We start from the raw sequence: 275,512 nt of genomic DNA on the forward strand, positions 1-275,512 counted from the left end.
TGAAGCTCTAGTTATCGAATGGTACAAGCACCACTCTAACCTCAAAATTCTGAATTCTAAACTCCCCTTCAATCTTTCCCCAATTTGGAACCTCTCGAGATTAAAGTTCCCACATGTCAAAAAAGGCATCACGAGAGTATAATTTTTTATTCTTAAAATACCATGCGCGTTCTCTCCCCACACATTGCCAACTGAAGACGTTCTCTAACTAACGAAAGTCCTCGTAAAGACTATTGGCTTCACCGGATTCACTTACATAGTTTTTAATTATTCTTCTTTCTTTTATTTCGATGACAACCAAGGATTGGATGTGTACACTTCTGTTTCCTTGCGCCCATTTAACTCAGTCAACTTTTACCTACTTCCCTCCCTTTTAATTTTTTAATTTAACAATTCAACTTAAACATTAACCACGCTACCTAAGTAAACCATCGCAGATTAATTTCAAGGTGAGTACCGCTTTTTAAGCTTTCGCTATTCTTTTCTAGTCTATTAACACGGTACTTGAAGATTTCTAAAAATTTCGTATTTACTATATTCCTAGCATTGGTGTACATGCAAGTATACATGCACCTGTTCTTACTCTTATTTACTCGAACACAGCCCATGTATTTACTTGTTTCATGACACCCAGCAATTTCTAAAATCCCCAGCAACTGGCTTTCCAGGTTGCTGCTCATTCCAATAGAAGCGTGCAAGAATCATTTCCACCTGTGCTTGGAGCTACTGTTAATCTATTAGTCTGTGAATCCCCCCCCCAAAGCTTGCAGTTTTCATACCCACCTAACATTGCCTCAATAGCATCAGCAAATATTCTTGTACCCCTTCTATTTAAGTGTATTCCAACTCTGTAGTAGCAATCTCTCCTGTTAACAAGCACAGATCATGCTAAGAAAAATTCTACCCCATGAGTCTTGCAAAATCTCTCCGGGGCCATATTGATTGACAAGGCTCTCATCATATTCTCTTCCTCTCCTGTCTGGACTGGATTGCACACACAAATTTAACCCTAAATTGATATAGTATGATCAAGTAGGTAGGTGTCATGTGTAATTGGTTCCCATTAAGTGAGATTGGCACTGGGAGACTCGGTGAAAATAACACTATGAGTAAACTGGTGCAATTTATAGTTTCCAAGATCATTTGTATTGCATGTAGTTTAGCAGTAAAGATGTTACACTCTAATGGTAACTGACTGGAGATTATGGAGGATGGAAGAACAGCAGCACTAACACAAAATGGTCAGTTTTGGAGCCACCTGTGTATATCTGAGTATAAGATTCATATTTTGCAATTAGTGATTTATGAAGATGATTTATATTCTGTTGAGAAAGGGTAATTTTTCCCCATTCTTAAAGGGACAGATCACATACTGGTAGGGGGGGCAGAAAGTCCATGGAGGAGCGGTTGAACTAGTGGTGGCTATTTTACAAAGATCTAGCTGCCAATTATGAAGTAATAAGTGAAGATATATGCTAGCTGATTTATTGAATGATAAACGGCTTACAAGTTAGCATTAGCTGAGGCATGTGATGCAAGAAAGCAAGCTTATACAGCATCAGCTAAAAAAAACCCTTACCATTTTGCCCATTCGGTCACTCCAAATGTTTGTCTAGTTCAACATTAAATTTATTTAAGCTATCAACTTTCACAACAGTCCGTTCCAGCAATCAACTACCTGCAGGCTAAATGCAAACTTCCGCACATCTATTCTACAACTGTCTTTTCTCAATTTGAATCTATGCCCCTTCAGGTTCTTAGTCTGAGCAAGAAGAAGTATCCCATCAGCATTGAGCCTGCTCAAACCATTCAAGGCCTTACTCCTCAATCAGATCACCTCGCAGGTGCCTAGTCCCCAGATGCTGCAAATTGCAGAACTTAAGCCTTTCTTTGTAAGGCACCCCTTTGTTCCTCTCACCAATCTTGTTACCCTTATCTGTACTCATTCTAGCAATTCTACATCCTTCCTAAAATGAGGCTTCCAGACTTGTACACAGTACTCAAGATGTGGCCTGACCATTGCCATAACTCCTTGTCTCTGCTAGCAAAATTCCTATACATCATTGACAAAACTCCATGACCTGCTCTGGCAGCCCGTCTGCACTGCTCAGAGAACTTCATATCCAACTGAACAATTATCCCCAGATCCATTTCATTCTCCACCTCCTTGAGTGTAGTACCACCACACAATTGGTACGTTTCTCTTGGGTTATTATTATTATTATTATTAGCTATATGGTGAAAGGAAGCCTGAGGCTTATGCTGTAACAGCCAAAAAAAAAAAAAAAAAAAAAAAAAAAAAATTCCAGAGTAACCCTGAGAGAGAGAGAGAGAGTCAAAAGAAGAAGGGAATCACCAAGAAAAAGAAGAATAATGATATCCAGCTAAGGACCCTGGGTATGCCAAGCCCATACTCAGCAGATGTGAGCCCCTGGGGTCACTGCTACCCATATGCAGTACTTTGCATCTGTCAATGTTAAACTTCAGTTGCCACTTCTCAGCCCATCTGTCTAAATTTTCTAGATACTGTTGCAGTATCAAGCTTTTTACACAGCTTTACAATATAGAATTCTCCATTATCTATACACATTAGGCTTCAGGGGCAATCTCCCACAGTTTATATAGAGCTTTCTGATCAACAAATCAGTGGCCCTTCCACGTTTGCACTCAATCCACACTTGCATAACTTGATCCAAGAAAATGTTCCACAGGCTCAGTCTTAAGTGCCACCCTCTTCATTATAAAAATGAACTCAGTAGCTAAGACCATTCCACCCACTGTTTTCACTATTACTTTATATGCATATAATTTTAGTATATCTTGCCACTCTCAAAACATGAGAATGAGTGAGAGAACTTCAAGGTACTCACAACCCCAGGGGCTCACATCTGGTGACTATGGGCTTGGCACACCCAGGGTCCTGAGCTGGATATCATCATTCTTCCCTTTCTTGGTGATTCCCTTCTACTTCTCTCTCTCACAGGGTAACCTGGGAATTTTTTTTTTGGTTTGTGCAGCATAAGCCTCAGGCTTCCTTGCACCTATGAATAATAATAATAAATAACCAGGCTTCCTTGCACCTATGGCTAATAATAATAATAATAAGTAACAGGATTGCAACTTGGGCTGCAGATAACTGCTTTTGAATATCAACTGAAAAAACAGTCACAGTTCGTTTCTGTAGAAGAATCTCCATCCTGACTGAATTCTACATCATACCTGATCGATTTCTTGGCTTAACTGTAGATAAAAAAAAATTGACCTTTCTACACCATATCAAGCAACGTAGAACTACCTGTTTCAAGAAATTAAACATCTTGAGAGTATTATCAACTACATCATCGAGTGCTAACCGTCATATTCTTTTTCACTTATATCAAACTGTAAGTTCAAGAATAGATTATGGATCCCCAGTTTGCAACTTTGAAAAACCCAGCACCTTGAGGTGATTTGACCCTATTCGTTACATAGGCTACGCATTGCTCTTGGGGTGTACCGCACATTTCCTGTGAAGAGTCTTTGTGCTGAAGCTCATTACCCTCAGCTCTCTCTACGACAACAAATTTTACTACTAAATTATGCTGTCAAAATCAAAAGTCTACCCATGCATCCAGCTTGGAAATATCCATTTAGATGGATAAACTTGTTAATGTTAGTTAAGAAACACATCAATCTAAGGAAGTGCATCCAGTTGACATGGGTGGACAGTGCAACACTGACACAGTTTGGCGCAACATAAATACTGGGAAAGGGAAAATAAGAGTAGGAGTGTGTTATAATCCTAATGACTCTGATGAGTACAACGAACAGTTGTGCAGAGAAATAGAGTGGGCCAGTATATCAGAATGTATTGTAGTGGGGGATTTTAACTTTCCAGATATTGACTGGAACTTGTGGGTTTGTCACTCGCACGCTAGCAAGACTTTTGTGGATTTACTGGAGGATTCTTTTCTACAGCAACATGTTCGAGGGGAAAACTGAGGGAGTAATACTCTTGATCTGATAATCAGCAGTGATTATTCATGCATTAAGGATTTGCGGATAAAGGAACCACTATGAGACAGTGACCACAGTGTACTGGTGTGGGATTTACTTAAAGATGAAACTACCATCAAGGGTAAAGGGAAGGGATTTTGCTTTCGTAAAAGTGACTATGTTGGGATCAACTGATGATGCTACCAACAGTGAATTCTAAATGGGAAGCCTTCAGGGACTTAATCTTGGAGGCTACTAGGCTTTTCATACCAACTAAGAAACACTGTTCAAGGTTCAGGGCTCAATGGATGTCAGATGAATTAATGAGGCTCGTGGCTGAGAAGAAAAATGCATGGGACGCATATAAATTATCAGGCGACACAGAAGCGTAGGGCAGGTATAAGCTAGTCTGTAATCAAGTCACAAAGGAGGTAGGCAGGCAAAGGCAGATTACAAAAAAACTTTGGCAAAGGATGCAAAGAAAAACAGCTAAGAGTTCTTTACTTATGTCAACTCTAGAAGGAAGGGGATGAATCAGATTGATCCACTTAACATAGATGGTTCGACTATTGATGATCCTGCTCATGTAGCTGATAAACTGAATGAGTATTTTGCATCTACATTCACACATGAGGAGTTCTTCAAGGAGGGAAATGCTAGAAGTTTATCAAACTCTAACAAAGAGCTAAATGATTTTGTAATAACTCAGAGCAAAGTGGAGGAGAAATTGTTCAAGTTAAACATAAAAAAGGCAACTGGGTGAATGGAATCTATCCAGTTATATTGAAGGCAGCAGCGATGAAAGATAGCAAACCCTAAGCCATAATTATGAGACCATCCTTAAATTCAGGGGATGTCTCCATGGACTGGAGATGTGCAAATGTATCCCCAATTCGCAAAGAGGGTTCAAAGGTTACACAAATAATTTTAGACCTGTTAGTTTAACTTCTGTTCCGGGTAAAAAATAATGGAGTCACTGGTTAAAGAGGTGATACAAGTTCACCTAGACAAGACTGCAGTAATAGTTCAGACACAGTATGGGTTTGTTAAGGGGCAGTCTTGGCTGACCAATATGATTGTATACTACGATGCGGTCACAAAGGAACAGGATGCAAAAATAATTTTGATATCATATACTTGGATTTCAGGAAAGCTTTTAATACTGTTGCACATAGACGATCGTTGTACAAATTGGAGCAGTATGGCAATAAGGGCAGGTTGCTGCAATGGATAAAGGGATGGTTCAGTGGGAGACGGCAGAGAGTGGTAATAAATGGACACTGCCTATGTGGACTAATGTTATTAGTGGTGTACCCCAGGGTTTGCCGTTGTGTCCATTGTTGTTTTGTATATTTATCGATGATATTGATGAAGGTATATCAAACTTAATGTCCAAGTTTGTAGTTGATACAAAGGTTGGCAGGGTTGTTAATAACAGTAATGACAGTATGTTGCTGCAAGAGGATCTGGAAAAGTTGGGTAGATGAGCTGAGAAGAAGCAACTGAAGTTTAACATTTACAAATGCAAAGTACTGCATATGGGTACTTTCTAGTTCATTTCTCAAATATACGTGGTCTCAATTCTAATGTCAACGATGTCGATTTCCACTTGCAGTCTGCCAAACCCCATGTACTTTTTCTGACAGAATCTCAGTTATCGGTTGATTCAACTACTCATCTCATTTCTCGAAATTATTCGCTGTATGATTCCTTTCGCCTAAAAGATGGCACTTGTGCATATGTCCGTTCCGATATTCCCTGTCAAAGACTTGGTAATTTGGAATCTCCTCTTTTCAATCTTCTCTGGCTTAAAATCTCTCTACCTCATTCTGTCAAATTCATCTGTTGTCTTTACCATTCTCCCAACTCCAGTAATCACTTGGAGCTCTTTGACTTCCTCTCTTTGCAATTGACTTTCTCCAGTCCAACTTTCCTAATAGTGAGGTAATTTTTCTTGGTGATTTTAATGTTCACAACTCCAGCTGGCTTCCCATTTCTAGTCACACAGACCCAGCTGGTCCAGATGCTGAGGCTTTTGCAATTACTAATGACCTTGCACAGAATGTTCATTTACCTACAAGAATAATGGACAATCCTAACCACACAGCCAACATGCTTGATCTTTTTCTCCAAACCTTCTAAGTACACGGTCGAAGTGAGTGGTCCTTTAGGCACCTCACATCACAACTTGGTGACTGTATCTTCTCCAATGGAGCCTTGATCTCATGGTCCTTCCCAACCTCATATTGTTTGGTATTACAAGAATGCAAAATGGGATGACCTACAAAATTTCTTTTCTTCTTTTCCTTGGTCAGATTACTGTTTCAAAACTTCTGATGTCAATGTTTGCTCAGATCGTGTCAATGAAATTATTCTTGTAGGAATGGAATTCTTTATTCCACACTACACTTTAAAATCTCGTCCTTTATTTAAACCTTGGTTTTCTGTCGAACTTCAAACTCACAGAATCAACTTTTCATCTTCTTGATTTATTCATTTAACTGCCATTTTCTGGAACAACCTTTCTTCATGCGTATTCCCTGAAAATTATAGTCTACAGAAGTTCAAGTCTAATGTCAACAAATATCTTCTTTTATCTTCTTAACCTCCAACCCAAGCACAGTACTAAGTACTATAGGTTCTAATACCTCTCGTGTTTGGGGTTTTCATAAAAAAAAAAAAAAAGGGGTAGCAGTAACCCGAGAGAAATGTCCAACTCTGTGGTGTTATGCTCAGGACAGTTGAGAATGAAAGAGACCTGGGGGTAATTGTGCAGTCAGATATGAAGTTTTCTGAACAGATGCCAGAGTACATCATATGGTCTTGTCAATAATATACAGGAATTTTGCAAGCAGGGTTAAGGAGGTGATTATCCTCTTGTATAAGGCAATGGTCAGGCCACTCCTTGAGTACTACATAAAGGTCTGGAAGACTCATTTTAGGAAGGATGTAGAGTTGCTAGAACAAGTACAGAGAAGGGCAACAAGACTGGTGAAGGGAACAAAGGGGTGCTCTTATAAAGAAAGGCTTAAGTTCTGCAAACTGCAACATCTGAAGACTAGGCACCTGCGAGGCAATCTGATTGAGGTGTATAAGGCCTTGAATGGATTGAGCAGACTCAATACTGATGAGATTAAGAGGAAGAACCCATTAGTAGAGAGAGAGACATGATGCAAGAAAGCAAGCCTATACAGCATCAGCCAAAAAAAAAAAACCCTTCCCATTTCATTAATCCATGCTTCAAATGTTTGTCTAGTTCTGCCTTGAATTTATTTATTTTATCTTAGATTCTTCCTCTTGCTCAGGTTACAAACCTGAGGGGGCATACATTCAAACTGAGGAATGACAGTTGTAGAATAGATGTGCGGAAGTTTGCCTTTAGCCAGCGGGTAGTTAATTGCTGGAACAAACTTCCATTGCTGTTGTGGAAGTTGATAGCTTAAATAAATTCAAAGCAGAACTAGACAAACATTTGGAAGCATGGATTAATGAAATGGGAAGGGTTTTTTTTTTTTTGGCTGATGATGTATAGGCTTGCTTTCTTGCATCATGTCCCTCTACTAATGCTAATGTTCAAGGAATTTTAAATGGCTTATTCAAAAAGAAATTAGACAGAAGGCTTAAAGCTTATATCCTACCAAAAGGCAAGCCAAATACACTAAATAATACTGCATTCCTGTTGACATTTTGGATCCAACTTTGTCTTGAAATGAAGACAAAGTTCAGCAAATAATATGCTTTTTTCGAACTGCACCCATTCATACCGTTTTATCACATACTCAGAAATCAAAGTCAGTATAGTGCAACATGGGGACCCAACAAATCATTTTGTGCTTGTGCAGTGTACCAGCAAAAATATTTAGCTTGACATGACTTTTTAAAATGTATTTTGTTATTATTATTATCACTATTATTGTTATTAATATAGAATCCTAAGGTGTTTTCTCATACCATCCATATAACACTAGCAATATCACATCATGGCAGAATGCCAGAGGTTTACAGGTTTTCTTGGTTAGCAAAAAAAGTTACTTGGGAATTAATCAAATAGGAATATGTACAAAGAATAGTTGCAAGAGAGCACAATTAAAGCACTGAGTTGCTCCATCCTAGGGATCGTTTTACACAAGTCCATTTATGAAGTGATTGGGTTGAAATTGATTAACATCTTTTGGGAATTCATCTGAAGTAACACTTAAAATGTTTCTTGAAGGATACTTGTCCTGTAGGGTTCATCTGTGCAGAGAGTCTCATTGTCACTTACAAGTCTGTCTAAAAAGCTAATAGTAGCGGTGGAGCAACGTCATGCTGAAGGTTGAGCTTTTTAAGTCTGAAGATCTCAGCATTCTTGAGCTGTGAGTGTGTGACATTTGAAGTTAAGTATGGCAGTGAGGAGTTTTTAACTAGGGTTACAGTATTGTTTTTGTTTAGAATGAGCTTCCACTGCATACAGTCAAAACTGGCATAAAAGATCCATCCCTCTGATGATAAGTTTATGGAATGTTTGATTCAACCAACGTAACAGTTAGTACTCAATATTAAGGAAGTGTCGGGTATCGCCACACTTCCTTAATATTGAGTACTTGTGGTTATAAGCCACGATCCCAAAGAATTAGAGGAAAATCTTAATCAGTTATGCACAGCTAGTAAGGATTTTGGACTAAAGATGAATATGGCTAAAACAAAAGTAATGATGAACAAGTATGCCATAGAAAGGGATATAATGATTGAAGGAGATTGAATGATAATTTCATCATCGGCAGCACCGATGATGAAATTATGCATTAAGGGCAACTGGAGATGCACACCCGGTAATAAATTGGCAGCATATCAGTAAGAATAAAAATCAATTTTCAGCACTACATATGTGGTTGGCTTTTACTACTTTGTTAAAATACTGTACTATTTTAATACTGAATTAGAGAGGATTTTCTTACAAAATAAATAAATAAATAAATTCCCCTTTACACTTTGGAACCTAAGCATCTAACTACTGCATCAGAATTACAGTGACAAAAGAAAAAAAAATATTAGAATGATTGGTTGGTTGGGTTTTATTGAAAAGGTGGAGTCATATACTTATCTGGGACAGGTCATTAGCTATAATAATGATAAATGGCTGGAAGTCAAGAGAAGAATAAATTTTGGATGGATAGCATTCAGGAAATATAGTCACATGCTGAGGAGCAATATATCAATTTGTCTGAAACGTAAAATAATGAACTAATGTATACTCCCCACCATGACTTATGGAAGTGAAACTTGGGCACTCACCAAAAGAATGGAAGAGAAGCTGAGAACTACACAGCGAAGAATGGAACGAATTATATTGGGAATCAGACTGTTAGATATAAGAAGAGAAACACATGGATTAGACAGCAAACTCAGATAAACGACATTCTTATCAAAACTAAAGAACTAAAATGGTCTTGAGCAGGACACATAGCTCGAAGACATTATGACAGATGGACTAAGAGAATAACAGAATGGTACCCAAGAGGAGCTAGAAGAAAACGTGGAAGACAGTGACGGAGATGGACAGATGAAATTCATGAGTTTGCGGATAGTAAATGGATGGCCATTGCACAAAACAGAAGGAAATGGAAAGTTGCTGGAGAGGCCTTCATCCTGCAGTGGATTGAAAATGGCTGATGATGATTAAGGAAGTTGCTGAGGTGGGGTGGCAGCACCGATGATGAAATTATGCATTAAGGGCAACTGGAGATGCACACCCGGTAATAAATTGGCAGCATATCAGTAAGAATAAAAATCAATTTTCAGCACTACATATGTGGTTGGCTTTTACTACTTTGTTAAAATACTGTACTATTTTAATACTGAATTAGAGAGGATTTTCTTACAAAATAAATAAATAAATAAATTCCCCTTTACACTTTGGAACCTAAGCATCTAACAACTGCATCAGAATTACAGTGACAAAAGTAAAAAAAATATTAGAATGACTGGTTGGTTGGGTTTTATTGGAGCATTAGCAACTAAGGCTATAATGCGCCATATTAGAATGACAGTCTTTGCTTACCCAGATACTTGAACAACAAGAGTCCCATTTATATAGAAACAAACTGATGGAAACAAGAATATACATAATAAGGAAATAAGTATATATGAAACTGCTCCGACATGATGTCACATTACCAGTCTATACTGTGATGTCAAAGTCAATGGAAGAATTAGTATTAGCCATATAGTGCAAGGAAGTCACAGGCTTCTGCTGCACAGGAAAAAAAAAAAAAAAAAAAATGAGAAAATACAAACTATGCGTGTCCCTCCAAAGTAAGCATACTGGTCCTCTGTCTCAATGGAAAAGTTGGGACGACAATATGTAAATTATAAATATGTGATTTTCAGCTCATAAAAAAGTTGCAGATATAGCTGTTTGTTTGCTTCCATTTTATTTACGTGTACCCCAGGGACTCACATCTGGTGAGTATGGGCTTGGCCCACCCAGGGTCCTGAAATGGATATCACCATTCTTCTATTTCTTGGTGATTTCTTTCTACTTTTGACACACTCTCTCTCTCTCTCTCAGGGTAACAAGGGATTTTTTTTTTTTTTTTTTTTTTGGCTGGTGTGGTATAGGGGCTCACATCTGGTGAGTATGGGCTTGGCACACCCAGGGTCCTGAGCTGGATATCATCATTCTTCCCTTTCTTGGTGATTCCTTTCTACTTCTCTCTCTCTCAGGGTAATAGGGAAATTTTTTTTTTTTGGCTGGTGCAGCATAAGCTTCAGGCTTCCTTGAACCATATGGCTAATAATAATAATAAGCTTCAGACTTCCTTGCACCATGTAGCTAATAATAAAATACCTTTGCAGTCCCTTAATCTTCCGCTTCTACACACAACGTTGCACACGAACAGATGTTCAATCATACGTTACGTGCAAGTGTCAGTGCTAACTATAATTTCATCAAATAATTTTAACTCTACAACACACAGTTTACAAATTTTATATCGAAGGTGAAAGATTAGACACAACAAATAAATAATATACTGATGTGTGTTTAGGGCTTTAGCCACAGGCTGCGAGGCTATATGTGTATTTAAATAATATAACACATTGAGATACAACAATTCTTACGTGTGGATAACTTTTAGGCATATGCAACATAAATGAAGCGGGTAAATTAATTGCTAATTCAAGGTATATTAACTTACCATGGAAAATCACATCGGACTCAAATAAATTTTACCATATCATTGCAAGTTTCAGTAGAATCGAAAGTTGTGTATGTTCATTGAAGAAGTACATCTGATGTGAAATTGTTGAGCGAATTGTCAAATACCTGTTATACGAGGTATGTACCTTCAAAATATGTCTAATTAATAAAAATCACCATAAAATTTCAAGGTAAAAACATTCTCCCAGTTATTGATAATAAACAAGCACCCCATACTTCTGCTATTGATGGGTTGTTGCGTCATATCACGTGATTTATGATGCACTTTGCTGCAAGTCAAACGTGCAGTGATTTTCCTCTAAATAACGTGCCTGTAATTCTCGCTCTACGTATCGTATTAAGTTTATTTGAGATATCTGATAAAAATGAATTATATTTGATTTAAAAAAATATATGCAGCACCGATTCTTCATGACAAATGCTCATGGTGAGAGAGACATCTTGTGGCATTTTAATTTGACAGTAGAAGGAATACTACGTTATTTTCGGTAATTTTTCCTGTTTTGTTTCAAATTTCTAGTCTTAGATTAAATTATATGATGCTTAGTGTATTGCACTTCGTTAACTATGCGTTCCCTAAGTTCATCATAGTTTTCGTTATTTTCTGCTTAAATAATTATGGGATTGCAACAAGTGCAAACATGCGATGTACAAAAAAAGTTAAAATGCATACCTGGTTCAAATTTTATCATGCTGTTGCAATGAAGTATACCTCGGGGTTGATTTTTAAAAACGGGAAACAGTTACAGTTTAGGTAAGATAACGAGGTTGCGTATTATTTAGTTATAAAAAATATAAACAGTGTTTAGATTCAGTTATGTATAACGTGTAAATTTTTCCATATTTCCTTCCTGTTGCTTTTGGTTTGTTTCTTCTAATTTGCTGTTGATTTGTATTTCAATTTTTTTCCCTTTCAATTTGTATTTAAATTTTTTTTGCGGGTTAAAATGTACGTGATAATTTTCACGATCATGTGTGGCTGTTGTGTTCATATCTTAGGTAGCGATATAGATTAAATCGCAATTTATATATATCAAAAGACAACCAATATGCCTATTTTCATACTGAAAATGAATGTGAGATTTCTTACTGAGTATAGTTTGTATTCGGCGTATAAGTCGACTATAAAGCACTAAAATTTTAGGGCGACTAGCATGCCGGGTATACAATACTAAACTTGAATTAATGCACATGCTGAAGGTTAGACCTACATGAATTAATGCCAATATATTAATTAAAACACCTTTTAAAACCCAAGAATATATTACATGAAAATATTTAATGGCATTCGTCGGGTGTTGTTTTAAGTTTACTTATTGAGTCCCCTTTTTTGGTGGAAGAGTGGTTATAATCATAGCCCTCCAAGACAGGGTGCGAAAAGACCAGTTTGAATGCTGGTAATGAGGTGAGGAACCTTTGAGCTTTTTTCATGGCTAAGTTAGCCTGCCTTGAGAAAGGACAATATGATTTCTTTTCATCCAGCAAGCCAAACCAGAGAACGCCTCAATTCACAGACATGATGAAGCATGGATGTATGAAGTGCTTGTTCTGATAACCCAAAATTGAAGTGTTTGTTTTACTTTTGAAGACTGGCATTTCCTTGTAGCAAAGACACTTTCATATTGCACTGTTTACAAAGAAACCAATATTTGTAATGCAGTACTAAAACTGGCAACAAGGAATTTTTTTTTTTTTATGAAAACCCCAAACACGAAAGGTATTAGAACCTATAGTACTTCGTACTGTGCATGGGCTGAAAGTTGAGAAGATGAAAGAAGAATAACAGAAAAAAGATTAACATTAGACTTAAGTTTCTGTAGATTGTAATTTTCAGAAAATATGTGAAGGGAGGTTATTCCAGAAAATGGAAGTTGAAGGAATAAATGAGTTTGAAGTTGGACAGTAAAAGGTGCTGACTGATTGTGGCATGTATTTGAACTGGTTTAGAAGAGAAAGGAGGAACTATAGAAACCAATTTAAAAGAATAGTGCCCATGGAAGCATTTATAGAAAAGGCATGCAGCAGAAATAGAACATCTATGAGACAGTGAAGAGACTCTGGAATGGCTCAATTACAAAATCAAAGGACCCACCCCCATGTATACAGATTTTGGTTTTGTGGCCTTGTATTGAGGTTTAATTCAGTAAGTTCAACAAATCGATTCACCTTTGGTTTTTAGTTCATATAATGAGGTTTTGTGTTGTTTTTTTCCTGATATGGATGTTACCATTTGGAAGGAAATGTATACATGTACCACTTTCCTTACTTTTTGTTCAATAGTTTAATATGCAGTTTAATCAAATGCCACAATGTAAACTTTAAAAAGAATGAGCAGGAATAACTGAATTAAAAAGTACACATTAGCTTTTAATGCAGACTTTACTGTAATACGCCATTGTGTGAGATGCATAAGATCACTGTAAAAGAATGAGGGTGACTTATTGTTTTTTTTATTTAATTTTTGTGAGAACCCCAAACACGAGAGTTATTAGAACCTATAGAACTTAGTACTGTGCATGGGTTGAAGGTTGAGGAGATGAAAGAAGATAGTCGTTGGCATTAGACTTACATTTCTGTTGATTGTAATTTTCAGGAAATATGTATGAAGGAAGGTTGTTCCAGAAAACACATTGACTGCTTTGGAAGAGAGAGAGAGAGTGGGAAATTCAGAAAGAATTCAGATTAAAGAAGCCAATCTAAATTAGAAAACAGTCCTCCAATAAATCCGCAAAAGCCTTGCTAACGTGCAAGTGACCAACACAAGTTCCAGTCAATATCTGGAAAATTAAAATCCCTCATTAAAAGACATTCTGATTTATTGGCCCATTCTATTTTTCTGCACAACTGTTCATTGTACTCATCAGAGTCATTAGGCCTATAACATACTCCTACTCTCATTTTCCCTTTCCCAGTGTTTGTCACACCAAACAGACTCACATTGCACTGTCCACCCATGCCAACTGGATGCATTTCCTTAGATTTTATTTCTTAACTAACAGCATAACCCTTCCTACCTGTCTGTCCTGAATTTGGGGAATACAATGTCCCGACACTGTATTCCCCAATTCTAATTTTGCACTGTTCATTTCTGTGTGACACCATGTCTCTGATATCCCAGCAATATCTGCCTTTGATGTCTTGATCAGCACTTCACATTCATCAAATTTTATTTATATAGGGTGTTTCAGTTAAACGTTTCAGAACTTCTAAGAGGGGTAGGGTACATCCTGACAACTCGAAATCATATAGCAATGTGGGGTCGGAAATGCTTTCCTGAAGCGGTGTTGTACACAGAAGCACCATAAAAAGAAAAGAGACCGTAAGTGAGAAATCGTTTTAATTATACATGAAAAGAAGCAAAAGGTACATGGATTAAAGTAAGTGTTTGAAGTTTCTTTCACGGGCTACAATGCACGCCTCACATCTCCGACGCATGGACATCCGAACATTTTGGAATACTCCAGGCGAATTTCGAATTTCTTCGGCAGCTACTGCGATTCTTGCAACCAGCTCCTCAGCATTGTCAACAGGGGTGTCATAAACTAGCGATTTCATATGACCCCAGAAATAAAAATCAAGACATGATAGGTCGGGTGACCGAGCAGGCCAACGCACAGGACCACCACGTCTGATCCACTGTTGACCACATGTGACATCCAGGTAGTTACGAACATCTCCGCTATAATGGGCAGGGACTCCATCGTGTTGGAACCACATTGTCTGTTGCGTCGATGCAGAAATCTGTTCATCTCTCAAAAGTTGTGGCAATACTTGCTGCAGAAAGATCAAGTAGATAGGTCCGGTTAGACGACACGGTAACAGGTAAGGTCCGATGAGGTGATCTCCCATAATACCGGCCCATACATTGACCGAAAATCGAATCTGTGCTGCACGACATTGTATTGCATGCGGGTTCTCGACCGCCCAGATATGGTCGTTATGCGTGTTGAAAATTCCTTCCCTTGTGAAGGATGCCTCATCGGAAAACAACACTTCAGCAGGAAAAAGGGGATTTGTAGCACATTTTCCAAGGTACCACTGTGCGAAAGCAATACGAGGTTGAAGAAACTTCGAACACTTACTTTAATCCATGTACCTTTTGCTTCTTTTCATGTATTATTAAAACGATTTCTCACTTACGGTCTCTTTTCTTTTTATGGTGCTTCTGTGTACAACACCGCTTCAGGAAAGCATTTCCGACCCCACATTGCTATATGATTTCGAGTTGTCAGGATACACCCTACCCCTCTTAGAAGTTCTGAAACGTTTAACTGAAACACCCTGTATACTCCTAGCATTGGTGTACACGCAACTATACATGCACCTGTTCTTACTCTTAGTTACTCAAACACAGCCTATGTATTTACTTGTTTCATGACCCCCAGCAATTTCTGAAATCCCCAGCAACTGGCTTTCCAGGCTGCTGCTCATTCCAATAGAAGCATTCAAGAATCATTTCCACCTCTGCCTGCAGCTACTGTTAATCTATTAATCTTTGAATCCCCCCAAGCTAGCAGTTTTACCCACCTAACATTGCCTTGATAGCATCAGCAAATATTCTTGCACCCCTTCTATTTAAGTGTATCCCATCTCTGTAGTAGCAATCTCTCCTGTTAACAAGCACAGACCATGCTGAAAAAAAATGCTATCCCATGAGCCTTGCACAATCTCTTCAGGGCCAAATTGATTGACAAGGCTTTCATCATATACTCCCTCCTATCGTGTCTGGGCAGAATTGCACACACTCAAATTTAACCCTAACTCACGACTTAGTGCCAATGTGTGCAACAATATCACCTTTTGTGCCCTTAAAAGATATCTGCCCTACGTCATCAAATTTTGCTCCTGGCAGGCATACCCTGGTCCTATTCCACCTATCCTTTTTGCTTAATATATTCCTCGTTTCCGTGACAGTGGTGTCACCGACAATAACTAGTTCCTGTGGGACCAGCGCATTGTGCTTGGAGATTGGCGCTGTGTTTCCTGATGCACAGGTGTGAGCTCTGGCATTGAGTTAGGCAGCTGTGAGCTTGATTTGCCCCTCATATTAATTTCTTCAAGGGCATTTACCCTACACCTCAAAATCTCTCATAGACACCCATCAGAACGCTGAGTTGGTGCCTAATTTTTTCAGTCTCTGCATCTAACACACACACAAAGACATCCTCCTTGGCTAGATCATGTCCTGTTCTAAACAGGTCTGCAAACATTCATATTTCGCCCATTGTTTTAGACTGAGCCACAGCACTCTGGCTATTCTGTGAACACTGCTTTGCTGATCTAGTCTGGGACACTATTCCATTAAGTATAATTTAATTAACAATGAACTTTAAGATTAATAAATTTTACTGATTAATTGATAATACTATAGTAATCTAACAGATTTCTAATACAGTGCTGTTTTTTGCTATCTAGTTTTATGTTAACCTTACGCTATTCCGTATCATATAACAATGGCAGCAAGTTATGAACATAAAATCTACGGACACTAAGTATTAACTTTTAAAATCGCTATCTAATTTCAAAAATAAACCACGGAGCTTGGCTAGAATTATAAAGCTACTTATAGAAAATAATTTAGTATAACAATTAAGTCAATAAAATGATTAAATATAAATGAAAGCTTAGCATTCATTGGAGTTGCAAAAATCTTGGTCAACATGGTAATAACCTCATACCCCAGATCATTAAAATTAGCATTAGTAGAGGCATATGATGCAAGAAAGCAAGCTTTATATAGCATCAGACAAAAAAAAAAAAAAAACAAAACTTCCCATTTCATCCATCCATTTGCTCCAAATGTTTGTCTAGTTCTGCCTTGAATTTATTTAAGCTGTCAACTTCTACAGCAACAGATGAAAGTTTGTTCCAGCAATCAGCCACCTGCTGGCTAAAGGAAAATTTCCGCACATCTATTCTGCAACTGTCTTTCCTCAATTTGAATTTGTCCCCTCGGGTGATTAATCTTTGCAAGAGGAAGAATTCCATCGGCATTGAGCTTGCTCAAACCATTCAAGGCCTTATACATCTCAATCAGATAATCTCACAAGTGCTTAGTCTTCAGACACTAACTTGCAAAACTTAAGCCTTTCTTCTTAAGAGCAACCCATTGTTCCATTCACTAATCTTGTTGCTTTTCTCTGTACTCGTTCCAGCAGCTCTACATCCTTCTAAAATGAGGACCTGTATACAGTACTCAGATCTGTGTACAGGTACTCCAGACTTGTATACAGTACTCAAGATGTGGCCTGACCATTGCCTTATACAAGGGGATAATCACCTCCTTATCCCTGCTAGAAAAATTCCTGTATGTTATTGACAAGACACCATGAGCTACTCTGGTAGCCTGTCTGCACTGTTCAGAAAACTTCATACTGACTGCACAATTAAGCCCAGGTGCTTTTCCACCCTCAGTGTAGTACCACACAGTTGATATGTTACTCTGGGGTTACTGCTACCCATATGCCTCCGTAGCCAGGTGGGAAGGAGCAGCAGTGCGTAGCACACGCTTCTTGATTAGACCGGGGTTCGAGCCCGTCACCACCAAATACGGAACATGCGGAAAGGTCAGGGAATGACCACCGCACCGGAGCAATATGGCCTTAGTTGCTAATGCTCCTAAAAACCAAATAACAACAACAACAGCTACCCATATGCAGTACTTTTCATTTGTCAATGTAAGCTTCTGTTCCCACTTCTCAGCCCATCTGCTCAATTTTTCTAGATCCTGTTGCAGTAGCATACTGTCATTAAAAACCGTGCCCATCTTTGTATCGTCTGCAAACTTTGACATTAAGCCTGATATACCTTCATTGATATCATTAATAAATACAGAAAACAACAATGGACCCAACACTGAATGCTGGGGTACTCCACTAATAATATTAGTCCAAGAAGAGCCTTGGCCATTGATTAACACTCTCTGGCTTCTCCCACTCAATGATCCTTTTATCCATAGCAGCAAAATTTTCCCCAATGCCACACTGCTCGAATTTGAACGGCAGTCTTCCATGTTCAAAAGTATCAAAAGTCTTCCTAAGATCCAAGTATATGATATCAAAATTATTCTTTGCGACCACATCATAGTATCCAATCAAATTGGTCAGACAAGACTTCTCCTTAACAAACCCATGCTGTGTACGAATTATAACTGAAGTCTTGTCTAGATGATCTTGAGTGCTTCTTTAACCAGTGAATCTGTTAATTTCCCTGAATAAAAGTTAAACTAACAGATCTGTAATTACTGGTCACTCTTTGATCCTTCTTTGTGATTTGGAGTCACAATTGCATATCTCCAGTTCATAGGTACCGCCACTGAGTCCAATGAAGCTTTCATTATTATGGCTAAGGGTTTGCTTACTTCGTTTGCTGCCTCCTTTAATATAACTGGATAGATCCCATCCACCCCAGGTGCCTTTTATGTTTAACTTCAACAATTTCTCCTCCACTTTGTTCTCAGTTATTACAAAATCATTAAGCACCCTGTTACAGTTTGATAAACTTGTGGCATTTTCCTACCTGAATAACTCTTTGTGTGAATGTAGATGCAAAATACTCGTTCAGTTTGTTAGCTATCTGAGCAGGATCATCAACAGTTGAACCATCGATATCAAGTGGACCAATCTGATTCATCTCCTTCTTTCTAGCAATTACATAAGTAAAGAACTCTGTTGTTTTTCTTTGCATTCTTCACCAAAGATTTATATCTACCATAGGCTTCTGTGTCAACTGTTAATTTATATGTATCCCATGCATTTTTCCTTCTCTGCCACATCTCTCATTAGTTCATCTGACATCCATTTAGGCCTAAAGTTTGAACAGTATTCTTAGTTGGTATGAAAAGGCTAGTATCTTCCAAGCTTAATTCTTTGAATGCTTCTCATTTAAAATTTGCTGTTGGTAACAGCATCATTTGGTCCCACTGTATAGAATTTAAAAACTGTCTTAGACCACCTGTAGTCACCTTTACCAAAGCAAAAACCCTTCCCTTTACCCCTGATGGTAGTTACCTCTTTGAGTAAATCCCACATCAGCATACTGTGATCACTGCCAGTTAGTGGTTTCTTTATCTGCAGATTCTTAATGCATGAAGAATCACCACTGATAATCAGATCAAGATTATTACTCCATTTAGTTGCCTCCCGAATATGCTGCTGTAGAAAACAAGCATCCAATAAATCCACAAAGACCTTGCTAGTGTTGAGTGACTAACCCACAATTTCCAGTCAATATCTGGGAAATAAAAATCCACAATTATAAGAAAATCTGATTTACTGGCCCACTCTATTTCCCTGTACAGTTGTTCATTATACTAATCAGAGTCATTGGGCCTATAACACACTCCTGCTCTCAACTTGGTTTTCCCAGTGCTTATGTCACACCAAACTGAGGCAACACTGCACTGTCCACCCATGTCAACTGGCTGCACTTTTTTAGGTTTTGTGTTTCTTAACTAATAGCATAACCCTCCTCCCTTATCCTTTCTGTACACATTTTACTCCCCAAATTCCAATTTGCATTCCTTATATCTCTGTGACACCATGTCTCTGATATCTCAACAATATCTGCCCTTGATATTTTGGCCAACGCCTGAAATTTATCAAATTTATATACCAAACTCCTAGCATTGGTCTGTCTTATGCTTAGCTATCCTAACACAGCCCATGTATTTTCTTGTTCCACGATGACTCCCAGCAGTCTCTGAAAACCCTTGCACCTTGTTTTCCAGACTGCTGCTTATTCCGATAGAAGCAGTGCAAAAATCACTTTAACCTCTGCCAGCGGTTACTGTTAATCTATTAGTTCGTGCATCCCCTCAAGCTAGCAGTTTTCTGACCCACCAAACACTGCCTTGATAGCATTGGCAAATATTCTTGTACCCTTTCTATTTAAGTGTATCCTGTCGCTGTACAAGCAGTCTCTCCTGTTAACATGCACAGACCAGGCTGAGAAAAATTCTGTTAAATGAGCCTTGCACAATCTCTCTATGGCTGAATTGATCGACAAGGCTCGCATCATATACTCCCTCCTATAGTATCTGGGCAGAATTGCAACACTTTCATATTCACTCCTAACTCATGGCTTTTTTTTCAACATTGACCTGTACTTGTTAAGTAATTCTGCCATTTTTCTACTCTTAAGGTTGGATAGTTCTACCTGTATTCTAATTTAATTTCATGAAATTTTCCTAAATGCATTTCCGAAACTCCCAAACATTGTGCACCCATTTTTGCACAGTAGTGTGTAGTTTCTTTATAAGTAGAACCTGATTTCAATAATTCACCAATAGCACTAGTTACCCAAAAAACCCAATATTCTGACCAGGGTGAACTCTGCGCCACCCCTGCACTTTCTATATTGAAATTTGTTGATATCCAGCTCAAGATGGGAAACAAATTGCTGTCATCTAATTATATATCATCTGATTATTATTATTATTAGCCTTATGCCCTAACTTCAACCTTTTTCAAAGTAATTATGAAATCTTTTAACTGCCAGCTCTTAATCTATTTCAGATCTTTCCACTTGATGAATTATCCTTAGTATGATTTATTTGAGTGGCAAGTCCAGAGGAGGATCTCTTACCTGACATCACTCATTTTTAGTGCAGATTCTCCGGAAAAGTTTAAAGAAATTTAATCTCCTGCTTTAGGTACTTCAAAGGCATTTGATTGTGATTGGCATAAAAGCTTTCTAAGTAAACTCCCATTTCTGTGTTCTGTTGTTTCCTTTCGGATGGGCAATTTCCTTTCTGATTGCTCACTACATTTGTATGATAGTAGATGGCTTTCTGTCTTCTAGCCTCTCATGTAACGCCATATTTAACCTCAAGGCTTTATTCTTTGATCTCTCCCACTTCTCTATTAGTAAGGGTGCTGGTTGTTATTGAAAGTTTTAGGGTGCAACAGCAGATAAAGGCCGTTATATCAATGATGGGAAATCCTGTTTATGCTTTTGTAGGTAATAGTACACTACACTTCACACTTTGATAAACCTTGCTCTGAATAAACAGCCAGATATATTCTAATAACCATCACCAGTTACTTAAATATTAATTTGTAGGATCGTTCTATGGTGGGGGAAGGAGGTAGAACATAAATCCTTTTAAAACTTAGTCTTGTCTTATTTCTCACGAAAAACAATCACTATACTTATGCCCATCTTTAATGACATCTAGACTTAGACAAGAACTTATTTCTTCACTTGGATTAACACATTAACTGCCACAATGTTAAAGAAAAATTGAATGTGGGATCACCACATTTTTTGTTATTTTGGTGCCTGTCTGTATGCTTAACCACTCATATGATGAAAATGGAAAAGCAGTTTTTCTTATTTTTTGTGAGATCCATTCTGAGAAGACTGAATTGTTAAAAATGACTTTTTTAGCCATGAGATGCATGCTGCTTTTATATTTATGCCATTCAGTTCTCCAATTTATGAGTTCGTGAAGTTGCATGATATAATATAAATAGTAGTTGTTAACCTATGAAGAAAAACAGTGCAGTTGTAGTGAGAGATAATATTCAAACTCCCCATGATACATACATGAAATGTCCATGTATAATATGACCAGTGAGAGCCTTAAGCCATGCCTCAGAGTGCAAACTGACAAACAGTAAGCGTTTTTTTTTTTTTTTTTTTTTTTTATGGGAATCAAAAAAAAAAAAAATATATATATATATATATATATATATATATATACAAAGGGTACTAGGAAAGTTTTGCAATACAGCTTTGTTTATTTAATTTTTTCAAAGTAATTTCCTCTACATTCAATACACCTCTCCATCCTCCGAAACCAATCTTTAAACCAGTTCTGCCAAGTTTCACTAGGGAGTAAAGCACACTCGTTGTCCCAAGCCCGTAGAAGGTCCTCATCACTGGAAAACCGCCTCCCTTTTAGCTTCATTTTCACATGCGGGAACAGTGCAAAGTCGCAGGGAGCAAGGTCTGGCTGTAGGGAGGGTGCTCGAGAAGTTTCAGTCCTGTCGTGGTCAAATATTCGGTGCAGGCTTTGGCGCGGTGAGCTGGAGCATTTTCGTGATGGAGGTACCAGGTGTCCATTCTTGACTTTGGCCGCAGGTTCTTCATAGATCCAATGACTTTAGGCAGGCATTGTTCAGTATACCACTTAGCTGTGACTGTCTTCTGCGTGTCCAAAACGACACGTTCCACAATTCCACTCGATTTGAAAAATACAGCTATCATTTTCTTCTTTACAGATCGGGATTTTCTGACAATTACGGGTGTGTCGTCATCATCAAAGACCCAAACTTTGTTTTGAGCCTTGGTCGGCAGATCGTAATAGTACAGCCAAGTCTCGTCACCTGTCACGATGTTGTTCACATACCGAGATTGTCCCTTATCAAACTTTTTTAACATCTCCCGGCACCAAGTCACACGTCGTGTCATCTGCTCTTCAGTCAGTTGATGCGGCACCCAGAAAGAACAAAGTTTCTTCACGTGCAAATGATCTTGCAGAATCGAACGAATTGCTGGTGCATTTAGGCCCAAAGTATCCTCTATCTGTTGGTAGGTCACTCGCCTGTTTTCGTCAAGCATAGGCGCCTCCGTAGCCAGGTGGGAAGGAGCAGCAGTGCATAGCACACGCTTCTTGATTAGACCGGGGTTCGAGCCCGTCGCCACCAAATATGAAGGATGCGGAAAGGTCAGGGAATGACCACCGCATATCCCGGAGCAATATGGCCTTAGTTGCTAATGCTCCTAAAAACCAAACAACAAACAAACATCGTCAAGCATTTTCCTCACAGCAGTAACGTTTTCCTCCGTAACTGACGTTCGTGGCCTTCCCGGCCTCTCAGAATCCTCCAGAGTGAAATTTCCCCTTTGGAATTCTCTATATCACCTGAATATCGTTGTACGATGTGGACAATCATCATCTAGTGTAAGAGTCATTTCTTCTAAGCACTGGTCTATGGTTAAACCACGCACGAAATTATACCGCAAAACTGTCCTTATCTCATTTCGTGACCACGATGCCATCGCAAGCACTTTACACTCTCACTACTAATGAATAACTGAGCCCATCGACTTGGCGCGGCGGCTACTATGCACGTATGAACATGTCTCAACATGCAGCAACAAGCAGCTTCCTGTGATTCATTGTTGCGTCATATTGCAAAACTTTCCTAGTACCCTTTGTATATAAAAAGTAATAACATGTGGACAAAAGTTTTTTTACAATAATATGACTGGGTAACACCATTGTTATTTAAAAATTTTTCAGGCAAAAGTTTACATGAATACAACCATAATTTGAGTATGTAGTTGATATTAAGTTTATCTTATCAAATATAATAAGGAAACAAACTCCGTAAACTCTCCAGAAGTGATGCTTGTTGTCTTCAATGAAGATAATTTAAGCTTAATTATCTATTATATAGTTTCATGTAAATGTAAGGTAAAATCATATTTAGATTCCCCAGCCCATATAATACATTGCACATTGTTGTCTCAGAGAGCTGAAGCAGATTTGAGTATACAATATGAAAGTTAAATCTTGAGACCTGTCAAACTGAAAAGGCTGTAGCACTAATGTTGTCTCACATTGGTTAATGAGTTAATTTCTGACCTTTCTTGGCATAAGAAATATTTCTTTCCTTGTGCCCAAAAAACTAACTCATCTTCTTTCATTCCCAGAATTATTTTTCTTTTGAGCAACTGTCAACACTGAGTAAACTCCCACTGTACAAATTTCAAATCTGCAGTACCTAGGAATATTGTTTCAACAATTTTTTGTTCTTAATATTGTCATTAAAAAATATAATGAAATAAATTTCTGAACTTTATACAGATAATTTTCACTTTCAAATAACTGTACAAATTTCAAATCTGCATTATCTAGGAATATTGTTTCAACAAACTTTTGTGCTTGATATTGCCATTAATAAAATAAAATAAATACCCAAACTCTATCCAGAAGAGAACAATAGTTAATTGTTGATTCTACTGCACTTCCTGTTACAGAGACATCGTATTTCTACTGTATGCTTTTTTCAGAATATTTTCATAAGTACTTGTATCTTAATTTTACCACTACCTTCAAAATCATTCCAGGTGTGCATGTGTATCAACCAGCTGGCAAACATTCATAATTTAACTCCAGACTTCCTAAAACCAAAACTTCCTCCTTGCCATTTATTCCCTATCCCTTCTTGTTCTCTGAAATAACTTTTCTTCATAAAATATGGATTTTATAAAGGAAAGTTTCCTTCATAAAATCTATATTTTAAGAACCTCACTATTATAATCTGTGGAAAAATTAGTTCAGCATCAACAAGTTTGATCTGACTTCTGTAACCTCAACCTATGCAAAGCAGTGAAAGAATTCAACTATTTCGTTTGAAGTTACTGTGAAAATACTTCAGACTGGTATTCTTAAATAATATTTAATTATTTAAGGTAATTATTTATTATTAAATATTAATATATACATAAATTATATATATTAATTATTTATTATTAAATATTAATATATACATAAATTATATATATTAATTATTTATTATTAAATAAATATTATTAGGTTGATCAAAAAATTATGTAGGTTATTTCAGTAAAAATTGTTTTTGTAATTGAAGTTGCTTAGTCTGCAGACCAACTCATTGATTTACTGCAACAAATTTTTTTTTCCCATCTATGATGAAATTTAAGGTAGGATTGAAATAATTTATTTGCTATTTTGTTAATTATTTTTCTTGTTTCTTCATTCTTTCAGTATTTAAATTGTTTATCTTCATTTCAAGCATATCTCTTAATGATTATGCCTTTGTCAGAAAAATCTATGCTAGACATTCCAAAAATTAAATGCTGACTTAAAATACTGATATAAGCAAACTCATCAAAACATATGATGATAAACTTTCCAAAGTGCAAAGTCAGAATATTCTGCCATAGTTAACAAGACTTCACTGCAAAGAGCAAATCAATTTTTTATCCTAGTTAAATTTTTTAACTAGGATAAGTACTGCTTGTAATAATACCCTACACATTTCTCTTAATCTGTATTTTTCAGTTAATCTACATTCTGTTAAAAAAATTTCTAGTTGATTGCTTTTAAAGCAATCAACTAGAAGTGTATGTAATTTTATTAAATCAGCACCATTTTCTACTAATACATCAGGAGAAAGTGAGACATTACTCTTACTAAATATCACATGATTTTTTATTATTAATAATAAAAGAAATAACACTATTTCAATACCTGCATTGAAATAATACCCCACTTCTTTACTTGATTAAAACAAAGTTTCATTCACTTTTGAATTGAGAGAGAGAGAGAGAGAGAGAGAGAGAGAGAGAGAGAGTGTGTGTGTGTGTGTCAGAAGTAGAAGGGAATCACCAAGAAAGAGAATGGTGATAACTAGCTTAGGACCCTGGGTGTGCCAAGCCCATACTCACCAATTGTGAGCCCTTGGGATATTTAAATCATATTGTAGTACTATGCTTTCTGGATATTTTGGAAAAGATTTTTAGAGTAACTAAAAATATCATCTGTTAATATTATTGAAATTCTATTAGAAGAAAAAACTGTTATTGAATACAATAATTCTTTTGCTATAGAAATAAGATAAGTCTAATAGTAACATTTACTAATTGTAAATTATGAGGTAACACTTCTCCATACATCCACGAGAAATAAAAGCTTTAATTATTAATAACTGAGATTAATATTAGTATAATATGCAATAATTGATACCAACCATACATTACAATTCTAACCTTAGAACCGTCATCAGTGGTGGGAAATGATAAAATGACAAATCAATTACATATAGTAACTGTCAAAATAACGGCACCCCAAATAACAGAACATTCCAGCTAACGGCACATTGAGATCAAATGTTTACGTACAGCATAGATGTCTTGCAGTGCCGAAAAATGAAAATGGCAAGTCACGTGATTACTGTATTTGTTTACGCTTGCCATTTCGAAAGTGAATTCTGCAGATAACATGGATTATGCCTCTGTTTTACATTTATTTTAAATTAAAAACCTGTCACTAATGCTCCTAATGTTAATAAACTTCATACATAGAAGAAATGAACAACAATAGTAAAGCTTAGTGACAAACTTGATATAATCCAAACTATTACATTAGGGTCACCTGATGTGATTCCCTAAATCATATACCCCTGTGTATTGTGTCTTTAAATTGTGTGTGTTCTCTGGTCAATTTGCCTATTTTGCTGGATGGAAAACCCCAGTTTCTGGGCGCAGAAAAACTTGCTGTCTATGCCTGAGACAGACTAACTGAGCCACGCAGTGAAAAAGCCCATAAAAGTTCCTCGCATCATCGACGAGATTCTGGCCTTTTCCACCCAGTGCGGGGAAGATGGTGACGATACTACTGTGCCACCGTGCAGACAAAACTTGATATAATAAAGAAAATAGAATGGGGCGTAGGTAGGAGTGTATTAATGGTAGAATATAACATTTCTGTATTATATATATATTAAAAATAAAACTTTCTAGATAATGGAAAAATCAAAATAATGGCACCCTGAATCCCCAAAGGATGCCGTTATTTTGAAAGGTGTATTAGGAGAATATAAAGAAAACAGCATAGAATGTCCAGTATTGCAACTGCACCTTGGGATAAAGAGTGGCCGCTAGGTTATTCAAGGTAAGAAAATTAATTTCCTTGCTTGTCCAGCAAGGAAATGAAAAATAAATTGTAAATTAGCAAAATAATGGATATCATGTGGTATCAGAATGGCAATTTTTGTTAGTAGCTTATTTTAGACTGTTACTAACTTAATATAATGTATCTTAAATTTACATTTTCACTTAATGCTTTAGTCAAATCCCCAAACAGTCATTTCCAGACTGTTTTTCTAGGGGTGGGGGGTAGGCACCAGTTTTTTTTTTTTTTTTTATGAGTGAGGTTAAGAAGATGAAAGAAGATATTTGTTGACATTGGACTTGAACTTCTGTAGATTGTAATTTTCAGGAAATACGTATGAAGGAAGTTTGTTCCAGAAAACGGCAGTTGAATGAATAAATGAGGAAGATGAAAAGTTGGTTCTGTGGGTTTGAAGTTGGACAGTAAATGGATGTTGGCTGGTGGCGGCACGTGTTCGGACTGTTTTGAAAGAGAGAGAACGGGAATTATAGAAGCCAATTCAGAAGAACAGTGCCAATGGAAGTATCTGTAGAAGAGGCATGCAGCAGAAACAGTACATCAATGAGACAGCGAGTGGAGAGACTCTGTTAGAGATGAATCATTAATTAACCTAACTGCCCTTTTCTGAATGGAATCAAGAAGCCTGAGAGAGGTTTTGGGGTCACCACCCCAGATGTGAGAACAATATTCCATGGTAGGACGGATTTGTGATTTATACAGAGTGAGCAGCTGTTTGGAAGAAAAGTAATGCTGAGAGCGAAAGAGACAACCAAGTTTTTTAGATGCAGAGGAAGCAATATTTGTAATGTGCTTGTGCCAAGAGAGATTAGAAGTCAGGGTAATCCACAAAAGAGATATATCATTTTGCCTAGAAATTGGAGTGTCACCAAAGATAAGCATAGGAGCAGAAGAATCCTTTTTGCGAGGTAGAAGACAAGACTGAGTTTTAGAAGGATTGAGATCAACTAAGTTGTCTTTGCTCCACTGGAGAATTACCTGGAGATCGACATTTAAGGAATTGGTAGCGGATATTCGAGAAGTTGAAGTTGATTGAGCAGGGCAAGGTTTCTCAAAATGGAAAGTGAAATGCAATGTGCTATCATTGGCAAAACTATCGATAGGATTTCCAGTCAATGGAAGAAGGTCATTAATATACAAGAGGTAAAGAGTGGGGGAAAGAACTGAACCTTAGGGTACACTGGCATTAGTGGAGAAGTTAGAGGACAGAGAGCCATCTACCATCACCCTCAGTGAGCGATCAGAGAGAAAACTGGATAACCAATTACTAAAAACAGTTGGCAAACCATAAGATGGAAGCTTGTTTAGAAGACCTTTTATACCAAACACGATCAAAAGCCTTTGAGATGCAAAGAGCAACTACTTGTGTTTCACCGAATCTTTCCATTGAATTAGTCCATAAATGGGTAACATAAGCCAGAATATCTCCAGTGGATCGACACTGACGGAATCCATACTGGTGATCGTTGATCAGACGGAAGGTTTCTAGGTAGTTTAAGAGTTGGCGGTTAATTGATTTCTCCATTACTTTAGAAAGAGTAGAAGTAATAGCAATGGGACGATAATTGGATGGGAGGGATTTGTCACCCTTTTTAGGAACTGGCTGGATATGAGCAAATTTCCAAGAAGAAGGAAAAACACCTTTGGAATAAGAAAGTGAAAAAAGGTGGCAAAGAATAGGAATAAGTTCAGGAGCACAGGTTTTGAGAACAAGTGGAGAAATACCATCAGGACCTGGAGCTTTCTTAGCATCAAGATTCATCAAAATCCTTCTGATATCCTTTTGACGGAAGACCACAGGAGGCATTGAATGGAGCGTGTTGGGAATGGTGGGCGGTGTTTTACCAAGATCATTAATACATGAGCTGGAAGAAAAATGGGATGCTAGCAGGTCAGCTTTATCCTTGGCTGAAGTGGCAACAGAACCATCTGGTTTGGAGAGAGGTGGGAGCAAAGATGGGCAAAAGTTGCGGCCAATAGCTTTGGCAAGAGACCAGAATGCTCGGCTACCATTAGGGCAAGAAGCAAGTTTTCTACTCTTAGTCTGTTCAAACTCTAGTTTGGACTGGTTAATAACTGCTTTGCAACTGTTGCGAGCTTTGGTGTAGGCAGAAAATGAAACTGAAGAATTAGAAACAAGCCAATTACGATATGCAACATTCTTCTCTTGGACAGCCTTAGCACATTTATTGGAAAACCAAGGTTTAGATAAAGGTCGAGATTTTAAAGTGGAGTGTGGGATAAAGGATTCCATTCCTGCAAGAATAATTTCACTGACACGATTGAGCAAACGTTGACATCAGAAGTTTTGAAACAGTAATCCGACTAAGGAAAAGAAGAAAAGAAGTCTCGCAGGTCATCCCATTTTGCATTCTTGTAATGCCAAACAATACGTGGTTGGGAATAGCCATGAGATAAAGGTTCCATTGGAGAAGAGACAATCACCAAGTTGTGATCTGAAGTGCCTAAAGGACCTCTCACTTCGACCGTGTACTTAGAAGGGTTGTTTGTGAGAAAAAGATCAAGCATATTGGCTGTATGATTAGGATTGTCCAGTATTCTTGTAGGTAAATGAACAATCTGTGCTAGGTCATTAGTAATTGCAAAAGCCTCAGCATCTCGACCTGCTGGGTTGGTGTGACTAGAAAACGGAAGCCAGCTGGAGTTGTGAACATTAAAATCACCAAGGAAAATTACTTCACTGTTAGGAAAGTTGGACTGGAGAAAGTCAAGTTGCAAAGAGAGGAAGTCAAAGAGCTCCAAGTGATTAGTGGAGTTGGGAGAATGGTAGAGACAACAGATGAATTTGACACAATGAAGTAGAGAGATTTTAAGCCAGAGAAGATCAAAGAGAGGAGATTCCAAATTGCCAAGTCTCTGACAGGGAATATCAGAACGGACATATGCACAAGTACCACCTTTGAGGCGAAAGGAATCATTCAGCGAATAATTTGGGCATCTGAGATGAGCAGTAGATGAATCAACCGATATCTGAGATTCTGTCAGAAAAAGTACATGGGGTTTGGCAGACTGCAAGTGGAAATGGACATCGTTGAGGTTAGAATTGCGACCACGTATATTTGTGAAATGAATTAGGAAGTCCTTGGGAGGTTTAGATCTTTCCGCAGATAAGCTTGCTCTATTAGTTTGACATGGTGTATTCAATAGTAAGAAAAAGTGGGTGGGACATGCTGTATGAAGTAATGAAATTTTTGGATATGGCATACACATGGTAAGAATATATCCAGATCCTTGACATAACATGGCCTCGACAATGCTCCCCTCATACACACTACTCGGACTCCCTCCAGTCACTATCTGGCAGAGTAGAGGCAGCAAGATTATACACTAGCTGATCCGGAAGCTTCCTAGAGAGTTACCAATAGGTTCAGTCCGGTGTACTAACTAGCGGCCGGCCTGCGAATCGGCCTGCGGTGTACTAACTAGCGGCCGGCCTGCCGGCCTGAAAATGTAAGGAATATTGGATCTCGCCATGGCGTTCATCATAACCTCAAAAGTCATCAATCATACTGCATGATGGAAGAGATAGGGAAAGGTTGACCGGAACTTAGCTCTAGAGACTAAACATGGGTTCCACCATTTCAAGCCTCCAATAAGCAAAGTGGTGGTATTTCACCGGTTGATGAGAGTCATCTACCACCTAGTACTGCCTGGTAACATAGAGGGGCGGCGTTCCTCCATGTGGTGTGGGCGCCACACCTTGACCCCTGCTTACGTTGGTTCACACCTGGGTGGTCACCCACCATGTACTTGTGCATGGAGGTTATACCCAGGATTACTAACAGTCCCACCATCGTGAAGGTGCAAGCAGAGGATTTGGCTGTCACAGACCGTCCGGACTTCGCCGAAATTGGGTCCACTTGACTTGAGTGTCACCCGAATATCAGTTCCATCAGCGTTTTAGACTCCCAGATAGCAAGTACAGCTTGTCTGGCATATCTGAGAGAATGTCTGTGACAACCACAAGGACCAAAGTTTAACAATGATATGCAGTTGACACTAACTGAATTATCATAAAGCATCCAGTATTTGTTCCATTTACTCAACTCTGGGGGCACTTGTATCAATTGCTCCTGCTGGATTACTAAAGAATATAATCACCACTAACAAAATTTCCATAATATATGTGTTTTTAACATTAATGTTTATAGTATTCAAAATTTCCAGTAAATTTTCCTTTCCCAGAATGTAGTTAAGTGTTTATCAAATACAGTACACAAAATCAATTCAGGTCAACAGTCCCCTCCATATAATGTTCCCAGCTTGTATTGTACATAGTGATAATAGTAATTGTGGCATATGATGCAGGAAAGCAAGCAAATGAGCTTATGCAGCATCAGCCAAAAAAAAAAATTCACACAACCATTCCCTCTAAATGTTTGTCCAGTTCCACCTTAAATTAATTTAACCTATCAACTTCCACAACAACAGATGGAAGTTTGTTCCAGCAATTAACCACCCGCTGGCTTAAGGCAAATTTTCGCAAAATCTATTCTACAGCTGTCTTTCCTCAGTTTGAATTTATGCCCCCTTAGGTTCGTAATCTGAACAAGTGGAAGAATTCCATCAGAATTCAGCATGCGCAACCCATTCAAAGCCTTATACACCTGAATCAGATCACCTCGCAGGTGCCTAGTCTCCAGCCGCTGCAGTTTGCAGAACTTAAGCCTCTCTTGGTAAGAGAATCGCTTCATTCCCCTCACCAATCTTGTTGCCCTTCTCTGTACTCAAGCAAATCTACATCTTCCTAAAATGAGGCCTCCAGACCTGTACATAGTACTCAAGGCATGGCCTGACCATTGCCTTATACAGAGGCACAATCACCTCATTTTTCCTGCTAGCAAAATTCCTGTATATCATTGACAAAACCCCATGACCTGCCCTGGCAGCCTGTCTGCATTGCTCAGAAAACTTCATATCTGACTGCACAATTACTCCCAGGTCTTTTTCATTTTCTACCATCCTAAGTGTAGTACCACACAGTTGGTATGTTCCTCTGTTGTTACTTCTACCCATATGCAGTACTTTGCGTTTGTCAATGTTGAACTTCAGTTGCCACTTCTCAGTCCATCTTCCCAAATTTTCTAGATCCTGTTGCAGTAGCACACTGCCATTACTGTCATTAACAACCCTGTCAACCTTTGTATCATCTGCAAACTTCGACACTAAGCCTGATATACCTGCATCAATATCATTGATAAATATACAAAACAACAGTGGACCCAACACTGAACCCTATGGAACTCCACTAATAACATTAGTCCACGAAGAAGCCCATTGATTAGCACCCTCTGTCTTCTCCCACTCAACCATCCTTTTATCCATTGTAGCGACTTATCCTTAATACAATTCTGTTCCAATTTGTACAGTAGTGTTCCATGCGCAACAGTGTCAAAAGCTTTCCCGAAATCCAAGTATATGATATCAAAATAAATTTTTGCATCCAGTTCCTTTGTAACCACATCATAATATCCAATAAAATTTGTCAGACAAGACTTTCAGTTAACAAACCCAGGCTGTGTATGAATTATTGCTGCAGTCTTGTCTAGATGATCCTACATGCATCTTTAACCAGCGACTCCATTGTTTTACCCGGAACAGAAGTTAAACTAACTGGTCTGTAATTACTCGTGTCACCCTTTGATTCCCCCCTTTGTGAATTGGGGATACATTTGCACATCTCCAGTCCATGGGGACCTCCCCTGAGTCCAAGGATGCTCTCATAATTATGCATAAGGGTTTGCTTAGTTCTTTTGCCGAATCCTTTAATATAACTGGATAGATCCCATCCACCCAGGTGCCTTTCTTATGTCAACAATTTCAACAATTTCTCCTCCAATTTGCTCACAGTTATTACAAAATCATACAATTTGATAACCTTCTGGAATTTTCAATCCTTAATAACTCCTCATGTGTGAATGTAGATGCAAAATACTCATTTAGTTTGTTTGCTTTCTGAGCAGGATCATCAATAGTCGAACCATCGATATCAAGTGGACTAATCTGATTCATCCCCTTCCTTTTAGAGTTTGTATAAGTAAAGAAATCCATGCTGTTTTTCTTAGCATCCTTTGCCAAAGATTTCTCATCTGCCTTTGCCTGCCTAACCTCCTGTGTGACTTGATTATAGACTAACTTATATCTGCCATAGGCTTCTGTGTCGTGTGATAGTTTATATGCATCCCATGCATTTTTCTTCTCTGCCACAAGTCTCATTAGTTCATTTGACAATTTAGGCCTAAACCTTACAATATTTCTTAATAGGTATGAAACATTTAGTAGCTTCAATGATGCTTCCCACTTAGAATTTGCTGTTGGTAACATCATCTGTTGGTCGCACTGTACAGAATTTAAAAACTATCTGAGACCACTGTAGTCACCTTTGACTACAGTGGTAAAAACCCTTTCCTTTACCCCATTAGTAATTTTATCTTTAAGTAAATCCCACATCAGTACACTGTGATCATTGCCACCTAGTGGTTCCTTTATCTGCAAATTCTTAATACACGAATGATCACTGCTGATAACCAGATCAAGAGTATTACCCTCTCTGGTTGCCTCTGCAGAAAACAATCATCCAATAAATCCACAAAAGTCTTACTAGTGTGCGAGTGACCAATCCACAAGTTCCAGTCAATATCTGGGAAGTTAAAATCCCCCATTATAAGACATTGTGATTTACTAGTCCACTCTATTTCTCTGTACAATTGTTCGTTGTACTCATTCGAGTCATTACACCTATAACACACTCCTGCTCTTATTTTTGATTTCGCAGTGCTTATGTCACACCAAACTTACTCAACAGTGCAATATCCATCAATGTTAACTGGTTGCACTTCTTTCGATTTTATGTTTTTCTTAATTAACAGCATAACCCTCCTCCCTTCCTATCCTTTCTGTACACATTATGCTTCCCATATTCCAATTCTGCATTCCTAATATCTGTGTGACACCACATCTCTGATATCCTAACAATATCTGCCTTTGATGTCTTGACCAACACTTCAAATTTATCAAATTTCTTTATTATACTTCTAGCATTGGTATGTATGCAAGTATACATGCACCTATTCTTAGTTACTCTAACATATCCCATATACCCACCTGTTTCATGATGGCTGCCATCGGTCCCTGAAACCCCCAGCACCCCTCGCTCCAGGCCATGTTGGCTTTCCTTTCATTGTGGTTATAGTTGGGTGCTAACGCAGGATCCACGTTAAATCAACCTGCTTTTGATTAGCCTGCAATTATTTTTGTTGCGATAAGAATGAATGACTTCCACCAAGATCTGGTTTTATAGGAGTTAAAGCATGAGTTGGTCTAGGTGTGATTTATGAGGAAGGTTAATCTGTATATCTGATTTATGATGAAGGTTCATCTATATTACTTAACAAGTATAAGTCACTGTTGAAAAAAAAAGTCATGAGTTAAGGTTAAATTTGAAAGTGTCTGCAATTTTGCCTAGACACGATAGGAGGGAATATATGATGAGGGCTTTATCAATGAATTTGGCCCTGGAAAGATTCTGCAAGGCTCATAGCAGCAGGGGCAACTGCTTCTACAGGGATGGGATACACTTAAATAGAAAGAGTGCAAGAATATTTACTAATGCTATCTAGGCAGTGTTAGGTGGATCAAAAAACTGCTAGCTTGGAGGGAAACAGACTAATAGATTAACAATCGCCACAGGCACAGGTTATAGGGATTCTTGACTACTGGAGATTTCAGGGATTGTGTTTTGGAGTCATCATGGAACAAGTAAATACATGGGCTGTGTTAGAGTAATTAATAGCAAGAGCAGGTGCTCTTGCTATTAATTAGAGGTTCATTAAGATTGGTGTACATACACTTGCATGTACACCAATGCTAGGAGCATAGTAAATAAATTGGATGAATTTGAAGTGCTGGTCAAAACATCAAATGCGGACATTGTTGGGATATCAGAGACATGGTGTCACTCAGATATAAGGGAGGCGAAATTTGAATATGGGGAGTACAATATGTAATGAAAGGACAGACAGGATGGGAGGGATTATGCTCTTAGTTAAGAAACACAAAATCTAAGACAGTGCATCCAGTTAACATGGGTGCCAGTACAAAATTAAGTTAGTTTGGTATGACATAAGCACTGGGAAAGAGATTCCTAAGGACTCTGATGAGCAATGAACAATTGTACAGAGAAATAGTGGGAGATTTTACCTATAATGTAATTATAATTAATCCCATCATATCTCCCATTATAAGTAATTATAGGTAATACCTATTACCTATAATTACTTATAATGGGAGATATAATTACTTATAATGGGAGATTTTAACTTCTCAGTTATTGACTGGAACTTGTGGGTTGGTCACTTGCACACTAGCAAGACTTTTGTGGATTTATTGGATGACAATTTTCAATAGCAGCATGTTAGAGAGAAAGCAATACCCTTGAACTGATTATCAGCAATTATTCTTCGTGAATTAAGAATTTGTAGGTAAAAGACCCATTGGGTGGCAGGGAATACAATATATTGATGTGGTATTTACTTAAAGATATAAGTACTGTCAAGGCAAAAGAGAAGGGTTTTTGCTTTTGTAGGGGCACATACAGTGCTCTCGGCAGTTTTTAAATTCAGTACAGTGGGATGAACTGATGATGTTACTACCAGCCAGTTCTAAATTGGAACCATTCAAGGAATTAATCTTGGAAACTACTAGACTTTTCATACTAATGAAGAAATATTATTCAAGTTTTAGGCCTAAATTAAGTCAGATGAACTGTGCGACTCTTGGCAGAGAAAAGAAGAGAAATGCATGCGATGCATATAAGTCTAACTGGCAGCCCGTCCGCACTTCTCATCCATTGCATGAGCAGTGCAGAGAGGCTGCTAGAGCAGGTCATAGAGTTTTGTCAATGATATATAGGAATTTTGCTAGCAGAGACAAGGAGGTGATTATCCCTTTGTATAAGGTAATGGTCAGGCCACACCTTGAGTACTGTATACAGGTCTGGAGGCCTCATTTTAGGAAGGATGTAGAGTTGATATAATGAGTACAGAGAAGGGCAACAAGATTGATGAGAGGAAAAGGGGGGGGGGGTGCTTATGGAAAAGGCTTAAGTTCTGCAAGTTGCAGCATCTGGAGACTAGGCACCTGTGAGGTGATCTGATAGAGGTATATCGGCCTTGAATGGTTTGAGCAAGCTCAGTGCTGACAGGATACTTCCACTTGCTCAGATTAAGAACCTGAGGGAGCATAGATTCAAATTGAGAAAAGATAGTTGTAGAACAGATGTGCGGAAGTTTGCCTTTAGCCACTGGGTAGTTGATTGCTTGAACAGACTTCCATCTGTTGTGGAAGTTGATAGCTTAAATAAATTTAAGGCTGAACTAGACAAACATTTGGAGTGACTGGATGGGTGAAATGGGAAGGTTTGAGCATTGAGCCTGATCAATCCATTCAAGGCTTTATACACTTCAATCAGATTGTCTTGCAGGACCATTACCTTATACAAGGGGATAATCACATCCTTATCCCTTCTTGCAAAATTCCAGTATATCATTGACAAGATCCCATGACCTGCTCTGGCCGCCTGTCTGCACTGCTCAGAAAACTTCATATCTGACTGAACAATTACCCCCAGGTCTCCTTCATTCTCCATACCCTCTAAGGGTAATACCACCCAGTTGGTACATTTCTCTGGGGTTACTGCTACTATATATCCAGTACTTTGCATTTGTCAATGCTAAACTTCAGTTGCCAGATCCTGTTGCAGCAGAATACTGTCATTACTGTCATAAACAACCATGCCAACCTTTGTATCATCTGTAAACTTCGACATTAAGCCTGATATACCTTCATCATTATCATTGATAAATATACAAACAGCAATGGAATCAAAACTGAACCCCAAAGGACACCACTAATAACCATTAATCCACGTAGAGCAGTATCCATTGATTACCACTCTCTGTCTTCTCCCACTCAACCATACTTTTATCCATTGTAGCAACTTGCCCTTAATGTCATGCTACTCCAATTTGTACTGTAGTCTTCCATGTGCAACAGTATCAAAAGCTTTCCTGAAATCCAAGTATATGATATCAAAATTATTTTTTCATCCAGTTCCTTTATGACCATGTCTAAGTATCCAATCAAATTAGTCAGAGAAGACTTTCCCTTGACAAACCCATGCTGTGTCTGAATTATTACTGCTGTCTTGTCTAGATGATCCTGCAATGCTTCTTTAACTAGTGACTCCATTATTTTACCTGACAGGTCTGTAATTACTCATATCACCCTTCGATCCCCCTTTTTGAAGTGGAGATTCATTTGCACATCTCTAGTCCATGGGGACTTCCCCTGAGTCCAAGGATGCCCTCATAATTATGGCTAAGGGTTTGCTTACTTCTTTTACCACCTCCTTTTAATATAACTGGATAGTTCCCATCTACCCCAGGTGCCTTTCTTATGTTAAACTTCAACAATTTCTCCTCCATTTTGCTCTTAGTTATTACAAAATCATTTAACTCCCTATTAGATTTTGACAAACATCTAGCCCTCTCCTCCTCCTTGAATAACTCTTCATGTATGAATGTAGATGTGAATGTATTTGGGGTAGGTATTCACAGACTGGAGATGTGCAAATATATCCAATTCACAAAGGGGGATCAAAGGGTGACATGAGTAATTACAGACCTGTTAGTTTAACTTCTGTTCCAAGGAAAATAATGGAGTCATTGGTTAAAGAAGTAATGCAGGATCATCTAAACAAGGCTGCAGTTATACTTCAGACACAGCATGGGTTTATTAAGGGGAAATCAGATCTGACCAATTTGATTGGATACTGCGATATGGCTACAAAGGAACTAGATGCAAAAAATAATGTTCATATCATATATTTGCATTTCAGCAAAGCTTTTCATACTTTTTCAGATAAAAACTGCTGTACAAATTGGAACATTCTGGCATTAAGAGCAAGTTGTTGGTATGGATAACAGGATGGTTGAGTGGAAGAAGACAGAGTGATAATCAATAGACACTGCTCTTCAATAATAACTGATGTTATTAGTGGAGTTCCCCTTAGCCAGGTGGGCAGGAGCAGTAGTGCATAGCATACGCTTCTTGATTAGACCGGGGTTTGAGCCCGTGACCACCAAATACGGAGGATGCGGAAAGATCAGGAAATGACCACTGCATATCCCCAGAGCAATATGGCCTTAGTTGCTAATGCGCCTAAAAACCAAATAACAAACAAACAAACATTAGTGGAGTTTCACAGGGCTTGGTGTTGTGCCCAGTATTGATCGCAGGCATATCAGGCTTAAATGTCCAAGTTTCCAGACGATACAAATGTTGGCATGGTGGTTAATGACAGCATACTACTGCAAGAGGTTCTAGAAAAGTTGGGCAGATATACTGAGAAGTGGTAACTGAAATATAACACTGATAAATGCAGAATGCTGCTTATGGGTAGCAGTAACCCCAGAGTAATATACCAGTTATGTGGTACTACACTCAGGGTACTGGAAAATGAAAAAGAACTTGGGGTAATTGTGTAGTTAGATATGAAGTTCTCTGAGCAGTGCAGACAGGACTGCCAAGACAGCTCATGGGGGTTTGTCAATGATATACAGGAATTTTGCTAGCAGTGATAAGAAGGTGATTATACCATTTTATAAGAAATTGATCAGACTGCATCTTGAGTACTGCATACAGATCTGGAGGCCTCATTTTAGGAAGGATGTGGAGCTGCTGGAATGAGTACAGAGAAGGACAGTGAGATTGGTGAGGGGAACAAAGGAGTACTCTTACCAAAAGGGCTTCAATTCTGCAAATTGCAGCAACTGGAGACTAGGCACCTGCAAGTTGATCTGATTGAGGTGTTTAAGGCTTTGAATGGTTTTGAGCAAGCTCATTGCTGATGGTTTTCTTTCTCTTGCTCAGATTACACACATGACGGGACATAAATTCAGGTTGGCTAAGGGCGAAAGTTTGCCCCTTTTGCTAGTGAGTGGTTGATTGCTGGAACAAATTCCATCTGTTGTGGAAGTTGATAGCTTACATAAATTGAAGGAAGAACTAGACAAACTATTGGTGGAAATGGATAGGTGAAATGGGAAGGGTTTTTTTTGCTGATAATTTGATGCTATTTAAGCTTGCTTTCTTGCATAATAAGCTACTGCTAATGCTCTCTTTGTTGGTTGGTCAGCGAAGCTTCCTAGATTGTGTGGTCTCATTTCCAGGTTATTGACTTTGAATGAGGACATTAGTGACACTCCTGTCAATAATAATAATGATGATCTTTAATAATTCTAAGTTGGATATAATGGAACTGGAAAATATCAGAATAGACCAGTGGAGCCTTTACTTAATTTGAAAGGTAACTAAAAAGTTGAAATTAATACTTTCTATAATTATTAACAGTTTACAGAAAGCACAAACTGGTTTCACATTTTTCTCAGCTGAATCAGCTGAACATTAGTGCATCACATATAGCCAAACTAATGCAACAAATATATGTATGAAAAGAATTAAGCCGTGCAGAAACTTCCTAATTAGTTTCACGAGCATACAAGATATGATCCCATTCATAGGTGACCTCATTTCTTGCCTGTGATTTACATTTGTGTCTAGTCTTCTAAGCTCCACTTACATTGGTGGTTGAGAAATCAGTAGTTGAGTTTCCAACAGAAATTGAATTATCAGTTTTCTCAGCTGCCAATCATATCACCAAATTACTTTAGTTATTCAGCTTCTTTAGTTCTCTGGAAAAGACTTGGAATGTATAATTTCCTCTTTTTGTATCTTCTTCAGTTCAAAATCTTTATATTGCTCTCTAAAATTTGTTTCCTATCTTCTGTGTCAATCTCCAATAAAATCACTTTGAACTTTGACTTTCTCTCTCAAACTCTACCTTTTCTGCTCTGACTTTCCTACTTGTGAAGTAATTTCCCTTGATTTTAGTGTTCATAACAACATCTGGCTTCAGTTTTCTAGTTTTATGGACCCAGCTGATAGTGATACTAAATGTAATTATCTGCTTGATTTTACCCCTCTTTTCCATTGTTCAAATAATGGTTTAAGTCTCATATGATTGTCCTATTTGCTCTGATCATGTTAGTGAAATTATTCATTTTGGGATAAAACCTTTATTCTTCATTTCATCCTTAACTTTAATTTTTTTATGTGACTCATATTTCCCAAGAAGCTTACTAAGGTCATTTAGTATAAGAATAAAACATCAGAATTGATTTGAAACTAGATCTCCAGCTTCATTATCTACCTACATTAAAGCTTGCAGTAGTTCTTAATCAGTCCAGACTTGAATTTGAAGAAGCTTAGAAAACTTGCTTTTCTGGCAATTGAACACAACCTTTGTCCATCCATACTTTGCATCTGTCTTTACTGAAGAAAGACCCTTCATGATGAAAAGAGGCTGTTTGGGTGAGGCACAGTCATATGAGATTGGTGATTTTGAAATTGCAGATGACTGTTTATTAGAAAAACTTTCAAGCATCAAGGCAAGTAAGGCTCGTGGAGCTGATGGCATATACCCAGTAATTTTGAGGGAGATTGCCAGGGAGTAGCCATTGAAGTTAATTATGAGGGCATCTTAGGAGTGGGGAGATTCCTTTGGACTGGAGAAGTGCCAATGTACCATCGATACACGAAGGCTGTCCTAAATGTAATGTTGGTGACTACAAACTGGTTGGTTTGACATCGGTGGTAGGGAAAATCTTAGAGGGAGTGATTAAGTGTGCAGGGACATTTAGATAGACATGACATTCTGAATTGCACACAACATGGTTTTGTTAAGGGAAAATCTTGTTTAACTAACTTAGTAGACTATTTTGACACAGTTACTCATGAGCTGGATGTAGGGAACAATTTTGACAGTTTATTTGGATTTTAGCAAGGCATTTGACTCATTCCCCAATGAGAGGTTACTATATAAGCTGGAACATGTTGGGATTACTGGAAAAATTCTAATATGTATTGCTGGGTGGCTGCAGGGTAGAAGACAGAGGATTATGATTAATGGCTATTCTTCAGATTGGTGTAAATTCAGAAGCGAGAAGATTCCCAAGGATCAGTTCTTGAACCCCTGTTGTTTCTGATTTTCATAAATGACATCGACGATGGGGTAGAGGGCTTGATGTTAAAATTTGCAGACAACATAAAGATTAGTAGAGTTAAATTTTTAATAAAGATTGGAGTGTTAATGATCGGTACCAAGCAGTGCTCCTTTAGGATGACTTGAACAGGCTACAACAATGGTCAGAAAAGTGGCAGCTATATTTTAATGCAGCAAATGGCTAGGTGTTACACTTAGGTAGCAACCCCAAAATAAATTATAATTTTTATTAAAAATTATAAATTTTAATTCAACCCCACCACTTGGAGGTTATATGAGGGATTACTTCCAGTTAAGTAATCCCCCATATAACACTTATCTGGAGGAATGATTTCAAGATGGAATCACCTCACTGTCAGAGGAAGAAATGCACAGAGAGTTAGATGAACAAGAAATGGTAGCAGTTAAAAGAATTTCTATCAAACAGGATGGCAGTGTTATCCAAACTAGAAGAAATACCATCTTGACTTTTAAGACTTCCCAACCTCCAGCATCTATTAAAGCCAGGTACTTAATATTATTATTATTTATTATTATTATTAGCATCGAGGCAGTGTTAGGTGGATCGGAAAACTGATAGCTTGGGGAGAGACAAAGACCAATAGATTGACAGTAGCCACTGGCAGAGGTGAAAGAGATTCTTGCACTGCTTCTATTAGAATGAGCAGAAGCCTGAAAAACAAGATGCATGATATTTCAGAGACTGCTGGGAGCCATTGCGGTACAAGTAAACACATGGGTTGTGTTAGGGTAGCTAAGAATAGAAACAGGTGCAGGTATACTTGCGTGTACACCAATGCTAGGAGTTTAGTAAATAAATTTGATGAATTTGAGGTATTGCTCAAAACATCAAAGGCAGATATTGTTGGGATATCAGAGAAGTGGTGTCACACAGATATAAGGGATGCAGAACTGGAATTTGGGGAGTACAACGTCTACAGAAAGGATAGACAGGATAGGAAGGGGGGAGGGGTTATGCTATTAGTTAAGAAACACATAAAAACCAAGGAAGTGAAGCCAGTCGACATCGCTGGACAGTGCAGTGTTGAGTCAGTTTGGTGTGACATAAGCATTGGGAGATCAAAATTGAGAGTAGGAGTGTGCTATAGGCCTAATGACTCTGATGAGTATAATAAGAAACTGTACAGGGAAATAGTGGGCCAATAAATCAGAGAGTCTTATAATGGGAGATTTTAATTTCCCAGATATTGACTGGAATTTGGGGGCTGGTCACTCATACACTAGCAGGGCTTTTGTGGATTTATTGGATGATTGTTTTCTACATCAGCATGTTCGGGAGGCAACTAGAGGGAGTAATACTATTGATTTGATTATCAGCAGTGATTCTTCATGCATTAAGAATCTGCAGATAAATGAACCACTAGGTGGCAGTGATCACAGTGTGCTGAAGTGGGATTTACTCAAAGAGGTAACTACCATTAGGGGTAAAGGGAAGGGTTATTGCTTCCGTAAAGGCGACTACGATGGACTGAGACATTATTTAAATTCTATACAGTGGGACCAACTGATGATGTTACCAACAGCAAATTCAAAATGGGAAGCATTCAAAGAACTTATCTTGGAAGCTACTAGGCTTTACATACCAACTAAGAAATATTGTTCAAGGTTTAGGCCAAAATGGATGTCAGATTAACTAATGAGGCATATGGCAGAGAAGAAAAATGCATGGGATACTTACAGATTAACACATGACACAGAAGCCTATGATAGATACAAGTTGATATGCAACCAAGTTACAAAGGAGGTTAGGCAGGCGAAGGCAGATTACGAGAAATCCTTGGCAAGGGATGCAAAGAAAAACAGCAAAGAGTTCTTTACTTATGTAAACTCTGGAAGGAAGGGGATGAATCAGATTGGTCCACTTGATATTGATGGGTCAACTGTTGATGATCCTGCTCAGGTAGCTAACAAACTAAATGAATATTTTGCATCGACATTCACACATGAGGAGTTATTCAGCGAGGGGAATGCCAGAGGTGTATTCAACTCTAGCAGTAAGCTACAGAATCTTGAAATAACTGGGAGTAAAGTGGAGGAGAAACTGTTGAAGATAAACACAAGAAAGGCACCCAGGGTGGATGGGATCTATCCAGTTATATTAAAGGAGGCAGCAAAGGAAGTAAGCAAACTCTTAGCCATAATTATGAGAGCTTCTTTGGACTCAGGGGAGGTACCCATAGACTGGAAATGTGCAAATGTGACCCCAATTCACAAAGGAGGATCAAAGGCTGACACAAGTAATTATAGACCTGTGAGCTTAACTTCTGTTCCAGGAAAATTAATGGAGGCACTGGTTAAAGAAGCACTGTAAGATCATTTAGACAAGACTTCAGTTATAGCTCGGGCATGGTTTTGTTAAGGGGAAGTCTGCCTGACCAATTTGATTGGATACTATGATGCAGTCACAAAAGAACTGGATGCAGGGAATAGCTTTGATATTATATACTTGGATCTTAGAAAGGCTTTTGATACTGTTGCACATGGAAGACTGCTACACAAATTGGAGCAGTGTGACATTGGAGGCAAATTGCTGCTATGGATAAAGGGGTGGTTGAGGGGGAGAAGACAGAGAGTGGTAATCAATGGACACTGCTCATCGTGGACTAATGTTATTAGTGGAGTCCCTCAGGGCTCAGTGTTGGGTCCATTATTGTTTTCTGTATTTATAAATGATATTGATGATGGTATATCAAGCTTAATGTCCAAGTTTGCAGACGATACAAAGGTTGGCAGGGTTGTCAAGGACACTACTGACACTATGCTGCTGCAACAGGATCTGGAAAGGTTGAGCAGATGGGCTGAGAGGTGGCAAATGAAGTTTAACATTGAGAAATGTAAAGTACTACACATGGGAAACAGCAACCCCAGAGCAACGTATCAACTCTGTGGTACTACACTGACAGCGGTAGAGAATGAAAGGGACTTGGGGGTGGTTGTGCAGGCAGATATGAAGTTCTCTGAGCAGTGCAGATGGGCTGCAAGAGTAGCTCATGGAGTATTGTCAATGATATACAGGAATTTTTCCAGCAGGGATAAGGAGGTGATTATTCCCTTGTATAAGGCAATGGTCAGGCCACACCTAGAGTACTGTATACAAGTCTGGAGGCCTCATTTCAAGAAAGATGTAGAGCTGCTGGAACGAGTACAGAGAAGGGCAACAAGATTAGTGAATGGAACAAAGGGGTGCTCTTACGAAGAAAGGCTTAAGTTTTGCAAATTACAGTGTTTGGAGACTAGGCACCAGCGAGGTGTATAAAGCCTTGAATGGTTTGAGCATGCTCAATGCTGATGGGATTCTTCCTCTAGCTCAGAATAATCACCTGAGAGGGCATAAATTCAAATTGAGGAAAGACAGATGTAGGATAGACGTGCGGAAATTTGCCTTTAGCCAGCGGGTGGTTGGTTGGTGGAACAGACTTCCATCCCTTGTAGTGGAGGTTGATAGCCTAAATAAGTTTAAGGCTCAGCTGGACAGGTATTTTGAACGAACAGAGGGGTGAAGTGGAAGTGGGTTTTTTTTTTTTTGGCTGATGCTGCATAAGCTTGCTTTCTTGCATCAAATGCCTCTACTAATGCTAATGCTAGCCATATGGTGCAAGGAAGCCTGAGGCTTATGCTGCACCAGCCAAAAAAAAAAATTCCCCGAGTTACCCTGAGAGAGTGAGAGTGTCAGAAGTAGAAAGGAATCACCAAGAAAGAGAAGAATGATGATACCCAGCTCAGGACCCTGGGTTTGCCAAGCCCATACTCACCAGATGTGAGCCCCTGGGGTTATATGCTGTTTTAGACTGTACATTCCAAATCCACTCTGCTACTTTAGATGCTGGAAGTGTGGTCATTCTCAGATGGCTTGCTGAAGTGCACTCATATGTGACTCTAAAGACCAACTTATTAGCATCATACTTTCTCTGATTCTTCTTTTGATGATCATGGTAAATTTATTCTAACCATACCAGTCATGTTCCACTCAGTGCCTTCATGTGCTTTCCATCAGGCAGAAATTAGAAGGATCTTGAACTGTTTTTTTTTAAACCTGTGCTGTTTAACTTCTGTTTTGTGTCACCTTTAGTCCATTGCTGTTTTTCTTTCTTGTATGGAAATTTGTTCATATCCAGCCAATTCATAAGGAGGGTGACAAATCGTCTGCTTATCATACCATTACACTCTAGCCATCTTCCATTTTAATGTATGAGTTTCAGCTATCATAAAACCTTCCATCCAGTTAATTTTCACAAATATGGTTTTGGTCAGTGCCGATTTACTGGTGATTACTTATGTTCTCCACCACCAAATACGGAGGATGCGGAAAGGTCAGGGAATGACCACCGCATATCCCGGAGTAATATGGCCTTAGTTGCTAATGCTCCTAAAAACCAAATAACAAACAAACAAACAAACTTATGTTCTCATCTGTGGAAAAGTTTGAAGAGCCTCAAGCAGTTTCTCACAACATATCTAAGGCTTTCAGTCATGTTAGTATAAAGAATAAAAACAATATTCCATTCTTTATTCAAAACAATATTCAAACCTTTTAAACAATATTCCATCTTATAGTCTGCCTTCCATCTTTTGCAGTTAAATAAGTAGCTGGTGTCCTCTTTGACTGCTCACTGTGTGTGTGTGTGTGATATGGTAATGGCACTCTCTTCAAATTTCACAACTAATGCTGGAGTCTTTCACTTACTCATTTCATCCTGTATATTAGTGCCCTTTCCCATTGATGGAGGAATCCTATTCATAGTTTTAGCAATCATAGTACACTGCATTCTATTAAGTTTAACAAACTCTGGCCTTTACAAACAGCTATAACTTCCCAGATATGCCCTACCAGGTTCTTAAATGCTGAACTTCTGTGTAATCCTCCAGAGGGAGGATAGGCATTCTTGCTCTTTTTTATATATTCATATCCCACACACAAATGGATATAAATTTAAATTGGAAAAGGATTGTGGGATAGATGTGCTGAAAATTTATTTTCAGCCAGATGATCTTAAACTCCATCCAGTGCTGTGGAAGTCAGCAGCATGAATAAATTTAATGGATTAAACAAATTGTTAGACAAAATTGGCAAATGAAGTGGATAGTGTTTTTTTTTTTTTTTTTTGGTCAATGTATCAGCTTGCTTGAATCATTTTTCACTACTAATACAGTTTAAAGTTCAATTAAAATTAACTAAATGAAACATTCACTTAGTTATAAATTTTCAAGGTTAAAGGTTATCCCTTAAAAGGTTATCCCCACTAAAGATACGTGGCCTTGTTTAGAAATCTGAGTGATGTTGAAGATGAACATGAGAAAAGCAATTTTTTTTTAGAGAAACAAGATAGGACCAGGTATCAGAAGGATTCAAGTTAACTAAGTGAACCATTTCAGATATCATTTCTAGACAAAATCATGTATCTCTAGCAGACAGAGATGGGGAAGGGGTGTTTTTTTTTTTTTTTTTTATTACTGATGTTTTGTAAGCTTGTTGTCTTGCATCATTTTCCACTACTAATACTGTGTAAGCAAATCACAAATCTACCCACCTTGTATTAATGCTCACACATTCAGGATAGTATCTCCCCCCCACCCGAAATTTTAATGATCCTTCTAATATAAACTTGATTCACTCCTGATCACACAGACATTCAGATTTTACTGCATACCTTTTCTGCAAATATATCCAGGGGTCCTGTTCTTCTGAATCAACATCTACAAGTCCACCTCTTTCTTCCAAACTTTTTTCTAAACATTCATTCACAGATCAATTCCTTAGTCACCAAACTAACTTTCCACTTCTTTTATTAATCTTCTTTGAAACCTTTTATATATTTAAATCCATATTTAAATATGTATTTAAATCAATTTAAATCCATTTTCAGCAAGTAGCCAATCTGCTCTCTCAACATTCAAAACAAACATGATACTAGAATAGTATCATGTGTATTTTGTTACGTTGAATAATACTAGAGTAGTATAGTCCCAGTAATCTTTCATAATTATAAACCATGTACATTTACACCTTAAAAGTGCTGTGTTTGAAAAAAGTTGTCTAAATTAATTTGTTTAATAATCATTAAAATAAAAAAATAGCTGATAAATTCATTATTTAGATTTATAAAATTTATCATAATGAAAGTTTTGTTATGAAAATTTGTTTTTGTGTAAATTTTTTGTGTGTACAGATTTAGAATAATAAATCCTGAGTTTACATAGTGTTGGATGTACACTTGATTGCATAATATTATTAAAGCACTTTAAATGGGGAAATTAGCCTTTTTTTTGTTCTTCAAGGTTTATGTAATTTTTATAGTTGACAAAAAATTTATTTATTAATAGTGTATATTAAGTGGTCTGTTTGACTTAATATGCTTCAGAAAGATTACTGTGTATTTTTATATGTAATAATTTTATCATTCCTTTAAATAATGTAATGTTGTTAAATTTCATACATTCAGTATTACCTTTGTGATGGTCTGTCCCCCCCCCTCTGTGCTGAAACTTTTTTTGAAACAAACTGAAAAGCAATGAAAACAATTTTTTTGTGCTATTTTTCATTTGTCTAATCAGTTGCAGCATTCTATACTGTGATTCAGATGATATCCAATAACCTACATTTACATTATTATTTTTACTTCCAATATGTTTATATTTCCACTGGCATAGAGTAATTTGGACTTTGTCCTATCAGGAGAGTGTGCAGTAACAAATGCTTATGCAGTCACCTATCAGTTCTAAGGGTCATCTCATTCTTATTTTTATGTAGCATCACCTAACAAGTCATTCAGAACTGATATCTTTGTAACAGGTGCTTTGATTTTTCTAAGAGAATATTAGGAACGCTGGACTTTGAGGAATTTTTCGTCCAAATATTTTATTAGAGGTGTGTGATTTAATTCTGTGTTATTTTAAAATGTTCCAATGTATTTAATAACATTATCATATGAATACTTTATCTGTAAACATGCTTTTTATTTAAGAATAATCCATGTGTATATTTAAAAATTTTTAATAGCATCTGCCATTCTTAAACCCTATTAACAAATTGCTGAGATTCTGTGATTTGTTTTTTTTTTTTTTTTTTTTTTTTCAGTTAAACAGAAAAAGAATACAAGTTAAGCTATTAAAAGTTATTTAATTTTATATATATGGTGATACTAATTTTGTGTATTGATGTTGTTCACCATAATGCTATTTTTCCACAGTTTTTAATTAAGAGACTTTTGTACTTTATTAATCTCTTGCATATATACATCCCTCCTGCTATAGTCAGATTTTGATTATTGATATTAAGAGGCAGTTAATAGCAAGATACACAATTATTGCAAATTGACAAACTTTGTTTAAAATATTACTTGATGAAACTAATAAAGCAAGATATTAATAAAGGTTTCTTAAGTTTAGGTAATTGTTCATCTAATCAAATAAGGAATCAGATTAGTGAAATAATCAGTTAAAATATGTAACCAACTAATGTATTCAAGTTCATTAATATGAATTTATAAGCTGTCCTGTGTATTGTGATAGCTCATAAATTCAAGTTTGATTAGTTTTGCGTATATTATGGCTGTGATAAAGAACAGGCAGATAAATAAGATGGAGAGGCTGCTGCCTCAGATTACCAAGCATAGTAACTAAACACAAATGAGACAATTTACGTTCCTCCTCAAAGAGAATGAAGTATTCTTTTATGGCCTCACACAATAAAAAATAATCAAAATAATTATGAATAACAATTAATGAATTATAAATAGAAGCAAAATATATTAGTGTATTTCAATTGAAGCAGCTATCTGCTTATGCAAATCATACCATAGCATTCATATTACATTGGTAATAAAATATTTTTTGTAAGAAGATCATATCATTAACATCAGTGTTTTAAACATATCAGCCTCCTTGTGGAAATGTATCAAGTATTTATTATTAGTAGTAGTGGTAGCAAATGTAGTCAGGTATCAGGCTTATATAGCATCATCCAAAAAAAAAAAAAAAAAAAAAAAGTTTGGCATGTTCCTTTGGAGCTTCTTTCAGCATATACAGGTAAATACCATAAGTATCTAAAGCCTTTCATGTTTAATAGGGGGGGGGGGGGGGTTGTTATTTGGTTTTTAGGAGCATTAGCAATTAAAGTCATATTTCTCCGGGGATATGCGGTGGTCATTCCCTGACCTTTCCGCATCCTCTGTATTTGGTGGTCACGGGCTGGAACCCCTGTCTAATCAAGAAGCTTGTGCTACGCACTGCTGCACCTGGCTACGGAGGGGGTTGTGTGTGTGTGTGTGTGTGTGTGTGTGTGTGTGTGTGTGTGTGTGTGTGTGTGTGTAAAACAGGAAAAATAATAGTAATAATAAAACTTAAGCCAGCAGTATGGCAAACTCAATAGAGCCAAAAATAGATTGAAATTCAAGACATAAATGCAAACAGTGGGGAGGGGGAAAAGGTAGTAAGACAGAAAGTATTGTAGAAGTTACGCTCCAAATAATTTAGAATAAAAAATCGAATTAAACAAAATTTAGCGATGTCCCCAGCAGCACTAGGTCCAAATTGCATAAAATATCACCATTAACAGAGTCATAAACCAACTACAATATAAAATTAAACTAAATAAACAAAAATAGACTGACCATTATGCCATTGGAGGACCACGAGGCCAATAATGGTCAGAGAATCAGAGCATTTCAAACACTGGGACAGATGGGGCATAATGGTCAGTCTATTTTTTTATTTATTTAGTTTAATTTTGTATTGTAGTTGGTTTCTGACTCTGTTAATAGTGATATTTCACGCAATTTGGACCTGGTTGCTACTGTGAGTGCCACTAAATTTTGTTTAATTCAATTTTTTATTCTAAATTATTTGGAGCGTAACTTCTACAATACTAGAATTCTGTCTTACTACCTTCTCTCCCCCCCCACTGTTTGCATTTATCTCTCTAATTTCAATCTATTTTTTACTCTATTGGTTTGCCATATTGAATGCTGATCAAAAATTACTGTGTCCTGTCTTCAACTGCTGTTCTCTGCCATTTTGAGCATGGTTCCAATGATTTTTTGGTGCAAAGTGTTTGACCATTGATGAAATATATTTGTTTCATTATGAACCAGCAACCAAAGAACAGTCAGAAGAGAGGAGGCACATAGCTGCTTCACCCATCCAAAGAAGTTCCACATCCAGATGTCTGCTAGGAGGATCATGGCCTCTATCTTTTGGGACAAGTGTGATGTTTTGTTTGACTGCCTGGAAAAGGATAAAACTTTAACAGCTGAGCATTATTCATCACTTCTGGATAAACTGAAGGAGGAATTGAAGGCCAAATACAAGGGAATGCCCACTTGAGGATTGCTGTTTTTGCAGAACAATGCCCTGGCATACACAGTGTGTTGAACACGTGCCAAATTGGCTGAACCAGGCTTTCAGCTTCATCTCTGACATTCACCAGGTCATGCACTCTTGGACTACTACCTCTTCTCAAATCTCAAAAAAACATTTAAGGGGTATCAGATTCCATTATATGATGTCATACAAGCAGTAGAAGCCTAGTTTGGGGAGCAGTCTTTTGATTTAGAAATCAAAATTTGAGAGGTTTACAAATTCTTGAACATCACTGTAGAAAGTGTGTGGAGTTGGCAGTTGAATGTGTTTGAATAAACTGTGCATGTAATTGGATTAACTTGTTTTTTTTCTATTGTAGGCTGAGACTTATCAGCCTCTCTCCCTCCCTCCCTCCCTCCGTCTGTCTGTCTGTCATTGTGATAGCAATTCTTATAATTTTTCTGTTACAAATAATTTTGTTCTAACATATCATCCAGAACAAGTAAGAAAAGTTAATGTGCAGTGCAGCATTACATTTCACTCACATCAGCAAAATTGTAATAATTCATGCTTTATTAAAAAAAAAAAAAAAAAAAGAGCCAGTGACTTATGTATGAACCAAAAGCATTTTGTTTCTGCGTATCTGCCACATTCCCATTCATTCCTCAAATCAGTGCATAGCAAAAAACAATAATATCCAGTGCTTCAGCTGCAATATACAGTATATGTGATATGTATGAAAAAAGAAATAATAATTTCTGGATTTCTGTTGCTCCAATTTTAATTAAATTTGGGGGACTCAGATCATTCCAAAAGAGCCAAATACCGAATATAAAATTTCATGAAAATCCATTCACCGGAAGTCAAGTTATTACGTGCAGATGGACAAACAAAGAAAAATATATTTTCTGTATTTCTGTTGGCTCAAATTTAATGACATTTGGGGTGGCTCAACAAATTTTTCTAAAAGAGTGAAGTATCAAATTTTACTAAAATCAATCCATTAGAATTCATGTTCTTATGTGTGTACAAATAGATATGCTGAAGGCAATGGGTGCATATATGCTAATGCACCTAAAAGAAGCAAAAAAAAAAAAAAAAATAATAATAATAATAAATTAATAAATAAAACTCCAAAAAAAAAACTGCATTATCAAAGACTGCACATAAAAAAGAAATTCATTTATTAATATTGTCAAAAGTTTGAGAAATACTGCTGTATGATATTACTTATTATATACTATAATGATTCAAAAATCTCATTATTTGGACAAACATAAAACAATTTTATTTTCTAGGTATAAGTGTACTTGACTGAATATAGGAAGATGATTGAAAGGATGAAAACCTGGGTTATCTTCCATCTGTTCATGGTTGTGATATTCCTTTTAAGTGGCCTAATTTTAAACTTCTTACAACTTTGTGCATATTGTATTATTTTTCCACTTGATAAACATCTATACAGGCGCATCAACTATTACTTAATATACTCCAGCTGGTCACGTAAGTGTATTTATTCTAATCAGTATTTTGAAATGAATTTTAATTATTATATGTAATTATGGGAAGAATTTAATCTTTATTTTATTTATTAGTATTTTTTTTTATATAAAACCATAGAATTTATAAGAACTAAATCCTTACTCCCATAAGATATTTCAGATAATTTTAGAATCTCATTTTTCTCATTTATTTATTTTTTAATGTCAACTGATGTAAATTTATGACCTAGTGTTATTAGTAGACTATGACTTGTAAATTCCATTATAGGCAAACATTCTTGTATTCCTTTATTCAAGATTTTAATAAATTTAAATAGTTATTTACATTTAAAAATTTGCAATACAACTTCTATCTTTGCAATTTCATTTCTTTCTTGTAATCTTCACTGGATGCTAAACAACAAAAATTAACTAAACTAGATACACTCACATAGCTGAGTAATTAAACCTACATGACTACTAAATATGGTAATATTTGTGCATCTCTACTTTTGTGAACTCCTCTGACCTTATGTGATTGTGATCAAGTTCTCATCAAACTCAGTGTTACATGCAGTGAAGTGTAATCATTTTGCAGTCCTAGTTATCTACATGATAAAGAATACCATTCGTCTTCCACATTAGAAAAATACAAATGTTAAACAAATATTAGCACAGAGAGGAAGCTAAACTGCCATACAAACAGCAACTAAATGACAGTGATTGGAAGTGCTAACTGATCGATTTCAATTGGCATTTTATAACTGTTATTTGGAACTCTACCATCCTGAAGTAACCATTTCAGTAGCTATTACAAACCACAGGGGTTTTGCTGAATTAGCTCTTTTCAGGATTTTTGCAAAACCATGGGCATTTTTTACCAATAAATAACTATTTAAATTTATTAAAATCAGTGTTATGTTTATTGAACTCTGGCCATTCCATAGTATTAGGACAAGATGCCAAGTACATATAACAACTTTATGATTGGCTCTGCAGTACTGGCATGTGTTTCATGATAGATGCATATCTGTACAATGATAGATGCATATCTGTAGCGTAGCATATATTACATAATATGCTTAACAGTGAAAGTGTTAAATTAACTACATGTATTTTGATTTTTAAAAAGCATAACTATACAGTCTGTAGTGATGAATAGGAACAGAGACTGCATAAAAACATTGTTATTAACCCGTCAGCAGTCACACAAAAATTTGAAATTCCTCTGTGTGCACTAAAATTTGAAAAATCAGCAAAAAATAATTTAAAATTGTTCTCTTTTTTTGATTCACCTATCAAAAAAATTCAATCTTTTCTGAACAACTGTTAAAAATCCATGGACTGTATTGAAAACATATTTTTAATTTTTGAAAATTAAAATGTCCTTTAGACATGTCACAAGCAAATGCATTAAAAAACTATGCTCTTCAACCTGAAGCATGTCAGTAACGTGAAAGCACATTAAACGTGAAGTGTGGGCATAAACAGTTTAATTCCAAATAATGAATGAATGTTATGCAGCCATAGAGCATTACTGATTGGAGGAAAGTTCATGGCAGTAAAGTAAACATTATCAGTAACTGTTTGACATATATCAGTTAATGCCTTTAATTAAGTTTAACTTAATCATGAATTTTTCCTAATTAAGCGACCATTAACAGCTATTTCTGGAATTTTCTGCAGAGAATTCAAAGAAAACATTTTCAACAACAGGTATTAAGAGTTTCAGCTGTGTGGATGGAGTAGACGAAGCACAGACTGCTGAAATATTGTAGATATTAAATCAACCCTGCTCAACTAACACAAGATTTAAATTTTAATAGGTTTTACTGAAGATTATCTAATGCAATAACCATAAGTTGTAACCCTTATTTTTGTCTTTGTTAGTGGGAAGGAGTGAATTTTAGGTTAAGTTTACATAGTATTGCAGCTGAGTGGCTAGTGTTGCAGTACATAGTTAATCGTGCTGCATGTTTGAATCCACGTATACCACATGGTAATGTTCTTGTATTCTTAATATCTGCTGACCTTTTGTGGATATCCCAGATTATAAACAGAAAATTTTTAGTAATAACACAGAAACAACAAAAGAAATCAATCCAAGCAGTGGCATCAATTCTATTACTCTTGACCTTGATGAAGGCCATTTCCCAAACCTGGTTGGGACTTTATCCAGTTAAAGAGTGATCGGTAGAAGCTATTGCTTATGGGCTGATTTCTTTCATTGTTTTTCAGTTTTATTACTATGTAATTTTAATCTAAAAATCCAAATTAGAGTTTAATGCACATGAATAAAACATTCATACATAATAGAAAATAAGTAAACGAGAAAGGATGGCATTGGTAGAATAATGAAATGCAGTAGATGTGTTTTTTTTTTTTTTTTTAATTTTAGCCCTCTGTTGGTCTTACCCCTAAATGGAATACATCCCCTCACATGAAGTCTGTCAGATGTCATTTTGTCGTTGTTGTTATAAAATTAATTTTTAGCTTTTATGTGAACTGTAAACTAGTTTTTTTTTTTTTTTTTGATTAATTAGGAGTTACATAATTTATCCCACTTTTCTCTGTTTGAAATTACTTGTGCTGTATTCAGTTTTCTGTTACACTACCACAATAAAGAAAAAAATGCTCAAGATAAGTAAAAAGAACAGAATTACATTAAGAACAGAGTACACTCCAATGAATTAAAAAAAAAATACATGGCATCTATCAGACGGAAAACAATTAAAATCTCATTGCCAGTAAATCAAAACAAAAATACTATCTCATTTAGATAATAATATCATCTGCAAAGGTATATGGGAGGAGGTGATTTTATATTCCCACTCACTCCAAAAAAATAAATTTTATTAAGAATCTGCCAAATAAGTGTTCTAGGATTAAATACTTTTAAATTATGCGCTATAAAGTAAAAAAATATAATAATTCATTAAAAAATAAAGAGAAATTTATTTACATTATTTTTCTCATGACTATGTTATTGAAGATTTTGTTATTAGTCACTGTGGCAATTTTTCCCATGATCCCATACAGAGAACAATGGCAAACAGTTTAATATTAACCAAGACTATTTCATAATTAGAACAGTTGCAATAGTTGGTAATTGTGCAGGCAGATATGAAGTTTTCTGAGCAGTGCAGACTGTCTGCAAGAATAGCTCATGGTGTCTCGTCAATGATATACAGGAATTTTTCTAGCAGGGATAAGGAGGTGATTATCCCCTTGCATAAGGCAATGGTCAGGCCACACCTTGAGTATGTATACAGGTCTGGAGGCCTCATTTTAAGAAGGATGTAGAGCTGTTGGAATGAGTACAGAGAAGGGTAACAAGATTAGTGAATGGAACAAAGGGTTGCTCTTACGAAGAAAGGGGCGCCTCCGTAGCCAGGTGGGCAGGAGCAGCAGTGCGTAGCACACGCTTCTTAATTAGAACGGGGCTCAAGCCCGTGACCACCAAATATGGAGGATGCGGAAAGGTCTAGGAATGACCACTGCGTATCCCCAGAGCAATATAGCCTTAGTTGCTAATGCTCCTAAAAACCAAACAACAACGAAGAAAGGCTTGAGTTTGCACATTACAGTGCCTGGAGACTAGGCACCTGCAAGTTGATCTGATTGAGGTGTATAAAGCCTTGAATGGTTTGAGCATTATCAATGCTGATGGGATTCTTCCTCTTGCTCAGAATAATTGCCTGAGAGGGCATAAATTCAAATTGAGGGAAGACAGTTGTAGGATAGATGTGCAGAAGTTTTCCTTTAGCCAACGGGTGGTTGATTGCTGGAACAAACTTCCATCTGTCATTGTGGAAGTTAAAACAGCTTAAATAAATTAAAGGCAGAACTAGACAAACATTTGGAACAAATGGATAGGTGAAATGGGAAGGGCTTTTTTTTTTTTTTGGCTGATGCTATATAAGCTTGCTTTCTTGCATCATGTGCCCTTGCTAATGCTAATTATCCAGAGTTACTTCACATGCAAAGTTGTTCGGCCTTCTGTTATCAAGCATGCTGTATACTGGACCGTGTGTAGTTGAAAGTTATTGCAGATTACAAAGTGACTTAATTAATTTTTTATTTTGGTGACCATTAGAATGACAAAAAGAACAAAAAATGAAGACAATTCATAATAAAAGAAAAATTGTAAATTTTCCAGTGTCAAAATAGACATTGGAAAGAAGAAAAGTGAAGTTGCAAAAGAATTTGGCATTGCTCCTTAGACATAGTCTACAATTTTAAAAGATTGTAAAAAAACTGAAGATAGAATTAAAGAGAGAGAACCTTGAGACCCCAAAGAAAGAAAATTTGTTGCGCTTTACATGATGACATTGATAAAGTTGTTTTTTCATGATTACAAAAATGTTTGGTCAAGAAATATCCCAATTAGTGGTGCAGTAATATGTAAAAGTCATTAGATTTTGAGAAACTTTTAGGACATGTTAATTTTCAAACGAGTATTAGATGGCTCAACATGTTTTTGTTAACAATATGGAATAACTTCTTAGGCAATATGTGTAGAAGAGAATAATGTACTACAGGATTGAGTTAATGAATGACATGCTAGTGAAATTAAAAGAATAATCACATAATTTGACATGTGTATTAGAACACATAAAGTCGAATTTTTACCTCCAAATTGTTCAGCAGTTCCCCAACTTTTGGACTTAGGAATCATATGTGCAGTCAAAATGCATTACAGGAGTCAACTTATCAAAAAGGAATTGCTAAAATTAGTTTCAGAGAATAGTGAAAAGGTAGATGTTAAAGAAGCATGCAATATGATCATTGCAGCAACTGGAAAAATTAATAAATCAGTGATTCTCACTTTCGTCTTTAAGGGCAGATCATGATATCTCCATAATTTTATCAGATCAGCTAACAACGTTTTAGCAATTGCCTGTCATCTCTTTACATCGTTTGAGCAGTCACTATTTTTATTTATTCTTGACCCTAAGTAATCAAATTCATCAACTTCTTCGATATCTTGCCCATTAACCTTCACTTTACTGGAACCGCGAGATTATCACCAATCACCATAATTTTAGTTTTACACAGACCAGTTAGTTTAACTTCTGTTCTGGGTAAAATAATGGAGTCACTGGTTAAAGATGCATTGCGAGATCATCTAGACAAGACTGTAGCAATAATTCAGACACAGCATGGGTTTGTTAAGGGAAAGTCTTGTCTGACAAATTTGATAGGATATTATGATGTGATTACAAAGGAACTGGATGCAAAAAATCATTTTGATATCATATACTTGGATTTCAGGAAAACTTTGGACACTTGCGCATGCAAGAATACCATACAAATTGGAGCAGAATGGTATTAAGGGTAAGTTGCTACAATGGATAAAAGGATGGTTGCGTGGGAGAAGACAGAGGGTGGTAATGAATGGACGCTGCTCTTTGTGGACTAATGTTATTAGTGGAGTCCCACAGGGTTCGGTGTTGGGTCCACTGTTGTTTTGTATATTTATCAATGATATTGATGAAGGTATATCAGGCTTAGTGTCGAAGTTTGCAGATGATACAAAGGTTGGCAGGGTTGTTAATGACAGTAATGGCAGTGTGCTACTGCAACACGATCTAGATAATTTGGGCAGATGGGCTAAGAAGTGGCAACTGAAGTTTAATCTTGACAAATGCAAAGTACTGCATATGGGTAGAAGTAACCCCAGAGAAACGTACCAACTATGTGGTACTACACTTAAGGTGGTAGAAAATGAAAAAGACCTGGGAGTAATTGTGCAGTCAGATATGAAGTTTTCTGAGCAATGCAGACAGGCTGCCATGGCAGGTCATGGGGTTATGTCAATGATATATAGGAATTTTGCTAGCAGGGAGAAGGTGATTGTCCCTCTGTATTTAGGCAATGGTCAGGCCACTCCTTGAGTACTGCGTACAGGTCTGGAGGCCTCATTTTAGGAAGGATGTAGATTTACTTGAGCGTGTACAGAGAAGGGCAACAAGATTGGTGAAGGGAATGAAGGGATCCTCTTACGAAGAGAGGCTTAAGTTCTGCAAATTGCAGTGGCTGGAGACTAGGCACCTGCGCGGTGATCTGATTGAGGTGTATAAGGCCTTGAATGGGTTGAGCACGCTGAATTCTGATGGAATCCTTCCACTTGTTCAGATTACGAACCTAAGGGGGCATAAATTCAAATTAAGAAAAGACAGATGTAGAATAGACGTGCGGAAATTTGCCTTTAGCCAGCGGGTGGTTAATTGCTGGAACAAACTTCCATCTGTCGTGGTGGAAGTTGATAGGTTGAATAAATTTAAGGAGGAACTGGACAGGCATTTGGAGGGAATGGTGTGATATATATATTTTTTTTTTTTTTTTTTTTGGCTGATGCTGCATAAGCTCATACACTTGCTTTCTTGCATCACATGCCACTACTACTATGTTCTTTTACTTGATCACTTCCAGAAAAAACAACCAAAAACCCATTTCCAGTTTTGATATGACCTTGTTTTGTCCACATGACTTCGGTTGCTCCTAAAATGTCAATTTTACACCTATCCATTTCATTAATGACCATATCCATCTTGCCTTCTTTTAAACTTTTTACATTCCATGTGGTCATGTTTACCCTCTTCTTTCTTAAATTTAATTTTGCAGGGCACACAGTGGCATCTGGGATCTGGTTAACCGCAGTTTTTGGAGTTGTTTTTGTTGTGGGCTCTGTGGCATCAGATAATGTGGTGGTATGCCATTGCCTACTACATGGCCGATTTTTAAAGGGGCCAGCTTTAACCATAGGAATTGTCATCATGCATCTCACGAGATGCTCTGGAAGAGAAAGTTGACTACAGCAGAGCCTCGCTTATTGCAGAAAGGTGGATTACAGCTGGTTTTCACCTGGTTTCCATAGGTCGTCGTTTATATATATATATTATTAATTTTATTTTATTATTTTCAGTATATTCGCACAATTAATTTTTATAACTTCGGTCAATGAATTTATTCATATGGCGACACTGATTTTATACGTTTTTAAATATTCTCCTATATTTAAAAATTTTAATTCCTTTCATTAGATTAAAACACTGCATAATCTTCAGCATTCTTCGAACGTGCTAACTGTTAAAGTTTTATTTTAGTCTTAGAGCCTAAATATTTACCATTTAGGCTCTAAGACCATAGATATTTACCTAAATATTGCAGCATGATGGCCTGTAAAGGAGTCAACCATATTGTAGTATTGGAAGAGTACTTCAATTCTTTCAAATAATGCAACTGTAATAGAGATGACTGGAACAGAAGTGGAACACGAAGTTAGAGAAATGTAGGATTCTATTAGTTGCTGCCATGGGAATTCTGAACACAATTAACAAGATTACATAGAAGCAGATGAAAATTTATTAACTGTGAGTAAGTTTTGACAGACCAGGAAATTATTGAAAATGTACAGGCTTCTTTGTGTAATGCTAACATAAGGTTTGAGAGTGAAAATGTTGTTGAGCCACCCGATGAAGAAGTTTCTCTTTCAGAAGCTTCAAACAGCCTGAAAAAGTTTGTGCATATTTGTTCTCTACTATTGATGTCCTAGAAAATATTTTCAACAGTTAAATGGTATCGTAAAGTTCATTTTTAATGGTGCTACTAAAAATATGACATTCGAAAATAATGGACTACCTGAACTGATTATTTGCATTTGTATGACTATTTTAAAATAAAATAAATTTGTAATTTGTTTTCTTTTTTGTATCCAGTATAATGAAGTAATTTGTATAGTCCTAAGAGTTTCGTTATAATAAGATTTAACCTGTACTAAGAATTGAGATAACATTGGAATATCAATAAAAGATTTTTGGTTACAAATTTTGCTATCTTTTTTTAAATTCTAGATGGTATGTATGAGTATATGTCTGTGTAATTTTCTTATTAATGTTACCTGTCTCAAGTTTATAAATTAAAACCAACTGCTTCTCACATAAAAATTGTTTGTTTGTTTTTTTTCGGGCAGAAGACAAATTCATAAGTTTGTTTGCAATTTGTGTGTGTGAGAAAAGAATTTAAATGCAGTTTTGAAAAACTCTTTGATGCATAAGCATTTCTTCATTATGTCATTCCCTTTTTTAAGCTGAGTAGCAACTGTTTGAAATCAATAGAAAATGCAAAGTAAATACTTTTGCATCATTACACACAAAAAAAAAAAAAAAAAAATTATTCAAAATGTTTAAAGTAAAATATGTATTAGAAAATAAATTTTAAAAAAAGTTAAAATTAATCTATTCCTTAAAACAAATCAAACCTAAAAGAACTGAATGAAACAAAATTCACACAAAAGAAAACAAATCTGAAATTATAAAATGACAACAAAATTTGACCCTTAAAACATCCAGTTGTATGGACTAAGGTTGGAAGAATACAGTGAATGAAATATATTAAAGTTAACCTGATATTTACCAGAAGCCAACCCAAAGCAGGATGAATTCTTTTCAATAACTTTCAAAGGGGGGGGGGGGGTAAAAGAGGTTGCTCCTTGGGTAGTTTTATACCTATGAGGCAATCCACTGCATTACTGAAGGTGAAACAAGAAGCAAAAGAGAATAGAAGAACCTTGCCTTACCCTCAGGACCTTAATAATTCAGAAAGAATTTAGTAAAGAAAAATTCATATGAAGAAAAAATTAATGGTTTCTTCTTGAAAATATGGGTGCGTGATTGTTTGTCCTCTTACAAAAGGAGTGCACAGTTAAGTCATTGCTGGTTTATTTTAAATTTGCACTATAAAATATTCCTTAAATGAAGAAAAATGAACAATATGATCCCATATTCAGAAATGGCTGAGAAAATCCAGAGAGGTTTGCTTTGCACTTTGTTAATACTTCAATACTTGAAGTTTACCTGCTATTATCAACTCAGTGGTCTATGTGCCATGAGTATGCTTCAAGTGTGCTGTGGAAAATGCAAATTAAAAAAAATTTATAAAAATTAATTCAAACAAAAACTTCCTTTATTTACACTGCCCTAATTCAAGCACCTTCCAGCAGTCAATGCAGAATGTGATGTCACGTTTTTATTCCTAGTACTAGATCTTCTCATCTATACTACATAAATAATAAGTATATTATTAAATATACCCAACAGAAATAACTTCCCATTTGTGAATATTATTATTATCATTAGCCATATAATAGCCACTTAAGGTGGTAGATGAATTTCATCAACCGGTGAAATACCATCACTTTGCTTATTTGGAGGCTTGAAGTGGTGAAACCCATGTTTAGTCTCTAGAGGAAAGTTTCTGGCATCCCCTCCCCATACTTCTCCTTCAACCCGTGCACGGTACTAAGTACTATAGGTTTTGGTACCTTTCGTGTTTGGGGTTTTCATAAAAAAAAAAAAAAAATATATATATATATATAGTGCAAGGAAGCCTGAGGCTTTTTCTGCACCAGCCGAGAGAGAGAGAGAGAGAGAGAGAGAGAGAGAGAGGTAGAAGGGAATCACCAAGGAAGAGAAGAATTATGATATCTAGCTCAGGACCCTATATGTGAGCCCCCTGGGGTTATATAAGTATAGTAAAGCTTGTAGTTTGCCACAGCAACGAAGAGGTTGAGAAACTCTGGTCTAGGGCTTAGGATAAAAGCCTACTAGTGAAGAGGTTGTTCACCTCTGATCAATGGTTTTTTTTAATTCATATTTTACTTTTTCTTTCGTTTCCTTTTTTATTTGTTTTCTTTGTTTATTATATCTCTAAACTAATTCATTGTGAAAATGTCACAACATAGTTTTGCACTGACTATTTTTGATATTAGCATTATTATTAGTAGAGGCATATGATGCAAGCTTATACAGCATCAGCCAAACTAAAAGGGGAAAAAAAAAAAAAAATTTCACACATCCATTTGCTCTAAACATTTGTCCAGTTCTTCCTTGAATTTATTTAAGCTATCAACTTCCACAATGACAGATGGAAGTTTGTTCCAGCAATCAACTACCTGCTGATTGCTGGAATTCAATTTTTTCAATTCAATTCAATTCAATGCCTATAGCCATGTGCATCTATCCAGTTTTGCAAACACTTTTTCTTGCAACCTTATAAACTCCTATGTGAGTTTATAAGTAATTAAAGTTGAGTAATTAAAATAGTTCACTATTCTTTTATTTTTATAGCAAGTTAGTTTTGATAATGTAAAGTAAAGAAAATTGCAAAATAAAAATACAGAAAATTATAAACAAAAAATATTTAGTGGAGGTGAAAATTAAACCACTACTTTTGGAGTAGTTGACTTTTACCTTAACCCCTAGACCACACTGATATCACTAGGTGAACTGCAAGCAGTAATAAGATGTAGTGCAAACACCTCTCTCTCTCTTTGCAGTTTCTGAATATGTGATCATATGGTTTGGCATGAAGTTTAAATTAAATTGGTGATGACATGATTGCATTTCCCTTGTTAGTTGAATTCTGAATATTTATTTATTTACTCTATTTAAAGTATACAATTTCATCCCAATACAGCAGTATATGCTAGTGGGGTAGCTAAAAACAATAATAACATGTGAATAAAATGCACATAGCAAAGTGGAATATATACAATAAATTAAGTACAGTACAATAGATATACTATATAAAATGATGGCTGTGGGGTTGTGGCAAATTAGCTGGTAAGTTTGCTGAAAAATGGCAGTTTAGTTCTTAATGGCTCACATTGGCTCTATCCATGCCGAGTCAGTTTACAAGTTTTTTGTATTACAAAGAACATCTGTTGTAGGTTTCTGAGCTGATCATGGAGCATAGTGGCCTTGTCTCAGTTCTATGTACTGTCCTTTGGCTGCAAAGAATAGAAATAATTTCAGAAAGGTTTGGTGTATCAATTTTCAATGTAAATAATTTTTCCAGGGTGATCAGGTCGGTCCTGATTAGGATTAATTCCTAAGGGACCTAGTTAATGGTGATACAAAGGATGCTTCTTGAGATTGTGGACTTATTTAATGTTGAAATGTTTGTTGTAGACTTATGTATATTGGACTTATGCAGGGGAGGGGAGGGAAAGAAGCATGTTGCATTGTCACAGTTGTAGTTAAAGGGTTCTTCTGATAAAACCACTGTCTACATACATTGGTACATTTCATTTGATTAAATTGCCTGCCATTGTTTCACTTGTATTGAATTTAAATCTGTTATTTGCTTATCAAGTATTACTCTTTGAGTTCTGTATTATGTATTTAGTGATTACTTTCAATGACATGTTTTTTAATCTGGTATGGAGAGAAGTTCTGGTAATACCATTGTCTTTGCAATCATGTCATGATATGGGATAGCACATTATAGTAATTTTCTCTTTGAAATCAGTACCTTTGTTATTTCATTGAGGTTTTAAATATGAAAACAGTTTAGTGCTAGCAAAGACTAGATTAATGCTGACACATTTTTAATACTTTCATGATACATTTCAGCATAAGATAATCCAATCTATAGGTTTTGATCTTAATTTTAGATTTTTTGGCTTTTTTTCCTGCCAATTTCAAAATTTTATTTAAAAACCAAAGAGAATATCATCCCCTTCTTGGGAACTGCAAGATGTTATATTTCTTGTTTCATCTAAGGAAGTACATTTAAAAGCATTAGTAAATGAGCTATTATAGTTGATTTTTTTGTGTGATAATAAATCATAACTAAGGAAAAGGAAGTAGTTCTCTTTGTTGGTTAGCTTATGATAGATTTTATTAATATTTTACTTTCCTTTTTAGTTAAAGTTAAGTTCAAGAAGTTCAAACCCTGATTTTTCTCCTCTCGTGTGTATTCCAGCCTTTCATTAGTATTCTTTAGCTCATTGTAGATTTTTAATCTTATCAGGTTTTCTGATGAATGTTACATTTTAACCCTGAGGAAGTAATTGGAATTGACTTTTCAATTTTCCATCAAGTAAAAATTGTGATAAATGTCTGGAGATGGCTGTGCTGTTGGAACCATGAATATTTTCTTGGTATTATAAAATGTTATTATTGGTTAAATAATTCGTTGCTAAGAGAATATATAATAAATGAATGACAAATTTAAAAGGACATAATAAAAAAGACATTATCAAAGGAGTAAAGTCTGTACCCATTAATAGATAATTCCATTGAAGGTTAGTATTAATAGTTGAAAACGATGAAGAAAGCAAGCATATATATAAATCATCAAAAAAAAAAAAAAAACCTTCCCACATCACTTGGCCATTCCCTCCAATAATTTGTCTAGTTCTTCCTTGAATTTATTCAAATTACTCACTTTCAAAAGAACAGAAGTTTGTTTCATCAATCAACCACCCACTGCCTGAAAGCAAACTTAGTCACATTTATCCTGCAACTAATCTTCCTCAGTTTGAATTTATACCCAGTGGCATGTGTTGTCTGAGCAAGAGGAAGAATTCCATCAGCATTGGGCTTGACTTTTCAATTTTCCATCAAGTAAAAATTGTGATAAATGTCTGGAGATGGCTGTGCTGTTGGAACCATGAATATTTCCTTGGTATTATAAAATGTTATTATTGGTTAAATAATTCATTGCTAAGAGAATATATAATAAATGAATGACAAATTTAAAAGGACATAATAAAAAAGACATTATCAAAGGAGTAAAGTCTGGTCAATCCATCCAAAACCTTAAACAATTCAATCAAATCACCTCGCAAGTACCATGTCTCTAGATGCTGCAATTTATAGAACTGAAGCTTACATTGTAAGATCACACAGTGGTTACTTTTTCGATCTTGTTGCTCTTCTCTGCACACACACACTTCAGCAAAACTACATCCTACAATGAAACCTTCAGACCTGTATGTTGTATTCAAGGTGTATTTGTCATTTGACGGAGCCTTCATCCTAGTTGCCTCTTGGGCTTCCGCCCATATGCAACTAATTCTCAGTGGTGACTTGTTTCTGAAACCTTTTCTAGGTTTCAGAAAAGTAAATTATAAAAAAGTAAATTATTAACAAAATAATTCAATAAACCAAAACAAAACAAGTCAAGTTCAAATGTCAAATTAGGTACGAGGGGATATCAAAACGTTCGTACTCTGACCTAGATAAAGCATCAGTAGGAAGATGCTGTTTTTAATATAAGTTGTGTGTATATTCAATAACTAATGTGAAATTTCGTTCCCATAGGCGATCGTACACCAGAGGTGGAACCTGGAATCTGAAGATGGAGGCTATGGTTGACAAAGTGGAGTATCAAGTAGTGATCAAGTTCCTACATTTGCAGGCAAGAAAGATCAGGAAATTGGTGAAGAAATGAAAGCTGTGTATGGGCAGAATTGTCCATCCTATGACACTGTAAAAAAATGGAAATGGGAGTTCCAGTGTGGTTGTACAAGTGGCTTTGACGAGCCAAGAGAAGGAAGGCATCAACACCCACAGACAGTGAGATGGTTGCAAAGGTTGAGCAGCTGGTGCTGAGTGACAGGTGTGTGACAATTCATTTCATCACAAATGCAGTGGGACTTAGTTATGGGTATGCCCACAACATTTTATATGACCATCTGCATGTGTCTAAGGTCTCTGCACGATGGGTTCCAGGATTGATGACGCCTTTGCAGAAGCAATGTCAAATGCAATATTCTCGCCAACCGTTGGATTTGTGTAATGCAGATGTTGAGAACTTTTTTAATCAGTTGGTGACACATGACGAATGCTGGGTGTACAATGAAGAAACCATTGCGTGGACGCTGCTTTGATTCATCTCAGGGAGTCATCAATGAAGTGGAATCATGGTTTCAGGCAAAAAGTGCAGACTTCTATGATCAAGGCATTAAACAACTGATCCATAGATGCGAGAAATGTGTTACTATACATGGAAAGTACATAGAAAAGGATTCAACTTCCTGCAAAGTTTCACCTTTCTAGTGCTATTATTTCTAGGTAATGCTATGAACTTTTTGATACCCCCCCCTCGTAGAATGACCATTTAGTCTCGTGGCAGGGAAGGCATCTCCACCACTCACCACGAAGAGGTAGGTTGCCCTATCTAACAAAAAGGTCTGCATAAATATATGCTTTAATATATTTTATAAACCTATTGAATAATACAAAATCAGTGCACAGCTCTACAACTGTGTGTGAGAGAGAGAGGGGGGAGGGGGGCCGATTCTCAGAGGTCTGTATACAAAGGACAAGACAGCATGATGTGGAGACTGGTCTCTGGCTCTCCACAAGAGCACAATTCTTAGGGTCACGAGGCACATGTGGTGTAGTATTAACAGAAGGAATCATCATCATCATCAGCCATTTTCAATCCACTGCAGGATGAAGGCCTCTCCAGCAACTTTCCAGTTCCTTCTGCTTTGAGCACTGGCCAACCATTTACTACCCAAAAACTCATGAATTTCATCTATCCATCTCCGCCTTTGTCTTCCAGGTTTTCTTCTAGCTCCTCTTGGGTACCATTCTGTTATTTTCTTAGTCGACCTATCATCATGTCTTCGAGCTATGTGTCCTGCCCAAGACCATTTTAGTTCTTTAGTTTTGATAAGAATGTCCTTTACTTGAGTTTGCTGCCAAATCCATGTGTTTCTTTTCTTATCTAACAGTCTGATTCCCAGTATAATTCGTTCCATTCTTTTGAAGAGAAGCTGAGAACTACACTCTGTGTAGTTCTCAGCTTCTCTTCCATTCTTTTGGTGAGTGCCCAAGTTTAACTTCCATAAGTCATGGTGGGAGTATACATTGATTCATTATTTTACGTTTCAGACAAACTGGGATATTGCTCTTCAGTATATGACTATATTTCCTGAATGCTCTCCATCCAAAATTTATTCTTCTCTTGACTTCCAGCCATTTATCATTATTACAGCTAATAACTTGTCCCAGATAAGTATATGACTCCACCTTTTCAATTACTGCCCCTTCAATCATTATTTCTCTTTCCGTGGCATACTTGTTCATCATTACTTTTGTTTTAGCCATATTCATCTTTAGTCCAAAATCCTTACTAACTGTGCATAACTGATTAAGATTTTCCTCTAATTCTTTGGGATCGTGGCTTATGACCACAATGTCATCTGCAAATTGTAAATGGTTTAGGTACTCTCCGTTCACATTGACTCCTTTCTGCGACCAGTCTAATCTTCTGAAAGCTTCCTCAAGGGCAGCAGTAAACAGCTTCAGAGATATTGTGTCTCCTTCTCGAACTCCTTTCTCGATTTTAAATTTCCTACTGTCTTTGTCTAGTCTAATAAAGGAGGTAGCACTCTGATATATTTTCTTCAAAATCATAATATATGGGGTATCTACGCCTTGTCTTTCCAGTGCCCGAAACATTGCCTTATGTTGTATGGAGTCAAATGCCTTTTCATAATCCACAAATGCCAGGCATAATGGTGTTTTATATTAATTTGCTTTCTCCATTAGCTGTGATATTACGTGAAGGTGATCCATAGTTCAGAATCCTGTCCTAAAACCAGCTTGCTCTTTCGGTTGATTCTCATCAAGTATTCTTTCTAATCTGTTAGTAATGACCCTTGTGAACAATTTGTAGATGTGGGATAACAAGCTAACTGGTCTATAATTTCCAATTTCTGATTTATCTCCTTTCTTATGCAGCAAAACTATGATTGCATTATTCCACTGCTTAGGCGTCACACCTTTTCTAATGCACTTTGTGAAGAGCCTTGCCAGTTTTTGTGTTATGTCTCTTCCTCCCAATTTTAACAACTCTACAGTAACTTCATTTTCCCCCTGGGCTTTCTGATTCTTCATTTTCTTCAATGCATGTTCTACCTCATCAGGAAGAATATCGGGTATGTCGTATGTGTTGCTACTTTGCAATCCATCTTCCCCACTGCTGGTATCATTCCCTCGCTCCTTGTATAATTCTCTATAATAGTCTTCTGCTATTTGAATTATGCCTTCTCTGCTGTTTATAAGTACACCATCGCTATTCTTCAGTTTCAGTATCATTTGTCTTTCTGTATTACTGCTCATGGCTGCTGATTTAAATCCTTTGTTTTCCCTTAATGCTTGTTCTACTTTTCTTGTGTTAAATCTTCTTATGTCCTCTCTGAGTCTCTTTCTAATGGCTTTGCATAACTCAGTATACTCAATTTTTTCCTTGTCAATGTTTATCTTGCTCTTCATTTTTTGCCTTCGGTTCATCATAACAAGTGTTTCTTGACTAATTTTTTCTTCTTTGGATTTCATTTTTCCTATAAGTTCCTTAGGCTTTAGCACTTTCAGAAAGTTGTAATATTCCTCGACGATATCTTGGTCCTGTGCAGTCTGCAGAAGCTCAAGTTCCAGTTAAGTTCCAGTACATACTGCTTTTTCTCCTCCTCTGTTATCTCAACGTCCTTTGTATTATTTACTCAAGTCAGTTTTTTTCTTTCCTTTCCTACATCTATATCAAGTATACATCTTACCATTCTATGATCACTTCCAACATTTACCTTATTCAGGACGGTAACATCATTCACGATATATCTTCTGTTAGTGAGGATGAAGTCGATTTCATTAGTTGTTAATCCATTTGGACTCTTTGATGTCCACTTTCTGTTCACCCTTTTCTTGAAAAAAGTGTTCATTACTGACAGTTCTTGAGATTCTGCAAATTCCACAAGTCTTTCACCTCTTTTATTTCTTTCACCAATTCCAAAATTTCCTATAGTTCCTCTTTCTGCGCTGTTTTGCCTTTTTCCAACCTTAGCATTGAAGTCCCCCATAATAATAGTGTAGTGGGTTTTCTGCTCATCTAGAAGACTCAATTTCGGTGTTCAACCTCTTCATCAGCATGGCTCGATGTTGGTGCATAAATCATTATAATCTTTAGCTTGTACCTCTTAGAAATCTTGAGTATTAGTCTTGACACCCTTGGTGATGTACTTTTGAATTCCAAAATGTTGTTTTTAAAATCTTTATGGACCAGAAACCCAACTCCACCTTCACTCCTTTCTCTGTTTCCATTGGTGTACAGCAGATTTCCACTTGATAAACTTATAAGTGATTCATTTCTTCTTCTTGTTTCGGCCAAACCGATGATATTCCAATTCACATTTTCCAATTCCTTTTCCAGCTCTAATATCCTGTCTTCACCGAATAGAGACACATAAATGTCTCCCTTCTCAAAACTGGTTCATTAATTTTGCCATATGGCCTCCAATTCATCATTGATTGTCCTCTCGAGTGGAGGATCAATGATGAATTGATCCTCCACTCGAGTGTTAAAGGCATTCTCCATCTGCCCAACCTGGCATGACCAAATGCCATACCTTAGGTGGGATCCGAGCTACCTGCAGATCAGCCAGAAACTTGCCGGCTAATACACACAATGCATCAGTAGCTACTGTCCTACAGGTCCTGGTTATGCCACACCACTGTTTTTAGACATGTTAGCATATATGCACAATGTACCTATTATCTTCACAATGTCTGTCTGTATTTAATAACATGGCTCCCAATAGATGGATTTTCACAAAATTTTATATTTGAGCTTTTTAAAAAGATTTATTGAACCATTCCAGATTTCACTAAAATTGTACTGGCAGAAATCTGACAATTATAATTTCTTTGTTTATCCACTTGTAATAGATTAACTCCCAGTGGATTGATTATTATTATTATTTTTTTTTTTTATATATATTTGGGCTTTATAAAAAGATTTGTTTAACCATCTCATAACCTGCAGGTAATAGTGACAGGTGACCTCAAAAATAAAATTCCCACATTAACTGTTAATTGATGAGCAAAAATCAAAAATTTTTTCTGTCCTCCTAAATATAGTCAGAATTTTACCGCAATAGCTTCTGAAGCGATTGATTTTTTTTTTTTTTTTTTTTTTTTTTAATATATATATGATTTTTCAGGGGGGAAAAAATGCACATAGAACCTGTCAGTTTTTACCCACCACTGTCTTTGCAACTGTTTGGCTTTTTGCCTTGAAGAATAGTGTGATACTGAACAAGCAGTCACCCTTGGTTTGTCTAAAGTTTCAGTTTACTTGTTTTTATTCTCCCACTAGTTCACTAAACATCTACTTTCTTATTTTAGTTGTTTTTGAAAGATTTATTGCTGTTTTCACAGAGAAAAGATTATATGAAACCCAAAGTTCTCTCTAGATGGCCACTACCCTGTGGGAAGCAGGTTAAGTTTCAAATTTCGTGTGCTGTAAAATGTGCAAAATTTGAAATAAACCCGAAAAATGGAAGGGACTAATAGTATCGAATATTTATATACAAAATGAGCAGAAATATATGCACATGTGTGAAATTTGTGTAGTTAAGGGTCTTTTAAACTGGAAAATGGAAGAGAATAAGAGATAGATATTTCTGTGCAAGTTTGAAACATCAATCCATTTTTTTGCAAATTTGAGCAGAAATAATATTTCTTGGATTTTTATATTTTTTTATTTTGAAAATAAAAGGTGTAAAACACACGGCAGGATATAAAATTTTTAATTTTTCTGTTAAACTTAAAGTACAGTACATACAATACATATTGCAGTCCATTAAGAAAAGATGAAATATTGACACTGTTTTTAAATGGAATTCATAAAACCCAAAATATTTTTAAAAAATTACTGACCACTGGTTTAAAATTACACCAGTAGAAATCTAGTAATTATTATTTCCTTGATTGGCCACATATAATAACTTTACTGCTAGTGGAATGAAAGGATTTTCATTAATTTTACATTTATGTTTGTTTTTTGCCCCGTGCTGGTTGGAGGAATGTGGTGGATGCACAGAAATGAAAAGTTCTCGATTCATGCATAAAAGTCCTTTTATATGTATCATTACTGTTTAAGGCTTCTGAAATATAACATGCTGTGTATATTGACTGACTTGTTTCAGCTATTTAGAGTGGCATCACTGCTGGATTAATAAGGAAATTCTAAGTACCATAAAATTTCCTTGTATTTAATGTTATTAAGTTGATTCTATAATTGCATTATCCAATGCAATTATAGAAAACTCTTTATCATAACTCATGAAATACAACTTTATTGCACTTATTTATTTTCATGTTTTCATTTTTTTTTTTTTTTTTCCCTGAAATTAAAAGAAATATGAGTGAAATTCAATTTCAAGGAATTTTTATTCAATGTCTTTAAAAGAATGCACACTGATTAAAAATAATGCTCATTTAATTGTGTATTGACAAAAATATTTATTTTAGCATCAAAGGGAAAAAATGCTTTCCAGAATTAAAAAAAAAAAAAAGGGGCATAAAAAATTCTGATGATTCTTTGTGACCCCTACCGAAGAACTCCCCTCCATCTCACACACACACACACACACACACACACACACACACACTGATTTGAGTTGTACTGGTTGTATATATAATGTCAGGATAAGGTCAGTAATATCTAGAAATTGATTGCTTTTGCCATTGAAGCAATGTATTGATCTGCTCCTGTCTGTATTTATCATTTCCAGACTTTTGTTCGTTTGTCCATGTATTATTCGATAGCAATGTATATGTATTCTTTATTCAAAATTCTGTTCTGTTATTTTGTAGTTGGTAAATTATGTTGGATTAGGAAATCATTTTTTCTAGATTTACAGATTATTCAGATTTATTTGTAGAATATGGGGGTGTCAAACCCAGAAGGGTTCATGGGCTGCACTTTACTGCAAGAAATTAACATTTTAACTGAGCAACCATGTGCAGCCAGCATTGAACAATCCTTGCCCATAAAAGCTTACTAAGATTCATATAATTTATGAATTCTGTTAATTTTTTAGAATATTGTGTATTTGTTTTAAGCAGTGCCATATTAACTATTTTCATGTAGGTATTGCACTGTGAAACTGAAGTTTAAAATGCTTCAGCTGCACAATTGCACTTGATGACCATCTATAGGCCTTGTGTTTGACACCCCTGGTCTAATACATTATATTTATATTAGAAATTTGATCATGTAATGCTAATAAATTCTCTGCTCTATACTTAATATAATTTTTTTTTGTCCTATTTCCTACCCTTGGTTGTAGACTAAAGAAGAACAGAATGAGGGCAAGGTACTTCTGTTTGTATTTTGCAGCACTCTTTAAATGTATGCACTTTGAATGCTTAATATTTTCATTGTTAGTAATAAGCAGCTTCATTATAAATAAACCATACTTACCTTTTAGAAGGCATATATCTATTTCATCCTTTTTTTGGGAGGGGTTGTGCAGTCAGAAGCATCCATTTCATGCAAAAATGCAAAAAATTTTTTAAATTTAGTATTGGTATTAACCATAATGGTGCTTTTGCTGAACCAGCCAAAAATTAAAATAAACTAACCATGTGATTCCTTTCTCACATAGGTTCCTATCAAATTGTCAGCCTTAAACACCCATGGAGGCATCTTATTCTAGTAATTAACAACTCACTGGCTAAAAGAAAAGTTCGTACAATCTAGTCCAAACTTCTTCCTTCATAATTTGAATTTATGGCCTCTAGGTTTGGAATCATAATTGAAAATTTCACTGCCATTCATTTTACTGGCCTCTCAGAGATTTTAGACTTCAGTTAAATCCCATGTAAGGTGCCTAGTTGCCAAGCTCTGTAGCCACATGAGGAAAGACCTTTTCAAAAAGCTCAAGTTTTTTTTGTTTTTTTTTTTAAGGTGCATCATCTCTGTATCTAGACAGAGTATTCCAAGTGTGGTCTTACACAATTGCTATGTTGGATTATGGCATCTCTATAAACAAATATTCAATAAATCATTGAAGGGAGTCTGTGCCTGTCTGCACTGCACCGAGAATTTGTTTCTGGTAGTGTAACCCCTAAATCCCTTCCTTCACCTACATTTTATTTTTTATTATTTTTTTTTTTTTAATTCAGCTCTGCCAACTGTATAAGTTATTTTATGGTTGTTGTCTTGAAGAAGCAATGCTTGGTACTGAGCATTTAACCACTCTCCCAATCTTAACACACTGTGCAAATTTTGATGTATCTTATGTCTTTGTTGATCTCATTTAGAAAATGAGAAACAGCAGTGTTCCTAATTCCAATCCTTTTTAATGTAAGAACAGTGGGGGAAGGGGATCCCTCTTCTTAACATTAGCCCAATCTGAAAAGTAACCATTAATTACAAACCCTCTGCCTTCTGTCCTGCAGCCACCTGCAAGACTTTTGCTAAAACAAAATAAACAATGTGGCTATTTTTCTTACATCCAGTTCATGAGTGACTCTGTCATGTTTAATTTCAATTTGAAAGTATTTATCTCTTAAAGTGTTAATATATAAATTTGAATAGATACATGCATACCAAAGAGGCACCCACTTGGATGTTCAAATATTTGTAACTCTCTGAGCAGCATATTCTAAAATTTAAGCCAACTCGCTCAATCTGTGATATTGAAACTCCATGTTTATGTCTTCATGCTGGTGGACTAATTAGCAACCACAATATATTTCCTCAGATAGAAAGGGTTATGCTATTAGTATGTAGGACATGAGTTGGCAAACTTTCAGGGGTTTTGCACAAAGATAATTCTCATATATGTGCTTGGGTGTCTTATTCACTTTGGTATGGGGTCCTATAGCACCAGGGAAATTTCTGAATCATGCACTCTGTGTAAAGAAACTGAGTACACTCAGGGTGTGTTTGGGATCTTTGAAATGCAGATAAGCATTTCACTTTGAAGTTAATTAGAACATGCTTGTCTTTGTAGAGACATTTTCTGGAATGCCTTTTTTGGATGATTATTATTCAGAAAAGCATGGTACCATTAAGATGATACTGGTAATAGATGATTTAGAATCGGCTCATGTGACACCACTGCCTTAGCTCCAAAACTATGTTTGGTTTCTGGAGTTGAGTTCTGACTTTTACTTTCCATATCCTATTGTGTAATACAAATTACTTCCTTTGAGTATATGATTAATTGTATTAGAACTCCATTTTGAAGATTAAGCTACAAAAGGGATCCTGAGACTAACTTATAGAGGTATAGAAATATATAGGTGGAATTTTTGGTAATGATTTTTAGATCAGCTAGCAAATAGTCTCATTGTAATACCTGGTAAGGCTCCAGGTTAGGTGATAAGCGGAGTTATTCACTGTCATGACCACATTTGGTCGTTTTTTTTTTTTTTTTTTTTATGTAGCATGCACAAGAATTTCATCAGTTTGTGCTGTCAGCTTTTACCTTAATAAATTCCCTTCAGGAGGCACAACTGTTAGGCAACAACCCTATTATTGTTTTTGTGTTGTTTAAACCTTACTCATGCAAGAATTTTGTCCAGTACAACCAAAACCTGTCTAAAGTTCTGCCTCAATGGGAACATTTACATGAGAGAGAGAGAGAGAGAGAGAGAGAGAGAGAGAGAAAGAGATGCTCTACAACATAGTTGACCTCTCATCTATTTTCTCCAAGTACTGCTGCTCCCCCTATTTTTGTCAGATTCTAATTAACGTTTACTCTGGAAAAAGCATTTAATCTGTCATCTAATTTTTTTTTTAAGTGGGAATATGAAGTTTTTTGATAATAATCAGTAAGTTTTTTTTTTTTTTTTTTTGTTATTTAGTTCATCACCTTCCAATTTGCTTTGCTGACATTATACTTGAATTTCTGTAGCTCATAATTTTCACTAAATACATATGAAGGGAAATCAGGCTGGTTTTGAGGAGAGAGAGAGAGGGAATTATAGAAGCCAATTTAGAAGAACAGTGCCCATGGAAGTATCAGTAGAAACAGAATGCCTATAAGACAGAGTGAAGAGAGACTTGGTAAGGGATAGATCATTAATTAGCCTAACTGTGCTCTTTGAATGGAGTCTAGAAGACAGAGAGGTTATGTGGGCACTGCCCCAAATGGAAGAATATCAGCATTAGTAACTGGCCTCCGGAGCTGAGTGAGCGCGAGTGCAGTAGCACACACTCTTTGAGTAGACAGGGGTTCAAGTCCCTGGCTGAATACAGTCGATCTGCCAACCCGCACTGGACCAGCATGGTGGTTCATTTCCCTCAGCATGAATTGTTGAGGAGGCTTCCATCCTGCAGTGGGTTGATAATGGTTGCACTTTACCTTTTTTTTTTTTTTTTTTTTACTAGTAGAGGCATATAATGCAAGAAAGCAAGGTTATACAGCATCAGCCAAAAAACAGAATAAAAACCTTCCCATTTCACCCTCCCATTCACTCCAAAAGTTTGTCTAGCTCTGCCTTGAATTTATTTAAGCTGTTAATATTCTATGGTAGGGTGGATTTGAGATTTGTACAGAGTGGTTACCTGTTTAGAAGAAAAGTAATGTTTAGAGTGAAAGAGATAATCCAGTTTTTTAGATGCAAAGTTTGGTGAAACTCAAGCAGTTGCTCTTGACATTTCATAAGCTTTTGATCATGTGTGACAAAGATATTCTAAATTAACTTACATCTTATGATTTTCCAAATATTAAATTCCAGGTAATACTCCAGTGGGGCAAACATATAACTTACTTGATTTCAATCCTTCTAAAACTCGGTCCAGTCTTATATCTCGCAAAAAGGATTCTTCTACTCCTGTGATTGTTTTCAATGATACTCTGATTTCTAGGCAAGCTCATACATCTCTATTGGGGATTACCCTGACTTCTGATCTCTCCTTCCATAAACATAATTTGTTTATAGTTCAGCTTATCTGGGAAACTATTTCTGTCTGTACTGAAGTACAGCTTTTTTTTCTTTTTTTTATTATTATCACTAACATATCCAGTAGTTTGTTCAGACTTTGATATCAATGCATTCAGAGGTTGAATTGAACAAGGAATTTGTTTTCTTCATTCTCCTCTGTAGGATTTGAAGGCAGCTGTATCATTATTACCCTTTTGATAATATCAACACACAAGAAAATTGTATCATTCAGTGTAATGCAGTGCATATTCTTCCAAAAATTTATTAATTAGAAATTCTACTGCTTTACCTTCATTTCATACATATCATAACACATGATGTTAACCTTTAGCAAAACATTTTTAGTAATGCACACAAGTTAATTTGCATTACATTGTTCGACATGTTCCTTATTTACGTACTTTCCTTTTCCTTTGAAGTCCCTCTCATTAAAACTTGGTGTTTGTGTTTCTTATTATGTATATTATTGTTTATTTCAAAACATTTACACATTTTTACATTAGCCTGATGATTGTCCTGTAGATTAGAAAAAAAAGTTTAAGATATAAATGCATATGGATATCCAAAAAAAGTAAAATTAAGATATCAGTGAATAAAAAGTAGACATTAGTCATGGTATCTATTTCTGATATTACATTCTTCACTTGTTTACAATAATGTGCTACTTCTGTAACATTAAAATAATAAACATTATTAATTACTAACTGTTTTAATTAAGAGTTTTAATTTCCATTATCCTGTTGGTGCGAATCATTTTAAGATAATATGATTGCTGCACATTTTTAATTCTTCTGGCAACTTTAGAAAAATATGTGGGAAATAAGTAACTTCATAATCTTTACTCCTGGAGTTTCATGCTGCTTCTTTGTTTTGCATTATTAGCAGTGATGTATACACTGATCTCATATTCACGTGCATCCAGTTTATCTGATCTTATGAACATATTTTAACACAGATTGGATTTACACACTCAAAATTTTTTTGATCTTAGTAACTTTTGTTGAACTTCAGAAACTCGCCAAAAAATCACCTTTTAAAGTGAAATGAATAAGAATTGAATACTTCAAACATTTATATATAATATCAGTGTAGATACACCATACTTAACCCATAAAATTAAACTGCATAAGTAGTGTAAAGGCATCGCTTTAATTATATCTCATATTATGGCTACCTTCACAATGAGATACCAGGTATTGCACCACTACGAATAAGTATGACTTCTCTAGTAGAGAAGACTACTGTTACTTATTCTCAATGGGCACCACCACCCAGACAGCACCATTTCGAAGCTTGTTGGCTTATTCATCGGTAGGTGAGTTGGTACCCTGGTAATGCAAACATGCCATCACAGTTGTGAAGTTAATTCCACAATATGAGAGATGCCAAATGGTGAACAGAATGATACTGTATTTAAAGACTAAATGCAAAAGGCATAATTCCACGTGGGTTTAAATTAACTGTATATATATAATATCGGTGTAGGTACACCATACTTAATTAAAACAATGCCTTTACACTACGTATGTAGTTTAATTGGAACAAGTAAATACATGGGCTGTGTTAGGGTAACTAAGAGTATAAACAGGTGCATGTATACTTGCATGTACACCAATGCTAGAAGCATAGTCAATAAATTTGATGAGCTTAAAGTGCTAGTCAAGACATCAAAGGCAGATATTGTTCGGATATCGCAGATGTGGTGTCACACAGAAATAAACAGTGCAGAATTAGAATTTGGGGAGTACAATGTGTACAGAAAGGATAGACAGGACAGGAAGGGAGGAGAGGTTATGCTGTTAGTTAAGAAACATACAAAATCTATGGAAGTGCATCCAGTTCACATGGGTGGACAGTGCAATGTTGAGTCTGTTTGGTGTGACATAAGCACTGGGAAAGGAAAAAGGAGAGTAGGTGTGTGTTATAGGCCTAATAAATCTGATGAGCATAATGAGCAATTATGTAGAGAAATCGAGTGGGCCAGTAAATCAGAATTTCTTATGGGGGATTTTAACTTTCCAGATATTGACTGGAACTTATGAGTTGGTCACTCGCACACTAGCAGGACTTTTGTGGATTTATTGGATGACTGTTTTCTACAGCAACATGTCCGAGAGGCAACCAGAGGGAATAATACTCTTGATCTGATTGTCAGCAATGATTATTCATGCATTAAGAATTTGCAGATAAAGGAACCACTGGGTGACACTGATCACAATGTACTGATGTACTGGGCTGAGAGGTGGCAAATGAAGTTTAACATTGACAAATGTAAAGTACTACATATGGGAAACAGCAACCCCAGAGCAATGTATCAACTCTGTTTACTACACTGACAGTGGTAGAGAATGAAAAGGACCTGAGGGTAATTGTGCAGGCAGATATGAAGTTCTCTGAGCAGTGCAGATGGGCTGCAAGAGTAACTCATGGTGTCTTATCAATGATATACAGGAATTTTTCTAGCAGGGATAAGGAGCTGATTATTCCCTTGTATAAGGCAATGGTCAGGCCACACCTTGAGTACTGTATACAGGTCTGGAGACCTCATTTTAAGAAGGATGTAGAGCTGCTGGAACAAGTACAGAGAAGGGCAACAAGATTAGTGAATGGAACAAAGGGTTGCTCTTATGAAGAAAGGTTTAAGTTTTGCAAATTACAGTGTCTGGAGACTAGGCACCGGTGAGGTGATCTGATAGAGGTGTATAAAGCCTTGAATGGTTTGAGCATGCTCAATGCTGATGGGATTCTGCCTCTTGCTCAGAATAATCACCTGAGAGGGCATAAATTCAAATTGAGGAAAGACAGATGTAGGAAAGATGTGCGGAAATTTGCCTTTAGCCAGCGGGTAGTTGGTTGGGGGAACAGACTTCCATTCCTTGTTGTGGAAGTTGATAGCCTAAATAAATTTAAGGCTCAGCTGGACAGGTATTTCGAATGAAATGTTTTTTTTTTTTTTTTTTTGGCCGATGCTGCATAAGCTTGCTTTCTTGCATCATATGCCTCTACTAATGCTAATGTTGGAATTACTTAAAGATGTAACTGCCATCAAGGCTAAAGGGAAGGGCTTTTACTTTCATAAAGGTGACTACAGGGGACTCAGACAGTTTAAATTCTATACAGTGGGATCAACTGATGATGTTACAAACATTGAATTCTAAATGGGAAGCCTTCAGGGACTTAATTTTGGAGGCTACTAGGCTTTTCATTCCAACTAAGAAATACTGTTCAAGGTTTAGGCCTAAATGGATGCCAGATGAATTAATGAGGCTCGTGGCAGAGAAGAAAATTGTATGGGATGCATATAAATTATCAGGTGACACAGAAGCCTATGGCAGATATAAACTAGTCTGTAATGAAGCCACAAAGGAGGTTAGGCAGGTGAAGGCAGATTACGAGAAATCTCTGGCAAAAGATGCAAAGAAAAAAATCAAAGAGTTCTTTACTTATGTAAACTCTAGAAGGAAAGGGACGAATCAGATTGGACCACTTAACATAGATGGGTTGACTACTGATGATCATGCTCAGGTAGCTGATAAACTGAATGAGTATTTTGCATCTACATTCACACATGAGGAGTTATTCAATGAGGGGAGTGCCAGAAGTTTATCAAACTCTAACAGGGTGCAAAATGATTTTGTAATAACCAAGAGCAAAGTCGAGGAGAAATAGTTGAAGTTAAACATAAAAAAGGCACCTGGTGTGGACAGGGTCTATCCAGTTATATTAAAGGAGGCAGCAAAGGAAGTAAGCAAACCCTTAGCCATAATTATGAGAGCTTCCTTGGACTCAGGGGAAGTCCCCATGGACTGGAGGTGTGCAGATGTATCACCAATTCACAAAGGGGGTTCAAAAGGTGACACAAGTAACTATAGACCTGTTAGTTTAACTTGTGTTCTAGGGAAAATAATGGAATCACTGGTTAAAGAAGCATTGCAGGATCATCTAGACAAGACTGCAGTAATAGTTAAGACACAGCATGGGTTTGTTAAAGGGAGGTCCTGTATGACCAGTTTGATTGGATACTATGATGTGGTCACAAAGGAACTGAATGCCAAAAATAATTTTCATATCATATACTTGGATTTCAGGAAAGCTTTTGATACTGTTGCACATGGAAGACTGCTGTACAAATTGGAGAGGTATGGCATTAAGGGTAAGTTGCTACAATAAATAAAGGGATGGTTGAGTGGGAGACAACAGAGTGGTAATTAATGGACACTGCTCTTCATGGAGTAATGTTATTAGTGGAGTTCCTCAGGGTTCAGTGTTGGCCCTTGTTTTGTATATTTATCAGTGATATTGATGAAGGTATATCAGGTTTAATGTCCAAGTTTGCAGATGATACAAAGGTTGGCAGGGCTGTTAACGACAGTAAAGACAGTATACTACTCCAATTGGATCTAGATAAGTTGGGAAAATGGGCTGAGCAGTGGCAACTGAAGTTTAACATTGACAAATGCAAAGTACTGCATTTGGGTAGCAATAACCCAAGAGAAATGTACCAACTGTGTGGTACTACACTCAGGGAAGTGGAAAGTGAAAAAAGTGCAATACCTGGTATCTCGTTGTGAAGGTAGCCACAATATGAGATATAATTAAAATGATGCCTTTTCACTATGTTTAGTTTAATTTTATGGGTTATGTATAGGGGCTTAGAGTGGAACAGGCATTCTGTGTGTTATCAGACACTCAGTCTAAAACACTGATAGATCCAATATCTTTCTATCTCAGAAGATTTGGGAGAAGTCTGGTTGGTTTGCCTCCCTTAAATCCACTCATGCACACACCTCAATGGTAAGCCCTGTTACGTCACTTAGGTGGCAACGAACGTTTAGAGTGGTTCCCTTCAAGGTGCCTGGTCAGCGTGAAGAGGAAAAGACCAATCGCTCCAGCACATGACAGCACAACAAAACAAATGGCCCTCAGTCCTCAGCGGCTTTCACTCCCCCATTTACGGCAGCAACAGGATCAGAGTGGAAGCAGAGGGTGCTAAGAATCTCTGGGTATGACCGGGCTGCCATGCACAGAAACTGAACTTGGCCTGTTACATTGTAAGATTGCTCAATGGTGAAGACAGGATATTAGAGCCAGAAAAGGAATTATAAAATGTGAATTGGAATATCATTGGTTTGGCTGAAACAAGAAGAAGAAGAAGAAATGAATCACTTAAGTTTATCAAGTGGAAATCTGCTGTACACCAATGGAAAGAGTGAAAGGAGTGAAGGTGGAGTTGGCTTTCTGGTCCATAAAGATATAAAAAACAACATTTTGAATTCAAAAGTACATCACCAAGGGTGTCAAGGCTACTACTCCTGATGTAGCCCAGTGGTCAGGAGCGAGAGTGTGCATAGCACGCGTTCCTTGAGTGTACCGGGGTTCAAGCCCGTGACTACTAAATACGATAAATATTTGTATTGACGATTTATTGTAAACTCTACTGACTTGGTTGTCGTGCCGGAGTATAAACAGATAATTTATTTATTTATTTACTCAGGATTCCTAAGAGGTACAAGCTAAAGATTATAATGATTTATGCACCAACATCGAGCCATGATGATGAAGAGGTTGAAGAAATGTACCCCAAAATTGAGTCTTTTAGATGAGCAGAAAACCAATACACTATCATTATGGGGGACTTCAGTGCTAAGGTTGGAAAGAGACAAAACATCACAGAAAGGGGAACTATAGGAAAATTTGGAATTGGTGAAAGAAATGAAAGGTGAAAGACTTGTGGAATTTGCAGAATCACGGGGACTGTTGGTAATGAACACTTTTTTTTCAAGAAAAGGGTGAACAGATTGTGGACATGGAAGAGCCCAAATGGATTAACAACTAAAGAAATTGACTTCATCCTCACTAACGGAAGATATATATCGTGAATGATGTTACCACCCTCAACAAGATAAATGTTGGAAGTGATCACAGAATGGTAAGATGCACATGATGCTTACATATAGGTGTAAGAAAAGAAAGGAAAAAACTGACTTGAGTAAATAATACGAAGGTCTTTGAGATAACAGAAGAGGAGAAAAAGCAATATGTACTGGAACTTAAGAATAAGTTTGAGCTTCTGCAGACGGCTCAGGACAAAATATCAATGAGTAATACTACAACTTTCTGAAAGCGATAAAGCCCAAGAAACCTGCAGGTAAAAAGAAATCCAAAGAAGAAAAAATTAGTCAAGAAACACTTGTCATGATGAACTGAAGATGGGATGGCAAATGAAGAGCAAGATAAACACTAACAAGGAGAAAATTGAGTATACTGCATTATGCAAAGCCATTAGAAAGAGACTCAGAGAGGACATAAGAAGATTTAACACAAGAAAAGTAGAACAAGCATTAAGAGAAAACAAAGGACTTAAATCAGCAGCCATGAGCAGTAATATAGAAAGACAAATGATACTGAAACTGAAGAATAACGATGGTGTATTTATAAATAGCAGAGAAGGCATAATTCAAATAGCAGAAGACTACTACTACAAATAGCCAAAGACTACAAGTTGTTCACAAGGGCCATTACTAATAGATTAGAAAGAATACTTGATGAGAAACAACCAAAAGAGCAAGCTGGCCTTAGGACAGGATTCTCAACTATGGATCACCTTCACATAATGTCACAGCTAATGGAGAAAGCAAATGAATATAAAACACCATTATTCCTGGCCGTTATTTGTTGTTATTTGGTTTTTAGGAGCATTAGCAACTAAGGCCATATTGCTCCGGGGATATGCGGTGGTCATGGGCTCGAACCTCGGTCTAATTAAGAAGCGTGTGCTACGCACTGCTGCTCCTGCTCACTGGTTATGGAGGCGCCATTGTTCCTGGCATTTTTGGATAATGAAAAGGCGTTTGACTCCATACAGCGTAAGGAAATGTTTCAGGCACTGGAAAGACATAGATACCCCATATCTTATGATTTTGAAGAAAATATATGAGAATGCTATCTCCTTTATTAGACTAGACAAAGACAGCAAATTTAAAATTGAGAAAGGAGTTCGACAAGGACAATATCTCCAAAGTTGTTTACTGCTGCCCTTGAGAAAGTTTTTAGAAGATTAGACTGGTCGCAGAAAGGAATCAATATGAATGGAGAGTACCTAAACCATTTACGATTTCATTTGCAGATGACATTGTGGTCATAAGCCACAATCCCAAAGAATTAGAGGAAAATCTTAATCAGTTATGCAGAGTTAGTAAGGATTTTGGACTAAAGATGAATATGGCTAAAATAAAAGTAATGATGAACAAGTATGCCATAGAAAGGGATATAATGACTGCACAAGCAGTAATTGAAAAGGTGGAGTTATATACTTATCTGGGACAAGTCATCAGTTGTAATAATGATAAATGGCTGGAAGTCAAGATAAGAATAAATTTAGGATGGATAGCATTCAGGAAATATAGTCACATGCAGAGGAGCAATATTCCAATTTGTCTGAAACGTAAAATAATGAACTAATGTATACTACCCACCATGACTTACAGAAGTGAAACTTGGGCACTCACCAAAAGAATGGAAGAGAAGCTGAGAACAACACAGTGAAGAATGGAACGAATTATATTGGGAATCGGACTGTTAGATAAGAAGAGAAATAGATGGATTAAGCAGCAAACTCAAGTAAAGGACATTCTTATCAAAACTAAAGAACTAAAATGGTCTTAGGCAGGACACATAACTTCGAAGACACGATGATAGATGGACTAAGAGAATAACAAGATGGTACCCAAGAGGAGCTAGAAGACAACAACGGAGATGGACAGATGAAATTCATGAGTTTGTGGGTATTAAATGGATGGCCATTGCAGAAAACAGAAGGAACTGGAAAGTTGCTGGAGAGGCCTTCATCCTGTAGTGGATTGATAATGGCTGATGATGGTATATGGTGTATCTACACCAATATTATCTATATATTTAATACAGAAGCCATTTTCTTTCGACAGTCAGTGTGAATGATAGACTTATTGGATCGGGCTGGAAGTGGTCTCAAATTGAAGATATTTCTTCCTAGGTGTGCAGAAAGTTGTTAAAATTTAAAAATTCCGAATAGTTTTATTTTACGAACTAGGCCAGTTTTGTAGTAGAAACAAGAATAGTTCAACATTCACTTGATAGATGGAGCCACAGGAATATGTTAACTGTTAAACAAACAGTTAAGTTGATAAGGCATTTATTTCTGATTTAACAATTTGCACATTCGCACAACGTGTCCTTTGTTCTGAAAAAAAAAAAATAATAATAATAATAAAACACTGCTACCAATTACGAAATTGTCTACCTTAAAAAAAAAACTAATCGTTAAGATTCCATTGCTCTGCTCACTATATGTCCCCACATTGCTGCACGTGAGCTCATCCACTGTTTGCCATTCGTTACGTTTAATACGTTCAGAACTTATCATTTCATCGTTATCAACTTTGAGTTTATTTTTTTTTTGTTTTGAGATTATTTGAGGTAAGTAAGTTAAGGATTTAGAAGTATATCACTGTCCGAATGCGGAAGACATGTCTGCCGCCATGCTACTCTGACTGGTCATGTTGACATTCCTTGCGGCAAAGAAGAAACACCCTTTTCTTGTTTCTGCAAATGTATTCAGGATCGTTCTGAAAGACCAATCCTGAATACATTTACACTTATATATTGATACTACGTGGGTACTACATTTCTTTAGGACAGCTAGAGAAAAACTCTGCTACCAATTGCAAAATTTTCTCAACGGGTACAGCTAGCTGTATCCATTGCGTATGATAGGCCTAACCAATTTGGTCTCAAATTGAAGATATTTCTTCCTAGGTGTGCAGAATCATGGGAAAATATAAAAATTCCGAGTAGTAAAATATCTGGATAGTTTTATTTTACAGAACAGGCCAATTTTTTCTACTAGTGCTGCCTAATTTTAAAAAAAGAATAGTTTTATTTTACAGAAATAAGAAAGGATCACGTACTGGCTTATCTGCTCAAGATCAAACACGGACTACGTTTCTTTAGGATAGCTAGGGGAAAAACTCTGCTACCAATTGCGAAATTTTCACATTGGGTACAGCTAGTATATATAGTTAATTTAAACCCATATGGAATTATGCCTCATACATTAGTCTTTAAACATTTATATATTTGATATGAGTTCTACACATACAAGTACAGCAAAATCATGTTGTGTAATATAGTGTAAATCTTGTTACATCAAATTTCTCAGGAATACATGAATCATTTCATTGTACTGAAATTTTGTTCTAGTGAATATTATTGAAAATTTTTTCAAATGAACTATTAGTTCAATTAAATGCTGCATTTTTATAATATTTTAAAGTAATTTGGGTTTTATTTCAGTACTGCAGAAGTAAAAGTACACATTCAGAGATCATCTCTCCAGGAGCAGATTTGTTTTATAAGAAATATTTTATCATATAAAAGTTTACTGAAAGTTTAATGACCCACACATTCACGAATATGGTATAGTGGATTTAACTTATTGTTATTTAACTTTTTTTTTTTTTTAGTGTTAATAGGAAAATTCAACTTTAGTGTAATTCAGAGTGTGTAGGGTTAGATTATTTAATTTGAACTAGTTACCGATTCTGATTCTTTTTTTTTTTTTTTTTTCTTTGACAAATGAGTGAACTGTTTAGAGCAGAAGACTTGAAATCCTGTAAAGAAGTCTTCTCTTGTTATAATCCCCATGTCTGTTTTTCTTCAGTTTGGGTGTATTTTTAAATTTATCCTAGAAAAAAAATATAATAACCAGGGGGCTCCTCCCCCCTGCTTGCTTTGCTTGCCATCTCCCGCGGACGTGTGACGGAGTAAGTCAAATCTTTTCCATATAAAAGACACACTGATTGATATCTAATTAGGAAATGACCAATGTAATTATTTACCTGTGCATTTGTAGTGATGTAATTGCCCCTGCCACTTGTAACATGTGACCTGCATCCTTCTCCCATTGGCTACCCCGCCATGCAGCATTCTCAAGGTCGAATAAATATCACTATGTAATTATTTACCTGTATTTACATAGGTCACCTAGGAAAAGACCTTTTACTTCGGGTCCCATAATGCATGAGGAATATTGTTGCATTCAAGAGAGCAAGACTAAAATATTTACAAAATATTAAACTATTTACAAATATACAGACTATATCGGGACGATGGGCCCCTTCATCAGCTGACATTAATATACAAAAAACATTACAATGGATCATCAGCTGATGTTGGGCGTGGACAGTGAAGCATGTGCATGAGGTTGGTGAACGTTGCCATTCATCTTACATACGTGCTCTACATTGTCATGAGCAAGTGAAAGCCCAGTAACCATTTGTGTTCCTTCCATGTAACATTCAGCAACGTAGAGGTATGATTGTAAATAGTTTAGTATTTTGTGAATATTTGTATAGTTTTGTATTGTATAATGTTATTATTTGTATAATAATAACAATATACTAACATTATAACGCACTGATTGAAATTTAATCATGAAATGACCTATGTAATTATTTACCTGCACATTTGTAGTGACGTAATTTCCCAGCCCTCTTCTACCATTGGCTCGAATAAGGACATAATTGCCCTGCCCTCTCCTCCCATTGGCTCGAATAAATATCACTAGGAGGAGAACTTTTTTAATGTATAGAGAGATAATAATAAACTACCAGTATATTGATTCTTCATCATCACATCAGCCATGTGCGTACTCACCCTAGTAAGACATATCACTTAAAGAAGAAAAAAGGGGGAAATGGATTTGACCATTATACAAAAGCATGTAAAATGTAGTGGAGGATGCAAAAAATGCAAAATTAATTCTTTTGTTTCACCTTTTAAAACCTTTTTTTTTTTTTCAAGCAAATCTTCCCATAATTGTATTTACAATATAAGTTTCATATAAAGTTTTTCTTTCTCTGTAAGCTAATGCACTTTAAGCATAGTGGACTTTCATGTTATTAATGCAATTTGTTGTACTGAATTTCAGACGAAACTTAGGAAGCATTAGTAAGGGAAGTCATCTGGTAATATTTTCATTTATTGAAATTTTAAGAGTATGCAATGTAATGGAATTTTACTGTGTATATATATATATACACCTATATTCTCCAACATGTATTCCTAGGTCTCACACCTAGAAAGTAATGTTTAATTCCACAGGATATGTTAATAATAGTATGTAAATGGCATGCACATTCAATGTCTAGTAGATGGAACAGAATGAGATGTTAATATAATTTGGAAATTATATTATTTTGGAAATCTGTTGTGAGAATGAAATAAGAAAAAAAAAGTAGGTCCCTTTACAAGATGTATTATATTAGTTTGTCGCATAGTCATGGCCATTCACTAGATAACAGAAATAGTCGAACACACTGCCAGTGGAGGACAGAAGACAATGCAACCATTGATCCTAAGACAGGTAGACTCCCAGATTATGTCAACAGTCGAAGCAGACAATAAGAGAAGTCAGCTCAGAAACAATGAATGTTTCTGAGCTGACTCCAGAGACATCTAAAAGAACTGGAATAGTTATTGGACCAACAACCATCAGAAAAATACATAGAATCAGTTTACCATCTTTCTGGAACTTTCGAGCCGACCGGGCTAGCCGAGTGGGTAAAGTACCTGCCCGGCAACCCAAAGGTCGCGGGTTCGATTCCCGCCTCGGGCTTGGATCACTGTACTGCAAAAACCTTTGGAGGTGCAATATGGCCAAAGAAGCCGATGCGCCAACAACTACCAAATCAAAAAAAAAAAAAAAAAAAATCAATCAATCAATCAATCTGGAACTTTCGTAAGCTGACTCCCAGAAGCATATGTCACTAGCTATCCTGATGCAGCAAATAGAATCATTGTGTGACAGTGGCGGAACATGATTTGGAGTGATGAGTCAATACTGCACATGGTCCGGGCATTAGGTGAATGCACCCAAGTATATTGCATGCCCCAAAGAACAGTTTCACTTAGTTATTCTGTTGCACCAATAGCACAGTTTGGTGGTGGTGGTAATGATAATATGATGGTATTGACCTGTTGTTTCATGGGTTGTTCTTGGTTCACTCTTTGTCATCGATGCAAAAGATCTTGATGAAGATCCTGATGATGTATTGTGACATTCTGAACTATTCTGCCTTACCGTATTGTCACAATTCTTTGTAAACTTGCCATATTATCATGACGATGTTCTGTATCATAAAGTATAATCCAGTACCACAATGGTTTGAAAAGACTGTGCTGAACCTGACATTTTCAGCCCAGAGCACTGACCTGAATCCAATTTATAATCAAATTATCATATCATATGATGTATCATGTGGAGGATTGATTCAGCCTTTTGATAATGATTTTGACAGTCCTTTAAAACTATGAAATTCCGTGCCACCGCCACCGTTTGTGTTCTATTTGTTTTCCCTGCTCATGGACTATCACATTTCTATTGAAGTAAAGCCTGCTGCAAAACTGCCAAGTCAATCTTGTCCCATTCTTGCTGGCAGACTTTCCACAAACTTTCAACAGTTCTGGGGCGGTGGTTTCTGAGAGCTCTTTTCAAAAGTCCGAATGTGCAAAAATCTATGGGTGCCGCTTCAGGTGATTCAACAGGTATATCTTCAAACGTGATTGAACGAATACCTGTCACTGCTTCCATTCTCTTCAGAAAAGCACGGGTGGAATGTGATTTTGGCTGGATGCCTTATTCTGGTGCACCCAGACCTTTTCAGTGTCAGAACCGTACAATGTGGGTATTTCATGTTCAAACAACGGCGCTGTAGAACTTCAGTCTGGTAATACACTGAGTTGAATTTCACACTTTTAGCAACTCTACGCAACTCAAATTTGCCGTTATAACAAAAACCAGCTACAACAATAAAACCTCGGCCAAAACTTTGCTTGCACTGATGCGCCCATGTTGGAAAGGCCTTGTTGCCCTGTGGACAGCAATAAATTGCCCGAATTTTTTTGCGATAGGAGAGGTACACCCATGCTTCATCCAATGTTGCTACAAATTTCCACCTTTCAGCTGCTAGATATTTTTCGTAGTTTTTGAGCATTGACCTGCCGCTCTGCAATGTGTCTTGCTCCTAGTTGGTGTACGCGAGGGCCTTGTGCTTCTTCTCCAGTTGCAAATTTTCGTTGATTATGTGACAAACGGTTGACTGGGATGTTCCCACACATGACACTATAGCTCTTTGGGTTTATGGATATTCACCGACAACAAGTGACTGCACTTTTCGTACTACCTCCCTCGTTCGACTTGGAGCAGGTTGCAGTTTCTTCGGTGTTTTCCGCCCACTTGCAGCAGCTTCGTGGAATTTTCCTTTGCCATTCAAAACCTTATGGATACCGAACTTCGATACACTAAAATTTGTCGACTTGCACCTATCAATAATTTTCACATTACTGTACCCTTCTTTGGAAAGTGTGGTTATGTAATCTTCCAACCATGGGTCCAATTTCCAAGGCATGTCGACATTAAAACAACTTCTACAACTGATACACCTATTCATAAGGTTTGGGACTGCACCTGTGCGAAAAAAAAAAATGTACATTGCTGCCATATGTCACAAGCAGGATTAATGTCAAAATCGTTATCAAAAGGCTGAATCAACCCTCCGTATAACTCATACTAAAAGATATCGAGTAATCACAACATCCACATCAGAAGCAGCATTCAAACTTGCAACCTTTATTTCTTAGGCAAGTTCATTACTAACTAATCTGGCAGTATGAGTTAGTATTTTGGTTAATACTGGCGACTGTCATTCTGTGGAGATTATAGGGATTGGAGCTATTATATTATCTAATAAAAGTAACGGATTACCCCCGAATTCTTAGGCTATATGTGCACGACCTTCACAAAACCAGAATTTTAAAAAATCTGTCATGTGGCATTCCTGTGAATGCTAGATTTGTGAGGTTCTTCTATTATATATATTATTTATTTATTTTTAATTAGAATTCCTGCTATTGAATTTATTATCTTGTTAATCTTTGAAAATAGTTTTGTTATATTTGTCATACAGTACTGACTCCCAAACACAAAAACATTTGTAACCAGACAGTTTCCACATTTCAGAATGACACCTTGTGAACACAGTTGTATTGTATTGTCCATCGTTGTAGTAATAAAGTGAAGTACAGTCAGTCCTCGTATAGCACGATAGTTGTGTTCCTAGAAACCCTTGTGCAACATAAATAAATAGGCGCCTCCATAGCCAGATGGAAAGGAGTGTAACACACGCTTCTTGATTAGACTGGGGTTCGATCCCATCACCACCAAATACGGAGGATGTGGGAAGGTCAGGGAATGACCACCGCATATTCCCGGAGCAATATGGCCTTAGTTGCTAATGCTCCTAAAAACCAAATAAAAAACAAACAGACAATCTAGTTCTTCCTTGAATTTATTCAGACTACCTGCTTCCGCAGCTGGAAGATTGTTCCAACAATCAATCACCCACTGGCTGAAGGCAAACTTTCACACATCTATCCTGCAATAATCCTTCCTCAATTTGAATTTATGCCCCCTTGTGTGCAGTCTCAGCAAGAGGAAGAATGCCATTACCATTGAGCTTACTCAATCCATACAAAGCCTTAAACACCTCAATCAGATCCCCTTGCAGGTGCCTATTCTCCAGATGCCACAATTTGCAGAACAGAAGCTCCTTCTTGTCAAGATTACCCTTTTGTTCCATTCACCAATCTCCTTGCCCTTTTCTGCACTCATTCCAGCAGATCTACGTCCTTTGTAAAATGAAGCCCCAAACCTGTGTATGGTACTCAAGATGCAGCCAAAAACCATGGCAAAATTCCTGTATATCATTGACAAAACCCCATGAGCTGGCCTAGCAGCCCATCTGCATTGCTCAGAGAACTTGATATCTGACAGAACAATTACCCCAGGCCTTTTTAATTTACCACTACACTGAGTGTAAAGCATTCATTGTCTAACAGCCCCTGGGATATCCCCCATCTCTGCATTGTGTACTCTGTTTGTGTAGCACAGAACTCTGTGAAGGCAAAGATTTTAAAAAAAGGTAAGTTTATGGTTATGTCATGTTATGTTATGTTATTTCTCTGACCTTTTAGCCATTGGGCCCTATTGGGACACCCATTGCCCACACTTTGCTCTGAGGAGGCAGGTCAGGCACAGAGGGATCTCAGTAGAAGAGTACTCTGGCAGGCTCTGCCACCTAGTTTCCAGGACTACACTGAGTGTAGTACCACCCAGTTGGTATGTTAATCTGGGATTACTGCTAGCCATATACAATACCTTTCATTTGTCAATGTCAAACTTCAAGACAGTGACATTGTATTAAAAATCATTATGGGAATCCTGTTGTCTCGAAACTTTATACTAGACTTGTTGGACAGACAACATGTGAATGATGCCCACTAATATTTGTAAAATTGGGCAAATGCTAACTTGTGGTTTTCTCTTGTAGAGAATTTGTGTCCTCATTTTGAATTTAAACCAAATAAAAATAGATTAATAATTAAATACATAGGATATTAAGAAATATTAAAATTTAGAAATATTATATTTTAAGGAGGGAAATCTCTTATCTGAGATTTTTTCTAGGAATAACTGCATCCAGGTGAGATGTAATAAGAATAGATGGGAAAGAGTATTAAAAGACCTGCTTAAAGATGGATGAACCTTAAATTCAAAATGAGGGCACAAGATTCTCTACAAGAGAAAATCACAATAAGTTAGCATTTGTCTGATTTTACGAATATTAGCTGGTCTCGTTCACACAAGTTGTCTGTCCAACATGTTAAACTTCAAATGCCATTTCTCAGCCCACCAGCCTAATTTTTCTATAACTTGTTGCAGTAGCTTACTTTTATTACTGTCATTAGTCGCCCTGCAAACTTAGACATTAAGCCTCATATACCTTCATCAGTATCATTAATAAATATTGAAAACAGCAGTGGGCCCTGCACTGAACTCTGGGGGACTCCACTAATAACATTAGTCCATGAAAAGCAGTGGCCATTGATAACCAGTCCATTAATTCTGCATTGCTCGAGTTTGTACAGTCTTTTATGTGCGGCAGTGTCAAAAGCCTTCCTGAAATCCAAATATATGCTATAATTACTAGAATTTATGGGTTGATCACTCACACACTAGCAAGACTTTTGTATATTTACTGGATGATTGCTTTCTATAGCAGCATGTTAGAGAGGCAACATGAGGAAACAGTACTCTTGATCTGATTATCGGCAGCAGATTCTCCAAGCATTGATAATCTTCAGGTAAAAGACCACTGGGCAGCAGTGATCACAGTATACTAAAGTGGAATTTAATTAAAAACAAAACTGCTGTCAAGGGTAAAGGGAAAGGTCACTGACTAAAGAAGTAATTCAGGGTCATATTGACAGGAATTCTGAGTTTGATAAACTTATGGCATTCCCTTCCCAAAGAATTCCTCATGTGAAGGCAAAATACTTATTCAATTTGTCAACAACCTGAGCAGGGTCATTAACAGTTAAATCATTGGCATCAAGTGGTCCAATGTGATTCAGTCATTTTTTTCTACTGTTAATATAAGCAGAGAAGTCTTTGATGCTATTCTTTGCCAGAGACTTCTTATAATCTGCCTTAGCTTGCCTAACTCCTTTGATTTGATTACAGACTGATTTACATCTGTAGGCTTCCGAATCACCTGGTAATTTATAGGCATCCCATGCACATTTCTTCTTTGCCATGTGAATCAGTATCTGACATCCATTTAGGTCTGAACCATGAACAGTGTTTCTTAGTTCATTTGAAAAGCCTAATACCTTTTATGATTATTCCTCTGATGCTTCCCATTTAGAATTTGTTGTTGGTAGCATCATCAGTTGGTTCCACTACATAGAATTTAAAAACTGTCCAAGACCACTGTAGTCACTCTTATGAAAGAAAAGCCTTTCCTGTTACCCTTGACAGTTGTTATGTCTTTGTGTACTGTAAGTTCCACATCAGTACACTGTGATCACTGCCACCCAGTGGATCTTTTACCTTCAGATCTTTAATGCATGAAGAATTGCTGCCGATAACCAGATCAAGGTACTGCTTCCTCTTGTTGCTTCTCTAACATGCATGATGCTGCTATAGAAAAGTCATCCAATAAATCCAAAAAAAGTCTTGCTAGCGTGTGGAGTGACCAATCCACAAATTACAGTCAACGTCTGGATAGTTAAAATCATCACCCATTATAAGACATTCTGATTTACTGGCTCACTCTGTTTCTCTGTATAGTTGTTTGGTATACCCATCACAGTTATTAGGGCTATAGAATATGAGATTGGAATTCTCGTTTTCAGTTTCCCAGTGCTTATGTCATACCATACTAACTCAGCATTGTGCTGGCCACCCATATCTACAGGATGAACCACCTTAGATTTAATATGCTTCTTAACAAAGAGCATAACCCCTCACCCCACCTCCTGTCCTGTATACATTGTACTCCCCATAATGAAATTCAATATTACTCATGTATCAGTGTTACAATGTTTGCAGTGATGACTTAATTAGTACTTCAAATTTATTTACAATGCTCCTAGCATTAGTGTACATGCAAGTATACATGCACCTGTTCTTGCTTTTTTATGCATGTTCTTTTCCTTGTAATATGCAGTCACCATTTTAACATGGGGTCTCGAGGACAGAGTTTCATCTCACCATCACTTTTGTTCTGATTCTCACTTTGTTCCAGGGGATAAGGATGTGTTACACATAGCCTCTCCTCACCTAAGACTATCCATGCATGGTGAGTAACCACATCCTTCCTGAGGTGACCCTGTTAGCACAAAACATGGCAGATCTAGAGGAGTAAACCTTGAAAAAAAATCCCCAATCCTATGGTGACTGCCATGCCTAAAGGATGAACGACTGCAGGTGATGCAATTCTAAACGACAACCTCTGGGAACCAGGCTAAACACAGTTGTAACTAACCTTTCTGCAGTAAGCAGGGCTCTGCTGCAGTCAACTTTCTCTTCCCTAGCATATCATGGGATCCATGATGTTCAAACCTAAAACTCTCCATACCACTCTTCCTATGATTAAAGCCAGACCCTTTCAAAATCGGCCATGTGGAAGGCAATGGCATACTACCACATTATCCGATGCTGCAGAGACCACAACAAAAACTGCTGTAAACCAGATCCTGGATATCGCTGTTTGCCTTGCAAAATTAAATTTAAGAAAGAGGAAGGTAAACGTGGCCACATGGAATGTAAAAAGTTTAAAAGAAGGCAAGATGGAAATGGTCATCAATGAAATGGATAGGTACAAAATTGACATTTTAAGAGCAACCGAAGTGATGTGGACAGGAGAAGGTCATTTCAACCAAAGACACTAGAAATGTGTCTTTGGTTGTTTTTTCTGGAAGCGACCAAGTAAAAGAGTGTGGTGTCACTGTCATTTTGAATAAGGAATGTTCAAGATCTCTTCTTGGATGCAATCCTGTTAATAGTAGAATGATTGTTAGACTTCAGAGCCAACTGGTAAATCTCACAGTTTTAGTTGCATATGCACTAACATCAATGGCCACAGATGAAGATATGAATGTTTATTATGCAAATCTCCAAGCAACTCTTGACCTTGTCCCAAAAAAAAAAGGATGTTTTGATACTTGGGTGATGGGCGATTTCAGTGCAAACGTAGGAAAGACAGTTTCTTCTAGTCTGGAATATGGAAGGTTTTCAAGCTCTATTAGAACTTGATGAAGAAATGCTGCCTGAGGAAATGTGGGAAAATACAAAAAGACATTAAGGATTCAGCAAATCAATAGAGAAAGGAAAAAGATTAGGAAGCCATGGATTACAGAAGCCACTTTTAAACTTATTGAACAGAGAAGAATTGCAAAAGCAGAGGGTTTACAATGAAACAAAGGTTATCTTGGCACTAGAAATGAACGGGGAGAAAGATTAATTGAATTTTGTCATCCGAACAGTCTTGTCGTATGTAACATCTGCTTTCGGCAACACCCGAGAAGACTACATGTGAAAATCTCCTGATCATAAAACAAGGAATCAAATTGATTACATCCTTATTCATCAGCAAAGACACTTCCTTGTGCAGATTATGGTAGTGATCATCAGCTACTTCACATCAATCTCGGGCTGCTGAAGCTGAAAAAGATCATGAATACAGTTTTCCCTAAAAGACTGGATGCAGAAAATATTCCCAATGATTATATAATTGAAACAAGCAATCGTTTTCAAGCTCTATTGGGTGAAGAAATAGAACTGAGTGAAGAAATACTTCCTGAGGAAATGTGAGAAAATACAAAAATCTTTATTAAGGATTCAGTAAATAGATACATTAGAGAAAGGAAAAAGATTAGGAAGCCATGGATTACAGAAGCCACTTTTAAACTTATTGAACAGAGAAGAATTGCAGAAGCCCAGAATGTACAAGGAAACAAAGAGTATCAGAAACTGAGCAAAGTCATCAAGCGCTGTTTAAGCCAGGACAAACACATCAATCAAAAGTGTAAATAAATTGGATACCACAACAAACAAAACAATACTAAGAAGATGTATGATGTTAAGTCCTTAAGACAAAAGTTCTATCCAAAACTTAATGTAATTAAAGACTCTAATGGCAAAATTTTAACAGAGGAGAACACAATTAAAAGGGAAGTGGAAAGAATACTGTGAGCAGCTCTTCATATCACCTGCTGACACTAATGATCTGCCAGCCTGTTTTCAAGAGTGTGATCACGAACCAGTTCCACTGAAGGAAGAAGTCAAAAAAGCCATCAGAGCAGGGCCGGATTTCCCATTAGGTACAGTGCCTAGGGCCTACAAAATTTTTAGTGTCTATGAAGGAAGAGAAAAATTTAAAAAAAAAAAAAAATGCTACACTGTGACTAACAAAAAATGAGTTGAGAAAACATACACGCAATCGTCTCTAGGAGCTTCGATTCAATACACATACGCTCTCTAGTGACTGTTCTTGAAACTAGAAGAATTGAAGTGGTTTATCAATTATTATAGTTGAAACTTGAGGCACGTTAATTGATGTGATTTGCAGTCAGTGTTAAAATAGAAGAAAAATTTTACCCTCTTTTTTTTTTTTTTTTTTAGCACATTTCGGAATAAAAGTGCCTAGGGCCTACAAAAACCAAAATCCAGCTCTGCATCAGAGAACTGATGTGTGGCAAGTCACTTAGAATTGAAAGAATCCCAGCAGAATTATTGAAGATATACAGGTGTAAAGGGTGCTGAGTTTTTTTCATAAAGTGATTGTAAAGATTTGGGAAATGGGACAGTGGCCATCAGATTGGAAGAAACCAATTTTCATTCTCTTACCAAAAAAGGAGACCTGAAAGTTTGTTCAAATTACAGGACTATTAGCCTAATTTCTCATGCTAGCAAAATTCTTCTTAAAATCATACTAAACAGAATTTCAAGAAAACTTGAAGAAATGCCAGAAGAGCAGGTTTCAGAAAGGGTAGAGGAACCTGAGATCAGAACTTAAGTCTACGTACGATTGTTGAAAAATGCAAAGAATTTAATGTTCCAGTCATTTTGTTTTATAGATTATTCAAAAGCATTTGACTGTGTTCAACATGAGAAACTATGGGGAACAATGATTAATAATGGATTCCTAATCCACTTTTTTTAAAATTGGTAAAGGTGTCAGGCAGAGCTGCATTTTGTCACCTCACCTTTTTAATCTTTATGCCAAAGATATCGTGTGAAGCTTTGGCAGATTTAGACACTAGCATCAAAATTGGAGGATGAAGATAAACAACCTTCGTTATGCAGATGATGCTACATTAATTTGCAATTCCTAGGATCATCTGAAAGAACTCTGAGGAGAGTACATGAAGCAAGTAAGAAAAAAGGACTGTTTCTGAACGTTAGTAAAACTGAAATTATGGTGATTGGTGATAATCTCTGTTGGTGATAATTGGCAAAATATCAAAGAAGTTGAAGAATCTGATTACTTAGGGTCAAGAATAAATAAAAACAGTGGCTGCTCAAATAATGTAAAGAGAAGACAGGCAATTGCTAAAACATTGTTCGCTGATCTGATGAAATTATAGAGAGATCACGATCTGCCCCTAAAGACGAAACTGAGATTGATTGATTGATTTGATAATTTTTCCAGTTGCCACCTATGGATGTGAAGAATGGAATATGAAAAGAGTTGACAGGAAGAAAATTGAGGCATTTGAAATGTGGTATCACAGGAGAATACTGCATATTTCTTACCTTGATCGAAGAACAAATGTGTGGGTATTGAATAAAATTGACAAACCTAAAATTCTTCATAGCATCAACAAAAGAAAATTCAAGTTTTTTGGTCATGTAGTAAGAAGGGAAAACTTTCTGTTGAAGAATATAATGGAAGGAAAAATCAAAGGGAAGAGGAGCGGAGGAAGACCTGCAACTAGGTGGAGGTATAGGATTAGTGACCTTCTGGGCATGACAGTTTGTGATGCCACTCATAGAGCACAAGATCGATGCAGTTGGAGGAATTTGTTGGTGGCCACGACAGCTCCTCAGGGAGCTACTTGACTTAAAGAAAGATTTAACTTTTTGGAAAACTTTACTTCAGCTTGAAATGAAGTATATGCATGCGTTCTTTGTAAAAGCAGCACTAAGAACTTCTGTTCAACTCTACATGTGAAATATGTACAAATACAGTGGTGCCTCGCAATTCAACAGTCGGATTTCGCAGGACGGCGCAAATGCTACATAATATTGCACAATAGAATTCTTTGCTGGACTACATAGCTGCGTTTAACATTACTAAATAGCGCTAAATAGTGACGGTTGCTTCATACATTTTATCCAATGGTATTAAAGAGCGGGAGTAACATTTAACCAATGATAGATAAAGTGGGAATAGATCCTACAATCGTTCAGCTACGTTAGCCACCCTCAAAGATAGCTACAGGTATGCCATCAGTTCTTCCTCAGTTATGGGACAACATTATCTCATTAATAATTGTAGTCTGAGTTCATGTTTGCTCGAGTTGTTTGTGCAAATTTATAATTCTGCATTTCTCATAAAGTAAAAAATCTTGTGTTTTGGCAGTTATTTATTTTTTGAGTGAAATTTGATAATGGGTCCAAAGAGAAGTGAACAGTAGAATAATTTAGGAAAGAAACACACTTGGTTGAGCATAGAAAAGAAGAAAGAAATTATAGAGAAAGTGCAGAAAGGTAGAACAATTACAGATGTAGCTCAAGAGTATGGCGTCCCTAAGTCAACCGTGGCAACTTTTTGGCAACAAAGAGACAAGATTATAGGTGCTAGGGTGTTTGCTGGAGCAATGAAAATTTCTGACAGAAACAGATATTTAATCAATGAAGAAATGGAAAAGCTGCTTCTTACCTGGATTAGAGAAAGACAGATGAAAGGAGATCCAGTAATTCAGGCAATGATCTGTGAGAAGGCTAGGTTAATTTTTGAAGAATTGCAGAAGAAAATTCCAGGACATATCTCAGATCAAACTGATGAATTCAAGGCAAGTCATGGGTGGTTTCACAGATTCAAAGGTAGAACAGGTATCCATAGTGTTCTCAGACATGGGGAAGCAGCTAGTGCAGATAAAAAGGCTGCAGAAGAGTTTGTGAAAAAATTTGAAGATTTAATCATGAAGGAAGGCTATTTACTGCAGCAAATTTTTAACGGGGATGGAACTGGGTTATTTTGGAAGCGCTTACCAAATCGAACATACATCACGCAAGAAGTGATGCTCCCAGGGCATAAGCCTATGAAAGATAGGCTTACCTTGTTATTGGTAGCAAGTGCAAGCGGAGACTTTAAAGTAAAGCCATTTCTCGTTTACCACTCTAAAAATCCTTGGTGCTTTGTGAAGAAAATCAAATCCAAACTGCCAGTGATGTGGAGATCCAATGCAAAAGCCTGCATTGGATCTCCACATCAATTTGAAGACTTTCTGGGTAGACCAGAAAGTCTTCAGAGATTGGATTTTTGAGGAGTTTGCCCCGAGCGTAAAAAAAAAAAAAAAAAAAATTCCTCATTGACGACAATTTACCTTTGAAAGCACTGCTGATTCTTGACAATGCTAGTGCCCACCCTCAAGACTTGGCGAACATTCTTGAAATTGACTTTGATTTCATCAAAGTCTAGTTTTTACTTCCAAACACCACATTACTGATCCAACCCATGGATCAAGAAGTAATTGCCTGTTTTAAAAAACTTTACACCAAGGCTTTGTTTTCACAACTTTTCGACGTGACTCATTCTTCTGATAAGACACTGAAGGAGTTCTGGAAGACTGAGTTCAATATTCCTTTATTAAAACTGCCTGGGAGGGAGTGACACAGAGGACCCTTTGTGCATCATGTAAGAAACTCGTTCCTTCCTTTTTTTGGGATGACAACAGTGCAGTCCAAGCTGCTGAAGAATCAGAAGCAGCTACGGCCATGCGAGAAATCATTTCGACGGCGGGAGAACCTTGACATAGGAGAAGTTGATGAGGCTGATGTGGAAGAACTTGTGGAGGATCACAATGACGAACCAACCGTGACAGAACTCAAAACACTCAGCAAACAGGAAGCAAAAGAGAGAGAAAAGGAAATTTCAACTTGAAGAAGAAGAAGACAGGGAAAAAGGGCCGATGCCAACAGCTGCCATTAAAGAAATTTTATTCCATTGGGAGAAGGTGCAGTCTGCTTGTTTAAAATGGCACCCCAACACTGCTGTTGTAACTAGAATGACAGACTTGTTTAACAACACTGCTATGCATCACTTCAAGGCTATCTTGAAAAAGAGGGAGAGACAGGCAACCCTTGATCGATTCCTCATCCCCATTCAAGCCGAGAAGAGAAGGGGTAGAACAAGATAAATAAAACATCCTTTCAACATCTAAGGCTCAATGAAATGTATGTACTCATTATGTATTTTGTAATTTCATTTGTTATATGGTAGAATATAGTAAAGTCAATAATATTGTGTATTTCTCTCCGATAACGAATTAATCAATTTGCCATAAACTTATATGGAAAATATTGACCCGCAATTCAATTCTACCTCGGCGACAGATTACAGTCGAATTGCGAGGCACCACTGTAATACATGAATTATTTTGGAAAAAAGTATACTTTGTGGACACTAGTATACTATGACCCAAAATAGTCAAAGAGCAAAAACAATCAGCCAACCATTTGGGAAAGCACACTTATTCCCCCTTCCCAGCTACTTTCAAGTTACAGGTAAGTAAAAAATAAGTAAAATGTATTATTTGTTTAAATATTGTCTTTTGCTTAATGCATTAGATAAAGTTAAATAATTGTCAAGAAATTATATTGATTTCTTAATGGTATATAATATTTTATTTTAATTTTCAGAAATTGTAGCTGTGGCTGAATGGTGGGCAGGATGTACTTGTCGTATTTATGCAGATGAAAATACGTTAAAAGCTTTTGGTAAAGAACATGCACTTGTCATCATGAATCACAAATATGATGTGGATTGGCTTCAGACTTGGCTTGTGTGTGATAAATTGCATATTCTTGGAGTAAGTGTGCTCATATAATTTATTTGAAATATATCTTAAAATCTTATTTTGAGTACATAACTACATAAATACATTTTAATTTGACAAGTAATGAGTGTGAGAGATTAGGCTTTTTTGATAACTTGACTATAAAGATAAACATGGTTAGGTCTTCAAGGCTATTATAATAAAACAAACATTGATTACCACAAAACAAATAGTTTCTTCATTATGCTTTAACTTACTGTGTCATTCAGTTTGTACTGATTATTTTATTTAGGTTAATCCTGTTTATTGTAGTTTAGTTTAATATTAATTTGTATATTTGCATTTGGTTTAGACTTGCCGAGTGTTTGTTAAATTTTTGCTAAATAGTTTTAGTTATACATAATGATGCCAATCTTATAACTATTTAGTAGGTAGTTGCAAACAGATCTGATGCATTTGCACTAACTTGTACACATGTTAATTCACTACACAACTTGAGGCTTTTGCCCTAAAATGTGACGTAATTCAAATTACTACACATCATCAGGCATCTCTCATACTGTGGAGTTTTACTTCACAACTGCCTTGCCATCATTGCAACACCAGGGTGCCTGCCCACCCACTGAAGAGGAGCCAATCAGCTCCGAAACGGTGTCATCTGGGTGGTGGCATCCTCTGAGAATAAGTAACAATAGTCTTCTCCTATGGTGAAGAGTTACTTGTTTGAGGTAGTGCAATATCATGGCAACTTGTGAAGGTATTCACAATATGAGATATACATAATGATGCCAATCTTATAACTATTTAGTAGTTAGCTGCAAACAGACCTGATGCATTTGCACTAACTTGTAAGCATGTTAACTCACTATACAACATGAAGCTTTTGTCCTAAAATGTGATGTAATTTGAATCACAGCACTTATTTTACGTACTTTTTTTTTTAAGATTTAATAAAAATTTTAAAACAGTGTTTTACACCTTTTTTTAAAAAAAACAAAACAAAAAAAAATGTAATTCTGCTGAAAGTTGCAAAAAAAAAAAAAAAAAAAAAGTTTTAAACATAAAGATAGGAACATCAGCTGCTAATTCTCTTCCATTTTTCAATTCAAAAGACTACTAAGTGCATAAAATTTCAAATATGTACATATTTTTTATTATATAAATATTAAAAAAACTTATATTATTCAATTCTACTAGTTACTTCCGTTGTTGGGTTTATTTCAAATTTGCTGCACTTTACACCACATGAAATTTGAAACTATTTATGTTGCTTTCTGCAGTGTAATAGCTATCTTGAGAGAATATCAAGTTTCATGTTCCTGCCTTTACTATGTGAAAATAATATTTCAAAAACAACTAGGATAAAATTGTAGATGTTTATCAAAAACTGGTAGGGAAAAAACCAAGTAGTGTGAAATCAGAAACAAACAGCATCGGTGCTTGTTCAATACCACTCCATTTTTTTCAAGCAAAAAAATAGTTGGAAAGTGGTTGGTCACTTGACAGGTTATCATGTACAATGTATGTGAAAAATATAAAAAAATCTCTTCAGAAAGTATTGCAGTAGAAGGTGGACTATATTTAGGTTAGGAAGGTTAAAAACTTTTCAGATTTCTAACCATTAATTAATAGTTAACGCAATATTATTTTTGATCATCACCTTTCATGTGACTTGCCACTAACACTAAGTTAATAGATAATTGATTCATTACAGCAGAATAATCAGAAATTGTTTCAGCCATATTAATACTATTTCATAAATTTGGCAAATCTGTTATGGACTTCTGTCAATAAGGTGTATATTCGTAATTCATTTAATTGTACTGTAGATCTGAAATTTGCATAAATTCTAAAATCAGTGTAAAACTATTACTGCATTATAAACTGATAGAACCAAATGTCCATTCCGATATTCCCTGTCAGAGACTTGGTAATTTGGATTCTCCTCATTTCAATCTTCTCTGGCTTAAAATCTCTCTACCTCATTGTGTCAAATTCATCTGTTGTCTCTACCATTCTCGCAAATCCACTAATCACTTGGAGCTCTTTGACTTCCTCTCTTTGCAACATGACTTTCTCCAGTCCAACTTTCCTAACAGTGAGGTAATTTTCCTTGATGATTTTAATGTTCACAACTCCAGCTGGCTTCCGTTTTCTAGTCACACCGACCCAGCTGGTCGAGATGCTGAGGCGTTTGCAATTACTAATGACCTTGCACAGATTGTTCATTTACCTACAAGAATACTGGACAATCCTAACCATACAGCCAACATGCTTGATCTTATTCTCTCAAACAACCCTTCAAAGTACATGGTCGAAGTGAGTGGTCCTTTAGGCACCTCAGATCACAACTTGGTGATTGTCTCTTCTCCAATGGAGCCTTTATCTCATGGCTATTCCCAACCTCGTATTGTTTGGCATTACAAGAATGCAAAATGGGATGACCTGCAAGATTTCTTTTCCTTGGTCAGATTACTGTTTAAAAACTTCTGATGTCAATGTTTGCTCGGATCGTGTCAGTGAAAATATTCTTGTAGGAATGGAATCCTTTATTCCACACTCCACTTTAAAATGTCGTCCTTTATCTAAACCTTGGTTTTCCAATAAATGTGCTAAGGCTCTTCAAGAGAAGAACGTTGCATGTCGTAATTGGCTTGTTTCCAAATCTTCAGATTCATTTTCTGATCGTGTTTTTCCAAAGATTGCAACAATTGTAAAGCAGTTATTAATCAGTCCAAACTAGATTTTTGAACAGGCTAAGGAGTAGAAAACTTGCTTCTTGCCCTAATGGTAGTCGAGCATTCTGGTCTCTTGCTAAAGCTATTGGCTGCAACTTTTGCCCATCTCTGCTCCCACCTCTGTCAAAACCAGATGGTTCTGTTGTCACTTCAGCCAAGGATAAAGCTGACCTGCTAGCAGACCATTTTTCTTCCAACTCATGTATCAATGATCTTGGTAAAACACCTCCCACCATTCCCAACGTGCTTCATTCAATGCCTCCTGTGAGCTTCCGTCAAAAGAATGTCAGAAGGACTTTGACGAATCTTGATGCTAAGAAAGCTCCAAGATGGTATTTCTCCATTTGTTCTCAAAAACTGTGCCCCTAAACTTACTCCTGTTCTTTGCCGCCATTTTTTCACTTTCTTATTCCAAAGGTGTTTTTCCTTCTGTTTGGAAATTTGCTCATATCCAGCCAGTTCCTAAAAAGGGTGACAAATCCCTCCCATCCAATTATCGTCCCATTGCTATTACTTCTTCTCTTTCTAAAGTAATGGAGAAATCAATTAACTGCCAACTCTTAAACTACCTAGAAACCTTCTGTCTGATCAATGATTGCCAGTATGGATTCCATCAGTATTGATTCACTGGTGTTATTCTGCTTTATTTTACCCATTTATAGACAAATTCAATGGAAAAGTTCAGGGAAACACAAGCAGTTGCTCTTGACATCTCAAAGGCTTTTGATCGTGTTTGGCATAAAGGTCTCCTAAACAAGCTTCTATCTTATGGTTTGCCAACTGTTTTTTATAATTGGTTATCCAGTTTTCTCTCTGATCGCTCACTAAGGGTGATGGTAGATGGCTCTCTGTTTTCTAATTTTTCCACTAATGCTGGTGTCCTCCAAGGTTCAGTTCTTTCCCCCACTCTTTTCCTCTTGTATATTAATGACCTTCTTCCATTGACTGGAAATCCTATCCATAGTTTTGCCATTGAAAGCACATTGCATTCCACTTTCCATTTTGAGAAACCTTGCCCTGCTCAATCAACTTCAACTTCTTGAATATCCGCTACCAACTCCTTAAATACCGATCTCTAGGTAATTCTCCAGTGGGGCAAAGACGACTTAGTTGATTTCAATCCTTCTAAAACTCAGTCTTGTCTTATATCTTGCAAAAAAGATTCTTCTGCTCCTATGCTTACCTTTGGTGACACTCCAATTTTTAATCAAAATGATATATCTCTTTTGGGGATTGCCCTGACTTCTAATCTCTCTCTTGGCACAAGCACATTACAAATATTTCTTCCTCTGCATCTAAAAAACTTGGTTTTCTCTTTCGCTCTCAGCGTTACTCTTCTTCCAAATAGCCTGCTCACTCTGTATAAATCGCAAATCCACCCTACCATGGAATATTGTTCCCACATCTGGGGTGGTGCCCCCAAAACCTCTCTCAGGCTTCTAGATTCCATTCAGAAGAGGGCAGTTAGGTTAATTAATGACTCCTCTCTAACAGGGTCTCTCCACTCGCTGTCTCATAGACGTATTGTTTCTGCTGCGTGCCTTTTCTACAGATACTTCCATGGGCACTGTTCTTCTGAATTGATTTCTATAATTCCCGCTCTCTCTTTCAAAACAGTCCGAACATGTGTCGCCACCAGTCAACATCCATTTATTGTCGAACTTCAAACTCACAGAAACAACTTTTTATCTTCCTCGTTTATTCATTCAAATGCCATTTTCTGGAACAACCTTCCTTTGTACATATTTCCTTAAAATTACAGTCTACAAAAGTTTAAGTCTAATGTCAACAGATACCTTCTTTTGTGTTCTCAATCTCCAACCCAAGCACGGGTTCTAATACCTCATGTTTGGGGGTTCCATAAAAAAAAAAAAAAAAAAAAAAATCTTTTAGGTTAATTTACTCAGTATTAGTATTGACAAATTAAGCAAAATGACAAATGTCTAGTTTCTCCTTAAATTCATTCAAATTGCTCACTTCTGCAGCACCAGATGGTAGTTTGTTTTAACAATCAACGATCAGCTGGCTGAAAGTAAATTTACACACATCTATTCTGCAACTATCCTGTCTCGATTTAAGTTTATTCCTCCTTGTCTGTCGTCTGAGCAAAAGGAAGGATGCCAGCAGCATTTAGCTTACTCAATCCATTTAAAGCATTAAGCACCTCAATCAGATCTCTTCACAGGTCACAGGTACCTAGTTTCCAGATGCTGCAATGTAAGAACTGATACCCTATCCTGGTAAGAGTACCCTGATCTTGTCACCCTTTGCACCTATTCCATCAGATCTACATCCTAAAAATGAGGCCTCCAGATCAGTATGCAGTGCTCAAGGTATGGCCTAACCATTGCCTTATACAATGGGATAATCACTTCCTTATCCCCGCTGGCAAAATTCCTGTATATCACTGACAAAAACTCAGTGATATACAGGACTCCATTATTTTCCCTGGAACATCTTTTCTGTTCTACATTACCCTCAGTGTTGTACAACACAGTTGGCATTTTATTTTTGGATTACTGCTACCCATGTGCAATACCTTGCATTTGTCAAACTTCAGTAGCCACTTCTCAACCTATTTGCGTAAATGTTCTAGATCTCATTGCAGTAACATACCCTGATTACAGTTATTAACCACCAATCTTGCCAGACTTTGTTTCATCAGCAAAATTACACATTAAGCATGATGTACCTTCATCAGTATCATTAATAAATATTGAAAACAAAAATGGGCACAGCACTGAACCTTGGGGGAACTCCACTAAAAACAGTCCAAAGAGAGCAGTGCCCCTTGATAACCACTCTGTCTTCTCTCACTCACCCATCCCTTTGTCCATAACAGCAGGCACCTCGGTAGCCAGGTGGGAAGGAGCAGCAGTGCGTAGCACACGCTTCTTGATTAGACTGGGGTTCGAGCCCGTCCACCAAATACGGAGGATGCGGAAAGGTCAAGGAATGACAACCACATATCCCGGAGCAATATGTCCTTAGTTGCTAATGCTCCTAAAAACCAAATAACAAACAAACAAACCATAACAGCAACTTTCCCCTAATGCTACACTGTTGCAATTTGTACAGCAATGTGCAACAGTATCAAAAGCTTTTTTGAAATCTAAGTAAATGATGTCAAAAATTTTTTTTTTGCATCCAGTTCCTTTGTGTCATGGTATCCAATCATATTGGTCAGACAGATGGTCATGTACTACTTCTTTAACTATTGACTCCATTATTTTCCCTGGAATGGAAGTCAAACTAACAGGTCTGTAATTGCTCATCACCCTTTAATCTCCTTTGTTAACTGGAGATATTTGCACATCACCAGCCAATAAAGACCTCCCCCAAATCCAGGATGCTTTTGTAATTGTAAAATGAGTATAAAAATTCTAGTAGCTTCTACAGTTACTTCCTTCCCTGAATGCTTCCCATATTGAATTTTCTGCTGGTAACATGAGGTGGTCCCATTGAATAGATTTTAAAACCTGTCTAAAACCATTGTAGTCATCTTTACAAAAGCAAAGGCTGGTCTCTGTCTTTGACAGTAGTTACTTTTTCAAGAAAACTCTACATCAGTATAATATGATCACTGCCACTTCATTGTTCTTTTATCTACAGATTCTTAATGCATGAAGAATCACTGCTGATAATCAGATCCAGAGTATTGCTTTCCCTCATTGCCTTTCTAACTTGCTGGTATAGAAAACAATTATCCCAAAAAAACCACAAAAGTTTTGCTACTGTATGAGTGGCAAATCCACAAGTTGCAATCAATATCTGGAAAGTTAAAATCCCCCATAAGATATTCTGATTTATTGGCCCACTCTTTGTTTGTATAGTTGTTTGTTATACTAATTAAGTCCTATAACACACTTCTGCTGTTATTTTTGTTTGCCCAGTGCTTATGTCACACCAAACTGACTCAACATTGCACTGGCCACCCATGTCAACTGGATGCACAACCTTAAATTTTATCTGCTTCTTAACTCCTCCTCCACTGGCCAGATGGTAAAAAAGAACGTTCTGTTCATAATGGTGACAACTGTTTGACAGTGGAGAATTCAACAATATTTATACTTTCTTTTTCATTCCACCAATGACGAATGAACAGGTTTCTGAAATAGTGGAATTACAGGATTCAATCAAATTACAGTTGGAGTGATTAGAATGGAGTGATCAGCATATAGGCAACAATGTTGCGTATAAGCTACTTATCAATTCCTCTGTGGATGTAGTCAAAGCAAGGACTTTGAAAGGATGCAAGCTCAGTAAACCATGAAAAATATTCAGTGAGGTGCTATGTGCTCTAAATAATGATTCTAGAAGTGGTGTTTCATCTACAAGGGTTGCGAAAGTCGGGAGTACCTTGAAATCTCTTAATGGTGGAGAAATTAAGAAAATTTGATGGGAAAACTGCTTCATCACTTTTTACATTGAACGTCAAAATGATTAAGGAATGTAGGGTTAATATGGTAATAATGGAAGTTGGTACTGACAAGGATGTTTAGTTGTTTGATTTGGGTGTGCATTTGGAGAAATTTAGGACTTTCTGTGAGTAAGCCTTCAAAACCACCACCTTGTATAATTTTTTATGTGAATTGGGATGTTGAGGAAACAGAATTACTGAAGGAACTGCAAGAGCAGAATTTGTTACAGTGTGGGGAGGAGGAATTTGCTAAAGATTGGATTGTAAAATCTGTTTTTCGAGGGTCGGTAGGAATAGTAACAGGAATTGGATACTGAATGTTAACTTCAGAATTGGACCTTTTAGAATGTTCTAAGTACGTTTTCTTGGGATGTTGAAGTTATAAGTTTAAGAAATATTATTTTACTATAATGTGTTATAGATGTCTTTACCATGGACATGCGAAAGAGCAGGCGCCTCCGTAGCCAGGTGGGCAGGAACAGCAGTGCATAGCACATGCTTCTTGATTAGACCGGGATTCGAGCCCATGAGCCACCAAATATGGAGGATGCAGAAAGGTCAGGGAATGACCACCGTATCCCCGGAGCAATATGGCCTTAGTTGCTAATGCTCCTAAAAAACCAAATAACAACAACAGCAAAAGAGCATTGTCATTTAAAAGAAATAGTTTGTTCTCGCTGTGCATGGAATGGATACTCCTATCAAGAATGCTCACAGAAGAGTACAAAGCTGACTTGTACCAATTGCTTACCTATGAATCATCCTTCATTGTATTCTGCATGAAGTACATAGTGCCCTTTGTTTCAGAATGCTTTGCAGTTAGTTAGGAATAGAACTGAGATTATCTAGTATTTTGTTTCAGAACGCTCTGGATTTAACTGAGTGCTATTTCTAATGCTCTGTATTCAGTTATCAAGAGAAACAAGACTATGATCTTATTCTCTTCATGCTTTTCTTCTATACGTTCTCTTTTCCTAGGCAGGGAGAGAGTGAAGTTGGTATGAGATATACCTGTGCTATACTGGTTACTATCTCTGGCCGGGCTCCACACACCAGGGATGGTAACTAGCTGGTGGCAGTCTCAGCTGCCTGTCAGATAGGCTAAAATGCATGAAGACTATGAAGTCACTCAACAAAAACAACATAGCCCAACACTATGCTATGGTACATTCACATCACTACAGTGATTAGCCTTTATCATTAGGTATCAACACACAACATGCTTGTTGTTGTTGTTGTTCTTATTGTTTGGTTTTTAGGAGCATTAGCAACTAAGGCCATATTGCTCTGGGGATATGCGGTGGTTCCCTGACCTTTCTGCATCCTCCGTATTTGGTGGTCACAGGCTCGAACTCCGGTCTGATCAAGAAGCATGTGCAATGCACTGCTTCTCCTGCCCACCTGGCTACGGAGGTGCCAACATGTTTGCATAGTTGTCATAGTTTGGTCAAGGCTGCTAACACAGTAAATAAAAAATGTCATTTCTGTACACAGTGTACTTCCCATATTCAAATTCGGCATCCCTTTTGTCTGAGTTTTAAAGTTATCTGTTTATATAAGTAATTAAAAAAAATTTACTCAACCCAACTTTATTATCTTTTGGAACAGTAAAATTATTTTCCACAGTATCTTAGAGATGTCAAGATTATTTAACTTACTGAAGAAATAGCCAAAACATATCTAAAACTGAAATTGGTGAATGTGCATCTAGATTTACATTCACCGATAAAACTACAGCCAACAAAAAATAAAAAAATAAATAAAGAAAAAAAAGTAAAATAATAAAATGTTTGCCTGAAAATGACTCTAAACATGTAGTCAGTTAAAGATGGAATTAATCCATTTTTAAAAATATATTTTCTTTACATTATGGTACTTTTTAGGTATGTGCAAAGTGTGTTATTAGGTGGCATCGTTAACTTATTAATAAAAGTGAATGTGGTCAAAAATAAAGTAGTCAAGTTGACTGATTAATAGTGTTGCGCTATGATAATGATATTGCAGTTCTGTTGAAATTATTTAACTTTAGTGTTTCTATTCATTTACCCATTGATATAATTTTGTTTTGTAGAATGCCAAAACATTTGCAAAGAGTTCTCTGAAATGGCTTCCTGTAGTTGGATGGGGATGGATATTTGCAGAAATGATATTTTTAGAGCGTGACTTTCAACAAGATTCTCTTATAATTGGAGAAAGGCTCTCTGAATTGTGTACTTATAAAGATCCCATTCTGGTAAACTGTTATTTTTTGAAATTAAACTAGCAAAAAATAAATCTTGACCACGTGGTTTGATATCCCATTAAAATTTCAGGTAGATGCCCTTGATCTATAAATTTACTTGCTCATGTTTATATTTTATACTAGCACCTTTTGTTTCAATGTTTTTGTTTTGTTTTGGATGCAGGTAAACACTCAACTGCATTAGCATTATATGATTTGCCCATAAAATAATTTATTTTATATAATCATACTTTGGCTATTGATTATTAGATGGCTCTTTTTCCTTTACTTCAGTAACATGTGCTTTACTTTTTGTGCAAGTATATAGGGGAGGATCTCTGACTGGCGTTGGTATGTTTGCTTTTGTCAAAATAAAAAAAAAAAAATAATAAAAACTTGATCTTTCTAGTTAACTAGATATCCAGCTGCTTTTATATTTTTGATTTTTGTAACAATATTGGCAGAAAGTAGCAGTACAGATTTGAAAATTTGTTGTGAACTGATTCTGGATCAACAGATATTGTTGTTTATCAGATTTCACTAGTTTGAAAGATGATACTTATGTTGATGGCAGTTATATTGAATGCAATCATCTTGTTTCAAGGTAGCAGAATAAAAAAAAAAATTCCCCCAGCAGCCTGCCCTCATACCCACTCATAAGACCTGTAAATTTAGTTTCAATCAGACTGTAAACAGGAGAGTTTCAGATTGCACTATGGCAACCACCATCTTGTTTCAAGATAGTTCGAAATTAAAATACCCCAGCAAAGATGTACCTGATGTGGGTATCCCCATCTTACTTCCCAAAAAAGCATTGTAAATTTGGTCAGACCTGTCTCAATGGGTGGCTCTTATAACTAATGACTGCCTGCCATCTTGTTTCAAGATGGAAAATAAAAAAAAATAATAATAAACAAAAAAATCCCAGCCATGTTCATTTAAATTAATTCCATCTCGTTTCATGATGGCACTTCAAAACAGAAGTACACCTGTGAGAGTAACTGATAAGTTTGCTCTCCCCCACCCTGCTCCTCTTACTCTTCCTTTCCCAGAATATATTGTAATTTTCTTTTTGGATTGGAACAATTTTAGATAGGTGAAACTTATATCAAATGGTGACTATTTTGTTTCAAAATTACAGATAAAACTTAATCACCTTCATCAGGGTACACAGGTATTTCCCCCTCCCCATCTCTGTCGGGTCAGCCATGAAGTATACATATGTCTCTCTTGTGCTTATCTCTACTATTATGCCTAACACCCGTCACTGCCAAATTCAAATTTCTTTTCCGATACTACCATGTGCTTATGTATATTCCTTGTGTCAGAAACAGACGCCCTATTTCTTGCTGTCTTTTCTATGATTTCGGTGGTTGACCCTTGATGAAGACATTGAAATCATAAGTTTTTCAGCATTAAGTACTTCCTTTTATTTTTCCTATATTTTTCTGTTTTCCATAGCTCCAATTCCTGTTTGGTAGAATGGTCTACCAAATGGCCAGAGACTAGAATGGCCTATAATAGTACTCTCAATCATCTAACTTATATATATCCATTATAGTCATTGGGTTCCTTCTGCCAAAATATGCAGTGTCCCTAGTGCATAATCCATATTACTATATATTTTAATATTCCTCTTCAACCTCTTATAAATACTGTGTGTGTGTGTGTGTGTGTGTGTGTGTGTGTGTGTGTGTGTGTGTGTGTGTGTGTGTGTGTGTGTGTGTGTTATGAAATATTGGAATAAATGTAAAAGGTATGTCAGATCAGATTAATGCCATCAATTGTAGATTAAACATAATTACTACTTTAAGAGTATAATTGGTATTATATAGGTACTCAAAGTATATTAAAACATTGGCATAAAAGTACTAAGTGGGTCAAAAGAACCTATAAAGACTAAGATAGCCTGTGTTCGTGCACATTGCTATACCCTAGAAATAAACGTAATTAGCAATAAAATAAAAATATAAAATAAAATAAAATTATGATTATGCAGCTAATTATTGATAAACGGATACATTGAATGGCACTTTTACGAGGCTAACACCATTCAATATATCCCACCAATAATTAGCAAGACTATCCGTTTCTATTTGTTATCTGCCTGTTTAACTAGGTCCAAATAATGAACATAAAAGCAGTCTGTGCTAAACTTTAAATTTAACAGTAAACAGGAAAGATAACAGCTAGCCTGACAGATAGCTTTGAAACAAATATACAGAAAAAAGAGTGCCAACCATAATTTTCTCTTCAGTTGTGGTGTTTTTTATTTATTTTATGTGTGTGCAAAAAAAAGCTTAAGCTGACACAAGGAGAAAGGAAGTTAAGAATAAGTATAGTAATAGTACCTCAATTTCTCTCGAATTACTCTAATAGATAATAGATCTTGAGGTATAAAATTTAGAGTTAGAAGGTAAAAAGTGAAAAGCAAAGAAAATAGCTTTTCATAATGGTTCCTAGGATATACCGGGAGCATAACTGCCCGATCCTTCAGTAAGTGATCCTGGTATAACTACAAGGGGTTAAAGGATGGTATGTAATGGACAAAAACAGGATTACAATTATAAAGAAATATAGAATAACAATTGTAGATAATAAGGAAATATTGAAATAAAAGAAAACTATTACCAAATGTAGGAATATTTAAATAAAAATTGCCATTTATAAGAATTTTATAATAATTAAAATAATTCATCCTATCTGATATAATAATAAACTGCAAACCATCATTACAGAACTGTTCAATTAAAAGTAGCCAATTACAACAAAAAAATAAATAGGAATTTGCAGCTTACCACCCTATTCTGTACTAAGTATAAAGAATGAATATTTTGGGCACATGTTACCTATTATAAAACAAATAGTGACAACAGCACCCTCTCAGTTCAGGTGACTGCAAGACAAACTAAATAAATTAAATAAATAATTATTAATTTATAAAACCAAAGAAAGCAGTGCCCCCTGAATTTCATGTAATTTTATGACAAACTAATTTACCGAAATTATAGTTAATAGTACACTATAAATTTGAACTTTATTCAGATAATATCTATGAAAATAAATAGTTGGTTCTCAAATTAGAATGACAGGTAACAAGACCAATTGAAATGAAATACCTTTAAAAAATATTTTACAAAGTAGAAGTGAAATTCCTTTTAACCTAATTGAAATTAGGATGAAAGATGAAATTGATTACTGCCTTAAAAACAAATATAGGTACAACTTTTTCAATGAGTGTAAGCTATATGTGACATGCTGTCAAGGCAGTGCCAACTATATACATATGCACGAGTCCTCAAAATGACTAATGTGATTTTAAATAGCTACTATAGAATTGTAATAGCAAACTTTGTGAACCAGAAGAAGAAGATTATAGTGAACATTGAGAGCTAGTAGGATTGAAATACTTATTTAGAACATACTTTAGCTATGATGTAACTTGGATTTATATTATTGTGCCATTTATTAATGGCAATAAAAATGGCTTTGTGAAGATGTTTTGTAATAAATTTAGCTGGAAATCCATTACTAATAAGCTTAGATTTCAAGTCTATAAGTGATTCTATGACATTATTTGCATTATTACATAATGAAAATTTTTATCAATCTAAAGCTTTGTGAAACAATGATATTCCTGTGAATTCTCTTTGAAATATTAGAATGCCAGTGAGTTAGGCTAATGGATTTAAAACTAAAGTCTTTGCACTTGTCATATACTTTAGAGTGTAATATTTTATTTTCTATGTAAATTTCTATATTTAGATAGGTAGCTGTACTGGTACATTCTAGATCTAATTCAGGTGGGTAGTTCTTAACTATATCATTAAGAAACTCTGGTTCATATTTATTACTATTAGATCATCTATGTAGCAGTAAAGTATTAAGTTTTTATTTAAGTTTCTTTCAAAATGATGCAAATAAAGGTTAGCAACTAAGCATGAGCAGTAGGCCCCCATTGTTATATACCTGTATGTTGTTTATATATACTGTCACGATTAAATATGTAGCTATTGAATAAACATAAGCTAATTATGCAGTCCCAATAATTTTGTTGTCATGGTAATATGTTTCGTACTCCTTATAATAATTACTAAATACAGATTTTAAGTTATGGGAAATACTAGTAAATAAGTTTTTAATCATGTACATGTATACATTTTTAATGTACATATGGATATAGTAGGCACTGCCTTGAGAGCACGTCACAAAAAGCTTATGCCTCAAAGGTAGTACTTGTGCATGTTTCTGTTCCGATATTCCCTGTCAGAGATTGGTAATTTGGAATCTCCTCTTTTTGATCTTCTCTGGCTTAAAATCTCTTTACCTCATTCTGCCAAATTCATCTGTTGTCTCTACCATTCTCCAAATCTACTAATCACTTGGAGCTCTTTGACTTCCTCTCTGTCCAACTTTCCTACCTGTGAGGTAATTTTAATGTTCACAACTCCACCTGGCTTCCGTTTTCTAGTCACACTGGCCCAACTGGTCGAGATACTGAGGCATTTGCAATTACTAATGGCCTAACACAGATTGTTCATTTACCTGTAAGAATACCAGACAATCCTAACCATACAGCCAACCGATCTTATTCTCACAAACAACCCTTCTAAGTACATGGTCAAAGTGAGTGGTCCTTTAGGCACCTCACATCACAACTTGGTTATTGTCTCCTCTCCAGTGGAGCCTTTATCTCATCGCTGTTCCCAATCTCATGCTGTTTGGCATTACAAGAATGCAAAATGGGATGACTTGCGAGATTTCTTTTCTTCTTTTCCTTGGTCAGATTACTGTTTCAAAACTTCTGATGTCAATGTTTGCTCAGATCGTCTCAATGAAATTATTCTTGTAGGAATGGAATCCTTTATTCCACACTACACTTTAAAATCTCATCCTTTATCTAAACCTTGGTTTTCCAATAAATGTGCTAAGACTGTTCAAGAGAAGAATGTTGCACATTGTAATTGGCTTGTTTCCAATTCTTCAGTTTCATTTTCTGCATACACCAAAGTTCACAACAATTGTAAAGCAGTTATTAATCATTCCAAACTAGATTTTCAACAGGCTAAGAGTAGAAAACTTGCTTCTTCCCTAATGGGAGCCAAGCATTCTGGTCTCTTGCCAAAGCTGTTGGCTGCAACCTTTTCCATCTCTGCTCCCACCTCTGTCCAAACCAGATGGTTCTGTTGTCACTTCAGCCAAGGATAAAGCTGACCTGCTAGCATCCCCTTTTTCTTCCAACTCTTGTATTAATGATCTTGGTAAAAGACTTCCCACCATTCCCAATGCGCTCCATTCAATGCCTCCTGTGGTCTTCCATCAAAAGAATGTCAGAAGGATTTGGACGAATCTTGATGCTAAGAAAGCTCCAGGTCCCCATGGTATTTCTCCACTTGTTCTCAAAACCTGTGCTCCTGAACTTACTCGTATTCTTTGCCGCCTTTTTCACTTTCTTATTCCAAAGGTGTTTTTCCTGCTGCTTGGAAATTTGCTCATATCCAGCCAGTTCCTAAAAAGGGTGACAAATCCCTCCCATCCAGTTATCGTCCCATTGCAATTACTTCTACTCTTTCTAAAGTAATGGAGAAATCAATTAACTGCCAACTCTTAAACTACCTAGAAACATTCCATCTAATCAATGATCACCAGTATGGATTCCGTCAGTGTCGATCCACTGGTGATATTCTGGCTTATGTTACCCATTTATGGACTAATTCAGTGGAAAGGTTCGGTGAAACATAAGTAGTTGTTTCACCGAAAGTTGCTCTTCACATCTCAAAGGCTTTCGGTCGTGTTTGGCATAAAGGGCTTCTAAACAAGCTTCCATCTTATGATTTGCCAACTGTTTTTTGTAATTGGTTATCCAGTTTTCTCTCTGATTGCTCATGGCACTGAGGGTGATGGCAGATGGCTCTCTGTCTTCTAACTTCTTCACTAATGCTGGTGTTCCCCAAGGTTCAGTTCTTTCTCCGCACTCTTTTCCTCTTGTATATTAATGACCTTCTTCCATTGACTGGAAATCCTATCTGTGGTTTTGCTGATGATAGCACATTGCATTCCACTTTCCATTTTGAGAAACCTTGCCCTGCTCAATCAGCTTCAACTTCTCGAATATCCGCTACCAACTCCTTAAATACCGATCTCTAGGTAATTCTCCAGTGGGGCAAAGACGACTTAGTTGATTTCAATCCTTCTAAAACTCAGTCTTGTCTTATATCTTGCAAAAAAGATTCTTCTGCTCCTATGCTTAACTTTGGTGACAGTCTGGTTTCTAGGCAAGATGATATATCTCTTTTGGGGATTACCCTGACTTCTAATCTCTCTTTACATAAGCACATTACAAATATTGCTTCCTCTGCATCTAAAAAACTTGGTTTTCTCTTTCACTCTTGTCGTTACTTTTCTTCCAAACAGCTGTTCACTCTGTAAAAATCGCAAATCTGCCCTACCATGGAGGTGCCTCTTTAGCCAGGTGAGCAGGAGCAGCAGTGTGTAGCACACGCTTCTTGATTAGACCGCGTTCGAGTCCGTGACCACCAAATACGGAGGATGTGGAAAGGTCGGGGAATGACCGCTGCATATCCCCAGAGCAATTTGGCCTTAGTTGCTAACGCTCCTAAAAACCAAATAACAGAGTTGCCCTACCATGGAATATTTTTCCCACATCTGGGGCAGTGCCCCCAAAACCTCTCTCTCAGGCTTCTAGATTTTATTCAGAAGAGGGCAGTTAGGTTAATTAATGACTCCTCTGTAACAGAGTTTCTCCACTCACTATCTCATAGACGTACTGTTTCTGTTGCATGCCTTTTCTACAGATACTTTCATGCGCACTGTTCTTCTGAATTGACTTCATTAATTTCCACTCTCTTTCAAAACAGTCCGATCACATGCTACCAATATCCATTTACTGTCTAACTTCAAACTCACAGAACCAACTTTTCATCTTCTTCGTTTATTCATTCTACTGCCGTTTTCTGCAACAACCTTCCTTCATACATATTTCCTGAAAATTACAGTCTACAGAAGTTCAAGTCCAATGTCAACAAATATCTCCTTTCGTTTTTTCAACCTCCAACCCAAGCACGGTACTAAGTACTATAGGTTATAACACCTCTCGTGTTTGGGGTTTACATAAAAAAAAAAAAAAAAAGTCTTTCTGCAATGACTACACCCTTGAATGTTTCAAATTCAGCTCAAGACTCTTCACCTTCACTACCAGATCCAGAGCTTCCACAATAGACTTGTCAGTTTGTTCACCATCCATATTTCCAATCATGACATGGTCGGTATTAATCGATCCCTTTAAACAGTGATCACTTTCCAATTATTTGCTCGCTACAAACAGGGGTAACTTCAAATTCTGATCAACAAGCCACTTGGCAGTTTAAAAAGGCAAACTGTGGTGGCTATTCTGCCCAGATACGCTTAGACAGATTTTATGTTCAAAGACAACATATTGATGATATAAACACATAACCAATCGGATTCTGTCTGCAGCTAAGGCCTCCATTCCAAAATCCACACCATATCGAAAACACAGAAATCACTGGTGGAATACAGATTGTTTAATTGCCAAACAGGAAAAAAACCGCACTTGGAATAATTTCCGCAAGTATCCCTCCACTAGTAACCTAATTGCTTTTAAAAGACTAAAAGCAAAAGCTAGACAAGTTAGGCGGAAAGCGAAACGGGATTCATGGATTGCTTTTGCCCCCACCATTACCAAAGACATGGATACACAGGTCGTCTGGAAAAGAATACAGGCACTAAATAGCAAATTTGCTCGGCTGTCCTCTACGATACTTCATTGGAAAGGGAAAGACATTTCTACTCCCGAAGAAGTTGCAAATGCATTAGCAGAATCATTTTCAAAAATCTCATCTTCTGCCACCTATGCATTCACCTTCTAGAACATCAAAGCAGGTGCAGAATGGTATAAAATTAACTTCTCCACGCACTGCTCATTCCCGTACAACCAACCGTTTACGTTAATAAAACTTCAAGAATCATTAAACAGATCTTCCAATAGTGCTGCAGGTCCAGATGAAGTTCATTACATTATGTTAAAGCATTTACTTGGAGAAGACTTGAGAACCCTATTGAATTTTTACAGTCGGATCTTCTCTGAAAATGCCTATCCATCTTCATGGCGCCAATCGTTCATTATCGCCTTACCAAAACCAGGTAAAAATTCTTCCTGTGTTGAAAACTACAGGCCAATATCTCTTACGAGCTGCATGAAAAAAATTTTCGAAAGAATGGTTCACTAGGCTCACTTACATCCTGGAGTCAGAGAATCTCCTTCCAGATCACCAGGTTGGCTTTCGAAAAAATAGATCAACCCTAAATATGTTCATTAAAGCCGAGTCTCATATCCGAAATGCCTTTGTCACGAAACAACATCTAGTCATGGTCAATTTAGATCTTGAAAAGGCATTTGATACGACATGGCAACATGGTATTATTATGGACCTTTACCATCTGGAGCTTAGGGGTCATTTGCCAGAAATAATTCAGAATTTCTTGCAATTGCGCTCTTTTCAAGTCCAATACAAAAATGTCCTCTCTACATCTCACATTCAGGAAGAGGGAGTCCCACAGGGATCAATACTCAGTCCAACACTGTTTTCAATCCGAGTTAGCAGCATGACACGAGATATCCCAAAAACTGTTCAAACTTATATGTATGCAGATGATCTTACCATTTCCTGTCAATCTCAAAGTATGAATACCATTGAACGGCAGCTACAACTTGCCATAACCAAAATAGAAACCTGGACTTCGCGGAACGGTTACAGAAAACGGTTACAGAAAAGTTACAGAAAGCTGTCAGAAAAGAAATGCACTGTCACTCACTTTTGTAAGAAGCGAGCTCTCCATCCCGAACCCTAATTAAAAATAAACAATACTCCAATCCCGCTTGTTAATACCGTTAAATTTCTTGGACTACTATTAGACTGCAAACTAAATTTCCCACCTCACACCACTTATTTGAGAACTTCTTGTTCTTGTTTAAAGCATTTGAATATACTTCGTTTGGTCTCATCTATGTCATGGGGAGCTGATCGGTGTACTTTGCTGCATCTTTATAGAAGTCTAATCCATTCATGACTAGATTATGGTTGTCCAGTGTATGGAGCCAGGAGCACTAGTTTAAAACGGCTAAATGTGATTCATCACAGTGCTCTAAGGACTACGCTGGGAGCTTTCAGGACTTCTCCGATCCAAAGTCTATATACTGAAGCGCATGATCCTCCATTACATCTGCGTAGAAAAACACTACTGCTTCACTACGCTGCTAAGATCCAAGAGTCTACCATCGCACCCAAGTTGGGAGTATCTCTATAATACTCGTTGGGAAGCCTTCTATGAGAGCCAGCCAAATGAAAATAGACCTGCCTCTCTCAGGATCAAAGAGCTTGTTCAGACTTGGAATGTCAATTTAAATGAAATTTTCCAAGACACAACTACACCTGTTGCTCCTTGGACATATGTGTCTGTCTCTCAAGATACATACTTCCTCCAGTGGGGGAAAAATATACCTTCCTGCAATATCAGACAGGTACATTCAGCTCATGCTATGAACAACCATGCCTGTAAAATTTATATGGATGGTTCAAAAACTGAGAGTATGGTAGGTACAAGTTCAGCCACACTACCGCTTGCTTGCAGCGTCTTCACAGTTGAATTATATGCCATTAAGTTAGTGCTTAGTAAGATAATTGAGTTTTCCATCTCATCTGCCATAATTTACACAGATTCTCTTAGCGCTATCTCTGCCATAAGGAAGAATTCCTCCTTTTCTCACTCTACATTGAAACATTCATTCCCAGATATTCGCTTGCAGTGTTCAATCAGTTTCTGCTGGATCCCTGGCCATTCAGGCATTCCGGGAAATGAAAGTGCTGACTTTGCCACTAAACATCCTCAACTCACTCTCTCACAACATCCTCAGGTTCCTTTCTCTGATTTTAAGTCTGTCATATGCAAAGCCTGCTACGATAAATGGTCACAGACCTGGAAAAGTGACACTAATAATAAACTTTACCAGATAAAAGAAGATCCGAAGCTGTGGCTGTCTGGCTTCCGAAGAAACAGACGAAAGGAAGTAGTACTGTCAAGACTCAGAATTGGACACATTTACCATACTCATCTCTTCCTATTATTGGAAGAAAGCCCACCACAGTGCTCATCCTGTCAGATGCAACTTACAGTCCGTCATTTCCTGGTTGATTGTCCCTTACATTCAACCATCCGGTCAAACATTTTTCAGTCACTCTCTACATTGAATATATCACCTGATTTATCTCGCATCTTAGGAAATGAAGCAACAGAAGCATATAATTTAACCTCTTTAACAATACGCTTTTTGTCAATTAACGATGAAGAGACAATTTGGTCTTAGTAGCCCTTGTGTCGTTAAACTGAACTACAACAACAACAACCTTATGGCAGCTTAAGCTTTCTTTTGCACACATATAAAATAAATAAAAAACACTACAACCGAAGTGAAAATTATGGTTGGCACTCTTTTTTTTCTGTATATTTGTTTCAAAGCTATCTGTCGGGCTAGCTGTTATCTTTTCTGTTTGCTGTTAAATTTAAAGTTTAGCATAGACTGCCTTTATGTTCATTAATTGAACCTAGTTAAACAGATAACAAACAGAAACAGATAGCCTTGCTAATTATTGGTGGGATATATTGAATGGTGTTAGCTCTCGAAAAAATGCCATTCAGTGTATCCGATTATCAATAATTAGCTGCGTAATCATTGTTTTATTTTATTCTATTTTATATTTTTATTTTATTCTATTTTATATTTTTATTTTATTCTGTTTTATATTTTTACTTTATTGCTAATTATATGTTTATTTCTAGGATGTAACAAAGTAAACCAACACAGGTTATCTTAGTCTTTATACGTTCTTTTGGCCTTATGGCCTGCTTAGTACTTTTATGCCAATGTTTTAATATACTTTGAGTACCTATATAGTACCAATTATACTCTTACAGTAGGTAGGTAGGTGTGTGTGTGTGTGTGTGTGTGTGTGTGTGTGTGTGTGTGTGTGTGTGTGTGTGTGTGTGTGTGTGTGTGTGTGTGTGTGTTATTTGTGAGGTTTTTGTATACATAATTTGTATGAAATTAAAAATCATTGTCTGGCTGTTTAGTTAATGGGAGGCAAAGTTAGGAAGGTAATTAGGATAGAAATAGACACTCCTGCCCTAGTATTACAGAGTGTGGAAGAATTTTAGTTGGAGGAAAGTAAAAATTATGATTGAAGAATATAAAGCTGGTGCTCAGGTTATCCCACTGTATTTCTCTATACAGCTGTTTTGTTGTACTTATCAGAGTCATAAGGCCTATAACACACTCCTGCTCACATTTTTGCTTTCCAGTGTTTATGGTACCTGGATGCACTGTCTTAGATTTTATGTGCCTCTTAACTAAGAGCATAACCTCTCCACTAGTCCTATCCTGTCTGTCCTTTCCATATATATTGTACTCCCCTTATTCAAATTCTGCATCACTGATATCTGAGTGACACCATATCTCTGAAATCAAAAATGTCTGCATTTGATGTCTTGACCAGCACTTCCAATTAAAATTTATTCACTATACTCCTAGCATTGATAGGCATGCACCTGTTCATACTCTTTGTCACCCTAACGCAGCCCATGCATTTATTTGTTTCATGATGACTCTCAGCAGTTCTTGAAATCTGCAGCACCTTGCTTTCAAGCCTTCTGCTCATTCCAGGAGAAGCACTGCAAGAATAATTTTCAGCTTTGCCTGCAGCCATTGTTAATCAATTAGTCTGAGTATTTGTTGAGCAAGTCTAAATTTCATTCAACTCAGACAAATAGAAATATGGCATTTATTATTTCTTTTTTCCTTTTTTCATAGATTAAATGTAGATTTCATGCTGTATTCTTAAGACTCAAGAGCATGGTGTCCTTTGTGAGAAGATAAATACATATCATATATATATATTTATTTATTTTATGTAAATGTTATGTATTATAGTTAAAAGTCATTGTCTCTCTGTTTTGCTAATGGGAGGAGAAGTTAGGAAGGTGATTAGGATAGAAATAGAAACTCCTGCCCTCATTTTATGCCAATAGCTCAAAGTGTGGAAGAATTTTAGTTGTAGGAAAGTAAAAAGTATATGACTGAAGAATATAAAGCTGATGCTCAGGTTATCCGGGAGTGCAATTTCCCATCCATGTTTGTAACAGCCCTGGATGTGGTAGGCTTCTGCATTCAGAAGTGGTTGTCTGTATATCTACCAAAACCTTATAATTAAAAATATACTTCAAATTAAAATTCTATTTAACATTAATGTATACACTTATACTTATGTTGTTATAATTTAAACTAAGGTTTTAAACTTAAATTAGTGAGTAACTGGCTGATATATGTGAAACAGTATCTCTTCAGGATGCCACACTGTTTCACTATTTCACCGTTTCAAAATTTCAGCACACTGTGGCATCACAGGTAACTGTGATGCTGCAGTTACCTGTACATATTTAAATAAATAAATAAATTCATTTCATTTTAATAATTTTTTTGACCACAACAATAAGGTATATGTACAGAAAAGTATTGAAACTTTAAAGGCTGTATATATAGACTATTTCAGCATAATTTTCTGAAATAATGAAACATCCTGTGGTGTGGCATCCTGAAGAGATACCATTTCACATATCCAACAGTATGGAAACTTACATTAACAGACTCCATAAATGCCATCTTGGACCAACTGCTGCCTAATGATGATCTCACTGTTGACACTTCATACCATCTATCTATTTGAGATTTAAACCAAAAATACCTTCCTTTAGAAGAAACAAGTCCGTTCACTGCAGAGGAACTTACTTCAGTCCTGAATAAAATTCAATCAAACAAATGTCCTGGCGATGACCTGATTGATAATATATTTATCAAACATTTTTATGACCTAAGGCACAAAGTTCTACTTAAATTATTCCACAACTGCTTAAATACTGGAACGTTTCCCAAACCGTGGAAACATGCCATCCTTAAGATTTTACATAAACCTGATAAGCCACTAGACAATGCCAGATCCTACTGCCCCATAGCCTTGCTCTCACACCTGGGAAAAGTGTTAGAGAGACCAATTGCTAATAAAATTACCACACTGCAGGGAGCTACAAGCTCCACATCCTCTCTTCAATATGGTTTTAGGCAAGGGCTTTCATGCTAAGACGCTTTATTAGAACTTCACCACACCTCATTGATAGCTCCACTTCCAAGTATGTTATGGCAATCTTTATCGATTTTGAGGGCACTTTTAATACTTTATGGTGGGAGAGTGCCCTCAGTAGACTCCATTCCAATCATTGCTCTCTTCAGCTTTATAAACTTGTTAGAAACTACTTTGCTGATCACACTGTCACCATCATCACTAAAAGCACAAAGATTCACAGATCTGTCTCCCGTGGTTGCCCCAAAGATCAATTTTGGGTCCCTTTATTTGGAACCTAGTTCTTGATGATTGGCTGCTTAGGAAGACTGAATTTCAAAATCTGCAACAATTTGATTATGCAGATGACCTTATTTTAGTGAATGGAAACTAAAGATCTGATTTAGAACTCTATGCCAATAAATTACTCTTTGAACTATCATCTTGGTCCTCTAAGAACAAATTGAAATTATCCCCAACCAAATCGAAGATCATGATTTTTAAACCCAAATTAGAATATGGCGGACCACCAGTTGTAAAACTTGACAAGAAATCACTTCCACATGTCCGAAGAACCAAATTTTTAGAAGTCGTCATCGACGACTGCTTTTCCTTTACTGCACATATTCAACATCTGTCCATCAAAGTTAAGAGTTTTGCAATGCTGCCATAATCCCAATTACAAACTATGCTGCCAGCCTTTGGTTTAGATGTACTGCACTTAAAACTGTACAAAGTAAGTTATCCACTATTCAACGTTGTTTTCTCCTTAGCCTACTTCACATTTGCCGAACGGGATCAAATCCAGCTCTACGGACTCTTGCAGGCATTATACCACTTGACCTGCATGTTGTGTTTAGAGGGCTTTGTTTTTACATCCGCAGAGGCATTTATACGGAATTTCAGGGAATCATTGTTAACCCTTTTGCTGATCTCAAAACTGAATGAACCTGATGCTGGAATTTGTTAGTGAACACCTGGCAGAATAGATGGAATTCTACCGAAAAAGGAGCTATTACCAAAAATTTCATTCCCGACTTAACTGCACTACTTTCATCATCCACCAGAAAATGGTTTTCACCCTCACTGTTTACCTCCTATATACTAACTGGACATGGTTCACCTAACACAAAACTCTACCAATGTAGACTTTCTAATACAGTATCCTGTCAATGTGGCCTATCGGAAGACTCTCCTCGCGTACTTTTTGATTGCTCCATTTACGGGGACCTAAGATTGGCTCTTAAGGCAACAGTACCAAACTTGTCTCCTGGATGTGAGAAGATACTCTTATCTGTCAACAATTTCCAGGTCCTTCAAACCGTCTGCAATGCTGCTTTTAATCGCAGCAAGACTTTCAATGTTAATGTAAGCAGTCAAACTGAAAACACTAGGGAAAATCATGGAGGCAATGATCAAGGGTGGAATTCAGGATCATTTGGGTCGAATTGAAATTCTCAAGGATACTCAGCATGGTTTTGTAAAGGGAAAATCGTGTTTAACAAATCTGGTTCGCTATTTCGAAAGGGTCACTCACGAGCTTGGATTTAGGGAATAATTTCAACAAAGCTTTTGACTCAGTCCCACATGAGCGGTTGCTTTATAAGCTGGAACAAGTTGGAATCACTGGGAAAATCCTTAGATGGATAGAAGGATGGCTTCAGGGCAGGAGGCAGAGGGTTGTGATAAATGGCTATTCCTCAGATTGGGTTGATGTAAGAAGTGGGGTTCCCCAAGGATCAGTATTAGGACCGCTGTTGTTTTTAATTTTCATAAACGACATTGATGAAGGGATAGAGGGCATGATGTCTAAATTTGCAGATGATGTTAAAATTGGTAGAGTAGTTAATGATCACTGTCAAGCTGAGCTTCTTCAGAGAGACCTAGATAGACTTCAGGAATGGTCAGAAAAATGGCAGCTGTGCTTTAATCCAACAAAGTGTAAGGTATTACACCTGGGAAACAGTAATCCCAAAAAAACTTATTCACTTGGTGGAGTTCAACTAAACCCAGTACTGGAGGAAAGGGACTTAGGTGTTACGATACGGTCAGACATGAAATTCTTTGAGCATTGTAAACAGGTTGCAAGGAAGGCCCATGGTGTCCTATCGATGATCTATCGAACTTTTGCAAGTAGAGATAGGGACGTGATAATCCCTATATATAAGGCTTATGTTAGACCACACTTGGAATACTGTGTTCAAGTATGGAGACCGCACCTAAAGAAAGATATCGAGCTTCTTGAAAGGGTGCAAAGAAGGGTAACTCGCCTGGTGAGATCGACAAAAGGGCGTCCTTATGAAGAAAGACTTCGAATATGTGGGTTGCAGAGTTTGGGAACTAGACACCTTAGAGGAGATTTGATTGAGGTGTTTAAGGCTGTGAGAGGCATCAGTAAAATGAATGAGGACAAAATTTTCAAGATTATAAATGATGCTAGAACTAGGGGACATAAATTCAATAAATTCCCCCCAAGTTACGGGGGGAAATGTTTAGATTGGACTGCAGGAAGTTTTATTTTAGCCAGCGAGTTATAAATTACTGGAATAAGTTGCCTTCATGGGTGGTAGAGGCCGACAGTTTGGGGAAATTCAAAGGTCATCTGGATAGTACTTTCGGGTAAGGGAAGCGCATAGGATGATAGGTTTAATTTCCTTTTTTTTTTTTTTATTTATTAATTATTATTATTTAGTTATTTTATTTATTTTTTTTTTTTTTTGTTTTTATCATTGTTTTGTTCGGATTTTTTTTTTTGGCTGGTGCAGCATAAGCCATAGGCTTTCTTGCACCATGCGGCCGTTACTAATCCTAATACGTCATAATGAAAATACAGCTGTTGCCTCGTTTGCCATCCTGATGATGTAATCTCCAAAATTTTGCTGGTTTTCAAGAACACACGAAGATTTTAACAGATTTTTCATTTTTCTCGTTCATTCTTTATCAAGGCTCTCCACAACTAAATCCTTCCTCTGCACAGTGATACTGTCATCAACCAGAGACTTCTGATACCTCTCCAGATTAGCAGAATAATATCTAGAACTTAGAGGGGAACAGGCATTCTGTGAGGGGGCTTAGAGGAAAATAGGCATTCTGTGTGTTATCAGACACTCAGTCTAAAACACTGATGGATCCAATATCTTTTTATCTCTGAATATTTAGAAGTCCGGTTAGCCTGCCTCCCTAAAATCCACTCATGCACACCTTCTCGATGGTAAGCCCTGTTACGTCACTTAGGTGGCAACAAACGTTTAGAGTGGTTCTCTTCAAGGTGCCTAGTCAGCGTGAAGAGGAAAAGACCAAAGCCTCCAGCACATTAGCACGGCGAAACAAATGGCCCTCAGTCCCCAGCAGCTTTTCACTTCCCCTCTTATGGCAGCGGGACGATCAGAGTGGAAGCAGAGGATGCTAAGAATCTCTGGGTACGACCAGGCTGCCATGCAAGGAAACTGAACTTGACCTCTTACAATTTAAGATTGCTCATCGGTGAAGACAGGATATTAGAGCTGGAAAAGGAATTAGAAAATGTGAATTGGAATATCATCGGTTTGGCTGAAACAAGAAGAAGAAATGAATCACTTATAAGTTTATCAAGTGGAAATCTGCTGTACACCAATGGAAACAGGGAAAGGAGTGAAGGTGGAGTTGGATTTCAAAAGTACATCACCAAGGGTGTCAAGACTACTTCTCAGGATTTCGAAGAGGTACAAGCTAAAGGTCATAATGATTTATGCACCAACATCGAGCCATGATGATTGAAGAGGTTGAAGAAATGTACACAGAGTCTTCTAGATGAGCAGAAAACCCACTACATTATCATTATGGGGGACTTCAATACTAAAATTTGAAAGAGACAAAACAGTGTAGAAAGGAGAACTATAGGAAATTTTGGAATTGGTGAAAGAAGTGAAAGACTTGTGGAATTTGCAGAATCTTGAAAATTGTCGGTAATGAACACTTTTTTTCAAGAAAAGGGTAAAGAGAAAGTGGACATCGAAGAGCCCAAATGGATTAACAACTAAAGAAATCGACTTCATCCTCACTAACAGAAGATATATCGTGAATGATGTTACCATCCTGAACAAGGTTGGAAGTAATCACAAATTGGTAAGATGCACACTTGATATAGATGTAAGAAAGGAAAAAACTGACTCGAGTAAATAATATGGAGGTCTTTGAGATAACAGAAGAGGAGAAAAAGCAGTATGTACTGGAACTTAAGAACAAGTTTGAGCTTCTGCAGACGGCTCAGGACCAAGATATCGACGAGGAATATTACAACTTTCTGAAAGTGATAAAGCCCAAGAAACCTATAGGTATAAAGAAATCCAAAAAAGAAAAAATTAGTCAAGAAACACTTATCATGATGAACCAAAGACGACACATGAAAGGCAAAATAAACACTGACAAGGAGAAAATTGATTATACCGAGTTATGCAAAGCCATTAGAAAGAGACCCAGAAAGGATATAAGAAGATTTAACACAAGAAAAGTAGAACAAGCATTAAGGGAAAACAAAGACATGATACTGAAACTGAAGAATAGTGATGGTGTACTTATAAACAGCAGAGAAGGCATAACTCAAATAGCAGAAGACTATTATAGAGAATTATACAAGGAGCGAGGGAATGATACCAGCAGTGGGGAAGATGGATCGCAAATTAGTAACACATACGACATACCCAATATCCTTCCTGATGAGGTAGAACATGCGTAAAAGAAAATGAAGAATCAGAAAGCCCCGGATGAAGATGAAGTTACTGTAGAGTTGTTAAAATTGGGAGGAAGAGACATGGCACAAAAACCTACAAGACTTTGAAAAATGCATTAGAAAAGGTGTGATGCCTAAGGAATGGAAGAATGCATTCATAATTTTGCTGCATAAGAAAGGAGATAAATGAGAAATTGGAAATTGTAGACCAATTAGCTTGTTATCCCACATCTGCAAGTTGTTCACAAGGGTCATTACTAACAGATTAGAAAGAATACTTGATGAGAATCAACTGAAAGAGCAAGCTGTCTTTAGGACAGGATTCTCAACTATGGATCACCTTCATGTAATATCACAGCTAATGGAGAAAGCAAATGGGCAAAGGTAAAGAAAGCCAACACGAGAACGACTAGAAATGTCGGATAATTTACGCGAAAAATTAGTTTCCCGATACGGCACTCTAGTGCTGCTCGCTCAGTAAACAGCTGGTAGGTGTTATTGGTCTGGAGCAAAGTCGGGAACGATATATTGACTGACAGGTAGGCGTGGCAAACGATGTGCTGATTGGTGCACGAACAAAACACACGATAACATCAGTTTCGTATCACTTTAGTAGCACTCAGAAGCACTAATGGTAACTTGCCCTAATGAATGCTTTCCATAATGGTGAAAAAGGTCAGGTCACCTTCACTTGAATCCCATGGGAGCTTGACCCCTCCTGAAGTGGAGGGGGTAATCTAACCTTTTTTCTTTAGAAACAGTCATATTTAGAAATACATTCATAAAAAAATAAATTTTTTATGACTATTTTTATTTTCTTGTTTAATAATATGCCCTAATGGTACAAAAAAAAATTTGGTTCTTGAGGTTGTCACAGACATTCTCTCAGATATATCAGGCAAGCTGTACTTGCTACCTGGGAATCTAAAATGCTGATGGAACTGGTATTCGGGTGACACTCAAGTCAAGTGGATCCAATTTCAGCGAAGTCTGTGACAGCCAAATCCTCTGCTTGCACCTTCACGATGGTGTTACTGTTAGTAATCCTGGGTATAACCTCCATGCACGAGTGCATGGTGGGTGACCACCCAGGTGTGAACCAACGTAAGCTGGGGTCGAGGTGTGGCGCCCACACTACATGGTGGAATGCCGCCCCTCTATGTTACCAGGCAGTACTAGGTGGTAGATGACTCTTATCAATCGGTGCAATACTACAACTTTGCTTATTGGAAGCTTGAAGTGGTGGAATCCATGTTTAGTCTCTAGAGCTAAGTTCTGGTCAACCCTTCCCTACCTCTTCCATTATGAAGTATGATTGATGACTTTTTGAGGTTATGATGAACATCATGGTGAGATCCAATATTCCTTACATTTCAAGGTTACAGCTCTAAAGCGATGTTTGCAGGCTGGCCGCTAGTTAGTACACCGGACCGAACCTATTGGTAACTCTCTAGGAGGCTTCCGGATCAGCTAGTATATAATCTTGCTACCTCTACTCTGCCAGATAGTGACTGGAGGGAGTCCGAGTAGTGTGTATGCGGGGAGCATTGACGAGGCCATGTTATGTCAAGGATCTGGGTATATTCTTACCATGTGTATGCCATATCCAAAAATTTCATTACTTCATACAGCATGTCCCACCCACTTTTTCTTACTATTGAATACACCATGTCAAACTAATAGAGCAAGCTTATCTGCGGAAAGATCTAAACCTCCCAAGGACTTCCTAATTCATTTCACAAATATACGTGGTCGCAATTCTAACCTCAACGATGTCCATTTCCACTTGCAGTCTGCCAAACCCCATGTACTTTTTCTGACAGAATCTCAGATATCGGTTGATTCATCTACTGCTCATCTCAGATGCCCAAATTATTCGCTGAATGATTCCTTTCGCCTCAAAGGTGGTACTTGTGCATATGTCCGTTCTGATATTCCCTGTCAGAGACTTGGCAATTTGGAATCTCCTCTCTTTGATCTTCTCTGGCTTAAAATCTCTCTACTTCATTGTGTCAAATTCATCTGTTGTCTCTACCATTCTCCCAACTCCACTAATCACTTGGAGCTCTTTGACTTCCTCTCTTTGCAACTTGACTTTCTCCAGTCCAACTTTCTTAACAGTGAGGTAATTTTCCTTGGTGATTTTAATGTTCACAACTCCAGCTGGCTTCCGTTTTTTTGTCACACCGACCCAGCTGGTCAAGATGCTGAAGCTTTTGCAATTACTAATGACCTTGCACAGATTGTTCATTTACCTACAAGTATACCGGACAATCCTAATCATACAGCCAACATGCTTGATCTTTTTCACACAGACAACCTTCTAAGTACACGGTCAAAGTGAGAGGTCTTTTAGGCACTTCAGATCACAACTTGGTGATTGTCTCTTCTCCAATTGAGCCTTTATCTCATGGCTATTCCCAACCTCGTGTTGTTTTGTATTACAAGAATGCAAAATGGGATGACCTGCGAGATTTCTTTTCTTCTTTTACTTGGTCGGATTACTGTTTCAAAACTTCTGATGTCAGTGTTTGCTCGGATCGTGTCAGTGAAAATATTCTTGTAGGAATGGAATCCTTTATTCCACACTCCACTTTAAAATCTCGTCCTCTATCCAAACCTTGGTTTTCCAATAAATGTGCTAAGGCTGTTCAAGAAAAGAATGTTGCATATTGTAATTGGCTTGAGAGAGTCTCCCCACTCGCTGTCTCGTAGACGTACTGTTTCTGCTGCATGCCTCTACTACAGATACTTCCATGGGCACTGTTCTTCTGAATTGGCTTCTATAATTCCCACTCTCTCTTTCAAAACAGTCCGAACATGTGCCGCCAACATACGTTTACTGTCAAACTTCAAACTCACAGAAAAAAACTTTTCATCTTCCTCGTTTATTCATTCAACTGCCGTTTTCTGGAACAACCTTCCTTCATATGTATTTCCTGAAAATTACAGTCTACAGAAGTTCAAGTCCAATGTCAACATATATCTTCTTTCATCTTCTCAACCTCCAACCCAAGCATGGTACTAAGTACTATAGGTTCTAATACCTGTCGTGTTTGGGGTTTACATAAAAAAAAAAAAAAAGTCTGGTTACCTCCACTTGAATCGCTTAGGAGTTTGAATCCCTCCCGAAATGGAGGGGGTAACTTAATCTTTTTTCTTTAGAATCATGAGTGGACTAGCACATAAATTGTTTATTAACAAAATATTAATTTTTTATTACTGTACTTTTAATTTTAAGGTCAGGTTACAAAATATAATGAAAAATAAAGAAACCTTTTCCCTTTTTTGTAACCAAACCTAAATCAACAGTATAGTAAAAACATTCATGAACTCCAAAAATCTGCTTTAAATAGTGAGAAAAAAACAATGAAGAACATAAAAATGAATAGAACGAAACTTTTATTAATTTTAGTTTTCATCAGAAAATCAACCAACGTTTTATTTTCCTTACAAATTTCTTCCATCTCTAAAAGATTCATCGCTGCTATTACCTGTTTACCGTTCATCACAAAACTATTATGCACCGTTCTTTACTCATGAATGTACGTTATAATGCCAACCAATGACTACACAGTAGCTTGTCATCTGTCGCGCCCATCACCAATCATTTCATCATTTGCCATGCCTACCTGTCAATCAATATATCCTTCTCAATTTCGGCTCCAGACTGATAACACCTACTGTCTGTTTATCGAGCGAGCAGCGCTAGAGTCCGGTGTTGGGAAACTAATTTTCCGTGTAAGTTAGCCGACGTTCTTGTCTTGGCTTTCTTTACCTTAGTCAGCAAATGAATATAAAACACCATTATGCCTGGCATTTGTGGATTATGAAAATGCATTTGACTCCATACAACATAAGGCAATGTTTCGGTCACTAGAAAGACAAGACACAGATACCCCATATATTATGATTTTGAAGAAAATATATGAGAATGCTACCTCCTTTATTAGACTAGACAAAGACAATATCAAATTTAAAATTGAGAAAGGAGTTCGACAAGGAGACAATATCTCCGAAGTTTACTGCTGCCCTTGAGGAAGCTTTCAGAAGATTAGACTGGTTGCAGAAAGCAGTCAATGTGAATGAAGAGTACCTAAACCATTTACGATTTGCAGATGACATTGTGGTCATAAGCCATGATCCCAAAGAATTAGAGGAAAATCTTAATCAGTTATGCACAGTTAGTAAGGATTTTGGACTAAAGATGAATATGGCTAAAACAAAAGTAATGATGAACAAGTATGCCATAGAAAGGGATATAATGATTGAAGGAGCAATAATTGAAAAGGTGGAGTCATATACTTATCTGGGACAGGTCATTAGCTATAATAATGATAAATGGCTGGAAGTCAAGAGCAGAATAAATTTTGGGTGGATAGCATTACCAATGGAAACAGGGAAAGAGGAAATAAAGTCACATGCTGAGGAGCAATATACCAATTTGTCTGAAACGTAAAATAATGAACTAATGTATACTCCCCACCATGACTTATGGAAGTGAAACTTGGGCACTCACCAAAAGAATGGAAGAGAAGCTGAGAACTACACAGCGAAGAATGGAACGAATTATATTGGGAATCAGACTGTTAGATAAGAAGAGAAACACATGGATTAGACAGCAAACTCAGGTAAAGGACATTCTTACAAAACTAAAGAACTAAAATGGCTTGAGCAGGACACATAGCTCGAAGATATGATGACAGATGGACTAAGAAAATAACAGAATGGTACCCAAGAGGAGCTAGAAGAAAACGTGGAAGCGGTGACTGAGATGGACAGATGAAATTCATGAGTTTGTGGATAGTAAATGGATGGCCATTGCACAAAACAGAAGGAACTGGAAAGTTGCTGGAGAGGCCTTTATCCTGCAGTGGATTGAAAATGGCTGATGATGATGATGATGATCTAGAACTTGTTCCTGTTGATCTTGTGTTTGGATGACATTATTTTGTGGACTTCTTTGGTCAGCACTGCATAATGATGTGGGCAAAGACATAAAAATTTTATTTTTTTTATTTTATTTTTTTATTTATTTATTATTTTTTTGTTTACCTTATGCTATTCTCTTCGTCTTCTGCTGTCCTGTCTCCTGAGAATGACTGTATGTGCGTGTGCACTGTTGCTGGCTTCTGCATGAACATAATATTACACACATTTCTGGCCTGTTACAGTGCTCTGCAACCATCACAGTGTACAAAGGCGGAGTTGAACTTTCGTTGAGGTGCCATCCTACATAAGATACTATACATATCTACATATCAGCGAGTTACCCACTAATTTAAGTTTAAAACCTTAGTTTAAATTATAACAACATGCATATAAGTGTATACATTAATGTTAAACAGAATTTTAATTATAAGTATAAGATTTTGGTAGATATACAGACAACCACTTCTGAATGCAGAAACCTGCCATGTCCAGGGCCGTTACACTGACAAAACCCCTCCCTTTACCATCAAGGGTAAAAGGGAGGGGTTTTTGCTTTCGGAAAGATGACTACAGTGGTCTCCGACAGTTTTTAAATTCTATACTGTGGGACCGAGTGATGATATTACCATTAGCAAATTCTAAATGGGAACTATTCGAGGAATTAATCATAAAAGCTACTAGGCTTTATATACGAACTAAGAAATATTCTTCAAGGTATAGGCCTAAATGGATGTCAGATGAACTGATGAAACTCATGGCAGAGAAGAAAAGTACATGGAATGCATATAAATTATTGGACAATAAAGAAGCCTATGGTAGACATAAACTAGTCTGTAATCAAGTCATAAAGGAGGTCAGGTCAGGTAAGTGAAGGCAGATTATGAATTTGGTGAAGGATGCAAAGAAAAACAGCAAAGACTTATTTACTTATGTAAACACTAGAAGAAAGGTGATGAATCAAATTGTTCCACTCGATATCGATGGTTTGACTGTTGATGATCCTGCTCAGATTTCTGACAAACTTAATGAGTATTTTGCATCTACATTCACACATGAGAAATTTGTCGAGGAAAGGATTGCCAGAAGTTTATCAAGTTCTCACAGAGAGCTAATGATTTTGTAATAACTGAGAAGAAAATGGAAGAGAAATTGTTGAATTTAAACATAAGCAAGGCATTTGGGGTGGATGGGATCTGCCCAGTTATATTAATGGAGGCAGCAAAGGAAGTAAGCAAACTCTTAGCCATAATTCTCAGAGCATCCTTAGATTCTGGGGATGTTTCTTTGGACTGCAGATGTACGGATGTATCCTCAATTCACAAAGGGGTAATTCACGAGTAATTACAGACCTGTTAGTTTAACTTCTGTTCCGGGAAAAATAATGGAGTCACTGTTAAAAGAAGTAATGCAATATCATCTAGACAAGACTGCAATTATACTTCAAAGCATGGGTTTCTTAGGATAAGTCTTGTTTGACCAGTTTGATCAGTTACTACAATATGGTCACATCACAAAGGAACTGGAAGCAGCTTTTGTGACACAAAATTACAAACAACAACCAATAATAACCCTTATGAAATAATAATGATATGAGTGCTCTTGTATAATAATGAAAAATTGTTCATGAAAGGTTTAGTTTTACGGAAAGATTTTGCACAATCGTCCAATTCTGAATTTTTGATAGCAGGAAAAACATCCAAAAATACAAGCTGAGTGCAAGTATTTTTAGTAAAAATTGGGCATTTTTAAAATGTATATCATCTTTATCCAATTCTGGTATATTCAGTGGGTATACAGATCACTGTGATGGTAGAGATCAGTCCATCTGGACTGTCAGTCCTCTATTCACTATTTTTCCTTTATGCTAATTTATTTCTTGTTAGATGTTTAACTCTAGCCAGAATATTTTTCTTTACTCTAATACTTGCTCAATACATCAGTTCGCTTTCTTCTTTGCTTGCTTGGGCCTATTACTATTCATTTTTAAATATACATTAGCTCCTTTCTTTCAACTTTTCTAAATGCCCATATCAGTATTTTTTCTTATTTCCTCATTTGTGATATGGTCTTGCCATCACTTCCATCTGTTAATTTCATTTATTTAACAGAAATTCACACAAATAAGTGGAATTAAATTAACACATGTAAATGTAGAGGATATAGCATCAAAAAGTATGAAGAATTGTTTTTTATTTTAATTTTTTTTATTATTAAATTTTGATTTTATTTTGATAGTAATCTTGTTCTAATGTTCAAATATAAAGTCAAAATCGGGAAATAAATTAATATTTAAAGGTGCTTATGTACTTACTTTTGCACTTTTTACAAAACTTTAAATTCCTCAAAAAAACTCACTCCAAGTGGCCTACGTGCTATTCAGAAACTCACTCATGAAAATGTTTATTATGTGTTTTTGGTGATATCTTTGTAGGCCATTTTTGTTCCTTTTAACAATACCTGTCCCTCCCATTGCTCGTAGAATTTTGGCACCTTAATGCAAAACACCCTGTTATAATGTAATAACAGAGCAAATAGAGGAAAGTAATTTTTACAGAAGGCATGTGGTTTCTGTAGAAAGACTTTTGTTTTTTCTTAAAATGAACTGTTCTAGTGAACATCTTGATGCTAAAAAAGTAGATTGGAATAAAATAGAATTATAATTTCTTCACTGAATATGAGAAACAAATCTATGAAATCTAAAAAACAAATTACAAATTCTAAAATGCAAACTACAACATCAAAAACAGATCTATAAATATGGACTCAGTATTTGTCTTTTTTGTGTCTCCAATGTTTTCAGCTGGTAATGAAGAGATATATATAAAGGTATTTGGGTCACACCATTCTTTTTTGGGGGAGAGATCTGTGAAGTTTAAAATGTATAGTGTTATAAAAAAAAGTTTAAAATTAAGCAAAGCTTTATGAAATAATTCTTTTCTAAACATAATTATCTAAAGTGTTTTATGCTCAAAATAGATGGGAGCTTTCTTAATGTTTTTGATTAACATGAATTCTTTTTCCTTGAATCAGATTATTTTGAAATACTTTAATTATAACTTTAAACTATGAAATTTCAGATTCAAAGTATATTTAGGAACTTCTCTAATAATTTTTCATTTTTTGCTCTGTAGATCTTATTCTTTCCAGAAGGAACAAGATTTACACCAGAGAAGCATAAAGCTAGTGTTGAATTTGCTAGACAGAAAAACTTGCCAGAGTTTAAATATCATCTGTTACCAAGAATAAGAGGTTTTAATTTAAGTATCAAGTGTCTTAAAGGGAAAAGTACGTTGCTTAAAAATTAATTTGTTTTGTTAATATAATTTGTTATATAGTTACTTCCATATATTTTTAAACAAACTTTTTTCGTGTCTACATGTATTGAAGATTTCTTTGATAATTGTTTCACTACAAAATTAATTTTAGTTATTAATCTTCAATAAATAATAATTTTATTATTTTGTTGATATATTGGGGTAATACCAAATGATATGCTTATTTGCCCATTGCTTATTAATGATTTTTTATAAAATTTTATATACTTAAACCATCTTTCAATTATTTAATATAGCAAAAGCTACACATCCAATGAAATGAATGAATGGTGGACTGTCTTGTCCTTTGCACTTAGTAACTGACATAATTTAAGCTCCATAAACAATATTATAGTTTCAGTACTCAAGACAGAACAAAATTTCTTATGTGTGGGTTGCCTTGAGAATAACTTTAAGCAAATAACATCACCAAAAAGCTATTTTTGAGGTCACCTCAACAGGTGATTCCAAAATATATTGCATTCTTTAAGCAGAATTTAAAAAAAAACAAAAACATTTTCTAGAAATTAAAAAAGGAAGTTATCATCTGACAGGTGCCCTGCCCCACCACCCTTTTTGTTACATTTTGGACACCAAGTGAAAATAAAAGACACTACCATGGCAGCCTGTTTCAAGACTTACTGTTTCTCATCAAATAGCAGGTAGCCTTGAAATAGCACATCCCTGACCTGTGCATAACGTACTATAAAGAAATTAAAAAACGTACTATAAAAAAATTAAAAAACTTCAGTTATTTAATATAGCAAAAGGTTTTATGATATTTCAGTAAAGGTTTTATGTTTAGCAAATTCAATAATAGCTCTATACTTGTGTGATGTAATTCTTTTTCCTTCTGGAAACAGTAAAATCTAAGAGTATGAAGCAAAAGGTGAAACACTATTTAGAGAAATTTTTGCTGGCCACAATGTGTAGGAGGAGAAGATAGTCCATTTAAGCCATGAGCATTATGGATATTAAACTGAAACAGGGTCACTATTGGATTTCTGTCCAAGGAAGGATGCACTATTATTGTAATTCATAATAGACTAATGTCTGTATTAAAGAGAAAATTGATATCAGCAATGTCAGAGAAATTTATGGAGAGACAGAAACAAGCATTAGGGACAAAATAGTGGCCTGAGAGAGCATTTACTGTAGTGGCAAAAACATGATTCTTGCAAATAGATGAGTCTGTTATAGAGATTGTTCAGTAGGCGCACTGTGGTCATAATACTATGGAAACAATCATTAGTGATTTGGGATTTGGAAGGTATGTGTGCAAATGTTGTGATATCCTGACAAATTAACTTTCAGCACTGGGTTAATGATGGTGTAGTGTCAGTGTGAAGATTATTTTGAAAATTAGGATGTAAGCAATTATCAGTTATAATAAATACCTAGGAAATTTGAACTGTATAATTAATATATTTTAGAAATTATGGATTAACAGACATCACTTTCAGTTCACTCTTGTTTTGTATGGATTTCAAAAGAAAACAGAGTAAGAAAAGAAAATTCCAAGAAAGTTACAGTTGCTTTTGTATGAATATGTAATGTAACAGAATTTGAGCAGGGAAATATCTAAACAAAATTAAATCTCTCACTTCAGTATTTAATATATTCATTTGTGTAATGTATATCATTTCAAAATTTGTTTTACAAATGTGAAACATGTTAAAACAGACAGTGTTGTAATTGTTTAAAAAACTGTCTAATCTTTTTGATTACAATCCAAAGTCTATCATGCACAAATTTTGTATCTTTTTCACTTTTTGTGGCTAGGCTAAGCTCAGCCACAAACTGGGAGTTAAAAATTATGTTGCATGATTTTCACTCCCATTTCAGATTTCAATAATAAATGAGAAAAGATGGAAAGCTAAAATACTCTTTGCACAATTATATTGGCCAATCAAGTTGGTAAGATTTTGTCAAAAAAGGAAAAAAAATCTTTGTAATGAGAATTATCAGATATAGTGGGAATTGGGGGCTGTGAAGCATTGTCAGTAAGAGAAGATTCATTAAATATGGTATTAGGTTTAGCATTCTTGTGTGGGAAAACACTGAAGTGGCCCAACTGCCAAGAAATTTTAGAGTGACCTTTCTTCAAACTACTACTGTGCAGTATATTTTCTGAAGATCTTTCGAGAGAGCTGTCCCATAAGATGACCCTGCTATAGAGATCTAAAACTCCAAGAGAGAGTTAACTAATAAAAATACCATAATCATTAATTCTCTCCAATATGCAGATAGCTAATTGATATCATGTGCTCCAGCGTTGCCTCCAAACTTCTATATTGTTCAGGTCTATCATCAGGAGGTGTTATCATTTTACACTTTTATAGAGAAAGTAAATTTTCATTAACCCGGACTTAACATTCTTGGAGAGTAACACAGGAATTAAAACTGTTGGCATTACTGAAATGTGTGTTTTATGTATTTATGTACTAGATACTATATTGCTGTTATTTCATTAACTAAACAAAATTGTATCCAGAATGTATATTTTTAAATAGCTTTCTTATGCTATATTTATTAGCCCCTAAAAGGGAAAAAAAAAAGTAAATAAAATCTTATTTTATTTACTTCCTATTTGGTACTCCTGTACCAAATTATCATCATATATCAAACACACACACACAGTATATCAGTATATGATAAATAATTATCATATACTGATATACTGTGTGTGTGTGTGTGTGTGTGTGTGTGTGTGTGTGTGTGTTGTAGTAGTAGTAATATACAACTGTTAAGAAGGAAAATAACAAAAGTAATCATATGTCTAATGCTCTAAAATGCACAGTGCAGCAGTAAAGGAAGCAAAAAGATATAAATAATGTGTGGTTTGTAAAATATATAGTGTCTGTGAAAATGGAAATGAAAAGTGCCTGAACTAAGAGAAGTTTAAGGGATAGTCGAAAGTGGAAGTGACGTAGTGGTCAAACACGTGAAAGAATTTGAAAAACCTAGTACAAATATGAACTGGGACTAAGGGGGAAAAATAATCATAATAATAAATAACAAATAAATAAATAAATAACACTATATTCAGATATGGGAGGGCACTTTTAGCAAGTGGTCGAATCAGGGGATGGCAAATATGCAAAAGCTGTATATGGTAGATGAAAAAATGATACATAGTCAGGAAATTCATCAGGGGACTACTCCTAACCATGTACCAGGCACTGCATTTCCAAACTTGTCTGTAGTATTAGAAAAAGGGGGAAAGCAAAAATGTAATATATTCATATTACATTTTAATATTAAAATGTATATTAATAGAAAAGCTAGTCCCAATGCAGTGTAAAAATAAAGTTAATAATGTAAATTAAAATACAAAATTACAAAAGTGTAATGTGAAATATAATACAAATGTGAAGTATGGGAGGGTTGAAAGGTAATTAAATTAACGTGGTAGAAAATTAAAATTCAGATATAAAGTGTAGACAAGCAAATGGTATAGGGAATGGTAAAATTCTTGGGGAGGGGAAGGGAAGAAAAATATGGTCAAAAGGTGGCAAATATAGCGATATTTGTATTACACTAATAGTTCTATGAATGGGGAAAAAAAATAAAAAAAGGCAGTATAAAGATAAAAAGTGTAGCAAAAGTCATTAAATTATATATATATATATATATACAATAGAATATTATTAGAAAAAGTAAATCAATCCAACAATAATACCATCAGGGACCTAAGAAAACGCAAAAAATAATAAAATAAAATATATACAGATACATAGATGATATATGTGTTTTTAATTGTCCACATTTTATCCAGGATTACAGTAAATTATATCCAGTAGAACTTGTATTGGAAAAAACTAATAGTTCCGATACTATAGCAAATTACTTGGATCTTCATATAGAAATATTCCATAATAATAAAATAGACATAAACATATATAATAAAAGAGATGCATTTAATTTTAACGTAGTCAGCCTTACAAACTGGAGATCTAATATATCAAAATCAGTGCATGCTAATATAATTTTATCGCAATGTCTAAGGATTGCTTATATCTGCAATAGTAATAAAAATTGTTCAACGGGCTTAACAGCGTTGTACGGCAAGTTGATTAATAATAATTTCCCTATCGCTTACCTGAAATATCACTTCAGGAAAGCAATAAGCATAATTAATTTCAAAAATTTGTTTTCTGAACCTATTGTTTCAATATAATTTTCAACATAACTGTCATATTTAGTGCCATGTATATATGTACATAGGATACACTTTGCATTCTTGGTGTCTTACAGTGTAGAAAACTTGTACCCACCGGCTTGCAAATTACAGTGTATCATTTTTTTTTTTTTTTTTAATACATATAGTTAAATTCATTTAAATTTACTTAAATTCACGCTGAGATAACATGCAAATTCAGCTCGGGGTCCTACTATAGGAACCAGTTTGCGATCCCGGGCATACCCGAGCCACAACTTATATCTTGTAATGTCTTTAAACTGTCCTACACTCTTTATTTTTATTTCTCCGATATTATTAGGGCAATCCGAGGACGTAGGAGAAACTATTTCTTATCTATACCACTATTTTTTGCCTTTGTGGAGTTCAGGTTCTATTATTCCTACTCCTTTAGTTTTTCTTCTTACTATCTGCATGTTTCTCTTTGCGTTAATTTAATTATTTATTTATTTTTACCGTATCCATCACATAGGAGGCACCACATATTATTTTGACGACTATTACATTATGTCCTAGATACGGTCAAATGTAGTATGTATTATATATTTAATCTTATTTTAATCATTAAATTACATTCTCTGTCAGGTCAACGATGATTAATATATGCTTACATTTATATTTTACTTATATTTCTTACCTTTGATTCTAATATTTCAAAATTTTTCTTAACTTTTATCATCATTTGATTTATTTATATTCAATTTATATTTGACCTATACTGGTTTATATTTGGTTTAGATTTAAGTTACTTAGCATATATTGATCATCACAGAAACAGAGAACCTCTTGTCGTTTTTTGCCTTCATTCTCGGTGGTTGGCCCCAGTTGAAGTCATCTAGATTGTCGGTAAAAAGCGATAATATTTTTTTTTTTTTTTTTTTTTTTTTTTGCATTTTCTTAGGTCCCTGATGGTATTATTATTGGATTGATTTACTTTTTCTAATAATATTCTATAGACATTGTGGGTGTATTGCATGATTGCTTGCAACTGCATTGACCCATAAATATTAGTTATTGTCTTTTTAACTTTCTTTCTTTCCTTTTTTATCACTAATATAATTATATATATATATATATATATATATATACATACATACAGACATACAAAGAAGCCTATGGCTTATGCTGCACCAGCCAAAATAATAATAATTAATAATAAGAGAAAAGGAAATGACAACCTATGTATTTCCCTCCTCCCTTCCAGCTGACCCTTGAACTTTTATGCTTATGCTTTAATCCAGCAAAGTGTAAGGTATTACACCTGGTGAACAGTAACCTCAAAATAACTTATACACTTGGTAAAGTTGAACTAAAGCCCGGTAGCGGAGGAAAGGAACTTTGGTGTTACGATATGGTCAGACATGAAGTTCTCCGAGCATTGTGGACAGGTTTCAAGGAAGGCCCATGGTGTCCTATTAATGATTTTTCAAACAATTGCTAGTAGAGATAAGATGTCATAATCCCATTATATAAGGCTATTGTTAGATCACACTCGGAATACTGTGTTCAAGTATGGAGACCACACCTAAAGAAAGACAATGTGCTTCTTGAAAGGATCCAAAGATGGGTAACTTGCCTGGTGAGATCGGCAAAAGGGCATCCATATGAGGAAAGACTTCAAATATGTGGGTTGCAGAGCTTGGAAACTAGGCACCTTAGAGGAGACTTGATTGAGGTGCTCTGAGAGTCATAAGTAAAATGAATGAAGACGAAATTTTCACAGTTATAAATGATTCTAGGAATAAGGGCCATAATTTCAAGTTGCGGGGGAGATATTTAGACTCGATTCCTGAAGTTTTATTTTAGCCAGCAAGTTATCAATAACTGGAATAAGTTACCTACATGGGTGGTAGATTCAAAGGTCGGCTGGATGGGAGGAGGGAAACACATAGGTTGTCTATTTCCTTTTCTTTTATTAATTATTTATTTTTATAAAAAAAATTTCTTCTTATTATTATTTTATTTTTATTATTATTTATTTTATTTATTTATTATTTATTTTTTTGGCTGGAGCAGCATAAGCCATAGGCTTCCTTGCACCATGTGGCTATTGCTAATACTTCCCCAAACTGTCAGCCTCTACCACCCATGTAGGTAACTTATTCCAGTAATTTATAACTTGCTGGCTAAAATAAAACTTCCTACAATCCGGTCTAAACATCTCTCCCTGTAACTTGAATTTATGGCCCCTATATAATATAGATAACAAATTTTATCAAAAAATATGAGTATAATTTTATAAATTATTAAAGTAGTGAATCACCATTAATATATGTATATTTTTAAATGTATTTAAGGGGGTGCCTCTGTAGCCAGGTGGGCAGGAGCCAGTAGTGGTAGCACACACTTCTTGATTAGACCGGGGTTAGAACCCGTAACCACCAAATACGGAGGATGCGGAAGGTTAGGGAATGACCACCACATATCCCAGCCTGGATAAAGGGTGAGGGTTGGCGTCAGGAAGGGCATCTGGCCATGAAAATTGCATGCCAAAACAATAAAAACGCTGACCCCATATATATAATGAGGAAAAGCGAGGACAAAAAAAAAAAAAAAAAAAAATTTTAATGTATTTAAGACCTTGTTAAAATGAAAATTTCTTGACTTCTGTTCAAAGCATAATAAACATTTCCATGATTGCATTATGAGATGTATACAATTCTGTAAGTATGAGACAAAATTATTGTATGTTTTGCATAATAAGCAAACGTGCAAGACATAATAAACTTTTACAGGATTGCGTATGAATAAGTTGTAATGAAATCTTTTATTTTTTCTATACACTGAAATCCATTTAATAAAAGCAATTTATATTTTTATAGCACCAGCTCTTTATGATCTCCAGCTGGCATTTACAAAAAAGTCAGCAGACCCTACTTTTTCTAACGTTCTGTTTGGTCGAAAAATAGAGGCTGAGATATATTTGCAAAAAATCCCAATTAATGAAATCCCAACAGACTGTCTTGAAGAATCTGCAGATTGGTTATATCAATGTTATCAACAAAAGGTAGCAGTTTTTATTAAACATCTAACAGTTTTTTTTGCATTATTTTTGTTTTTAGTTATTATAATTGGTTTTTGATGTACACTGGTGTTCAAAGAAAGTGCATCACCTAGGAATTTCATATTTCTAACCCTTTTTTTTTGTGATGGTATGTTACATTAATGACTAGCATCAAAATAGAAATATAAACAAAAGATATTTATTAATAGTTAAGGCCAAGTTAAGTAATATTTGACAGGTACTCTCAAAATATTCCGAAATGAGCATTTGCAATCTTTATACAACAGTTTTGGTAAATACGACAATTATAGCTGGAATGTTATCAGAAGCCCTCAATTTACTTCAGTTTATCATTTTAAATGGAAAACAAAATGAAAAGTTCACCAGGTGCAAACTAATAACAGCAGCACATTGCCGAGGCACAAGATCAATTTCTGAAGGTAATCAACTGATAGTTCATGGTTCCAAACATGAATTATGGCTTCCTGAAGTTCACGAAGGGTCTTTGGTTTCTTTCTGGCAACTGCAGATATTCCACACAATGCCAACAGTTCTCTATATGATTCAGGTCTGGGCTGTTTCCTGCTAAGAATTGTAATGGACCATTCTTCCAGCCATTTTTTTCACCTGTAACAAATGTAAACACGTTACTGTCGAACCTCTAATACAGAAATGAAGCTAAATTAACTGCAGAAGTGCCTACTTACACTTTTCGCCCGATGACAAGGAGCAGAGTCGTCCTGAAAGATGCAGTTACTTGGCAGGTTGAAATAGTCTCCAATGGTTGGCAGCAATTTGCCATCCAATATAGCCAGGTATCCATTAGCATTTATGGAACCTTTTATAAACTGCAGGTGACCAACTCCGCGATACGAAAAGCACCTCCATATCATTTGGCTGATACGGAATTTCACTGTAGACACCATTCAGTCTGGATGGTATTCTTCACCACATCTATGGTGAATCTTTTGTCTCCCATCAGAGCCATGCAGGTTGAATTTCTTCTCATCTGAGAAAATAACTGACTTCCACTGCTCGGGGATCCATTTGACATGCTCCTTACATCAAATTAATCAAGCCTTTTTCATTTTTTGTGCATGGCTGCCTTGGTAAACGGACACACGTTTTACAGTTCCGTGATTTTTCCTTAAAAATGTGATTTAAACTCAGTTTATGTTATACAAAGTGTTCTCCCTTGAAGATGTTCATCAGAGGATTCCCTTGGTGAGAAACTTTGATTATTCTGTTGGGTTTTTTAGCCAGATATCAACGTCTGTATCCTTTGTTGTCAGACTGCACTTGTCACCATGTTGCTGACAACAGGCGGTGCCTGCGTAGCCAGGAGCAGCAGTGCATAGCACACCCTTCTTGATTAGACCGGGGTTCAAGCCGGTGACCGCCAAATACGGAGGATGTGGAAAGGTCAGGGAATGACCACCGCATATCCCCAGAACAATATGGCCTTAGTTGCTAATGCTCCTAAAAACCAAAAAACAACAACAGCTGACAACAAGGGCATAGAGAGGTGCCGATATAATGCGGTGTCCATGGTCATATCTGACTTTTAACTGGGGTGGGTGCCTAGTGCAAACCTGGGCTGAAAGAGTGCCCCCAACTTTTAGTGACTACAATGGTGTCTTTTAAACTATAAAACAATGAATTCAGTGCCCCCCCCCCCAATTTCTCCACAAACTTTTATTGGAAGAAATGATTCATTTCTATTGCTCCTACATGAAAATGAATATTACCATTGTGTTTAGCGCTCCACAAAACCTTAAAAGAAATTAGCCCATCCCTCAGAGGGCCTTTTAGCACTTGGCTGTTCTTCCCTGCCCCCCCACGTGACGAGGGAGAGGAGCCCAAAAATCTGTAGTTTTCACCAAAAATTTGGTGAAAACTACAGACTTGCAGTTTTCACCAAAAGCCTTTTTTCTTAACAACCCACATGGGGAAGACATCAAAATGTCCAATAAACTGAACAGACTCGGTAATACGACCTTCAGCGAAGCACATGCTGTAGAGCAAGAAATTGCAGTAAGGGAACCAAATGCATCCCAACCACCGACAAATACAGATGTCAATCACAATAGAGGACTTGGAGGATATGAAGACTGCCCCCAACTCCAAGAAGAAAAACGACAGTTCCAAAGTCGGAATGCAAAACAAGAAGCCAGAGCGAGCTCAAGGAAGCCCAGGATGGCACAGCCAGTCAAGCAAAGCCCAGCCTTGGACCTCACCCTCCCAGAGGGACCTGTGATAGATCATATCATGGTGCTATGAACCAAACTGGAGAACATCATGAAAGACAATAACAACAGGATCACTATGGTGAGACATTGTAATCCTCTGGACTAAGCTGGAAACCATACTGATGTGTGAGCATGTCGAACTAGAGAGAATGGAAGCCAAACTTGATGCTTACATAGAAGAGAGAGGAAACCAAATGCAATACCACCCTCACTGTTATTTAGCCACGCTGAGGACAAATATCACAGCTGACACTGCTACATCAGCAATCATGAGCACTTTCTTCTTGTTTGTATCATGTTTAATGTTGAACCAACCACAACCAGCGAAGAGATAAAAACAAAAGTAATGAATACCATGAAGGAAGACCTCCTAAGGTCAACCAGGATAAAATCAATCAGGAAGATTAGGAATAGAGGAATAGCAATAGAAACAGAAACGCAGAAAGAGATACAAGGGATTATCCAAAACCCAAAAATAGCAACACTAGGCCTAACAGTGGAACCACCAAGGAAAAGAGTACCTTCCACCATCATATTCAACGTTGGTTAAGAAATGACACCCCAGCGCCTGACAGAGGAATTATGCCAGAGAAACCTGCAGGAGGCCCCCAGATTGGAAAGCAACAACCCTAATAACACAAAGATATTCGACTAAATCCAGGGAAAGTTGATCGATCAACTGGACAGTGAAGTTTGACCACAGGCATGGTGGGTACTCAGAACCCAACCAAGAGGTATACATAGAATGGAGCTGCTACCGTTTCAAGGAGCACGTGGTTGTGCCTAAGTGCTTCAGATGCTGCAAGTACGGCCACACCACTCACACTTGTGCCCAAACCACGCCAACCTGTGGCCACTGCTCAGAGAAATTGTACGATTTTAAGAGCTGCCCCTACAAGACAAACAAACCCGTATGTACAAATTGCAAGACATCAAAAATGGACTGCGACCATTTTTGATGTCTTGCAACCTATTAGAGATTCAAAATGCCCATCATATATAAAAGCTAAGAGTTTGTACTAAATAAGGATTGACTATGGGGACTCGGCATAAACAGTACAATGAAACAGAGATAAAGATACTCCAACTAAAAGCACAACGGGCCCAAGCAGTGGCCGATCAACTCTGCATCAAGGCCGATGAGGAGAGGGCCGACGTACTGATACTTTAAGGACCCTACACACACACACACCAAGCAAGTTAGGGGACACCCGCTTGCATACAAGACTACCAGACTGCGGACAAAACTCCCTGGTCCACGATTGTCATTTGCAACCCAAATATCACAGCAACTAGAGTGACGCAACTGTGCACTGCCTGGGTGGCTTGTGCCCAAATCATCACCCCCATAGGAAGCTTCTACGTGATCTCTGTGTACGGCAGACCAGGACAGGAGATTGCACCAGTCATTACTATGTTCGGCACCTGCTGAATGTATTTCCCAATCAAAAGATTGTAGTTGGAGTGGACATAAATTACCACTCCCCAGCCTGGCATAGCATCCCAGAAGACAGGAGAGGAACTAATAATGGACAACAGCTAGAGAACTACCTTATAGGATCCACGTACGAGATTCTCAACCAACCCAATCAGTGCCTACTGCAACACAATGTGGGAGGTGATGATTGACATCTCCCTAGCCACCACAAACATAGCAGGACACATCACCGAGTGGAGGGTAGAGGACTCCTGTACCACCTCAGCTCACCATGTCATCTCCTTCCGGATCTCTAGAACACTAACCAGAACAATCCTGAAACAAGTCATAAACAGATGTGCAGTCGACAAAGCTGACTGGAACCTTTTCGCTGAAGCGCTAACTGCTGTGATCTCCTTGCTGCAGATAGATGAGACGTGCAGATGACCCTGATACCCTCCAACGTAAATTACAAACCTCATTACCAATGTCAGCTCAACAGCCATTAAAAGGAAAAACTCTGCACCAGGCGATCCAGACCCTGCAAGGGAAGTCATTAAAAGAAGAAATGAATTTCAACTCACTCACAGAACGTGACCAGCCATGGAAGTGGATGCTCTGAGGCAGTGATACAGAGAGGTCCAAAACCAATACACGGACAAAATAATAAAATAATAAAAATAAAGAAAAGCAAAAGGAAAACGTGGGAGCTGTTCGTCTCCATAATGGAGAATGCAGACCCCTGGGGATGATGTATAAGATTACCACCAATAAACTCCCCAGAGGCAAGGTCCTCAGTACCACAAGAACACCACAGGACCTTTCAACAACAACGTGGGAACAATCAATCGAAAACATACTGAATTGTGTCTACAAAAAATCCGCGAACCACAACACTGAAGTGCAACTCCAACTGTGCAGGGATAATGAAGAATATGACATGGAAACACGGAACAGCCATTTACCCAAGAAGAACTCCTGTGCGCAGCAGCACAAATCAGACCAAAGAAGTGTCCAGAAAAAGATATGTTGGAGCCAGAGATAGTGAAGTGAGTGGCCGAGCTGAACCTGGATCTCCTACTCAAGCTATACAATTGCTGCCTGGGAGCATGGATACTTTCCCAAGGACTGGAGAGTGGCAGGCTTGAAGCTAATATTGAAAAACCCCAGCAAGAATCTGAAATTACCAAGATCATACAGACCCATAGCATTGCTATCAGTGCTAAGTAAATTGTATGACAGACTCTTACACAAATGCATCTAGCAACATTACTCAGCGGCAAACCTTGAAACAGCCAATCAGTATGGCTTCAAAACAGGTCTGTCTACAACTGAAGCAACGAGAAACCTACTTGCAGCTGCAAGCAAATGTCAAACCAAATATTTCTTGGTGATTGCAATGGATTTTGCCGGAGCGTTCGACTCCCTTTGGTGGCGAGTGTCCTCAGCAGACTCTGGATGGCGAATGTACCTATCAACCTTTACATCAATATAAAGGCAATCTTTTGCAACGGAAGATCGAAGTTATAGCACCCTACCAAAGGCTTATCAAAACAGTCCACAGAGGATGTCTACAGAGGTCTGTGCTGGGCCCACTACTGTGGAATATGGCCTTCGACGACTTCCTTAGCACTGACCTGGGAGAGGTTCAGAGCCAGGCATTCGCAGATGTCCTTGTCCTGATGGTGGAAGCAGACTCAAGGGCCCAACTAGAAGTTTGAGCAAACAACACTCTAATGATCCTTCAAAACTTGACCACTGCGAATCATCTACAGATCTCGCCTGAGAAAACTACATCCATTCTGCTCAAAGGAACACTGAATATTAGAAGACCACCACAGATCAAAATAAATGGAATAATGGTACAGCTGGCTATACAGATGAGATATCTCAGAATCATACTTGACAACAACCTCTCCTTCCAACAGCATCTGAAACATTTAAGAATTAAAATCAGGAGATACACAGCTCTGGTCACCAGGATTTCCAGACATGACTGGGGCCTCAATAAGAGATCACTCTCCCTATACTACAAAGCAACCTTCCTACCAATGATGTCAGTAACAAAAGAATCCTGGACTCAATCCAAATAACAATACTTCTGGCAATGACCCGAGCATGTAATGCTGTCAGTGCACAGGCACTGCTGGTCCTGGTGGGGGCCCTCCCTCTGGATCTGTAGATTGTAAGATGCGGCCTGCTCTGTCACCTGTCAAAGGGGGAGTTTCAACGACATTCATGGGTTTCACCATGGTACCGGCAAACGGCAAGAGATCAGAAAAGAATCAACTGGTGATCCATCTGAAAAAGGAATGGCAAAACCGTTGGACAACCTCAACCAAAAGAAAGATAACGTGAAAGTTCCTACCCAATGTTGACAAATTCTATCTGAAATCACCCTAGTTCCAACCAGGACTATACTCAACATATTTTCTAATGGGCCACGGACCCTTTAATGACAAACTTGTAGCCCTCGGACTGCTTGAGGACCCACAATGCTCATGTGAGGAAGAAAGACATCGTGGCATCACCTGATGCACCATTGCACAAATTATGAGGACCTGCACAGGAACTTCATCTAAGCTTGCTTACATACCCCAGGACCGGGATTACCACATCCTGGACTCCTGTGAGAAGTACAAGATCTTCACAAAGTATGCAAAGACCTCTTCACGAGAAGAAGAGTGCAGCAGTAACAAGAAATAAGACAGCAATGAAAAGAAAACATGGACAATGAACTTTGTTGACAATGTGCCAATGGGCGATCCGAACCAGGCCCTAGCTTGGCTCGCTTTAATTCACACTCCCTGATAGGGGGGAGAGACACCTCTCTGTCTCCCTCCTCCCTGCTGCTCCTCTTTTCTTCTGGTGAGGCATGGACATGTCACGCTGACCACCTGGAGGCATCTTTTCTATCATCCTCATACTTCTGTCTTTCCCTCTAGCCTTCAGTCCCCTCTCCCTAATCAATCTGTACACCAGCTTACATCCCACATGTCTATCATGCAAAATTGAACTGCAATCAGTTATATTTGGCTTTCCATTTCTAGGATCCCCTCTTTTTTTCTTTTCTCTTTTTTTTTTTTTTTTTTTATATAGGCCAGTGGTTTTCAACCGGGGTTCTGCAACAACATTCTTGGGGTGCCGTGTAATTTCGGTTTAAGTTACTTAAACTTATTATTATTATATATATTTTTTTAATTTATACATTTATTTCATTATAAAAAAGTGTACGGTAATGTACCATATCTTTTTAATTTTGTGGTGATCTATAATTGATCTTTATTTAGTACCTCTATATAAAGAATAAAATTATTATATAGGTATATATTAAAAGGTCAAAAACCACTGTGTTAGGTATTTCTTTTGACCTAGGGGTGCCGTGAAAGAATTACTGGAACACTAAGGGTGCCGTGAACCTAGAAAGTTTGGGAACCTCTACCCTAGCCACTGAAATCTCAGGAAACTAGGTGACAGGGCTTGCCAGAGTAAAATATAGAGCTACCATGTACTTGGTCTGCCCCCACAAGGCCAAGTGTGGGCAACGTTGGGTCCCATCAGGAGCCCAGCAGCTAAATGGCCAGAAGAACAATGGTACACAACATTACGCATATACACGAACTATACACTTTTAAATATCTGGCCTTTACAGTGAACTGTTACACCTACAATGAAAGCAATGCAGAGATGGGGGAAACCCCTAGTGCCATTTGACACTAAATACACTTTACACTTATACTGCATGTGAACAATGATAAAACAAGAGCTAGCTATATAAGAGGGTCACATGCTGGTTCACAACTTTTAAATGATATTTCAGCCATTGATACAATAGAAGATAGTGTTGATGTAAAGTGGGCTGATTAGTCAGTGTTCATAGAATGAGTAGAATTTTGAAATATGATAAAATATCTAAAATTATTTGTCTAGCATTATTGTTACTCTCAGCATTGTAAGTGTGCAGAATTGCTTTCAGTCTTGTCAAAAAAAAAAAAAAAATTCGAATGGAATTCTAATTGTTTCAAATCGAATTAAACATTACCTGTTTCAATTTTAAAATTCAGAAAATTGTCTTATAAAGATTTGAATACAGATTTCACTTCCTGGAAAAAATGTATTACTAATTACTTGCTTTATTAGCAAAATTTTAAATTCACAAAATGACTTATTTTTCACTAGCAATAATAATAAGTTTGATTCAAATATACCTCTATAAAGGTTCACATTATTGGTAATATATATATATATATATATATGTTGCCTATGATACAGACCTTTGTATCTGTAGCCAGCCAATTATGAAATGACTCACCTAAACCACAAACATGATATTACCAATAATTTAAATACAGTATCATTCTCTTATTAGTAAATTAATAAGAGGAGTATACCTCAATATAGTACGTGGAACACTTCCGTATGATACCCTCCAGAAATTAAAACGGAAAAAACGAAAAAATCGACAACTACCGATACATTAAAGTAAAATATAAATAATTAAAGTAAAATATAAATAATTAAATAATCAATTTAACACAATTCAAAATCAATTCAAAACAATTAAAATTCAAATTAACGCAATTAAAAGAATCTAACGAAAATATTCAAAACGATTTTCCTTCCTGAAGCTGACAATGCTTTTCGACCGACTGTCGTGATAACAGGAATGAAAATGAGGTATACTCCTCTTATTAATTTACTAATATTATTATCAACGTAGAACATATTGAGTATTACAGCTCTGATTCATACTATCTAGTATCATTCTCTGCAACTTGAACTTAGCAAAATTCTTTTTCATAATTTTAAGTTCAAAGCATCAATGTCATCTTCAAAAAACAATTATATCTAGACCTACTGCAGATTTGTATGAAAATGTCCTACAGATGCAATACCAGTGTAGGAATTCTACTATATAGGGATTAATTTTTTTTTGTTTGTCACCATTCTTAGGATATGCACTGACATTCTAAACATGACAAAACACATTCCCATCGCTTTAAGCTTACCAAAAAATGAAGAAATTTTTTTTACACCAGCAGACAAAGTGGCAAATAACTGTTTTTATAAGTAAAGCCTCTAAGTTCAGGGAATGATACTAAATTTTAAATTATCAGTAATAAATTGTTTGTGGTTTGGGTGAGGCAATGCATATTTTTCTGCAATTAATACCATGAAAAAAATGAACTATAGTATAGTACCACCTATAAAAACTATCATTATCATTACTAAAAAAAATTGATAGTGCTATAAATTGAAAGTTAAACTGAATAATAATAATTACAAATTTCCTTTTGTGTATTCCCATTCCTAAATTTCACAAATCCCTAATAGGGCTCATGTTTATAATATATAGATATCTGTGCAAAAGTTCCAGGAAAAATATATGGAATTCTATTAAAATCTATGTTAAATAGCATCCCTAACAACAAAATTATTTTTAATAATATACTAGTTATTCATAACCTTCTTCATAACAAAATATTGCACCAAGTCAGTGCCCCACCAAACCTTATGGCCATAGTGTAAACCAGTAAACCATTTAAATACCAGCATGAAATCCTGGGAACTTTTTGAATGTACTACATATTTATATATATATATATATAATGAATATATGATATATTGAATATTTTGTGTTATTATTATTATTGTTAATGTCTAATTGATTATTTTTAATTTATCGCTTGCTACGTTAATGCCATTGCCCTGTGGCAATTGGACTATTATACGTGCTTGATGTATATTTTTTATTTTGATTGCTTAGATTACTTAAATTTTTCTGGTATCTATTTTCTATAGGGTACCCTATAGAAAATAGATACCAGAAAAATTTAAGTAATCTAAGCAATCAAAATAAAAAATGATATATTGAATATATATATATATATATAGTAATCTTTTACTCAAGATTTTAGTTGGATCAGACAACTTTTTACATGGAAAAGATTGTTTTAATACAATAGTTATATTCCATATGCTGCTTTACAAGTTAAAAAAAATAATGAAAAGTAAATTTATCTTGCATCAGTGTTGTGTATGATTTAGCATTACCACTGGTAAGTTGTAATTCAGTGATATTAAGATATGCTTATGTGACTTTATATATATTTGGAAGTAGCTTGGATTATTATGATACTTAGATTTTTTTTTACTTAACGTAATTTTAGAGTATTAATGAAATATATATATATACAGTGAAACTTCTCTATTACGAACTTCTATTTAACAAATTTCTCTATATTACGAATTTTTTTGCAAAACATTGCACCTTGAAACGAAATTACATGTAAAATTAACCCCATATGGCGAAGTGTTAGTCTCTCTATAACGAATTTTTAAAAAATTAGTAAAAGCATTTTTGAAGATTTTCAAGCATTTACTGCTAAACAGCCGCTCAAATATACGATCTTCTTCCCTTTGAAATTACGCATTGGCATCTGGAATTAATCAACCTTTTAGTGAATACTTGTGGCCATTGACGCCCATAGGAGGGTCTTTGTTTCATTTTTGTTAATTATAAGACCAAATGGGTTTTCTTAAAAGTGGTCATAAACTTTACAATAAATAGGATAGATTTGTAAATTGATGTTGGCTCAGGGGAAAACGAAATTCGCTGCGGCAAGCCTTTAGTGTATTGCAGCGGCAATACATAGAATGCTACCGTAGTCGGTTTTTAGTAACGCCTACTGAGTGACATTCGCTTCTCACCTCAACCGTACCATGTGACCTTCCTGTCAATCATTATGATATGTCCGTTCTCATCTAACTGGACTCCCAGTAAATGATTTTCATGATTTTTTTTTTTTTCTCTGAAAAGTAACATACAGCATACATTAACCGTAAATTTTCTTTTCGTGTATATATGAATAAGTCGTATATTTCTTCAATGTGATTGATAGGAAAAGTCACGTGATACTGTTGAATTGGCAAGCGGACGTCATTGAGTAGGCGGTACTAACAATTCACTATATGGCCAGCGCAGCGAAGTTTGCGGTGTATGTATGAGCAAGAGCTGCAGTCCAGTAATTTTTACATTTGGGGAAACAATATCGAAGAGAAAGTGTTTAAGTATTAATGATAAAGTAAAGATTTTTCATGATATTGACCTGGGTTTTAAGAAAAAAGATATTGCGGAGAAATATGGCATACATGCAAGCAGCTTATCTGCGATTTTAAAAAATCGAGAATCACTTTTAAATGCAATTGAAAGAGGAGCAGACAAGAAGCGAATTAAGTTGTGTATATACGAAGATGTTGATAAAGCTGTTCTAAAATGGGTGCAAATGATATGTGAAAAGAATATACCAATATCGGGTCCAATAATTAAGCAACAAGCTCTGAATTTTGCACAGTCCCTGGGACATACAGAACTTAATGCGAGCACTGGGTGGCTAGATAAATTTAAGAAGCGCCACAGAATTGTGGAAAAGGTTATTTGTGGAGAAAGTGTTAATGTAAGTGAAGAAGATTGCAACAGTTGGAGGAACAATACCTTAAAGAAGATTTTGGAAGAATATGAACCTAAGGAGGTTTTTAATGCTGACGAAATGGGTTTATTCCTTAAATGTTTACCGAATAGAACACTTGCTTTTAAGGATGATAAATGTTTTGGCAGAAAACAAAGCAAAGAAAGAATCACTGTGCTAGTTGGAGCAAATATGACAGGAAGTGAAAAATTAAGACTTTTATTCATCTGAAAATCAAAAAACCCAAGATGTTTTAGATGCACAAAATCTTTGGAAGTTGACTACACCTTTAATAAAAAAGCATGGATGACCAGTGATATCTTTGAAGACTGGATATTAAAACTAGACAAGCATGTAACAAAAGAAAAAAGGAAAATCGTGTTGGTAACTGACAACTGTCCAGCACATCTTGCCAGTATTTCTGCCAAACTTAAAAGTGTGAAGTTATTGTTTTTACCACCAAATGTGATGTCAAAACTCCAGCCAATGGACCAGGGCATTATTAAAAATTTTAAATTTCATTATCGAAAGAGAATAATAATGAAGATCAATGCATTATCAGAAAATAGAAACTTGGAGGTTACAATTAACCTTAGAGATTGCATCTCTGAACTGGCAAAAGTTTGGACAAACGATATCACTGAATACACTATTCAAAATTGTTTTTCAAAAGCGGGATTTGCATTGAATACAGACGTTGAACATCAACTGGATGAACAAGATGAACTGCCCCTTTCACAACTGAAAAACTTTTGGACATTATTAGAATTGTCCAGAAACATCGAAAATGAAATAACACTGGATAGTTATGTTTATGTAGATCAAGATCTGACTACAACAGAACATCCAAATGAAGATGAAATACTGCTGAACAGTGTTAGATGCGACCATGATCCCGAAGAAATTAACGATGACGCTGAAGACACGTCAGAACAACCCGAAGAAAAGCCAACTCTGAAGAAATGATTAACGCTTTTAAAATGGTTCGTATGGGTCTACAGTTTTGTGAAAATGTTTCTGATAATGTTTTTAATGCTCTGAACAAATGTGAGGTTTTCTTTGAGAATCGGACATTTTTTAATTGTACTGTGCAAACGAAAATTACAGGTTTTTCTTTTTTTTTTAATTTGTGATACCGGCGAAAATTGTGTAAACGTAATTTAAATAAGTGTTTTTGAAATAAATTACATTAAAAATAAATGTAGATTCATTTTCATTTTCTAAATTAAATAACAATTTCTAATAAAAAAGATATTCTCTGTATAATTTCTCTATAGCGAATTTTTTCGCTGGATTTATCGAATTCGTTATAGGGAAGTTCGACTGTGTGTGTGTGTGTGTGTGTGTGTGTGTGTGTGTGTGTGTGTGTGTGTGTGTGTGTGTGTGTGTACACAGGCATACCTCGAATAACGAATAGGATGCATTCCACGAAATTACTTCGTTTTCAGAGGTAAAAATACTATGGCCAGAATAGGGATACGTTCCTACATAAAGAAAATGAAAAGCTTTTTTTTTTCGAACAAAGAAAAGTTTTATTAAATAAACAGTCAACTTACATACAAAGTGAAATCACATTTTAAAATATGAGTCTAAAGTTGATTGTTTATGCTTTTTTTTCTCTTTCATTTAACAATTGCCTATAGAGTTATTGCATTTAACACTGATCACTTAACAATAACACTTCTTCCTAAATCAGGATCATTTTCACTAAAAAAATTTTAAATGTTTTCAATGTCATTTAAGCACCTTTTTAAATCTTTGGTTGTTAACACTTTTTCGGCAGGAACTTCTTTAACTTCGTCTTCATTATCTTTGTCTTCGTTGCTAACAAGGTTTTCTAAATCTTCCACTGAAAAACCATCATCTTCTGCATTCAATAAATTTCTAACATCCTCTTTATCGACATTTTCGAAACCTATTGATTGAACCATCTGGATAACTTCATTTCTAATTTCTTGGATGTTATTTTCTTCTTCTAGTACAACTTCTGGCCATATTTTGTGCCAAACTCCATTTAAGCATTTCTTAGTGACTTCTTTCCAAGAACTATCAATGTTTTCAATTGCGTTTTTTAATGGTATAGTTTTTCCAAAAAGTTTTAACTGTCATTTCCTCTTTATCCTCTAGTTCAGTTAAATTGCTTAATGTTCGATGCAGATAATAAGCTTTAAATGATGCTATTACTCCCTGATCCAATGGTTGAATCAGGGAAGTTGTGTTTGCTGGAAGAAACACAACTTTGACAGGAATGCATGTGTCCAACATGTTAAGATCAGTAAGATCTCCCAGAGCATTGTCTAACAACAAAAGAGCTTTTTCTTCAAAGTTGTTTTTTTGACGTTTTACTTCAGGACAAAAGTGGTTAACAAACCAATCAGTAAATAACTCCTTGGTAACCCACGCTTTTCTATTTGCTTTCCATATTACAGGTAAATTCATTTTTATGTTACCTTTTAACGCCCTCAGATTTTCTGAATGGTAAACTAATAACAATTTTAATTTATAATCGCCAGAGGCATTTGATCCAAAGAGTAACGTTAAACGGTCTTTGGCTGCTTTGAACCCAGCAGCTGATTTTTCTTCAATAGAAATTAAGCTTTTTGTTGGTAGCAGTTTCCAGAACAAACCGCTTTCGTCAACATTGAACACCAAATTTGGTGGAAAATTTTCACGTTCAATTACTTCCTTTAGTTGTTCTGGAAACTTATTTGCAGCTTCTCCTGTTAATTTTACACTATGAATCCTGGCCCGTTTTTTAAATTTCTGGAACCAACCACGAGAAGCCCCAAAGGTTTCCGTAATTTCTTCAGTTTGTTTAGATTTCAGGTGATTAAACAAAAATAATGCTTTTTCTTGAATCATCATTTGACTTAAAGGCATATGACGTTGTTGACATATTATCTATCCACAAACTTAACATTTTCTCCATTTTTTCTAAAATTGGATTCCTTAAGCGAGTTAATTTTGCTGCTGTAACATCTGTACAATTCTGAGCAGACTTTTATTTTTTCTGATTGGCTTAGTATGGTTGTTAAAGTTGATTGCGCTAATCCTAAAGAATGTGCCACATCGGATTTTCTTTCGCCGCTTTCAACGCGTCGTACAATATTTAGTTTAGTTTCCAAAGAAATTGCTTTTCTTTTCTTTGATTCTGACATTTTAATTAACTAAAACAAAAATATTTCTATTAAAATTTACAAAATCTACGTTATGTAATGCTATCAAAGAACCTACGTTGATTATTGCAATGTGCCACACTGAAACAACGTCAATCATCTAAAGGAAATGGAGGACAGTTAAAAATCACGATCTGACATACCAAGAAAACTGACAGATATGGATCATTGCAATGCACCACACTGAAACATACCCTGTGAAGTGTAAATGACAACTAAATTAGGCGAATGAAGTGAAAAACTGTTATAACAGACACACCCGCAGCTCGGGAGTACGTAACGAGTCACTGTCAGTCACCAATCGGATGATTGTTGGGCGTTGGCCTTAAATTGGAATTTTTTTTTATGTTAAATGGGGCTTGAAATTGCAGACGTGTTATATCGAAGCTTCGTTATCAGAGGTAACGTTAACCGAGGTATGCCTGTGTGTATATATATATATTTATTTATTTATTTATTTTTTTTTTTTTTTGGTAGTTGTTGGCGCATCGGCTTCTGTGGCCATATTGCACCTACCAAGGTTTTTGCATTTTGTACTCTGATCCAAGCCCGAGGCCGGATTCAAACCCGCGACCTTTGGGTTGCCAGGCAGGCACTTTACCCACCCGGCTGGCCCGGTCAGCAATGAAATATATGCTTATGTGACTATATGTATATTTGGAAGTAGCTTGGATTATTATGATTCTTAGGATTTTTTTTTTTTTTTTTTTATCATTAGCATAATTTTAGAGTATTAATGAAAAATCTTTCAGGATGATCTGGTAGAGGAATATAACAGAAATGGCAGGTTTTCAGGACCATATATAACTTACCAACGCAGGATTTTCCCACTGTTGAATTGGATTTTCTGGTCTGTAGTTATTGGTATTCCATTAATCTATGCACTATGCTTGCTTTTATTAACTGGAAAATTCATAGTAAAGGCAGCTATAATAATTGCTATATTTCTAGGTGAGTAATTTTTGCATATTTATGATAATTCTTGTATTTTGAAATTTTGCATTCAGTACATGTGTATGGGTGGTGGGAGAACAAGTACAGTGGGGGCCCCAACATCCAATGGGAATTTGTTCCATAAAATCCATTGTATGTTGAAAATATTGCAAGTTGAAACCAATAATACATTGATTTCCTGTAATTTGTTCCCCAACAACACATAAAATAGGTATTTCTTACATGTTATACTTCATTTTTACATTAAAAATTAGTGTTTTATAAAGTTTATTTATTAAATAGTCATAAACATCTTAAAATAAAAAACAAACAAATTAGCATTGACTTGAAGTGCAGAGCTGATGAGATCAGTGGTGGTGCGGTAGGTGGTGGTATCATGTGTCAGATGTCTTTTCAGTCTTTTGTTGCTACTGGCAAAGAAACTGTCCTTTTTTTTTGTTTTTTACAACTTTTTTGTAGCTTCCTGAAATAAAATGACGTTGTATTCCATTTTGCGAATCATGATTTCAGTGTTTTCAATGTCTGGGTGTTTTTTTTTTTTTTTTTTTTTTTCAATTCTCTTAAACGCTCACAATGAGAAATGACAGTCTTCAACTCTTCAGCTGACACTTTTTGGGTTTCTTTTTCTTCCTCTTCCTCTCCAGTGCCACTCTCCATAATTTTTTCCTACTCTTGTAGCTCCTCTATATCAGCGTCAATAAGGGCCTCCACATCCTTTTCGCCAACCTCCAGATCCATTGATTTACCAATTGTCATTTTGTCAAAGCCAGATAATTATATGCCAGATGTTTTTCAAAGCTGAATTTAAGTGCCTGGTGAAAACATCATTCCAAGAACTTACAATCAGCCTCACCACAATCCAGCATGTTGAACTTCGACCCCCAAAAATCTTTGAGGGTGACAGCATTTTCACCAGAGGTCGCTGCAAAGCAACTTGCGAACATTTTATTGGTGTAGATTTTCTTGAAGTTTGCAATCGCTTGCTGATTCATTGGTTGAAAAAGAGGAGTGGTGTTGGGTGGCAAAAATTTGACTTGAACAAAGTCAAATTGTGCCTCAAGAGATTAAACAAGGTTGGGATCATGGCCTGGTGTATTATCCAGCAGGAGCAGTGCCTTCACAGGAAGCTTATTTTTTTCAAGATAATTCTTCACTGAACAACAGAATTTCAAGCTCCCATTCACTGAAGACATATCCTGTAACCCAGGCCTTCTTGTTACTGTGCCAAAGACTCCAGGCATGCCTTTGTCAACCTTTTGTTGTTTAAATACTCTGGGGGATGTTAGAGTGATACGCAAGCAAAGACTTCAGCTTAAAATCTCAAGAGGCATCAGCACCCAACAGGAGAGTGGACCTATCTTCCATAGGCTTATGCCCAGGTAACCTAGCCTCATCCTTAGTGATGTGTGTTCTCCTGGGCATCCTCTTCCAGAAGAGGCTGGTTTCGTCAATGTTAAAAACCTGTTGGGGAGGATAACCTTCCTAATCAACAAACTCTTGGAATTCAATTTTAAAGGTCTCAGCTGCTTTTTTATCAGCACTGGATGCCTCCCCATGCCTTTCAACACTTTGATATTTGCCCTATTTTTGAAGTGCTTGAAACAAGCCAGCCTCTGCTGGATTTAGTCTTCAAAGTGCACAGCACTGCCAGTGGGTGATTGAGCTTTAAGTTTCAGATCATCATAGATCTGAAACAATCATATGAGTGATGTTCTGCACCGCACGTTGAACAATAACAAAGATGCTAATTGGTTGAGAACAATCGTATGAGTGATGTTCCGTGCGCCACACGTCTGAAAATTTTCGCCCATGTATCATTCCAGCCACAGAGTAGTAACATATCTTACTTCTCTGTGATTCCAGCTACATCGGAAAGAAATCAGTACCTACAAGTATCATCGGTCTTTAAAATAAACAATCGTATAGAAGGTATATTGGTTCCTGGGAATATCGGATGTCGATGTCATCGTAAGTCGAGGTCCCACTGTATAGCCAAAACAAGGGTTTAAAAATTATAGTTGGAAAGCACACTTTCACCAAATCTTGAAAGATACTGCATATTGGACTCTTTCACTAGGATATAAAGGGGGGAAAAATTCACCTGCTATACTTAAAAAAAAAAAAAAAAAAAAAAATTCAATAGAAATAATCCATGCAACACACATGAACGTGGTAGTAGAGGAATTTAACCAAAAATATGAAGCATCGAGTTGAGAAAATAATTAAATACTTAAAAAAAAAAAAAAAAAAAGATTAACTGCAGCCATTATCAATCCACTGCAGGATGGAAGCCTCCTCAACAATTTATGTTAAGGAAAATGAACCGTAATCTGTCACGCTGGTCCAGTGCGGTTTGGTAGATTGACCGTATTTAGCAGTCAGGGGCTTGAACCCTGGTCTACCTAAAGAACATGCACTCCCACTCCTACCCACTCGGCTATGGAGGCCTCTACATAACCGATTAAATACTTAACATATTATTTAATACAATATTGAAATACCGGTGCAGAACCATTACATTGCAATTAGCACAATGGCTATAATCACACTCCTTCCATACCATTTAGAAAAGGCTTTAATTTGACTCCTACATGGTTTATCTTCCAGGAACTCAGGTTTCTGTCCAGCAAATGGGCAGCCCGATCAAATAATGCATGCTGTTTCAGACACAAGATAATGACTTATGACTTAGTGACTTTGCTAGTTAACACACACACACACACACACACACACACACTAATATGAAGTATGCAAATATCAGATAATAGGAATAATAATGCTTACATATGAAAGAGACAAAGCAGCATTGTGCACATTACAGATCACACATTATTGTTATATTTTTAAAAATTTAATGGCATTATTCAAAACAGGATAATATTAATGATTGGTAAAAGTGTTTGAAGAATGAGATGATAGAAAAAATTGTTTTATAGTAATCAGTTTTTTCTTTTCATTGAATAATTTAATTTGAAAAATTAAATTATATGATGAAAAGTAATTGCTTAATTGTATATAGCTTGTTAAGTAATACCAAAGTTAATCAGCACATTAGTTTTAGGATTTTTTAACATAAAGAAAATGTTTGCATTAATTTAGCTTTTGTTTCCTTTTTTTTAATACAATACCCATAAATTTTAACATTGCTCTTGACACCTTGTGGCCGAGCTGGAAACCTAGGGGAGAAAGCAAATACCAGAAATTCAGGTATGATCTTAGGTAAACTTCATGTCTAAAACCATGTTTTTAAATCATACATACTACACGAAATTAAAATAATTGAACAAAATGCCCTCCCTTTAAAATCTTGAACACCTTGGAAGGACTCATTGGATTCACAAAAGTAGTACAGTATCTGTGACTAGGAGACAGTGGTAGAGATAACAACTTCAGCATAATGAGAGAAACTGTCAGGGACAACTATCTTTGAGTTTCTGTTGAAATTACACCTCATTGCACTTTATGCTCATTTGGAGGAGTGATCCTCTAACGGTATCAGAGGAAGACAGCAGAAATTCTCCCATTGAGAAAGGATACACCAGATAATTCTGTCCTTTCTCAACTATTAAGGAAAATGCACACACAAAATTGTAAACTCCATGTTGAAATTTAAAAATCATGATTTCTCAAGATGATGTCCTTCGTGCAATATATGATCTGAACCCTGACCCTCCATACACCCCAGAGTCCCAAGGAGCTAAGGGCTGACAATCACACAAGTAATTTTTAAATGATTAGTTTGGAATTTATTTTGTTCATAACTGAACAAAAGCAGCGTAATACAGCCATACTGTTTTGACTAAATCCCCTGTAGAATATGCAATCTGGTAGTGAACCAACTCACAGTCAAGGCTAAGGCCTCTACAGAAATAGCCACAAGAAATGTAGTGAGTACTACTGCTGTTTCTATACTCATTTCTTATTTTGGCATACAAAGCCTGAAAAGACTAATATACATTTTTCTACTGCAATTCAAAATTGCGAAGTACAGAGTTTGAATGCAGCAACGCTATATGTCGATATTTATATCAAATGAGTGTTGTCATCACAAAATTAATGGATACAAAGTTTGCTAACACAACTAGTTGGCCGTAATAACACTGAAAAGATGACTACCTCATTAACCCTTTTGTTTGTATGTAAGTATATACACATTTTTCAAGGTAGTTTCCAGTAACATTTCAAAATACTTTACAAATCTTCCAGTAAGTGCTGCCATCTTTTATCTATGTTTCTAAATAATTATAAACACACAGCCAAATATTCCTCAAACCTACCAGAATGCATGAAAATCACAAGATGGGGAACTGGTTACAAGCAGCTATTATCATCTGACATGAGACCAACCATATAGCTAGCAGTAGCCTAATGCACTACCCCTTCAAGCTTGTGTCGGCAACTCCCTCCCCACCATTTCCTACTCCCAGTCAGCAGTCCTGGTGCTAGGGATGCCCAAGTGAAGCACTTGCTACAGGCACTGCCTAAAATAGGTGCTGTAAGATGCACTACTGCATATATATGTGTGTTAAGATACGTATGAATTAGCATCACAAAAGCTAGCGCCAGCCCTGCCAATCAGCGTACTGCTCCTGTGACAAAACTACAACCCAGTGCATGTGTCAAACCCACTACCACAAGCTGTGAGGTTATCGTGTTGACAGCAAATCTACCTAAGACAAACAGTGATCATATAAAAAATGCTAGGCAAAATTCAAATAAGGATATAAGCACCTTTACACCCTTCCCTCCCCGTTCAGTGATGCTGAATCCCCCCCCCCCACACACACCCAACTGTCTAGAGGCCTTTTTGTATCCTGTAAACATTCAGTAGAAATCAAACCAGCAGTTGACCATGACCTACAGATCAGAAAATCAAGAAAGAAAAATCTTTATTGCAATAATGATGATGATGATAATACAATTCGATATGTTGCAATGTATGGCCACCAGGCTAGTAATAATAATACAATATTATACAATGTAATTAACAGTAATAATACAATATAAATAGAGCATTGATATATAAAACATAGGAAATGCATATGTGGAAGTAAACTCCAAGTTATAATACAGTTATTTACAGTACAATATATAAAGAAGATATTGGCAGAAACAAATAATTTCATATACATATAGTAATATAAACAGGCAACGTTCTTTGCACTGAACAGAAGTAGTTAATCTATCATTACTAACTGTCATACTGAATGTTAGTATGCCATCTTCACATCAGGTGGTATTGTTGGCTTGCGGCATTAAGACAAGCTTCGAGGGGAAGGATCAGGGACAGGAAAGTACAATTCAAGGATGATATGTCTGTATTCCCTGTCAGAAGCGAACTTATTAAGGTCAGCATCCAAGGACTGGGCACATGAAAGAACAACTATCAGAACAATTTCTTGAAGACCAAACCAATACCTCTTTTAGAGCTGTGTGATATCCAATACTGTAATTATCCTCCACATGATCATTCAAGCCAACTGGGCTAGCCAGGTGGGTCAATTGCCTGCCTGGCAACCCAAAGGTCGCGGGTTCGAATCCCACCTCGGGCTACTGCAAAAACCTTGGGAGGTGCATTATGGCCACAGAAGCCGATGCGCCAAAAAAAAAAAAAAAAAAAAAACATGATCATTCATTTAAGTTAATTACTACTGTAAGCCAAAAAAGCTGTCTATAGCATGAACCAAAGTTCATCACCAAATCAGTGCAATCCTGATAAGTCACAGACTTATCAGGATACATACAGTTAGTCAAACGAGATATATTCTGTGCCCATGATTAGCAGAGCCAGCAACTCTGCTGCCTGGGATCTACAAACCGACTAGAATCAGAAAACAGATCCTTCATAACCCAGTCTAGACTGTTATAATTACTAGACTAACAGCATCCAAATCTTGCAGACAACTGAATGCTAAACCAGTACTGACACAATTGTACTCCTTTGAAAGTTTTCTCTTAAGATATTCAAGGGCTCCAGAACAGAATAGAATACCCTTTAACAGCTGTTCTTATTGTGAAGTATGGTAATATGTTTATCAGAAACATGGCTTAAACTTAACCAGGAATTACTGTGTCAGCTAGATGCTCAGCACCCTTCAAATCAAGAACATACTCTGGGAGAGGAAGCATAACTCTTGCTATTAAGCAATACTAGACTGCATCTTATTCATGCTGCTTCCAGTAACTCACCATTCTAAAAAGCCTTGATTCAGCAAAATATAACACATCACTAATAGACCTTGTAATAAATTTCACCAGTGGCAAATAGATAACAAATAGACAACACGCCTCTGCCATCTTTTTCACTGCTATTCTTATCCCCTTCGTATTCATTTGCTGTTGCAATGATTATCTCGTGCAGGGGCGGGGGGGGGGGGGGGGCAAAACAAATAAAATGGTGAAGGTTGAGGACCTCACATGGGTTCTTGCAATAAGTGGGTCACAAATACAGTTCCCTACTACTAATTACATATTTTAAAATTGAATTTAATTTTTTCACATTTTATAATTAAATACAAAATTCAAGTAACTATTAGATAGCACTAATAATATCATATTATACAATTATAATAATGTTAAATACTGAAGAAGGTACATAAAAACTTCATAAGAAAGCAATACAGAAAAATCAAATATTACTAAAAATGGATAATTTCAAAAATCAGTGTGAACCTATGCTTTGTGATATGCCAGTTTTAAACTCTGGGAATACATAATACTTGGGGCTACTTACATGGTCATGGGTCACCTTACAGGCTTTGGGTTAAACACTCATGATCTAGTGTATCCAAATGATATCAAAATGCTGACAAATATCTCCTTTCAGCTGGTCCACCTGTTATAACTTGTACTATTAATGAAAACTTTCAGACATGTAAGCTTTTTGCTTAACTTTGGGCTTGCTCTAGACTGAGCAAACCAACAGTTATTTATTCTTGCTAAGGAAAAAAAAAACAATGTAACCATCAGTTGGAAAGTCATTGGATCAAAGAATCATCTTTGATGTCACTTTGATCCAAAACTCAAATTTTGTGACAATATTAAGTACTTCCTAAAGCAGTTCAATTACTTATGATGGAGAGCACCAACTCATCTACATCACTGACAAGGAAACAACTAGTAGATACCTATAGACTTTGGTATTTCTTGTGTACTACAGAAACTGGGACCTCAGCTGTCCCTCATTGCAAAGACTAATATTTGAGTCTGACTACTGAACCATAAAATGGGCATCCAACGAGAAATAGCTATCTACCCCAGATCAGAACCACTGATATGGCCCAACAAATACCTATTTGCCACACCTCAATTATAACAGAGTACCCATTTGCCACACATCTTAACAGAGTACATGTTCACGATGATGATATTAAATGGCTTGACAAAGATCTTGAATATCTGGGACATTGTGAGTAGCACATTCTCCATCTTTAAGAACAAATCTACACTCATATAAAAACATAACTGCCTCAGCAGCTTTTGAGATTGATTTTACTAGCTCAGATACTTCAAATAATGCAACTTCTGCAGTAGATGGAAATTAACAGTTAATTTCCTTCTTAATTTCCACAACAGTTAATTTCCATCTTATGATGGAAATTAACTTGCAGAAAGTACTGGCGACTTGTAACAGGATAGCTTTTACATACTCAGAGCAGTAATGCATATTATATAAGATGTGAATCAAAATTATCCATAATGAATAGAAATGAAAATAAATTGTTAAATAACTAAGTTTACTAAACTAACTTTTAATCAAGTACAGTATAACAAAGAAATCTCAATTGCTGTGATCAGTATGAAAGATTTTATCACCTACAATTAAATTTGTAGATATTTATTTTTTTTTGAATACCTAATTAATCCCTTGGTTATTTTTCTACTTCAATGAGCTGTTAAAATTGTGAAATCTGTGAAGTATTACTTTAACTTCCTAAGCAGTGGTTGTTTTCTGTATCATTATTGTAATATCACCACGATGAGCAAAACTAATCATATATTGTAACTAGATTACTAGTAATTGTACATAACTAGTAATAAAAGTTACTGGTATAAAAATGTAAGAGTTACAAATGCTAATAGGATCAGGATTGGATGAAATGAAACTGTACTACAGTGGTGGACAAAAAACTGCATCACCTTAAAAAAAAGTAACATTTGTAGTGAAATGCATGTGATATTGTTTGATTACAGTCATTTTGTTGTCGCAAAGCAAAGGCATTGTGTCAGATAATGCTTCTATTGCATCAGACAGTAATTGCAAGGTATTGCATCAGCCGTTTCTATAAATATGGCATTGGAACGGTATAGATGCTCATTATTATCTTGTTTTGCGGAGGTGTAAGCATGGCTCCATGTGTTCATGGCTCCATGAGCACATGGACACACCAAGGGAAAAAAGTGTAGCTTTTTCTTTGTCCCGGGAAGGGCTTTCTAAGTGTGCTATCACTGATAAAATAGGCTGTCACCAGTATCCCGTGTACTGAAATTAAAGTGGGAAACTGATGTGATGTGAAGAGAAGACCTGGATCGGGCTGTAATAAGAGTGACTACGCCTTCCCAAGATCAATATTTGAAATGGCTATGCCTTTGTAATCCGACCTAAAACTGGACTTTGATATGCCGTCTGGTGTTGAAACAAGTGCACGAACTACCAGAGACTGCTTTTGGAATGTGGTCTGCGTGCCTATTGGCCCAAGAAGAAGCCTTTGTTGACCCAACAAATGAGGAAGAAGCGACTTGCTTGGGCCAAAATATGTGTTTCATGGACAAAAGAGCAGTGGGACACCGTCATCTTTTCTGACGAATCAAAATTCAACTTACATAGCTTAGATGGGAAGCAATATGTCAGAACACAAAAATCTGAGGCATACCATCCTGACTGCATTACACCAACTGTAAAGTTCCTTGCTGGTCAGATGGTCTGGGGATGCATAACAAGCAAAGGGGTGAGGGCGAATTAAGTTTATTAACAGAACTGTGAATGCAGAAACCTACACTGCTGTCTTGGAGGAGTGTCTGAAACCCGTTATTAGGGATCACCACACAGACATCCAAAACTACATTTTTCAACAGGACTCAGCACTTTGCCACACGGCAAAATTGATAAGTTTTATGCTATTTAGATTTAATGATGAGTTTGTCTTGTCTCACAAGACTTAAAACATACACCAGTGTTTTCCCTCGTTTTTCTCCCTTAAGGTGCAGTCATACCTCAGAAATGCTGGCATTACAGTGTTGGACTGGCCCAGCAGCAGTACAGATTTGAACCCTAGTGAAAATTGCTGATACATAATGTCGTCTAAAATTGCTCAGAAGAGGCCAACAAGTAAGATTCAGCTGCAGAAGAGCATTGTAGGGGTGTGGTACCAAAAAATTGGTCAACCGTATATCATATTAACTCTATGCCAGACTGTTGCAAGGCTAATTGCACCTCGAGGAGGAACAACAAAATATTGAGGACTTATTTTTCTGATTTACAGTACATAATACTATTATGTTAACTTGTCATTTCAGTTTGTACATGTAAATACAATAAAATGTATGTTTGGTTGTCATGATTGGCATTTGCGTGATTTCTCATATTTCCATTAATTATGCATTTTACCCTTTGGGAAGATATTTATGGCAATTAGGTGTATCAGGTGGAGTCTTTTTATTGGATTTCATTCACAGAGATATATATCCCATCTAACAAATGCATTTCGAACATTTCTGCAACCCACAATGCAGTGCAATACACATTATTTGCAAAATTCATAAGTGGTGCATTTTTTTTGTCCACCACTGTACAGGCAAAAACTGATTCTAGCATTGTAGGTAATCAAAGCAGCTTAATACAGTGAAGGCAGTAAACCTGAACTGCTGAGTACAACCTATATATACCAAATCCACTTCAGCCCCTCACAAGCAGTGTGTAGAGGAACATGAACATAACATTTTGTGCTGTCCAAAATATAAAGGAACCATTCAGCCTACTGTAAAGTGTGCTAGATGCAAACAAGGGAAAGTAAAAAATGTAAAACTGAGACAAATATCAAGAACCAAAAACAAGTGATACCACTACTACACCTGTAGTAGTGGTGAAATAAACTGGCCTGTAGTGGAATTTCCATAACATTCCCCCTGAACATTATCAGTATTACTATTAAAATGGCAAATACATTTCAGTACTATTATAATATTATCTAAGCATGCACACACACACACACACACTCTTCACCTTCGGAGATAACTTACTGTAATGTTCTACAACATGCTATCCAAAAGTAAACTTTGTGAGATTCTGCCTTCTGTTATTCCTTATGATTTATATTTGTGTCCCCTGGTTTCTGTCTCTCCTGCCAGTCAACTATAGCTCCATTCATTTTGTTAATTCCCTTGAGGTATCTTCCTTGTCTTTATGACAAGGGAAGAGCACTAATCATTGTCTTTATGATGACAGGTCTTGAAGGTGCAACCTCAAAGGTCATCGTCACAGAGACAGTGATTAGTGCTCTTCACCAACCTAGTGTACAACTGCTTTGAACCTTCTCTAAAAATCCTGCCTTTTCTATTTAAGTGCAATCTCCAGACCTGAACACAATACTCCAAATGCAGTCTCACCATCTTTTATAGAAGAATGAAGACATGCTCCCTATTTTCAGAGGTCTGATAAATCATTATTAGAGCACCATGTGCCTTCCTGACTACCTGTTTATACTAATGGTAAACTTAATGTCTGATTGTGCCATGATCTCTTTTTCATCCTGAACCACCTTAATGCCCCCCCCCCCATACACACACCAATGTAAATTATTCCTGGGTTATATTCCATGACAGTATAGTGAATTTCCTACTTATTACTCGTATGAACAGGTTCAAATCTCATTGAAGACTGGATGAATTCTTAAAAGCCCCTTCAATCAGTGCTATAGTAAGCTAATCTCAGGACGAAGGAGCAGGGATTATTCCAGGTGTTTAACCTGCACAATTTGCAAAAACATGCACTTGTAGAGATGTAATAGCTGCCACAATATGGCTTAAGCTGCTTATCGTCATACTCCTGAGTTTGCTGTTTACCGGGTGGAAAATCATTAACTGCGTAATAGATGACTTGCTTCTTTCTGAAGCCTAACTCAGAAAGATTACTATTATTCAAGGCATGATAGATTTGGTTTCGTGACTGACTTCAGATCAAGTGTTGACTCAAAATCATCGTTTTGCAGGAGAAAGAATAACATATTACCTGGCTGTTCAGGACCAGATTAGTGTGCTACTATTAAAACATAATTACTGACTTCTTAAAAAAGATTATTAAGTACTGATTGAAGAAGTCTAAGAGGTAGTGTTGGTTAACAGAATGGCGAGACAGACCCACTGTTTCTGAGAGTTCCATTGATAAGGGTATTGCAGAAGATATGCTCCTAAAATAATTTAAAAAAAAAAAAATTAATAAAATACCAAATAACATAAATTTACCAAATGTCATTTAATTCAAATTTAGCTGTACCTAAAAATGGAGATGAAAACCAACCAAAACCCATGACCAACAAAATAAAAATAAATAAAATAGACTGACCATTATGCCCCATCTTGTTGGCGCCTCCATAGCCAGGTGGGCAGGAGCAGTAGTGCATAGCACACGCTTCTTGATTAGACCGGGGTTCGAGCCCGTACCTACCAAATACGGAGGATGCGGCAGGTCAGGGAATGACCACTGCATATTCCCAGCCCGATTAAAGGGTGAGGGTTGGCATCAGGAAGGGCATCCGGCCGTAAAAATTGCATGCCAAAACAATAAAAACGCTGACCCCACATAATAATGGGAAAAAGGTGAGGGGGGAAAAAAATTATGCCCCATCTCAGAGGACAAGGTTAATAATTTGAAAAACATAAGTGCACATCAATTAATAAAGAGGATATATCCTCTTTATTAACTGATAAAGGATATATTCTTATTTAACTGAGACTTTGTCAGTTCTTTGGATCTGTTCTGTTATGAGTTTACAGTGCATGAGGGCCACCATTATTCAAATCCATTGCATTTTTTTTGGGTCAGTCGGTGTTAGTGGTTCGGTGATTTTTGGATTGATATAGGGTTCGAAATGCAGCGATTCCCTGACTGTTGTTGGCCTTGTGGTCCTCCGACGAGATGGAGGACAGTATAATAGTCAGTCTATTTTATTTATTCTTATTTTCTTGGTCACATGTTGTAGTTGGTTTTCGTCTCTGTTTTTAGTGATATTTTGCATAATTTGGAATTGGTGCTATCCTCCCAAACACCACTAAATATATTCAATTGACATTTTGTAAATTTATATTATTTGGCAATTTTATTAATTGGCTTTTTCTAAATTATTTTAGGAATGTTCCTTCTGCAATACCCTTATCTTGATCCCCCTTTTTTACTTCATGTATTGGTTTATTTTTCACTCTACCGGTTTGCCATGCTACTTGGCACTTGTTTCATTTACTTTATTTTTATTTAAATTACACACGCACGCACCCACACACAGTAATATTGAAAGTGTATAGGACATTATTATGGTCATAGGGTTTGTTTGCTTTAGCAGCGTCCCTGGTCCATAATACTAACTTGATTTCTTTTTCACTCCACTCTACTTCCCTTCATGGTTTATTTTCTTATAGTTATTATATATATATATATATATAAATATATAAAAGTATAAAACAACAGTGCATAGAATTAATAAGTATAGATCAGTATTGTGTTCTTTGTGTTATAGCAATGAAGTTAATGTCTTCCATGATTGGTGTCACTAAAGCAACCAGTGGATCATCATATGGCAGAAGTTCTCCTCGTGCACCATCATCTCCTGTTAGAAATGGTAGGATGGCTTCACAGTTAGAAAATGAGCAGCATATTTCTAATAATTCACAAGAACATTTTGAAAAACATAAACACAAGTGCACATCAGTTAATAAAGAGGATACTTGTGTTAAAGATGTTAAAGCAGGTGGTGACCATATTGACATAACACCTATTAATGGAGACTTTAGATTATAGCATTATTACTATATTATTAGTGAATTTATAGTTTGTGGAAATTCTTAAGTTTTAAAATTAATGAACTTACTTTGTGATACAAAATATGTGATCAAAATGTTATCATAAATCACCTTGTGTAATATTTCTGTTGGTAGAGGTCCATTTAAATTACCGAAATGTTGTTATTTCATTTTTGAAGATATTCTGAAAGCTATCCAGTAATGTTAGCTGTTTGTCAAACAGACTTTTTTTTTTTTTTTTCTTTCTTTTTTGGTATTTGGAATATAACTTCATAAAATACCTTTTATATAAGTCTGCAGAGGTTACTGTATCATTATTATATATAGTATTTTATAATGTTCTGACGATAAGGGACCACTAGGAGTTTTCATTCTTTTTTGATTGTGCAATAAGAGAAGCAAATTTTTTTTTTTATATTATTATTATTATACCTTTCTGGTTGAACTAAAATCCAAGCATTGAGTGATTCCGAAACTAATTTATTTTCTATAAACTGGAGTTTAAAAAAAAAAAATCTAATATTACTGTGAGTACAAATACTGAAACTACATCTTAGAATGCAAGATAAATTTATATAATAACATGCATTTTTAAAAATTATATATATATATATATATATATATATATATATATATATATATACTGGATGTTGAAATCTGGAATAACAAGCATATTTCAACAAATATTTCTTTTCAGTAAAATACTCGTGGTATTTAGTTCTTTCATTCATGATTTTAGACAATTTTAGAATCTTTTTGAAATAAACATAGGTGGTACCTGTTATTATATTAGTTCAGCTTCCAAGCCTTTAGAGATTTTCTTGGTGAAGTTTATTGGGTTAAACAGTATTGGATCCAGTAAGAACAGCTCAAAAACGATTTCCTTAATGTATAAATGCATTTTTTTCTATTAACAGGATCCTCTCAATAAACTTACATTTTTTTTAAAATGTTATCCTGTCATTTTATATTTATGCTTCATGCATCACAGTAATTTGCATTCTGAAAGTGTTTTCTAGTTTAGCTTTGTGATCACTCTGCATTTCTTTTGTCTTTTTGTTCAGATCAAGAGAAAATATTAAGTGTTGTAGTAATAAAACAATGGGAATTTAGTTATGATTTAAAGAAGTGAAATAAGCATTTATTCATGTTCCCACTACCACACATGATAAATGAAATGTGCCAACATTTTGTTGAGTTTTTCATGATGGTCTGCTGTTATGGTGCTCTAAGTATTTTATATTCTAGGTTGAGTTTGAAAAAAAAGTTCAAAACTCAGTTTGCGAGTCTTACCATAAAAGACACTTTTAATTATTTCATTTGATATTTTTCTAAGATACTCCAAAACTGCAGTATTTTTGTAGATATATAACATTGCTACTTTACAGAAGATAATTCTTTACATTTTGTGTAATTGGTGTGTGTCACCAAATTTTTTATGAAAATTATATTTATTCAGTTTTATTATTTTTGTCTAAAGGTATAGTCAGACCTTTTTCCTCTCCAGAAAAAAGCTCTGTTATCATGCACACCATAATATTTCAGCAAATAGATTGCTTTACACATTCCATTTCATGTTGAATTGTACTCCAGGGTATATTACAAGACTGAAGGAGATTTGCTTTTTTGCTCAATGAAACTGCTTATTTGAATCACTACTAGTCTGAAGCCAGTGAGCATATAAAGCAGTCACGATATAAAAAGGAAACAAGTTCAATGTAGACAAACATAGCCCGTAGTTAAAAAACAAAGCTTATAGTTCTTGTGAAGTAATGGGACTAGAAATGTTTATCCTGAGGGCTCTTTTATAATGACTTACCATAGAATTATTCCAAATATTAGTTGACAAAACTCTGCTTTTATTAACAAAATAATTGGGGCGGTCACTAAACTGCAACCAAAAGTGAAAATGATGTAGAAATATGTGCACTTAAAATGTAGGCTGGGTTCAGGTAATTATCATTTCAGTTGAAATATAAATCACAAGGGAAGAACCAACATTATGACATAGCTCTAATGTAAATTCATTGATGTACAGAATAATTGAAATGAATATTTATTGACAGTTATTTTATTGTTGCAGTTAGCTCCACATAGTTACATTCTATGAATGTTGTTGACTTCGTGTTAATTGCTGTTAGGGTAATGAAGCTCATTCTGCTTCTTTTTTTTTTTTTTTTTTTCAGTCTTATGACAAAACTGAACTGAATATTCTAAGCTTATTTCCAGTTAATTATGCAGATTCAGAGTTAAAGTAACATTCCTCTTTCTTTCTCTTTTTTTTTATATATATATATATATATATTTTTTTTTTTTTTTTTTTTTTTTTTTTTAAGTTTACTTAGGGGCTCCTCTTTGCATTATAAATATTATGTCACCAGTATGGGCATATTGCATTATTCTTGTTTTAACAGGTCAGATAGCCAACACAGATACAGCAAAAAATAACAGATGCAAATGCCACCGGATAACTAATTATGTAGTGGAATTTCTGCCAGGCTTTTCTCTGCAGGGCAATAAGAAAAATAACAGAATTAATTTTGACATTTCTAAGAAGGGTATTATTCAAATTTATAGTTCAGCTTTTTTATGCTTCATAGTGGGTTATTTTTCTCAGCAATGGTTGTGTGGATTTTCATCCTACAATACAGCTATAGAATACACAATTTACAGAATATACTAATGAACTGAACTGCAATATTGCTTATTCAAGCAACCTGACTCACTATTTCATACTGTTTTTAACATTTCATGATGTCTGGAAAAAGAATTTTTTCCTGTATATTCAGTCTACAATATTTTGCCATACTTCTTAATTTTATTGTTTCTGTATTTTACGATGAACACACAACATTTAAGAATTCACTAATTATTTTGAGTTCTTATACATTGAATATATTTTCTTTGACTTATACAAAGTGAAATTTTAATGACTCGTCCATTATTGTACCCACTTGACATTCCAGTATAGTGGGCATACAGGCCTAGTAATGGTTCTATTACTAGGCCTAATTAATTGGTTCTATTTTATTTTTTTCTGCTAAACCTGAATGTGATTCTTTTATTGCACAGCTTCATATATTTTAAAAAAATAATTTTCTAAAATGTATTATTTCAATATGTACCAGCTGAGTAGGATTCTAATATTACACAATTACTGATGTGATATAAAGATGGTTTTTTTTTCCTCTTCTAATGTGGAAAACTTTTAAGGTTCAGAAATTATACAAGTTAAAAGCTTTTCAAGTGCCTTATCTACTCAGTGATATGAGATTACTATTAGTAGTTGTAGCCATAAATTTTTTGCATTTGAGGTGCAGTATTATTTAATATCACTAAATTAAATAGGTATAAAAACTTTTTATTTGATATACATTTTGGATTCTCCTAATGTGTGACTTTGTTAAGAGCCATACATTTAAAAAAAATGAAGTTTATACAGTTCTTGCAAAAAATATGTAATCTTACAGTTTTTTATATTTAAAGTAAGTTTTGGAAATCAATATAGTTTTGTACACTTTGCCTGTTTCATATGGGTAGCAAATAATATTATTGCATACAATAGTAGTCTGTACTATCAGTTTTTGCTAATCATACAAATTGTAATAATGCAAGTTTTGGATATTTACAGTAGAAATATAAGCAATGTTCGTTTTTAAACAAACGACCTTAAATTACATGAATCTGTAATATATTTTTGAGAAAGGATTAGATATGTCTGTGTGGCATATTCTGTATCATTTCATTTAAATTCACTTTATTCACCTTCCTTTACTATTCACTAACTGTTTAAACTTGGGTCATTATAGATCTTTATATATATTTCTTGATGAAGTTTACCAGTTTCTGATATATTTATGAACATTATATTTTATTGTAAATTTTGGACATTTTTGAAAAATGGAAATATACCATGCTTCTACTATATAGCATGTTTTATATAGCATACTATAATGTATATTCACTTCCAGGACATTATAGCATGTGTAGTACTAATCATAAATTAAAATGATTAGTATTACCTCCAAACATGCTCATAAACTTCATCTCATATACCTTATACATGGTTACAGTATTTTATATAGATAGTACTACAATAACCATTGAACAAAATGTGTTTTTAAATGTAGTAGCCATGTAATCCAGATTAGATAAGTTATTTATTTAATAGAGCAAAAATAGTGCAATTTTTATTCATATTTTTTATTTTTTCTTCAATTTCAGATAAACTAGAATATTTTGAAAGTAGAATTTCAGATTGCATTTTCATTATGGACTTTTGTATATCAGAATGTATTTTACCATTTATATATATACAAGTCAAAAGGGAATAGAGAACGTATAACTGAACCATGATATATAAAATATATTTAGTTTTAAATAATGATTTCAAAGCTAAATAAATAAGTCAAAAGCTTAAAGGTTGCATTGAATTAAAAAATATTAAGAATAATTGAAATAAATTAACTTGTCAGATTGCAAGAAGTGAAATTCAAAAAAATCTTCATTTTTAAAATTAAATTTTTTTTACATGTTTAGTTTTTTACAATCAATTTATAATGGAAATTAACTCTCTTTAGAAACTTTTTATACATATCCATTTACGGGAATTGTGTGGCTTAATATTCATGTGTGCTTCATTTTGTTTTCATACCTTATACGAAGATTGCTAGTAGTGGTATCATTATTTACATAGTGTTATAACAAACCATAGCTAGACACAAGATACTTTATCTAGTTTTTTTTTTTTTTTTTTTTTTTTTAATAATAATAAGTGCATTTGCAGTGTTTTTTGTACTTAAATAAGAAGGCAAATTTTTAGATATCAATTCAAAATAAAAAGAAACTCAATGGTACTTATTCATTTTGAGTGTTATCCATTTTTCATATAAATGTATCTTTTTTTTGTATAACTGCACATGCACTATCTTTTAAGGTATGTACTTGCATGTATTTTAATTTCAAAATGTAAACATTTATCATAACTTTTATATACATATGGCATACCATATACTAACAAGAAACTTTCATTAATGGTTTCAAAAGTAAATGTATGAAGAGCATTATTCATTTTACAGGAATAAAATTAATATAAGAGAAAACATGAGACTGTGTATAGAAATGTGAGATATTTCTGAATTAAGGCTATGTTAGATGAATTGATTTGGTGGTGGACTGTTACCAACACCTGACATTTTAGAAGCTGCTTTGTTCCCTTCTGTCGAGGCTTGAGGAATCTAGGTAGGAGGCTTACCAGCCAGAACTGACCACTGAAGTGATTAAACTTTTGGCAGCAAGTTGCAACTGGCAGGCTTCCCCTAGATTTGTCTAGCCTCAAAAGAAGGAAGCTTCCAAAATGTCAGGTGTTAATAATACCTTGCAAATCAATTTGTCTAAATTAGTCTTAGTTCAGAATGAATATCTCATTTTTATACAGTCTTGTGTTTCCTGTTGTACCAAATGTTAAGGTTCTTGAAGGAATCTGAAATGAATTAAGAGTATTTGTCATCTGCAAATAACAGGTGCTAGTTTAAGCACATTTATTTTTAACTGAGAGAATTTTAGCTTAATTTTAACTTGGAATTGTCATTTATACGCATAGAATCTTTGATAAAATTTGAAGGATATTATCAAGAATCCTAATTAAGTTTTAAATTAAAGAACTTTAAATTTTTCCTCAATTATTTTTAATTGAGAAAAAATTTTGCATTTATATCTCAGACAATAAGCTGTAAAATCTTTATATAAATTGAAAGCATACCCTCAATATTTTATACCAATTTTGGGTTCATTTTTATCAAAGATAATGCTTATATATTCAATTAATGTAAAATACCTGGGTTTTTATCACAACCTGTGATCAACTTAATATATACAGGTCGTTTTCATCAAACTCGTACATTTGCATATCTTCAGTTATACTTATGGGGATTACATGTAATTTGGGTTACACGTAAATCAGAAGATCAATGACAGGCAATACCACAAGTTGTGCATATGCAAAGTAACTCTTAACAGGAACACCATTCATTTCCTTAGTAAGCCATGGTTTAACCCTACATGCTCTATTGTGGAACTTTATTTTAAACTTAGTTCCTCTGCAGAAGTTAGTAATATAGGCAATATTTCAAGACACACAAATTATGAAGTAGGTGAAACAACGAAGTTAGTAAAGAAAATTTGGTGAGACTGGTTTTGTAACTGACAAACTGAATAGCAGCCAGCCTAAAATGTTGAATGCCACAATTGCAAAAACAGTCAGCAGCCAGTATAGCTGGAATGTTTGAAAGGTTAATAGACTACCTAGGTGATGCGGAACACTGGAAGGGTATTTCCAACAAGTTGATGCAACTGATAACGCTGCAGGTAATAAAATCTGTGTTTTAAGATCATGATTTCTACAATCACATGATATTCAAACTCTGACTACCAAGAGGTGGCCTTGGCAGTCAGTTTTCCTTGCCTCTCCTGATTTTTTTTCTGTAGGGATATCTTAAAGAGCATTTGTGAATGATCTACACTTAGTTGAAGAACTAAAGCACGCCATCAGCGATTTAATCGCACATATTCACAATTAAATGCTTCATTGCATTGCCAAAAATGTCCTTGGATTTAAGTGCATTTGAATGCAGAATGGCGGACACTTCTAACATCTCTTAATGCATTATGATCTTATACAACAGGTCTACATGTTAATCAATTTATATGTTGTTCCCAAAAGTGTAGCTGGAGATATATGCAGCTGTGAGTTTATTAAGTCAAATCGGAAAGAAAATTTTTAATTTTCCTTCAAATAAAATGTGCTATCAATTTTGTCAAACATTTTCTGTTATAAAAGAAAAGCTGTGTATGTGTACAGTTCATTCAGATTTATGTCATTGTAATTTATTTGTATTGCATGTTTCTTTTAGCTTGAAAACATCAGAAATTTCTGATGAACAGCAGAAAACTAAAATTTGGAAAACATTTATACTTAAATATGTGCCTTGATAAATCAAGAATGACCAATCAACCATTTTGTAACTAGTTGGTCATTGCCAATTAAGAAAGAAAGGAAGAAAGCTGCTGATGTATAATTAATTGCATTTGTGAATAATTAAAGCTGTAAACTTCCATAAAGATATATGTATATACACGTGTATATGTATGTATACCTCTGTATGTGAGTGTGTGTGTGTATATATATAAATGTATGAAAAATGTACATTTGTATCCTAATATAGATGTTTTGGGGAAACAGAAGTTTCTGTACTTTTTTCCTATATTATTATGTACATTGAACTATGTATTTAGTATGAATTGAATAAAATTTTGTGTACTAAGAGTGTTTATTTTTTAGCTGTTGCTTGCTTATTCATTATAAATGAAATGATAGATTTAAATTTGCCAAGATATTTAAAACTTTCAATTTTTGTTATGTTAATACTATTTTTCAGAATAATTTAATATAATCAGTCTAGAATAATCTAAGTCGTCCTTTTGTTATGATTGCTGTTTTTCCTTAAAATACTTTTAATTTAAATAATTGGTGGGGAAAGATTTTATTATGAACAGAAAAGTTAAGGCAGCTGTGCATATAAGGAAATTTGAAGACAAGATGATAAAGAGAAATAGAGGAGAGAGATGAAAGAAATTAATGGATGGAGGGATGTAGTTCAAAACTAATTTCCAATATCATAGTGACTTAGGTGTGTTGGGTGTTCAATTAACTTTGTTTTTGGTAAAGTAGCTTGATCTTTACATATTGTAGATTAGTGTCGTTACTGTAAATCATATCCATAAGATGAATACCCCTCAACTAATTAATTTCAACTTATTTATTTATTTTATTATTATTTTTTTTTTTTGTGGAAAAAATAATTGGCTGTAAGGGATTCAAGTCATTGTAAATGTTTATATAATTAAATATAACAAAATTAGGGTTAAGAGTATGCATGACCTGCCTGATTAGTTGGTTAATTTCAACATAATACTTTATCTTGATCACTAGTAATTATACACTTGACCAAACAATTGGCAGGAGTTTCAGAACATGACAATAACAAATTTTAACTGTTGTGATGGGAGAACTGTAATAATTAGGAGTTAAATCTAAGTGAGCTCTATGCTTCCAGGAACCACAGTCTTCCATGGCAGTGTAGTGGTTTCATCACTTATTGTTGTTTTTTTTTTAGAGGTCTGAGCTCAGAAATGGTGCTAGCATTTGTGGTGCCCGAGGCAAACCCTTGTCACAGCACCTAATTCATTATCATATCTTAACAACATGCATATATATGCAATAGTGCAGCTAGCAGTGCCTATTTTAGGTGGTGCCTGTGGCAAGTGCCTCATTTGCACACTCATAGGGCCAGTCTGTGTTCAGATTCCATTGGTGAGTGAAAAAATATTCATAAAGGCCTTTTTATTTGGTGTTAGCTGGTAATATGAAAACAAACCTCTGATCTGACTTCAGAGCCAGACTTATGCCTAAGATGGGACCTGTAATTTAGTAGGTGCCATGAAACACAGCTCGTGTTTAGTTGTATTAATCAGATTAACTTTTGAAATTAGTGCATATCATTAAGTCATTTTAAAATGTTGATCTTATGTTTGCCATATCTTGAGATGTAAGATGGGCTAATCTTACTCAAGTGCAGAACCTTCACTGGCACCGGTGAAATACTGCCTCACCACCATCTGCAAAAATTCTTGCACCTCATGTTCAGATACATTCCAATAATATAGAGATCCATTCCTATAATTAGTGTGGGCCAGCTGACAAATATTTCACTCCATTGTTTCAGTCTCCCAAGCTTTCATGAAAAGGTTCATGTTTTATTTACAACACTACTTTTTCTCTCTTGCTATACCCAGGAAAAATTCAGACCTAGTATGGTTATAAATGACATTTAAAGGCAAGGCTAAAATCAACCTACTAAAAAAAAAAGCAATTATTTTAGGAAACTAGGTAGTTTACATCAATTTAAACAGCCATACATTCCAGGTTGTACTTCTAGCCATTCCTTGGTGATATATTAAATAATTAACAATGGATAACAAATAATTACAGTGGATATGCTTATTCTTTTGCTAGCCCCAGACAATTTGCCATGTAGAAGCCAGCTAAGTAACAAGGTGTTCTGAATTATTCTTGTCTTTCTTGGTGATTCCCTTCTACTTCTGATTCTTGTTCTCTCTCTCTCTCTGAGGGTAATTCAAAAAAATTTTTTTCGGCTGGTGCAGCATAAGCCTCAGGCTTCCTTGTACCATATACCTATGAGAATTCAGATCTAATACCACTGTTGAAGGTCATGACTAAAATCAGCTTTATAAAGAAAATTAAAAATTGGGTAATAAAATTTCTAATTTTGCAATCATACCTGACAGTGGAAATCTGTAAAAAAAAAAGTGAATTTCTCCTATCTGGTCAATGATGAAATAAAAAAATAAAATTTAGTGCAAGAAAATGAGGTAGCACTTTTCAAGTATTTTATTGTTTGCATCAGCAAGGTCAGAGATATGAAAATGGAGACCACATTTTTCCCTATTACATAAAATGATTATCCAAATGAGGAAAGCTGCACAAACTTTATACATCTTAACTTCCCAAACATCAGATAACTTACTAGGCACTCAGAAGTTTGTAATGGCATAACCAAATCTTTGAAGCATATTACAGATTTAACTTCCAATTTGTAAACTGCATTTTGGTTGTGAATATGGAAATATAAGGTATCCACAAACCTCTTTTACAAAACTAAATATTTCATGATATTGTATAATCCTGACACCACATTCAGATGATAGAGGATATCTTCAAGTTTTAAGAGTTGTTTGATTGGGCACCTTTAAGTTCTCTGCAGATGTCCCACTTATAAAACAATTCCTCCCAAATTCAGTTTAACCTATCCCTGTCAGTGTGGCCAATTGCTTCAAAAATTTATTAAGTTCTGTAATGGTTCCTGCCATAGATGTAACATACCTGGTCTTTTGTGAATCCTTAGAGAGTAAAATCTAAAAGAATCAGATCAGGGGATTGTGGTCTCCACAAAACTGGTCCTCTTCCAACCCACTTCCCAGGAAGCACTATATTCAGATTTACACAGAATTCTTTGTGGAAATTCTCTTATGTCCAGAACATGCCTACGACAGCAACTTCTTCAAAGGAGATAAGTCCATCCACTTTGTTACAACTCAAAAAGGCTATATTCTGTCTTAATTATAGTTTTGTGATTATGCTGCCATCTGCAGTGCACACATTTTCTGATTGATGAATAAAGACTTGATGACATCCTCTGTCATGTGGAAGTGGTTTTGGGTTTGTGTCATGTATCCTCTTCACACAGTAACATTTTAGCTTTGTAAAGGAGGTGTGTGGACACCCTGTATGTAAAAGGATTATGAGAAACTTTTATAATTTGAAAGTTTGATTTTGAAATAAGTTCCAGAAAAATAAACAGCTTATGAATTTAGATATCTTAAAGTTAGTTTTAGTGCTGCCTAAGTAAAGCTTATTATAGCTATATTGGCAGTGAATGAGAAATACACTGAAAGATTTAGAATGCTATGTGATGTTCTGTAGCTGATGTTTTTATTAAAGAAAAAAAAAAAGTGATGTTACAAGAGGAATGTTTAAAAATGTTCTATTTATACTTCAGCATGACCACCAAGATCAGAGGAGTTTACAACTAATTTTAATAATATCAATTGTTAACTGTACTTATGTAGGCTTGTACCATGGTCAAATCAAACACTTTTTATTTTTTTGCACTCCTGTGCTATCCACTTGATTATATCAGGCTTAAGCATCATAGACATCTGCAACTACTTTTAACTATTAATGCTAAGGAACAGTAGTGTAGCTACCTTTTTCGGGCCCGGAGGCAAAGAACATACATGTTCAGGCCCCTACTTAATTAATGAAAATTGCAAAAACAGGAGACAGCCAAAAGACACCAGGCCCCTAAAGGGCCCGGGCCTGGAGGCAATTACCTTGCCTGCCTACATGGTAGCTATGCCACTGCTAAGGAACCCTCACTGTAACTGACTGTTTGACAATAGATGGGGTTGTATGGCTAAAAGATTACTTTATCAATGGCATTCTAAGTTGAATAAGATATACTCTGTTGAGGAACATTTGCTTTATGTATTATATTTCATAAAATCATTTTGGGTAGTAGTATATGATTTATAGATGCATTATAAATCTCAGAATATAATGCTGTAAGGAATGATCCACCCTGTGAATGGTGAGAATCTTGGTTGTATTTTATTGAATGTACATCTAGGTGTCTCCAGTAAATTAGACAAATTATTTTTTCCTGAATAAAATGGGGTGTGCTGCATGTATTTTTCAATACCAAGTTCAAAAATCAAATTAGATTTCTTGTAATGACCATACATTTTTTGTAATATGCAGTGCAGTTACTTTTTTAAAAGGCACCTTTATCCAGGTTTGTGTACAATAATTCTGGATATTTGCAGTGAAGGAAATGTAAAATATAAATATTAAAAAGTGAATCCAAAAACATTCAAGTGTATTAACTTGGTGGTATATAAGCCTTCCATGTGATGTGAGCTGTTATAAGGTGAAGCAAACACGAGTTCCCATACCATGCCTGTTACTTCCCGCAGCATAAGATTAGGAAGTGGGCTGCATTGCAATCAGAATGCTGCAGCCATACTTTTTTTTTTAATTTATTTACTGCATCCATATAAGTGTAATTCTCCACATGCATTTTGTCATAGGTGTGAATATACCATTAAGTTTTAAAAGAAAGCAATTGCTGCTTTATACTTTGTATTTTGGGTGACTTGAACAAATCTTGGATGGAAAAAGAGCAGTACTATTTGCGGTCCTGCTTTGGAGAGAAGCATGATCATGCTGCCAACTGCTACTTCTGTCTAACAAATGTAATGGAACAGAAAGCTAGAAAGGAAAACAGTTGAATATCCTGCCATGCAACCCGTATATGCCAGTGATGAGCATCCTGTTCATCAACTTCACATGATTCATAAATATAGACAAAGAGGTAGAAATAACATATCAGAGACTAGAATTCTGCAGTTTACAAGAACGCAAGCCACATTTCATCATTCAGCCTGAATTGAACAATCCTGTCCATGACTTAAATTTAACAAAAGCAGAAACTAAATATTTTGAGATTCACATTGAAAGACTGAAACATACTTATGAAAAATATGAGTAAATATTGCAATTGTTGAAAAGCTTAAATTCTTTTCGATCGGTGATACTTTGATATAGTAATATTATTATTATTATTAGCTATATGGTGCAAGGAAGCCTGAGACTTATGCTACACCAGCCAAAACTCGAGTTACCCTGAGAGAGAGAGAGAGAGAGAGAGAATATGATGATATCCAGCCGAGGACCCTAGGTGTGCCAAGCCCACACTCACTGGACGTGAGCCCGTGGGGTAGTTTATATAGGAGAAATACATATTAACAAACATATTGACAAATACATATCATATAACAAATAAATACTATGATTGATTGAGTGATAAAAAAATGTATTTTAATTGTAGTTGAATATTTTTCTTTTACTTTTTGAAGGAAAAAATGCTATACTACACATTTCGTTTCAAGTTGTCCCACTTACCAATTTTCAAAATATGGCCATGTCGTTGAGAAAGGATGGTTACGGGATAGATGTGTGGAAGTTTGCCTCTAGTCAACAGGTGGTTGCTTGTTGGAACAAACTTCCATCTGTTGTGGTGATTTGAATAAATTCAAGGAAGAACTTGACAATTTTTTTAGAAGGATAGGTGAAGTGTGTAGGGGTTTTTTTTTGGCTGATGCTTTATAAGCTTGCTTATTTGTAATACTAATATTAAAACTACTGGCCCAATCTTGATATATCCAAGATACGACTGTGCATGAAAATCCCAGAAAGGTTAAGGGTCCATCATAAATCTGGCACCAACTACCATGCCCTGTTCAAAGTCACTTAAATATTTTGACTTGCCCACTCTCACAATGAATTGCACATATACAGCATGTGTACATAACTGCCCAACATGGTATGAACACATGGTGCTGTTCATAACCATGTTATGAAACTTAGCAAAGGGGAAAAGTTATTGAAAGAAAAATTATAATTCCTCAGAACGGTTTTTTAATTTCAGAATACACATACAAGTACGGTTAATATATAAATATAAAGAGCTTTCGGCTGAGTGGACAGCCTTCTTCAGTTAGAAAATATATTAAATTGGCAGTTGGAATGGAGATGTGCACTGTCAAGATGGTGCGTGAGGCGCATGGCTAATTGTTTGAGGTTGAAGTTTGTGGCTGTGACGTATGGTGGTGACGTATGGACAGAATTATTGCTTCTGTGATGGGGTTAACTTGACAACCACTGTTCCTGTTCAAAGAGGTATCCGAGCATTTTATGTTTAACGATTCCAACCAGGTGCGCCTTAGGTAATGGTGGGACCTGTCCACAACCACGACATTGCGGTGTGGGTCAGTGTCGTGGTGGGTCGGCCAGACATGCTCGGCGATAGCTGAGTGTTCCACATCTGCCAAACGGATTGCCCTTTTATGTTCTGAGAGACGTTTCTCGAGCCGACGTCCAGTCTCTCCAAAGTAGCAGCTAGTGCAGTCACGGCAAGAGATGCGATAGACCAAACTGCTCTGCAGAAGGGTGGGGACAGGTGTTTTCACGTTGGAAATGAGAGAACGCAGTTTCTTGCATGAGAATTGGATGCACTTTATCCCATGTGATTTTAGGATTCTACCGATCCGTTGTGACAGATTGGGGTAGTATGGGATAAATGCCCTCGTGGATGACTCGCCACTGTTGGCGTTGCTGTTGGTCGTCACGTTGTCGCGTGCCTGTAGGTCACAACTGTCAAGGATGTTGATGGGATAGCCCCACCTCGTAAAGTCCACTTTGACCCTGGTGATCTCTGTGCATCTTTCACCTGCGGAGCTAGGTGTGTCCAGGCGCGAGTTAGCAAGGTTCGGGCAGTGGTGAGGAGGTGACCCTGTGTGTGTGCTGACCGAAAGTTGGTAAATTGGCCAGCACACATAGGTTTACAATAAACTGTCGTCTTCAAACATGTGTCTTCGCGCCGGACGAGGGTATCTAGGTATGGTATGGTGTTGTTCGACTCCAGCTTGATCGTGAATTTTATGAAGGGCAATAGTGAGTTGAGGAAAAGTTTGAACTTAGCACTCCATTTCATGAAAATGGCTATGTATACCTATGAACTGGTATACATAGCTGATTAATATCAGTTATATAGAGTGTTTCAAGTAATAGTCATCAGTTTTTATCTTGCTTATTTTTAGGTTTAGGCTATTTGCAACCTTCTTATATAAATTAAGTTATTAGTACTTGCAAGGTTCTTGAGAACCTTGCAAGTACTAAACATGGATTTTAGTGGCTAGGTAAAATTTACCCCATATAAATGTTTCCAATATGTTTAAGAATAGGGAAAGTAGATTGAAACTAAGATAGCATATGAAAATGGTTTGAAAAGAGCATTTGCTTTTTTTTTTTGTGGAGACTATACATATGAGCTTGATTATTATAATTAATTTTTTTATTTACTTTTTATAATGGAATTCTTGTTGCATACACCTAAGTTTAATATTTAAATGTATTTTTTAAATGATCTATCAGAATATATTATTTCTTGCCTATTTCTCAGTTAATGGCTATCTCTTCCTATCCCATACATATATTTTGGGATTTACAGGTTCCTAACTTAATGGTAAATACATTTATTTTTATCCTAGGAGCCTGCCAAAATTTCAAGTTTTCACATGTGTGCAGATGGGTTAATTAATTTAATTATATTCTATTATTGTTTTAATCGTTGTTCTTATAGTTTTAATATAAAACTTACAGACATTTATAGGTTTAGATAACAACTAGTCATACTTTTAAAATGAATTATAAATTAAGTTATTCTGTGTACTTTTTTTTTTTAAACTCATTTGGTGTTTGTGGCAAATTGGCATCTATTAATAACTGAGGAAGGTCTTATTCAAGTCAATATTAAAAACAAGTTATCATTTATGATTTTTGTAAGAGGTCTGTATGGAAGAACAGAACATAAGAAATAACTGTTATAACAGTACAAGTACTAATAAATCATACTGTCACCATTACCAATCCCTAAATCCATTATACAATGACATCAGGAAGTTGCTGAACATTATTATTATGACCTCCACCGAGTCCAATATCTGATACAAGTCTACACAATGATGTCTCTAAGAGTTGAGTTTTAATGAAGTAAGAGCAAAGGAGTTTGGGGTGACTTGAACAAATCTTGGATGGAAAAAGAGCAGTACTATTTGCGGTCCTGATTTGGAGAGAAGCATGATCATGCTGCCAACTGCTACTTCTGTCTAACAAATGTAATGGAACAGAAAGCTAGAAAGGAAAACAGTTGAATATCCTGCCATGCAACCCGTATATGCTAGTGATGAGCATCCTGTTCATCAACTTCACGTGATTCATAAATATAGACAAAGAGGTAGAAATAACATATCAGAGACTTTAGAATTCTGCAGTTTACAAGAAGGCAAGCCACATTTCATCATTCAGCCTGAATTGAACAATCCTGTCCATGACTTAAATTTAACAAAAGCAGAAACTAAACATTTTGAGATTCACATTGAAAGACTGAAACATACTTATGAAAAATATGAGTAAATATTGCAATTGTTGCAATTTGTGATACTTTGATATAGTAATAATGTTAATAGTGGCTTATCATCATCAGTTTGGGCTGTGGTGCAATTGTAATTATATTTTATGTAACTAATGGAAAGTAAATAATACCTCGTGTCCGTAGATTAACCATTCGTAACTTGCCGCCATTGTTATACCATACGTTTCCACCAAACTAGATAGCGTAAGGTCTAACAGAAAACTAGATAGCGAGTAGAGTAGTATCGATTAATCAGTAAAATTTATTAATCTTATTAAATTTCATTGTCGATTGAATTGTACTTTAACTAAATAAATATAGCAACATGATTTTTACAAATGTAACATCATAAATTAATACATATAAATTGCCAGGGGATAAGAAAGTCATATAATGTAACTCGGAGATAACATTCGATACCGAAATACAAATTATATATATATATATATATACTTTGTATATATATAGTGTAATAACTGCATTGGGATATAAGTTTAGGGTTATGTTTTGTATTGGAATTTTATTGAACTTGAATAGAAATCATCACTTAGACCAGAGCAGCAAAGCAAAAGGCTCAAACTAATGGAAGTGCTGTGGCTCAGGGAAAAACTGAGGGGGTCAGTTGTCCTCTGAATCACAGTCTATTGAAATGTACTGTTTGATGTTTGTGGAGCAATCAGGAATGGGACATGATATTGTCAAGGGGAATGTCTTTGTGTGTGCATTATATAAGCAGTGCGAGGAAATCAGGCGCTAACTCAGCATTGTTATGGGCTTATATGAGAGCTTGAAGGACAGGATGGATGCCCTCGAAGGATTTAAATTGAGGGCCCATCAAGCTCTCAGCCGCCCACATCAATGACAGAGCTTGCACTTGAACATCAAGCAACACAGCAGAAAACCCCAAGGCAGAATGCGCTGGTCCCAAAGGAACTAGTTGTAGGTGACTCTTGTCAGGGAAACGGGGAACATATTGTGCAAAAAGGATAGATGGTACAGGACAAGGGTATGTCTGCCAGGGGCAAAGGTTAATGACGTAGAGCAAATATCATCTTTTAAGGGCACAAAGAGTGATATTGTACATGGTGGCACTAATGATATTAAGAGTAGGAGACCGGCGGAATTACTTAACAAGTACAAGTCATTTCTGAAAAAAAGCTGTGAGTTAGGGTTGAATTTGAAAGTGTAATTCTGAAGAGACACGATAGGAGGGAGTATATGATGAGAGCCTTGTCGATCAATTCGGCCCTGGAGAGATTGTGCAAGGCTCAAGGGGTAGAATTTTTCTCAGCCTGCTTCCACAGCGATCGGATACATTTAAATAGAACGGGTGCAAGAATATTTGCTGATGCTATCGAGGCAGAGTTAGATGGGTCGGAAAATTGTTCGTTTGGGGATTACACGGACTAATAGATTAACAGTAGCTGCTGGCAGAGGTAAAAGTGATTCTTGCACTACTTCTATTGAAATGCAATTGAGCAGCAGCCTGGAAAGCAAGGCAATCGGGTTTTCCAGGACTGCTGGGCGTCATAGTGGAACAAGTAAATACATGGGCTGTTAGAGTAACTAAGAGTAGAAACAAGTGCATTTATACTTGCATGTACACCAATAGTTAAGAAATTCGATGAGCTAGAAGTCAAGACATCAAAGGCAGATATTGTTGGGGTATCAGAGACATGGTGTCACACAGACAAGCAGTGCAGAACTAGAATTTGGGGAGTACAATGTGTACAGAAAGGGAGGAGGGGTTATGCAGTTAGTTCAGAAACACATAAAATCTAAGGAAATGCATCCGATTGATGTTGATGAACAATGCAATGTTGAGTGTTTGGTGTGACATAAGCACTATGAAAGAAAAAATGATAGGTGTGTGTTATAGGCCAAATGAATCTGATGAGTATAATGAGCAATTGTGCAGAGAAATAGAGTGGGCCAGTAAATTAGAGTTTCTTATAATGGGAGATTTTAATGTCCCAGAGATTGGCTGGAATTTGTGGGTTGGTCACTCACACACTAGCAAGGCTTTTGTGGATTTATTGGATGATTGTTTTCTATAGCACCATGTTCAGGAGGCAACTTGAGGGAGTAATACTCTTGATCTGATTATCAGTAGTGATTCTTCATGCATCAAGAATCTGCAAATAAAGCAACTACTAGGTGGCAGTGATCACAGTGTGCTGAAGTGGGATTTACTCAAAGAGGTGACTACCATCAAGGGTAAAGGGAAGGGTTTTTGCTTTCGTAAAAGGTGACTATGGTGGTCTGAGACATTTAAATTCTATATGGTGGGACCAACTGATAATGTTACCAACAGCAAATTCAAAATGGGAAGCATTCAAAGAATTAATTTGGAAGCTACTACGCTTTTCATACCAACAAAGATATTGTTCAAGATTTAGGCCTAAATGGATGTCAGATGAACTAATTAGACATGTGACAGAGAAGAAAAATGCATGGGATACATATAAATTAACATGTGACACAGAAGCCTATGATACATATAAGATGGTCTGTAACCAAGTTACAAAGGAGGTTAGGCAGGCGAAAGCAGATTACGAGAATTTTTTGGCAAAGGATGCAAAGAAAAACAGCAAAGAGTTCTTTACTTATGTAAACTCTAGAAGGAAGGGGATGAATTAGATTTGTCCACTTGATATCGATGGTTCTACTTTTTATGATACTGGTAGCTATCAAACTTAATGAATATTTTGCATCTACATTCACACATGAGTTATTCAGGGAAGGGAATGCCAGAGGTGTATACAACTATGGCAGTAAAATAGACAATCTTGTAATTGAGAGTAAAGTGGAGGTTAAAAATAAGAAAGGCACCTGGGGTGGATGGAATCTATCCAGATATATTAAAGGAGGTGGCAAAGGAAGTAAGCAAATCCTTAGCCATAATTATGAGACCTTCCATGGACTCAGGGGAGGTACCCATGGACTCGAAATGTGTAAATATGACCCCAATCCACAAAGCAGGATCAAAGGGAGACACCGGTAATTACGACCGGTTAATACGTTTCTCCTGGGTTACTGTTTCCCATATCTAGTACTTTCCATTTGTCAATGTTAAACTTCATTTGCCACCTCTCAGCCCATCTGCTCAACCTTTCCAGATCCTGTTGCAGCAGCATAGCATCAGTAGTGTCCTTAACAACCCTGCCAACCTTTGTATCGTCCACAAACTTGGATATTAAGCTTGATATACCATCATCAATATCATTTATAAATACAGAAAACAATAATGGACCCAGTACTGAACCCTGAGGGACTCCACTAATAATATTAGTCCACGATGAGCAGTGTCCATTGATTACCACTCTCTGTCTTCTCCCCCTCAACCATCCCTTTATCTATAGCAGGAATTGGCCTCTAATGCCATACTGTTACAATTTGTGCAGCAGTCTTCCATATGCAACAGTATCAAAAGCCTTTTTAAGATCCAAATATATAATATCAAAGTTATTCCCGGCATCCAGTTCTTTTGTGACTGCATCATAGTATCCAAATTGGCCAGACAAGACTTTCCCTTAACTAAACCATGCTGTGTCCGAGCTATAACTGAAGTCTTGTCTAGATGATCCTGCAGTGCTTCTTTAACCAGTACCTCCATTAATTTTCCTGGAACAGAAGTTAAACTCACAGGTCTATAATTACTTGTGTCAGCCTTTGATCGTCCTTTGTGAATTGGGGTCGCTTTTGCACATCTCCAGTCTATGGGTACCTCCCGGGAGTCCAAAGAAGCTTTCATAATTATGGCTAAGGATTTGCTTACTTCCTTTGTTGCCTTCTTTAATATAACTGGATAGATCCCATCCACCCCGGGTGACTTTTTTATGTTTATTCTCAACAATATGTCCTCCATTTTCCTCTCAGTTATTACAAAATCATCTAGCTCACTGCCAGAGTTTACTTCACCTCTGGCATTCCCCTTCCTGAATAATTCCCCATGTGTGAATGTAGATGCAAAATACTCATTTAGTTTTTTAGCCGCCTGAGCAGGATCCTGAACTGTTGAACCATCAATATCCAGTGGACCAATCTGATTTATCCCTTGCCTCATAGAGTTTACATAGGTAAAGAACTCTTTTCTGTTTTTATTTGCATCCTTTGCCAAGGATTTCTCATAATCTGCCTTTGCCTGCCTAATCTCCTTTGTGATTTTGTTACAAACCAGCTTATATCTATCATAGGCTTCCATGTCACCCATTAATTTATATATATCCCATGCATTTTTCTTCTCTGCCATATGTCTCATTAGTTCATCTGACACCCATTTAGGCCTAAACCTTGAACAATATTTCTTAGTTGGTATGTAAAGCCTAGTAGCTTCCAAGATAAGTTCACTGAATGCTTCCCATTTCGAATTTGCTGTTGGCATCATCAGTTAGTCCCACTGTATAGAATTTTAATATGAAGAATCACTACTGAGAATCAGATCAAGAGTATTACTCCCTCTAGTTGCCTCCCAAACATGCTGATCTATCATGCAATCATCCAATAAATGAGAGCCTTGTCGATCAATTCGGCCCTGGAAAGATTGTGCAAGGCTGAAGGGGTAGAATTTTTTTCAGCCTGGACTGTACTTGTTAACAGCAGAGATTGCTTCTACAGGGATGGGATACACTTAAATAGAAAGGGTGCAAGAATATTTGCTGATGCTATCGAGGCAGTGTTAGGTGGGTCGGAAAACTGCTAGCTTGGGGGGAGACAAAGACTAATGGATTAACAGTAGCCACTGGCAGAGGTGAAAGAGATTCTTGCACTGCTTCTATTGGAATGAGCAGAAGCCTGAAAAACAAGATGCAGGATATTTCAGAGACTGCTGGAAGTCATTGCGGTACAAGTAAACACATGGGTTGTGTTAGGGTAGCTAAGAATAGAAACAGGTGCATGTATACTTGCGTGTACACTAATGCTAGGAGTTTAGTAAATAAATTTGATGAATTTGAGGTATTACTCAAAACATCAAAGGCAGATATTGTTGGGATATCAGAGACGTGGTGTCACACAGATATAAGGAATGCAGAACTGGAATTTGGGGAGTACAACGTCTACAGAAAGGATAGACAGGATAGGAAGGGAGGAGGGGTTATGCTATTAGTTAAAAAACACATAAAATCCAAGGAAGTGAAGCCAGTTGACATCGCTGGACAGTGCAGTGTTGAGTCAGTTTGGTGTGACATAAGCATAGGTAAATCAAAATTGAGAGTAGGAGTGTGCTATAGGCCTAATGACTCTGATGAGTATAATAAGATACTGTACAGGGAAATAGAATGGGCCAGTAAATCAGAGTCTTATAATGGGGGATTTTAATTTCCCAGATATTGACTGGAATTTGTGGGTTGGTCACTCACACACTAGCAAGGCTTTTGTGGATTTATTGGATGATTGTTTTCTACACCAGCATGTTCGGGAGGCAACTAGAGGGAGTAATACTCTTGATCTGATTATCAGTAGTGATTCTTCATGCATTAGGAATCTGCAGATAAATGAACCACTGGGTGGCAGTGATCACAGTGTGCTGAAGTGGGATTTACTCAAGGAGGTAACTACCATCAGAGGTAAAGGGAAGGGTTTTTGCTTTCGTAAAGGCGACTATGCTGGTCTGAGACAGTATTTAAATTCTATACAGTGGGACCAACTGATGATGTTACCAACAGCAAATTCAAAATGGGAAGCATTCAAGGAACTAATCTTGGAAGCTACCAGGCTTTACATACCAACCAAGAAATATTGTTCAAGGTTCAGGCCTAAATGGTTGTCAGATGAACTAATGAGACATATGGCAGAGAAGAAAAATGCATGGGATACATACAAATTAATGGGTGACGTGGAAGCCTATGACAGATATAAGTTGGTCTGTAACCAAGTCACAAAGGAGATTAGGAAGGCAAAGGCAGATTATGAGAAATCCTTGGCAAAGGATTTCTCGAAGAAAAACAGAAAAGAGTTCTTTACCTATTTAAACTCAAGAAGGAAAGGGATGAATCAGATTGGTCCACTGGATGTTGATGGTTCAACAGTTGAGGATCCAGCTCAGGTGGCTAACAATCTAAACGAGTATTTTGCATCTACATTCACACATGAGGAGTTATTCAGGAAGGGGAATGTCGTAGGTGAAGTAAACATTGGCAGTGAGCTAGATGATTTTCTAATAACTGAGAGGAAAGTGGAGGAGAAATTGTTGAGGATAAACATAAAAAAGGCACCCGGGGTGGATGGGATCTATCCAGTTATATTAAAGGAGGCAGCAAAGGAAGTAAGCAAACCCCTAGCCATAATTATGAGAGCTTCTTTGGACTCAGGGGAGGTACCCATGGACTGGAGATGTGCAAATGTAACCCCAATTCACAAAGGAGGATCAAAGGCTGACACAAGTAATTATAGACCTGTTAGTTTAACTTCGGTTCCAGGAAAATTAATGGAGGCACTGGTTAAAGAAGCACTGCAGGATCATCTGGACAAGAATTCAGTTATAGCTCAGACACAGCATGGGTTTGTTAAGGGCAGGTCTTGTCTGACCAATTTGATTGGATACTATGATGTAGTCACAAAAGAACTGGATGCAGGGAATAACTTTGATATTATATATTTGGATCTTAGAAAGGCTTTTGATACTGTTGCGCATGGAAGACTGCAGCACAAATTGGAGAAGTGTGGCATTCGAGGCAAATTGCTGCTATGGATAAAGGGATAGTTGAGTGGCAGAAGACAGAGAGTGGTAATCAATGGACACTGCTCAACGTGGACTAATGTTATTAGTGGAGTTCCTCAGGGTTCAGTGTTGGGTCCATTGTTGTTTTCTGTATTTATAAATGATATTGATGATGGTGTATCAGGCTTAATGTCCAAGTTTGCAGACGATACAAAGGTTGGCAGGGTTGTTAAGGACACTACTGATACTATGCTGCTGCAACAGGATCTGGAAAGGTTGAGCAGATGGGCTGAGAGGTGGCAAATGAAGTTTAACATTGACAAATGTAAAGTACTACATATGGGAAACAGTAACCCCAGATCAACGTATCAACTCTGTGGTACTACGCTGACAGTAGTAGAGAATGAAAAGGACCTGGGGGTAATCGTACAGGCAGATATGAAGTTCTCTGAGCAGTGCAGACGAGCTGCAAGAGTAGCTCATGGTGTCTTGTCAATGATATACAGGAATTTTTCTAGCAGGGACAGGGATGTGATTATTCCCTTGTATAAGGCATTGGTCAGGCCACACCTTGAGTACTGTATACAGGTCTGGAGGCCTCATTTCAAGAAGGATGTACAGCTGCTGGAACGAGTACAGAGAAGGGCAACAAGATTAGTGAATGGAACAAAGGGTTGCTCTTACGAAGAAAGGCTTAAGTTTTGCAAATTACAGAGCCTGGAGACTAGGCATCGCCGAGGTGATCTGATAGAGGTGTACAAGGCTTTGAATGGCTTGAGCATGCTCAATGCTGATGGGATTCTTCCTCTTGCTCAGAATAATCACCTGAGAGGGCATAAATTCAAATTGAGGAAGGACGGATGTCGGATAGATGTGCGGAAATTCGCCTTTAGCCAGCGGGCAGTTGGTTTGTGGAATAGACTTCCATCGCTTGTTGTTGAAGTTGATAGCCTAAACAAATTTAAGGCTCAGCTGGACAGGTATTTCGAACGAATTGAGGGGTGAAATGGGAGTAGTGGTTGTTTTTTTTTTGGCTGATGCTGAATAAGCTTGCTTTCTTGCATCATATGCCTCTACTAATGCTAATGCTAAAATCCGCAAAAGCCTTGCTAGTGTGTGTGTGTGTGTGACCAACCCACAAATTCCAGTCAATATCTGGGAAATTAGTATTAGTATTAGTAATGGCCACATGGTGCAAGAAAGCCTATGGCTTATGCTGCACCAGCCAAAAAAAAAAAAAAAAACGAATAAAACAATGAGAAAAAAAAAAAATAAATAATAATAATTAATGAAAGAAAAGGAAATTAAACCTATCATCCTATGCGCTTCCCTGACCCGAAGATACTATCCAGATGACCTTTGAATTTCTCCGAACTGTCAGCCTCTACCACCCATGTAGGCAACTTATTCCAGTAATTTATACCTCGCTGGTTAAAATAAAACCTCCTGCAGTCCAATCTAAACATTTCCCCCTGTAACTTGAATTCATGTCCCCTAGTTCTAGCATCATTTATAATCTTGAATATTTCGTCCTCATTCATTTTACTGATGCCTCTCAGAGCCTTAAACACCTCAATCAAATCTCCTCTAAGGTGTCTAGTTTCCAAACTCTGCAACCCACATATTCGAAGTCTTTCTTCATAAGGACGCCCTTTTGCCTATCTTACCAGGCGAGTTACCCGTCTTCGCACCCTTTCGAGAAGATCGATGTCTTTCTTTAGGTGTGGTCTCCATAGTTGAACACAGTATTCCAAGTGTGGTCTAAAAAAAGCCTTATATAATGGGTTATCACGTTTCTATCTCTACTTGCAAAAGTTCGATAGATCATCGATAGGATACCATGGGCCTTCCTTGCAACCTGTTTACAATGCTCAGAGAATTTCATGTCTGACCGTATCGTAACACCCAAGTCCCTTTCCTCCAGTACTGGGTTTAGTTGAACTCCACCAAGTGAATAAGTTATTTTGGGATTACTGTGTCCCAGGTGTAATACCTTTCACTTTGTTGGATTAAAGCATAGCTGCCATTTTTCTGACCATTCCTGAAGTCTATCTAGGTCTCTCTGAAGAAGCTCAGCTTGACAGTGATCATTATCTACTCTACCAATTTTAACATCATCTGCAAATTTAGACATCACGCCCTCTATCCCTTCATTAATGTCGTTTAAGAAAATTAAAAACAACTGTGGTGCTAATACTGATCCTTGGTGAGCCCCACTTCTTACATCAACCCAATCTAAGGAATAGCCATTTATCACAACCCTCTGCCTCCTGCCCTGAAGCCATCCTGCTATCCATCTAAGGATTTTCCCAGTGATCCAACCTGTTCCAGCTTATAAAGCAACCGCTCATGTGGGACTGAGTCAAAACCTTTTCTGAAATCTAAATAAACAATGTCGAAATTATTCCCTAAATCCAGCTCGTGAGTGACCCTCTTAAAATAGCGAACCAGATTTGTTAAACATGATTTTCCCTTTACAAAACCATGCTGAGTATCCTTGAGAATTTCAATTCGATCCAAATGATCCTGAATTCCACCCTTGATTATTGCCTCCATGATTTTCCCTACCACTGAAGTCAGACTGACAGGTCGATAATTTCCCACTTCACTCTTAGAGCCACCGTTATGTATGGGAGATACATTGGCACTTTTCCAATCCAAGGGAATCTCCCCAGAGTCTAGTCCCTCGCATTATGCTCGCATAATTAGCCCCAATGGTTCAATGCACTCACTTGCCACCTCCCTTAAGATTATAGGGTATATTCCATCAACTGCAGGAGCCTTACTGGCCTGTAGGCTCGAAAGTTTTTTCATTAAATAATCTTGCGAAATTTGATGATTTACATATTTTTTAACTTCGCTCCCACAATTTCCCATTGCCACAAAAGGTTTTTCATTTGTAAATATCGATGCAAAATAACTGTTGAGTTCATCTGCAATGGCAGTTGGCGTATTTAATACTATCCCCTTTCCCTTACGTAAAGATCCGATCTAGTTTGTCCTGCTCTTCTTGGCATTTATATATGTGAAGAATTCCTTATCCCCCCTCTTTGCTCTGTTTGCAAGTGATTTCTCATAAACTGCCTGTCTGTCGAACCTTTTCTGTGGCTCTATTACAGATCATCTTGTAGCTGTTGTAGGCTTCAGTACTTTTTATTGCTCTGTAACCTTTCCATGCCACCTTTTTCTGCTCAAGTAATATGGCAACTTCTCTATTCATCCAACTTGGAACCCTCCTCGTGGAGTATTTTTTAATGGTAAATACGCATTCAATGCATCCATGATTAATGTTTTAAAAGCATACCACAGTTCAAATGTATTCATTCTCTGGGCGATATCTACCCAGTTAATAGAGACCATGTAGTACCTTAAGGCATCGTAATTTCCTTTTCTGAAATTAAAACCCATTCCTTTGCCTTTTACTGCTCCTATCTCTCTCATCATCATCCACCGTAGAACTCCGTGGTCTTATTAAGGATGATTTCAATTTGACTCCGTGAGGCAAATTGAAATCACCCTTAATAAGACATTGACGCTTACTTGCCCGTTCCATTTGCTTATAGAGGCTTTCGTCATAATCTTCACAATCACCTGGTCTGTAGATTACTCCTACTCGCATTATACCTTTGTTTCCAGCTATCTCACACCATACAGATTCTATACTAGCATGTGAAACGTCTGAATCCGGGAAAGCTATCGTCGCATTCAGGCTGCTTCTGATAAGAAGCATTACCCCACCTACCCTATCCTTCCTAAATACATTATACAAGCCGTACTGAAACTCATCATCCCCAATTTCCGGGTGGCACCACGTCTCCGTAAGCCCTATTATATCCGCGTTACTTGTTTTAACCAGCAGTTCGAATTCGCTTATTTTATTGACGACACTTCTAACATTACTATATAAACAATTAAGACTTACTGTTCTTGTATATTTAACAACCCTAACACAACCCTTGAAGTTTTTTTAGGTTCTCTTCCCTGGCATTAGCTATCCGCTCACTTGAAACGTTTCTGCCCCCAGAACATCTAGATAATATGTCCAGTTGGGGTTATCATCATCAGCCATTTTCAATCCACTGTAGGATAAAGGCCTCTCCAGCAACTTTCCAGTTCCTTCTGTTTTGAGCATTGGCCATCCATTTACTACTCACAAACTCATGAATTTCATCTATCCATCTCCGTCACTGTCTTCCACGTTTTCTTCTAGCTCCTCTTGGGTACCAATCTGTTATTTTCTTAGTCCATCTGTCATCATGTCTTCGAGCTATGTGTCCTGCCCAAGACCATTTTAGTTCTTTAGTTTTGATAAGAATGTCCTGACCTTGAGTTTGCTGCCTAATCCATGTGTCTCTTTTCTTATCTCACAGTCTGATTCACAATATAATTCGTTCCATTCTTCGCTGTGTAGTTCTCAGCTTCTCTTCCATTCTTCTGGTGAGTGCCCAAGTTTCACTTCCATAAGTCATGGTGGGGAGTATACATTGGTTCATTATTTTACCTTTCAGACAAACTGGGATATTGCTCTTCAGTATGTGACTATATTTCCTGAATACTATCCATCCAAAATTTACTCTTCTCTTGACTTCCAGCCATTTATCATTATTACAGCTAATAACTTGTCCCAGATAAGTATATAACTCCACCTTTTCAATTACTGCTCCTTCAATCATTATTTCCCTTTCTGTGGCATACTTGTTCATCATTACTTTTGTTTTAGCCATATTCATCTTTAGTCCAAACTGTGCATAACTGATTAAGATTTTCCTCTAATTCTTTGGGATCGTGGCTTATGACCACAATGTCATCTGAAAATCGTAAATGGTTTAGGTACTATCCGTTCACATTGACTCCTTTCTGCGACCAGTCTAATCTTCTGAAAGCTTCCTCAAGGGCAGCAGTAAACAGCTTCGGGGATATTCTGTCTCCTTGTCGAACTCCTTTCTCGATTTTAAATTTCCTACTGTCTTTGTCTAGTCTAATAAAGGAGGTAGCACTCTCATATATTTTCTTCAAAATCATAATATGTGGGGTATCTATGCCTTGTCTTTCCAGTGCCCGAAACATTGCCTTATGCTGTATGGAGTCAAATGCCTTTTCATAATCCACAAATGCCAGGCATAATGGTGTTTTATATTAATTTGCTTTCTCCATTAGCTGTGATATTACGTGAAGGTGATCCATAGTTGAGAATCCTGTCCTAAAGCCAGCTTGCTCTTTCGGTTGATTCTCATCAAGTATTCTTTCTAATCTGTCAGTAATGACCCTTGTGGACTTGTAGATGTGGGATAACAAGCTAATTGGTCTGTAATTTCCAATTTCTGATTTATCTCCTTTCTTATGCAGTAAAGTTATGATTGCATTATTTCACTGCTTAGGCGTCACACCTTTTCTAATGCACTTTGTGAAGAGCCTTGCCAGTTTTTGTGTTATGTCTCTTCCTCCCAATTTTAACAACTCTACAGTAACTTCATCTTCCCCGGGGCTTTCTGATTCTTCATTTTCTTCAATGCATGTTCTACTTCATCAGGAAAAATATCGGGTATGTCATATGTGTTGCTACTTTGCAATCCATCTTCCTCACTGCTGGCATCATTTCCTCGCTCCTTGTATAATTCTTTATAGTAGTCTTCTGCTATTTGAATTATGCCTTCTCTGCTGTTTATAAGTACACCATCGCTATTCTTCAGTTTCAGTATCATTTGTCTTTCTGTATTACTGCTCATGGCTGCTGATTTAAATCCTTTGTTTTCCCTTAATGCTTGTTCTACTTTTCTTGTGTTAAATCTTCTTATGTCCTCTCTGAGTCTCTTTCTAATGGCTTTGCATAACTCAGTATATTCAATTTTTTCCTTGTCAGTGTTTATCTTGCTCTTCATTTTTCGCCTTCGGTTCATCATAACAAGTGTTTCTTGACTAATTTTTTCTTCTTTGGATTTCTTTTTCCCTATAGGTTTCTTGGGCTTTATCACTTTCAGAAAGTTGTAATATTCCTCGTCGATATCTTGGTCCTGAGCAGTCTGCAGATGCTTAAACTTGTTCTTAAGTTCCAGTACATACTGCTTTTTCTCCTCTTCTGTTATCTCAAATACCTTTTTATTATTTACTCGAGTCAGTTTTTTTCCTTTTCTTTCCTACATCTATATCAAGTGTACATCTTACCATTCTGTGATCACTTCCAACATTTACCTTATTCAGGACGGTAACGTCATTCACAATATATCATCTGTTAGTGAGGATGAAGTCGATTTTATTAGTTGTTAATCCATTTGGACTCTTCCATGTCCACTTTCTGTTCACCCTTTTCTTGAAAAAAGTGTGCATTACTGACAATCCTTGAGATTCTGCAAAATCCGCAAGTCTTTCACCTCTTTCATTTCTTTCACCAATTCCAAAATTTCCTATAGTTCCCCTTTCTGCGCTGTTTTGTCTTTTTCCCCAGGTATGGAGGCCCCAGGATGCCTCCAGACCTGGGGTGAACAGCGATTATATTGCCTGAGACTGATGAATCCAGCTATGTGGAAAAATGCCTATAAAAATTCCTAATAGTAATAGATTTCAAACTCTGGCTTGTTCCATCCAGTGTGATAGGATCGCAATACAGTGTCAAACTGGATACCACTGTTTTATCTGTGAATGATGTTAGTATTATCAGAGGCAAATGATGCAAGGAAGTAAACTTTACATAGCAACAGTCAAAAATATAAATAAATAAAATTTCTACATCACTTCTCCATCCCCTTTAATTTTGTCTAGTTCTTCAAAATTATTCAAACTACTTAATTAGCATTAGTATAGGCATATGATGCAAGAAAGCAAGCTTATGCAGCATAAGCCAAAAAAAAAAAAAAAAACACACATTTCACCCCTCCGTTCGTTCGAAATACCTATCCAGCTGAGCCTTAAATTTATTTAGGCTATCAACGTCCACAACAAAGTATGGAAGTCTGTTCCACCAATCAACTACCCTCTGGCTAAAGGCAAACTTCCGCACATCTATCCTACAACTGTCTTTCCTCAATCTGAATTTATGCCCTCTCAGGTGATTATTCTGAGCAAGAGGAAGAATCCCATTGGCATTGAGCATGCTCACACCATTCAAGGCTTTATACACCTCTATCAGATCACCTCGCCGGTGCCTAGTCTCCAGACACTGTAATTTGCAAAACTTAAGCCTTTCTTCGTAAGAGCAACCCTTTGTTCCATTCACTAAACTTGTTGCCCTTCTCTGTACTCGTTCCAGCAGCTCTACATACTTCTTGAAATGAGGCCTCCAGACCTGTATACAGTACTCCTTGAAAAGTTTAAACAGGATTCCTACTAAATAACATAGAAATCCTAAACCGGTTTCAGGTTAACTGTGAAAAACTGTGCTCCAATAAGGCCTACAAAAAGACTATCTACCAACAAACATCTGAGTTGCAACACTACTAGCTGGAACCCATAGTCTTTTGGTACTTTGAGTATGCTTTTTTTTTTGTTATGCTTTCATCACAACATTCGAGTAGGAAGTTAATAAATTTTCGTGTTGCGAATGCTCCTCTACGAAGACATCCAGAAATGAAGAACAAAATAATTTTTATATTAATATACATATTTCCTTTATTGCTAAACTGTAAATAGTTTTGTAAATTTATCCTCTGCATTGTAAATATACCCCTCTGGCTTGCACGCCGTATAAGAGGCGATTGTATCTTACAATCAACTGAAAAATAAATAAATGAATAAATAAATAAATATTCGTAGTGGTAACTTTTACTTAATATCATACTTCTCTAATTTGTACAACAGTCTATATCAGAGCAAATAGACACTGAGTTGTCAAAAATCAGCTTTTCATAGCCATCTTATACCAGGCAATAAAAACGTGATCAATAAGCTCGTGGTTCTTTTACATCTTTCACCTACCTTCATGTAGAGTTGTGCTTAATGAAGAATGAGATCCATGAATAAAGAATGAAATGACTTTTAGTATCCGGGGACGACAATGAAAAAGGGGTAGTTGTATTGCAAAAGCAATCTTAGGAAACTAAAGCGATGCAAATTATGATTGAACAACTGGTAAAAGAATATCAAAATCTGCGTTGCGGCATACATCTGAAGATTAGCTTCTCCAACTTTCACCAACATTTCTTCCAGCAAATGTCAACAGTGTGAGTGGAAGAATTAGAAAATCATTGGGAATGATTTCACCAGAATGTTACAACTGGTTGTGTACACAGACTTTTTGTTTTGGGGACTTGTTATGCTCCACATGGGTAGCTTTTACAAAAAAAAAAAAAAAAAAAGAAAATATTCAAATTATTTTATTAGTCACCTAAAATTTCTTCTATATATACATTTATGCAATGTGTCTGTAAATTGCGTGTGTTCCCTGGTCGATTTTCCTGGACGAAAAAAAAAAACCCAGTTTCTAGAGAAAAAAACTTGCTAACTATGCCTGAGACCGACTAGCTCAGCCATGGAGTGAAAAGAGCCCATTAGAGTTCCTCGTGTCATCGACGGGATTCCAACCAGGGCCTTTTCCACCTGGTGTGGGGAGCACAGTGACGATACCACTTTGTTACCCCCCCCCCAAAAAAAATTAAATACTACGGAAAAATATGTTCGTATACACTATGGAAAGTAACCATATTGCGAAAAGTAACCAGACACCTGCATCTTTGAAACAACCTTTTACTGATACAATATATACACTGGTGTTCAAAGAAAGTGCATCACCCCTTAAAATTGTAATTTTCGTCCGAATAACGTAAGTATATTGCAATATTTCTTACAGATTGCATCAGATAAGATTGACACACGTAGGTGATGCCGTAATATTGCATCAGCTGTTATTTTCAGCTATATAAGCATGCTCTGCAAGAGTTGCAGTCATTCCTTGCTTGTGTCAGGATGGCGAGTTACGTGCAGTTGACGCCATGAAGAAATAGTGCTATTGTTGCTTTACGTGAGGAAGGATGTTCTTCAATTCAAATTGCTCAGAGAGTGTCTTGTAATCAGTCGACAGTGAGTAGATTTCTTTCCAAACTCAAGAATACTGGTTCTGATGACAGGAAAAAACCGGATGTAAAACGAGTCTACACCAAAACAGGACCCCGTTTTGAAGCGCTTATGCCTTAAAAAACCGTAAAGCTTCTTCGTCTGAGCTGAAAAGAGAATGGGAAGAACATACAGGAGTGGTAGCAAGTGCAGTAATAGTTAGAAGAAGCCTCTTCAAGAATGGACTGTCCGTCGTCCTAAGAAGAAGCCCCTCCTCACACAAAAAATGAAAAAGGCCAGATTAATTTGGTGTAAGGATCATGTCAAATGGACCCCAAGCAGTGGAAGTTAGTTATTTTCTCGGATGAGAAGAAATTCAAACTGCAGTTTGAATCCAGATCGTATGGTGTCTGTAGTGAAATTTCCTACTAGCCAAATGATATGGGGGTGCATTTCGTATCGCGGAGTAGGTCACCTGCAGTTTATAAAAGGTTCCGTAAATGCCAGTGGATACCTGGCTATAATGGAAGGCAAATTGCTACCAAACATTGGAGACCATTTCAACTTGCCAAGTAACTGCATCTTTCAGGACGACTCTGCTGCTTGTCATCAGGCGAAAAGTGAAAGTAGGCACTTCTGTACTTACTTTAGCTTCATTTCTGCATTAGAGGTTCGACAGTAATGTGTTTACATTTGTTACAGGTGAAAAAATAGTTGGAAGAACGGTCCATTACAACTCTTAGCTGGCCAGGAAACAGCCCGGACCTGAATCATATAAAGAACTGTTGGCATCATGTGGAATCTGCAGTTGCCAAAAAGAAACCAAAGACCCTTCGTGAACATCAGGAAGCCAATTCGTGTTTGGAACCACGAACTATCAGTTGATTATCTTCAGAAATTGATCTTGTCAATGCCTGGACGGTGTGCTTCTGTCATGAAGGCCAGAGGCGGTTCAACTAAATATTAGTTTGCACCTGGTGAACTTTTCATTTTGTTTTCCATTTAAAATGATAAACTGAAGCAAATTGAGGGCTTCTGATAACATTTCAGCCATAATTGTCGTGTTTACCAAAACTGTTGTATAAAGGTTGCAAATGCTCGTTTTGGAATATTTTGAGAGCACCTGTCAAATATTACTTAGCTTTGCCTTAACTATTAATAAATATCTTTGGTTTATATTTCTATTTGTGATGCTAGTCATTAATGTAACATGCCATCGAAAAAAGGGTTCGAAATGTGAAATTCATAAGTGATGCACTTTCTTTGAACACCAATGTACGTGTTGGGCGGCCACTCATGCCTTTAATTACGCACTTCTGTAGACTGAATAAAGTTTTAATAACAGTAAGGCAGTGTTTCGGCCCGTTCCTGCAAATTTTTACTGATTTCGGGCTATGTTGGCCTCAAATGAAGCAGACGCTCAAGTTCGTCACAAACATGTTCAGTGGGCTTAAGGACAAGCTTTTGGGCAATAAAGTTTTTGCATGGCATGACTTCAAACCTTTCATTAATACAATATTCAAGTTACTACAGGCTGTACAGTATGCCATGATGCATTATTAAGCTGAAACCCATGCTGCTGCTACAAGTTGGGAAGAGTGGAATTGTCCAGAATGTCAGTGTTCGTGGCGTTCATTGTTTCAAGTATGACGAAAAATGGTATAAGCCCAAACCATGAAAAATCTCGAGATGGTGAGAGCACCTCCCTGCTTAAGCCGGTATCTGCCACACTTGCCCATGGACATGCATGTCCTCACGGTCTGGAGTTTTCTCATCAGCTTAGAATTATGATTCTCACCTCATAATCAGTGGCGGATCTAAGAATCAGCGAGGTCGAAGTACGCTGATCGAGTCACCGTCAGGACATGGGCCCTGCTGAGCTAGGAGTTATAATACACAGTTTCTTGAAATGAAAGCAAATACAATTTGTTTCATATGGTTTTTTTTTTTTTATGACCAAACATTATGTAGACAGTATTGCATTAACAGTTCTTAGTTACACTAACTTTGAACTTTTTCCACAAGAATAATAAATCACAGGCATTAAAGGTGCAGTGACTGGTTGGTTGTTGTGAGGTTTTATGCACATCAGCAACTTAGGCCATATTGCACCGTACATAATATGCTTTTGGTCGATTTCCGGTTTGCTAGACGAAAAAGCCGAGTTTCCGGAAGCAAAAACCATGCTACCTTCGCCTGAGACCGACTAACTCCGTGTTTCCTTTTGCTTTATGTTTAAAAATGTTCTTCCTTTCTCCTCCTCCTCCTTGGCTTCTCCTGTCCATCTTAATGCTTGCACCTCTTTGAAAGTTGGGCATTTTATTATTAATAAAAAAAAAAATCATTCCTTCCAGCCACTGGCAAAGGCTTAATAGGCTTAACTTTGTTATAGAGCAGATCTTGCATATCGTCTATTTTCACAAAACGGTGTTTTCATTGTTCTACAAAGCTTTAGATGTGTGATTCAGACGAGATATTTTTCGAGGCGCTTAGCTTAGAGATGGAAGAAAGCCAGCTGGTTAACAAGGTTACAGCGAGGTCAATGGGGCATGACGTTAGCAGTTCTCAAGGATAGAGGGAGAGTAGAAGGGAGTTTTTTTTCGAGTGTTACGAAAATTCTCGAAGAAATTGTTTATTTGTCTTGTTGTTTACATTGAATGAATTAGATGTGTGTATATATATAGTTAAGGTTTCAGTGACTGTGAGAGCTAATATTACTTCATTTCAGGTAGTAAGAGAAATAAACTGTGTAAGATTTAACATGATTAGTTAAGTTACTAGGGAACTGCAGACATTTCGAAGCGATAGGCTTATAATTTCGCGACAGACAAGTCAGCATATGCAACCACTCAAGTGACTATTTCGGCAAAATTGAATTCAGAGCGGGAGGTATGTAGATGGTAATTATATTTTTAATTTATCTTTACGTTTAATTCTTTAAAAAATATTTAAATTTTGATATATTTTTCTAGAAGCACAACTCCGTTTTCACTTTTGTGAAAGGGTTTACGAATAAACAAGAGAAAAAAATATACATACACTAAATTATCAAAACAACATAGGATAAACACATAATATACACAATATTGACTATGTTAATGATGTGGGGGAGGGCAGTATAGTAGTATAGTAGCTCGTGAGCATAAATTGAATTGCAGTGCATATGATCCAGTTTCAAACAAAATGTCACGTGGGGCGGGGCTCAGCGAATTCAAATACGGACAAGTAGTTGGGTAACTTTCTTGGACTTAGTGTTAGCAAATTCTGGAGGCTCTGACATCCTCAATGACTACTGTATGGAATACCATAAGAGGCAGAAGACGAAAGAAGAGGCGAAAGTTGAATCGCGAAGTCACTCTCAGGCTATGGTACAAATTCCAAGACTGGTACAATCTTAGAATTTGCAGTCCTTATTTGAGCCGTGAACAACATCTTTCATACTGTATCATTGGAATATGTCAAAATGGGCAATTATGACACTTTTTAAATTTAATATAAATATAACAGGTTCTGCATAAAAGAACGGAATTTACTGGATCCTAAGTGGACATCTACTTAACAGAAAAAAGCATCTCACTTTTGAATCTTTCCTAACCAGATATGAATGGTCTTTATAAACATAAAATAATATTTGTTGGAAAAGATCAACTATAAACTAAACTATGAAAGCTGCTAACGAATATCTATAGGATTTCAAGATTCTAAGATTCCTTCCACGATTGCAAGGTGGCTAGGCTAATTATCCTTGCTTCCTCTGGAATGCAGTCCACATGAAACTAGGGTTAGTGAAGCAATTTAGAAAGCTTCAGATACTTTAAGTAATGCCTTCAGCACGGGCGAGGGCTGTGTTTAAAGTAAGGTAACATCTTTTGTGAGAGAACCATGCGTTAACTAATAGCGAAACCGTCGCATGAGAAGGATTTTGGTTTTAGTAAATGAACCAAAATAGCTTCCCTACTTGAGGCGTAGACAAATTAAGAAATGCGTGGTTATCCGATTACTGCAAGCCAAAAGAACCGAATCCACAAAATTTGCATCGGCAACTGCGAGCTATACATGGTCCAACAGTTCGACAATGAAATCGATCCAAATAAGGCCCAACTAAACATAGTAAAAGTAGCTACCTCGTATGGACAGAAGGTGCTTGTCTATTTACCAGTCCCGACCTTGACATTTTATTGTTGTGGCCTTTGAAAAAACATCTCGCTTGAAACCGATTCGGTGATGAGAATAAAATTAAACATTGCATTGAAACCTAGTTGAATGGGAACGTACCTGAATTTTACGGCAGAGACTGCACTCGTGATGTGGTGGAAGTGCCTAAATATAGTGGGTGAATATATCAAAAATTAGTGCACCAATATGCCTTCATGTATGTGTTGTTTCATTGTGTTGTGATTAATTCTCTCTCTCTTCACGAAAACATGTTACCTTACTTTTCAATCAACCCCTTTGAGAGAATGTAAGCAGCTGTACTGGAAAAAGTAACAAGAGCGAAAAGTATACAGTTGGATGAAATTCTGATTGAATAGAACCAAATATTGGTATGCAAAATGTCTTTAAACCTACTATTTGCACTCGTACCTGGGCTTTTTTCACACGAACTTTCAGACTTTCGTCTGAAATCTTTAAAAGTCCAAACATCGACAAAAGTTTAAATATCGCTGTCCTCGGTTATAAAGTTATTTTTATAAAGCATTTATGATTTGAATTTGCCTGTATGATCCGATTAAACAGAAAAGGCTTAAAAATATATCAAGATAAAATTCCTGCCTGGAATTTTATCTTGCAGTCCCACCTTTTCAATTTCTTCTTATTGCTAAGCAATGTTCGATTAACGCATTTTCGGGAGTGTGTATCTATAGAGGCGACGAAGAATTCGCTTTATGTTAATAGTGAACAATCTGAAACACTAATCAGACCTTATGATGATGATCATCATCATTACCTAATTAAAAGCAACTTGTTTACGCCAACAAAACTGTTTACAAGTAATATGACTCGTCTCCGCAAAATGGCAAACATTGAAATGCATTAAAAAGCAAATATATTTCTCAACTAAACAGCACTGAAAAATGATACATCAGTTTAGTCCTCTACTGGCGCACACCTAAAAGTCACGCCACCTGGCGGATGTGTATCGTTCACGATACCATGTAAATGTTTTGAAAGAATGCAGTAAATGATTTAAAATTGGGCACTTCTTAATGTAGTCATTATGTTGACAGTATAGGGGATAGAAAAAAAAAAATATATAAATTTTAATGATTATTTTAAGTTATTTATTTTTTTATAAATTAACATTAAACTAGAATTAAAAATCATCACAATAGCCAATAGATATCTTCATAAGCATTGCATACAGAGGTATCCTGTGAAATATCTTTTAAGAAATACCATGGTATTCCACGAAATGGAATGCCATGGCAAAAAATATATTTTTAAACTTATTTTAAGATTTTAAAATAAAAAAAATATTTAAAATTAAACAAAAAAAATTGAAAACTAAGTCTAAGATATAATTTTCCTAACATTTGTTAACTTAGAATGTTACAGTTGGTTTAATCAAAGGCATTATCAAACTGTATTTTCAAATCATTTTAATGTACAATTTCTCAAAATGCTTCAGTTATTTCGTGCATATTTTAATGGCACGGTATAACCCATTAGGAATACATTATTAAGTATCTGTGACCTCTGCTCTCCACTTCACTGTAGTTATTTTGTGTCATTACGCCGAAGGCACAGTGGCCCCATGTCCGTATCCTCCCGATTTCCAAGGTTGCTGGCGTCTAGGGGATGTGAAATCATTCTTTATTAATATACCAACTCAGAGAACATCCTGCAACACCAATAAAATCCTTTGTCAGTAATTTTATCAAGCATTTTATAATTTTATTCATGCCCAGCTTCTATTTCTAATCTCAAGAGCCGTATCTTTTGATAAACACTTCAAAGGATGCATTTTAATGCGATGATATAGTAAACACGCTATTCTTTCAAGGGCAGTGCTGGAGGCAGTTGGGCTTATCTTGATTTTCAGTAAAAACATCAATCTCAGTCTGTATATCTAACATGTCGCTTAAGTTGAAAGTTCAGATGACGAAAAGCAGACTCAGAAACTTTACCCAGTGATCTCCTTGCTTGTGTACTTCTTTTCCGGCGAGGCAAAAATGAAAAACGGTTGTACAGCAATCTGGCAGTGCTCGCTGAAGATATACTAGCGGGAGTAACATTCAGTTGAATTTAAAATTCAACCATGAAGACTGAGGTAGGAAAAGTTTATTTTTATAGCTGGTAGTAGATATTCAGTATTTTAATTATTTGCATAATTAGAATAAAACTTCGAATATTTTAACTGGTTCTTAAATTTGTTTTGTTAAACTGAAGGTAAAAAAAGTTAGCATCGATCTTTATCAAATTATTGGTAGGCTGTTAACTACAGATTGCATATTTATATGGCCACATACCTTGCTTTAATTTTTGAATGTTTCAGATTTGTCATTGATGAACGCACCACATGTTTACGTTGTAGACATGATTACTGTGCATTCAATGACACAGCAAATACAGTTCACTCCCCCCCTAGAGTAAATTTTAAATAGCATATAGAACAAGGAAGCTTCGTTTACGAAGCTTTAAAAAGGAAGAACGAAGTAAATGTAACTGTTCTTGTTTATGACACTATCTGCATTATTGTAAGCTAAGTTATCACAAAAGCAAAATTTCTCATCCCGTTCAAGAGAAGAAGCAGAGGCAATAACAACCCCCTTCACATGCTATGAATAAATCATAGTAGCAGAAATAGCAAACAACATACCGTACAAGCAGCATTTTTCTACCTTTTTGAAGTAACAGAACACTTTGGAACGGGTTAGAAACTGGCGAAAGATTTGGTGTTTCACCAAATCTATATTAATTCTATTTCGTTCTTTCATTTTCAATACAAAAGCCTTCCATGACTAGAAACAAAATACTTCAAATTAATTACTTTACGAGAATTTGTTTTTAGAATGAATAATATAGAGTTTTGCTACTGATATTTTCTCTTCATGCTTTCATACTGAGTTATCCAACTAGACATTCCTCCCAAGTTTCAACAATGGAACATCTATCTGGAAAAATCTAATGGGTTTGCATACTGATGTCTAAAGGAATGAGAAATGAGAAATCTCTTGGGTCCCATAACCAGAGATAGACCCCATTTTTACTATTAACTATTAAGGGGTTCCATTATCTAGAGGATCATATTTATATGAAGGAGGAATCCCCCAGTCAGTTCTTGCAGGACTTCCGATTTTCTTCTAAAAATAATGGAGTCGTATCTTGCCTAGATGAATTAGACGTGAGTATACCATTATCTAATTACGATCTTGCGACATATCATTATATAATCTAGTCTAGACTCACCTCTTAACGAATCTATAAATAGATGACATATAAGTGGATGTGACATTACAGTTGTGTCATTTGTTTATTAAATATTCTTGCTAGCAACGAATGAGTAATATCATTCATGTAGATAACACTGGTCGGCATCAGTTTTCTCCCTCAAATAATTTCGACAGATTCTGGTAGGAAATATGTTCAAAAACTCGGATATGTGCTTAAAAAATTCTCATCACCCTCAGTTTTGAAATATCGTAGGTTAATGACCGAAAACGTTAAAGCTTAATTTCCTACATTCTTATTTAGACTTTTTTTCCTGAAAACTTGGGCGCAGCCTCCGATGAACCCGGTGAAAAGTTTCACCACGATATTTCTCAAATGGAAAAACGATACCAGGGAAATTGAAGTCCAAATATGCAGACTACAGTTGGAATCTCGTACGGGAGATTCCAATGGACGATTATCAAAGGCAAAACATGGAAAAATAAGTGTTTTGTTATCAGATAAACATTTTTGTAAATAGAATATGGTTAATGGACCCATTGTTCAATATTTAGTACTGTATGTAACATTTTCTTAAAATATATGAAATCTTTTATTCTAGAAACTTTTTTACTTTAATCCCTTCCCTTAAAATTTGTGGGTGTTACAGCAATATGGTTGCCATATTTGAATTCATCAACGTCAAATCTACAAGAACAACCCTAAATTTTAACAGGGAGCGAAAAAAATGTTTTTTGTTTTTTTTTTTTTCCCCGACCAATGAGATTGGAATGGTATCATTCCCCGAAAAACGTCTTAAGTTACTGATCTGTTTTTACTGCCAAATGATCTAGTTTGTTTTCATTTGTGTAAATGGTCTTATATACTTGTAAACAAATATCATATAATTATTGTTCAAATTCAAACAGAAAAAATATTCTTCGCTTTTATTATTTTTTATATAGAAGGGGCACAAAGAAGAAGGCCACTCCACAGAAGCGGTTGATTTAGCCGATATTGTTGGAGAGATTGGACGTTGGCAGTTGAGAATTAGTTTCATCTGTTTCTTTGTGGGAATACCAGGTGCTTGGAACACTTTAGCCCTTACCTTTTATGCTCCAGATATCGATTTCTGGTGCTCGGATGAAAACAGTAACATCACGTCTGGGAATTTCTCTGAAGCATATATGCTACGACAATGCGAAAGGCCAATTGCAGAGTACATCAACAGCAGTACCTGGACCGCCAGTAACACAACCATTCACTGTACAAAATGGAAGTACGACAAATCCTTTTACCGATCCACCATAGTGGAGGAGGTAAGTGGATTCTAAACTCGAACATTCAGTTATGCAGATAACTCTAAAAGATATACGGATCTTCATTTTTTGTTTACTATGTACAAAATAAATAAAATTATTGCTAAGTCCTATTTCTCATTTTTTCTAAAATCAATACAATTTTCCTTGACCACCGCTCAGAAACTATATAACAAAAGTGGTCGTCAAGAGAAAGAGGTTTTCGTTCTTTTAAATTCTCTAGTATTTAGTCTGGTGACAGAAATCTCACAAGAAATTCAGGAACGATTCAGTAGTTATACACTGAGTGGTCACTTTATTAGGTACGTCTACGTAGCCGAGTGGTCAGGAGCGGGAGTGCAGTAGCACACGCTCTTTGAGTAGACCGGGGTTCAAGCCCCTGACTACTAAATACGGTCGATCTGCCAACCCGCACTGGACCAGCATGGCAGATTATGGTCCATTTCCCTCAGCATGAATTGTTGAGGAGGCTTCCATCCTGCAGTGGGTTGATAATGGCTGCAGTTTACCTTTTATCTAATAGTCGGTCCCCCATTACCCCTCAGAAAAATTTAAAGGAAAAAAAACACAGTAAAAGCTAAAAATACATATACTGAGTGGTTGCTCTATTAGGTTAATCTAACAAATAGATAGTAGGTTCCACTTTAGTCCTCAAAATAGCTTGGATTCTTCGGATGGATATACTGCGGCCACGAAGATATGCCTCTTGTCAGAAACAATTTCTAGAGTCTAGACAACCTAGTGTCAAAAACACCTGGTTGATACGAGAAGCCAACGGAGGTTGTCAGGATTTGTGCAGGGTAACAGAAAGGTTACGATCAGTCAAATGTAGAATAATTAGGCGCATCAGCAACTTAGACCATATTTCGCCGTTTATATTATGTAAATTGTTGCATATGTTCTGTAGTCGATTAGTCTATTTGCTGTACGAAAAACAGTTTCCGGGAGAAGAAACCATGATACCCTCACCTGAGACCGAGGAGATCAGCCACGTTGTGAAAAAGGCACATAAAAATTCCTCGCGTCATTGACGTGATCTGAACTAGGGTCTTTTCCATTCGATGTAGAGACGAACGGTGCTACCCGCAAGAGCTATGGTCAGTCAAATAACAATCCTATAAACAGTTGTAACGAAAGCGACATTTCAGAATGCACAACTAGTCTTACCTTGTCACGGATGGGGTATCACAGCCGACGACCGAACTGTGTTCTATTTCTCTCAGCAGAAGTTATGGTTACAGTGTACTCAGGAACACCAAAACTGGACAGCCGAGGATTATATGAATAACGTTGCCTTCTACCTGCTGTTTCACGCAGCGATAGAAAGACCAGAACATGGTGAAAACAGCTGGAGTCTATATAATAACCTGCCAAGTATCAACAATGGAGCCTCACATTGGCGGTGTAATGGGTATGCTACCGGTGGAGCGACATTTGGTTGATACAGATTTTCTGGAACTTGTTTCCGATTAGATACATTCCCTCATGGCTGCAGTGTATCCATCCGCGAATGGGTTCTTCCAACAGGATAATGCTCCATGTCACAAGGTTATAATTGTACAGAACTTTCCATGAACGGGAGAGTGAATTCAGTCTACTGTGGTGGTCTCCCAAATCACCAGATTTCAATGCAGCTGAGCACCTGTGGGATGAGGTGGAAGGAGTTCTTTGGAGTAGAGATCCGCAGCCATCCAATTTTCAACACCTGTGGAAGCAATTAAGTCCACATAAACTAAATCCCTCTGGTGATACGCTTTCCACAACTCGTTGAATCCATGCCACAAAGACCAGGCTGTTCTGGTGTAGCTACTGTTCTGGCTATTCTAGGGGAGCTAAAGAGGGAGCTATTCGCTATTAGTTAAGTGTACCTAATAAAGGTGACACAATGTATTTTCATGTGATGAAGTGTAACTTTTAACTTTATGCTTAGATAGAATACCACGTAATTTCCTTTTTAAGTTACATTGATAAGAGTTTTTAGGTAAAATAATATATTGTGAAAGTACAGGGTTGTTAAGATTAAAGTATTCCTATGTAGAGGGCTCTGGAACGAGTTCTAAGGCTTGTACTGAAGAGAAATTTGGACAATAGGTACAATAAAGAATGCGCTCGCCATTTATGGGAAAAAAAATTAGTTACAAAATTTGTCACTGTATGGCGCGTAACTATCTTACTTACAATTATGCAAATAACTTGCATAATCGTAAGTTATTACCACAGCGCCACTACTCAGCTCTACTGTACTGTATAAAAGCAAAGCAGTCTCTTAAAAATCACACAGTAGATGGTTGCCTGCATAGTAGATGACAGCAGCAATGCCAACAATTGCAGTAAAAGGGGAGCTAAAGAGGTGCTATTAGTGAAGCTTTACTATCAGAACAGCAACACTGCAGCTATCAGAGAATTCCGGCGTCAGAAGCGCATAAGGCCCACGTGGACCTATGACTGTTTGTGCTATCCGCAAAATGATTGAGAAATTTGAAGCGACAGGACATCTTGGTGTCCTGTCGCTTCAAATGGACTACTTGGACAACCAGGTAGAGGTCGAAAACGAGTGGACTCCTCTCGTGTTGAAGATGTGGCTATGGCTATCGTGGATTTATCAAGTCAATCTCCATGCGGTAGCGCAAGTGTGCCAGCTGTTTCTCGTGAAGTGGACATGCCGTATTCCACTTTAAGGCTAGTAATGCGTCGAGTGTTGCGGCATTATCCTTACAAGATGCACATGCTACAGCAGCTAAAGCATGATGATGCAGATATTCATTTCACATACGCACTTCAGTTTCTGGCGCGAATGACAGTGGATATCACTTGGCCATAGAACATCCTTTGGAGTGATGAAGCCCACTTTTGCTTAAATGGACAAGTGAATAAGCACAACTGTCGCATTTGAGCAACAGAAAACCGATTTATCCAAGAGGTCCCGTTGCATTCTCCTAAAGTGACAGTGTGGTGTGGATTTACGGCCACATTCATGATTGGGCCATATTTTTTGGAACAGGTAACACCGACTGGACCCCGCACCTGTTCCGTCACTGGACAGTGATATTCAGTACCTTAGAACTCACTCCAGAGCCTTCTACATAGGGATACTTTAATTTTAACAACCCTGTATATTTAAGATATATAGAAATTGATAAATCGTATTATAAATTAAGTTAGAAATGGATCTTATTATGACAACCAGTTAACTTAAGAACTACAGAGTAAAATATTTGTTCTAAATATATCTAGAGAAATTTAAAAGTAGCTTCAGAAGGTTATGTTCCATGATGTGTGCAAAAACTATTGAATTTGTGCGTGACTGATGTTTCAGAGAAAAACGTACTGAACGCATTTTGCTCCAACGAAAGTTGTCATTTTGATGTTGACACTGCATATGTGCCAATTACTGGCAAAACTCGTAATTACTAATCGCCAATAAAAGCTTGGGAACGACTGCTTGCATTCAATACAATGCGTGATACGTTACCCAACTTCAAGATGCACGAAATTATAGGTTTACAACCTTGTGACGCTAATTTTGAATTATCCAGTAATTGCATATATTTTGACCTATTACTTTAGTGTGCTAATTAAATTACATAGCCGTAATGATGTACTACCGATTTTTTACGCAGTAGAGAGAAAAAAAAAAGGTTTTGGAGCTTTCGATCCAGTTGAGGAAGGACGCAGAACCCGCGTTCATATTTATGTCTGCTCATGCAGAGACATGTAAAAATATACGTAGTTAATTACTGGTCCAAGTACACGTACTCATTTAGTTTGTGGAGGCCAAGAAATGTAACTGCTTGTGTTCTATTTGTTAGGAGCCACTTGTTTTGCGTGCGACTAGGAAAACCTTGTGAAAAAGCCATAATAGTGTGAAGAAGCTACAAGCAAGACTACAGTCAGTCAAATAACATCCCAATACAACAGTGGCAACTAAAGAAGCATTAAAAAGCGCACAACTTGTCGTACTGTCAAGGATGGGGTATCGCAGCCGATGAACAAACCGGATTCTTTTCCTGTGAGCAAAAAATCAAGAAGGAACGATTACAGTAGGCACAGGAACGCCAACACTGGACGGTGAGGGACTGGAAAAACGTTATCAGGTCTAACGAATCCCGGCTCCTGCTATTTCGCTCTCATGGGAGGATCACAATATGGAATAAACAACATGATTCTATGGACCCATCTTGTCAGATGTAAGCAATGCAGGCTGGAGGCGGTTTAATGGTGTGGGGAGTGTTTTTGCGGTGCACATTAGGCCCCCTTGAGATCAGCTGAGAAGAAAGAGCACACATTTTATGTCCATAAAATGTGTGCTCTTTCGTCAGTTTTCTTGTTTTGCTGAACGAAAAACCAGTTTACTGGGGGGAAAAAGGGGGGGGGGGAGATTTCTATACTCGCCTGAGACTCACTAATAGCCACGGAGTTAAAAAAAAGAAGGCTATAAAAGTTCCTCGCGTCACTGAGAGGATTGGAACTTGCACTTCTTTTACCCAGCGAGAAGACGGCGATTATAACCACAGTGGTACCGAGAGGACGAATGCCGCAGGTTATCTGGAAATTGTTTCCAACCAGGGCATCTCTTCATGGCTGCAGTGTATCCATCTGTGAATGGATTCTTCCAACAGGATAATGCGCCATGTCACAAACCCAGAATTATACAGAACTGGTCCCAGGAACATGAGGGTGAATTCAATCTACTGCGGTGGCTTTCCGACCACAAGATATCCAACTGAGCCTGTGGGATGAGATGGAACAACCTCATCGAAGCAGATCCGCAACCATCAAATTTACAACAACTGTGGAAAACAACTGAGTCAACATGGACCACATCCGTACGGCACGATTTTGAGACCCTGTTAAATCCATGCCATGTTCCTTTTATTTATTTATTATTTTTTTCCATTTATTGTTAGTATGTTTTGACATCATGTGTTTATAATCACAAAGTTATTTTATAGCCCGCAAGTAATTTTTATTTTTATATTAAATTATGTGTTGTTTTAACATGCAGCTTCACTCATCTATATATTAGGATTCTAATCCTTTAAGGTGCTTGCTGATATTAGTAAAAAAGTAAACATTGTGAATTGATGGTTGCTGCTTTTTTTATTGATTTCAGTAATTTCATATTTCGGTGAACTTAGATCAATTTCGATCGATATTTTTCACTAGTATGTAAAATCACGTAACGCAATATTAGTGACATAGTCACAATATATCGCTAGGAAGGTCTGAACTGCGACTCTGAAGCCATGAACATAAAAGTTCCACTTAAAAAGCTTCAATTAAAAAATCTATAAAAATTCTTATTACTGTACATCTTACTGTACTGTATATTACTGTACATTAAAAAATTATAAGTTTTCCTTAAACAAATAATCTAACAATCTCCAAATAAATTAATTATTTTTTCTTCTTTTTTACTATTCCGTGTATTTACTCTAATAAATTAAGAAAGTTCTGCCCTCTACGATAGTGGGATCTTGTGTGTGATCGTGAGTGGCTTGTGTCGGCTGCCAAATCCATCTACATGTCTGGCTCTTTGGTATCAGGTTTGCTACTAGGATATCTGGCAGACAGGTAAGTGATGTTTCAGAGGTGAGACGAATTATATTTTATAAACTGCTCTAAAATATATACAGTAACGTAATCACTAAAATTATTGGCAAAAGCAGAAGAAATTAACCAGTAAGCAAAGCAGACGATTTTAATCCAGCCAACTTTCATTAATGCTACATTTAATATGAAATACTTTTATATTACATATAAATAAATTAATTAAATGTAAACGTAGATTAACTCATAAATATTAAGAATTATTTACAAAACGTATAAAACCAAGCTATTTAAGACACATGAATGTTACCTTTTATATGAGTTAACTGTGCCTAATGCAGTTAGGCCTAAAAAATTTCATGCCTTGAAAGCATGATTTGGTAAGGGAGAGCAAAGTTTTCACTATAAAGTTATTTGTGCTTAGAAGAGAAATCCAAAGGTTCTAAGTGACTACAATGAGCGTACAGAAATCATGGGATACCTACCTAGTAACGGGTAGGTCCACCTTTCGCGCGGATAAAGGCAGTCACACGGCGAGGCATTGAGTCCACTAGTTCACGAAAGCGTTCCACAGGTATTTCCATCCACGCTTGCTGCTTCGCTGTCCATAATTCGGTCGCATTCCTGGATGGAGGATCCAAAGCTCGAACGGACCTTTCCACAGCATCCCAAAGATGCGCCACAGAGTTCATGTCTGGTGAACTGGGAGGATTCCATAGTGGTAAAATCTGAGGAATGATTTCAAATCATGTTCTAGTCAGCACGGCCCTGTGGGGAGGCGCATTGCGCTGTGGGTGCACGATGACCATGAAGGGATGCAGATGGGCTGCAGGGACGGATACGTAACCTGGACCGTTCAGATATGCGTCTAGACGTACCAGAGGTCCCAACGTGTGCCAGTTGAACACGTCCCAGACCATCCACCTGCCTGAACATTCCTTGTTGACATGACGGATACATAGCTTCGTGCAGTTTCCGCCAGATACGCACCCTCCCGTCCGTCCGAAATAACTGGAAACGGGACATCGGACCAGGAGAGAGACCCGTCTCCACTCATCCAAGGTCCAGTGCCTCTGTTCTTTCGCCCAGCTGAGGCGTAGAATCTTGTGTAGTGGTATTAGTTATGGGACTCTGGTGGGTCGACAGCTCCCATAACCTATTGCGGCTAATGATCGCCTGATAGTCTTGTTGGAGACGTTTCTGGCACCTCCTTCGTTGAAGTCGGCGATGATTTGTGCCGCTGTCGCGCTCCGGTTGGCTGAAACAATGCGAGACCGACGTCAAAGGCCACTCATACACCACCTTTCTCTGCCCACAGGGCTGTCCACGATGAGATGTTATTCCGGAAATGGCGTATTTCCGATACACTCTTGATGCTGTCGAACGGGGATAGTGCAATTTCTGTACCATCTCCGTGATAGAGTAACCCGTGCGTAGGGCACCCACTATCATCCCTCTTTCAAAGTCGGTTAACTCACAAGTCAGCACGTGAGTTAACCGACAATATGGATAAATAGTGACATCGGTAATTCGATGTCACTATTTATCCACAGTGACATCGAATTACCGTCTACGTGAATGCAGTGGTGCAGTGTACCTATATACCTGCCACGTGGGTGGCAGGTATATAGGTACACATCCCACGCATTCTGTCCTTTCAGTGTATATTGACCCTGAGGTCTGTTCTAGTACAAGTAAGCGAAACACATTAATTTTTAAAATTTAGTTGAATTTTGATTATTTAGTCTCTGAATGATTTTTAGACAATTACTATTTGTCTAAAAAATTAATTACTATTTGTCTAATTAAACCTTAAAATAAACAGTATGTATATATTATTTAAACATAGGTGTACTATTTACCGCTTAACTATTCAGTTATAATATTATTAATACACAGGTTGACCATTCAATTCGCGAGACGGCAGCGCCACCGTACAAACACTCATTTCTGGAGAACTGCCAGTAGATGGCAGTAGGGTATATTTCCAAGAATACACTAAACGCATGACAAGTTCTGACACGTTGTTTGGTAGTTGCAAAGTTGCCTTAAACTATGCGCTATATGTGCACCGTTTGGTGAGCGGCTTAATACATTGCTGTGTTCAACGTGATATAAGTGCTACAGAGACTATGGGAAAAATGCCAGAAGTTTACAAGACAAATGTGTGGAGAAAGCTACAATGGCAGGAGCATATTAAGGTATCCTTCCGCGAATTAAATGATCAACTTGTGTACTAATAGCTGCCTAAAGCTTTCATGACAAACTGTTCTTTTGTTTTTTTTTTTCTTTTCAGTTAAAATGAAAAAGTTACAATTGTAATTTTCGATAGGTATGGAAGGCGACCTGTAATTCTTGCCAGCGCTGTTATTTTGTTGGTGTCGGTGGTGACCTGTGCTTTTTCGACATGTTTCGCAATGTTTGCAGTATGTCGACTTTTTATGTCGATAGGTGGAAATGGAATATTTGGAACTGCATTCGTGTTGGGTATTTATTATATTATTTATTTAGTTCATTCACTCAAATTAATAGCATAGCTTAATTTGCGGTACTCACCTTTTTATATAATTTGCAATTGACGTGTTGAGATAGGATAAAATGGTAGTTGAGTTTAAAAATTGGAATTAATATGGATACGTTTAAATTTTGGAAACGGAGTTTAAAATATGCTCAAGGAAATAGAAGTGCACGTCTTTATCCTTGGTTTTGTCACGAATTAAAAGTTGAAATGATAAAGCTAGGAAAGTTAAACTGAGGAGTTAAACTTCATGACAACCAAGGATGAAGACGTGCACTTCTATTTCCTTGAGCATATTTTAAACTCCGTTTCCAAAATTTAAACGTATCCATATTAATTCCAATTTTTAAACTCAACTACCATTTTATCCTATCTCAACACGTCAATTGCAGATTATATAAAAAGGTGAGTACCGCAAATTAAGCTATACTATTAATTTGAGTCAATTTAAATCGGTACTTTAAGAATTCTACAATTTATCTAATTATTTAGTTCATTTATTTAGAATATTTATATTTATATTTACATAAAGCTCCTACAAATATGGTCGGATTTAGACATGATGAAGCCCTAATCCAAAGCATGTGAGCCCCAAAATGTCTAATTATATATTTTTATCTTCACAAAAGGACATGGAAAGGCGCGTCACCAGTCCTGGATTATTTAATATGCCTAAATGCAGCCTAATTATAAATTTATTCATATAGTAATAACAAGAACGGAAGAGGTAAATAGCATGTACAGTATTGTATACCTACTTCGTTATATTAGAACACAGTGGCGTAACTACCATATAGGCAGGCAAGGCAATTGCCTCCGGACCCGTGCCCTTTAGGGGCCCGGCGTCTTTGGCTGTCTCCTGTTTTTGCAATTTTCATTAAGGCTTTAATTAAGTAAGGGCCCGAACATGTTCTTTGCCTCCGGGCCCCAAAAAGGGTAGCTACGCTACTGTTAGAACATAACATTACAAACTATAATCAGATTAACAACAATATTAGGGCACCATCATGTTTGGAAATCACGAGTTTTAATGAATAAATTAATGAAGTGTAGGCCCACCTTTGACTTCAATGACGTCGTGAAACATTTTCGACTAGTTCCTTGTAGCAGGCAGCAATTTGTGTCCATTCATCCATCAGTGCAAGTGCCAGGTTCAGCTGTAGAAGAAGAGGTGCATGTTGGTCACGGCATTCCGATTTATCCCAAAGGTATTCAATTGGATTCAGATCCGCTTTAGGCCTAGGGAACTTGCAGCACTTCGTTTTCCTCAGAACAAGTTTCGTACATTGCTCTCTATATGTGATAGAGTTATCCTCTGAACGTGAAGAGTCCATTATCAGAGGTCTATCAGAATGGAAACCCACACACCACGGAATTGCCAAGGATGTCAGTTTACGACTCGACATTGATAGTGTTTCGGTACAACCAATGTACCAAGTCTGAACCACAAGAAGTAACTCTATACTATAATCGTGCCTCCTCCAAACTTCGCTTTTGGTATAATACATTGCGGTAGATGACGTCCACAGGCTCCTCCACATCCACATTTCACTATCTGATCTGTTTTACGCCTTGTGCGTTTAGTTTTCTAGATCTGAAGACAATATAGCAGGACTCGTAGGTGCCTGTATCCACTGTTCCATGATCCAAGAACGATAGGTTACACACTACCACAAGCGACATTTGGCATGTTAATGGAGTAATGTGGGACTTCTGAGCAGCAGCTCTGTCGTTATATACGCTATGCCCCTTGAACACACTTATGGCCGTTCCTGCGGATATCACGTTTGTAACAATTGTAACGTTCTCGGAAATTATAACATGTAACAATTTCTGAGGACGTCCCCTGCTTCTCTTTTACCACTTCCTTAGGGACCGACGATTCCTATCCGTCTTCTTTTCTTTTTTTTTTTCTAGTTCTATCATTTCATATCAGCGAGTTTTAAATACGTGGATGTTGCACGTAATGAGAAATTGCTAATATTGACAACGAACAAAAAGAAGACTCTCTGAAGTACCGTAATTGCCTTGTTTTTGATATCTCTGCTTTGCCTAAACACTTTTGTTCTTCCTTTTCGTACATCTCCTTCGCATCATTTATTATATTGGGACGAATGTCCCAATACTTTGGTCTGCATATAGATATACAGATTATTGGACCTTCAGAAAATTTCTTGAAGTTTAGATAATTCATATTATTAAAGAGATTGAGAAATACCGTTTTCGGACGTAGAACAGAAAAACAAAACAGAACAAAAACTTAATTCGATTATTGGCTTGCTCAGATTGATTCCCTTTCTGATTACGAGCTTGCAGTGATTATTATCCTGTTGTTTAAGTCATTTGTCATTGGTTAAGCCGCCCTTTGGGTACTGCATACTGATCTAGAAGTCTCATATTAGGATGCTGATCCGCCTAATACCCTACAACTTTCTCGAATGACACACACACTCAAAAGGGGATATAAATTTAAATTGAAAATGGATAGTTTCAGGACAGATGTTCGAAAATTTTTGGGAGTGGATAGTTTGAATAAATTGAAGAATTAGACAAATTATTACAGGAGATGGAAATGATGTTTTTTTTTTTTTTTTTCGCTGTCATTTGCCATTGCTGATACTAATACTAATACTGAGAGAACAGGATTACATTAATCCTAATGCCCTGAATTATTAGAATAAACAATCATATTAATAGGTACATTTGCTATCCAATGGTTGTATTTATACAGTCTTCACTGATATTGTTCTGTTTTTCCTTTTTTTAAATCAAAATAACGATATTATTTTTATGCAAAATATATTACAGTAATCCCTTAGGTATTTTGATTTTGTTCTTTCAGTGGTGGAAACAGTGAGTCCGTTTTACCGAACGATCCTAGGAATGTTTGTCCAGTTAAGTTGGTCTTTTGGATTCATCATCTTACCTGGAATCATCTGGTTGCTTCGAGACTGGTTCTACGTGCAACTTCTCGTTAGTGTACCTTGCGTCTTGATGATATCAGTCTATTGGTGAGTTTAAAACTCAGTCCCTCCATAGCATTTGCTTTTACTTTCTTATTTTTAAAAGGTATAAAGTAGATAATTAATGAACATTTTGGCAATTAAATTAGAGTCAAACTGTGTGCTGAGGAGAAAATGTTTTCTCTCTTGTGTACATAGTTCTGGTTGTTGTTGTTGGTTTTTTTATTTATTTTATTTTTTTTTTCCTCTCTTCTTGATCGGACCCAATGAATTCGACACAGAACATAGAAACAAAATACGAAATTGCTTACGCTGTTCTTTCAACAGTATTTGAATTGCCGACAGTAGGGAGCGAACTATATTTCCAAGCTTATGCAGGTTAAGAACAGATATAAAATTGTATAGTAAACATCATTCAAAAGATGTATGGTCATCTGCTGCCATGTCAGTAATTTATTGTTGCTGGCTAAAAGAGACAATTTGGTCCTTCCAAAATACGGAGCGGGGAATCATGGAGGAGTTGGTTATATTGTTCCCGATGGTGCTACTACAAATCCCGATATCGGGACTCGAGATTATAACAAGAGGGGTCGTAAATGGAGAAAATGTCAGTAGAGTTTCATAAGTTTGGCGTGGATGGGAGAGCTTCACCTCGAAAGCAACCATATAACACCAACGAACACCAGACGGCGTTTTGAATGTTGCACTGCCCACCATTTGTGAACTTTGGAACGATCATGGCATTATACAACGTTGAGGTCTAACAGTTATGTTTGGATATTATTGTTTTTTGGGTTTAAGGCGCATCAGCGACTTAGACCATATTGCACCATTTTGTATTATGTGTATACAAATGTGTTGTTCCCAGCCTGAATCGCATGTTGTGGGGACAGAAAAACCGGAATAACGGGGAAGGCAATCCTACTGTCTCCACCCGAGATCAGCTAACTACAGCTCCAGATTGATGACAGCTTCATAAATTCTTCAAATCATTGACGGGAATCGAACCGAGACTTCTCCAATCGAATGACAAGCGGCGAAACCACTATACTCTTAAGAGTACGAAGTCTGGATGGTGGGAGTCTGGAAAATGCTACCTACCATAATTACTTTGATATACAGTAATTGGCACGTATCCAATCATCAGGTGACTAATTAAGTTCGTGTCGATTTTTAGGATAAAATTAAAATATACTTGAAAAAATGAACAAAATCATTTTATTTGGAAAAATAATCACAATCCTAAGGAGATACCACCCCCAAAGAGAGAAGATTATTGACGTCATTTTCGCTTTTAAATAGCCTTACTGTTTTTGGCGGTTATTTGAGTTGTTAGCGTTGCATTTTTGCTATTAAATATCTATTTTACTTTTAATTTTCAATTTCTTTTATTGTGGTTCATGTTGTTCTATTCCTGTAGCTAATTTTAAAAAGAGGTCTCGTAAGCCAAAGAGCAAATTTAAATGTATTAATCGTCAGTCTGGTTCTCACCAACGCTTTTCTATGATTTCTACCACCAGTAATTCGGAAGTAACCGATTCGTCATTCTTTTTCTAAAGAATAGCTTAAGTTTAAACGTTTGTTTCTTAGTCAAAATTCTTTATTCAAAACAAATGTTAAATAAAGTTGTCTCTAAAAAAAGTGGATAATAATTCCAGTCAGCATAATGAATTACTCTTGAATATTCTTTTGACGTCTAATCTCACGATCTTTGATACCTGATGAGAGCAATACTTTCTGAACTGGATATTATTATTTTTTGTAATATTTAAAGTAAGTTTCTGACAGCGTTTCTACTTCTGCAACTGTTAATAAACCCCATTCGAGTTTGGATGTACCTAATGAATTTGGATTTAAGTTTAGTTTGGATTCTGCTAACTGTGATTTCTTAAAATCTTTGGCTGATCCAAGCACTCATTTCAATTAGAAGGGACGTTTTTCCAAACATCAACCTGAAGCAGACTCCGGTTGGTCCTTCTGTTAAGTGCATTTGCCAGTAACCCTCAGCGAATAAAACGGGTACCGGTAGTTTAAAAGTTCATTCTTAAAGTCGTAATTCTTAAAGTATGATCACTTAAAGAAAGTGATCATGACCACAGTGCTACTATTCACAAAGGTTTTTATCAAGGAAATTCTGGACTTATTTGAATTACTGCGAATACAAATCAGAGCATGAACTATCAGAAATTTTTCTGAAAATTGCTTGCTGTTGTTGTTATTGTTGTTGTTTTATACCGGATTTGTTTCAGGTTGATACCGGAATCTCCTCGTTGGTTACTCACTCAGAATCGAACTGAAGAAACCAAACGAGTCCTAAGGATCGCCGCCAGAAGAAACAAGAGAAGTGTGGACGAAATAGATGAGGTAGTGACAAAGCTCAGTATTCAGATCAGAAAGGTAGGCCAAAAACTAATCATTAATAACTGTATTGCAAATTTAATCTGTTAAGCACTCAGTCTGTTTACATATTGCTCCAGTTAACCTGCTACGATTCAAAAGAAATGCGGCCCATGAAAGAGACTGATATAAAATTATTTTGTGTGCATTACAGAAACTCGAGGTAAATAATGGCATCGACAGACTCTAAGGATGCCAAGGAAGTACAAGAGATGTGGGCAGTGTCATTTTCTTGTTGAAACCGCGTCTTTAGAGAATTCGTCTGGTGATAATGTTTCTACAAGTGTTTGTATGATGACAGTCTATCACTCGCTGTTGACTGCCTCATTAAGGAAAGTGTTATTGCACACCGGATCAGGGGTGCAATAACCTAGGCGACTGAGCAGCGACTCCAATAACCTAGGTCCTAGGCGACCGCTGCCGGGGCCGACAGCAAATTTCGCGCGATGTCAGGGTAAGTGATTCAGAATTCGTCCGTGGACGGCAGCGTTGTCGCTTGCATCACTTAAATAATAATAACAATTACGATCTCGTTCCCTCTGTGCGTATTAAAAAGGGCATTTATTTCTCTCTTCAAATATAGATAATCAGTTCAAATAACAAACTGAAGTAATCATTAAAAAATTCTACGGCCAGCTTGATAGACAAGATTTAAAAATCGTACGAAAGTGCTGCGCAAGACTTTATGTATATGCCAAAAAATGGAAATCTTTTCAATATTTAATAAATAACGGAATGTCTGAAAGCCTAAAAAATGATATCGTTCATATATGCTTGCCAGCATATGAATACGAGTTAAGCGCCAAAGCAATAAGACTATGAGGCGTCAGTATAATGTGTTTGTCGATATGCCTGTTTGCTAGACGAGAGAAGCCATGCAACTCTCGCCTGAGACCGACTAACTCAGCCTCGTTGTAAAAAAGCCCATAAAAATTCCTAACGTCATCGACCAGATTCGAACTCTTTTTCACCCGGTGTGGGGAGGACAGGGATTCTATCAAATGTGCTACCCACGAGGGCCCAGTGTGGGGGAGAACAATGATTTCATTAACTGTCCTACCCGAGAGGACCACTGGTAAGCAAAACATTGCTTATAGAACGAAGCTGCCAAAACCTGAGTGGATCTTACACAGAAATGTGCAAAACATTGTAATTGATTAGGATTGGTGTTACTAGTTTCTCAATACGACCAAATATTTATCAATTTATAATGCCAAAAAAAAATAAAAAAATAAATAAAAAATATATATATAGCCACGCTCGAAAAAAGAAAACACTTAGTCTGACAGTAATGATTCCCCATCGGGGATTGATCATAGAATGCCATGTTAGCGACCAAGCTGTTCGCGCCACTGGCAAAACTGCGAGTCTTAGATAAACGGTGGCTGCTTTAATCATCAAAATGGAAACGTCATGGTGCTACTACTGCAGGGAGACGTTTAGGAGATAGTAGAAATTGGGGAAAGGGATCGAAGAGACTTCAGAAAAGTGGCAGATAGATTCTGTCAGTCTTCATCGAATACTGCCAACCAGTAATGTAGGGAGGCTACAGGAACTGATATTAATAAAAGGATGATGCGTAGGGAGCTGCATAAAATCGAACTTTACTGAAGAGATGAAATACACAAACTGAAAATCACATAATGCAATGCATAGCGTCGACTTGCAGGAACAAGTAATGCCATGCAGTACATTAGCATGGTAAATAATACGCTCTTTCTACAAGTTGACAGCAATGTATTCGAGAATTCTAAGAATCCAAATGTCCAAATATCCAGACTGAATCGTCCTGTTCTTCAGCTTCAGGAGTCACATGTTTCGTGAATACCGAAGAGAGAGAGAGAGAGAGAGAGAGAGAGAGAATGTGGTCTGATCATGCAGACTTACGCCAATGGGTTGCGTTCCTTTTTGACGATACTGTAGGTTGAAAATAATAATCTGCAATATTTCGACCAAACAGTCCAGTAAAACCTTTGATATATCATACAATAAATTAATTTTTTTATACTTTAATTAATAGTAATATAACAGTATAAAACTTTGCAACCATAAATTTCCTGGATCATTAGGCATATTAAACGTTCTCTTTTGAAAAAATAAAAAAATATATATTATGTAGAACATCTTAGATATCTTAAAAAAATTCATGTTGCTGAAAACATGAATTCCTTTTCCTGAAAAAAAAATCGAAACTTAAAAGTAGCCAAGTGGCGAAATTACAACCTTCCCCTACAGTTTAATTAATGATATGATATTAAAAAAATATATTACAGCATTTTAAAGCAAAAATAAGTTTTTTTTCACGCATGTACAAGTAAAATTAATTAACACTTATAATTTGCATTTGAATTATAGTAACACTTTAATATAATTAAAATATCATTTATTATAATTAAATATAATTTACTATAATTAAATTATAGCGACACCTATAATTAACTTTAATTATAGATCAAAAACACTGACCTCCAAGTTATAATTAAATTCCAAAAGAAAAGTTAAGACGTCGAAATAACAACAGCTGCACGCAATTGTAAACAACAGCTGGATATAAACGCGAATGTTACTCTAGCGGCAATATCTCAAAATATTATTATATGTCAACCACCGTACATTGCTGCCGTTTTCCAAGTTTTAAGTTTTAATTGGAACATAGAGTGAGTATCATTCACTGCTGTTCATAGATAACCACTAGTAATTTTTTGGATAATTACTTTAGGTGAAAGCAGTTGGCTTTGCTAAGTGAAATAATGTTTAACAGGCTTTTTCATGCTGACAATTCCTTATCTTTTACAGAATGAAGATGGTCCATCTGGTGGCTCTTTTATGAATTTATTGCGAATTCCTGTCTTAAGGAATCAAACATTTAATATTTATTTTAACTGGTAAGATAATTCAGCATTTTCTTCCATTCTGTCTTATATTTGACAAATTATAAAGGTATCTTAGATAGAATGAAAATAAAAATTATTTAAACTGTCTGGCTACTGAAAGTTATGACGGTACGCATTTTTTTGGATTAGGATTTTTAGTAAGGGTATGGGATAATCTTATTCATATGAGATGAGGAAGAGGTCCAAAAAATTATCCCAGGCCACGTAGGGAACTTCTAGAGACTCGGACGTATTAGACGCCTTGCATTGGATTTCTGTCTGCAGTTGTCACAAAAAAAGTTGTAATACTTGTATTTTTAGATCACAAAATTCTGTTCACTTTTAATATCGCCAGTTAAATTTTTTTCTGTTAGTCAAGACGGAAGTTATCAACTCAATAAATAAAATTTAAGTTAAAACGAGTGCTATTAATTTAGAAATGCACTACACTACCAAAAGTCAAGGGAAAAATGGACAGTTGTTCTATGACTATCCCCCACAGTCATAGACAAGTGTCACAAAAATTTTGGTAGACAGTGTAAGCATATTTTTGTAATATATGTAGAGTATGTAATAAGATGGGAAAATACTTGTACCTCTTAAATATTACGATATAAATTAAAACTGTTTAGTTTAATTTATTATTAATTTAAAACTATTATTATAAATTATATTAACACTGTTAATTTAAAAATTATTCCAATATTTAATTTTTAAAAAATTAAAAATTAGTTTATATTTCAAAATTCTTAATTTATAGAATAGTAAGGGTTAATTACTTCAAAATTATTTAATTTAGAAGTAAATAACCTTAACTGCAAAAATATAAATTTTTAACTAGTCGTGCACATTTGATTCACGTAATCAGGGCCCGCGTTAAAAGTGAGCTATCAACCTGGACGCAGACGAGTCTGCGCGTCGAGGCATACCTACCAGCACTACCACCACTTAAGAAAGCTTCTTGTCCTGACTAACGTCGGCCCTGATCACAATGCTATTCTTGTTATTTTGAATTGGTAATTTGTGCCTGAAAAGTTGACAATTTTTCAGGTTCGTTATTTCCTTTATTTATTTCGGCTTGTCTTTGAACACCAACGACATGAGTGGGGATCCATTCGTCAACTTCGTTATTTCGGGTGCTGTGGAATTTCCTGCCTATATAATTGGACTCGTCGTACTCCAGTACTATGGAAGAAGGTTGCCTCTTGTTTCATCCATGATTGCCGGTGGGATTGCATGCCTTTTGACCATTCCCATACCAGAAGGTAAGAAACATTCGACTAAGGAGTTTTGGTTCTTCAATGAGCAAAAACTTCTGACATTAGCTTAATCAGCTGCCTTTTTATCTGCGTCACTAAAGTTTTATTTATTTTTTTTTTTCCCAGAGATTCGGTGGCTAGAAATCGCTATGACCATGGCTGGAAAACTTTGTATTTGTACCGCATTCTCCATTACCTTTGTCTATTCTGCCGAGATCTTCCCAACTGTGGTTCGAAATATTGGAGTAGGCTCCAGTATTTTTATTGGACGGCTCAGCTCATTGGTCGCCCCTTTTGTAAAAGAATTGGTAAGTAATGTGATGTGATACTTAAAACTCAATAAGCTTACGAATATGATAAATCCGAGGCTCACTTCAGAGCTCAACGTCCATGGTCGACCTCCAACCATCGACGTCCAAAGCTGTACTTTCTGCTTCTTTACAATCTTTTAAATTATACAACTCCCAAGCATTTTCAGCATCTAAAATAGTAAACTTCAGGACGGAAAAACCATTGCTACAAGCAAAATACTCAAGAAGTTCCTAAAAAACTCTCACCTATACCCAAAATATATAAAAGCCAACAAGTATAAACTCTCAGAACTATTATAACTTTGATTTAAAAAAAAAAGTAAAATAATCTTTTGATTCACTAATATACTTATATTTGAATCCCAGAAAACACCAGAAATCGTTTACCACAATTTCAAGATTGAAGATTTTACAGCACTATATGCTTGTGGTTGTGCTAAACGTTCCCTGGTCAGTTGTCCAACCTTGAGGCAGAATACAAATAAGATAATTTTCTGTATATATAGGAAGCATAAACTATCTATGTGAATATCCACGTATAGTACCTGAAAGAAATATGGTTTATTAATTTCAGGGTCATGCAACTTACTTATCAGTTCCGCAAGCTGTGTATGGAAGTTTGTCGATAATCTCCGGTCTCCTTGTCTTGTTTCTTCCTGAAACTCATAATCAGAAAGTTCCGGACACATTGCATCAAGCAGCAGAATTCTGGAGGTAAATAAATTCATAAACTATGTGATTTAAATATTTCCCGAACTTTTTATTTAAATTAAAATATACAATATATAATGTTGTCTTATCTTTATAAAATATTCCAGAAAGGCAATCCACTCCAGCAAATTGTGGGGGTTGGGGTGGGTTTATTATTGTGGGGGGTTTGGTGTATTATTGTTTTTTTTTTCTTGCCCTAATTTTCTTTATATTTTAATTATTATAATTTATCCCCTTTTTATATGTATATCCCCGTAGTCCAATCCTCCCACTTTAGCATCTGACTTGTTTGATCTCAGAAGATTACCTGACTCGAAGGGGACCCTAATTATTTTTAAGTATTTCTCCACAGGATTGGCTGAGTTTCGGAATGACAGACTCCAACACATGAATGTAAAATAAAACAATGTTTATTAACATATCATACAGAAACTAATAATAGTGACTTGTTATTTCATTAACCTTTATATGTGTAAATATCTTGTTCAAACTCAAATGTTTCATCATCCGATATCCTATTCTAATACACATTATTATTCATTATGACATGGTGTCTCTTCATGTTCTTTACAGGGACTTCAATAGGTCGTGTCATACACTTTACATAGATTCTTCCCACTCTTCTTCTGAACAGTCTGTATAATAAACCAACAACTACCAGCCAATGAACTGGCTCACAAAAACCTTCAGAGTTCGTGTCTCAATTTGTAAAAAAAATTGCATTTATTCAATTAGACACCCTTTCTGCATTCAGGTCAACAGGAAATATCAATCAATTCAATTAAACATTACCTTTCAGAACAGTTAATCCTCTATACCTTTATATATCACTTATTAATTAGCCCCTACTCAAATCAGAAATACTGTCCACAAATCAACTCATAATAAATTTAAATTTCAACCTTTAATTTCATACATATTATGAAAACCTTTCCCAACTTTAAACAATTCTCAGTTATCTATTATACCCTCTCCTTCCAGCAAGCATTTATATGAGGAGTTTCACTTCAAATTATAGGCTGCGTCCGTCTTAAATACCTTACACTTTTATTCATATATTCATTACTTAAACCTCCCTCCTTAACTATAAATATCTATTTATTCTAAAGTCCTCTCCTTAATAAATTAAGCACACCTATGTCGGTAAACTCTCTAGCACTTACGTGTTAGGCCTGGAACTTCCCTCTCTGCTTGGCTTCCTTTCATATCGGTCATTCAGGTACTGGAATGCGGGGGCGCTCGTTTGGGGACCTCGGTGATTATGGTGCTTCCCTACCGGGTACTGCACGGCTGGAATCAATCAGTGTCGCATACTCTTTACCGGTCAGCATTTCTTCTTCCGTGGATAGAGGGGTTTTCGAGTAGGTCAATGGTTCGACCACTCATTCGACTGACTTTGCCTATATAATTCTCAGGGTGTGATTCTTCCTTCTTCCTCACTACGGCTTCCATGTTTACAGGTGAACATTCCTACGGGCTGTCGGGATACGCAGAATTTCTATCACTGCTTCCATCTACCTCAGGGCTGCAGCTATCACCCAAATTAGACTACCGCTCTGCTTTGTATCGTTCTCCAACTCATTCAAATCATCCTCCAGACCGCTCCGAAAACTTCTTCCGACTCCTCCGAAAACTTCTTCCGAATCCTCCGAAAACGTCTTCCGAATCTCACGAAAACTTTTCCAGAATGCCACGAAAACCTTTTCAGAATCTCCCTCTCAAAATTCCCTCTATTTTCTTCCTGGCCAATAGGAGATCTGCGCATCCCTTTTCCTGTGCTCTCATTTGTCTCCTCTCATCTTCCGTGGGCGGGTCTTCTTCCCAACTTCCGTGGCCTAGAATATACGAGAACCATCTAGAACGAGAGGCGGAAGTTCAGGTTAACTGAGAAACGTCACAGCTCTTCCCGTGACCTCACGCGCGCACACCTGGTGACGTCGCCCACCTCTACTAGCGTTCCACCGTGAAATTTCTAAGAGAGCCAACTTAAGTGCTCTTGGCCCTTACTATGGTGCATCTGCCTCTGTCTTAATGGGGATTTGTCACGGTTATTTACTTTTACTGACTCGTCAAAGAATTTCCATACAAACAAACTACAACTAAACAGGGAGTGACTGGAAGGTATTTTTGAATTCCAGTGTTTCTTAATCCATGTTGTTTGTACCAGAAAACCACTATTCGTACTACAGTTAAATTCTCATAATATTTAACAATTTTTATTAATTAATGTAAGGACGGGTCCTTACATAGCATTCCTCTTCCCCTAAAAAAATTTATATTCCATATACAAATTTTTTTCCTTTCTGTCCTAAGACGGATATGATCTTATCCCAGATCCACTTTATCGACAGCCAATCTCCTCTAATTGCCTTTCTATATTTTCTAATTACACTTATATACCAGACATTACTTAAACTTATATTAAGCTTCATTACTTACTCCCATCCCATATTTTCGTCGAATACTGCTCCTAGATACATTTGCTGCATCCTGTTTATTTCCTTTATACACGGCTACTTATGGTACATTATCCTCTGACACCAAACTCACCTTGGTGAAGTCTCCTATAGTCCGTCCTTGGGGTATTTCGCAACTGGTACCTTTCCTTGCCGACTTGTTGGGGACACCTTTGCTCCTCCCCCCTTCGTCCAGTGGTTATTTCTCTTGACCGTGTTTGCACACATCTCCTCCCTCTTCCTTCCAAAACGCAATCATTTATTATTGGTTTCACTTGGAAGTGATACCTTTTTAACCTATCTTCGTGTTCAACCCGTTCGTTTCGGGGGTTATTTACCTGTCTCAACTTATAAGTTACGGGGGAAAGTTTCGCTATCACCCTGAACGGCCCCTTAGCTTGTTTAAGCCATTTTTTTTCTTTTTGTCCCTCATTTTTAATTAAAACCCAGTCTCCTTCATTAATCTGCTTATGTATCCGTCCCTTATTGACCATATCCCTCCTCCTAGCACTATTTCGTAGGCTGGCTTCCTTGGCCATCTCTCTAGCGGTCTCGAATCGATCGATTAGCTCTCTCTTGAAATCCTGAATGTCATTATATTTCGGCCGGGTGCTGTCATCCGACAAATCCCACGGGAACCTAGGATCGAACCCGAGTAGTAGAAAGGATGGCTTCTCCAAGACACTGCGGTGGATGGCTGTCCTAACAGCGAATAATGCATAGGGAATTTGCTCATCCCAGTTGTCTCCCACTCTATTACTAAGATGAGACAGTGCTTTCTTTAATGTTCTATTTAGTCTCTCACACATCCCGTTGCATTGTGCCCTATAAGGTGCCGTGAATATTCGCTTTATCTTTAGTAACTCGCATACCTGCAACATTAATTCTGACTGGAAATTCGGCCCGCGGTCAGTTAATATTGTGTCACTGCACCCATATCTACACACCACGTGTTCTAAGTATGCTTTGGCGATAGTTGAAGCTGCCTGATCCTTCAAGGGAATGGCTTCCGGATACCTGGTGAGCATGTCAATCACCGTAAGAAGGTACCGATTTCCATTCCTAGTGATGGGCAATGGTCCCACAATATCCATAGAGATCGCCTCAAAAGCTTGATTAGGACTCAGGTGTGCTTGAAGGGGGGCTCTACCCGTGAAGGTGTTCCGCACCTGACATTCGTGACAACAACGGCAAAACTCCCTTACATCCCGATCCAAACACTTCCAATAGTACCGGGTTTCAATCCTCTCCTTTGTTTTTCGGTAGCCCATATGCCCAGCCATAGGATGAGAATGGTACCGCCTTAATATCCACTCTATCATTTTCCTGGGGGCTACGAGCCTTCCCCCCTTTCCTTTCTCCCTTGACCCAGTCGTTTCATAACGGAGGATGCCTTCGCCATCCAACTTCAAACGATTGTTTTCCCCCTCCCTTTCCTTGCTGCTACCACCACTCTCTAGTTCCAGGTTTCGTATGATGGCCTTTAGGTCGGGATCTTCCCTTTGTGCCTTGCGTATGCGAACCCTTTCCCAATCGTCCTCTCCACAGATCTCGGCGTCTCCCTCGTGAGTTACCCCTAATATGTGTACCTGTTGCGTGCCCCCTAGTTCCCTCCCCTGATGGTCATATTCGGCTCTACTCAAAAAATCCGCCACCACATTTTGTGACCCCGGTATGTACTGCACCTCCAGGTCGTACTCCTGCAGTGCTATGCTCCACCGGACCAGCCTGTCATTCTTGTCCCTTATGTCCCGCAGGATTCTTAGAGGTTGGTGATCAGACAGAACTATTACCTTACGTCCATATAGGAGAAATCTAAATTTCTTCACCGCAAACACGATTGCTAGTGCCTCCTTCTCACAGGTGGCATAGTTCTTCTCATGTCTATTCAGCGGCCGACTACAGTAGCCTATAGGCTGCCTGCCCCCATCCGTTTCTTGCTCCAACACCCCCGCTATAGTCTCCCTAGAGGCATCACAAACCAAAAAAAATGGTTCTGAGGGGTTTGGGTGTGCCAGCAGAGGTCGCTGTGTTAGGGCCCCCTTTAAGGTTCTGAAGGCCTGAGCTGCCTGCTCATCCCATACGAACCTCTGCCCCTTTTTGGTTAAAGCGGTTAGCGGCCTCATTATCTCAGCACCGTTTCTTATGTGTCGCCTGTAATAATTTGCCATACCGAGCACTCTCCTCACTTCCTTCACAGTGCGAGGGGGCTTCAAATTCTGAATTGCTTCTATATTTTTTTGGTTTGGCTTTATACCTTCTGTAGAGATGGTGTGCCCCAAATATTCTATCTCAGGGATCAAAAACTTGCACTTTGATGTTTTCAGGGATAGGTTGGCCTCAGTCAGTCTCTGGAAAACATCCCGTAACAGCTCTCTGTGCTCCTCCAACGTGGGGGAATAAACCAGAACGTCGTCTATGAAGCACATTACCCCTCTGTCTAGCAGGTCTGCAAAAAATAGTGGTCATAACGCATTGAAAAGAGGCCGCAGAATTTCGGGCTCCCTGTGGCATTCTGGCCATCTGATATTTTCCAAAAGGGGTTTGAAAAGCAAAGTATTTCTTGTGCTCAGGGTGGAGAGGTATCTGGTAGTAACCTGAGTTTAGATCCAGTTTAGAGAAATACGTAGCTCCCTTTAGACTGCTCAGAATCTCTGACACATTTGGCATGGGGAAATCGATAGGTTTTGTGACTTGATTAATTTTCCTGAGGTCCAGCACTATTCTAATTCCCCCTTCAGCTTTTTTCACGACTAGCAGTGGACTATTCCACTTGGATTGTGACCTTTCTATAATTCCGGCCCTTTCCATCAGCGAGATCTCTTCCCTTAGTTTTGGGATTTGGGCTTGGGGAATACGGTACTGCGGAGTGAAAATGGGGTTGTCCTGGGTTACATGGACCTCGTGCTCGGTTAAATTCGTAGAGCCCAGCTCGGACACCCTTTCGGTAAACAAATGCCCATATTCGTTTATCAGATTCCTTACTTCCGCAGGCCAATTTGGTCCTTCCAGAACCCTATTTTCTTGAGTCACGCATGTCTCAATCTCTCCAGTGGTTCTCGTGATACCTGAGACCGGCGAACTGACCCCTTGGTCGAACAATAACTTATTTTTCTTCAGGTCTATAACGCATCCAGCCTCCCTTAACAGGTCTATCCCCACTATCACATCGTATCCAGCGCCCATTATCCCCGGAGCTACTAGAAACTGGTATCTCACTACTTCACTTCCCTTTCCTAATGCTGCATCCTCTGTTACTAAATACTTTGTCGGCCAATCGCCCCGGCCTATACCCTTCAATGTATATTCCTCGCAGGCCTGTACATTGTTTTCTCCCCGGATGTCCCTGTACTTTAAATAGAAATTCCAGGTCATTAGTGACCGGGTAGCCCCGCTGTCGATGAGCATCCGGCTATCCACCCCGCCGATGCTGCCGTCTACGTAAAATAAGGTATCGTTGCTTGCATTGCTTCTTACCGACTCTATGTGTATGCCCTTTCTTGGATAATGCTTCCCTATATGCCCACTTGGTCCCCTGGTGACGGACCTTTTTTGTATTAAGGCTGGCCTATCTCCTCTGTAGCCCTGCAAATAGCTGCCCTTCTTATCCGTAGTGTGTCTTTCCCCCATCCGTTGGTCCGAGTGTATAGGCCTACTCACGTGGTGATTTCTATTTTGGTGGCAATATTCTCCCCTTTCCCAGTTATCTTTGGTACCCCGTTTCACTTTGCAGTAGCGGGTCCAATGGTCTGAGTTCTGGCACTTATAACACCATTTTCGACTGCTATCCTTGTCTCCCCCCTCGTTTGTTCGTGAAACTATACCCAATCTTTGTTTCACTTCCGTTTGTTGCTGATTTTCTCTAGCATCATTGCTTAAAGAGAGCCTTTCCATCATCCACTCCATCTTTCTTTCGATGCTATTTAAATGTTTAGCTAACCCTTCGATTTCGCTCCCCCACTCCCTCGATTCCTTTCCTGTTTTTGGCTGTTTTCTGTCGGTCATTGCGTTTATTTCCTTTGCCCCCGTATTTCTACTAAAGTTTTCAAGCATTTCCTCCTCTAATGAGAGGTTGTAAGCGTCTGTTAATGTTTCGGGTTTTTTCCTTAGTACTTCCTTTTTATAATTATGGTGGAGCCCTGTGATAAATTGCCCTGTTAGTATCTTCTCGAACACCTGTTTCTCCGATTCTGCTGTTTCTGTATTTATTTTTAAATTTAGAAGTCGCTGGTGGAATTCGCTCACTGTTTCGCGAGTGGTCTGCGTGTATCCTCCCAATTTTCCTATGCTGGTTAACAAGTCATTCTTTTTCCCAAATAATTTTCTTAATGTCTCAGCGAATCTGTGGAGCGTTACTATTTCTTCTGCCACTGTAGCCTGTCTGTATTTTTCTAATGCCTGTCCTTCTAGTTTAAATTCCCCTATAGTTATGACATCCATATCGCTTAGCTCTTCCTTATCCTTAATTAGCTTTAATTTATTAATAAATTTTTCCACTCTTTCACCTGATTCCCCCTTGAATGGTTTCAAATACTTGCTGTATTTGATTTGTCCTGACCCCTTTGCTACCCCCCTTACCATTCTCACCTCTGGTTTTTCTTGGCCTTCATGTTCGTCACTGTGGCCCCCAAAATTTTCGCAGTCCTCGCCGCGTTTCCTACCCTTTCTTGGCATTTTTATTTTATATCTATTAATCTCTAGCTATCAACTTTAACTAATTAATCTGTCTGCCGATTAATCTTTCTACAATTCTTTAACTATATTAGATAATCCAATTCAATTTACCATTAACATTTACCTGCTTGATCAATAATCAATTAGTAAAATTTCAACACCCAATAATTATAAAAGTTATTAAGTTTTACTTATCTATCCTTGAAGTTTCCCTGTCCGGTCTCACTAATTAATTCAATTGTACATAAATAATAATTTCCAGTTCAACGCTAAATCAATACTTGCCTCTAAAATCCACCGTTATTTACCTGTTCAATCTAAATTCATTCAACAATAATCAACTCAGTAATACATATATAATTCTAACTTACGCTTTCTGGCTCGCCAGCTGAATTTTTTCTATCAGTTTCAGCAACTGGATTGCATGTATATATACATGTATATATATTTTCCTGTCGTTCTGAACTCAGCCTTCCGTTGTGCAGAATTATCCTGGCTTATGCTCGCCAATTGTGGGGGTTGGGGTGGGTTTATTATTGTGGGGGGTTTGGTGTATTATTGTTTTTTTTTTCTTGCCCTAATTTTCTTTATATTTTAATTATTATAATTTATCCCCTTTTTATATGTATATCCCCGTAGTCCAATCCTCCCACTTTAGCATCTGACTTGTTTGATCTCAGAAGATTACCTGACTCGAAGGGGACCCTAATTATTTTTAAGTATTTCTCCACAGGATTGGCTGAGTTTCGGAATGACAGACTCCAACACATGAATGTAAAATAAAACAATGTTTATTAACATATCATACAGAAACTAATAATAGTGACTTGTTATTTCATTAACCTTTATATGTGTAAATATCTTGTTCAAACTCAAATGTTTCATCATCCGATATCCTATTCTAATACACATTATTATTCATTATGACATGGTGTCTCTTCATGTTCTTTACAGGGACTTCAATAGGTCGTGTCATACACTTTACATAGATTCTTCCCACTCTTCTTCTGAACAGTCTGTATAATAAACCAACAACTACCAGCCAATGAACTGGCTCACAAAAACCTTCAGAGTTCGTGTCTCAATTTGTAAAAAAAATTGCATTTATTCAATTAGACACCCTTTCTGCATTCAGGTCAACAGGAAATATCAATCAATTCAATTAAACATTACCTTTCAGAACAGTTAATCCTCTATACCTTTATATATCACTTATTAATTAGCCCCTACTCAAATCAGAAATACTGTCCACAAATCAACTCATAATAAATTTAAATTTCAACCTTTAATTTCATACATATTATGAAAACCTTTCCCAACTTTAAACAATTCTCAGTTATCTATTATACCCTCTCCTTCCAGCAAGCATTTATATGAGGAGTTTCACTTCAAATTATAGGCTGCGTCCGTCTTAAATACCTTACACTTTTATTCATATATTCATTACTTAAACCTCCCTCCTTAACTATAAATATCTATTTATTCTAAAGTCCTCTCCTTAATAAATTAAGCACACCTATGTCGGTAAACTCTCTAGCACTTACGTGTTAGGCCTGGAACTTCCCTCTCTGCTTGGCTTCCTTTCATATCGGTCATTCAGGTACTGGAATGCGGGGGCGCTCGTTTGGGGACCTCGGTGATTATGGTGCTTCCCTACCGGGTACTGCACGGCTGGAATCAATCAGTGTCGCATACTCTTTACCGGTCAGCATTTCTTCTTCCGTGGATAGAGGGGTTTTCGAGTAGGTCAATGGTTCGACCACTCGTTCGACTGACTTTGCCTATATAATTCTCAGGGTGTGATTCTTCCTTCTTCCTCACTACGGCTTCCATGTTTACAGGTGAACATTCCTACGGGCTGTCGGGATACGCAGAATTTCTATCACTGCTTCCATCTACCTCAGGGCTGCAGCTATCACCCAAATTAGACTACCGCTCTGCTTTGTATCGTTCTCCAACTCATTCAAATCATCCTCCAGACCGCTCCGAAAACTTCTTCCGACTCCTCCGAAAACTTCTTCCGAATCCTCCGAAAACGTCTTCCGAATCTCACGAAAACTTTTCCAGAATGCCACGAAAACCTTTTCAGAATCTCCCTCTCAAAATTCCCTCTATTTTCTTCCTGGCCAATAGGAGATCTGCGCATCCCTTTTCCTGTGCTCTCATTTGTCTCCTCTCATCTTCCGTGGGCGGGTCTTCTTCCCAACTTCCGTGGCCTAGAATATACGAGAACCATCTAGAACGAGAGGCGGAAGTTCAGGTTAACTGAGAAACGTCACAGCTCTTCCCGTGACCTCACGCGCGCACACCTGGTGACGTCGCCCACCTCTACTAGCGTTCCACCGTGAAATTTCTAAGAGAGCCAACTTAAGTGCTCTTGGCCCTTACTATGGTGCATCTGCCTCTGTCTTAATGGGGATTTGTCACGGTTATTTACTTTTACTGACTCGTCAAAGAATTTCCATACAAACAAACTACAACTAAACAGGGAGTGACTGGAAGGTATTTTTGAATTCCAGTGTTTCTTAATCCATGTTGTTTGTACCAGAAAACCACTATTCGTACTACAGTTAAATTCTCATAATATTTAACAATTTTTATTAATTAATGTAAGGACGGGTCCTTACAAAATAATCTATTAAAAACTATACAGCGATTTCATATATCTCAAAGATATAGAAACGTCTCTTGTAATCTTAGTTGCAACTATAAATTAAAATTACGTACGGGTTTGTATTTTTAAAATATTAAAATCGTTCGTCTGTAAGGAATCAACGCTAAGCCAATCAGGAGTATGAAGAACATTCTGTATTATCTGGAATAAATTTCAAGTGGAATGAACAAAATCATCTTGGAAATGAAAGCTTACAATATAAGATAGTCAAAAAGTCCACACCACTGCATTTTAAAGCATAACTACTGGAAACTGGTGCTATTTTATCAGGACAATTCATCTCCTAACCGATCGGATGTAATTAGGATGTTTTTGAAGAACTTTTTTGAACTTTTTCTTTGAACTTTGAACTTTTTCCTCTCACTCATTGAGACCTTGTTGTCAATGGCTTTTGAAGTGTTCCCAGAAATCAAAAATCACTCCAAGGACATCATATGCCAACTACAGTTGCAATATGTGCTTTTAAAGCATACCCATAAATGGAAGCTAACGCCACTTCCTTCATAATGTAATCATAAAATGTCATATTAGGGTCACCCGAGAACTGACTCATCTGCTCATGTATGTGTAATATGTCATAAATCGCACGTGTTCTCTGGTCGACTTGCTTGTTTTGCTGGACAGAAAACCCGAGTTTCTGGAAGGGAAAAAGCTTTCTTGCTGCCCACTCCTGGGATCAACTCACGCAGCCACGGAGTGAAAAAAGTCCATAAAATTTCTTCACGTCATTGACGGGATTCGAACTCTCGGTGTGGGGAGGCGGTGATTATAACTACTGTGTTACCCGCGCGGATTAGTTGAAAACCAAAAAATGATACGTATGCTAGTAATATTCAACGCTTTTACAAGCTGGGTCAATACTCAACAGTTGTACAAAAAAAAAAAAAAAAAAATACGGCACCAAAAAAAATACGGAAAGCACAGACAGATGAGTGGACCAGGGACCGAGTCAGTGTTCTTAGGGACGGGTACTAGGTAGCAGTTTCCCAGGCGTTGACTGCTCCCTGGTGATTATTTGTGTAGTTCAAATAACACTAGAAAGTGATACAGGTGGTTTGGATTTATGTCTAGAGGCCACCGAAGTACGTATATACATACATACGTACAAAAAAAAAATACGGCGGGCCCCTTCTCTGACCCCCGCTGCACTTCTTTTATCCCCACCCATCCCCAACTTTTCCAGCTGTTCCCCTTTTCCTTTTCTCACAATTTTGTCTATCCTGGAACTTTGTTCCGGTATACACTAGCATGAAGGTAGTAGATCCTGGCCGCCTCCACGTGACGAGAATGGGGTGGAACATGGTGACCAGGTGTTGCAGCTTCCCACCTGCCAAGAACCAGGTACCGGCCGACAACGTAACAACAGAACGCATCATAACATTTTACACACCCAACAAACTACATACAAATGGCTGGTTTTGGCATAAGCTCACAAGTACAGTAGCAGCTAATGGGGAAAACCCTGTGGTTTGCCACAACAACACATGAATATCCCTGAAAATATGGCAGCAGCAAATATGGCCAAGTAAATGTAAGAGACTGAAGTGGAGTAGCTCGAATTTGCTGTTGATAGGCTAAGGATGATACGATTTGATGCGACAACATGGAACAGAATGATGAAGGGGGGCGGAGTTCAGTACACAATGAACATGTATACAAGACAATCTTAACTGTCAAAAAATCAGATAAGCCATTCTGGTTTCTCAATAACATGAAATCTTTTTAGCAATCTTTTTTTTAGATGAAAATCGTTTTCATGAGATAATTTGGGCACAGTATTTTGCTCATGTCTTCCTCTTTTGACTAATGGTTCCCAAGGGAATTATTGTTTAAAAATTTTGTCTCTTTATCATCCTTATATATAGAGGGTTTAAGAAATCCTACCCTAATCCTACCCTACCTTAATGCATACTACGTCTTATATAAACAGTATATATATACAATAAAATTAACATTGAATTATCGATTTATATCGGAACTTAAAATTGAGTAGATGTAAAAGTGCGGAACTGATAATTTTGTTTGACAAAAATTAAAAAATAAATCCATTGTTATTTACACTTAGTGGTAATAACGGCTAAGAAGAGCTATATGAATTCCATTACAGATCGATGTATACTTTATCTATGGAATCATGTGTTCACAGGGCAAATTACCTGTAAGCATATGCGTTTTATGACTCATTTAGAAATTAAATTTCGTCGGCCTTTGACGCTATTCAGGCATCAGAGGCAGGCAAAATAACGAACGACGAGAATGGCATGGTGTTACTCAGATATAAGGGATTCAGAATTATTATTATATTAGGTTATCCGTAATTTAATACATAAACCCGTATTTGTGTCTGTAGACTAAGTGTGTTCTCTAGTTGATTTGCCTGTTTTGCTGGACGAAAAAAACCCAGTTTCTGGGAAGAAAAACCTTGCCATCCACCCTGAGACCGACTAACTCAGCCACGGAGTGAAAAAAGCCCAATGAACTGCCTGGCGTCATCGACGGGATTCGAACCCGGGCCTTTTCTACCTGGTGTGGGGGAGGACGGTGACGATACCACTGTTCTACCGCGCAAACGATGGTTATCTTCCTCGGGGTTTTTTTTTGTCAAGAAAACAGAAAATCGACCTCAGAACATACGCAATTTACAGACGATATACAGGAACAAGTCGCTGATGCTCCTAAAACCCTACAATAACTAATAATAATTTCTTGCAGTCGTCTACTCATGGCAAACCTAGCCCAGTCAATTCTACCAGCCAGACCGTTCTTTCAGTATTTTATTTGAAATTTATATACACAGTGCAAAAGACATGAAACCAAAAAATAAAATTTTAAAAAATCGAAAGATTATGCAATATTCCAGCATTAAATAACTTTTTTGGATCAAATCTTGTTAACGTGTGAAGTTTTATAACACATTTTAATTTTAATGATTCTCTGTTTTTCAGTGTTATGTGTTAGCTGTTTTAGAAAACAAATAAATTTAAAATCTCTTCTTTATTCCAGTAAACCGAAGCATTCAAGAAAAGAAGAAACTATCGGTCTTAGAGAGGAATGAAGTGAGAAAAAGAATGCGAATTCCATCAGCACATTTCTTTCCTTTTATAAAATAAAGGATAGAAGATTTTCTTTTGGAATGGTCTCGACCCGCTCAGAATCGAATTTTGTGGCATTTGTCCAAGGTGGCGGCTATTTTTGAAATTACTCGTATATGTGTGCATTACAAAAAAGCACACCAGACAGAATTCTGTGAATTCGAATTTTCATTTTTGAATTCTTAATATATGAATTCTAAATATCAGCCATTAAACGATTTCTAATTTAAACTTTTCTTAGCCTCACTTATTATAATTAATGTTTTGAGAAACAGCCCACCATGTATTCGTAACAGCAATGGAATAAGACACAAAATCATTAAACCAGTATGAAAAATGTGTTATTATATAAACGGTTGGATATTTGGGCAGTTAAAGAATGTTAGCTAAATTCGGTTGCTCTGAATAGACAAAATACACCGCTCATCATTGAAAATTTCCCATCTAAAAGTAGTATGGGCTTTGAGCTCAACATAAGTGGAAGGATGGATATTACCGCAGACAAGTAAGTCTGCAGTGATATCTATCAGTAAGTACGGTGCACATCAACATAAATTATAACCTCCATGAACAGCGACAGGAATGTTATCTTGGTGAACATTAAGCTATGTGTTTGCTACTTGCAGCTCCTGCTGCCTCTAATCTACCTAAAAAAAAACTATTATTTTTAGGCCACCCGAATAATTCAATTCATCTGCCGTGCTGTGTATCAAATGTCTGTGAATTGCGTGTGTTCTATGGTCAATTTGCCTGTTTGTTGGACGAAAAACCCCAGATTCTGGGGGGGGGGGAAACCTTGCTATCTACGCATGAGACCGACTAACTCAGCCACGGAGTGTACCTCTACTCTACACTTGAATACAGAGGAGTTAGGACAAAGTGATAGGGAATGAGAAGCGGAGGACAGCAAGCTTCCCATCATATCCCAAATGTGTCGCTGAGCGACAGATCAGCTGAACACGCAGGTTGTCCATATGTAGGCATTGTCGGGATATGAGAGCCGTATGTGGGTGGGTGGGAGTTGTCCTACGGTAAAACGGTATCTGGGACGGAGCGTAGTAAGAGTAGTGCACTGGTTTTAGAATGGCTGACTGCAACGTGTCATCAGTAATGACGAGAGGTGAACGGAATTGTAACTGAAGGCTCCCTATACCATTATTCTGTGTATTAGCCCAATATGCCGCTCTCCGATTTAGGCTGGATTACCTCCAGCTCTGGCGCGTCTCCAGACGCATATACAACTACCATTGGATCCCTAAGAGAAACGTGATTCGTCAATAAAGACGACACGATATCATTGCTTTCGAAACAACTCTCTCCCTCCACCACGACAGATGCTGACAAGGATGGAATAGTGTCAGAAGCAGACGAGGCAACAAATGTAGCTCCACTTCTCTTAGTCATCTGCTAATCGTGTTGTTGGACACCCACGCAGACAGGTGCATCGTGACGATGTTGGAAATCCGAGAAATTGTGACAGCTGTTTTCGGTTGCCAGTTGGCGGAGCCCTTGCAGGCAGCATAGTGCATATAAGCACTGTCCTCCCTATACCGAGTGGAAAAGGATGGGGCTGAAATCTCGTAAATGAAGCGGGGAATTTTTATAGACTTTGTTCACAACATGGCTGAGTTCCTCGGGTCTCAGGCGAGGTTGCATAGTTTCCTCCAGGAAATTCTGTTTTTCGTAAAAAAAACGAGAAAACTCACTTACAGACACAAATATACTAGTGCCTCATAACCTAGTTGCGTTGCCACTTAACACACATACACAAACGAATTCCATATACAATGCCCTCCCATTAATATCCGGATACCTACAAATAACGTTTATTCGCATATTTACAAATAACGTTTATTCACAAAAACGCTAACATTCCACCAGTTTTTTGTAAGATATTTTCTGCCATTCGGCCTTCAAAGCGTCGACCAGTTCAACTTGGTTTTGTATCGTAATACTATCTCGTCGAAGGCCTACGAGCATTTTTATAGTGGTGTCTGACATGTGGTGCTTGGGTAGGACTTGACCAACTAGCAACGGTGAGGTATCCGGATATTAATCGTGGGCAGTGTATTATTATTATTATTTCTCTCTGATTGGAGGTTCCACCTCATGACGGGTATTGCTACCAAGCACACAGAGTGGCTGTTGTTATGTCTGGTGTTACTGTTGGTTGAGGAACTCTAATTTTCCTACAGGTGTTCAGGATTGCGACTTTCTGGAGTTCCTTGTAGGTGTTCACTGGGAGACCTATTGCTGCTAGGCTGTTATGTAGGGTCTTTGGCACCATACCTGTGGTTGACACGATGATTGGGATGGTCGTTACTTGTTGCATATGTCACATCTCTTTGATCTCCTGCCTTAGGTTCGTGTACTTTCTGATTTTTTCCCCATGGGTTTTCTGCAGGTTGCCAGTGTTGGGTACCGCTATGTCAATCAGATTATTATTATTATTATTATTATTATTAATTTATTTATCTAACACCCCTGTACAGACATTATCTAGGAGGGTGGCTAATACAGACATCCTACAACAAATTAGACGGCAACATTGAAAATCAAAAAATACATAAGAATAAACAAATCAATAAATATATAAGAATAAATAAATCAATAAATACATAAGAATAAATAAACCAATAAATACATAAGAATAAACAAATCAATAAATACATAATAAATAAATCAATAAATACATAAGAATAAATAAATCAATAAATACATCAACAGTCATTTGATGCAAGCAACATAAATACAAGCAAGTCACTATGAATGAATCGCGTATAATTTCTGCAGTCCTCACAGAGTCTTTTGAAGACACAAAAATCATTCATTACGTATGCTTAAATATTGTATTATAATATTCTTAGGATTAAAAAGTGAGGTGCAAACTCGTAACAGCTACTTAAAATATTCCGATTTCAATACAAGAATTTATGTTTTCATCATTTACATCATATAATTAAGCTAATTTATAGCAAAAGTTTCGTGAAAATTTATTAATAAGGGATTCGGCTAAAGCTTCTATAAAGACATATGAATTATTTCATATAAAACATGTGAAATGTTTTATATGGAATATTTTCGTTAATTAATTTTTTTCTTAATTTCGTTTCCTAAATTACATTTAGGAAACGAAATTAAGTATTTTTAATTTAATAATCATTAAATATCCCGTCTCTCAATAATAATTAAATTATAATTTAATTATAAAATTTATTTTAAAAATGTTATCCATAAAAATGATCCTTTTATATAAAAGGGGCAGGTTTTTATAATAATTTATAATAACGACTCATATTTTTAGATAAATTATAAATTCAATTATTCCAAGTCTGATTTTACCTCCATTCGGCGTCCAGATAAATCGGGTCTGCGGGAGAGCTCGCCGCATTCTGCCTGGGTGCGAATATTATTATTATTATTATTATTATTATTATTATTAGCCATATGGTGCAAGAAAGCCTGAGGCTTATGCTGCACCGGCCAAAAAAAAAAAAAATTCCCTATTACCCTGAGAGAGAGAGAGAGAGAGAGAGAGAGAGAGAGAGAGAGAGAGAGAGAGAGAGAGAGAGAGAGAAATCACCAAGAAAGGGAAGAATGATGATATCCAACTAAGGACCCTGGGTGTGCCAAGCCCATACTCACCAGATGTGAGCCCCTGGGGGTAGATTAATGTTGGCCAGGAGTCTTCCTGCCTTCTGTGGGATTTGGAGCCCTTTTCAGTCCAGGGCTCGGATGAATTGCATCCACTCCACTTCCCTGAAAGTTGATATACGTAGTGTTCCGAAATTATGGAACTAAGAGAACATTTCTCCCTCGAAAACAAATATGCATAACAAAAAGGATTTGTTAAAAGTATGGGTCCTAAGATATTCCCTTATTGAGACAGCCGTTTAAGTTTTGCGCAACTATAAGAAAAGTTAATAAATTGAGGTTTCCTGGAATAACATTCAAATCAAAGAAATTTGAAAATTAAAGAAAGAACTCAAAATTCAAGCAATTACTAAAGAATATGGATAGTTTTTTTTCTTTTAAATTATACGTCGTGCTTCGCTTGCCAGCCTCAATACATGCTTCGACACGCCTTTTGGTAAAATCCCGCCTTCTAAATATGGCGGTCACCACTGACGAGAAGGATAGAGATGCTTATACAAGCGGACATGTGACTCCTCATTCAATGTAGAGAAGTATCCAGGATGGCATATGGTGTCTTATCAATGATTTGTCGGACCTTTGCATGTAAGAAGGAAGGTATTATATCTTTATATAAGGTGAGGCCTCACTTATAGCATTATTTATTTTGGCTTCTTTCCATTATTTTGCCATTCTGATGTGCATCAGAATGCCAACATTTTCTCATGCCAACACTGCCTGTTCACAGGCAATGTTGGCATGATCCTCTCCGATCCTCTTTTCTTGTATTGAGTGGACAGCTCTTGATGATCCACTCAACAGTGACCACTATCCACTAATCTGTAAAATTCAAACTTCACACTCTGTGACTTCAGAAAACTGCATGAAATGGAAATTTTCAAAAGCTGATTGGGCAAAGTATACTTATCATGTATCATTTGATAATCAGATCATTGAATCTCATCCAATTGACATAGTCACCAACCATATCACTAAACAAATCCTAGCAGCTGCGTCTATTGCCATCCCACAGTCACAGTCAAGCTCCCGTATATCCATAAATTATTAGTGGAATGAGGATTGTAAGAGTGACGAAAAAGAAAAAAAAACGAGCCTGGAATATATTCCGCAAACATCCTACTACCAATAATCTTATAAATTATAAAAAACTGAGCCAAGGCTAGCCATATCAGGAAGAAAGCAAAAAGAGACTCCTGGGTCCGATTTGCAAATTCAGTTAATAAAAATACAGATTCTAGTATAATATGGAGAAAAATAAAACAACTAAATGGCAAATTTCCACCTCTATCCTACCCAACTTTCAACTGGAATGGACAGGGGTTGTGTACTCCTGAAGAAATTGCAAATGCTTTAGGCTCTGTATTCTCATAGTTGTCTGCATCGACCGCATACGACCAGTCATTTCAGAAGATTACAGCTTCAGCTGAAAAATCTCGATTGGACTTCAAAACCAAATCGTATTTATCATATAATCGGCCTCTTACTATGACTGAACTTCAAGAAACTATATATACCTCAAAGAACAGTGCTGCTGGTCCACACGGAGTGTTTTATATAATGCTTAAACACTTAGATAACAAAGCATTATCCTTGCTGCTGACTTTCTACAATCGTATTTTCACTGAACATTCACACCCCACATGCTGGCATCATTCCTATGTACTGGCAATTCCCAAACCAAGGAAAGATCATTCTATCCCTCTCAACTATAGACCTATTTCTCTTACCAGCTGCTTGAGTAAAACCCTGAAAAAATGATACACCGCCGACTGACCTGGTATCTTGACACCAAATATCTAATCTCTGATAGCCAATTTGGTTTCAGGAAAAATCGATCATCCCTGGATCTCATGGTCAAAGCTGAAACGAACATCAGGAATGCGTTTATCCGAAACGAGCATCTCGTTATGGTATGCCTTGACATAGAGAAGGCCTTTGACACCACTTGGCGTTTTGGCATCTTGAAAGATCTTCACTCCGTTGACCTGAGAGGCCACTTACCATATTTCATACAAAACATAAAACTTTTCAGCATAGAACTTTTAAAGTCCGCTATCGGTAAGTCCTCTCGCAAACCTATATACAAGAGGAAGGAGTCCCACAAGGCTCAGTTCTGAGTTATACCTTATTTGCAATAAGAATAAATAACATAATTAAATGCATACCCGACCCTGTAAACTCATATCTCTATGCCGATGACCTGACTGTTTCCTGCAGTTCACAGAATATGAACTTCATCGAAAGGCAACTACAAATCTCACTTAACAATATTGAACTATGAATGACACAGAATGGATACCGACTATCACATAAGAAATCTAATGTCATTCATTTTTGTAACAAACGAAAGATGCATCCTGAACTAGAGCTTCACTTAACGAATCATCCTATATCAGTCATGATTTTTGATAGTAAGCTTACTTCTTAGATGCTTCTTAGACTTAGAACATGTCAAATATCTGCGGACTACTTGCCAAAAAAAAAAAAAAGAATATACTCAGTGTTCTTTCTTCGACACATTGGGTGCAGACCGTTATACCCTGCTTCAATTGTATAGAAATTAGGTCTCGTCTTGATTATGGTGCCCCTGTCTATGACTCTGCCAGGGAGAGCGTGATAACGCGCCTTGCACCTATTCAACATTCTGCCCTCAGAATTGCTATAGGAGCATATAGGACATCGCCAGTACAAAGCCTTTATATTGAAGCCCATGAAGTTCCACTCTTGTCTCAGAAGAAAGATGTTACTTCTGAATTATGCAGCTAAAATTCGAAGCATGCTTACCCATCCAGTTTAGCCTATACTTAGTGATCCACAGTTTAAAATGTTCTATAGAAATAAATCCAGTGCAGTTCAGCCTACTGGTATCAGATTACGGAAACTTGGAGTGTACAAAAGTCCTCCAACCTATTCAGTAGGTCCTCCAACTGAATAGGTCCTCCTATTCAGTTGGATAACTATTCATGGATAACTATTCATCAGAGCTTCGTCGTCCTATCTACCTGTTGGGGAACTGTTAATGGAGGCAGTTTCGCACAACCAATGAATAATGTGGTGGTGCTCCGTCTTGTTGGAAGAACATGTTGATCCTTCGTTGTCAAAGAACATCACCAAAAAATCCATCAAACAATTCTGTATCATAAGTAAGTACGTTTCGCTAGTAACATTATTGTCAAAGAAATAAGGACCAATAATTTGACCATCTCATAGTCCAGCCCACACCATAACTTGTGCGTTCGCTTCCATCCAATTAGTATTACTGTCTGACCTGTAACGAAAATTGTGTCTATTGACGTTACCAATTTAGGTGGAATACTGCCTAGTGACTGAAGAAGATCGGTCATCATGCAAATCCTGAAGGAGTTGCACTTTATACGGGTGAAAAAACGACGATGGTTCTTCATCGGTTATACTTTTTTGGTCTCCCACTTCGAGGACGTTCAGCAACACTTCCAGTTTCTTTAAAACGTTTTATTAGTTGTCAAACAGTTGATTGATCAATTGGAGGCGGGTGTAGACTCTGCCTGTTAAATTCTTCAGTGTGTAGCACCTAGCACCCCATACATGGACATTAAGTTCACCCTGTCATTCTTAAATAATTTGTCAGCCATTTTTTAGTTCTAAAACATAAAAGAAATATTAATTTGTAGTATTTATAATGGTGCGCGACTTTTGAATCACCCTGTACATAGACCTTTTTGAATTTTAAAATTAATTACTGGCAGACATCCTATACACCAGGGGTGGGCCACATCCGGCCCGCGACGATGTTGAATCTGGCCCCCTCCGTAAATGCATAAATATAGAAAATCCATACCTGACTACACTCGCCGTAAACGTTCGGCTTAATTCGGTTCAATAGGGAATCGCGGCCAGTACAGCAGTAAGCAGTGCGCAGTTAACCAGGTGATTCTACGAGTATTATTTCCTAATTATTATTGTAGCATCGATCGAACGAAGTTCCTTTGGGTTTGACTTCTTATTGAAAAAAATAATATTGGTGCGAGATATTTTATAAGTCAGTTTATGCCTTTTCTAATTATTACAATTTTTAATTTAATATAATTTATAGCCCATAAAATGAGCTAATTAAAAAAAAGAAAAATTTATGCCGAATGCCACATTTTCAATGATGATTGGACATTCAAATATTTAATTGCAAATATAGACGATAAAGCTGTTTGTTTGGTTTGTAACGAAACTATTTCCGTTTTTAAAGAATATAATCTAAAAATGCATTTTTCAAAAAAAAACATTTCGTAAAATATAAACTATTTTCACCGGAACAAATGAAAATTGAAGCAGAAAATTTAAAATGTGGTTTGTGTAAGCAACAAAATACTTTGAAAATTTTGTCAAATACAGATAGAACTCTTGTGAGACGAATTGATAATATTTCAAGTAATTTATGTGATCAATTAAAATTGGAAGATTGTACTTATCATGCACCGGCTGTAGATGAGTCATGTGACATTACCGATACGAGTCAACTTTTAATCTTTATTTGAGGTATAAATCATAGATTTTAAATTACGGAGGAATTACTTTCTGCATATCCTATGAAAGACCAATGACTGGCGAAGATTTTTTTATAGCTCTTCAAGAAGCTTTGCAAAAACATAATATAAAGTGGGACAAAATTGTCAACATCACGACCGATGGGTGTCCTAGTTTGACAGGAAAAAACATTGGATTATTAAAAAGAATAAGCGACGAAATAAAGCGTATTCCAGGAAAAGAAATAATTTTCTTACATTGTATAATTCATCAAGAAACCCTTTGCAAAAGAGTTTTAAAACTGAAGCATGTTATATCGGTTGTAACGAAAGCAGTTAATTTTCGTTAAATTTTAAATTTTAAAAAATTTAAACCACCGGCAATTCATAACATTTTTGAAAGAAATTGAATGTGATTTTACTGATATTCCTTACCATACGGACATAAGATGGCTTAGTCTTGCAAAAGTGTTAAAACGATTTCATGATTTGTTGGATGAAATTGTAAACTTCTTAAATGCTAAGGACAAGCTGAATGAATTTTGTGAATTAAAAGATGAACAATGGCTGAACGACTTTTTCTTCTTCGTTGATATGTTTTCGCATCAAAATGAATTAAATTTATTATTACGAGGGAAAGGACTATTTATTTTTGATATGTATACAAATGTCACATCGTTTACGAGAAAACTCAAGTTATTTTCGCAACAATTCCAAAATAAACAGTTAACTCACTTTCCAATCTTACGAAAAAGAGAAAAAAACTTGAAATGTGTTGATTTTAAGAAATATGAGGCTATAATAAATGACTTATTTAATGAATTTACAAGATTTGATGATTATCAGAAAATTTCTAAAGATCTATCTTCAGTAAGCCTACCATTTAATTTTAATGTCAATGATGTACCACTTTGTATCCAGTTAGAACTGATAAATTTACAATCAAATTTAATATTAAAGAATCAATTTGCTGAAAAAACAATAACAGACTTTTATGCCTCGTTAAATCCAGAAATGTTTAAAAATATTCTGGATAATGCACAGAAATATTTGGCATTCTTTGGTCGACATACTTATGCGAAACTACATTTTCTTTAATGAAAAATACAAAGAGCAAAATTAGATCAAGAATAACGGATGAAAATTTAGGAGCAGTTCTACGAATAGCCACTAGTGAATTGAATCCCAATTTTGATGAAATCATAAATCAGGAACATTCCAAATGTTCCTGATTTATGATTAAAGTTTTTGTTAAACATTAAAGTTTTTGTTTTCTGCATTTACTTTGTTATCATAACAATAAAAATGTTTATTCCAAATTGTAGTTCTTATCTGTACCTATCTATAATCGACTTCTATTTAAATATTGTATTTACTTTTTTTTAAAATACATTAATAATTTTGGTAATTCAAGTAATATAACATTTTTTAGGTTCTGATTTTTTTTTTTTTTTTTTTTTTTTTGTTAAATCGTTCAATCTATTCCGGCCCGCATCATGATACGAAAATTTCATTCGGCCCGCTGACAAAAAAAGTTGCTCACTCCTGCTATACACAATACAATCTAAAGGTGCCCAGAAAAACTGACGTATCAGGAAAAGAAAATCATCCCTTCTTGTACAAAACACTCCTTTGAGTATCTATATACGAATAACTATTATGACCTTTTCATATAAATAAACTCAAGCTTATAAATAATCAAACCATAATAAAAAATGAATAGAGAATAACAGCCAACTAAGAGCCTTTATTTATAATGTCCTGGAACTACTAAACCCTCTTGTAGCGACTTCCTCATTTCTCTGGAATGAAAGCATTCAGAGAACGGTTATTGTGTCAGGGACAATAGACAGGGCTCGAACTACGAGTCTTGTACTACATAATTCTGTACAGGGTGTTCCACAGTTGCATGACAAAGAGGGCCTATTTCTGGTCCGAAAACAAAGTTCTTATGAACATTAAAAATATTCTCATCATTCCTAATCTCAAAACATTGACTGTGTTATACAAGTACAATTAATTAAGGCAAGTTCATCCTGTCCTCGCCATCTAGACGCTATAAAATATTCTTCCGCATTGCAATAGAGAATATTTTTAAATTATACTTTGTTTAAATGACAACTGTAGCTTAAGCAGATCTGGAACGAATGTTTAAAGAACATCCGTTGCAGCTCAGTTACTATCTACACTACCCTACAGAAGTATAGGGCACGTCGGTTTAATTGACTTCACTGCAATAGCGTGTCGGTCTCTCTTTGGCCGCTCTGATATAGTCCATTCTCGACAGGTATGGCGTGGGACGTTATCTTGTTGAAACAAGCCTGGGTCTGTACTATATCAAAGAACTTCCAAATGTCAAGGTAGGCGTCGGCGTTCATAGTTACCGCACGACTACCAAAGTTATTATTGTTATTGTTATTTTTGGCGCAAGGGCTGCTCAGGCCATATTGCGCCTATCAGTGATGTGGAAGATACTCATGATGACTGTTTTGCGAACAGTCAGAAACGATCATATAAGTTTATCCGTTTGATAAATGAGAAAAATTCTGTGGGGTTGGCATCGTTACCTGTGATATAGACGGAGCCTCAAAGATTCTTTAAGATTAGGAAGAAAACTGAATGAGAGTTGGCGAGCATGCGAGTATAAGGTGCATTCAACAAGAATGTGCTTCATTGTGAGTTGACAATTGCAGTGTGTACACTGAGGAGGATCATTGCCTGTGAGGAGAAATAGGTGGGTAATGTGACTGTTACCAATTCTCTGGCTAGGATTACTTCTTCCTTTCTGTTTTCTCGGAAGCTAGAGGCCCATAACTGTGGATCTTGTTTTATTTGAAAGAGCTTATTATCTGTTTTAGTTTGCCATATAAATGTCCATTGTTCTTTACATATTCTTCGTATATTAGATTTGTAGTCAACATATGGAACGAGCGAACATGATGAATCTGAATTAGCTGGATGTTTAGCGGCATAGTCTGCACATTCATTTCCAGATATCTCAGTGTGGCCTGGGATCCAGCAAAAGATAACTAAAATAAATAAATAAATAAATTTTCTGTTTATACTCCGTGACGACCAAACGGTCAGAGGAGTTCACAAGATAGATAGAATACAAGAAACACTAGCTGGCGTTCCTGAGTATGTATCAACATACATCTTATAGTTTTTATTAAAGGATTCTTTGGTGAGGAGGTGTTTTGTAAGGCTATAAGTGTACTCTACGAGTCCGTATATATTGTACTCTTTTTGATGGAGAATATTTTCTAGGGCAAGCTTGATGGCGGATAACTCAGCTGTATAACTGCTGCATTCAGTGGGAAGTGATACAGAGATGGTGTTAAAAGGGAAAACTGCTGCAGCACCTACTCCACTATCATACTTTGATCCATCAGTATAAATTTTTGTAAAAAGAGGATAATTCTCTGCGTGGGCAGTATGGAGTTGTATATTGATATTTGCAAGGGAATGTTTTCCCCAGTTTAGGATATAATTGTCGCAGGATTATTACTATTTGCTTATTATAAGCAAATAGTAATAATAATTGCCGGATTGCGATTGGTCTGATTTTAATGAAATTTGGGAGGGATGAATAGTTATCCATATCTTTCTAAAAGAGCCAAATATAAAATTTCACGAAAATCCATCCATGAATTATTACATGTGAACGGACAGACAGATAGACGGACGGACACCGTGAAGACAATACGCACTGTACTAGTATGCTAACGCTCCTAAAAAGTAGACATAAAATAAGTAAAACTTTCTTTTTATTCACACATCTGTCTTATAATGAATTTTGTAATACAGTACTATCTTATTAGGGTAATTTTAATGAAACAAATTCTGCAGAACAGAAGAAATGGTATTTTAGATCAAGTGTAGGATAAGCGTTTTGCGTAAATGCGTATATATATATATATATCAGGAATTTCTGGAAACCAGGGGTTAGCAAGTTTTAAGGTAGTCAGCTGGGTGGGTGGTTCGATGCCATTTTATATAATCACATAAAAAAACTTATCACTTGAAAGAAAAAATCAAACGAAAAAAAAAAAAAAACACGTTTTCCCAATGCTCTCAGTAGCTAGAAAAGGCACTTTCACTTTTGCCTTCCGTGACTCCAGAAAAGTCATGGGACGCAAAAGTGAAAGTGCCGGCAACCTACTTTAGCTACCAGTCAGCCTACTTCCCTCTCTCATTAATCGAGAAGGAAGTACACTGACTGGTAGCTACATCGTAGACATTTACCCCTCACATCTGAGGATTATAAAGTTTCTCCATTTGAAATTTTATAAAGAATGGATGGATACAAAAAAGTTCGAGACACATTTTTGGGTTATTAATACTTATTCTGAAAAAAAGTAATAAAAATTCTAAAAGTCCAGGAGTGCCAATTTGCTAACATTGAACTCTCTCGCAAAATGTTGTAGCGGTGCACGTAAATTAAGAACAAATATTTCAATAAAATACGAAATACTTTATTAAAATTGATATAATTAATATTCAAAAATTGTTGCTGCGAATACAGCGACTTAATACAGTTTCTTCCAGCAACACGTATTTTGGCTTTTTTAATATCGATTTGATACACTGATTTTATCACTCCCCACATCGAATTTTAAAACAAATGCCTTTATAGATTCTTTTTGTTTTTTTAATATCTGACACAGTCTGTTGGCCAATATCAAATTCTTCAGCAATTTTTTTCTCCCAGAAACACCATTTTCAAGTCGTTCTATCATTTTGAGCTTGTTAATCAGTGGCGTAGCTACCATGTAGGCAAGCAAGGCAATTGCCTCCGGGCCCTTTAGGGGCCCGGCGCCTTTCGCTGTCTCCTCTTTTTGCAATTTTCATTAATTAAGTAGGGGCCTCGAACATGTTCTTTGCCTCCGGGCCCGAAAAAGCCCTACTGTTAAAGCTACTATTGTTAATGATAGTTAAAGTAACGTGTTTTATTTTTATTCCACTTTTCAATTCTTGAGAATAGAATCTTATAATTATATAAAATATGTTAACTTATTTACATATATATGTATAAAGAAGTACTCAAATGAAGCGATATAAGCAATAACATCCGTCCGACTCAGAGTCAACAACGATACTGAACACGCAAGACAATGTAATGTATGGTCCATCTCTCTCTCTCTCTCTCTCTCTCTCTCTCTCTCTCTCTCTCTCTCTCTCTCGCTCTCTCTGCGCAGTCAGGGTTACTCATCTGCCTTCCTAAATCCCGTGTGTCTTTCGAAGTACTCAACTGTGAACAGAATTTTTCATATTTCGTCTGAATTATCCGGCATCCGGATTAACGAGGATTTACTGTATATGCATAACCGTTTGTTTTCGCCATGTCTGTTCGTCCGTCGGCATATAGCAATTCGACTCTCAGTGGATGGATTTTTCATGAAATAAATTCTTTTATTTGGAACGACTGAGCAATTTGCTGAGCAACCAAATTTCATTGAACTCGGACAAACAAAAATTCGACAATTATTATTCTTGCACCCTCCTATAGTTTGTTTGTATGAAGTTTTCTGAACAGTGCAAAGAGGCTGCAAGAGTAGCTCATGGTGTCTTGTCAATGATATATGGGAATTTTGCTACAGGGATAAGGGGGTGATTGTCCCCTTGTATAAGGCAATGGTCAGGCCACACCTTGAGTACTGTATACAGGTCTGGGAGCCTCATTTTAGGAAAGATGTAGAGCTGCTGGAACGAGTACAGAGAAGGGCAACTAGATTGGTGAGTGGAACAAAAGGTTGGTGTTACCAAGAAAGGCTTAAGTTCTGCAAATTGCAGCTTCTGGAGACTGGGCACCTGCGAGGTGATCTAATTGAGGTGTATAAGGCCTTGAATGGTTTGAGCATGCTCAATGCTAATGGGATTCTTCCTCTTGCTCAGATTACTCACCTGAGGGAGCATACATTTAAATGGAGGAAAGACAATTGCAGAATAATGTGCAGAAATTTGCCTTTAGCCAGCGGGCGGTTGATAGCTGGAACAAACTTCCATCAGTCGTAGTGGAGGTCATCAACTTAAATAAGTTCAAGGCAGAACTAGACAAACATTTGGAGTGAATGGATGGATGAAATGGGAAGGGTGTGTTTTTTTTTTTTTTTTTTTTGTTTTTTTTTGGCTGATGCTATATAAGCTTGCTTTCTTGCATCATATGACCCTACTAATGCTAACATATTGCAGTATTGTTAAGTGACACTCCTGAACGTAGTGAGTGTTGCTTATGAAGAGATACACATTCAGGTGCTTCGTAGTGTGCGAACGTGCTCCTCAAAAATTGTAATATTTCAGTGCCACAGTGATGCCTTTCACTGTGGTACCCAAATCTTTAAGCGGTTCAGGAAAGAAAATAAAAGGGAAACAGATATTTATGATTTGATTTTAATATTAAGCTATACCGAAAGCCAACAGCGCTCTACGTGCCTTTGTGTGCCGCCCTTAATCAATCTTTCCTAAGGTCGCCTGTGCGAACTTCACCTCACTGCGTGGGACGATTGTTCTAAAGCTGAAAGAACCCTCTACATCTGGCCTTGAGAGTCGCGATCTAGCAAAGATAATTCCTTCCAAGAATATCCAACCATCCCTCACCGATCAGTCACCAACAGCCCTATTCGGCAATATGAAAAAAAGTAACGAAGAACCTATCGGGCAGAAATATCACAGTGATCCCTAATTGCAACCATCCCGATATACCCGGAAGTAAGAGTAATGCCACCCAAAAGAACAAATCCAAGAACGAAAGCCAAGATATTTCAATGACACCTCGCAAGAGCGAAGTCTCGGAATGTACCGTGAGTCGCATCGCATCAAACGCGCGAGTATGGCTCGCAAACTCAAGTCTGCAGCGAAAACAAAATTAAAAGCAAGATTGCAATAACCCCCCCCCCCCCACTCCTAAAAGATAAAAATTTGAAACGTAGTAGCAAAACCAAAAATATTAAAGCCGCACCTACAGCGAACTGCAGAACGTCAACTGCACACAAACTACCCAGCTTAATGATGATACGGAAAGAACTATCATTGTCGAAAATTCACGTGGTAAAGAAAGAAAAGGAATTCGCAGAACAGATTCTGAAGGTAAAGGAGGCTGATCGGAAAAGGAAAATAATATCAAACGAGCAAGCAACTAGGAAATTGTGCGAAGCCCTCGGGACAATCGCTTGCGCCCTACAAGAAATACGTATTGAACGTTGTTGCTGCACTAATGACAGTAGCCCTGTCACAAAACGAGATGCAGCTATTCGAACAACACCCCCGGAGTTCGCCCAACTGCCTACTCAAAACGGAATGATAAACAAATCCAAGAATCTCAATAGGATGGCTGAAGAAAATGAAAGCGCCCTCGAAACTCTCCTAATCGAATCAGATTATTGCCAGTTCCTGAAATCACATGAGAGTCGAAATGAAAAGAAGAAAACAAAACGAAATGACAAACGGGCACAGGAAGAAACCAGAGCAAACTATGTCGTGAACCACACTAATAAGTTTACACAGTCTCATTAGAGTAACGATGATGTTCTACGGCACAACAGGCATGAACATGCTTCTGAACTGATGATCATTGACCAAAGATGCGCATCGAGAAGCAAGAGCCCATCCACCCCATTTTCTCCCCACTAGAAGGCAACCAAAGGATCCCAACAACACTAACAAACAAACAATTGTTAAAGTCTTAATCACCGCAGTATACAGACGCTCGCAGAGAGATATGACATCTCTGACGCCTTTTCCAGAACCAAGATTTTTGCCTCCCGGTTTGGACCTTCAACACGCCCTGAATCCATTAAGAGAATGTTTCTTGTGGAACACAATATCCCCATTGAAGTGAAACAGCTTAAAACAAGGCAAACAGGCTATGCCTCATTTCTAGTAAGGTGTTCACTCTCTGCCTATGAAAAAGTTCTGGATCCCGACTTCTGGCTCCCAGGCGTACTTATCAGACCTTTCTCTGAGGAAAAACGGCCATTCCTCCGGCAACCCACACTAACTCGTTCTCTACAATAGCAATTATATCGATCCCGAGCAATGAAGGCGCGTCCTGACGTGAGAAAGAAAGTTCCCCTCACAGATTTTTTGTTCTCATGTATCAAAATGTTCGTAGTGTACATAACAAGATTGACACCATGGAGATGATCCTCCTTGCAAGCAAAATCGACATTCTTTCCATTACCAAGACGTGGTCAGAATCTGATCAAGAGTGCATTGCCGTTGCTACATCTGCAGGATTTCAAGTTGAGTTTACCTCTACAGAGTCTAGACAGAGGTGGTGGAGTGGCAACCTTTTTTAGTCAGTCAAAATTTAAGTTAATTAATAAGAAGTCCAGTGATTCCACTAACTAAGGCCGCCGTAGCGTAGTGGTCAGGCGCGCGGGTGCATAAGTACACGTGCCTTGAGTGACTGGGGTTCAAGCCCGTGACTGCTGAATATCTTGTGAACTCCTCTGACCGTTGGTCATCCCGGAGTATAAACAGGAAAAAATAAAAAAATAAAAAATAAAATAAAAAATAAAATAAAAACTTTGAAGCACTAATCTTAACCCTAGCTCACAATAAGGCAATTATTGACGTCTGCACAGTCTATGTTTCTCCAATGCCCAATCGAGATATTATTACCGAAGTTGCTAATTGGACCTTAAATCACCTCCACCCATCCGCAGGTCATGTCGTGATGGGCGATTTTAACATACCAACTCAACGTGAATCTCTGAGGGAACGCCTAATTGAAGATATGAAATCCTTAAATTCTCCTCGTCAATGACATGCCCACTAGAGGAACTAACCAGCTCGACCTTATGTTCTCATCCACACGATGCACACTGCCTCCATGCAAAGAGACTGTCCATAAGTCATGTGGATCTGTTTATAAGAGGAGTAAAATGTCCACAATCATCAGCTTTCATTTCAAATTTTCTAAATACTGAAAAATGCCTTATGACTGCTACACTAATTCCTTGGCATGTCCTCGAAGGGTGCGAGGTCACGCTTGCAACAACCATTCTTACAAACTCTATTAATACTGTCGCAAACTTTTCCACCTCCAAGAAGGTTGAAATCACCCCCCACTTGAAGGCGTGGTTGAACAAGGACCTCAATGCAGTCTTTCAACTGAAACAACAACTGGACAAAATTTGGAAGGAAACAAACGATGTTCGTGATCGAATTTCGTACTCAAAAGCACTGGCCCATTTCAACAGACAAAAATCATTAGCGACTGCTAATTTCTTCAATGCGCAGCTTCATATGGGGAAAATCCCCTATCGCCATAGGTGCCTCAGCAACCAAATCCTTGTTGATCCTGACCAATGGGTATATGGACCACATTACCAGATTTCAACCGTCAAGTGTGTTGACCCCAAAAACATGACATGCCAGATCACATTGTCTTATCTGGATACCTTCACAGCTACAATTTCACTTCACCTCAACTTATAAAAGCCATCAACCTATTGGCTCCCACTGCTGTTGCAGGAGCTGATAATGTTCCCAAATTCATAGTTAAGTGCCTCAGCCCTTTTATTATTCAAACACTGCTGTCTATCTACAAATGACATCCTGAAGACCCGCTCCTTTCCAGTTAAGTGGAACAGCTACACTGTCAGGCCTATAACCAAGATCCGTAACCCATCGCTAAGAAAACATTACCGCCCAATCTCTAAAGCCTCAACACTTCTGAAGTTATTGGAAAAAATGCTACTACCAGTCCTCACCAAACAAATACTCGCAGATAAGAATCCACAGATTCACTATGCTCTCTCACAGCGATCAACAACTACAAACCTCCTCGCAACCACAAATGCCATACTAGCAGCGTTTGAGAGCAATTGCGATCTTGCCATAACTTACATAGATATTGAGGCTGCGTTTGATGCTGTGAATGCCCCTTCTCTCCTGTGGCTTTTAAAATCATACTATAACATCAAGGGAGACATGCTGTGCCTTCTATCTGCTCTCCTTAGCAAGAGGTTCTTGTGAATTGACACTGGAGGAAAGGAAGATGCTATTGGAGGGTTGTTACCTTTGGAGTACCACAGGGGGTATCCTCCTTGGACAGAGCCGGATTTAAACTTGTTGTGACCCTAAGCTATAACATGTATGAGACCCTTCACCGGTTCGCTGTGACAATAATAAAAAAGAACTTTTAAAGTGGAGCGAGTCTTTGTAATATGAGGCCCTTATCTCTAGCTTGTTTAGCTTTTGCGTAAATCCGGCCTTGTCTCTGGATCGTTGTTCGCAGCAATTATTGCCCCACTAGTGCGGAATAACCAAAAAATCATTTCCTACGCAGATGACCTTAAGATTCTTACCCCAATCGGGCCCAGTCCCAACCTCATCACGACCACTAACCACATTAATAATAGTCTTGGAAATCGCACCTTTTTCTACAGCACTTTTGCCTGACGATCAATCCCGGGAAGATCAAGGTAATGATGTTCTCTCTGAAGTGATTGCTCCTTCTGTGATTGCTCCCACTTTTGGAAACGTCCAAATTCCTGTTGTTACTTCACATTCTGACTTAGGTGTAATCTTCGATCCTAAACTCCGTTTCAATACGCAGCTAGATAAACTCACCTCACGGGCTTCGAGTCTTCGTTGGAAAGCAAAACAAAATCTGTTGCACATTAAAGATCCCAAAATAATCAGGAAATACATCAGAACGATTATCTACCCACCACTACTGTACGCATCGGAAGTCTGGGCCTCAGCCACCCAAACGACTAAAAAGCCTCTGATTGTATCTGAATATTGGCTACTCGAATGGGCCAATTGGAAATCAAATCTACCGCCACAAGCTAGAACTACAGCATTAGCAAATGCAATGGGGATTCCCGTCTCTCCGAGCTTATTGATTCCCGGAGGTTGGTCATCACAGTGAAAATGGTTGCGGGACTTATCTCCGAACCCTTCATTTGGGATACATGCTGCTGGAGAATCCCGATCTCTGCCTTGCGGACTACTCCAAGTCTGTCCGCCAGGAACTCGAGACTGTTCCTGACAGATTGATTCCTACCTTTTCAGATGCTCTCCAAGGTCTACAAACTTGATGCTGATCTCAACAAATTCGCATGTGATAAAAAGATATCGGAAGATGGTGGTGCTTCCCATGCAATGACATCAGTTGGACTGAGTTTTTTTTTTTTTTTTTTAACTTTACTTTGTATCATTGTTAACCCCTGACCTGCGTGCCGTGACGGGTCGATTGCAACATTAAGTTCTATGTAACCACCTTTTCTTTTTATTTTCTTAAGTTGCAATAAAGATTTTCTCTCTCTCTCTCTCTCTCTCTCTCTCTCTCTCTCTCTCTCTCTCTTATATTCGTATATATATAGAAAAAAGAGACTTAAAAAAACAAGAGTATACGGGAGAAGAGCAATAAATATTACACAATCATAATTAAAATGAACGGCTAAGTTTAGAGAACGTAAACCTACAGAGCTTTAAGTGTCCCACAAAGCTATGACCTTAGTAATTAACTGATTAGGCGATAACCATACTTAACTTCTATGAATCACAGAACAAAAAAAAAAAAAAAAAGTGGAATGTGCATGAAATGTAATGCGAAAGTTAACAAGTAATGTGTGCAGTACTTGTTAACTTACCTAACTTTAAACTGGATGCGGTGCAGGGGCGATGCCCAGCCTCGGTATTTCTAACATGCACTTTCGTAAGTATCGTTATTTTCGTTTCAGTCTGCCTGTCTGGTAAATAGAATGACATAGTAGGGTCATTCAGTTTCCAGACAGACAGACTTAAACGATACTGAGATGTAACCACACTGTTGCCTAGCAACAGTACATGTGACATTGTTGAACATTACATACGTTTCATAAATCACGTTTTCTTCATTAGTCACTGTATATTATAATTGCATAGATTATGGGAATACAGCATCATCATATTAAAAAATTAGCATATAGCCCTCCATAAAATGGAATAAAAAAGAAAAAAAAATTAGGAAAAATTTATTCTAGTTCGCATTCGCAATTCGTAGTAAAATCCCGGTTATCCGAAACAACTGAGTCCGGGATATTTGGGACAGTCCATTTATTCGGATAATCGGTTCTAGACGCTCACTCTCTGCATATTAATAAATAACTTCATATATATATATTTTTTAAAAAAGCTTAATACTTGCGCTTAATTTGAGTGCATTGGATATTGCGGAATATAAAAAAAAACGTTAGGCTTTAATTTATATTCATTCGCTAAGCCTAATAATGCACCTTTCCCCAATTTGCGATGCGGCGACAATCGATAATTGGATTTAGCAAAGAAGTATTCAGTTTGATCAAAAGGGCTGAATATACCATTCTCAACCCAATTGCGGATAGCGTGACTCTTAGAGTCTCTTTATTGTAGCCTTCATTATAAACCAGACTATAATACAGTATTTTCCTTCTCCTATCATACAGAATTATCCGTTTATTGTGCAACCCAATGGCGGTTACTGAGCTAATTACGGTAACGAAATACATGAATGAGATATTTTTGATAGGTGGCAGAAAGCAGTTTCATTATGACAGAAGCAGAAGTATTTTAAGCAGAAGTAAAAACGGCATGTATTGCTGTGGTGCCGTGCGTAAATTGGATTTTTCCCTAAAAGAACGCGTATTTAATTTGGTACATTACTTTTCAAAAGCTCATGTTTGCAATGTCAAGAATTGGTCGGTAATTAGGGCTTACAATACCGGGATCCCGGTCATTTTTTTCCGGTATTGATACAAAAAATACCCATTTTTCGGAACTAATTTTAAAAAAAAATAATTGTTTATAATTTAATCAGATAATTACAAAATCACCTTTATATGATTATGACGTCGTTATCTCTACTAGCAAATGTTCAATAAATCATCGATAGGACATCATGCAACATTGCAACCTGTCCACAATTCTCGGACAACTTCATGTCTGACCGTATCGTAACTACCAAGTCCCGTTCCTCCCCTACTGGCTTTAGTTCAACTCCACCAAGTGTATAAGTTATTTTGGGGTTGCTGTTCCCAAGGTGTAAGACCTTGCACCTGGGGAACAGCAAGGTCTTACACCTGGGGAACAGCAGGTGTAAGACCTTGCATTTCGCTGAATTAAAGCATAACTGCCACTTTTCTGACCATTCCGGAAGTCTATCTAGGTCACTCTGAAGAAACTCTGCTTGGCGGCGATCATTAACTACTCTACTGATCTTTACATCATCTGCAAGTTTATACCTCACGCCCTCCGTCCCTTCATAGATGTCATTTAAAATAATCAAAAACAACAGTGATCCCAATACTGATTCTTGGGGAGCCCCACTACTTACATTAACCCAATTTGAGGAATAACCATTTATCACAACCCTCTGCCTGGTGCCTCAAGCCATCGTGCTACCCATCTAAGGATTTTCCCTATGATTCCAGCCTGCTCCAACTTATAAAGTAACCACTCATGTGGGAGTGGTTACTTTATAAGTTGGAGCAGGGCGCCAACTGAGTTAAGGGCGCCTCCGTAGCCAGGTGGGAAGGAGCAGCAGTGCGTAGCACACGCTTCTTGATTAGACCGGGGTTCGAGCCCGTCACCACCAAATACGGAGGATGCGGAAAGGTCAGGGAATGACCACCGCATATCCCGGAGCAATATGGCCTTAGTTGCTAATGCTCCTAAAAAAAAAAAAAAAACCCAAAGCCCGACTGAGTCAAATGCTTTACTGAAATCCAAATAAACAATGTCGAAATTATTCCCTAAATCCAGCTCACGAGCAACCTGTCAAAATGCCTAACCAGATTTGTTAAACATGATTTTCCCTTTACAAAACCATGCTGTGTATCCTACAGAATTCCATTTCCATCTAAATGATCCTGAATTCCACCCTTGATCTTTGCCTCCATGATTTTCCCTACTACTGAAGTTAGACTGGCCTGTCAGTAATTTCCCGTTACACTCCTAGAACCGCCTTTTTGTTCCAGTTTACACCAGTCCAACGGAATCTCTCCTGTCCAGTGATCTTCTCATAACTAGCCTTAATGGTTCAATGCACTCACTTGCCACCTCCTTTAAGATTATAGGGTATATGCCATCAACCACAGGAGCCTTACTCGCCTGTAGGCGCGACAGTTCTCATTAAATAATCATTTGAAATTTCAACATCATTAATTACATTTTTTTCAACTTCACTTCCATAATATCTCATTGACACAAAGGTTTTTTTTTTATGTAAATATCGATGCAAAGTAACTGTCGAGTTCATATGCAACTTCAGCAATGCTATCTAATACTATCCCACGTCCATTACATAAGGGTCCAATCTGATTTGTCCTTCTATTCTTTGCATTTATATATGTGAAAAATTCCTTAACCGCACTCTTTGCTCTCTTCTTTATTCCTTATCCCCACTCTTTGCTCTCTCCCAGACTCAGTAAAGTGTGGAAATTATACTTCGCTTAATTAAACATCTTTTTCCTTCAGAAAATGATGAACATAATTCAACCATGGAAGACCAACATGGAACAGAACATCAGTGTTCCGCAAATTCCAAAATAAGGAATTGCCTGACTCCAATGAGATTTTAAAAGATGAACTTGAGTCGGAAATTAATAACTATTTTTGCTAAAAAAGTTCAAAGCCTAGAAAATATGGACTGAGATCGTCTACGATTATCTCAGTACCAGAATAGAATCCGAAAGGGCGTTTTCTGCCGCTAATCAAATACTAGATCCAAAATTAGATCCATTTTAAACGATCATACTATTGATTGCTTATGTTTAAGAGCTCACTTTATTCAGACAGGTAGTGCGGATGCTTAAACATAACTAAACTTTGCAGTAACAATATGTATTTCTTTGTTTTTAGAATAACTGTATTTTAATTTTTTTTTTTCAGAATATTTATTATTGCAATAAAAGTTTATTTAAAACACGAATTCAAGTAATTACAGTACTTGTTTTTTTCCTTACTTTATTGCTCCTAACTGTCATCAAAATTTATTGAGAAAAACGTTTGTTTTTGGAATACCGGTATTCCGGTTTCATAAATTAAAAATACCGAAATACCGGTATTAAGATTTTTGACCGGTATTGTAAGCCTTATCGGTAAATAAATATATAAACAGGTTTGTACCAGACTGAGCGAAACACCGAGAATAGCATTCACGCCATTAATGGAAATATTCTTCACTAAGTTGCAAGCACACTAAAAAAGAGTTAATGTGAGTTTGACACTTCCGGCACATTTCTAACAGTTTTAAGTTCTGCGTTCGTTTTTAATAAAATGTTATATTTCAAAGTGAGACGCACATTAATTTCATTTCCCTGTATAATCCATTATAAAATGATGAGTTATACAGGAAACAGTGGTGCAATTCTGAGGCAACTCGTTGTGAAAGTGCAACTTGCAAGAGCCTCCATTTCTTTGAAGTACATCAATACTATAACAACTCGTTGCGAACGTGGAATGTGGTCTTTGCAGTTATAGAAAAAAAAAACCTAATGGAAAAGTAATGAACAAAATACTCAGTAATTATTTTTCCAGGGAAAAATAATTACTGAGCATGGAAAAGGACAGAACAAGAACGTGTACATTTGCCCAGAACTGCAGCTCGGCTAGAATTTTGCGCCCATTTTTGAGCTGTAATAACATTCAGCAAGATTGTATGCAGGGTCGCTGCCAGGGGATGCAATTGAGGCACCACAGGCGCCGTCTAAATTGGTGCCGTTACATGTTTTGCCTCAAGCGCCACAAACGCTAGCGTTGGTTATGATTGTATGCATAAGTAAACCATTTCAAAACTTATAAATATTTTTTGCACGGGGAAAGAACACTCACAGGCCAATATTTTGTTTGATTTTAAACTAATTGGCTCCATACAATCTCATATCAAGCAAGGTTTTATCAGACCTTTACCAAGACCAGTAAAAAAGGAAACACCAATCACAGTCAGGAATATAACATGCCCAGGAAATATTACTGTGCTGCCCAAGAATGACTATGGGACCCCTTCTGCAGAGCAAGAAGGAATGACCCAAGTCTACTACTACTACTATTATTAATCGTAAACACTGGACGCCAGTTTAACCTGTTCAGAGGATTGGAAAGATTTAATATGAACCATCAAAAAAGAGGTCATCACCATTTATGAACCATCACACAATCTGTTATTCCTATATTTAATATGTGCTCAGAATATATCTTCAGTCGCTTTATATAAAAAAGCGTATATCTCTTACAAGGCCGATAATGATATTAAAATTCACGAAGAAATGGTGGCCAATGTCTCTTCACCACTGTAAATTTTATTTTGGCTCGTATCATTCCAAAAAAAATCATCACGTGTACCAGAAGTGTTAATAGACTAAATGTACTGCAGTGTTTCTCAAAGGGTGTGCCGCGTCACATTAGTGTGCCACAAAATTTTCCAAGTGTGCCGCGAAATCTTAAAAAAAAACTAGCGTCGTTTTTATTTTAACATCATTGTCCGAATATACAGTACATACAATACCATTAATAAGTATTACCATTAATAGTACGTACAATACCATTAATAAGAATAAAGTACACGAAGGATCTTTTTATTACGAATTGAAATTGACATATCCGAATACAGGGGCGTCTGCAGTTCAGGCGCCAACACTATTTGAATAAAGACCGATTATCTGTCGCTCGCAGATCACGTGAATCGGACCGACGCGATACTGTATAAGTGCGCAGCGCCCCTGAATTAGCTCATTAAGTCAAAATAAGGGATCCCATCTCTAGTCTCTCTCTAGTTCTCTGGGAGTTGTACGCGTACGCATGCGGCGTATTACGTGTTTATTTATATATATCGTATTAATATTGTCATATTAAACTGTGTTTGTGTTGTAAAGTAAATAATTTAGGGTTATTCTACAAAACCGTTTTTTGTTTATTAGAAAATTTATACGAAAATATACGAAAATTTTAAAATAAAAACAAATACGAAAATTTTAAAATAAAAACGATATACGAAAATTTTAAAATAAAAACAAAACTATTGATGTAGGCGACAGTAGTTCTGCAGCAGATACAAATATATCCATTGAAAATAGTGATAATATGAACAATACCAGCGCCGATGAATCTTAGCCAAAAAGATCGAAAATTAGTACAAGAAAATAAAATGAAGATTACTTAAATTTTGGTTTTACGTGGACAGGGGACATAAATTTCCCCTTACCTTTATGTGTTGTATGTGGACATAAAAAAGAAAACAGTGCAATGGTTCCTAGCAAGCTAAAACGCCATATGGAAAAAGTTCATCGAAATTTGATGTCTAAAGACAAAAGGTATTTTGAACGATTAATGACAAATAGTGCCAAACAAATACAAAAATTGGAAAACACAATAAAAGTGTCTGACAAAGCACAAATTGCCTCCTATGAAGTAGCGCAACTTATTGCACAAAAAGGGAAACCTCATTCGATTCGAGAAACGTTGATCGGTCCTGCTTGTCGTATAATGGTGAAATGTACGTTTGGCAAAGATGCAGAAGCTGAAATAAATAAAATTCCTCTTTCCAACGATACTATAAGTCGAAGAATAATCGATATGTCGGAAAATATAGTAGAAATGTTCAACAAAAACTTGATGGTCAAATTTTTGCTCTGCAAATAGATGAGTCAACAGATATCAGCGGGAAAGCACAATTAATGGGATTTGTTCGATTCATTAACGGAGATTTAATTATGAACCAATTTTTATTTTGTCAAGAATTGCCAGGAAGAACGACAGGAAGAGAAATATTTAATTGTGTAGATAACTTTTTCGAAAAGACAAAGTTATCATGGAATTTTTGTACAGGCATTTGTACAGATGGTGCTGCATCGATGATCGGACCTGAAAAAGGTTTTTTGGCGTTTGCAAAACAAAAAAATTCAAATCTTATTTCTACACATTGCATTATTCATCGAGAATGCTTTAGTAGGCAAAACTCTCCCGACAGAATTAAGCATTGTACTAGATGACGTAATAAAAATTGTTAACTATATTAAAAGCAGACCTTTAAAATCACGAATTTTCAAAGAATTATGCGACAGCATGGAATTTAACTACAATTGTTTATTACTACATAATGATATTCGTTGGCTTTCTAGAGGAAAAGTTTTAGCCCGTGTATTTGAATTGCGAGCAGAAATTTGTACATTTTTTAAAAATGAAATAAATACAGCAGGAAAACAAAAGAATCGTATGAAAATACAAAAATTTTATGATTGTTTTAAGAATGAATTGTGGTGTGCAAAACTGGCTTACATAGAACATATATTTGCACATCTTAATATTTTAAATACTAGTTTACAAGGGCGAAACGAAAATATCTTAACGTCAACAGATAAGTTAATTGCTTTTGATAAAAAATTATGCTTGGGGATGAATATACTTGATGAAAATAATTTAGCTATGTTTCCTAAGTTTCTTGAACAGATGAGAAATTTTCTTGCACCAGTGGTGAAAAACCATTTGGAATTGCTTCAAAAGGCAATAAAAACATATTTTCCATCTATTAAATCGGAAAAATATGAATGGATTCGAAATCCTTTTATTAATGATACATCAAACTGGAATCTTTGCCTTGAAGAAGAGGAAGAACTGATTTCCCTTTCATCCGATAGAACATTAAAAATCAAACATTCGGAATTTCATTTGGATACTTTTTGGATTTCAGTCAGAGATGAATATCCAAAGTTATCTAAAAGAGCAATAAATATTTTACTCCAATTTTCTACGTCATATTTATGTGAGTTAGGATTTTCAACTCTCACTAACATGAAAAATAAAAAACGATCAAGATTGGAAAATGTCGAAGATGACCTGCGAGTTGCTCTGTCTGAAATAAGACCTAATATAGCAGAAATAACAAAACATCGCCAATCACATATTTCACATTGACTATAATTTTTTAAATAAAAATTCATTTGATTTCTATCAAATATTTGAATAATTTAAGGCTTTGTTGAAGGCGTACATATTTTCTTTTTGTAATTATTTATTTAATTATTTTTATATTTTATTTTGGTTGTAAGAATTGTTTGCATAACACAGATATAATATAAGTATAAATAAAAAAATTGTTAATATTATTTTTCGTTCTATTTATTTAATTTAGAAATTTCTTCTTCTATGACTATGTAGGTGTGCCGCGAAATTTTTCTTCTTTGGAAAATGTGCCACGAGAGTAAAAAGATTGAGAAACACTGATGTACTGTATGCTGGTCTTTAAAAATCGACAAAATATAAGAAGGTTAATCCTTTAAAATATTTTTCCCATATCAAAAGAATACTTGCAAAGAATCAGACGACGGAAGTGTTCAATTAGAAGGTTCGATGCGAACTTTTTTTTTCTCAAATTATTTTATTCTTTCTATTTCTGTTTTTTCGTACGGCATTCCTTCGTATGTACTTCCTGAAAATTCCAGTTTATAGAAATTCAAATCAAATATCTAATCTCTACAAATATCTTCTGTCTTTTCAGCCTTCAACTCATGCGCGACACTAACTACTACAGGTGCCAATACTTTTCATGTGAGATGTTCATAAAAAAAAATTAGATTTTTAAATTTTCGTATAACTTTTTGCATGTTTATTAAATTTTGCTTATATTATTATTATTATTATTATATATTTATTATCAATTTATTAATATTATACGTTTATAATATTTATTATACGTTTATTCTACTTTTAGTCAATAAAGTGTTTTAAATAACTTACTGTATTTGAAATAATAACACCACTATGGGTTCTGAGCTGGATATCATCATTCTTCTCTTTCTTGGTGATTCCCTTCTACTTCTGACTCTCTCTCTCTCTCTCTTTTTCAGGGCAACTCGGAATTTTTTTTTTTTTTTTTTTTTTTAGCTGGTGCAGCATAAGCCTCAGGCTTCCTTGCACTATATGGCTATAATAATAATAATAATAATAATAATAATAATAAATTCCTTAAGTTTGTAGGTAAACAGCGATCGGAATTCTGACTTGGATTAAAAAAAAACAAAAAAAAAACATTATTTACATATTGTAATCATTCCAACAACGCTTTATCATCTATAGAAGTAAACAAATATCGTATGATTAAATTAAGGAAAATTAAAACATATTATGTGTTTTCAAGTAACAAATAAAGAAATTGTCTTTTTTTGAATTCTGAAAATCAAAATGTAAATTCTTTTGACTGATCGTTCTTTTCCTCTGCCCTTCATCTCATCAAATTTATAGTTATTAACGTTTAAGACATTAATCACAGTTGATTGTTTGAAAATAGCATTATATGCGGCTATTTGATTTTAATTCTTTTTGTAATTTTGTTTTGAATATAAACGTTTTCATAAAATTTTCTTTTCCGTCATATTTTTCTTAATACTATCTATATGAATGTGTTTGCTGGTCGTGTCAACATTTACATATTTGCTTTCATAAACTACGACTTGAAAATATTTATATACAATAATAATCACAATCTATTATTATAGTAGTAATATACACTCACATAAAAACATGAAGCTGTCCTCGTCCTATGATATTTGTCAGTTCTTGATTTATATTTTAACCAGAAATTTGTATCTGCAACTGTAAATTATATCACACCTCACATTAAGCATACAAGTGCCAATACAGGAATGCAGACGAAAAGTTCCATTAAACATATTACAAGTACGCGCCATCTACAATATCGCATACTACAAGCAACCCTTGAAAAAAAATAATATATAAATAATAGGTTAATAAAATAATTTATTAATTTAATTTAAATAAATTAATAAATAATATAATAAATATATAAATTTTCTGTTGAATTCACAAGAGAAGATTTGGCGAATTAAAAGAAAATGTAGTTACTCACTGCGTTTATAAAGTCAAATGATATAGACAGAATATTAATATAAATTCGATTTAACATTGTATATATTTATAATGTATATAATTCTGAAGCGTTCTAAATCATGTAAACTTTTCCAAAATTAAGAGAAAAACAGAATTAAGTATTTGAAAACAAATAAAATAAAATTTCAATAAAACCAAATTATACCTGAATACATAGGTTAAAGCAAAAGAAGAATACAGTAGAACCAGTGAATACGGTAACTAAATGAATTTTTTTACGGTAAAGAAGCTTTCGGAGTAACGAACCCCTTCCTCAGCTAAGTACATATGCACAGAAATGCGCGTACATTTCTGTGTGTATGTACTTAGCTGAGGAAGGGGTTCGTTACCCAGAAAGCTTCTATACCGTATTAAAATTTGTTTAGTTACCGTATTCACTGGTCCTACTGTATTCTTCTTTTGCAAACTATGGAAACCAGTAACAGATTACATAATCAGAAATGAGAAAATTATGAAGTGTGACAATCATAAGCACAAGATGTACGTATTAAAAGTTGCCGCTAGGTCTACTCTCCATAAAATGTCTGTATAAATTCAAATAAGATTTTCCCATGATATTATCAAAGAATTCCATGGTTGAAGATCGCTGAACATCTCTGATATCTGTTGGTGCAGCTGTTGTTACCCTATCTTGGAGAAGGCATCGTGGAACAGCATATATGTCAACCAACCAAACTTGTTTCACATTACTGTTGTTGTTAGCCATATGGTACAAGGAAGCCTGAGGCTTAGCCGTACCAGACAAAAAAAACTTTCTGAGTTACCCTGAAAGAGAGACAGAAGTAGAAGGGAATCACCAAGAAAGAGAAGAATGATGATATCCAGCTCAGGACCCTGGGTGTGCGAAGTCCCTACTCGCCAGATGTGAGCCCCTGGGGTTAATAGTCAATTATACCGGGTATTTCCAGGTGGTCACCCTCCCAATTACTAACCTGGCCTAACGCTTCTTAACCCCGTCCGATCGCCGAAGTTAAGTAGCGTTAGGCCAGGTTAGTAATTGGGAAGGTGACCACTTGGGATTTTTCTTGTTGGGTTTTAGGAGCATCGGAAACTAAGGCCATGTAACTCCGTGTATATTGTCTGCAAATTGCGTGTGTTCTGAGGTTGAGTTTCTGTTTTGCTGGAAGTAAAACCCGAGTTTCCGGGAGAAAAACTCTTGCTACCCTCAACTGAGGGCAGCATAGCTTTTTCTACTAACTCAGCTACGTTGTGAAAAAGACCCATAAAAATTCCCCCGTCATCAACGGGATTCGAACTCAAATCTTTTCCACCTGTTGTGGGGAAGACGGCGGTCCTACCAACTGTGCTGCCCACGAGGGCCGAATTAACACTCCAAAGCTATTGTGGGTAGCATAGTTGGTAAAATTGCCGTCCTCTCCATACCAGGGAGGACGGCGATTCTACCAACCTGAGTTCAAGTTTCGTCGATTACGTGAGCAATTTTTATTGGTCTGGTCTTTTGCACAAGGCTACTGAGTTATTTGGTCTCAGGCGAGGTTGCATGGTTTTTTCTCCCGGAAAAGAGGGTTTTTCATCCAGAAAACAGAAAATCACAGCAGAACACATGTAATTTACAGACAGTATATACGGAACAATATGGCCTTAGTTGCCGATTCTCCTAAAACCCCTACTACAACAACAATTACTCCAAATCATCAGCGCTCATTGGTGAATGACCCACGTTCTCCACAATTATCAGGCATGGTTTGCAAATTACAGAGTCTGGAGACTAGGCACCGGCGAGGTGATCTGATAGAGGTGTATAAGGCTTTGAATGGTTTGAGCATGCTCAATGCCAATGGGATTCTTCCTCTTGCTCAGAATAATCACCTCAGAGGGCATAAATTCAAATTGAGGAAGGACGGATGTCGGATAGATGTGCGGAAATTTGCCAGCGGGTGGTTGGTTGGTTGGTTGGTTGGTGGAACCGACTTCCATCATTTGTTGTTGAAGTTGATAGCCTAAACAAATTTAAGGTTCAACTGGACAGGTATTTCGAACGAACGGAGGGGTTTTTTTTTTTTTTTTTTGGCTGATGCTGAATAAGCTTGCTTTCTTGCATCATATGCCTCTACTAATGCTAATGGTGGAATTTTAAATTTTTGGGGCTGATAAATGGCTTTCGAATTTTGTCTCAATTTCATTTAATTTTTTATTACATTTACTATTTTTATTATCTTGTCCCTGGTCTGGTTTCACGTATCAGAGACGGTAGCCAGTTTTCCTTATGGGGCAACTGTACTAAGTGGCTGGTCATACAACACGAACAATAACATAACACTACGCTACAGGACAAAAGCACCGCTACACTGATTGGCCTCTATCCATATGATAAACATAATACACGATGTTGTTGCTATTTTCATTGGTACACATAATAAATTTTTAAAAAAATGTGTATTAACACTAAGATACAGTGTTAATTTTCATCTACCTGTATATTTTTGGGTATTTTCATACTGTGGCCGAGTTAGTCGGTTTGGCATAATAAGGTTTTTCGGACCTGGAACTCGGGTTTTTATTTAGGATAAACAGACAAAACGACCATAGAATACAATCAGTTTACAAACAAAAGGTAACACAATGTGGAAACTAAGGCTATGAAGCTTGCTAGTGTTTTTTTTTTTTTTTTTTTTTCACACAAACAAACAAAAACTAAGTACAGTATATGCTGCTGAGTTTCGCAGCACACCACTACTGCAAAATCTCAGTATCATGTACCATTATGCTGATGCAACTGCACCAGGTAGCACAGTTGGTAGAAGTGCAGACCAAAAGAAAAATAGAAAATTACTTAAAAATTTAATAAATTACGTTGCACAACAGCACAAACGCGCGATGATACGCCACTAAGTTTCATTAAATTCTCGACATCAGATTGTAACAATACTTTACAGTATAACTATTACTTGTAACAATACTTTACAGTATAACTATTACTTGTAACAATACTTTACAGTATAACTATTACTTGTAACAATACTTTACAGTATAACTATTTTTGATTTTGTTGAATTACAGTAAAAAAAAAAAAAAAAAACTGTAATATTAAGGGTTACTCGAGAACAACCTGAACTACCCAAGGCGTATTATGTACGTAAATTTACGTTTGTTTTCTGGTTAAATTGTATGTTTTTTGTGGACGAAAAACAAGCCCGGGTTTCCTGACGTGGGAAACGTTGCTTGTGTCCATGCCAACTCAGATCAACTGAGCCATGCAGTGAAAACAGCCCATAAAAGTTCCTCGTGTTATTGGCCGGATTCGAACGCGGGACTTATTCACCTCCTGTGAGGAGGATGGTGATTATAATCACTGTGCTACCTACGAAGACCGACTCACATTAATAAAATCTCGTATCTCTCTTTTTTCTTTTTTTTTTCAGTAGGACCTCATATGCGACAGGTCACGGCTGATTTCAGCGACTACATCAGTGTATATGGCTGGATGTCTCGTTGCAGTGATCGTCTTGGGTCACCTTTCAGATAGGTAAGTGGAAAACTTTCTTATTTGAAAATGAAACAACACAAATTCTTTTTTGTTGTTATTGTTGTTGATGTTCAAAGCAAATAATATTAAATTATTTTAATTCGTTACATTTTTGGTCTTTATTTCAGGTTGGGCAGACGACCCATAATTATCTGGTGTCTTTTACTTTTTTTGATAGAAGGAATCTGTTCCATAATTTCTTTCTCTTTCATATTTGTAATGTTTAAGATTTTTCGTGGCAATGGGAGGATATGGAATGTGCTTAATTGGAGACGTTTTAGGTAGAGTTCATGGAATCCCTTTTGATATTTATTTTTTAAAGTAGATTTAATTTTCTGTGGGAAACACAACAACCCTGATTTTGAAAATAACTTTGAACTACTGTGCTTGGTTGCAATTTTAAAATCGGTTTGTTATTGGAAGAGATAGTTTCTAATATATATATATATTGCCATATTATGAATGATTGTAAAAGGTTTAATATACAAAATTTGCTTATTAATAATGTACCATTGCAACTCTACTTTCACAAAGTAGAGTTGCAATAGGTATTAATTTAATAAGATTTGTGTTAAGCGCGAAATCAAAAGGTTGTGTGGGATTAGGGTAATATGTCAGCTATTGTATGTATCCTTCGTTCGGCTTCCGTTTGCTGATCAAAAAACCCGAGATTCCAGAAGAAAAAATCATGAAACCCTCTCCTGGAACCGAGTAACTTAACCTCA

At 36.7% G+C, this 275,512-nt stretch overlaps 3 protein-coding genes across 5 annotated transcripts; all 3 read left to right on the forward strand.

Annotated features, from left to right (window-relative positions):
• The first annotated feature begins 11,582 nt into the window (after positions 1 to 11,582).
• LOC150081321 (1-acyl-sn-glycerol-3-phosphate acyltransferase gamma-like) lies at positions 11,583 to 170,792 on the forward strand. Its single transcript, XM_090380165.1, has 8 exons — positions 11,583 to 11,664; positions 51,603 to 51,807; positions 99,636 to 99,805; positions 109,002 to 109,163; positions 135,131 to 135,284; positions 142,337 to 142,521; positions 157,582 to 157,780; positions 170,512 to 170,792. The coding sequence occupies exons 2-8, from the start codon at positions 51,633 to 51,635 to the stop codon at positions 170,790 to 170,792; spliced, it is 1,326 nt and encodes a 441-aa protein (XP_090236291.1). The 5' UTR covers positions 11,583 to 11,664; positions 51,603 to 51,632.
• Positions 170,793 to 204,776: 33,984 nt separating this feature from the next.
• Positions 204,777 to 242,387, forward strand: LOC150081322 (organic cation transporter protein-like). Of its 3 annotated transcripts, none has more exons than XM_090379164.1 (11): positions 204,777 to 205,008; positions 210,445 to 210,798; positions 216,269 to 216,372; positions 218,681 to 218,835; positions 221,709 to 221,877; positions 224,079 to 224,226; positions 227,023 to 227,111; positions 228,150 to 228,364; positions 228,485 to 228,666; positions 229,244 to 229,383; positions 242,188 to 242,387. In XM_090379164.1, the coding sequence occupies exons 1-11, from the start codon at positions 205,006 to 205,008 to the stop codon at positions 242,237 to 242,239; spliced, it is 1,611 nt and encodes a 536-aa protein (XP_090235290.1). In that variant the 5' UTR covers positions 204,777 to 205,005; the 3' UTR covers positions 242,240 to 242,387. The 3 variants fall into 3 exon arrangements, 2 of the variants coding, with proteins under 2 accessions (XP_090235290.1, XP_090235289.1); XM_090379163.1 differs by lacking the exon at positions 204,777 to 205,008 and adding an exon at positions 208,015 to 208,379; XR_016547264.1 differs by lacking the exons at positions 204,777 to 205,008; positions 227,023 to 227,111 and adding an exon at positions 208,015 to 208,379.
• A 25,253-nt stretch (positions 242,388 to 267,640) lies between these two features.
• On the forward strand, positions 267,641 to 268,036 carry LOC150081323 (protein ZBED11-like). Its single transcript, XM_090380166.1, has one exon. It carries the CDS (start codon positions 267,641 to 267,643, stop codon positions 268,034 to 268,036), a length of 396 nt encoding a protein of 131 aa, XP_090236292.1.
• The last annotated feature ends 7,476 nt before the right edge of the window (positions 268,037 to 275,512 follow it).

This window comes from Mastigoproctus giganteus, chromosome 8, assembly GCF_048544385.1.
Source record: "Mastigoproctus giganteus isolate SK-2022 chromosome 8, ASM4854438v1, whole genome shotgun sequence".
Lineage (NCBI taxonomy): Eukaryota > Metazoa > Arthropoda > Arachnida > Uropygi > Thelyphonidae > Mastigoproctus > Mastigoproctus giganteus.

Excerpts from the sequence above, each read along its gene's own strand:
- LOC150081321 (XM_090380165.1), top strand. The coding sequence starts at position 51,633 with ATGATTGAAAGGATGAAAACCTGGGTTATCTTCCATCTGTTCATGGTT. Across the intron at positions 99,806-109,001 it reads ATAAATTGCATATTCTTGGA|AATGCCAAAACATTTGCAAA; the intron begins GTAAGTGTGCTC and ends TTTGTTTTGTAG. Across the intron at positions 142,522-157,581 it reads ATCAATGTTATCAACAAAAG|GATGATCTGGTAGAGGAATA; the intron begins GTAGCAGTTTTT and ends AAAATCTTTCAG.
- LOC150081322 (XM_090379163.1), top strand. Across the intron at positions 228,667-229,243 it reads CCCCTTTTGTAAAAGAATTG|GGTCATGCAACTTACTTATC; the intron begins GTAAGTAATGTG and ends TATTAATTTCAG. Across the intron at positions 229,384-242,187 it reads CAAGCAGCAGAATTCTGGAG|TAAACCGAAGCATTCAAGAA; the intron begins GTAAATAAATTC and ends TCTTTATTCCAG.
- LOC150081323 (XM_090380166.1), top strand. The coding sequence starts at position 267,641 with ATGGTTCCTAGCAAGCTAAAACGCCATATGGAAAAAGTTCATCGAAAT.